Here is a 265,366-nt window from a genome sequence, read left to right on the forward strand (position 1 = left end):
TTACATTGCATGTTACTCTGCACAATTTCCAAAATAATTATTTGTATTATATCTGAAAAATGACATACTGCAAAGAATAAATATTACAGTACTGAAGCATAATGCACCAGAGCAGCTTTTGTGAATTTCTGTGAATCTGACATTTCTGGGGGAAAAAAAATGGAAGGCATACTTCACGTGGAAATGTCAAATGATGAAAAAGAGTAATTCAAAGAGAGAATGGGATAAGATAAAGGGTGAAAAGTAAAGACAAGGCCTAGACCACATGCTGATAGGACAAATGAGAATGATGTGCTTTTTAAGCTTACCTGACTGATATTGGCCATTCAACCACTCAGAAAATACGGAGCAAGTAAGGGACAGAGAAATAATGAAAAGTCTTCCACCTTAACTATTCCGCAATTCTTGGGACGAGAATTAAACTCTGCTTCTATGGCAAAAAAGATTAAGTTCATCATAAGAATTGTGTTTTTTAATATAATTCAGAGTCAATATACTGTAGTGAAAACAGAAAGTTGCTTACTTTAATTGTAATTTTACTTTGTTTTGTAAAAATTTACTACACAGAATGTTTAGTTGATTATTATGTTCATTGAAGTTTGCAGAAAATAATTGCTTTATCTTTTTTGTATCAGAAAATAATTCTTAAATTAATCACTCTTACCCATATGGGTAAGTTGTTTATTTTTCATGTTTTTTAGCAACATTTTTAATAAGATATTATCTGAAGCAGATTAGTACATGACATAAGTTAGCATAAGCTCTTTTCTTGAGGTAAAGAAATGGGGTATTCATTTGCACATGGTTTTATTGGCAAAGGAACTAACAGATCAAAATTGTAAATCATTCATCCATCCATTTTCTAACTGTTTTATCCAATACAGGGTTGGGGGTTAGCCGAAGCCTATCCAAGGAAGCACCTGGCACAAGGCAGAATAGGATGCCAGTCCATCTCAGGGCAAACAGACACTCACACCAAGGCCAGTTTTTACAGCAGCCAACTAACCGCGGACTGTGGAAACCTACATGAACATGACGAAAATATACAGGGGCCCAGTACTGCAAGGCAGCAAGGTTATTCACTACACCACTGTGCCGCCCTTTTAAAATATATTTTTAGTGCAAAATGTTCCAGGAGTACATTCTACATTTAATAAATATAGCATTGTACTTACTCTTAACTATCAGAGTCATAGAATGTCCTATGGCAGACCTTATTGAAGAACAGTTAGCTCGTGCTTTACACCGATAGCTTCCGCTATCACTCAGAGTAAGTTTTTTTATTTCTGTGCTTATCAGTCTCTCTTTGACATTTTGATCATCTGTGTCGTTTTCACTCAACATGGTGAGATATTTATTTTCTTCTTTAAGATGCATGAAACCGTTGTTTTCCAAGTCTTTAACCCAGAATGCCTCAGGGATATCACAAACATTGTGTTCATATTTTAGTTTACAGTTGAGAACCAGAGACTCCTTTTCTTCTTTGGTAGTTTGGGTCTTTTGAAAATTAACTTCCAGACCTGTGAAACATATGAGAGCATTTTATACCAATTTTATGGATTACCAATAATGCTTAGGATAAATTCAAACCTTTATTTAGTTTCATAATGCATTTAATATTTAATTATATGTTAATAATACATGTAAATGGTGTAAGTGAACCTATCCCTAAACACAATTACAATCATCCCTAATGGTGTAGAGTCTAGATTAAATCAACTGACAAGAATGAAAAAGAAAAATTATCCATCTTTTTACACAGATGACCTCAGATGTTCTGGAGCTAGTTTTCTCATTGCTGGATTGTTCATGAACACCCCACTATTCTCAAAAGTAAATCCTCTATTATCCTTATGTTTCTATCTGACTAGTTAGGAAACATAAAACCTTTCGTAAGATCTTAAGAGATATGGTACAGTATATATGGTCAATTCAAACCGTACATATAGTATAACAGAACATATTGACTGAAAAAGGAAATAAAAACTATGACCTCAGAAAAATAGATGGATGTGGGTAATTTACAGTATTTTCATTAGAAATATGCTCATTTGTCCACAATAGTGGGAGATGTTTGCACACTGGCACTTCAGTGGAAGCAAAAAAATTGGCGTTAAGTCAGTATTGAGAAAGTGCTACACATTTCCTCTACATTGCCCTGCAAAAGTATTTACCCCTTCTAAAGTTGTCCCATTTTGGTAAATAACGAATGGTGTAGACATATTTTGTAAGGTGAATATTTTTAATTAGAATTTGAATATTTAAAAATCAAAGATTTAATGGTTAAAAAAAATGTAAATGCCAGCAAAAAAACAGCTGATAAAATATGTTGATTGCACATACAGTATACTGTATTCACATTTCTGAGGCAATACTTGGTGGAAGCACCTTTGGCAACAATTAGAGCTGCCAGTCTTTCTGGATATGTCTGTACCGTGTTTACAAACCAGGAGATAGTATTGTATTTCTTTTTAATTGTAGAATTGAATACAGTGCTTCAGAGCTGCAATGAGTTTAATTATTTAGGGTTTTTATGTTTTACTTACTGTTAAGGAAATGTACGGTAATTTCAGAGATAGGATTCTTATTCATAAATATTTATTACTCTTGTTACTATGTTGTTTTTAGCAAGTCAAAATATTTTAATGATATCACTTACCTTTTATGTGTAGAATGCAGAAGTTCAAAACCAGTGCTATTAAGATTAAGCTCATGTCAATCTCAGGACTCACCCTGTTGAATTCCCCATCAAAAATAAATAAAGATAAATATTACAGCAATTAATATCAAATCAATGTTGCCAGGTGAAGCATTCTTTTCAGACTTGGTCTTCTAAAGATATTCAAGTAAACATTTCATTCTGTTTAATTCTAAATATGGGGCTGATGTTATCATTTCCGTTAGTGTGAATAAGCAAGGAGATGTCTATTTTTACAATAGTTTAGAAAGGGGAAATGATATGAATATGTGCTATGACGTTTGTGTGGGGGAGTGTATCTGAGCTTTTAGTCTGTCGTGTTCAAAGAATGGGGTGTCAGAAAATGTGTTTAAAGAAAAAACATTTGTGCTACTTAGTGTTCACTAAATAAATAAACTGCTGAATTCTTAATATTGCAAAGGTTGTAGTTCTGAATTCACTCCTAGTACTGTACAGTATACAGTATATATATATATTTATTTTCTTGTTGCCATTAGTACAATTACACACATTCATAGCTACTTTTACAAACAAATTTAATCAGCCAAATAGGGTCACTTTCATAATCTATGTTAATACGTCCTGTATTAGCTCTGCAAGTCTGTTGCAATTGAGCTGTAGCTGACTACATAAAGCTTTAAAAAAAAGACTTTCTGAGTCTCAAGTTGCTGTTTCGCAATAAGAAAACTGGCTGTAAATTGTAAAAAACTCCACACTAGATGTACAGGGTATATTTATAACACTTAAGTACTCAAATGCCTACTTCTTCCTATGGGAAATTATTTCCCAAGACACTTTAAATATAAGATTCTTGCTATTTTATTTAAAGGACAGTAAACATAGTTTACTGTCCTTTAAATTATTTTGATGAAAAACAGCCTTGTTCTGGATAGTCTCCTATCCACAATTTTACATTTGATTAATTTTGATGGCATTGCTTCAAATGTTTTACAGCGCTTTGGATTTTCCTTAATAGTCTTTTTATGATCTCCTTTCAAATGTGCATAAACCAAGCAAAGTGATGCTGTGCATAATTACCATAAGCTGTTACTGTAAGCAGGCATCTCAAACACAAAGGATTGCAGCGTCTTCTGGCTTTTCATTCACTCCAACTCATAGTTAGTTTGTTTGGTTAATTGGATAAATACAATAATTCTCTCCAGGCCTGCAGGTTTTTAAATATACTGTATCAGGATTGCAAAGTATCTTTTAAGGTACCATCTATGGGGAAAAATGCAACATCCATTTGTCTAAGAAAATGATTTGATGAAGTTAATCTGAGTTCTCAGGTTGAAAAGAAAACTAGAAGGTAAAGCAGTCATCTAGGAACTGAGTCCCCCTCCTTAAAGTCATACTCACTGTGGTAGCAAAGAGCACTTCATTACACTATGCTTTGTGAGCAGCTGGAATGAATTATCCAGCCCAGTCCAGCTGGACCTGAATGAACTTCAGTGCTGTGCTAGGTATCTCCAATCTTGGACCTGGAGGAACACGTGTATGTACAGTAGGATTTCCTGGGCTCAGTAGCAGTAGTGGAAGAATTAGGAAAAGTTTTTAAATTTCTTCAGTTCAGCTCTTGATATAGTTCATTAAGAGCATAAATGAACTGAAATCCTTTTTTCAGGAACGAGGATTGTGGATTTCTGTGCTATGCAGTAATTTAGTTTACACCCTGATTATCACTGATGTTGGGCTCCGTAATATTCAATGTACTGTACATATGAAAATTCTGGAGTACTTCTAATCAGTGTGTGAGATCATGATTTTGTCATGTTAATTATATAGTATTTTTTTATGTTTGTCATGATTTTAAAATGATGGCACAGTGATTAGCATTGCTGCCTTGCAGAACTGGGGCACTGGGTTCAATTTCTGGGGTGTTATCTGCATGGAGTTTGTACTGTATGTTCTTTCCGTGTTCACGTGGGTTTCCTCTGGGTACTCCAGTTTCCTTCCACAGTCCAAACACATGCTGATAGGTTAATTGGCTTCTGGGAAAACTGCCCCTGGTGTAAGCTTGTGCATGTTAGTGTCTGTGTTTGTGTCTGTGTGTTTGCCTTGAGATGGACTGATGTCCCATCCAGTGTGTACCCTGCCTTGTGCCCATTGCTTGCTGGGATAGACTCTAGCTCCCCTGTGACCTTTGTATATTAGATGAAGCAGTTAGAAATTGATGTTTTAATTTTTTTATTCTACTAAAAGAACCTAATTTCATTACAGTACCTTGGTTAAAGAGCTTGTTCAATTTAAAGTTGCGTATTAATCTAAGATAATACCGAATTAAAAATGTGGCTAAAAGCAAAATGAATAAATAATTAAGTTACCTGTGTAACATTTGGGTGAGGGATGATTAATTGATCCGTTGAAGCAAGTAATTGATGTGGTTAATGGAGTGGCAATGGCTAATGGTTAGTGGCAGAATTAAGATGGTACTGTGTACAAAATCTGCACTGTGAGAACTGTCCATCTTCTTATCAGATTATATTTGGATTAGCCAGAATTGGAAATCAAACCCTGTACAATGATTTATTGTTTTGGTTTCATTTTAAATGATTTTAGAATGTTTTAGTTAAGGGATGGACAGCTTCTATTTTGCACAAGTTACATATACTGTATTTTGCCATTAACATCTGATTAAGACCTAAAATAAGTTATTCAAGTAGGTAGCTGCATCAGCATGCGTAGGCTGTAAAGGAACAAGTAAATGTTCATGGAATAAGCCTTTACTTGCCATCCTGGCCAGATTTCCCATTGGCCCTTACCAATCATGGCCTCCTAATAATCACCCTCTATGAATTGGCTTCATTACTCTGTTCTCCTCCCCACTGATAGCTGATGTGTGGTGAGCGTTCTGGCACACTATGGCTGCCGTTGCATCATCCAGGTGGGGCTGCACGTTGGTGGTGGTGGAGGGGATTCCCATTATCTGTAAAGTGCTGTGAGTTGAGTGACCAGAAAAGTGCTATATAAGTGTAAGCGATTATTATTATTATTATTATTATTATTATTATTATTATTATTATTATTATTATTAATTATAAAATAAATCACATCATATAGCTAAATATTTTATTAAGTGATAAATTACAGACTCTGAATTATATTAAAAGATGCTGCGTTTGTTTCACAAGATATTGGAACTGCCCAGCAGTGTTCTAAACCCTCCATCCTTCAACTATAAACTCTTATATATACTGTAGTAACAAGATATACTTTGTTTAGCCTACATATATAATTATAAGTTAGTGGGTGTGAAAAAAACTATTTCACACCTACTATTGTCAGGAAATACAAAGCAGTAACACTTACTCGCATCCGTCTTTTTTGTTCTCTATATGAATGTGGTAATAAAGTAAAGCAAAACTTAATCTGAGAAATATATTTACAATAACAAACACACAGTACATATTACTGTTATGTACAGATATTTACAAGACTGTGCGTACCAGGATCCTACCTTTTATAGAACCATTATAACATGCAGAACTACTGTAGAGAACTGCATTCTATGTTTTAGGCACAAAAACGAGTAGGAATGAGGAATGACTAAATCATTTCCTAAAACTGTTGCTAAACAGATGATATCCTTTTTCCATTCTTAAACAAGTGCATCGCTAAGCAATAGGGAGATTTCTTCTGCTCGATGGATACCAAAAATAGAAAACAAATTCTACTACTATTATAGGAACAAGTAATAGGTTTATTCCATGCTGAAATTTCATGAGATATTTATAGCGGTGTGATAACAATAACGGGGAAATAAACATTTCAATGAGAATAAACACATTTTATTTAAAAAGATGCAAAAATGTAGCAGAGCATTTTGTTAACTTCACTCGAGATAAGATGTTTGCTTTATCCATTAACAGCTTGCTACACCTCACAGAATTTAAATAGGCAATAACTGACCGGGGGCAATGCTGAGATGCATACCCATTGATTTTCTATCAGTTAGCAATTGAAGATCTTTCTCTTGACCAGCAAACAGAAGCTTCTGGCAAGAGTAAATATATAATACTTAATAGATGCATGTAAATAGTCAGAAAAACACATAACTGTAGTGGTACACATATTCTCTCCCTCTTGTTCAATAAACACCTAGACATATTACAGTATTAAATATAAGATGGAGGTGAACAAATAACAAAGCCTATCATGTTTTGTGTGTATTTGATTATATATGTGATATTTGAATCAATCTATAATTATTGTATTTCACTTCACTTTAATATTATTTATTATTTTATGTAAATGGACCTTACTTAACCTGATATCACATGTTTAGACTGTTTCTGGCTGTCGAAATTGGATGCGTTTTTGTTCTTTTAAAGGAACTTAACTACAAACTCTGTTCTGCTGCATTTTGTAAAATAGGCTTGCTATCACACTTCTAGTTTACTTCTTTCCTAAAAAGGAAAGTGTAGTTATCTAAGATTCATAGGACAAAATCCAGGTAAATATCTAAGCCTTTAAGTCAACCTTTGGTCTCTCAAAGTCCAGCGATGAGGAGATAACACCTGAAGGAAAGAAAGGGAAGACTCCCTTTGGATTGTACCTCCACAGCGACAGGTGAGTTTTGGCGATCTAAATTTAATCTAATAAATCTATTCTATTGAAAAAGAGGTCCAAATAAAAAACAAGTATAGGTGAAAGTATGATTTCTTTAAAAGTATAAAGTAGCTTATATTACACTGGATTTTATCTGTATTTGTTTTTATATAAATTTGTATAAATGTCTAGAATTTTGTAACGATCAGTAGTTGACCAACATGGTCACAGAAATGTACTGTAAATTTAATTGTCACTAGTTGGATGGTGATTTTTGTGCCCTTTGAATTAATACCATTGCTGCAAAAATAAGTTACTATATTTCATGGGAGAGAATAGAAATGTGTTGTAGATTGATTTGATCAAGATGAAATAGCAGTGAGCCAGAGAAAGTAAAAACGCAGAATTACAATTTAAAACTTCAAGGAACGTGAAGACCTGTGTGTTCAAAATGTGTATATAAATGTAGGTACATTTCTGTAAATAGCAAATGCAAACTTATTAAAACTTTGAGGCTAATTGTTTAATCTAACAATCTAACATCAATTTGTGTGATGATTGCTCTTCTCCTACCAAGTCTCTCCATTTTGTATTTATAGAGGTTTTAATGCTGAATGCTGAAAAGGTTTTTATATGTCCATAAAATATTTCAACTAAATGAATTTGCATTTTCTTTGTAGAGACAATGTTTTTCTAATATTTCTATCATTTTGTAATATTTTAAATTGGCTTGCTTTTAAACATGAAAACAAGAAAATCAAGAAATGTTTCCATAAAACATTTTAGATGAAAGGGGCATTGTATGTATTTCTGAAATCAGAAATGAAACTCTTGACATATGAACCAGTTCCTTAGGTATTTCTTTAGGAGTTTAGGAGAGAACCCCATTCACCAGAAAAATACAGTATCTCACAATAAAGACATGGATGTACTGTATGTATAGCTTATATTTACATCATGCTCCCACCACCAATAGATTTATTATTGTGGAACTGAAGGGCAGCTAGTCCTATCAAAGAGCTCAATCACCTGGTAACTTAAGAATTCCTAAGTTAATGATGAACAAGCCAAGGAATTTAATGTGAATCAGGTGATGTATGTGTCTAGTCAGCACATTTTGTTAATGCTAAACTTAATCTAGTCTCAAATGTATTGACTTTTGCCCAGCTATAAGATTATAATATTTAAATTTCTTTAGTACTGAACTTGGTGTGTGTCCAGAAAATTAAATACGCTCCATAAATTTATTTTTCTTTGTATTTAGTTATAAAAGTACCTTCTTTGTTGTAAGCTAATGTCTGGCACGGGAATTAGAGTATCATGACAACACAATTGAAAATTACATACAGTGTATTTCAGAAAATAAAAACATCTGTTGATATAAAACAGAGTAATCAAACGATATCATGTTGCTGTCTTTGCACTAAAGTCCTCATAGTCAGACTATGGGAGATGGCATAATAAATTACATTAAACATTGTTGGCATTATGTGAGGAATTACACTAAATATATTTTATTGGGCTTAAAAAAGAAAATAAACTTATTTCCACAGACATATTGCTTTATAACCTATTAATTCTTTATCATTACAATTTCAGTGGTACTAAATAGTATTCTGGCATTAGACATTCTTTAGAATGAATACATGAATTCCAATTGGAATATGAAAACAGTTCAACAAAGCAATGGCTTACCACTGGTTCTTTTAACAATAATTTTCAGCAATTGGATTGGATTTTGCAAAAAAAACAAGCTTTTAAGATTGTCAGTGGTGATGATGGCACCTTCTTGTCTGGTATTATCAGATGCCAGAGGCTAAGAAATGTGGGGCTCGATTAGTATCACGGTGGAAGACTTTTTAGGTAAATCACACTACTGATGTGATATACAGTAGTAGACTGGACGTTTTCCCCTAAAATAGAGTTTCCAAATTAATGCACCAGTGCAGTATATAGTAACAGTGGGCATTTTGCTGTAGGAAGAGTCATCTTTCATGTGAAGTGTTAAACCACTGTGCATACAGTGCCAAGAAAACGTTTGTGAGATCCCAGTATAATTAAGGGGTAATTGTTTTTTTTTTTACCAAGATACCTTTCTTTAATTGAAACCAGTCTTTCTCTTGTGTGTTCAACTTTTTTTATTCTGTAAACACAAAAAATGATCATACAAATAAAAACAAATTTCCCCCATAACCCCCTCCTATCCCAAGTCATTCTTGAATAAACAGAATGATTTAAATTTACCAGTTCAATGTTTTTTGAGACCCAGCAAAAAAAAATAATTAAGAAATTGTACTGTATGTAAAATAATGTTAATCCCTTGTTTATTTGGCTAAATGGTGTAATTAGACCAGGTGGTTAAATAATTGGTTACAAAAGACACAAATACTGAGTATAGGCGGCCTTGTCCTTGAGTATGGTCAGTCCTGCCCAAGAACTCCCCACCACGAGCATCCCAGAAAAATGAAAAACCCTCAAAAACGATCCAGCAAGTCACTCCAGTTAACAGAAAATCATCCAGTAAACCCTGAGTAACATCTACAGTTCTGCAGGCCTCTCTCAGTGCAGTGTGAATGTTCATGACTCACCTATCACAAAAACCTGAATTGGAATGACCAAGAAGAAACCATTTCTCCATAAAAAGAACATTTTCAACTCACAATCACAAAAGATGATCCAGAAGATGTATGCTCTCTGGATAAACAAATCAAAGGTTAAACTTTCTAGCCACAATGAGAACTGTTTTGTGTGGCAAAAAAGAAGCAAAGACATCCAACAGGAGAACCTCTTCCTGAGGTTGATGGAAGTAGGAGTATCACATGGTTTGTTCTGCGTTGCTACCTTGCAGTCCGGATGGTTTACTATCATTGAGGGAATCATTCATTCAGAGCTGTATCAGTAAATTCTGGAGGATAATATCAGGCCATCCTTTTCCCAGACAAAAGTATGTCATGCAGCAAGACAACTATCCTAAACATACAAGCTTGAGAAGAAGAAAATTTACAATTTGTATTGGCCAAGTCAATGGCCAACATGAGAGGACCTATAGTGAGTGGGTTATCGGAGTATAAAAAGCTACTGTACCCAGCCACACTGTTGGAGCTGACAACCTGGTTCCTTTCAAGAAAAGGCTCAATGGGATCCTTGGAAAAATTACTTACTAATAAGTTAGATGGGCTGATTGGCCCCCTCTTGGCGTAACTTTTCTTATGTTCTCAAGTTCATGCAATGAAATCCTCAGATTTCACCAACAAGCTAATACATTACACAAGCTAATACAACTGAGTGATAAATAATTTTAAAGGAGATGCCACTAGTTACTGAATCTAAGGGTTAGCATATTTATATATCCGGTTGGATCATTTGGTTAATTAATTACTAATTCTATTTATTTTTTCCACTGTTGATTAGTATTCATTCCATTTAAACTAAAATTTTGTTTAAAGTTAAGTGTAAGATTAAACAACAGAGCTGAGCTATTTTACGCAAACAGATGACAATAAAAAACAAGAGATACTGTGCCAATTGGGATTGTCTGACTGAAGGTCAGAGTTAACATTCTACAAGATACACTAATACTGTATATTTCTGAGTAAAACAGAGTTTGTTGTGATGTTTCTGGACAGTTCTCAAAATGTTGGAAGCATATATTTTCATTATGATTTTACAGTAGGTTATCTCCTCTAGATTTATCACTGTCAGAAAATGATGATATCAGTCAGAAAGGTTTGCTAAAACTACCCATGCAATAACTGCTAAGCAGAAGACAAAACTGTTAGAATACAAATACGAATCAGTGGTTTGCACAGGAAATCCTGTTGACATTTAGAATTACAATAGCTGCTTTGGGGCTTCATGTCTTCTGCAATAATGACCCACCTTGAGAGATGTTTACACTACAAAGCTTTTGTAGCACAGAAAAAGTAAAGTTCATCGTGTATCTATCATTTATAGTTACTAAAAAAACAAAACTTGCAGTCTCTTACAATTGAACAGCAATAGCAACTGCAGGCTACAGATCAGGCAAAGTTCTCTAGTGGAATAGTTAGTTATTGAATGCCACCATATATTGTAGACCCCATATGCAGTAGGAGAGGCACACAACCTTGGCTGTTCCAGTTAAGTCCATTGCATTTCTTTGTTCCAGCTTATCCTTAATGATCAAAATGATCTTCAGCACTTGGATCAGTTAAGGGTCAATTCAGAAACTAATTTGTTGGAATGTTCAAAGTACCGTAATGGCAAGGAATGAAAGGGTCCAGGTTGCCTACAGTACTTTTGCCAGACAGAGGTATTTCATATCACCATGCTCAAGTGAGTCTTGCTGAACAGGTGCTAGATTATAACGGTACATTGGACTTCATAGCAAACAGTCTACCTCTCGTTTCAGTTTTTTTATTTCATGCATGCTGCATTAATGAAGTTAAGTTTAAATCACACATTCAAAATTATGCATGAAAAAACAGAACCCTATATTCACAGCAGTTGGCTTGCATTTGCCAGAGATGGCCTCTTTTCAGCCACGAGTCATCAAACTTACCAAGAGTGAAGGCCAGACCTTCGGCTTCTTCCTGCGTGTGGAGTACGAAAAGGATGGGCATCTCATCCGCAACATTGAAAAGGGAGGTCCAGCTGAACAGGCAGGACTGAAAGATGGGGACCGAGTCCTGAGAGTCAATGGGAACTTTGTGGATGATATGGAACACTCAAGGGTATGCCTGTCATTGTATAATTTAAACCAAAACTCAGACTGCTGAAATTAGCTGCAATTTATGCTCCTTTGAAAATCCATTTTAAGACATACAGTAACAATTTAAAAAATATATATTTTCATCTCATTAGAAAAGAGTACACAGTATGTATAAAAGTCTAATACCAATTCTTTACCCATTATTATACCATTTTCCAGTCACTTTTTGGATGTGGTTGCATATACTAGAGACTAGAATTACATTGGAAACTAGAATTACACTGAGAATGGGAGCTCTTGGAAACTCCATAGATGTCTTCTGTAACCATAATTTGACTCTGCTGAATGAATATATTAAATACATATAAAAGAGTAGGACAACATAGTACAAAAGGGATAAAGCAAAGCATTTTTAAGTAAAACAATATATAGAAATGTTATTAGTTGTAATGAATATGACAAAATTGAAAAATACTGTATAAACAGTTATTTTCTTTGTACACCAACTTTCCCTTGTCACATTGCACTTAGTAAGGTCAAATCATAGCACGTGTTCAGACACAAGAAGTGCTAGTCAGATCCTTAACAAAGCTGTGATAGGCACGACATAACCTTTTATGGTTTATTTTATACTTTACACACTGCACAGTATGCACCACACTTGCTAGTACAGTTTAATATACTGTACATTATTGAACCATTGAAGTTACTAATGAATCTGATTTGCAATTACGCGAGCCAGCTTAGTTATACTACTTTTTAGGCTTTCTTTCTCTTTCTCCGCCATTCTCTACTAGGTAGTGGAGTTAATTAAAGAAAGTGGGCTATGTGTCACATTTCATGTCCTGGATGAGGTCTCCTATGACAATGCAAAATTCAGCAATATAAGCCTGTCTGAGACAGAGCTGTCCAAGCCATCAAAACCTCCAATGATGAATGGGGTGGCAGCGTCATCTCTGAAACCCAAACTGTGCTTTCTGGTGAAGACAAATGATGGTTTTGGATTTTCCTTGAAATCTACTAAAGGTGAGTGTTTGTAAAATTATTAGGGTCTGTTAGCTGACACAATATGTTTACAGAGGATGTGACATGTACTTTGTCCAACGATTAATGCTGTTTTCTTAATAATAATCAGCAGCTGTAAACTGCTTTAATATCCTTTATGTGATGCTTTTTTCTGTGTTAATGAATGCTTATATGGTAATAATAGGGTACCATAATACCATAATAAAATATACAAATAAGCTGAAACTAAATGTTTTAGAGACCTTTATCGTGAAACTGTAATAACAAAGACTTTTATACTAAGCATCTTTTGGTATTTCAGGGATTGCACATTACACACTGAATTACATAGGGACCAAAAATGACAATATCCTGCTGTTAAGTACTTTTTTTATTCACGGTGATTTTGTGCTTGTACAAAGGGTATCAGGGGATGTTCATGACAGATGTGAATCCTTCCGGAGCTGCAGAAAAAGCTGGCGTCAAAAACAATGATCGTCTCATCGAACTTAATGGTGAAAATATAGAGAGCTGCACTCATGATCAGATTGCTGCCAAGGTATTCCAATATATCTTAAGTTTTGTACTGTGCTTAGAAGAGTACAGCATGGTTTAACTTTAACATTGAAGTTTAGCATTGCCAGCAGCTTATCACCCTGCAACTCACAACTGGTAACCCACTGAAGCTAAGCGGGTGTAAGCCTGGTCAGTATCTAGATGGGAGGTCTAAGGCTGGAAGACATGTTAATGGGGCCAACAGGAGGCACTTACCTTGAGGTCTGTGTGGGTCCTAATGCCCCAGTATAGTCACAGGGACACGATACTGTAAAAAGGCACCATCCTTTGGATAAGATGTAGAACCGAGGTCCAGACTTTCTGTGGTCATTTAAAATCCCAGGGTGTTTCTTGAAAAGAGTAGGGGTGCTACCCTAGCATCCTGGCCAAATTTCCCATTGGCTTTTACCAATCATGGCCTCCCAATAATCCCCATCTATAAATTGGCTTCATCACTCTGTTCTCCACCCTACTGATAGCTGATGAGTGGTGAGCGTACTGGTGCTCCATGGCTGCCATTGCATCATCCAGGTCCCCTTTACCTGTAAAGCACTTTGAATGGAGTGTCTAGGAAAAACACTATATAAGTGTAAGGAATTATTATTATTAGCATCGCTTTAGTGAAGTTTGAGTTTTTCCTGAGAGGTGGTTGAATTTTTTTTTACAAAACAAGCAAACAAGACCTAGCCAAGGTTATAACTCATAATCTTTGAGCTAACCTGAATCAATATGGAAAGAAGTCCACAGGATATCCCGATCCTGACACCGTGTTTTCAATGGAATCGTTGTTACTGTAGGTGAAGGACTCTGGCAACACTGTCATGTTCTTGCTTGTGGATGAAGAGACAGACAGATATTATAAAAACAACAAGAAACTGAAGCTGGGAGCAAGTCTGGCAACTGTAAAACATCTTCCACATAAACCACGTATCACTGAACTGACCCCAGGTCCTGACGGCTATGGTTATTACCTAAGGACTGGGAAAAATCAATCAGGTAGGCACAGTATCTAAATGATTTGGCTTTGTTATAATCTGATAGGATATAAAATGACTTTAGATTTTTGTTATCAATTCTGAGTATAGACAATATGAAGCACTTCCTTTTAATTAACCACCTTCTTTGCTATAGGCCACTTTATTAAAGATATAGATCCAGGAAGCCCAGCAGAAAAAGGCGGTCTGAAAGAACTGGATCGTTTGGTGGCTGTAAATGGAGAACCTGTAGATTCCTTAGAGCACGAAGAAGTAGTGGAGAAGATAAGACTTTGTGGAATGAAGTGTACTATGATGGTTGTGGATGAAGAAACACACAGAATGTATATGATGGTAATTACGTTTTTACATCATTAAAGGTTTCAGTAAGAAAATAATAGCTTTTACTTTTTTTCTGCAGGAATTCTTGTCTTGTTTAAAGATACACATAAAAAATTAAAACACAGGACCACTTTCAAAACTTTTATCTCCACTGCCTTACTGTGCCTTACTGCCTTGTTAGCACAACCTGTCTGGTTAAGAGAATGATAACCTGATAATATGGAAGAATCTGTGAGAAACTGCAAAAGGACCCCATTAGTCAAATCAGAATTCTTAATTGCAGATTTTAAATTCAGTATGTCTCATATTATTCATCTTTAATCTGATGGAAACTTCATAGGCTTCTGAAGTCCGGAGACATAAGTACTTGATCTTGTGATCAGGAATTCCCCATTGAGAAGCAGAGGAAGTTGTGCTGATCCAAAATGAACAGACAGAAAAATCACAGTGATGAATCTTATCAACTCTGAAAAGATGCAGGAACCAGTGCCCAATCACTCTTTCTTCATTTTCATAGATGAAAAGCCAAACAGCATGGCTAATCAAGATAACTGTGATTAATAGTAAGAGTGGAGAGGTTTGTTAGGGGTCATTCCTTGTTTAGTCTATTTTAAACTAATAAATATACCTTGCTCTCATTGGTCAGTTTTGCTTCTTTTAACTTTAAGAAAAGTGATTGTGCCATTGGAAGTGAAATAAAAGTGTGAGGTTGTGAAGTTTGACTACAAAATTCCAGTAACAGTTGTCATAAGGTAATTTCTTGTCTACACTGAGCATCTAGAGTGATGGGATGGTGTAGGTAAGACATGGTAGCCAGGAATCGGTGATCCACTATTGAATAATCGTGAGAATTCCAGAATGAGGTGAGAAATGTTTTGAAACAACTGAGTTTCTCTTGAGATAAGGAGGTGCAAAAGTGAGAATCCAAAATAATCCCCAGAAATTTGCTGTATTATTAAGAATTTAATAAATGGTAAGTATTCGGTGTCAGAAATTTCCTGTAGTAGTTACTGTATGTCTCTGCTACTATTTTAATCAGGGAGGGGTTTCTCCTATGCAGTACTGGGAGGAAGTAAAGGATTCCTACAGTTATGCTCCAGCACCTGTCCCAGCCATTCCCCAACAGGCAGAGGAGTCAGCATCTGTACCAGCCATTCCTGTGGAGAATCCCACACCAGAAGCACCTTTAGCCATTCAAGAGCGGGAAGACTACAAACCTAAACTCTGCAAATTGGAGAAGAGCCCTACTGGGTTTGGTTTCCACCTAAATGCAATCCAAGGAGTACCAGGACAGTTCTTCAAGGAGGTAATGCCTATTCAGAGTTGTAGGCAAAATAATGCAAATAACACTTTTCAGTTAGGACCATACAATAGTGCAATTCATCACAGAGCAAGCACACCAGGTATTGGTGTTTACTGAAATCTATACAAAAGTTTAGAATAAGTGAAATCCCTTAATATGATAAGAATTCAAAACAAAAACACAGTTTGATGCATTAATGTTGTGTCTTTGAACATTACCAAGATACACCCTGATGCAATAGTGTGATGAAACTAAATATACTGTAGTCACCAAAAATGTAGCCATTCACTGCAGATATTTTCTTACACATTTTGAATAGGTTAGTTTGATTTGATATTCACAACAAATCAAAACTACTATGTGGTGTTCAAATAAATGTTGATGCTGATTGAAAGTAGTTTGGTCAAATTGTTGTATTGTGAGCTAAAGTTCTTTTGTTTATTATCTGCAGTATAGTTTAGTATATTTTCACAGATCCATCCACATCATTATAGTACTGTAAAGTCATAACTTTATGGACTTTGCATAATTTGCTGTTCTTGTGCAATTTCTGAGATTCACGGTAGATTGTTTCTTTAGGTAATTCTCTACATACTTCTGTTCAAATCGATGTAGCCAGTTGACTGAGGCATGACATTGTCTATAATTCCTACTGTCTGTAGGTGGTGGAGGGAGGGCCTGCCGACAGAGCTGGCCTGAAGGATGATGATGTTTTGATTGAGGTGAATGGAGTGAATATTGAGAACAGTAACCACAATGAGGTGGTGGAGATGATCAGGAATAGTGGCAATAATCTGGAAGTGCTGGTGGCTGAGAAAGAAGCATACGACTACTTCAGAGCCAAACAGATTCCCATCACTACTCTCCTGCTGGGGATATCAATGATAGAGGCAGCTCATGACCAGCCTAAGCCAGAAGAGTCCCAAGAAGAAGAAAAAGAAAGGGAAGATGAAACGTGTAAAAGGCCAGATACTCCACCCAGTCAGGCAGAGACCAGAGATCGGGTGAGTGCTCCTACTGTTCTAATACCATCCTTTTCTGATACATGAAACAAAGACTTATTGGAGGGCAAGTTTTTAACAGGTCAGGTACAAAAGCCAACCCATCTAATGAAAAGATAAGGTCACTTTATTGACCACATACAACTTCTTGCATTAGGAATTTGTCTTTTTCACATACACCAGCTTGCTCTCCATGAGACACACAGACAGGGAGAGAAGCTTGGAGTCAGAGCAAAGGGTCAGCCATTTATAAAGCACCCCTGGAGTAGCTGCGGTTAAGAGCCTTGCTCAGGGGTAGGATTCCTCTGCCAGCTGCGGGATTTGAGTCGGCAACCTTCCAGCCACAGGCACAGATCCACCGCCCTGTCCCCAAGGGATACCCTCGCCCATATGGGGATTGAACCCGCAACCTTGCCGTTATCAGCACCATTTACTACTACTACTGTAATTTTGTGATGCTGACTGGTTAAAGAATAAAGGGAGTAAGAGTTTTTTCCCAATACAATGACTGTGAAGCTTAATAGTGTTAAACTGATGACAAAGAGTCTATGATTCTTAAATGTGCATGTCTCTCTTTATTACTGTATATCTTAGCAAAAACCCTTGTTGCTTTAGTTCTCTTCATTGTTGGGAAGCTGTTTCTGGAAAAATAAGTGCAAATGCCAATGCACAGTAAAACCCAAGTTGGCACCTCTCACCAAGATGTTTGCCAAATATAGGAGACCTAAGGCAGAATGGGTTTTTGCTTTAGTTGCTGAATTAAGTTGCCATGGAAGCACACCACTTGTTAAGACATTAGGCCTTAACTTTTGCAAATTTTAGTGAAGCAGGAACTCCATTGCTTAATCCAATGATTAGGAAATGAAACAGAATCGAACTCATTGGCTGTTCTTCTGAAGTGTACAATAGTTGTTTTGCCTGAAACAAAAAGTACATTGTAGTGTTTTTAGATGTGAAACTTTCATCGTAGTGACCTTCAGATGTGAGTTTTCTTAAAAACTGGCAGTAATGTTTTTGCATAAGCAGAAAACATATATAAGAATATATAAAAGAAGAAATAATTTTTTTCAGATTATTTTACTTTGCAATACCTGGCCCAGATCTTTAGCTGTAAGCTATAAAGTAAACTGATTTAATTAGTATCCACCACTTTTAAAGCGCATGTTAATGTATATTTTCTCTTATTATATGGAGTACAGTTTTTTTGTATTACATGTACTGTATATGTACAGTTTTATATTCTCATACTGAATGAATTATAAAGAGCTGTCAAAAGATTTTAAACGTGAAATAAAGAAAAGCCTATAAAAGGAATTCCCTTTGGCTTTAGACTACAATACATCTGCTCAGAAAGAAAAGGAAGTGATGATTAATATTGGTCACGGTCCTTTGTGTATTTTGGTCCATCCCCTTAGTTAAAGCCCAGGAGATGTGACATGTTGGCTTTGGCATTTTCATTTTATAGTAAGGAGATTCACCTTTCAACTCCACACTAGAAATCAACCTGAGCTTCTTCTTAGAATAAGTCTTTGAACCGGACTAATTATTATCAAAATTAATTAATTTAATTTTAATTTTAATTTGCCAAAATAATATTATTTGATAAGAACAAGCTAAATGTGTTTTTTTTCTTTCATAGTCCTGCTCATCTTCGTCATCGTCATCATCTAGTGAAGATGAAAAGTTTTGAAGACGACAGAATTCTGCTGTTTCAGATTTGGCTGTTTAGAAGTGGGATTTCATCAGTTTTGAACAGCATTCTGGATGTCAATAGAACATTATGCAAACAAAGTCTAATAATTTTTAAAATTATTGTATAGTAAAGAGCAGAGCTCAGAAATAATAATAAAAAAGGCATCCATAATATATAACTCTTAATGTTTAGTATTTTATTTTGATATCATTAGTAGTAATATTTTAAAAATACTCCAGATATCTGTGTTGCCACATACTGTAATTTTTAGATTACAGCCCAAGAGCTCCACTGAAATGTTTTCCGTATTTCAGGTTCAGTATTTTCTCACCTGTATCTGCATATACTGGACACACCAATAAAGTCAACCTACATGTAAAGAAGACAGTAAACACAGAACATAGACCCCCCTCCCCCCATAAAAAAAAAGATTATACATCAAGCACATTTCAACACTTACTTAAAATATATTAGTTCAGTAGTCTGGTTAAATTCTAATTAAGAGACAGAGATCTCCTTCTGAAGAAAACATAGTGTTGAGTATTAGAGACCTGTTCCGACTTAATGCCAAAACATTGTTAGGCCCTTATACTGTACCTCTCTATGTCACTATATCCAAACAAACACGAATTAAATACTTTGGGAAGATTTCTACATGACTCACCCAACAATTGGAAGATGATTTGGTAGCAGAAAAGAGCATAACTGTGCAATCCTATAAAACTTTCCTTGCAACTTACATCTTCTTACGTCTACTTATGAAAGTCTTTGCAATAACTGTAGTGACTAGAATTTTATTGCCTTAGCGTTTTCCAGAGAGAAATGATTGAAGACAATGTCCATTCCATATGAAATGTTTAATTGTGCATGGTACACAGAATGCATGGTATCTAGATGATTTCAGTGTAATGTAAATTTTTTGGTTAATTTGAAATTTACTATTTTCAGTTCTAAATTACACACCATGCATATAACAGCAAATGAGGTCAAGTGTCAGTCTGTTCTCAGCCCATTTAATAACAAAAATGTTTCACGCAATTGACCAAACCACATCCTGTTTCCCCAACTATTGAGACACGACAGAAATGTGTTATAGAAATAAAACAAAACAATAGTGCTAAGAAATGTATCAGGAAACAGTATGAATGTGTTTTTTCTTTTAAAACTATATAATGCCCTTTAGTACAATTTCTTCTAATCGTCTGCAGTAAATATAAACTTATCCTAATGACTATTATGCCAACATGAAATGCATCTTATTGGGTTTTTACACCAAGGCCTGAATTAATGGGCTAATTCATCCTTTTTAGAAGTACTGTACATGCACTCAGTTCTTTGGAAATGTTAATTAAAATATGACATAACATTTAAAAAATAAAATGTATTAAAAAATAAAATGTATTATTTAAATGTTAACAAAATAATAACTTATTTCTTTGGGAACATTATAATATGCCACGTTAAGTAAAAATACTATTCTGTCAAGTCTTCTGTAGTCAGTAAACACTCCAGAGCTGTTTGATGTTAATTATTCTGAGGACACTTCTCAGGAACCTGTACTTTTCCACACACGTCCAAAGCTTTTTGCTCCATTCCACTCTTTAATTTTCCTAACTTTAAACTAAATCCAGCATTTTTCCATGTTTTTCAATTGCCCCTGAAAATGAAGAATAACCATTACCTTAACAAAAAAAGCTTTCAAATTCACTTATCACTGATCCTTGTACTTTGAGAAAGTGCAAATGTCTGCTTTATGATAGCACACATAGAAAGTTAATAGGCAAATAAATTACTAGCTCTAAATATGACAGACTTAGTTTAAGACTGGACAAAGAGCAGAATGTATTTTAAGTAACAGAAAAAAATATTTTTATAATGCTGGTGAGTGCTGACTTGTTTCTTGAAACTGAGTGGATATTACATCTGAGTAATTATATTTTATAACAATCAGCTTATTCATTTGTCATCAAAATTAAATGTACTTAGTACTCGGTTAATTATAATAGTTCAAAGGAAGTCATGATGTTTTTCCATGAAATCAGCAACTTTATTTACCATTTATTTTATATTACACTCCAAACATTTTTAAATGCATACATTAAATATAAGATATATCACTGGACACGTGTTGCTTTATATCAACATTATAAGCTGGGTTTCTTTCTTGCAAAATGTCCACCAAAAATTGTCTAGATTCCAATCAAGATAAAGTTTGTTGTGCACAATCGCCCTCAAGGACATGCATGTCTAAGATGTTATTTTGCTGCTCACGTCCCAGTAAATAATAACCAGTTTTCAATTAGTTTGGCTCAACACTGCATTCTGGAAAATGTACAGAGAAGAGATAAAAAGGAAATAAATGCATCCTGCAAGACATGCACCGCCATGCTACTGACTGCTGTCTCTCATTATGAGATCACAGTGTCGATGGCAGAGCAGGAACATCAAAGTGAGGAGAGACATAAGCTAGCAGGTTTCTGACAAATGTCAAATGTCATTGTTGCACAAAAAGTATTTCATGGTCAAGTTAAAAGTATACAATCCCAGTAACTCTCTACCGATATTGTGCCACAATTCGGTATTCATACATTCATACTAAGCCAGAGCTATAGCCAAGATTCAAACCAGTCATCTCTGACCTATTGAATGCAGCCATCATTTTGAACGTATGCTCGATGATCCATTCAGAAGCTCTCAATATCTTTTAAAATACATTTATCCTTATTTGCACCCCGAAGAATAAACAGTTTAGAGTTGGCCTGTACTCAAACTTTCAGTAAATACTTCACATTGACATTTAAAGATATTTATTCAATGTTTTCCAGTACAATGGAATAATAGCTAACATGGAAGGCTGTCCCCTATCAAAATATTTCTGAGGTGAAGGAATATGAACTGAAAAATGTACCACTAAGCTGTTCAATATTTTTCCAGTTTTGGGCACTACATCGGCTAGTGGCTGCTATTTTGTCTGCTGCTCTCATCCAGCATTTGTTTTAAGAAACCAGTCTATCAGTTTTGATAACATGCTTATATACTCTGTTTCTGACCAACAGAGTATATAAATGCAAAGAAATGCTTCCTATTTTCAGTTTAAATGTACATCCCCTTCGATTCCACTATTGTCTTCTGGTTTGTTGAACTTTAAAAAAATCCATTGGTCTGACATTGTCAAAACCTTTGAGGATTTGAAATCCCTGAGTCAAGTCTCTGATCATGATCATTATAAAAGCTTTCTTCTCTTAAACTGTCAATACAGGACATTCCTATAAAAATGAACACAATCACCATTCTTTAGAGCAGCAATGCCTTTTTTCTGGAATACTAAAATAAAATTAAACACACTAATCTTAATGAAGTCTTACTTGTGCATTATGCAATTTCAACATAATATTTGTAGTGAGCTATGTAATTGTGTGGATCTTAAAATTACACCTGCAGTGGTCACTGGCTCATGTTGAGATCTCGAGCTCACGAGCTTGAAGGGTGAGTGAGGGGGTATTCCTGTGGATACTTTAGTCCTTTGGAAACAGAAATAGATTGCAGAAAAGGCTAGAGTCTTCAGTTCTGGGAGAGAAAAGGAAATGTATGCCTTAGTCTTAGCCTCAACGCTGGGTGAGGTTCTGAGACGAACAAAGACACATGCATGTGAAAATCTTAGTTCCTCCTGTCTGTGGAAGCAGCTGTCGGTAATGATTTTATCATTCATTCCCACATGGCTGTTAAAGATTTACCACACCCAATTCTTTACCTTAATGTGCCCTCTAGTGGTAACTAGCTGATTTGGAAGGCATCTGCTTTGCCACAGCTGGTCACAGTGTCATAAAATTGAGAATTCCTTTATTAATCCATTACAGCTGAATAGAAATCAACTCTCAAACTATAAAAATGCTGAAAAGTGTGTTGCAACCAGCTTTTCAAACCCTGAAGTACCTATGTATATACTGTATACATGTTTAGGTAATGACTAGCAGATTGTATAGAATAAAATAAGCTTAAAATTAAATTCATGCAAAACTAAAGTCAACCACAAATGAGCCCACTATTAATGACACAGGCCCTTATTGCTCATTAATAATTATCTTCTGCAGTATTCTTCAGTCCTTACACAGTCTCAATGTTCTACACAGATCTCCGTTCTGCAATGTGCTTAGCCATCTTCACAGACTTCTTTTAAACCATTGGTAGAGCCTCACATTTAATGTAAGGCTTCTTACTGACTATATTTCCTTTGATGAATATGAAAGATCTCGACTTGAACTGCATGTTGCTGGTATTTTGCCCAGTCAATATTGTCAGCTAGCAAAATAACTAGATAGTGCAGGCAGCCATAGTGGCTATGATGATGGTGTCATTTGCAAATACTCTAAGTGGAAAAAGCCATTTACTAGTATCCAGGCCTTATCTCCTCCGTCACAATAGTCCCACACATGTTAAAGCCCTAATAATAACTAACCCTGCCATGTTGCAAGTCATGCAGATTTCTATCATTTTCCAGTATCAAAATACTGCCAATGAGAAACTCTCAAGTTGAAAATCACAAATGCACATTGTAAAGCAAACATTCACCAGACAAATGTTCTGTAACTTGAAAACCTACTGTCCATGTAGCTCATATACAGTAGTACCAATCCACATGCATTCTTGAATAATGATATCCAAAAAAACAGGATGATTGGTGCCATCTTAAAGGCGAGGTAGGCTATACACAAAGAAAACCTTTCAAAACAGTTGCTTGTCTATTCATAAAAGGTACCAGTTATTCACCAGAACTAGATGAATCATGAAAACACAAACCTGTCTTCTTCTGTTTGCCAGAAAATGTCAAGACAGTTCATCTCCATGCTCACTTTTCAAAGTCTACTAAAATACAATATTTACCATTTGTGTCATATGTTAAGCCCACAGTCTGTTCCAGCATCATGTCAGAGTTGTGCATTTCCTCTCCAAAGATAAAAGACACTCCATCTTTTTCTCAATCTTCTTTCTCATGCTTACAGCTTCTTTCCAGAGTGGACTTCCCTCTTATGTCTACCAGCCTCCAGTCGGAAATGTTTGGCCTTCTCTATAATTTTAACTGTTTTATACTCTTTGCCCAAACTTGTTCCCACATTAGGTATAATAATGGGCTTGTAGTTTCCCCTCGCCATTTCTGTCTGTGTACTCACAGCAGCAAGCTATGTGTTTGGTCAATATACTCTCAAGTGAGAGCTTAAACATATTATGCATATTATTGAAATATTTCACTGAGCACATCATCTACTTGCAGCAAAATGTCAAAATAAAACTGTCCTATAGGTTTTGAAATTAAATATTTAAAGATAACTTATATAACATCTCCTGGATTGTGGTTTGCCACTAACTTTAACACTTTTGACTTTACTATGCTAATATTAATATAGCAATATAAGTCTTTTCTATAATAAAATAAAAGTCAATGCATGTACTGTGGTGTAAACATCAACAATACAAATTTTAGCCAATTTCCTGTAGGCAACATTTTCATGCATGTTATTAAAATCTGGAAACAGAGAAAAGGTGGGATGTTTGGGTGGATGACTGAATGATATTGACTCATGCAGATACTGTTTTAACATTAAAACTGGCCAGACTTCAGAGCATTACTCATTTTATTCTGTGATGCCCAAAAAAGAAACACTTTAAACATTAATGCAGTATTAAAAGCTTTTCAGTGTATTACACATCTCCTTACCAAAAAATGAAATAAAACTCCTGATATTTGATACTTAAGATCCATTCCTGATTCAGGAACATTTTAGTCACAGAAGGCCAGATTGCTCAGTCCTGCTTGATGACATTTAGAACGTACACGCACATTCATATATACATAAAAAGCAAGTTTGTGTCTCAGTCCCCAGTGATGTCCTCCATTTCAACGTCCACAATGTATCAGATGGTCATGTGTTTTTCAGGTGCTTGCTTGTGCGCTAGATAGAGAAACAAGATACTGGAGAGAGCACTGACCAGGAAAATCACATCAAACCAACGATGATAAAAATTGAACTGCAGCTCTCCCAGCACCTCTGTCACAATAGTCCGGTACTCCAAGGGCATGCTCATGCGCATCAGCAGAACAGATGAGACAAAATACATCCCCTTCAAATGAAATACAAGCAGGTCAAGTCAACCACTAGCATCGGACATTCATTTTGTCTCCACACCCTTTCAACTACCATTTAATAAATACAATTAGAAAATCTGTTGTCCATAAACAAAATGATATATTCTAAGAGAAACTTGTTCAACATTCTAAAACGTAAAACTATATTTGTATGCCTAAATTACAATTAGATTTAATTTATGTTTATTCCCAGTAAAAGTCTAAATTATTAATAAGGTCAAATTAACTTTTAATAAAAACAAAATAATATTAAAAAGGCTACCTTACCATGATTTGTGCAAGAACCAGTACTATGACATTCGAGGATTTACTGCTTGAAATTGCATAGAAGAACTGAGGAGTAAGCACAAAGAAAACAGAGGATGTATACACAAGACTGGAAAAATGACATTATATATTTTTTCCATATAAAATCATTACCCAAATATACTTATTCATAATATTATAATATTTGTACAGATCTTTGTCAAGGACAGTCATAACCTAAACATAAGACCTAAACACAATCTTAAACCTTCAAAATCACTGGAGAGATTGAGGGAACCTCACCAACTAGTTGCAGTGAAATTCAAATGACATTAAAATTAAATTATAGTAAAAAGTAGAAACTGCAACTTTTTCTCTAGTACGAGTAAATAATAATGAAGTGTATTCCAGGAATACATGCAAGACAAAGCAAATAACTTACAGAAATAAGTTATTTACTTATTAAAAATTAATTATTTGAACAATATATGTATTTAGACACCTATAGCATTGCTGACAGTACTGGTGACACTAACCAAATTACTGAATAACGACCAGGAATGATGGGTGCCAAAACTTGTGAGTGAGTGTAAAAGGATACTGCATAATAATTATTGCTCTGTTTATGTGACAAAAAAACAACAACACAGCTATCCTTTGATAGGAGGCATAAAATAAAAGGTGATCCTCTGCATTGTACTATAACACACTTTTATCTGATTCAATTACCTCATACAGACTTTTTTTTAAACACTGATCACATACCTTAGTAAGTGTTATTAATAAGCCTCTGATGGAGGTCACAATGATGATACCAACGAGAATGAAGGATATGTGCTGAGACCAAAATTTTACCTGCAGGAAAAAGCAAAACTTTAAAGGGTAGAAAGAACTGGCAAAAAAACAAAATAGGTAGCTGTCATTCCAATGAATATTAAATAGCCCCTGCATTTCCATTATAGGTTCTGTTCAATGTCTTGAGAATGATCAAACATTTTTTTAAAAGATGTCACTGATGGCAGTGATCAAGATGTACTGTAAGTTCACAGTCTATTCCCACCCACAGATTATTTGCTTCTGCTTACATCAAACTGAATGCCTAGGTAATTGACTGTGATCTCAATTCCTCTTGTCACTGGGTCCGTCTTTCCAACACGGTCAAAAACAATGTTGATGGTAGCCTGAAAACAAACCAATACAATTGTAGTCACACAATCATGTATAGGATAACATCATGCCCAGTAAAATCAAGATCCTTTCTTAATTTGAGCCTTTCTTTTATCTCCTTGGCAGAAACATTCAAGGTATGAAAATATGAAATTCAAAACATATCTATCAAACAATTAGAAGAAACAACAGAGGAATTAAGAGATCCTTACCATGAAGATTTTCCAAACACAGTAGATAGAGAAGAAGTAGCCTAAGAAGTTGAAGTATTTTCCCTGAAATGTTGTAGAGTATTCTATCCTTTCCTAGGGGCAAAACACAAAAATAATTACCTTGAACAGGTTTTAATGAATCAACATTAGTTAACATTTTAAGATACATTTGTAATAAGTCAAAGTAATATAAAGGCACACTTCTAAATAACCAATATGCTGCACATGTTGCTTTCCAAGTATAAACACCAGACAAAACTTGATCAATGTTTGGGTGCCAATCGTTAGCTTGTAAACAACCTTTCTTCTCACATACCTAAATAGAAGCTGGTCAATATTGGCAAAACTGTTTCCAATTACATATTATAGATCACAGTGTCACTATAAGTTCCCTAATTAAATAAATTCAAGGCCACACTTCATGTCTTGCTGTGACTAACTTTCTTCAACGTTATAAAGTGGGCAGGACTTTCTAACCACTTCACTTATATTTCAAAATCTATTGGTTATAGCTTGCCATTTTAGCTTACCAAAAAAAGATTGCTACATTTTGGAAGGTACATGCTTATTCCACTTTTGAATTGACTAGAAAACATTTGTAAATTCCTTTGTCCCAGTCCCTTTGTTAATATCCACAATGTATTAATGTGAGGCATGAGTATATCTTTTTATAATGGGTGAGAATTACCTTGGTGGCCTGCAATTCAACTGTTTCCAAAAAAAGCTGTCGACTGAGCTCCTCCAGTGCATCCACCTCCTGCTGAATCAGTGACAGGTCTGAGGCACAGTAAAGGATTTGAATCATAACTTAAAGGCAAAGACTGGGGGGTACACAGCACACTTGTAGCCTTGAACAATTGTTTGACAGAGCAGATCCCTTGGTTTTCTGTCAAACTGAGAATGACACTGCTTCATCTATTCAGCAAAAGATGCATTTTAACCCACATGCTCAAAATTCCTTAAAAGCAGAGAAATGTTCCAAGAGTTCATTCCTAGTCACAAATCATTTGCAAAAGCATCACATCAGATTTTTTAAATTTAATTTATTTTTTAATGGATTACAACCATTAAAGGATTGTAGAATTCAATTGCTTGGCACTAAAATACAATAAAAGTAGAAAATATCATTTTAAATATAAATGTATATTTAGGCAATCAAACAGATCTATTTCGATACATATGCACTGAATGCAGTTCTGACATGTATCATGTGACTGCAGTTTCAACTGAAACTAAACTTCCAGTTTCATACGACTGCACCTAAAATCTTTGTGATTAGAATCCTGATAATGACGATTATCCAAATATTTTCAAGTCTTCTAATCCTTTCATACCTATTAACTTCAAGATACTGCACACAATTTACAACTGACATTGTCCTTTTGACTTATTTATTGCCTTCCTAACATCAAACTCATCACTGTTGGTTTTTTTAAACTTTTTACGAAGGTTTCTAATAAGCTCTGTTGGACAAATGGTATGCAAAAATAATGTATTATTACCTGTATTTATATACTGAATGTATTTATCTTTTTATAATAAGTTAATTTTGGAGGCCATGGGTCATGGTTTTACAAGAGTTACATCTCGACTGTCACGATAAATTGTTACAAGGACCCGAATTCTTGGTGTACTCATATCTCAGACATCCAAGAGATTCAGTATGTTTTTTTTTCCCCAAGATAATCTGCTAAGGAAAAGACTGAGACTTGAGGAACTTTGATCTTGGTTAAAGAGGACTAAATGTTATGCATTACACTAAACAACAGAAAAGATTCAGAAAGGATATTCTCAGTGCCTGGAGGTGTTGATGTGACACTTTTTATCATGCCCCAAAAGCCTGTCTGTTTGTTGTGGTCTTCTCCACGCTGGTACATCATCCTTCGTGTCATAGCAATCCTGTTTTACATAAGATTAAGAAAACAGTTCCTCTCAAATATTAAGAGTATTCAGGACAAAGTACATTTATCAATAAGTTCCATTTAATATAATAAACATAAACCTTTAAAAGTACTTCCTGAATAATTTGATAACATTGATCTTAATAGAAAACAACCTGTAAAATTCTAAATAAACTTTCTGAAAAGATTAAGGATTTAATATTTATGCTTAGTTCTTCTGTGACCTGCAAACCACAGAAGTGAAAAGGTCATTTTACTGTCAGCCCCACATAATAGCCACATCCTGTTTCCACAGGCTAGAGAGTGTCCACGCAAAAAAACAGATGATGTTTAAATTTTAAGAATTTAAATTATTAAACATTATTTCTGAGGAGAAGCTCTGTAAATCTGACCCCTGTAAAAGCAGTTAAATCATTTAAGAATTCATAAAATCTTAGCGCAAAGATTACATCAAAGAAACCTCAAACAAAACAAGTTGTTTTCCCACTCCTTGCCTTTTCTTTTTGCTGACAATCATGTCCATAGTCTGAAGAAGCCTCCTCTCCAAAGCCAGTATGTCACTGTCTGTAACATTCCTGTAAAAGTAAAATTTAATTCTGCTTGATTTTATCAATGGTAAGGCAGCGTGAGAACACGATTACATGTCCAGAAATGTACACATACATACTGAACTGCAGTGTGCCACTGAAGGAACTGAATGCATGGGCATTGAGGTATTCAAGTGCAGCATGCTGAAGAAATAACTTAGGCCTGCACAGTAAAATGATCAATCTCCTCAGGACTGAATCTGAAGAGAAACTTCAGGGAAAACTTCCTGTTGAAAACTAAAGCTATCAGCAAAAACAGTGTCCACAAACAAAGACATTTCCAACCAAAAATGCTCCAAAAACAAAAACACACCTTGTGCAAAAAAGGCTCACCTTAAGAAGTATGACATGTAAGTATAAGGGCAGTTAACAGCACCAAAACCAGAAAGCAGTGCCATCAGTGTTACGCCAATGACCCCAACACGGCTTATCAGTTGCTCTATGGACAGGATTCCTGAAACAGAAAACAAATGATCCACACATGTGAAGAGAAACTTCAGAGAAAACTTCCTGTATAAAACTGTGATTACACTGGCGTTCTCCTGTAATGAAGCCTGCAGGATCTCTTTATACTTTGAGCATTCTTCTCTTTCACCAGGATTGAAAATTATTTTGTGTTTCAATAGGTATATTTCTCCATCAAATAATAAACCAAATCTTTTCAAACAAAAAGAATTATTTCTATGTACATGAACAGGCTAAAACAACTACTATATTTATGTGCAATGCATTTCAACCATACAACTACCTGTAAGTGACAGAGAGGAAGCTCATTTGTTAACACGAAGTAATTGCTAGTTAGAATAACATAGTGACACTTTTCATGTGCCTTTTTTGCACTTTTAAAAATACTTGATTTAAAAAACCAGGTGGCTGAGCAACTTCACACTAGGCAGGTATACCAGGAGAGAGAAGCTAATGAATTTGTAATGCAAACTAGGAGTACTGCATCAATGACAATCAAGAATAAACACATTTTTCAAAAGCCCTTTTAAAATCATCATCTTATGAACTGCTACACTGGTTCAACCGAAACTTAGCAGATTCCATCAAAAAATAGTTTTTTCAAATTTACGTGGAGAAAATAACCTTATGCCTGCAACAGGTCATACAAGATAATTTTGAGAAATACTGTATGGCCCAGTGCATAAATTAGTCCTGTTTAAGAAATAATTAAATTTAACAGCAGAGTCTAGCAACAGGGTGAATGCATTTACAGTATTATGAGATTTTGGCATTTAAAATAGCTGCCTGCTATTTCTTTTTCGTTCTTGTTGATATTCAGCCTGTAACTCTAACTCCAGCTGTTTAGAAAAACCTCTCTCAGTAACTAATTCCAAATGTGGTAAACATAATTCTAATAAGCACACCACTAACTGATGCACTGCTGTTCTTACAAAAACAAAGATAGCCACAAGACAGACATTTTGTTCTCACAAATCAAACTGCTTCTGTTCTGGAAACTGCTTTACTGAATTCAGACTGGATCAGCATTGAAACCTGCTTCAATCACACCCTCAAATGTTATTGCAATACTTTGTGTGTCAACTCTAGGTGAGCTCAGCTTGTAAAAATGAATCCTCTCGCTATTTTTAAAAAATCCTGTGATCTAAATCTTTAAATAAATAGCATATATACCTTACTTTTTAAATTTTGTGTTATATCCTACTAAGTGTGGAAGTGGGCAAAGATGTAGAAAAAGTAATTAGGATATAGGAATATTTAAATAAAAAGTAGTGTATGCCATTTAGACCTTTAAGATTAATGTTTTGCAGCACTATAAAAAATGCCTGTCTGTAGACACCTGTATTGTTAATTTAACAAGGCTGAAGAATACCCACATTCAGTACATAAACCTTCTGTTGCTCCCTGCTGCAAGGTGCTGGTACTGCAGTCGCCAATACATTGCATATAATGCATACATTGAATTTTATTCAGTGTCCAAAAACAATCCTAGATGGCCTTAATACATTTTCACATATAAAATGATCAAAGAATGATACAATGCAACTACTATTTCTGCTCTAAAACTGTGTACTATATTTTCACATCATCTAGAGTGAAAAACAATATCATCAAGTTTAGGATTTCAAGGAGGACTTGATCATTTCATTTTTGCATGCTCCCAGGTACCCTAACAAGTATGGGCTTGGTCCCAGGCAGACAGTAAACATTTTTGTGCTCAGCCCTTACTGTCTGTCAACAGTGCAGAAAAAATACATGCTCTAACATGAAAAATGTCAACTGTAAAACTGAATGGCTTTGGAAAATAAGTAATAAATCTATAAGCAAAATAAAATGAAAGTCCTTTCTTTAAGACTAATAAATTCATAAAAATATCTTTACACGTGTATGTGTCTCACAGTTTTTCAAACTTACCATGCTTTGGACTAAGAATGGGAAAGGGGTCTCCAAGCTTCCAGAAGAAATACATGAAGGTAAACCACACTACACAGGCAAAGAGCAGCTTCTGCCGCTGCACTAAATAAAAAAAAAAGGAATTTTAATTATTTTTTTTATAGTGAGGCAAAAACAAAACAGTGCAGCCAAACAATAAGAATGGTGCTTTGTGTTCCAGGTTTACAAGAGCTTACAGACGGCACTCCCAAAGACAGCATCATGAACAGAAAATATAAAATAAATAAGGTGTAATATACAGTATACACTTACAGAATAGAGTATAATACGTTTTATAAAGAAAATGTATAAAAATGCTCTGCCTGTTGGGGCCAATTTAACAGTCAAGCAATGTTCAAGTATTTGAACTTACAAGTTGTATAGATAGATATTTTATTGATCCCGTGAGGGACATTGCATGTTGGTAGATGGGTATAGGTTGGTAGAAGAGATACTACTTAAAAAAGCAAAAAACAAAATTAATCACCAACAAAAGTCCATCTGAAACTCACACAATCTAATGTTGCTAACCACGAAGTATCCAATGTAGAATGGCACCACGAATATTAGGACCAACAAAATAACATACAGATTCAACTTCCAGTGAAAATACCTAGAACTGAGAAAACAAAAGTTAAATGGCAAAAGATTAAAGATGTTTCAAGCATTCTTGTCTTGCAAGAGGCATTTTAATAATTATTTTCATTAGATATGTTTGTCTTTTTTTGTCAGACTGTTCAAGTATTGTACAGGGATTGTTAATATCAGCATTTTCGTTGCTACCGATGAGTTACAGGAATACGGGATTCCCTATCGTTCCTTCCTGTGCAACCAAACCAGAACTAATAAAAGGCCAATTCGAAGATCCACAGTTTCCTTGTACTGTATCTTGTCTCTCTGGGAGCGGAAAACAGCCTCATAAAAAGTAGTGATCAGGTACTTACGTGGTGCTTAACACACCCAGTATCTCAAAGATAATGAGTTCGAACATTGTGCAGGAGAATGCAAAGGTCACAGAAAAGACGACTTGAACAACATACTGACGAACCTGAGGAAATAAAAAAATTGAAGATGATGCGCCGTTTAGGTGCTGCATATTTTACTTTTTGTTAAACAAACGATAATCGCACGATCAACGACTATGTCCAGTTGCTCCTACGTTTACAATTTCATTTAAATTGAAAGTTTTCGGGGCGTGAATGTCTACATTGTTGATTGTTGTTTTTATCGCATTTACCTCATAGTCCTTGAATAGCTGCCTCATAAAGAAAAGCCACCCGAACCCAAAAAACAGGACCTGTAAAGAAAAAGGGGTATTGAAATGGACCACATAAATTCAGGTACCAGCAAAACACAAACTCTACCGTCTACAATTAAGAAATGCGAAACGCCGTTTAAATTCAGCAGAGATGTCCCGCTTTAAGGTTACATTCGTAATAGATGTTTAATAAAATAGTCTTATTAAAAGTACAATAAGTCTACACCTTTATTTTTTATTCTAATAGTTACTGAACAATATACTGTATATAAATCCATTTGCAAAAACAAAAACACGTGAGTCCCTTCACAACATCGCCAACCGACTTTAAGTTTCAAATGGATATGAGCACTAAAATTACATGCTTTAGAAATGTGTTTCACTTAGTCTCTGTGTGATGCTCTTCACCATACATAGTATATAGCCAAGTACCTGAGAAGTGAACATTATTATTGAATCAACGAGAAATGACATATTGATTATTAAAGTTAAAAATCCACAGCGACAGATTAAGGTATTAATTTAAGTGTTTAGAGCCGCGTTACAACTTTGACTTTACTAGTTTAATACTAAAAGACACAATCATGAAAATCTCCTGTTTCTCCCATTGCACATTTAACACGGTGAAGTGCAAAGACTGTTCATGTATCATTTCATTGTGCCCGTCGCTGATTTATGACGTAGCACACGGATTTAGGAGGTGTGTAAAAAAATAGAATGACGGGACAGCAGGTGGGTGCTTTATTACGTGTTTTGTTGGTGTTGCTTTAGTGTATGGCTTTTAATTTAACATTTAATTCTGAACCGTTTCTAACATCATTCACTTTCTAACCACAACAGTGTTTTTTTATATCCGTACTTGAATTTGTCGTGTAATCTTAAGTATTTTTCGATACGAATAATTCAAAAGTATATTGAGAAGTGTTAAGTGTTATGCAATATGCACCATGTTAGTTTTTGGAAATTATAAAGGAAAATAAACGAGACAATACAAAAGTAATTTGATATATGTGCCAGCTATCATTGCCTGTTATGTTTCAATCATATGTTTAAATAATCTAAGTAAACACGTTCATAAGGACTTCAGACAAGTTGCCTTAAGAACCTTATACTACATAACAGTCTTATACAATACTAAACTTTTTTATATAACAGTTTTCACAGTATCTAATGTTATGGATCTGTACAATGCTAAACTATTAAAGAACTATTTCTTTCTTTCATGAGAAGGGTAATGCTCATAAATTACCAAAGGTCACACATTTTTGTATAAGGATCACAGCTATTATCAGAGCTAACTAAACAAAGTTCCAGGATTCTCATTCTTCCAGTTCAAATGGAACCTGATTTACTGTTTTCTAAACAATGACAAAGGTTATTTATTTTTTGTGTGTTTCTTTCATTTCATTGCAGGTGTGCAAGATTACAGGATTCTGGTAGTACAGGTCTTATACCCTCACACAACCTGTATATTGTAAATCACAACATGCATATAATCCTGTGGTCCATGGTGACCTATATTGAGGTGATACAGTATATGCAAAGTGAATCAAAACATAAGCATTGAACTGAAGCACAGTTCAATTTGAAGCACAATTCTGTTAAAAGTTAGAAAGATTTATGAAGGAGAAGGTTTATTGTATTTTTAAATTGCATTAGCTCGTGTAAATTGTTTGTGGAGAGAACATCCTTCAACCCTTTAAATCCAACCTTGCACAAATATATAATATTTTCAACTCTTAGCAACATATTAAAATCAGTGAAAAAAAACAATTTAACATTCAGCAGTTCATTAGTTGATTTCTGGTGCCTTGAGCCAGAACAATTTTTGAATTGCTTTGAGGCAGAAAGTAATCAGTAAGTGCTTGTTTTATTTGTTTTTGTAAAATACTAAATTTCAATACTGATTTAATTAACTAAGCTACTGTACATCCTGAAATGGAAACAAGTGGATCATTTACAGTACGTTGCTCTTTTCATGCTGAATAATGAAGTATAGTTATAAGTTGTTCAGGAGGATTGATGCAAATAAGAGCTAACCAGCAGGTTAGTTTCTCGGTCTGGCTGTGTGGCTGTGACTAATCAGCCACAGAAAATTATTAATTAAAGAAACATTAAAAAGGGACTGGTACACTGCCCGTTTACTTCATTTATGTCTATGTTGTAAGAATGTTTCGAGGTAATCCAATTGGTAATCCAATTGACACAGGTTTAGTGACAATCTTTTCTGATCTGTTCATAAGCCTGTATTTAAAATGAGTCATTCAAAGGACATGGCATTCTGCACAGGAAATGCATTTAAACAGAAAACATCTGTGGGATAATTGATTCCTAAACCACCACCCTGATTTCTGAGATTTTTAAATATAGCCATATCCAGTGTGAGAAACCTCATTCAGCTGTAGATAGTAATTTGATAGGTGTTGTGTTTTAGTTTCTGAATATAAAAGATATCAATTTAATTAATTACTGCATCTACAGTATATAGTGCTTTTTTATCCCAATGCATCCTAGAGCACTTTACATACAGGATGGGACCCTCTTCATTGTTCAAGCCTAGATTAGTATATAGCCTGGACATGACACTGGAGCATGTATTTGAAAATTCTGGTCCAAAGGAAAAAACATACAACATGAATGCCAAATGAATCAGATGCACAGCCATTTGTGAATAACAAAATGTCAAATACCTTTAGTGCCAATCAAATATTAACATTGGAAAGTGCATAGATCAATCAAAGCAATGCATTCGTGAGAAAAGTAGCCTGCGGTTTATGTTTTTGGGAGATTCAGTTTCTAAATCTACTTTATAATAAACTCATCACAATAGTATGTACATAATATACAAATATTGTATGTATAATGTACTAAATTAAATTTAATTATGTAATTAAGTATATAAAATATTAAATCTCATTGCAAAGAAGCTTTTAAATGATGTTGCCTTAAAAGAGGCAGAAGCATACACCTAATGAGCACTGAATAAGCAACAACAATACTACCACTGCTATATAAATAGCAGTAAAAGGAACAGCATATCCTAAGTGTAAGACGACAAATACATCAAATCTTGTATTTGTCAAATCTTTTGTAAAATACCTGAAAGACATTATGAAGACATAATACTAGACTACCATTTTTATTGTTATTTCTTTATTGTTGATGTTGATAAAGACATAAAGTTTGTGAAAAAAGACTACAAGGTTAAATACAGTCCTCTGTGAACATCTGTACAGATTTCCCTATAGACTATAGACCATGCTAAAATACTGAATTCAGGGCCCCTGTATTACTCCTGCACCACTAGTTTTGCTGATTCAAATATGGGCTATCCTATTAGCTGACCATGACCCATAATTCCTCATGCAACAATGCACAATTGATTGAGATCCACCAGGACAGGTTGAGGCTAGAATCTAGACTTTTGGTATTGATAGACATTTGCAAGAGACACATCACACACTCCAATCAATGCCAGCTCCCTGTAGCACACTTTGTGGTTCACCGCATGTCAGACCTTGAATGGCGTTGAGATGTGTCAGAGCAAAGGTTTCACAGGATCTCTTTCTCCAAATGCAGTTCAGCGGGTAAACCAAGGAAGTTAATAACTGCTTATTTTAAATTAATGAAAAATACAACCAATGATTTAACCAATGATTTAACTTTTTTGTTACTTATATGCATCAGCTGTTTTTAGTGGGATTAAAATGAGATAGGAAGGTATAGTAAAGAAGAATTGTCAATTGTATTTAACATACTTAAGGGTACTGTGGTCTTTCACAGATCAATTCTGAAGTGCAAGAATTATTGAAAAACATACTGTAATTCATACAGCATCATTGATCTGGGTTCTACGTTAATGTGTAGAAATGTTCATCTACTAAAACATTTCAATGGCATTATTGGGGAGAAAATACAATAATAAATTCTGAAATATTGCATTCCAGTTAACTAGAGCTTGAAATGTTAAATACTGTACATGCCTGAATGAAATCACAATTGTTTATATTCCAGGAAGCTTCTTTGTTCAGTTTGATTAGTCACTGTGCATAAACAGAGGGGAGGTGTTATGTAAAGTTTTTTATGTTTGGTGCACACCTGAAAAATAAATGTTGACAAGTGGAAAGTCCATATGAGCATGGTCTACCATTAGGATTTTTCTGATTTTCCATCCACATTCTCACTGATGGATGCAGAAGGCAGCAAGGGCACATTAGCTTCCATGAACTGCAGAGTGATACCTTCACAAAAGGCCAGTGTTTTTACCATCGCCCTTTAGAGGAGCACAGTTAACCTGGACGTAGTGGCAGAGACTGAAGAGCATACCACCCAAAGTATTAGAAGCCATAGGAATGTACAATTTCATGACATTTTGAGAGGTGGCAAATCAATATCCATTATGATTAAACGTTTCCCCACTAAAAGATGCAGAACAAAAGTAAAATCAGATATTTGGCAGTTGCATGCTGAGATGATGGGGCGTCCAGGGGTGTTGGGTTTGTGGATTTTTGGAAGAAGGTAAAATTGAGAAACCTGAGTATGGTTAACGATGAGAAGGTTTGCCCCCTGGGGGAGTTGCTTGGATGCCCCATCATCTCAGCATGCAACTGTCCCTTGACTGCACAGAGCAATCAACCACATCAGGCACTTTCCCCTGCAACAGAACTCCCTGCATCACCTGTAAATACATATCCAATACCACACACATTCAAGGCCCCTCTGGACAATTCTGGATTATTCAGTTGACATCATGTATTCCCAGCAACCTTATTAACTGCACCTCTTGCAGAAAATACCCAGCCATATACAGTACATTGTTAAGACAGGAAGGAGACTGAGACTAGGACCTTTTCAGGGAAATTGTCAGGGCTGTGAGGATCAAAGATCTCACCAAACCCAGTTTCCCATTTCACCTCTAATAGCCATAACCATACTGATCTACTGATTGAGGTATCACAATTTCCTGTTAGCAGAAGAGTTCGACAGCAGAATGTTCAGAAGTGTGCAGAACAATCTTGTCTGCCTAAGTACAAGAAAATGCCTCCAGAATCATTGGCCCACACTTCATCATGCAGCAAGACAATGACCCAGAACTTACTGCCAATGCAACCAAGAAGTTCATCAGATGAAAAAAGAGGAAAGTCTTCTAATGGCCAAGTCGATCAATGGAGAATGCATTACACTTGCTAAAAAAGGAGACTAAAGTCAGAAACCATCATAAAGAAACAGAAACTGAAAATTGCTGCATGAAAAGTTTGGCAAAAGCAACTCAAAAAAACAAATAAAGAGATGTTAATGAGGTGTGTCACAGGGTTGATGCAGTTAATGGTTTTATACTACTTTAGTTAACTTTGAGTTAATTTGTTCAAATACTTATGCTCAGGTGAATTGGGGGGGAGGGGGGGTGGGACACCGAGCAACTTGATATTCTGGTGGCCCATTATCATTTTGTCTAAAGAAATATCCCCTGCTGTTAGACGATTCTGATATTTAAAGTATCTGCTATCAGGTAGGAAATCATCAAGATTCAAAATCAAGAATCAATATCTTTCAATTAAAAAAATCATAGCCAACAAATGTATTCAAAATAAATATTTTGGGGGGTATGGGTTTCCATGGACATAAATGTAAAGAAACAGCCTAAATCGATACAGCAGGTGCATATTATTTCATTGTGAAAACACTAAAATTCTACCTGTCTAGTAATATTGTGCACTCACAGGACCCAAAGCCACTATCTCTACGACTAAAGGCAGTAGGTTGCACCTGACACATGGCAAACTGAATGAGCTAACAAGCCTGTTTTAAATGACTTCTGTCACACACATTCCAATAAGGAGTTTGTGATAATCTATTTTAAATCAAAAATATGTTTTTAAATTTAAAAAAAACTTCAGTAAGGGTGAAGAAAACTAGTCTGTTCAGTAATAGCCCTTTGCTTTGCCTGTATAAGAACTAGCATGTAAAATCAATTTTCTTTTCAGAACTATGGGCTTTAAGTCAAGTAGAGATTCTAATTTCCTATTATTATTCCTGTTAAAACTAATATCCTACTTTAAAACACATGGAATCTTGCTATGTTCAAATATGTTTTAATAAGTAGATGGTAAATAATGAGCGGAATGGAATATTTTGTAGACCACAAGCCTATTTCAGCTCTTATTCTGAAGATGTGGTCATGTATTATTTCAGCTAAAGCATAATGTACATAATAACTATGTACTCTTTGGATAATAACCAGTATTACTACAGAAAGATGTAATTTTCATCTCTTGTCATTGAGTTAAGCAATTATTCTAGAAAAATATTATTTCATATGCTGTACTTCCACAATAAATGTGATCTAAGGTGGTTAGTTTTATGAAAAACACTAAGAAAGCTAGTATTTCAAATATTTTGTCATATCCCAGGTCATTATAGGTTAATAAAACCCTTTTATACAAGATTCTTGTGATTAAAAACATGTTCCGGAACAAACTATGTATTTTTACTAGTAAGTATAATAAACAAAACTATATCCAAATAGATAATATTGCCCACTTTAGGGCTACTTGGATTTTTCAAACACATTGTGTGAGGAGTAATTCACAGTACTGTTGAAAACTTTGGAATGTGCAGAAGGATTTGTGGGACACAACAATAATATTAATTCTTTATCACTATAGACTACTATACACTTTATTAATACAGTATATATTAATATATTAACATAACTCAAAAGATAAATGCCACCGTAATTATAACATATGTAGAATTATATGCATATCTAAATGTGATAGAAGCTCAATATATCAAAACTTTGCCAGTAGAGTTGCAATACTGGGTGTGTGTTTTGACTTTATTTAGTCAACCCTCATTTCTCCAGGGAAGCAATGAAAAAAATATTTGTAGATATATTGTATGTCACTCCCATTTTTTTCTATTGTGATAACCAATACACATTTCACAAAACCTGTTTTAGAATGTAAATGCATGCCATTTGCTGCCTCCTTGCATGTTATGGAGCTCAAGACATACAGAATATAGCCCATGTGGTTATGGGTGTCTTTTGTGGAGTAACTTGCTCATAAGTATTTTCTCATAGTATTTTTCCTGATTCAGAAAATCTAATTGTGTGGGAACCAGTGCAGATTCTGAGAAATATTTAACTAAAGTTAATCCAAAGTTAAGTTACAGATCCAAAACAGATAAAACCTCAGGTCATTTTATAAACACAAGTCCAAGTACAAAATAGAGTTACTTCCTTAAAGGGGATGAGTCCTTATGTGACTCATCTATATTAATACATAATTCTATGTGGTAACTTTTCTTGTTTCTGTATTTGAATATTCTAGTTGGTTTTTCAGTTCTAGATGATTTTGTATAAACAAAAACAAATTAGTCATACAGCTTTAGGTAATGTGTTATAGATCAAAAAGATTTTGCAAGGGAACTGTACCCAAGAAAGCTGGATAGGCCACTTCTGTCTTCGCAAATGTATTACCTCCTTAAGGTGAGGGATGTTTCCTGTCTCCTAGCTTGTGTAGCAGATCATCAAGCAGGAAGGTGTTTTTCTGTGTGCTATTTATGACACTGTCTTCAAACATGTTTCCCAGTATTCCTGCTGCACAGCTGCTCTTGACACAGGGTAGCTATGACCACTCGGGACACTGGTGCATATGTCATGCTGAAGTGTATGTAATTGTATTGCAAAATATGGTGTCTTATATGTGCTTTAATATGCTTGTGTCTAATATGCTTGTGTCTTAATACAGTATGTCTACTATACAGATACAGGGGAAGATTTCAACACAAACACTCAATTCTATGCATCACTTTTCATTTTGTTTGTAGTGTTTCTCGTGGCATGCCCTTGAAGCACATGTTGTGGGTTACCCTTCGTGCACTAGGGCAAAAATACTCATTTCGCTGACACATTTTGGTGAGACTTGATTGTACCGATATATCCAATACTTGGCATTCAGTATTTTAAATTTTTGCATAATTCCGCTTGTCATTAACTCTTCGGTCAGGACACTGCAACATCTAAAACAATTTCCACAAGTGCTGTTGAATGTCGGCAAAAAACTGTAAAGCAAAATAAAAACTAAATCATGCTGATAGCAGAAGTATGCACCCCCTTTGTTGTGATAAACCTAAATTAGTTAAGGTGTACTTTGACAAATTATACAATTAGTTTATCAGCCTCTGTCGGTATGCAAAGATTGAATCCAGCTTTCAAAACAGCTTGAGGAGAAAGCTGTAGACAGGCACAGGAGTAGGTAACAAAAAAGGATAATGAATATCACTAAGAATGATGTACCCAGACTCTAGCTCAAACTGTCCCTTCGAACCGACCATACAGGTGAGGAGGAAATTGGTTAAATAATATAAATGATTCTGCAAACACTTGGCCAAAGAGTTTGTGGTCAGCCAAGACAAAATTAGAACATTTCCATCTAAATGCAAAACACAAACCCAACACAGGGCATCACCCAATCAACACCATCCCCTCTGTCACACATGGTGGTGGTAGCAGTACATTGAAACAAAATGAAATTGCAGATACATTATTAAGTCACAATCCTCCGAGGATTTATGGAGAAGACAGGATGAAAAGAAAACACAGAAACCGTTTGAGAAAAAGGAGAGAAATGACAAAGGAGAAACTGCAAGTGAGTACCTCTTTGGACAGTCCAAGTACCCGGAACCCATCTTTGTAATTTAAGCACTAAAAATACTACACTCCAACCTTTAAGTAATGTACTGTTGTATTTTTGGAAATACTATTTTCCTATCTAGCAGGCTAAAATAAACCATTCCCTCTTTCTATGCTTCAGTTGCCAGGCAGAGTTCTGGATTATCTGTGTCTGTTGGGACAGGACTCTGTCATTATATCTTATTGTACATATTTCTTTTTAAGCTTTCTGTCTGATTGTTGCTTTTTTACCACATGTGCCAGAAAAACATTGAAAACATATGCCATATTATGCTCTGGATGCATATTGTATGATTAGGGTGTATAATTGTTACTTTTATTAATATTTTGATTTATAATATTTAATCAATAACCTGATTTGATTGGTAATTCTTATTTAGTTAATTTAACCTCCCTTTATTAAAACACACACACCCCCTATACTGTGTTTCATTGCAATATAAATAGAAACGATGTTTCTGATGGCGAATAACTAACCGCTATACTGTCACACTTGCACAGACACTACTCTAATGTCTGTGGTATGTCTGTGGTATGCAAGAAAATAGATAGAATGAGCAATAGACACGTCCTCATCATGATCCGATGCCAAAGTTAAGGTAAAAATACCTTCATTTACTTTATTGTTGCCAATCTATCAGAATACTTCTGTTGACAAGGATTAGAGTGTGTGCTTCTCTCTCTTCAACTTTTACTCTCCTTCACCCCTATCATATGACTTACTTTTATTCATAAACTGTTCTAAAGAGTTTTTAGTGTTATTGATATATTTTTAAATATACATATGAGAAATATTTTAATACTTGTATATAAAATATTTGTGCAATTTACAAATCTGTTTGTCTCCAGTTTACTACATATATTTGTTTGGTGATAAATCTTGTTTCTGTCATCTTTTTGATGTGTGGGTCCCGGGTCAAATCACAGCGAGAGGCGGCCTCTCCCCCCTGCACCTCTGACTGCCACTACCAGGCCCTCCCACCCCCTCGCAACACAGCCCTTCTCCATGATGCACTTAATAAAAACAACAAGGTACACATGTTACAGACAGTGCACATGCATATGTAATAAAAAAAATCACAGATTACAGTTAGCAAGACTGAGAGGAAGTAAAAAAGGTGGAAGAATGGCCCTAATGCAGTTAAGATTTGTGTAATAGAATATACAGCAGTTAGGATTTGGACAGATTCAAATTAGCACAACCACTGTCAATGAGTTCTTTAGGTGCACAAAATAGTAATTGCAGTAATAGAAGATTTTCTAAAAAAAGAAGACTGCTGGAATTTCAATTTCACTACAATGAGTCTTGAGTCATCTTATGGCTTAACATGATGTGTTGTCCCTAGATAAGTTTTGTATTTAACCCACCAATGTGAATGTTTTAAGATATGCATATATTTTGTTCAGACAGGCATTAGAGTGTAAACAAAAACATGATATATTATGTGTTAAGTGCCTCTCTGTATACTTCTACATATTCATATGTGTAATAAGTTGTTGCATGCCTTCATAGAAAGTCACTGCATGTCAATTTCTTTGCTCACTACACCCTCATGAACTGTCATGAGTAGCAGTGCAGGGTTACAAGTTTGGCATATTGTTTCAATTATTTGTCCTCGTCTACGACATGCACTGTAGCAGAACGTGCAAAGAACATTTTCCTCTGATTTTTATGCAGAAAGAGATCTGTAGCGTATAGCTCAACAGATTCTACTTCAAAGAGAATGATTTGAGATATTAAGTAGGATTGGAATAGAAGGTCTTTTGTGTCTTCAATTAGCTCTTGCAATGTTTTCTTTCTGATACAGTTTTGCAATGTACTATATATGAGTTTGCTCATATACAAATTGCTAAGTGAACTCTCTTAATTACATGAATACAATCCTTACAAAAACAAATTCTGCCAACATAATTCACCAAAGCGGTAACTAAACAATAACATTCCATAACTTAATCCAGATTCTGTTTGGCAGAAAAGTTAAACGAAATCAAAATGTGCGTACAAAATCTTTCTGCTTTAACAGGGTTTAATGTCTATTATATAATTTGTAATTTTATATATATATTAGAAAGAAACAAAGTGTTTATACATCGAGCTATCTGTATTTGTTGATCAAGTTTCCTGTCACTAACTGAAGGCCTACACTTCCTCACTAAACTCATGTATGTTTTGTAGCTTGTACTTTAAGGATTGTAACCTTGTACTGTAACCAATGCTTGAACCTTGGTACCATTAAGATTTTATCAACACCATAAGGCAAGAACTCATTGAGCAAAATTGCCTTACCTATTATTTATGCCACACAGAGTAATAAAATAAAAATCTTGTAACGTTGGTGCCATAAAGCAAACAAAATCACTAAGAAACAAATATTCACATTAGTGGTAACACCACTCACTAAGAAAGACTATTTCCTGTTGGTATTTGTAAAAAATTGCTCTTTTCCCAAGAAACTGGTGGTAGTGTAGTACTAAGAAGAATGTTTTTAAAAACTGAATAAGTGAAGCTCTATTCCATCAATCTTCTTGCAGATTAAAAAAACAATGTTAAAATTAACATTGAATTAATTTTTGTATAGTTCTTTACTACCTAACTCTAAGTACCATCTAGGAAGAATGACATTTCTTTGGAAACAAGCCAAGTTACATTTATTGACTTCTTGTCATGATACACAGGATAATGTTTTCGGTAACTAAGATACCACAAAAGTTAAAAGGTTTAGAAACGATTGTGGTTTAATCAGCAGATTGAATTTACAGGCAAGTGCTGTAAATCAAAACTGGATATCCCGAGCAAATGGCTTTCTAAATTTGTTTTCAAGTATAGCTGGTAACGTTCAGACTCAGGATCTAGGGGCACCTCCTCCACAGCGAATTCATTGAAGAAGCACAACAGTAGTCACTTGATTTAAAAAAATAGATATAACTGGGTCAATCTGAGAAATACTGTATTTGGGTGGTCATGATCCTGACATGCATTTCAAAGGGGACTTTGTTTTAATAATGGTGAGTTTTACTGAAGAGTGGGACAGTGTTTCAGTGCCAGTGTCTAGTGTTCAGTCCCAGACTACAGCATTTGTTTTTGCATGTTGTTTGCAAGGGATTTCTCCAGGTACTCCCTTCTCGCTGTAACATGCTGTCTAGGTCCCAGTGACTGCAAGGCCTGCGGTAAAGTGCAGTCCCACCCTGTGCTTCCCTCTCCAGAAATAACAAGCTTTCTGATGATAGAAGGCTTTTCTGAGGAAAGATCATCATTTAGATGTAATTTACAGGCTAAGTTAGTAACATAAAGATAATAATTTAAATGTACAGTAACTTACAGAGATTTCTTCTAAAACATTTTAAGCACACTTAGAAGAATGTAAGTAAATAATAATACTTACAAGAATGTTGAGAAGTAAATAATTACAGGGCCCTCCAGATGTGTTATTCCACCAATGAAATATGACCACAATGCACCATGGTCAGAATGAGGTATTGATAGGATAATCTGTACCACTTAGCAGTGTGAATAAATGTAACATTAATTATTTCTGGACTAATTAATTATGACAAATATGACTTTGCTCTGTGCACTGCTATTACATTTACTGTAAAACATTTTTAGATCATTACCCAATCTGTAAATCTTTCTATTATCTGATGTTTATTGTTCCTATTGAATCCCAAAGGTATGAATAAATTTAGAGGGCACTGGAAATCAAGTGTTGGGTTTTATTCAATGAAATGAAAATGTGGATGTGATTCAATTATTGTATTTTATTTTGATCCCACAGTTCCTGCCACTGTATGTTAATGGATAATTAGTGAGTTAGGAAAGGTCAACTTTCAGTAACTTTGTTTTCAAAAGCAACAGAGCATCTGAAGATCTGAGGCTTTTCTACACATGAAAGGTTAAATCATGCTTCCGAAGACTGCAGTGTGAATGTTGTTTTGGACTGTGTTGGTAAGTCAAAATCAATAAAGGCAAATATTGTTTTATACGGGTTGATCGTTGAACTGCCCTGTGACCTTCTCTGAGTTACAGACTAAATGTCTCATATTTGCTAACTGGGTTTCCACTGTACAATGTCTTTTCTTCGCAGTCAAGAACTCACAAGCAGCAGTATGTAGTTCAACAATAACTACAGTATATATTGGTGGAGCGGAGCTGTGTTACTGTGGCTAAGGATCTGTGCCTGTGGCTAGAAGGTTGCTGGTTCAAATTCCATGGCTGGCAGAGGATACCTACTCTGTTGGGCCCCTGAGCAAGGCCCTTAACCCCAGCTGCTCCAGGGGTGCTGTATAAATTACTTTCCCTGTAAGGGTAATCAACCCAAGCTTCTCTCTCCCTGCCTGTGTGTCTCATGGAGAGCAAGCTGAGGTATGCAAAAAGACAAATATCTAATGCAAGAAATTGTATATGGCTAATAAAGTGATCTTATCTTACAATAGTATTTAGCACAAAGAAGAGATGAGGGGTAAAATCCTAACAAAAGATTTGTTAAAAACTATAATAAATGGTGAAAATAAACAGGAAAATGTCATATATTTAACACTTCAAAAATACAGTATTAACATGACTAAAAATTAAAGTTTAAATTAAATGACATTACATTTTAGAAAACAATTATAATGTACATTAAATGTGTTTTCAACTGATCTACAGGTTTTAATGTGCTCTTTACAATGCAATTTGAGTCCATTCGAAGGTAAAGCACTGTATAAATGTAAGTTATTTTATTATTTACTGCTCTGATATAAAGACTAAGTACTAGCTCAGAGTAAAAGTAAACTCATAATTTATATCCTTAAATAGATGATGTTCAGGAAGTGTGATAGAATGAGGCTTCATTTCCTACTGGCAGAAGAAATGTATTTGTTACAGAATGTGTTGATTGATTGATAGACTGGTCACACAAGGCAGTCATTTTTAATTCTTAGTATACGTGAAAGCACTTTCATTTTAAATTAGAGTCGTAGTTCCTAAAAATAAATGCTTTTACTTAGACAAATTGCTTATAATTGTAAACACGCATGACAGTACAATATCATAACTTTTTCTCACCCTGAAAGAGTTCAGAACAAGGATAAGCCCTTCTTACAATTCTTAATGACTTAAAATGTTGAATAGGTTAAAAGGACAACTTAGGGACTTTATTAAAAATAAAACAAGATTTAATGTTTGCAGAATTTCCTTTGGCCTTGCTTACTGCTGAGACCCTTTAGGATTTGAAGCAGGTTGCTTGGCAAGTGTTTGTTTTGTTCCATCTGTCATTTTTATTTATAGTTTAGCCTTTTATAAACATTCAAAGCACTTTCTAGCACTTTTACTTTAAGTTGTCTATATAGTTGGATATTAGTAAAGAGACAGGGATAGTCTAAGGAGGGTAACATGTTTGGTTTCTTTTTGTAAACTGTCCTTGGCTGTTGCCCAGACCTGGCACAGAGCATTATTGTTTCTAGAAGGTGTGGAATTGAAATGTGGAGATCATATGACTCTTATGCAACGACTGATTCGATGGACAAAAGACAACAACAAAAATAATAAGTTGGGATATTCCTCTCAAAAGTAGCCTTCAGCAAAATTAAGCAAACTTATTTAATCAATTAAGCAGTAAAAGGAATTGTGAATAGAAAAGCAAAGAAGCTAACCCTGTATTAATCACTTCACTTTTTTTTCCTGTATTTAATTTGAAGGATTGTTAGGAATAAACAAAATTACAGCCTTGCTCTTTTGTTTTAGTAAAAAAAAACATTCATTTGTACACATAAAACCTCTTTCAGGCATATCTCATAACATATCACATACTGTACTGTTGCCACTTTTCCTGTCTTTTTTCAGAGACATAACCAAAAAGAGCAGATCTTTGGAATGAGAAAAATAAAATTAATGCACTCACTAAAACATAAGATAATACTGTAACGCTTACGGCCGACAGGCACTGTGTAAGAGCCGGCGTACCAGAGCGGGTGACGTCACCGCCCTTCCCTGTGATAGCAGGACCACAGCTACTGGGCTGTGGAGAGATCTCTCTTTAGCTCACGGGGCTAGGTCGCTGCAGAGAGACGCGGGAGTCCCGGGTTCGAGCCTCTAGTCGGGATGGGGCCGACCAGATGCGGCAAGGGCGCCCGCCTGAGCCCCCGTTGCGTTACAATACTTTTATTTCAGAAATTTAGAGAGAATTATAATTAATTTTATATTTACACCCTGTGTGTCACGATATTAGTTCCCCCTCCTTAAGGGTGCTCCAGCCCTATCACTCAAGACTTTATTCCATGCACCTGCGCCCTATTCCTTGCCCACCTTAAAAGCCAGGCGCTGACGCTCTTCCGGGCTCTGCATCTGATTTCCATATCGTGCGAGTCCGGGACCAGGAAGCGCCTGGTCCCGTTAAGGTTTTAACCTCTGTTCCCGTTCCCCGTTCCCCGTTCCCCATTCCCCGTTCCCCGTTCCCCGTCCGCCGTCCGCCGGTTCCGACCCGGCCTTCGTGGTTTTTTAATTCTTGCTCTGATGGATCTCCTGGTTTTGGACTTACCCTTGCGTTTTGGATTTTCCCTAAGGACTACTCTCGGATTGTTCGCCTCGGACACTCCTCCCCGTGCACCAGCGCACCTTGGACACGCCCCCCTGTCTTCAGCCCCATATTCCTGCATGACGTTTCCCCAGTGTTTCCCCACTCCGTCGGACTGTGTCGTCCGCATAGGGTCCGGAAAGAACTGTTCGTTACAGAATGCAGAGCCAACACCTGGACCCCGCGGACGGCACCCTGGCAGCCCGGATTCCATCGTTTTTTTTTTCTCTCCTTTTTTTTTCTTAGGGCTTCGGAGCCGCCCTGAAAAGGAGGGGCGTACTGTCACGATATTAGTTCCCCCTCCTTAAGGGTGCTCCAGCCCTATCGCTCAAGACTTAATTCCATGCACCTGCGCCCTATTCCCTGCCCACCTTAAAAGCCAGGCGCTGACGCTCTTCCGGGCTCTGCATCTGATTTCCATATCGTGCGAGTCCGGGACCAGGAAGCGCCTGGTCCCGTTAAGGTTTTAACCTCGGTTCCCGTTCCTGTTCCCCGTCCGCCGGTTCTGACCCGGCCTTCGTGGTTTTTAATTCTTGTTCTGATGGATCTCCTGGTTTTGGACTTACTCGTGTGTTTTGGATTTTCCCTAAGGATTACTCTTGGATTGTTCGCCTCGGCCACACCTCCCCCGTGCACCAGCGCACCTTGGACACGCCCCCCTGTCTTCAGCCCCGTTTTCCTGCATGACGTTTCCCCACTTCGTCGGACTGTGTCGTCCGCATAGGGTCCGGAAAGAACTGTTCGTTACACTGTGTGTAGCTGGTTGTTATGCATTTGAACACCTGATATTTTTATGATGGATCTTTGACCCTCTCTTGCTCTTTAGCTCTTTCCCACAACTGGATGGTCTCAAATCCATTCTCACTCTTTGTCAAGTCGTTATCAAGTTCAGGTTGGTGAACCACTCATCTGCTCAGAGAACTTTAAATATATGTTTTTGCTCCCTCAGGGAAAACACTTAACATGGTACACATAATATAATTTAATTGTGTCTGTTTGGAAAATTGTAAAGGATTGAGTTTGGTCTCTCAAAAAATGTTTTTGCACATGAGATGCACTGTTTTTTAAAGTATCAAAGTAACTACCAAAAATGTTGAATTCAGTACAACAGAGAAACAAAGATGAAGAATGGAACCGGACTGAATTGCCTCATCTAATCATTTAACTTCTGTTTTTATTTTCTATTTTGGCTATTAATTTTTGTATTTGTTCTTATTTTAATATATCAAGGGTATGCAGCAATAAATATCTTTAAACACCACCACCACCAATAATATTGCTAAAAATCAAAATAATTTCTAGGAAGAAGCTCAGACTATTGATCATAGAGTAGTAATTTTACAGACCGAAGCTTTCATTATAAAACATTAAATATGAACCATTAAGATTCCGACATCCTCCTATCAATTATTAATGATACGTATTAACATGGTAAAATGAGACCTGTTCTTTACACATGAAATATTCAGGTGAAGGCTGCAACAGTGAGATCTTACTCCAAAACCAAAACTGACTTATAAGACAAGTGAAACTTCCTAATGATACAATTTTATGAGGATACTAATTTTTCATGTTAGAGAGATTTTTGCTGATGCTTGGAAAAATAATGGAAAATTCAGCACTATTGTACCCTTTTACAAAAAATGTTTTATAAAACATGCACAATTTGCCCTACTGTAAGAAAAATATTTATTTTCTTGTGCATAAATATTCCAGTGGATTACTATTTTTGTCCATTGTTTTCTGCTTTAAGAAGGGAAGTAGGATTGACTTCATTAGGATAGGAACACCATGACAAGGATCACAATAGAAATGAAAGTTGAATTTGGCTTTTGTTTCTTGATTTGTTTTCATGTGGCTTACACAGAACTAACATGTTTTACGGCGGCTTCTGTAAGCATTAATCAATAAGGATAAAATAAATGTTTACTCAATTAAATATTAATTGTTTTTAAAGTATTATTATTATTATTATTGATCATTTGTTGTTTGTTTGTTTTTAAACATTCTGTATATCTGAAATATTCACTTTATGTTGCACTAAATACACTGAAGTAATCTCATTCTCATTCACCAGCTACTCTGTTCTATAAATGTCATTCTGAGCACTGTAAACCTTTCAGGCATCTGGCCAGCGTCTTACATTAGATAAATCAATGAGGCAAGGTCATTTTTTTCATTGAACTCCTAGATCAAAGGAAAAACAGAAAGGACTCATATTCCCTTCTGTAGATCTGCTTTCATTGCTGTTATTCAGGACTGGGATCACAGCACAGCTTCTGGCCCTGGTGGTTCTGCATTCCAGCCCTGTTACCTGCTTACCACCCAGACACCACCTTATGGACTTTGCCCCAGCCTGTCTGCCCTTCCAGTTCTCTGGCCCCTGCTTCATATCTGATCCTGCACTCTTCCTGAGGTCCGCCCTCACAGCATGCTCCTGGCTCAGCCCAGACTCTGGTTCGCCCGCTATAGACCTCCCCAACAGTCCAGCCCAGTCCAGCCTGGTCTTTGGAGCAAACTTCCCTGTTCTTCCCTGTAGCTCCACCCAGTTCGGCCAAAAAGGTTGTTTTGCATCATGATATTGTACCGTTGTCATATTGTATTATTGTCATATATGTTTATGTTATGAGCTCTTGCTGTACAAGCCAAATTCTCAGAGGCAACACAGGTGAATTCATTTAAATGCAATAATTGTAAAAAGGTTGTAATTACGTGAGCAGAATGAGGATGTGTTTTTTCCCTGCTGGAATTTTTTCACTTCAGGATATACAGTAACTGTCACACCAGAGCTGGTTGGCAGCCTTGTTCCACTCTGTTGTACAGCACTAATTCCAAGCAGCCTATATATACAGTATATTATGCATCACCCGTGCCGACTCCACTCTCTAGAGTCTAGACCAAAGAGGTTAAGGACTTATGCAACAAAGTCACTTGAGTTCAGTGCAGTTAGTCGTGAAAGATGAGTTATTCTAAATTATATAAAAAATATTTAGTCTATTTCTAAAATCCAAATACTTTATTCTTCTGAGAATATGTATGTAGAAATGATAACTTGATGAACTTTTGGTGTTCAGTATAGAGTATATTTTGTTGATCTATCCTTTATGTCTATGGTATGGTTATATTAGATACAGAGATGTCAATCACAGCTGCTCATCAAAATGTGAGTGTTGTTGTTTTGCAGCTATGATAGTTTTGCTACAGACTGTGCCACCTGGAACAAAATCGTGGATACCAGACCCAGTGTGAAGACAGTATAGGAGTAACCTTAAGCATCAACAGTATCATAACTACATCTACAAAGAAAATAAAATATCATCTTGCATAATCTATTTTTCTATGCTGGTTTCTGACCATGTTTTAGACCACAACCAGATCAAGCAGTAAGAAAACTTCAACAATCCAGGTATTTCTTTGACTTTTTTTCCCTTACCAATACTATTAGACTACTACAGGTACTGTAACAAAAAGGAGAAATGTCCAGACAAAACATATGTGAACAGAATATAAGCAAAAGGGTCACAGGGACAAGGATACACGTTAATACAATGCATACAGTATATTGTATGTTCTTTGTTTTCTTCCATGTCACATTTACTAGTAAGAAAGTAGTAATAAACATGTTTGTTTAAGATAAGACTGCTATTGTGATATCACCTATCGGGACTGTCAGAATGTCAGAACTGCAGCAGAGGAAAACATTTTCTGACAGAGAAACAGGAAACACACACAGAAGCAGACATTTAATATTGTAGCTCTTTCGGGTTCACGTGGTTTGCGCCCTTGGCACTCCCACCTCAGGTCAACCCTCCACTGCTGGGTCTTGAACCTTGGCTTCTGGTGCCACTCAACAGTGAACCAGCCAGTTGAGCTAAAGGGAGATCTATCCTCTGGCTGGCAGCTGAGGTCCCTGCTATTTGCAGGGAAGGGCGGTGACGTCATCGTGCTGGCAACCAGCTTGCAGAACCTGTAATGTCGGCCATATGCGTTACAATGTTAAACAGGAATTAGCTCCATTTTATTGACCATAAATTTGACTAAATGCATCATAAGGTATGATAATGTTGATACAAGCATTAAACAACTCAAATCTTTTATTTAAAGAAAATAAAGTATTTTGTAAATTTTGCAACTATATTTGTCAATGGGAAAAAAAAACAAGCTAGACAATAGATTGAATAAATGAGCCAGGCTAAGATCAAAAGGTCCAGTATAGACTTTATGGTTACTGGGTCATGAATGAAATTAATAAAACAGAATTTTCAGTCTTCTTCTAGTGTGTTGCTGAAAGTATCCAAACACTTAACAGCTTTATCATCATAGAGGTGTTTTGGACATTAATGTATTGTACCATGCACAACATAGCCTGGGGATATCCACAGTTTCAGTTCGGGTTGCAATCCTGACCCCATTTGTCCTCTATGGAAATGATTTAGTAAAGTCAAAAGACTCCATGGCAAGTCAAAAACAGTGCAAGTACAGGAGGGTGAGGAGGTGGATTATTAAGAGTTAAACAAGTGATCAATGGCTTCTTGAAGACAATCAAGTTGGTGGGTAGCTGATAAGATCTGCATATAGTGGCAGATTGCTGTTTTGGCAGACCTCTCTCATGAATTTGGCAGGGGATTCTTCACAGCATGAGAGAGGGGGCAGTATATTGCTAAGCATGGGTAACCATGGCAGTTGGGGTTTAACACAGCATTCCAGGTATGATACACAAGGGTCTGGTAAGATCATCATTGACCAGTCTCGTTTTGGCGTGAACAGATCACAGCACAGTGCTCTGCCTACAAGAGGAAAAGCTCAAGTGAAGATGTTCTGAGGGTCAAGGAACATGCTTTCCATGAGTAAACAAATAGATTTCATAGTCTTTGGAATTAGTTGAAGAAAATTAAATAAGTAATAATAAAGCCTTGATGGAAAATCAATAATTTATTCTATGAAAGGTTACACTTCTCAGAAATGAAACAAAACATTCTTATATTCTTTAGGCAGAGATGTATATTTTTAAACATCACATTTCCTATGGTGCAACACTGTTATCCAATATCATATCAAAGTTCACAGATTTAAATGAAAAGGAATCCAAGCACAGATGTAACTTCAAGCCAGAAATTATAGCCCTGTCCGTAGCTCTAGGTGGCTTCTTACAATCAACAGGAGATTATGAAGAAATCTTCTTTGCAGCCAAGGACATAGGACAAAAGTGTAAAATAATATTTGTACTATGCATAATCTACACATTCCATTTTGCATATCCCCTAATGGCTATTCATGTTTATTAAGAGTTGTTAATACCCTGTTTGAGAATTAGGGGGTTATTTAATGGTGTTTTCATACTTTTTATGATGCCGAACTATAGTTTTATATTGATCACCAGGAGTATGACTATCACAGCTTTACCTTTACAATAATAAAGTTCAAAGATGATTTCAACAGAAAGCACAGGATTTGTCACCCAGGAAAAACAGCTGGGCAGATATTATATTCTATAACTAGAATCCCAAGAGCGGACAATATTACATTTAATTCAGGACATCACATTTTTCATAATTCTTGGAACAATCACAATCTCTACAGGAGTTACTACAGCTTGTTTTAGTCATTAATAGAATAGTAGTGTTTTTCCTCTCTCTTCTTTTGTTACACATGGCTTCTTAAGACTGGCATGTAGTATCGAATACTTTGTATACTTTGTATAAACAAAAGATCCACAGTGACCAAGTGTCACAGTGACAGAAATGTTAGAAATATCATGTTTTGCTTAGATGTGTGTCATTTGCCTCATCATAGTAAATATACGCATTTAAGAACCTTTCTTTTCCTTTCTTTAAGGCAACTATCCGTAAATGAGAAAATGCAAGACTAACAACTGCAAATTCTTTCTTGACAAAATAATGAAAGGTGAAGAACACTGATCAGCAGAACAAGTCTGAATATACTCTGACATAAAAGTTAAAAGAAAATTAAAGTCTATTGTTATTCACACCTTTTTCATCTGAATTTGTTCACAGAAAAAAAAAGCTCCTAATTAGTACAAGCTCATTTACATTCCAAGCAATGCAGACATCGCATTGGGCCAGTGTACATAGACATGCACGTCTGTCATGTGGACTGTTGTTATGGAAACAACCTAGTTGCAGCTGGAGCTACACTTGTTCACTGGTACTTTCACGTTTAGAACTAAACAAAACACAGTGCTGTGCCAGGGATCACATTAATGTGCTAGCACTCTCTTTTAGCTCCAATCTCCATTGGGTTATAGACTTTTTCAGGTCATCTGATACTAAAAGGGTATCCATTCAAATAAGCACATATTTTACACTGTATACTCAATAAAATTGCTTGTGGAATTTTATTAAGAGATAATACTCAAGTGCTTTGTTTCAAAGTATTTCGTTTACATTTTTTTCAAATATTCATAAAACTGAAATCAAGAATTCACTGTTTCATATCTGAATCACTCTCTAAACAACACACAGATGTGCCAAATTATCGTTCTTTAGCGTACTCATAACCCCCTGTCTGCATGAAAATATAGTTTTACCTCTCCCTTCTTAGAAATGCCATGCATACAACTGGAAAAAGCGCATTTAAACTGTGTGATATAGAATATTTTTTTCTGTATCCTGAGTGAAAAACACACCCTTGCCTCACGTTTTATCACACCATGAAAAGTGCAAAAGAGGCACTGGGGGCATGACAGTCCTCGAATTCAGCACTGGGGAAGTGTCTACAGTCATTACAATAACAGCTACAAAGTGAAAACATGAAGCAGTGCCATGGTCAAACCTGATGTCATTCTAGATAGCAGGTGACTGATCATGGCCATGGCGGGACCAGAGCTCACATGAGATCTTTGTAGTTTTGCACTTTAGGTTCTACAAAGAGAAAAGTGTATGAATAAAGCACATGTGCTCCCTAGTGCCCGCAGTGTGGTCCTGCTACTGCTGGAGTTGCACACCAGATAAAAGAGTCACTAGTGTCTTGAAAAGAGAAGGTTGAAAAAGATTAAATAGAAAAGCTGCCATTTGGTGAACGAGAAAACAGAGAAAGTGCAGATTTGGAGGAACAAAATACCTTAGCAAACTCTCAAAACAAAGTGAACCTTGAACCAGTAAGCACTTGCTGAACCAAGAACAGTTTATAATAAACTAAAGTAAATATGTAAACTACTGTGAAAAAAGGTATTGGAAATAGCATATCACCAGCTTCTAGAACAATTGCAGAAGTAGAGCACAGTCATTAAATATTTCGATGGAGATCTAATAAAAGCTACATTAAAAAGTACAAGCCACAGAAAGAAGCATCTGCAGTATCTATGGTGAAGTGCTGAAAGGATGTAACAAAGTAGTGATAAACACCTCTAGCTGTGGTAAGTGGGACAAGAAACGCTACCCTACCTCAAGTTATTATAAGCTCCAATAAAAACTGATGAAAAAATCTGATAAGAGTTTTAAACATTTGCATCTTATCTTTCAATAGCCTCCTCATATTTGTAACCTTTCTTTTGTTTCTTTCTGCACACTGTATAATATAGTTAAAAATCCTGAATCAGGTCTGTTCATATAATTCATAGACATTGTATTTTCTGACCAGACTGGACTGATATTTGCTTTGAAGTATTTTACTTCTTAATCAGCACCAGTTTTTCCACTAAGGCAAAAGTGGTAGAAAAAATGGATACTATAGATAGATCATTAAATACCAAACTAGGAAACATAGTTTTACAAGAATAATGCAGACATTTCTCAGAATACTTTATCACTCATACCAATAGAAAATATGTGGAGAGAGCTTTGAGAAATTACCATAAAACAATAACATGATGATATGCTAATGTGAAATCACCAAATAACATCGTCTTAAACTTTGGAAAGTTTACAACAAATAACAACTACAAAAAATTAACAGCAAATAGAAGCCCCTTTTACCTACATTGTTTGAATTAGGTGGTGTATTGATTTTTTTTATTTCTACTGTACAGCATACTGTACTGTACTGTAGGTACCATTGTGTGAAAGTTTGAAAGTGTGAAAATGTTTATACACAGCAGTGAACGTTTGAAGAACTTAAGGTATATTTAGAACTTAGATTTTGAACAGCAAGCTGCGACAACTGCAACTATATAATACGTAGTGTGGCAAGAGCACACTAGTTATAAATTAACCATCTTTAAATTCTGATGAAAACCTATGACCTTCATTCCATCCAATTTTCTGAAAGCATTCAAGCTTTTAAATATATAATTAAATTGTAGTTTCCTTTTAAACAAATGCACCCTCTTGAAAAAAAAGCTACAGAAATATAAACACACTAGTTTAATGTTTTATGTTTTTTTTATAATAGAACACTATTTGTTCTTTATGATTTGTCAGTTAAGATATGCTGAGAACATAACCAGTACTCTATTATCAACACAACAGGAAAACAAGTTGGCTTCAGTGATTCTGCTTCAACAGGTTTGTATAAAGGAAACAGGAAACAAAACTTAAAAATGGGAATCATTTTAAATTGTGTCTCAGTCCTCCCTTGATCTTAACTCTTTAAGTATTATTTTCAATAGATCATTCTGGACATTAGTGCTTAAATTCAATCTTTACTACATACTGTCATTTAAAAATAATCCTTAAAGTCAAAGAAGAATGTAAAGTAAGAATCATGTGGGGTCTTTTCTGTAATTTCCAAAGATCACCTGAGAGTGTACAGTATACTGTATGTAGTGCACTTTCAAAGAAATATATTGCATTATGGCAGGGGCACAGGTATTAGTATTGTTTCCCTGCAGCATCGGGGCCCTGGATTCAATTCCTTTGGTGCTATTTGCGATGTTCATGTGGGTATCCTCCGAGTGCTCTGGTTTCTTCTTATAGTCCAAAGACATGCTGCTAGGTTAAATGGCCTCTGGGAAATTTGGCCCTGGTGTGAGTGTGTGCATGCTTGTGACTATGTGTGCCCTGTGGTGGACTGGTTGTCCAGTGTGTATCCTGACTGGTGCCTATTGCTTGTCAGAACAGGCTCCAGCTCCCCCTTGTACTGAATAAGGGTGGAAAATGGAGGAATGAATATTGCATTATGCATATACTGTATCTGCTCAATTCCTGTTTGAAATTATTTGTCATGTTTAATTTAATTAGTTTTGGTACACATCAATGGGGTATCAATGGGGTACATTTTTAGATTAATAAATGTCTAGTGAACATGCTGTCCACCACTCAGTTCATCTCCTGTTTTAAATACCTTGACATTTGAAAACGCCTCTGTAAACACTTCTATGTACAGTGGAAATAAGTGCATTTAAAGCACACATAAAGTAGAAATTTAAATCAAAATTCAACAATTAGTAACGGAAAGGGTTCCTTAAGCAGCAAGACTCAATTAGCTAACGACCATTGAGGGAGGAGTTGGGATTAGTGAACAGAGCTCTCCGCTCCAGGTAGCTCAGCGACTATTGTGGCCTCTGGGGCTCTCAGAGGTGGTGAGGATACAATTAAAAGCAAAGTTGGAGAATTTAAATTACAAATAAGAGGACACATTTGCAGTGCTATCCGGACTCAAAAAAGTCTAAAAAAGGAAAATGTCTTCATTTACCCGCAATTTACATAATGTTATATAGCATCTATAAACTATAGACATCAGTAATGTCAAATGGAATAATTCATAGAAACGCTAGTGTGTCTGCATTCATAACATATAGTCACATGGCTACCACGTACTGTATGTAACTCAGTTGTGCTAGTCAGTCTTCAAAGTGTTTCAGGCATCTTGGCTTTACACGAAGTGCGGGTCATTGATCAGTTTTAGGTGATGGTCACAAAATGACAATACAAGGAATTTCAAAATCCATGTATTGTAACACAAAACAAGAAAGATAGATAGATACTTTATTGATCCCGTGAGGGAAATTGCAGTGCAACAGCAGCTTAATACAGACAACACAGCCACAGTGTAACGAATGATACAATAATAATAATACAATACAGTACATACAATACAATCAGTACAGTGAGAAGTGCACTAAGGAGAGTTACTCACAGTCCAGAACACTCAAAGAACAAACCAGAACAGAACAGTACACAAAAAAGTCATATTGCACAATAGGACTATAAATATAAATGTATTGCACAGGTCCCTGGCATATATTGCACAAAACGGTTGTAGACGGGAAAAGAAAAAGAACAGATGTATCAGTTTACTGTTCAGTCCAGAAACATGTCACCGTCAATGTTGCCTCTGCCCAGACGCAAGGTGGATGCGTTGTACAGTCTTATGGCAGAAGGCAAGAATGACCTCCTGTAGCGCTCCCTGTCACACCGTGGTTGAATCAGTCTATTGCTGAATGTGCTCTTCATTTCTACATGCATGTCATAGAGGGGATGGGAGATGTTGTCCATGATGGCTTCTAGTTTGGACATCATTCTCCTCTCAGCCACTACCTCCAAGGGGTCCAGGTCAGACCCAATGACAGAACTTGCTCTCCTGATGAGCTTGTTCAGCCTGTTAGAATCCACTGCTCTAATCCCAGAGCCCCAGCATACCACAGCGTAGAAAATGGCGCTCGCCACCACCGACTGATAGAACACATGTAGCATCTTACTACACACATTGAAGGACCTGAGCCTCCTCAAGAAGTAAAGTCAGCTCTGACCCTTCTTGTATGAATGGTTCTTAGACCATTCCAGTCTATCGTCGATGTGCACTCCCAGGTACTTGTACGAGTCCACCATCTCCACGCCACTCCCATGGATGTAGACAGGAGTAGGTTTGACCTTTTTCCTCCTGAAATCTACCACCAGTCCCTTCGTCTTTGTTACATTCAATTGCAGGTGGTTCTCCCCACACCACTCCACAAAGCTGCTGACCAGTCCTCTGTACTCTTCCTCCTGCCCACCCTTGATACATCCCACAATTGCAGAGTCATCTGGAACTTCTGCAGGTGGCATGACTTTGAGTTGTATTTAAAGTCCGAGGTATAGAGGGTGAAGAGGAATGGAGAGAGAACCGTCCCCTGAGGAGCCCCTGTGTTACTTACTACCTGTTCAGACACACAGTTCTGAAGTCTCACAGACTGTGGTTTGCCTGTCAGGTAGTCAGTGATCCACAAGATCATGGAGGCATCGACTTGCATCTCCTCCAGCTTTCTCCTTAGAAGTAAGGGCTGGATAGTTTTGAAGGCACTGGAGATGTTGAAAAACATAATCCTTACGGTGTTGCCAGCCTCATCCAGGTGTTAGTAGGCCCTTTGCAGCATGTAGATGATTGCATCCTCCACACCAACACTGGGCTGGTAGGCGAACTGTAGGGTGTCCAGTGATGAGCTAACCAGGGGTCTCAGGTGCGATAAGACCAGCCTCTCCAGTGTCTTCATGACGTGAGAAGTCAGTGCAACTGGTCTGTAGTCGTTGAGGACAGAGGGGCGCCCTTTCTTTGGTACCGGGACCAGGCATGATGTCTTCCAGAGTACAGGGACTTTCTCCAAGTGCAGGCTCAGGTTGAACAGTCGCTGGAGCACTCCGCTCAGCTGATCAGCACAAGCCCTCAGAACTCTGGGACAAATGTCATCTGGTCCTGTGGCCTTACCCTGGTGCAGCCTCTTCTGCTCCCTCTTCACCTGGTCAGCCATGATGGTCAGCCTGGCCTGGGGGATGGTGCTCATAGCGCTTTCAGTGCTGCAGGTGTTAATGGCGGAGGTGTTGGAGAGTGGCAGCTGTGGGGGATTGGGGGGTGAGTAGCTGTTGGGGGTTCTAGCTGTAGGCGGCCATGATTGTGGGGGATGGAGGAGGTGTTGGGCAGTCGCAGCTGTGAAGGCTTAGGGAGCGTGTGGCTGTGGGGGGATGGGTGTTGAGCCACAGAGGGCCCTGAATCAAACCTGTTAAAAAACTGGTTCAACTCATTGGCCATCACCAGGTTCCCCTCTGTTGCACCCCCAGCCTGTTTGAAGCCAGTGATCTCTCTCATGCTGCTCCATACGTCCCTTACCCTGTTCCTTTGCAGCTTGTCTTCTACCTTCCTCCTGTAGGCGTCCTTGCTCACTCTTAACTTCTGCTTTAGTTCCCTCTGAACACGCTTGACCTCTTCCTTATCCCCCCTCCTAAAGGTGATGAATCTATGCAATACTGCACTGTGAACGTTATTTATACTCCCTTTTCTATCTGCTTTACACCAGATTTTTCTTAATCCATCAAAGACAAATCCAACCCTGTCTAGGGAAAACCTTCATATTTCAAGATTCTCATTAAACCGTTGATTTGTAAAGCCTTGGAACAATTTCATTGTGATCAATTAAACCAGTGATATATAAACCTCAGTAATTATCTGGGACCAAAATCTGAGTACCTTTCGGCCTTCCATAATCAGAAATCTCTTAATTGAAATGATGGCTTGAATAATGCCGATCTGTATGAACAGACGACCCATAAAATTACCACGGCTGAAACATGAGATGGAGATACCCCTGTTCTTGAGGAGCATCTTGAGGAACAGTTATGTATGAGAGACAAATACATACAAGTTATTGTAACCCGGTCCAATTTACTGTTAATTCGATCTCTAGTGGAGAAATTAAGTAAATTTAAATTAGCCATGTGCAAAATTTTAAAATTTAAAAAACTGACAATAACCCTAATAAAACTATCTTTAAATTTGCTACTGCACAACAGAAAAAAAAAACACCGCGTAAGATATAAACGGCGCACCAAGTGTTTAAAAATTCCTTTAAGATTTAAATTCTTGTATCATTCCCTGAGATAAAAAGGAAAACAAATTGAAACGGACGAAGAAAGTCAAGGATCACTTCGTTTTATCTATCAGTAGTTATAATAACGCACCAAACGTAGTCTTTCCATAGCTTTTTTTCCACTTCAATTTGCATAACAAAATAAAACGAGTGCCATTCAAATTATCGTTCCAATCAATAGAGACAAATACCAGCTGATCATTTATTGCACAAATTCAGACAAGCAAGGAAATGATCCAGGAAGTTGCCCTGGATTTTTTCCCCCACTGTCGGCCTACAGTTGCCTTTCTTTAAAACTACAGCCTTGACAGAAATGCCAGCTATTATGCAGTGGTAACGAGCTCAGGCTTTGCAGTCTTACTCCAGCTGTCCCCGCCTACTTTTCAGGACGGGTTGGAATGGAAGGTTAAAAAACTAACAATGACTGTCGGCATTGTGCTACATCGGTGGTGCGATTTTTGGAGAAGCAAAAGCATGTATTCTGTGCAGTGTTTGTAAAACAAATACAACCAAAAACAATGTATCTTTGTTTCTGCAACCCGTAAGGGGTGGTTTTTGTACAGGTAAGTCTTTGTAACATAAGATTTTTACAAGCTGCATTCGTTTTAAAAAAGAAGGTATTGCGATGCATTCAATTATTCGTGCGGTAAGCAAACAATAGATACGTTTCTGGGGTGCTATTATTTGGTGGAACCGTTACTTGATTCTCAAATAATTCCGAATTATTTTGTAGGAATCGTGGAAATTTTAGAAACTGCTTTGGTAAGCGGCACATATTTTTATTTGAAAGACTTAAGATGGAATGTGTGTACTACATTGGAGAGTAATATTTATTTTACAGTCAAAACTGATACCTAGCTAGCTGAGGATATTACAAACCAAAACGTATCAAAATACATCATCATCTTTCGTGTTTGAAGCCGCGCGTGGTGAACTAGAGCAAAATAGAATATCGCGTAACGTGATTATTTAGCGTATATTATGTTTAATTCTTCAGGTGTAGATTACACAGTCTACAACTCTTGTGCCTTTCTTAATATTGTATTAACAAAAGTATTTTTTCAGTATTCTTGTTTCGAATGAACATTTTTTCGTATTTCCTTCATGTTCTTGTGTAAATGCTCATGGATTCATTAAGTCATTAAAACGTGTAGTAACTAGGACATTTCGCAGCTGAGTTGATCTCATTTTCAATAACTTGGTCTAGTCTAAAAAATAGTAAATACAGCAGTCGTACAGACATCTATAGAGATGTAGACCAAAGGATTGGAATGGTCAGTTATCAGAAATCCCTTTATTCCTGAAAAGGGGTTTCCAGACTGCCACGGCTCTTATCTTCAATTGCTTGATTTACGGGAATTAAATACCATTTTCTAGGATTAGTAAATGTTCAGCAAGATAACTATTACACAGAAGGACAGTTTTATCCATTTGTTTAATTTTCATATTTGTGCAATAAATTATGTATTGTAATTCAGTCCTTTTTTGTTATGGGCAATTTTATAATATGAGGTACAGGACAAATGCCAACAAAAGTTTCATTTCTTGCCGCCAAATATGGGCGTTTAGTTAGGCTTTCAAATGTCTCCTTAACATCCACTGTGTGTTTCTGAATAGGATTGCCAGGTGTGCCAGTCCTGCTCCATGATCCATGTCATCATCAGGCTGTTCTGTCTTTGTGCACATTGTCTATGCACATCCTATATACAGGAATTGTCTGTGTGCACAGGGTCATTTTGTGCTGAGCTGTAAAGTCATGTTTTGTGAATGCAGGATCAACACTAACAGCCAGTATTAACATGTCTTGTTCTTGGCAGTAGTACAGTAGTATACTGCACTGAAAGAGCTGATGTGCTTTTCCTGTTTTTGAGCACATACTAGTCCAGCTAAAACTCTGAAAAGTCAGCCTCCTAGTAGTCTGTTTTCCAGAATGGCATGTGAACAGTAGCATACTTTTTGATACCACTTTTTGAAGGGTGAGCATACTACACACAGTCAGGTGTCTAGGGTGGAGTCAAACCCAGGATTCTGGGCTTGTGATGCCACAATGCTAACCACCACATCACTACAGTGACCGTGTATGATGCACATATATGCTTAAAGAAGAACTCCGTGATAAACAAGCTGCAACTATTGATTTTTACTTTTTCTCCACTGTTCTTTAGAGAAGGTCGGAGTTCACAATATGACAACAGTGTGATAACTGCCTTACAGCCGGCAAAAGAAAACAATGTAATTCGGTTTTGCAAAAGGTAGATTAACTCGTTTTTATGTGCAATGAAACATTATAATCATGATTTAGAAAACAAAAATGTAATGTGAAGCCACTTTCATATTCCTAAACTAGTACAGTACTTTAGATATTGTATGTTTTTTAAAGTAAAATAATATATCAGAACATAGAAAATAATATTATTGTATAATATTATTCTATTATTATATAGATAATACTAATAAAATATAATATGTGAGATTTCAAAACTTAATTTAAAAGTTGAGTGAATGGAATGTCTGATGCTCCTTTACCTTTTTATAAATTATTTGTAATGGCAGTGTGTTGCAGCCCAAATGTCAGATCCATTTTTCCCTACAAAGTTTGTACTTGAATACATTGCTTAACATGTAGGTGCTGACAAAGAAGAACAGCCTTTTTTGCACAAAGTGTTTGATATTTGGGTATTCTGTGTTTGGACCCATGTTCTAGAGATTATGAACACCTAACTGCAGTTCAGGCCGCATTTGTCTGACAATTTCACTCTCCAGTTTTATGGTCTTCAGTAAACCTACTGTACATCTGCAATAACAGATGGGAGATAATGCAGACATGTAGAACAGGTTCTCGGTGAAGATGAAACGGCATTGCAAGTCTGTCATCTATCATCTATCATGTTCTCGAATATAGACTCATACCCTGCCCTCATTTCCTCCAGTATCTTTACTGATTAGGTGTAATTTAAGTGTTTTAACAGTTAGGATCTTTTAAGATGGCCGTGGGTTTTCGGAAGCTGTCGGGTAAAAACAGTGCCGTGATGTTGTTTTGAATTGCCATCATGGTGTGTAGCATGTTACCAGGAAGTTTGTTTTCAACTGAAGTACTGACAATAAATGTCAGCTATAAATGCTAGCTCAATTACTCACTTTGGATTCTTTGACTGTACCGTCCTCCTTCCTTGGTTTTTAACGAATTTTAAAATCTAAGAAATGAGACTCAAAAATCACTTGGGTACTTTGCTGTGTGACACCCATCTAACCATGCTGTGCATCACCAGGTCTCCGTACTCTGTACATATTGTACTCATCCACTACTGCTCACAACTTATGTAGTTGGTAGTGGTGAATTTGGGTGTATTTCTTTTTTTCTACTCAGACCGATGAGTCCTTTCCTTGCATGTGTGTAGCGCCATCAGTGCATACAGATGCCATCTTGGACCAGCTCCAGTGAATTACTCAAAAAAACATTCAGTATACTATTCAAAATATTTTCCCCTCTGGTCTGACCTTTTAATGGTATCTAATACAATAATTCCCCCTGGAACAATTATTTATTTGGGAATGAAATCCAAAAGTGTAACTGTGCAATGTCACACACATCTATCCAGTGGTATGCTAAAGCAGAGCACAGCTGAGATATGCTCTGGCACCTGTTGCCAAACATTTGCAATAATTCTCTCCACCTTTCTCATGGTTGTATTAAATCTGTAGTCCTTTTATTTGCTTAAGGTTTGCATTGTTTGTTTCTTCCTTTTGTTTCGTCATGCACCAAAAGTATATTTTAATAATATGTTTAATTAAAGTATCTTTTAATAATTTTAATAAGCTTTCTTGTATCTAGCTAAAATCTACAGGATCTGATGTGAAGCTTCTGTTAATCTCTCATTTACAGACCTAGACATATGAAGCAATATTTGCACAGGGTGAGATGCTGGAATTTATTTTTCCATAGGTAACTACCAGCTGGGTATTAATCATTAAAACTGGCATCTGTTTTTCTGTAATAGGGTTCATGTCTGCCTCACTTAAAAGCAGAATATTTCTGGTCACAAATTAAAGTTGTTTAGTACCAGGTATGTTCAACACAAGGAAAAAAACACCCATCCATTTTTCTTGAAGATGTATTTTGCTTGCAAAGCACACACCATTCATTTCTCATTGGGCTGTGCTTTTGTATTGGCATGTGCAACACTGCTTCCTCAGGCCTTTTGGTTTTCAATATTCTTTCTTTTTCACTGTTTGATTGTTGGATTAAGAACTAATCTATTTTATTCTTCCCTTTAAGATAGCATCCCTTTTGTCTCTGACAACCGCTGCTACTGTACACGTCTTTGTGGTTATCAAAGGTTGCGAAAGCCAACCTTTTTGAATAGGCAACTGCTGGTGTCGTTTTTACTTTTGTGCTTCATGCTGGAATGCTCCTTTGAAACCATTGGCTCCGTTTGACTTAATTAATAGCATATCATAATGGGATGGTTTTGCGTTTGTGTGTTGTTAGGATTCCTGTGTTAGAGGCCACATGTTAAACTGCTATACTACCAGTGGCTCTCAGGCCTTGCAATGAGGAATCATCCTCTCTGTAGTACTGTCCTTTGGATAAAGGTTAGAGTTACATGGTTATGAAAGATTCCATATCAGTGTTTGAAAGAGTAAGTAGCCCAGATGTCCTGACTAAATTTCACTCTAGACCTGCTTACTCTGATCTACTCAGTGTTCCCCTTAATTCAATTGGAGAAGTTATTTCTAATTTTTCCACCCAGTTTGCTAAATAGTGGTTTGCTGGTGCATAAAAGCTGCCACATGTTACCCAGGTTCTTGCTGTAACATGTGGCAGCTGTGGATGACTTTGGTATCCTCCTTTATGTAAAGCACTTTGAGATCATTTAGGATGAAACTCGTTCTATAAATTGCAATTCTGTATTATAATCAATAGTGACTACTAGGTCAGAAATGATGCCATAACCCCGAAAGGCATACCTTGAAAGATATCAGTTATATAAGACCACCCATTCACGTTTTCACTTGTATCTTCACCTTTTTTACACGAGGACTTAAACGTTATTAATCTAAATGCAGAAAAGAACATGGTTAAAATACCTGTTAAGTTACATGGGGTGTTGGGTGCTGTACATACTATATTTATTACAAAGCAAGAACAAAAATAAGATGCAACAAGTCTCTTAAACATGAGACTAAATCCTGTTAGTCACTTGATCTAAATTTGGAAGGAAACATGAGAGAAGAGATGTTGTTTTCATTACACGAACCTGCATAAGAAATCTGTGCAGGTAATGTTTACATTTGAAACCCTAGGTAATTTTATACAGTAATGTGACTGTGAAGAATTGTTTAAAGATACTATGGTCAAATCATAAATGGTGTAATAAATGTTGCCACTATTTGTTTAAGAAAATAACCTGCTGTTGTTCTGTGCATGTAGGAAAGCCCAAGCCTGCATGTGATCTGGTTTTATTTCTTTTTGGGCGAACTTCTTCAAATACAAAATGTGAAATCAAGCAATAAGTTGCCAGCTGGTTAGATATTAAAGCTGAACTAAAATTAAATCTTGTTACTTATGAGTTTGCTTTTCATAGTCAAGCAGGGGATTTAAAAGTGAAGCCGCGGAACTCTAAACAGCTATCCAGTTGGATAACACTTTTCAAAAAGGTGAAGTTGTTTTAAATAGAAAAAATCATTTTGATTGTTTTATTATGCAAAAATGTTTTTTGTAGTAATTATTGATACAATAATTATGTATTATACAATATTTGAACAGTAGATAATATTTCAAGACCAAACTCAAGAGTTGCTTAAGGACATTTTCTTTTTCATGTAACTGTACCAGTATCTTTGCTTTTGTGCTGTAAATCTTAGGTTATACAGCTGGAAATAAATCATGAATTGAAATAGATTCAATTTCAGTTGACAAGAATTCAGATTTAGTTTTAGCAGTTTGAAATAATTTAAAAGGAAAGATTTATTTTTAAAAAGTTAGATGATAAATACATTAATGATTTAATTCACACTTAATGTATATTACATATTAGGTAGGATATTTTGTATGAGATTATTTTTCTCTATTTTCAGTTCATTTAAATTTTATTATTCAAAAATCTGTTTTAATATCTTGAAATCTATGTATATTAAAATGATTGTCCATCATAATGATTGGAATTGCAGAAATAACTGAAAAAATTGTTGTCAATATAAATGTTTGCAGTATACTCTGAATGAAGTTCTTAGGTGGGATTTGTTGTGCTCCATTTTGTGTTTGGTGTCTATTTGCTGTTGTATTTTCTTTCAGCTTAATGTTGACTAATAATATTAGGGATAAAGTACATATAAAAATTCCATGCAGAAGAAAAATGTTATCTAGGAAATCTAAACAATAATATTGACATATACATGGTATCCCTGTGAATTAAGCCATTCCCATAATATTACAATGGGGGAAAAAACCTCAATTTCATACAGTATCTCTTTACAAGGGGGATCTTGTACAAGTTTTGAATGTGAAGCAGAGAACCCATGTATTCCTTTGGATCTTTTAACCATGAACTTCAGCACTACACTACAGTACAGAGATTTAAAAAAAAACTGGATTAGATACAACTAGGTTAGGAGATGTTTGAGAATAAGATCAAAAGTGAAATAAGTCATTATGGCTTTGCAGGATTATACAATTATTGCACATGAACATCTTTAATGGCATTTAACAAAAATCATATTTTCTATAAAATAATTTCTCCTTTCCATATTTGTATTTGGTTGTACCATTTTCCCTATACCTTGCAGTCTTTTTTTTCGTGACTAAAATGAAAATTGTACTGTAAAACAAGACAAAATGAATGACATAAAACAAATAATTCTGAAATAACTTAAATATGCCACATCATACTTTGAGTAATTAAATAAGTATGATGTATAACCGTGCGCTTTGTGGGTTTAGTGTACAGTGTTCACCCTAGTTTTGTGTGAGGGAACTTTTTTATATTTTTCAGGGTATTTTTAGTTGAATGTTGCTTTGGTTGATTTTTATTCCCACTTTCTTGAACTTTTAGCCAATGATAGTTTCTCTATGAATTATGAGACAAGTTACAAATTAAGTGATTGAATCTCACATTTGTAACTCTAGAAAGCTCTTTACACCAATAGTTTAATTTTACCGCTGAACAGGGTGTCTAATGTAAATCTATAATAAATTATAGGGAAGAGCAGAATCGATAAGCACATGCAGATTTAAAATGTACTACTTCATTTTTCTTTGCATGAGGTTGTGTTTTCTCCAAATTCTTTTTTATGAAGAATGTATCCTTCTCTTGATGGTTATTGGCTGCAGAGTTCTAGTGCATGTTTTTTTGCTTAAGTAGATAGCTGCGTCAGCATGCATAGGCTGCAAAGGAGCAGGTAAAGGTATATTCCATGCCAAAAGGAGAAGAAACAGGTTTTCTGCTGTGGAGCTTTCTTCAAAGTATGTCTTGTTATCTCCACGCCCAAAATTGTTTATTTTTCTTTGAGCATGGAATAAATCTTTAACCGTTTTTTTTTTGGGGGGGGGTTTGCTACTCATTTCCAGCTTGATCCAGGACTTTTTATGTAAATACCTGATTTATCTTCCCCAAAAAAAACATAGAAAACTAGAAACAGTATTAAATGCTTAAATTCAAGTCCTTATCCATTGACATTAAACACTGTGAGTGAATTATGAGTAAACGAATGGAAAACTTGATGAAGATTGAATGAGTTTGGCGTTTTCGAACGGGTATTAAAGAGCAATTAGCAGGAAGGGATACGCGTGTCCAAGGAAGTGATGACTCATTACAGGCATAACAAGTGTTGCTACAATATGAGAGGTACAAATCAGAAACAGGTTGTGAAGCCTTCACACAGAAAGTGGTGAAGCCTGCGATATTTCCAGTTAACCCATTTTCTAAGATACGTAGTAAGGTAATTTTAGGTTTAAATAGATACTTTATTAATCCCGTGAGGGAAATCGCAGTGCAACAGCAGCCTGGCACAGTCAAACAGTACAGTGTAACTTAATAATACAGTAAGCACAGTTAGTGAGCAATAAAAATGGAGTATAGAGAATTGCACGCAGTACAGAATACACAAAAACAAACCAGAATGTACAGTACACAAGAAGATGTATTGCACATTATCCACAAGCATATATTGCACACCAGTTGTAAAGAAACAAATGGCTTTTAGATGTCTTCACATTTCAGCACTTGGTAATCATTTTGTTGGTAGAATACTTACCAAGCTGGAGTTAAGTGGCCAAAGAGTCATTGAACAGGAGCAGTTTCCATTAAAGTCCATGTTTTGTGGACAGTTGATGAGCTGCTATAGGCGGGGAAATTACCACATTATAAAAGGTGCAGGTTTGAAGCAGTTTTGGATCTTCATGAAATGTGCATAGTATTGAATCAACTGGTATAAAAGTTCTTAAAGAAAGCTGTGTGAGTTATCTGAATGGCATACTAGCTGCCATTTTGGTATATGCAACATCAAGAATGTATTGGACCTTATTTGCGTGCTCATGAGAATGATACTTAGCTTTATTTTGTGTAGATGGAAAGTTATGGCCAGACTTGGAGATAAATAGTCTAGAAAGGTTTTTATTCTGATCTTTCTCTTGCCATGAAAATACTTCCAGGAACTAGTCAACTTCTCTAAGCCAGCTTCTCAGGGATGTTTCTGTGACAGGGTTCTAATAAAGGGATCTCCTTGCATTCCAGTACCCAAATTAGGCCACCATAAATTTTGTCTGTCCTGACACCACCAGCCACAAAATGCTGCTACCTCTGACTGCTTTTTACAGAGGAATGTACTTCTGTGCTCAAACCCCAACTGAACACTGAATTGTATGTGTTAGAAATCTATGATAAGACTGGAATTACCAACTGGAATAACCAACGAAAGTGCCATTTGGATTGTTATACTTGGTATTGCTGCAATCTGTCTCTATCCAGAATGACACATTTTAAAAGCTGTTGCAATGTTTTTTGTGCTGCTCTCTATGGGTCTGGCAAGTTGACAAAATAATCTAGTGATTGTGACTGCCACCCAGCATGCCAAACCAATCTAGGTTGAGCTATACTTTGACACTTTTTTTATGGGCGTCTGATGTCTGTATGCCAATTCTGTAGCACACACTTTGTAGTCAATTCCACATTTTTTAGTGCAGCATGTGCAGGGCAGCACGGAGCAAGGCCTAATTTACTATATTAACTATCCATCAATAGCAAGCATCAGGCGCAAGGTGGGGTACGTCCTGGAGAGGACACTAGTCCATCGCAGGACACCCAGACACAGACATGCACATACTCACATGGGTCCTTTAGACGGGGGGAGGAAAGTGGAGCACCTGCAGGAAAGCCATGTGAACAGGGGAAGAACATACAAGGTCAATGCAGTTAGCAGCCCAGGTGGGGAATTGAACTTTTCTGTATAAGTACAGTATATAGTTGAGATACACTTCAGGTTGAGACTGAAGTGCTTGCCTTGCTAATGATATTACGGATCAGGTAAACAATGATAATGTGCCAAACCATTTCTTGGATTCCATTTGTGTTCAATGGAAAGTTTGGTGGAAAATGCAAAACCTACTGTCTGATGTAAAAACACTTTATAACCTCCAGATGGTTTTAATTCAGTTACTTCTCAAAAACAATGATCTGGACTACCATTTCATCTACTGTTGGTGTATAGCATGAATATTGTTTTTTTTAAACAATGTGACAGTAATTTAAAAATTGACTATAAATATTGAATATGTTGTATGGCTGTAGTTTTGTTGGTATCCCGTATTGTTAACAGCAAAAGAAAAGCTTGTGTTATTTGTGTGATCATCTTCAGAGATGCAACCTGTGTATATTACCAGCTAAACAATCAGAATGTGTATACAACTTTTGGAAAAGAACTTTAGCAGAAATAAATTTTCTGTCTGAGTGAGACTTCACATAAAACAGAATTTTGTCCCAGGCTTCATTGGCAACTAGAGAAGCTTTGTGATGAAATCCCCAAATCTTAAGTTTCTAATGATCTCTGAAATAATACGGAACATATTTGTCGACATAACTGTGTATACATGGTAGCAGCTGCAAATTTCAACTTTTGGCCAGATTTCATGTGTGCATTAAGGAGGATCTGCCTTAAGGAAACTGCTAAACGACAAAGCTCTTCCATTTACCTGAGTCAAGTACACATCCTCTTGGCAGTTTACAGCAGGCAATGACAGAACAAACATCAACATGAATCCATCAGATTTTATCAGGGCAGCACTGATTAGTTTTTTTTGTTACATTTAATGTTCATGTTTTAACACTCAAGAATTCAGTTTTTACCAAACGTTTAAGTTTCATAATGTTTGAATTCATTAAAGTAACTTAAAAAGTAATATTTGTGTTGGCTTTTGAGCATTCATGAACATTGATTGATAATCCCAAAACTGAGAAACCAGAGAGCAAAACACTCAGCTGTAGTCCCTCAGTCCTGATGTTTGAAGTGTAATGTGAAAAAAGAATTAGTGTAGAATGACCGTGAGAAATTCATGTACAGACAGGCCAGCAACAAGCTCACCCAGTGGGGTGGGGCCTGTCTGCTACACAGTTTGTGTGTACCACACCACCTTTACATTTACTCTTGTAGTTTAATTGCCTAATTTTATTAATGTGTTAACAAAAATGTATCTTGCGTACTCTGAATATATTTGCATAACCCATTAATTGTTCTGGTTGGTTGATTCCTTGTAGCCAATGAAGTACTTTGTACATTCAAACTATCCCTACATTGATCAACCATTTTTAAACAGGAGTTAGTGTTACAAGCTGCCCATAAATAGATGATAAAATGGTGGCCATCTTGTTTTGTGCAGAAACCTCAATTTTCCTTGTATTTATTCATTCAGTACTATAATTATTCATATAAAGTGAAGATGTTTTGGATAATTCCCTCACAATTACAACCATTTGTGGGAATAAAAATAATTGTAGCAACTTTCTGTGTTTAGATTGGTTTGAAATTTTGACTGGGTTTTTAAAATACTGGTTTTGCCCCCATATTGGCTGGCACAAAGTATTTTTGTTGATGCAATTTGTCAGTGTTCAGTTATTGCATTATGAGTCAGTGAAAGTGTTAGCTGTTGTGTATTTGCAGTTTTAGTCCTGATTTAAATGTTTCTCCAAACACCGTGTCATGTCTCGACTGGACCCAGACTGAATACTGCACACAGAATTCTGGCAAGAGAAATATTCAAGAACATCTGAAATTATAATACCATTGCACTGCCTTAATGCAAATACTCACACAAGCTTGATATCAGGTGCAGTTACAGTGTATCATATAATATAGCTAATATATACATTAACCTTTAAACAGTTTTCAGCAATTGAATCCCTGCTATATTAGTCTTTCTACAGCAGATATTAGAATTTTGACTTTATTTTCTTATTGGGGGCAGTAGTGAACAGCATTGTGGCTTTGCAGTGCTGGAGACCTGGGTTAAATTCCAGATGTGTGCTGCTATCTGTGTGGAGATGGTGTTTTTCTTGTGTTAACAATGGTGTCTGCTGGGTCCTCTGGTTTCCTTTCTCAAGACATATTGGTAGGTGAATTGGCTTCTTCGACAGTTGGCTCTAGTTGTGGGTGTTGGTGTGTGTGTGTGTTTGTTTCTGTGTGCCCTGCGATGGGCTGGCATTTCATCCATTGTATATCCTGCCTTGTTCCCTTAGGCTCTGGCTCCCACCAACCCTGTATTGGATAAAGCGATTAGAAAATGGATGGAAATAATGGGGAGTAGCTGTACTTCATAGGTCAGTGATAATATGGCAGTTGTCATATTTTCAGGCAAGTGGAGTTCAGTGGTCACATTGAAATCTTGTTTAATAAGGAGGCAAGTTTTCTATGTTTAATATACAGTATTATATTTTTACCTACAGCAATCATTCACACTAGGCACTTTGCCCTTCAACAGAATGTGCTGCATCACCTGCAGATATCTGTCCAATACCACACACATTCACTGCCCCTCTGGACAATTCTGTATCACCCAGTTGACATTATATATTTCCAGCAACTTTATTTACTGTATCTCATGCAAACATGCCCTAGTCATTTACATTGGTGAGACAGGAGGAAGACTGGCAGATCGTTTCAGGGAACATGGCAGAACTGTGAGGATCAAAGATCTCTCTAAACCCATAGTTCCTCACCTAGCTTCATCTCTAATGGCCACTGTTTCTGATCGCTCTATCTGCATCCTCACAGAGGGGTTTCAGAACTGCTCTTGCAGAAAAACATCCAAACCCAGAATAATTCTTAAATTTCGATCACACCTTCCCCCTTCTCACAATAACAGACTAATTTTCTTTTAAATCCTCTGTATTCATTTGCAGATTTCAGCTTTCCACACCTCCTGTTCTCCCTCATTCTTACTTGCCAAATGCCCATTTCCCCCCTGGTCCCTGCCCCTTCTCACCTACTCTCTTTTGTTCTCCCTGCCTTTTTATTTATTTGCTACTTTCCCTCTCCATCACACCTTACACAGGCTCCAAAGTCGACATGTAGTGTTTTTTCTTTTTTTACCATTGATGATGGTTCATCTATTAAAATGGTTTGAGTTATAAAGTCTGTGATACAATATAATTGAGAAAATAAAAGCATATTGAGCATTGGCATGGCACAGGCATAATACAGTTTTTGTAAAAAGACCTTCAGACAAGTTGCTGAAAAGTGGACTGCAAACTTAAACCTGGATTGATTAAAAAAGAAAACAAATTATTCAATCAGCTACAGATGTCTCAAGGCAGTCAGAATATTTGACCCAAAACAAGTACATAGTTTGGATATGGTTATACCATAATTTTTGTTTCAGGATTTGAATTATTAATGTAACTCTGAAATGGACAAATATACTACTGAAAATAAAAGAGCAGTGGAATGAAGCTGAACTATTTATTTTCCAACTCAACATAAAAGTGGAAAGGTCAGTTGTTATCAAATACATGGATGTTGTGAAAGAGGTATTTATCTGTTTACACAGAAACAGCATTCTGTGAAAGAACAGGTAAAACACCTTTCTAATTAAAAAACAAATGTAAAACACTGGATACTTTCTTTCACTGAACTGTAAGTCACATTTGTGTCCTCCATGTAAACTATTTCTTTTTTTACATTCTTATAGAGGCTACTACAATTTAATGTTATGACATCTGTTTTCTGATTTCTGTTTTTCACCTCTTCAAAGAAAGCTGTTTTTTTGATATTACTATTGATATTAAGTACATGTTTCTGATGATCACTAATTTATTGCGAAATTGTCTGTAGTACTGTTGAAACAGATGTGTGAATAGCCATTTACATTGCTGTTAATCTGCTTGCTTACACACACAAGTTGTATGTAATTCCCGAATGACTAATTGAGATGAAAGATAAACTTAGAAGAATGCTGAACTCTAGGTGTTGGAAGACTAAAAGCGCAGGTTAGAAAATTAGAAAAAAATTATATCTACAGTATATGCTATCTTCACTCTCTAATGTAGACATTATTAAATATTTTTAATATAATTTCCACTATATGCAAATGATAAATTTGTCATCTTTAAGCAACACTCTTCTTTCTGTTGTGGCCTTGATGAAGAGCTGATTTTATGAAGATGTTGTCAGATTAGAAGATTGGAGAGTGAGACTAAACTCTAAAAATACAGTAGTTTGCTGGGAGCTGTACTGTTGGAACCCTGTGTTTCCTTTGGCATTGACTGTTACATTGCTCTTCATATTGATGTTAGAGGGGCTCTTATGTCTAAAGAAGTGGGTACAGACCATTTAATATCTCCATGTCTTCCTTCTATGTGTTATAATTGGGGCGGAGCGGTGGCTCTGTGGCTAAGGATCTGCCCCTGTGGCTAGAAGGTTGCGGTTAAAATCCTGCAGCTGGCAGAGAAATCCTACTCTGTTGGCTCCTGAGCAAGGCCCTTAACCCCAACTGCTCCAGGGGTGCCGTACAATGGCAGACCCTGCGCTCTGACCCCAGGCTCTCTCCCTGTCTGTGTGTCTCATGGAGAGCAAGCTGGGGTATGCGAAAAGATAATTTCTAATGCAAGAAATTGTAAAGGGTTAATAAAGTGATGTTATCATGTTGTTGTTGTTGTTATTATTATTATTATAACAGTAGCTTTCTATCTTCTTTGGAACTGTTTGCAAAACATGTTGTAAACAGCAAGATATACACTGGGTATAAAATAAGAGTTCCACAGCTATGGTTTCACAGTTTCTGAAATCATTTTTAGATGATGACTGCTGATTCTTTATTGGAGTGCTGGTGCCACTTCAGCTATTGCAAAACCTGCTAACTGTTGTCCAGATAGGTCTTCACTTACATCATGCTTCCTGAGAGTGAATAGAAATTAAATCAGCAGTGCTCCTGTCTCTGCCTGATGCATTACACTGTTATGTGATTAATTACATTTGTATTGGGTGATTCTGCTCCAGGGGTGATAACTAACTGAAAGCATGGATGAGGGAATTGAGATATAATTCTGGGCTAGTATAAACAAATTTAACAAATATTCCAAACAAAAACAATGCAGCATTGTTTTTTTCAGATGAAGGACTGATAATGCATTTTCTATGTAGGGTTTTCTAAGCCAGGGTGGTCCAGGGTGCCAACTGGTGTGTCTGCTGTTTGCATTCCAACTCAGCTTGTTTCTGCCTTAATTGGAACTTAATTGGAGCTCTTCTCCCAGCTCTTCAGGTGCTACTGCTGTAAAGAGACCAAGAAACTATGCAGACAGACTATCTTCCAAGTCCAGACCTGGACCACCCTGCTCTAAACTTCAGAGAAAAAAAATGACACTGTAGTATCTTGATGCCAAGATTTCTTTATTGAACATATAAAGAAAAATGTTCATTGGCAAGTTAAAACCTTTTGGTTTTTGTGGAAAGGAACATTTGTTTTTTGCTATGAATACATACTGTAGATAATATTTAATCCGTATGTTTTAGCATGGTCAGATGGGCATCATTTCAGCCTGAAAGAAAATATTTTTTGGTTTCAAGAAAAAGTATTCATAGATGCTGTGACCTGAATATAACTACATATATATGAATCACACTTATTTCATAGACAGAAAGGGCAAGTAACAAATCTGTACCTTTTAAGAAACTGTATTGTATGCAAGAAACTGAGATACAGTAGGTGTTACAGGGAACAGTGGAAATTTGTCCACCAAATGAACATAACAAAGTGGCATCACCTGCCTCTTTCATTTGAATTAACTTCTTGAGCAAAATAAGAACAGTTTAAATAAAACAGTGCATTCATAGTTCACTTACATTTATAAATTCCACAAAAAGATAGCATATAAGTGATTTATTATAATAAATATTTTTACTTACTCCTATAGGTATAAAGGTAGCTATATAAGGTTTTTAACAATCAAGAGCACAGAATCTGAGATCAAATTTATAAATGCAATATTTTGCTATGTAGTGACAAGCAACTGTTTTTGCCTTGTGTTGATCATAGCCCACATGTTCCCACATAAACCTTTTAATCAAGCCATCTTTTTCCTTTATCTAAGTCCTTAATGCAATCCCACAATACATTTTCAGCAATTGATCCAATTAACTTGATACCATTTTCTAAACTTTTCAAATAGATCTGTTAATGTTGTTAAGTGTGATGGCTTAGTATTAGGTGTATGTTGTACATGGGGAGCAATGGAGTGCCTGAAACTGGGACAGGTGTGTTGGTCTGTATACAGGGAATGTGTGTGTAGATTGATATCCCAGATGTCTGCAAATACCACAGCAGTGGCAAAACAACTCTGGAATGAATCTAAAGCAGGGGTCCCAACTCTACCCCTGGAAGGCTGCATTTCTCATGTGTATATCTCAATAAATGAGCAACACCTGAAGAATTGGGGAAATCTGTGAAAATGCTGCAATTAAGTCAACAACCCATTTGATGCGATATATAATTGTAGTTTTGCAATGGCAACATGTGGGACTGTAGCCCCATACGATAGGGTCACCATTACCTGTAAAACGCTTTGAGTGGAGTTCCCAGAAAAGCGCTATATAAGTGTAAGCAATTATTAATTATAATTAATTATTGTTGTTGTTGTTATTTTTATTATTTGGGGAGTTTCTATAGTATTAATCCACTATGACAGAAGCTAATTCACGAGATGTTAACTTGATTTTTATTAATTAAAAACTAAATTTTAGACTAAGCAGTTGTAAAATCCTTAATATATGAAATGATATAAGCAGTTTGTGTTTGCTTGATATGAAAATTTTGCAGTTAAATTTCTTCAGAACATATCCTTGGCTTCATTTTACTTTGACGGGCTTAATAGGTTTCGATGTGAGTGAATTCTTTCTTTTTGTGGTCTGTTTTAGGAAGATTTCCCCTTGTTGCAAAGTCTCATCATCCCTATACAGTTTTGTTTTGATTTCTCTGTAGTATATATAGAACATATAATCCTGCTAGATGCACAGTAGACACCATCATAATTATGCTTGTGATTTGTTCTGGTAGTCTATTTATAGTATTTTCACAATGTAGTTAAGATAGGGTTGAGACGTTGACAAAAAAACTTTAAAAAGACTCTTATGCTGCAATACTTCTGGCTTTTATTCAGATTTACTTTGTGACATTGGAACAAGTCTAAATGCAGCTTTTGTTTTACTGGGCTTGTGTGTACATCGTATTATAATTAAGAGCATATGGAATTGGTTTGCCAACATTTGATATTGTTGATTATTCGTCTTTCCCCCTTTTTGCAGAGGATCCAAAGCATCTGTGAAACACATTTTGTCATTACTTAATTGTAACCACAGACGTACAGTTACCATCTCATTGGTGCAAAATCTTTCTTCAGTGTCTCTGCCTTTTATAATACAGTATTTTATGAGAATAAAGTAGTACACACTTTTTAAAATTATTTTATTACAGAATGTGAACAAGCTGAAACAATTGATAAGCTATACACCGTAGAGCCTTTAATGTTCATAGAATCATTCCATAATTCAATTCAGTAATTCTATAATTAATAACATTTCATTCTGGTCTGTAAAAAAGATACTGAACAATTTATCAGCAGTTTGGTTTGAAAGTGTAATGGAATAAAAATATTTTTGTTTAAATAAAAGTTAGTAGGTGCCCAAATATTAAAGACATTTTGTGTTAAGTACATCTGTAAGTCAACAAAAGTAAACAAAATCTTATCCAGTGCATTTTTCTTTATAGAGGCATTCCATGTGCAAGACAATTTAATATAACTGTTCCTGTGTTTCCTAAAATAATGAGCAAATGTGTGCTTGACAAGGCTTGAGATAAAATTTTGAAGTATACAGGTGTGCAGTTTTTTTTTTTCCATGGCCACAGTCGTTCTCTCCAGGAACTTCCCTCCTGCTTCTCAGAGCAGATTTCCCAACTCTAGTCCTGGCAACTCCCACTCTGGCTGGATTTCACTCCTGCTGAGCTCTGCTGCGTACATGAACTGAACCTTTAATTGTAATCCGAATTGATTACAATAACTAAAGGTCTCTAATTTTTTAAAACTTGGAAAGCTCCCAGTCAGTCATCTTCTTACCTTGATTTCTTAATCATTATTTGATTAAATTGAGTTTGGTTAAAAGCTGCATCTCAGGCTCTGAGGACCAGTTAGAGGGATCTGTGGAACAAAGCATAACCTTCAGCAATATTATTGTGTTTAGTTGAATGTATTTAATTTGTATGTGCATTAAATTGAATGCTTTCACCCACGTTGTGATTCATTGAAGAGCCAATGCTGACCATGTACAGTAGTAGCAAAATTAGTGGCCTCCTTTTTTCTATTACAGTATTATGTAATTTAGGTGTGACAACAGGGAATAACAGGCTGATAACAGGAAACAGTAGATTTACCATACTTATGTAATGGTCATTATATTGAAATATTCAACTATGTAAAAACATTCTAAAAACACAAAGCAGTAGTTTGTTGGGTTTTGGTTTTCAGATCTTATTGAATTTAATCTCTGCATCTAAATTTCCTGCCTGATTTTCAATTTTATTTTATTTTTTAGAGCAATGCTGTGCATTGGAAACAAAATGGAATCCCTGTATTGGTAATGTCTACTTTGGTAAGTGTTGTTGTAATCACATTTTCCTTATGGAGACACCACAATACACAGTACATTTAGAAAAAATGTTCTTCAGCAATTTTCGGGAGAATTGTCTGTGGATTTGGGAGAGTTTGGTATATTCATGAATTTTAAAGTTTGACTTCTGTTATGGAGAAAAAGCTTGGGTCCAAGAACAACTCAAGATTTATCCAATATTTTCAGTGACAAAAAAATATTGGAGAATATTGGTTTATGCTTGTGTTAGAGAGACCACTGAGCTTGGATTCAATTGACATATTTTACACCTTAATCGACTTGTAATTAAGAATTTACTTTCATAATTGTTTGAACTTAAAATGCTTGCTTTAGTGCATCCTAACCTTATTTGATGCAGGGTTACTCAACTTGCCATCCTTCCAATCTGTTCAATTGCTGTGCTTGGATATAACTTGCTTCTTAATTGCAGTATAGATCCTGTCAAGATTCAATTAAATAATTAATGAGCAAAAAAGTGTCATGGAGTAATTGGAGTGGCTTCAAATCAAGCAGCCCTGTTTTGGAGTATTAACTAACATGAGAGTTCAGTTGGGAGAATAATCAGAAAAACTGATGGTAACTAATTAAAATAAAGTTTAAGTGATGGAAGAACAAAAAAAAAACATCCAAGCAAATTATACACTGTACATCTTATCAATTAACTGATATTAGCTTGACTAAAAAGCTAATAAGAGAATGGTAGAGTTAAAGAGTGTCAGCTATAGAAATGTATGTCTGGATGTTTAAAAGATGGACAGATTTGGGTATTCATCAAATACTTTTCAAGCTATTACACCCAAAGACACTTATGATAATGTCCGTAGTAACAGTTAAAAATCATTCGGTGGGGGGAGGATCATTTTAATCATGAAAAGCATAGAGAAAGCTTGAGAAAAAAAATAAAGATTAAAATATTTTTCCAAATGAACCACAAAGTTCAATCAAGGGAAATCCTGCAGACTATCCTTAACATAAAAGTACTGGTCCATCAACTGTACATCTTGCCTATGAGTTTTAAGTTTTTAATATTTCTACCCAACAATGTTTGTGGATTTTCTAGGACTGTCTTCAACCTGCTGCTCAAAAGCCTGTTAAAGCTGGGAGTAAACTACCATGAAATCCAAAGTTAAACAATGGAAGCAGCTGGTGCTGATGGGAATATTGGCATGGATTGTTGTTTTTTTGGCATTGTTTACCTATTTTATGGATTTCCGAATGAATGTCCCACGTGTGACTGGCTCCTTATCTCACACAGAAACAAGAAAGCTGACCTCTATTCAAGTCAACAGTCAGAACGTTATGTTATCTCAGTCAGACATTGCTACTCCAGACAGCAACAGCCATAAAAAGCCCTACAATGGCCCAGTCCTTACTGGGAAAACTGGAACTCCTAACCTAGAAGTGTGGTCATATTTTGAGAATGAGATACAGAATACAATCTCAAGAGATGATACGTCAGCCCAGATGAGCACTGGAGAAATATCTGTTGCTGCTGGTCAGCAACACAGAAAGACTCAGGTAAACAAGCATGCAGTGGAGAACTTTTACTTCTATGAATATAATTCTGCTAAAACGGAACATGTACCCACAGTGATGAAAAGATCTAGGTTAAGAAGGCATAGACACAGGACTTCAAAAACTGTGGAGGACTTGGAAGAGTACCTTTTTAAATCAAAGTCAGTCATTTACAAACTGTGGAAAGGAAATGTGTCCTCAAAGATGCTCAGTCCTCGTTTGCAAAAGGCGATGAAGGAGTACCTTGATGCCAATAAACACAATGTTAGTTACGAAGGCAAAAGGACATCTAAACTCAGTAGACAGGAAGTTCTGTGTGAGTTGAAGCATCAAATCAAAGTCCAGTCCCTGGATGGAACTGAACGTCCCTTTTCTAAGCTAGGATGGAAAAAGTTTGTTCCAAAAATTTCCCTCGATGAACTTCATCCAGATGGGTTCAGGAAATGTGCAGTGGTGACATCTGCAGGGGCCATGCTCAACTCCTCCTTGGGAAAAGAGATTGGTAAGTTAAGTTAATTAAGGAATCTTTCTTTTGTGGCCAAGCTGATTTTTGTAGTTTGCTGGATTTGAATGTAAAAGTAAACCCAGGAATTATTTTGAGAAAAATTCAAATGAGTTTTGCCTCCTACTGAATTTCTTTTTAAATCTCATTGGTAAAAAGTATTCATCTTTATTATGAGATAAATAATATGAAAAAAACGTTGATTCCATTCCGTGCCAAAAAGTGTTGCAAAGTAAGCTATAGCAAATGAAAGACTTCTTAGATCCTAAAGAATACTATCTCCTCAAAATGACTGAGTTTGTAAATGTCTGTTGCAAAAAAAGTAATACAGAAGCTGGTTTTTTGTTTTAGAAATGGTTGGGATTATAATTTACTTGACCCTCTTCTCTCTTCATTTTGGTTCGGGTGTTTAAAAAAAAAATGGGCATAAAAGTCGGTCACCAAAGGTTAGTAAAGACATGCTGACAAACCTTGTTTGTGAAATAGTGGATGGGATATAATTTGGATGAAATGCTTATGTATCTTTGTACTGTATAGCACTTTTTTTGTAAAAAGAAACAAATGGTGAGTACACTGTGTATTGCTAACTTTTATTATGAGCAATCTTTATTAAGGGTTTAATAAGAATTAACCTTCATGCTTTCTTCTGTCACTGTTCGTTCAGATGAAAATAAGCCAACTGGAAACAAACAGTTTTCTTAACTTCCCCATTTCATGTTGAAGTCAATACATAATCATAGGAAAAAGCATAGGCTTTATTGTTGGTTTCCATAAACTATAGTTTTACTCTGAAGGTTTTTGCAAGTAAATTAAACATAATTTTATAATTCTAAAATAGTGATCAACACACTATACGTATAGCTGTCTATAACATGACTTGCTAACATATTTGCGGTAGTATCAATGTAAATGATGCAGTATAAGCCATAGATTATACAAGTGCGATTTTTCTGAAGAGCTTGTACTGCTTTCTTTATGTATAATGATTGATGTTATAAAAATACAGCCTAATTGTACGCCCCTGTGTATAACGGAGACCTCAGCCGCTCAGGCTGGAGGAGTCCTCCTTTACCTCAGCTGGCAAGTTCCCTGTTGTGTGACCCAGGCAGTGAGGGACAAACTGGCAGGGCAGAGGCGGCGAGAGAGGAAACCCAAACAGCCGTTACACATGTTTTGTTTTTCTGTTGGCAGTTGCTGTGTTTGGATTAAATTGCCTTGAATGTATCCATGGGACAATCAGAAAAACACCCATACAATGTAACCTGTTTTGGCCCCATTTCATATCTGCAGCCTCACATGCTGGTTTCTCTATCTGAACTGTAACGTGACACACTGCAGGTGTGAGAAGGAGACAGATGGCTCTTCCAAAACCCTTCTGGTTGAAACCTGAGTTGTTATACAAATTATAATGAAGACATTATAGACATACTGTAGCTGCAAATATAGGCTTCTAAATAACATTTCAGATCTGTCAGGACTATTTTTTAGATTGAATGAGCCATTCTTTTGGTTTTAAAATGATTTCTCCTATAAAATTAATCTATGAAATGTATGCCCCATTTACAGCAGTCACCTGCTTTTCAGGAATCAAGGACCATTTGCTCCAGATTCATACGAAGGAGACAGATTAATATGGCTTGTTTCCTTTTATCTGTGTGACTAAGCCCTTTTCTACATACATTACCAGTCTATTTCAAAGGTACAGTATATGCTGTATTCAGCCTTGTTAAATCACAAGGTGAAATGTCTAGGAGCAAATAAAGCAGCGGTTGAATGTGGTTAAACTCCTTGCCAGCTGTAAGAATAAATCATATATAACAGATTTCAATTATGTAGCTTTGAATTATTGCACCTAGGGCTGGGCGATATGGCCAAAAACATGATCACAATAAATGTCAAATCATTATTTCTTTCAAGTTTAAAGGCAGATTTTTTCTCCTGAGTGAAAGTTGAAGAAACCAGACAGTTCATTGGTAAATTAAACAACTCTTTATTTTAAGAACACAACAAACACTTGCCAAACAGCAGAAACATTAAACAAATCTGTTAGCTGCCCGGTCTGCAACACACACTTGCACTCGCGCAGTATTTTGTGCACATGCGCAAAGCATAAACATATATCGGACATTTATCGAACTTTTGTTAAAATTATATAGAGGAAAATTATATTGCGATAATTATCGTTATCGAATTGCACCTGAGTTTCTCAATTAAAAAATCTTCCTGGTTATTTTTTGGCAGTTTTGCTGTAAGTTATTGGAATAGCATCTGTTGGTTGTCTGGATGCTTGAAGACCTGCTAATTCAAACCCTAAGGACTAAACAATTTATCTTCTTGTGGATTTTCTTTCTTCTTTACTATAGCCCCGTTCAGCCTGAGTGAAACTAATTGTCAGACTTGTAGCATGAATGTTCAGACTGATAGTGTGTGACAAAAAAATAAAAAAGATGTGCTTGACAAGCCACAGCTGTTTTATGAAATTGGAAGTTATTATTAATAGATTGTAGGGATATTTTGAGCAATAAAATATATGAAGTAGAAAAACAATTTAAGCTCGGGTTTACTATTTACTTTAAAACTTTCACTTTTCCTTTGTAATCAAATTCAATATTAAACATGCTGATGCACATCCCCACTCAAACCATGTGTTACGGCCCAGTGTGTGGTCTATGTGTGTTTTTGTTGTTGTGTTCCACACTTCTGACTTTGATTGTTCTCCCTTCCTCATTGGTCCATCATTACCAATTTCAGAAGGTTTTCAGAAGGAAGAGGCCTTTCGTGTGACTTCGGTCCCACTTCTGCTTTGTTGGTTTGTTGTTTTGCTTTGCGTGTGTGTGTGTTTTCGTATAGCTTTGGCTTTGTTGTTTTGTTGGTTTCTGTTAATCTCTTTGTACTTTCGTTTGTTTGTGTTATCTTTATTTTGCCATTACCTTGCCCAAACTTGTTATTGTATCAACCTCTGTGTTCTTTTGTACCCTGTTACTTGTCTACTCTCGTTTGTATTCGTAGTTCACTTGTGTATTTCTGTGAACTTTTGTGTATAAAGTTAGGTTGTTGGGTACATTTTGCACACACAAAGTTGATTCTTGTATTAGTAACACTAGTTTAGTACGGGTGAGTGCCGTTTGTTTTATATGGTTTTGGGTAGTCAGTGGAGGTTAGCTAGGGTGTTTAAGATGCCGAAGACCGTGTGTTTTGGGTTTTCTTTTGTAGTCAGGTTAGCTTTCCCTCACTTTCCTTGCCAGCTCCAATTTGTTTATTTTCTTTTCTTTGGCACCACTCTAGTTCCTTACCCTGTGTGTTCTTGTGTCCTATTTTGAACCAGTCACTTATTCACCTTAAAATCATCACTTTTGCACCGACCCTTGTTATCACGCTTCCTAGTCCCTCACCAGAACCCACCTGCTTCCAAAAAGTATCCAAAATGTTACACCCCTTTACCCCTAGACACTTGGGGTCGTAACACCATAAAAGAAATATAAAGTAGAAGAAACAATTTAAGACATAAATTAGTTGAAGAATGTAAGGTAGGTCAGTAAGTGATGGTTTTAAATGGCTTTGCTGGTGGATTATTTCATTGATAACAGTGGAAGTGTGGTGAACAGCTCCATTCCTCAAGATTCTTAAGTCATTTGTGTTCCATTACTTATTTCATTATTTTTATTGAGTCAATAATGTTATATTAATGGTAGTTATTTTTTAGTGGTAATCTTGTAAAAAAAAACTGAGTTCAGTACATGGCAGGTCGCATTTGAAAGGATCTGGAAATTAGATAATTACCTAACTAAACATCGTCTCTATATTATTTCAGGAATACTGGGAAAACTAAAGTAAATTTGTAAATTTAAGATGAACAATTTAAATTGAGAGCATACAGATGAAGCATGTACAGTATCTTACTGTTTTATTCTTCTGCAAATTACTTGTGATTTTCTTTTGTTTGCTGTCTGAAAATCAAAATAAATGACTCCATCTGCATGGGGAACTGGAAGAAGCTTATGGAATTAAGAGTAAAAACATCACCACGCTCACCATATGGATCCTACTGTGCTGTTTTACAGAGTGAGGGAGCTTTTGGACTGAGTATTCTTTGAGCTAATACCACTTCAATATTCCAGGCAAACTACTATAAATCATCTTCAGACGGAGTGCTGATAGCATGCCAGCTGCCCTCATTCTAAGATTTCCTCCAGTTAATTATTTTAATATGTTTATTGCTTTCATCTGTGGTTCTGGAAGTCAGAAAAGCCCTGCATCTGGGTCTCTTCTTTGGACAATGGGCCTCCAATCTCACAGAACAATTTCAGATAAAAGGGGAAGTTTCAGTGTAATTTGTAATCCTGTAGCTATGCTGCTACTAGTTGAGATTGTTTAAGTACCATGGACTTGTCTGGAAATATAATGTATAGAAATTAAACATTGGCTTATAGTTAGGTTTCCTTTTTGCATATGCCATTTGCAACTCAGTATATTCCCTTTTAACTAAATTAAGCAAAAGTATTAGGGTTATTAAGATTCTTAATGTTGTAAAATCAAGTTCTGCAAGTTCCACTTCTAGCACCCTCTTTTTAATTGTATATCCTTGTAGTATATTTCCTATATAGTATCAAAATCTCTGTCACTGGAGTTTGCTCTCTAAAATATAGAGGCTCATCAGTATGTGAAACTAGATTATGTTAATATTAAACAATACACTTATAATTTCGAAGTCCATAACTAAGTTCTACAGGTCTACTTATCAGAGGTAATCACTGCCTCATTGTGACTGCCAATATTATTTAGGTTTGTTACTTTAGTACATGTAATTGCTCTTTTACTTTTAACCTACCTTTACTTGGTTTTGTGCATGTTCCATTTTGACTAGCATATTAGCACATCTTAACTCCCTCAAAACATCATCAAGTTATTGATTTATGGTTACAAAGTTGTGGTTGCAAAACCAGTGTTTAATAGGTATTGATAATTTTGAATAAGTGTGAAAGATGTTTGAATTAGTATTTATGACATAATACTGGTGAACGTAATCTAAAAAAGAATACAATGTGTGACAATACAGTTATTCTGCACAGATCTGTTAGATGATCAAAATTAAAAGTCATGATTAACTTGACATGAAAGTCAGTAATCAACTTCATATTGAAATTATTCACTGACCAGGCAAGTGGTTTAACTGTGAACCGGTGAACTGACAAATTTGTAATGATCAACTGTTTGGAGACTGTCTCCAAACAAATTGACATTTAATATCATTTTCAGATCTCTGCAGAAATTCTGGCAGAGAACATTCCATCAAATAATATTGTAGACTTAATACACAATAGACATTTTTACGATTGTGTCACTTTTTCAGCAATATTTGTAGCAACCAAAAATCAGTAATATCATTCTGATAATATGAATAGCATAATATGAACTGATAAAGGTGCAGGAGTTTTGTAGGAAGAAGGAAGGAGTTTTAAGAGGAGAGAGGTTCTGGGGGAGGATGACGTTCCAATATGGACTACAGCTAACTCTCAAGGCTGTATTTTGGTCTTTTTCTGCCACCTTGTGGAAAGGGAAGTTAATTGAAAATGGTTAATGATCTTTTTAAATCAAGAAAACCTTAAATTGCTACTGTGAATAGCAAACATTATTGGTATTTTTAAAGTGTGAATGTGTTTGCATTAGTATTTATGACATAATACCGATAAACCTAATCTAAAAAAATATACAATGTGTTTTGGCAATATAGTTACAGTTATTCTGCACAGATCTGTCAGATGATTAAAATGAGTCATAGAAACAATCCATATGATTCTGTTCATGTGCAGAATTGAGGGTAGTCACAATCCAGTCAAGCAGCTTTACAGTTATATAGAAAAGCACGTTATATATAAGCACAATATTCTACGACCTTCAGCAGCTAGTTGTGAAAAGTTCTATTAAATTGTTACGTTTGTTATCATTCATTAATGTACTTTATTACCTTTATTACCACTGAATAATATAATAATAAACTTTATTTTATATAGCACCTTTAAAGGTGGCTTCTCAAAGCACTTTACAGGATGACAACAATAAATAAGAGGAATACACAAGATAAAACACAATTACAATATATAGAGGAGACCGTGGATGGTGGTACTAAGAAAAGCAGAGGGGTGAAGAATGGAACCAGTTAAGTAAAGGCTTTTCTGAAGAAGAGGGTTTTAAGGAGTTTAGAGAAGGTTACTCTCTGATATCCTTGGGGAGAGAGTTCCAAAGCTTGGGGGCATAACAGGAGAAGACCCTGTCACCCATACAATGTAGACGGGCTTGGGGGACCGTAAGGAGAGAAGAATTAGAAGAGCAAAGGTTGCGAGGTGGGGAGTAGGGCGATAGTAGTTCAGACAGGTACTGGGGTGCCAAGCCATGCAGAGCCTTATAGGTGAGCATGAGGATTTTAAAGTCTACACGGAATTTGACCGGAAGCCAGTGCAAGGACTCCAGGATAGGAGTAATGTGAGCACTTGCACTAGACCTGGTCAGGATTCTGGCTGCTGAATTTTGGACATACTAGCATAGGGCGTAGTCTAGCAATATTTCTAAGGTGAAAAAAAGATGTTTTGACAGTATGCTGCACATGTGGGTCGAATGTTAAGATTAGGATAAGATAAGATTTTCAATTTTGATTGAAGCTCAAGTACAGAACCTGTACTGTACTGAATGTATAAACTCTGAAAGTTCTCAGTGCTTTGTAAATGTAAATTATTTCTTAAACTTGCGTTTTTGCTCTGGCAACAGTAAGCTAACAGTATGCAAAGCACAGTCATGTGAAGCATGCAGCAAATGAAAAGGTTGAGAACTGGAGACATTCAGACTGATTTTGCTCATCTATTTGGTAGTAGCTTATTGTTCAGAGGATGTGAATCAGTATTTTTAAGGGTTCTAAGGGACATAGTTAGGTAGCTTTGTGCACAAATCTACAACCTTTTCTGTAAAGAAATGTCTTTTCTTTTCATTCTTAAATGTACAAATTGTGCCCTTTTGTTTTTGTTACATGGCTGAGCATGAATAAATGTACTCGTTTCACTTTATTAATACCTTTCAGTATTCTGATACTTATATCTAGTATGATCTAAATCCTTTTTTTGTTAAAAGTTTTAACCTCTTTGTTTAGCATGCCTTCGTCTTCTTAGAACTTCATTACTAACATTGCTCTACTTTCTGTGATTTCAGTTATACATGAGATTAGAGTATCTTATGTTGGCCTTTTTGTCACTTATTTGCCTTGCCCATAAAAGGGAAAACTGAAAATCTTAAATTATGAAGTGTTTGAAATATTAAGACCTTTTGACTATTCCTTTTGAAGACTTTAAAGAACAAATGAGTTTATTCTATTTTTTAATTCGTTATAAGAGTCACAGGTCACAATGTTTTTGGAGATGTATTCATATGAATATGCATTCTAAAGTAAGAAAATTAAAAAGGAAATTTTGAAGCTCACTGATAAACAGCAGAGGCTTGTGTTTAAAACACACATCTTGTGAGACTATTGGGTTCATCTGCACATCTGAACACCCCTGTAGGAGCTAGGAAGTCTCTCTGGGAGACATCAACCAAAAAGCTATAGTGACACACACATCGATGAGAATTGTAAACTTTCTAGAAAAAGATTAAACATTCCATAGGTAACTCCAGTCTTGGAATTTCAGAAACCAGTGGAATGTTTCTTTTCAAATGATTGTAACCATTGCTATTCTGAAATTGCTATTAAGTTTCAAACTTTAAAACCTTTGAAATAAACTTCAGTCTTTCGCATACAGATGTCATTTTTTATTTAAATATTATCAATTTATTTATATTAGTGACTAGGAAACAAGTTGTGTTTTAATTAAATAATGCAATATATATTGACTGAATTCCCTGTGAAATACAAAAAGAAACTCCCTATGGGTAGGATGACATAGGACACCTTTATTCCAAAGAAAACAACAAATTTGAAATGCATACTTAATCAACACAACTGACTTATGACAATAGCAACAATTCAATCTGCTCTTTAAAACAAGAATGAAGTTACTGAATATGTCATCACTTCATTTAAACTATACAGTCCAAAACTCAATTTCTTAACAAATCAGCATGTAGGATAAGCAGGCAATATAATATTTCTAGAATAAAATATTTTATATGGTATCAAATTGTGCTATCAAATTTTGAGAAATGTGATAATGTATGTGGTGTCATTTTAAAACTGACAAATACAAGATTTTAGCCACATATTGTATTTCTGCATTTCTTAAAACCAAATGCACATCAAACAAATAGTTGCAGGGTTGAACAGATGGACTAATGACCACAAAATGTGGATTTTTCACCTTGAAATTCACTTGTCAGGGGAGTGACAGAGGATGAATTATAATCTCTTGAATCTCTTTATTTCAATAATTTAGAACTAGCAATTTGAATCTATGCTTTGAAAAACGTATTTCTTCAAAAGGTTTTGAAGAAGCAGAACTTGAAAATTAATGATCGCAATTACATGAAGCCACACCTAACACCTGTATTTTGAGCAAATGACTGATTACGAATTTGTAAGAGGTGAAACTAAACACCTGTTTAACTGTTACATATAACAGAGTTGTAGTTGTTTTAATTTAGATGTTTGTGTTTCAAGAATGTATCTGTCTGAATAAAATGTAAATATTTTTTGTTCCTCAGATATTTTCACAAAACTAAGAATCGGGTATATTAACATTTAAAAGTCATTCAAAATTTGTCTGAAGAAGTGTTGTGTTGTCAAATTTATCTAATTGTTTTTGGAGGACATATTATTTGGTGCTTATAATTATCACTAGCTAATATGTATTTCTAGTTATAATTTATACTTTTATAAACAAAGATTCCTCTGGGAAAGCTGGGTACTTTTAAGTACAAGCTCACGTATTTGCTTTTTTGTTTAATACAACATTTAAAAATTTTGACTTGCATGTTCTGAACCAAGATCTATAACCATTATAGATTATAGCTGTCTCAGTTGAAAGGCTGGAAAAAAATAATTATTCAGATTATGGCCAAGGTTTGAAACCATCACTCAAAATATATCCTTCATTATAATGGCTTTGTGCTCCTGTTTGTGTGGCATTTCCATTTTTTTTTGTGTAGCTTCCAATTGTCTTATTGATTTCTTAAGATTCTCATGAAGCCGTTGTGAGGTTCAACGCGGCGCCAACAATAGGCTATGAAAAAGATGTGGGAAATAAGACGACAATCCGCATTGTTAATTCACAGGTGAGAAAAGCATTTTTTTTTTCATTTTTGCAATGCAAAACAAACTATTTGCACCTAGATTGTGGTTGATACTCGGTTTCCTTTGTAACACACAATTCACACCTGACTCTTAGGGATTTCACCTCAAATCTGCTGTCCATTTAAATGCAGTCCCGCCAGGCCAGAAGCCCAGACTCAGCACTTACTTACTGACAGGACTTTCAAGTCTCGACAGGTCATAATAGGTTAAAGCTGATTGTCTAAGCAGCAGAAGTTTTTAAAGTTCAGTAATTCCGAAGACAGAACAGGATCTTGGAATTCCCCTTTTAAACTTTCTAACAGTGATTGTTTGGAAGGTGCTAATGAATTTATTGATCTGTGTGAAAATGTAGGTAATGTTGCTTAAACTCAGCTGGTGTTCCTTCCTCAATAAAAATGATCATTTTCTGCTACCTCCATGTTTGACAGCTTGTTTACAAATGTAAGAATTGCTTAAAAATTTCATACATTGTTGGAAAGGTTTTTTTATACGTCTTCATAAGAACGTTCCTAATTATTCATTGTTCCTAAAAATCTTTACATATGAATCTTCCTCATCCTAATCATGTTTCTGTGACTGTTAACAAAAAAAGGTTAAAAGGTGTTTATTTATATACAGTGCTAGAACATATTGCAAAAATTGTTGGGCCACCTAATTTAGGCTTTTATTGCTGGAAGGTATGATTGTGATAGTGTTGATGTAACTTGGCTTGGTCAAGGATATGATTTGCTTTCACTGTTTGCTCAGAAAGTAGTCTGTTTTACTCATATTATTCTGATTAACCTTGTTTGTTTTCATTTTAAAAACTATAGATTATTGCCAATTCAATTCATCGATTCAATATCAGCACACTATACAGAGATGTCATTTTGATTGCCTGGGATCCTGCACCATACAATGCTAACCTTCAGAAGGTAGGTCTTGTCAATTATTAGTGCTAGACAACTGAAGTAAGTATTGCAAAATAAGTACCTTGGGCTCAGTTTAACCTAATGCAGCTACAGTTAGGATTCTAATTTGCAATTTACAGGTTGGCTAAAGTTATGGTTCGAATGGGCATTAATTATTGAGGCCACACACACTGAGGGACCACTATCACTGGAGCATGGGTATTCACAATATGGGCTGAAATTAGTCTTTCAACAGATTTGCAACTCCATAGTCCATATGATGCAATAAGGGAAATCAGGCTATCGATGCTAAGGGGTGTAAGTAATTTCTTACAGCTAAGTATTTAGTATTTTTTTAAGTGAGTAAGGAAGGTTTCAGATTCAAATGATAAAGCTGGCAACCATAACCATTGCAGTCATTATAGCCACTCAATACAAGTTTGTTACTTCAATCATTAATAATTGTGAATGTATTCAAGTACCCCTTTCTGAAATGTTGTAATATTGGTTTATGAAAACCTAATCTTAAGTGTTACCATCATTTTAAAATGTGTGTGTGTGTGTGTTACAACAGTGGCAATCTAGAAAGGCAAGAAGAGGCAGTTATTTGAAATTAGTTAAGCAAGTGCAAACTAGTCAGTTTTAGAAGTTGTTATCCCCTACAAACCCTGGAGGTTGTAAATGATGAGCTAATAGTTGTGTACAGTGTTGTGCAATGCTAAAAGAGACCAAAAGGAAATTCTTGATAAGGTAGCTGTGAAATTTGCAAAACCACCAATTTAAACTGTACCATTAGTAGATAAAGTGAACTACTTGAACCGCTGAAGATAATATCATTGCAGTAGGATCAGAGCCATCCAATCACCTCTTCGTGGTTTATGAATAACAAGAAAAGATTATTTGCTTACTCACCATGTGGGTAAATGCAAATCACTTGTTTTACATTTACTTTTTCACAGTTTAAATCAGAAAGTGGATGGAGTCAAAATTGGTTTAAGTGATTTTTTTTATGTGATCAGTAAAATAAAAAGCACTTTTAAAACCCCTGACGAAAACGTATGTAAATAATATGAAATTTGCGAAGCAACACTGTTAAAAAAAATGCTTCATGCTTTATACATGCCCATGTGAATTCAAAAAACATTCTGCATGATTAGTTTTACCAATGAAACTGCATCAAAATAATCCTGGTCCTCTTCATGGTTAACACTGAACCTGAAGTCTATACATTTTCCTTTAAAGATGTATTTGTTCTAACATAAAATGTATATGTGGTTTTCTAGATAATGTTCAGTGAGCAGTGAGTTGTTAAGGAAAAATTGAAAAAATGTCAGAAAGCAAATGATAGCTATTTCCCACGGATCATATTGGGCATTAATCCTTCTATAATTGTGAATGGGGAATATTTTTTTGCAATGGAAAACTATTTTTTAAAATAAAGGTTTTTTTCTTATGGTTGTCATTTATGTTTGCCAACATAATTAAGCCTAGAAGTACATTTTAATGAAAACAGTATTCCATTTGTATGTTTCTTATTCTAAATGAACTTAATTACTGCTATATAATGTACCACACTTGCATGAAAATACACCAGTTATATAACTTTGTTTTTTCCCCATGTATTTAGCAAGATTTCAGAATTGCTCTGTACAGCTATGCTATATAAAGTAAATTAAGAAAAACATTTTATGATTCTCAGAATTTAATCGCCTCATTTATCGAATATTTCCCACAATTAAAACATGCAGCACAATTTTAAAGTTAGACAACTATCACTCTATGTACATGTGTGAAGGCAAAATTGTACTGATATCCTTGGATGAAATTTGCTTTGTTACTATTGGTTTTTACTTTTGCTAATTTGATTTAGATTTTTTTTCCTCTGGAACAGGTGTAGGTTTTAAATGTGATGACTGTACATATCAAAATACACTCCAGCACTTTCTGCACTTATTAGAGGATTCATTATATGATTGTATAAAAATGTATATCCTCATTCAGCATAGTTATATGATAATGTTAATGTGGATGTAATGTCCTTTTAGAACTTGTTTAGTTTTTGTATGCAATATAGAGTTACATGAGACTTTAATCATACTCTAAGATTTATTTATGTCAGTGTTTTGTAAACTAAAATGTAGTTTAATTCTTCACAGTGGTATGAAAATCCAGATTACAACCTTTTTACACCTTATGTGGAATATCGAAAGAAGAATCCCTACCAGCCTTTTTATATTCTTCATCCCAAGTTCATCTGGAAAATGTGGGATGTGATTCAGGAAAATACCCATGAGAAGATTCAGCCCAATCCTCCTTCTTCAGGCTTCATTGGTAAGTAAAGGATTCAGCGATTGTCATGCGTATTGAATACTTCCGGTAGATATGTCTGTAGTATAGTATAAAAATGTTTATATGTTGTAAGATTATTATTTTGGAGGACTGAAAAAAGAATGTTTGCAAACATCCTTGTTATAGAGCTTTTTAAGAGAAAGTTTAAATAATGTGTATTGAAGTACCAAATTAAATGCTTCAAAATGATACTAATTAACAAGTTCTAAAACCCTTTGTATTTGTGTTTGTTTTAGAAAACTTTGTAAAATCTTTATAAGAGGTTTTAGAATAATAAATCTAATTACAAGTCACCCATTCCATTGTTTAGCTCTTTCAATTTTGTCATTTCAAGGAGTATAAATGGAATAAAACTTGAATGGATATGGTAAACCTAACCCTGTTTTTCAATTGATTGAAAATGTGCCTAAAGAACATAAATTATTGAAGAAGATGAATTTTATTAATGGATTTGATTGTTTTAGGCTCATGCCTTTTGGATTGAGAAAGATTTTCAGATCTGATGAATAGAGGGCTTCAGAGACCGATTACATAGTTGCTCGATTTAGCCCCCAGCTAGGTTTAGGGTTAGCGTTCTCACAGTACTTACACATGTTTAACCTCGTGGCTATATTATATAAGTGAACTTAGCGAAGAGGGATATTTTTTTCGCCCACCTTCAGATTTTTTTTCACATAGAATTGGCTGCTTAATGTAGGGAGTGGATATGATTAGCAGTTAGGTTTTGAACAGACAGTTGATAGAAAGACACTCCTGTCATATTTCTGGCATGAGCCTAAGATGAAAACTATGGTTGAAAAGAACACAAAGTTTGTTAACCTGCTTAGTGAACCTAACCTCCAAGCTGTGGATGACCATCTTAAAGATATCCATATAAAGCAGCTGGCGTTACCATTACTGAATTTCAAATTGTTGCATAATATCTTCATAGGCAGCACGTTGGAGCCTGCAGTCAGTGTAACATTGGAAGTTAACAGCATGATGTCAGATGTACTTACCAAGTGGTTGTACTGTATGTATATACTGAAAGGTAGATAATAATCTAGTGTAATCAAGGAATTTATCAAAATATTTCTTGGTTTATTATAGAAGCTTAGGACAATGTAATTTTAGCATTTCTGTTGAACAAAGTTTATATTTCTGTGAGCCTGGTCAGTACCTGGATGGGAGACCTCCTGGGAAAAACTAAGGTTGCTGCTGGACGAGGTGTTAGTGGGGCCGGCAGGGGGCACTCACCCTGCAGTCTATGTGGGTCCTAATGCCCCAGTATAGTGACGGGGACACTATACTGTAAAGAGGCGCCGTCCTTCGGATGAGACGTAAAACCGAGGTCCTGACTCTCCGTGGTCGTTAAAAATCCCAGGGCGTTTCTCGAAAAGAGTAGGGGTGTAACCCCGGTGTCCTGGCCAAATTTCCCCATTGGCCTTTACCAATCATGGCCTCCTAATAATCCCCATCTATGAATTGGCTACATTACTCTGCTCTCCTCCCCACTGATAGCTGATGTGTGGTGAGCGGTCTGGCGCACTGTGGCTGCCGTCGCATCATCCAGGTGGGGGCTGCACATTGGTGGTGGTGGAGGGGAGTCCCCATTACCTGTAAAGCGCTTTGAGTGGAGTGTCCAGAAAAGCGCTATATAAGTGTAAGCAATTATTATTATTATTATTATTATTATTATTATTATTATTATTATTATTATTATATTTGGTATTATCACAGAGTGGAGAAGACATTTACCTGAATTTGATTACGATTTGTGTTTTAATAAGATTATATTATATAATAATGGATAAAAATATCCTTTCAATGTTACTTAACATCATTTAAAAAAAGTAGTATTTCAGACCTATATTTTACATTTATCTGAACGAAATCCAGTTTTGCATATGTTCTCTCAATGATTTTCTAGAGCCTAAAACTGTTGCTTTGCTGTTGTGCAGTCTTTGAAGTGCTTAATAAAGTATTCACTTTTTCCAAGACAATTTCATCCATAAAAATCATGTAATACAAATTCATATATTAATACATTTTAAAGTGAAATTATATTTTTCTGTATGTTTTGTAGCTATTATGAAATATGGCACACATTACAGATCAGATCACAAATCACAAATCTATTTCCTTTCAGTTCCAAAATACTTTTGGAGATGGACAATGCAAAACTTACTTTTGAAGCAGAGTACTAAAAGAGCTCAATTCTTCTTGCAGTCCTACATACCATAACATCACAAAAAACTGAGTACTATAATTAATTATATTCCCAATATAGTGCTTCAGTACTGGAAAAGCTCATGACAGTTGCTCTTGTAAAGCGTCAATGGCATTTGTGACCTGTCTTGATTCTGTGCCAGGATAGACAATTCACACAACACTATTTGTTTTCAGCAAACTTCAGCTATAATAATGCATCACCAATGTGAAACCTATACACATATGTTGAAGACATCATATTACCTATAGTCCTTTTTCATATGTCTTCAGAGTACATGTTGCTTGGAATGATCTACCTCAATTTACATTTTTCTAAATAAATTAATCATGTTTTGACACTTTTTTTAAACACTGCTCATGATGTTAAGAGTGTTTATGGTAGGCACAGTTTCAGAACACCCCAGTACTTCCCAGGTTTCTCTAATACCTGCAGTACCACTTATTGAACATCTTGTGGTTTATTTTAGATGTCATCTGCAATTTAATTTGCTGTAACACAACATTAGACATTATTTGCTTGTCTTATCTAGGTGCAAAACAAAATACACCAGGCTTTCACTCAGTTATGTTACATCGGTGAGGTGGTACTGAATAATCTGCATGAAATTAATGTACAGCACAGTTTTTCCAAAAATATCCCCAGTACAAATAATTACTGCTAATGGATTTTTCAGTTACAAGAAGTTATTTGTTATGAAGCCATTATATTATGATAGTCCAGTCTCCACACTCCCAAAATATTATAGGTAGTCTTTACATGGTTCGATTTTTATTTGATTCGATTTTATTGATTCTTCAGATTTGCTTCATAACTAGATTGATAAATAATTAGATTATTTCATGGTAAATACTACGCATGCCTTCAAATCCAGTGAAAGGCATTAACAGTAATGAATAACAATGGTTCACAGAAACACCAGTGAAGTCCTATTTCACAATGCTTTCTGAAAAGGTCAAATATGCTTCTTGTATTGTCAAACTATTTTGGAAATATTTTTGCTTTATGCAGTTTCATGTGTCTTGTAAATTATGGCACTTTATTAGATGTTATATGTTCTTCACAATATAGGCAATGCAGTTTAAATGCCCATTAGACAATATACATCTACAGAACAGTGAAATAATATTTTCAAATTAGATAAAATCTTCAACCTTCCTGGTTAAGGATATTAACATTCAAATTCTAATGCTATGAACTAGTACTGTTATACAATGTGATCCCAGTATGAAACCAGACTTATCCAACATGAGTTGAAAGGTGAGGATGTCCCTTCCTACTTGCTTGCTGAAAATTTTCAACTTGACAGGTATACAAATAAGCAAGAAGTCAGCGATTCATTTCTGGAGGATTTGATTTTGCTTTCATGGGAGGTGTACCTTCACGGTCTTCATCAGCTGTGTTTATCTGAACAGTTCCATCTACTGTGTTGTTGTGCACTCTACGATTAAGTTGGATAACAGTAGTCCTTGACTGTAGCGAGAATGGTCCATTTGCACTTGATCTTTGCTTGCAGTGAAAAAGTTTGAGAAAACATCCATAAAACTGAAAAAGAAAATATGCCAAATTAAATAGTATTTCAGATAACCTTCTGTGATTTACAATTCATTGAAATCTGAATGAGTGTCCATGGAGAAGATATATGCTGTTTCTTTAAATAGTTTCTCTTTGTGTGTAGGACATAATCAGCAAAATGTAATTTATGTGTCAGGTAATGATCCCGATTCTCACAAAATGTTATATACTGAAAGGATAACAATCAGTGAAAAAGTGCAGGGTTAACTGTTAGCTGACATGGCTTTTAATGAAGAAAAGAAGAAACATTTATGCATCTATTGTTCTATAAAGATTGTACAGCTTGTCTGTGGCATTTAAAAATGTCAGTGTCTGAAGGTCTAAAACTCTGAATGACACTACCTTAATATTCAAGTACATAAAACTGGAAGAGCCAAATGGCAGATCTTTTTTTTTAATTCCTGTCAAATTGGAAATGGCGAACTTTAATTTTTCAACTTCATTTAAGTGCTGTGGTCTTTAAGCTAATGTTAGAAGTTGTACTTGTAATTTTTGTTCATCCCTTCCCTGCCTTTGCTTTACTCTTTTTTTACCCACCCAATTTGGAAGAGCCAACAAACCTTCAAGCCATTGGTTTCTAAACGTGTCAATGGCAAACCAACCCTATACTGGCGATTCAGAGGTTGGAAGAAGGGTATGTACCTCTCCAATGACACCACACACAGGAAGTCGAAGGGGTCACTGTTTGACGAGAGCCCAGTCTGACTTATCCCATCCTACCCTTGGCTGCGCTTGGCTAATTTGCGCGTCCCTGCTTGGGGAATTGTGGTCACTGTCGACTCTGACATGACACACGGTTCGAACCCATGATTGTGTAGCTCAGCCTGCAATCTGGTTTGTGTACCTTTATCCGCTGAGCCACTCTGGAGGCGTCAACCTTCAATTTGCTTTCAACACTCTTTATTCTTTCTTTGAAAGAGTAATTTAAAACTTACTGTTTCTTCAGAAGTAACTATCTGCTGCGGGTCTTGATGTCTTGTCTGCCCTGTGAATCTCACAATTTGAGACATATGCCAGTGAGTAGTACTGTTGAGCAAAGTGGGAACTAATTCTGGTGAAAAAAAGACCGGCTTCGGGAATCCCCGATTTGGCACTTAACTCTGGGATATGAATATAAGAAAGGCACTTAGTTATCATTGAGATTTTCCTAAAGGCAAGAGTGTGTTCAGAGGTTGTGTAAAATCAACAGATTACACATTTCTAATAAAGCTGCAGAAATGATTTTTTTTGTCACCCAATTTCAACTTATAACATGCCTTGCAGTTTTGTTTTCAGTTTTAAAGAATTGGATAAACTTTAGAATCCTCAGGTGTAAAAACCTTAAAGACAATTGCACTGTGTTGCTTTAAATATACATAACCCAGGTGAGGGCAGCTGGCGCTTAAAATGGGTAGGGTTTGAAGTGTTAAATATTCATTCCTGTACTTCAGTGGTGTGCGCTTTTGTGTCTTCCAGGAATTCTCATCATGATGTCTCTATGTGATGAAGTGGATGTCTACGAGTATGTCCCCTCTATCAGACAAACAGACCTGTGCCACTATCATGAACAATACTACGATGCTGCCTGCACACTGGGGGCATACCACCCTCTACTCTATGAAAAGATGCTGATACAGAAAGTGAACATGGGAACTGAGGAAGATCTCAAGAAGAAAGGCAAAGTCACTTTGCCTGGATTCAGAGCCATAAACTGTAAACACTAAATCGGCATTTGTGGAAAAAGTACAGAAATTAAATTTACAATATTGCAATAATTTACCATGTGCTATTTAGGAAAAATAAGTACTTGAAAGAACTGTAAATGGCCAAATTAAGCTATAGTTCATTAGTACATTGATGAATATTAGAACATTTTTAAATAGTGTAAAGGCAAATACAGTATCTACTCCTACAGAAAAATGTTAAAAGTAATTTAGTATTTGCATTGGCTAAAAGCCTAAAAAACTAAAAGTGCTGGTTAGATATTCATAGAAGAATGCATGTAGGATAAGATTTTATATATGCGTGTGTTTTGTAGATGTCAGCTATTAATTTTAATAGTTTTTAAATAATTCAGAAGTTCCTGACAAATGTTGAAGTTATGGCGTAATGTCATAAAGTAGCAATTAATTCAACTGGGTTTCAAAATGTACGGTTATAAACTCCTATCAATAACCAATCCTGGTCTTCTTTATGAATTGATTAATAAATAAAGGACATAAAGGAATAAAAGGACAAAATCAGTGAGATTCACACACACATAATGTGTTGAAATAAGAGTCCCTCTTTTGGTAGTAAATTCCTGATTGCTTTTTTTAAAGTTAATAATTATATTGATAATGGACTTAGCTTGAGTAAAAAATAATTCATGACATTTGTTGAGCAGATGTTAATGGAACTTTTTAAAACACCTTTTTCCAGTTTTCAAGTTTGTTCTTTCACTTCCATTCTGGTGTGTGACTTAATAAAAATGCACCGTTTTATTTCCAATCATTCTACTAAGAAGACCAAGATGTGTTTTTGAAGGCTTTGATACTTGTGCTTTTTATATTGTAATTAAATAGAAAATTGCATTTATACAGCGTTTTACAGACAAAAGGGGAGCCACTTCATTCCACCACCAAACTAAGTGATGAGCAGCAGTCATTGTGTTAGCAGCCCCAATATAATACAAATCTGGTGGAGAAGAAATTTCTTCACTAATAAAATTCAGGGTAGTTCAGATGCCCAGGGTGGAACTAGAAATACTGGACATTGTATCGTATTTTACAGTTTGTACTGTACATCAACAACCCCCGATTCAAACATTGTTTTCAGTCATAATATCACAGCTAACAATACCTTATTCTGTACCAAAACTCATTATTATGAAATACATTTACACCCATCTGATTAGATGGGAACACCCGTGCACCTGGACATCGATTTGTTTTTTTTAGATAGATTTTTGAAGAGTATAATTTTACTATTTTCTTAATGTTCTAAGTGTACAAGATTTTTTTTAACTTTTGTATTTTTTTCTAGTAAGCACAATCTGTGTGATTTAACAGCTGAATCTATTTCAGAATGTTTTGCCAAAGAAGTACTATTAGAAAACGTTATGCTTATGCAACCAATGTCAAAATACATCTTTTCATCATCAAAATGAAATGCTTCAGGCTTAGTCAGAAATTCACACAATGAACTGAAAAATTTAAATCTTCAAGAACATTTTATTGAAGATAAGATATTTTGCAGGATTTATTACAAATGTTTCTCAGCAAAATAGCTTTATAGTTCCCCTTCTTAACAATCATAGTTTCTAATAATTTTGCCACACAATTTCTGCTATTTTCAACATCTGTTTTTGGCCATTAAATTTCTATACTCCACTTTAATTCTAATTGAAAGCCACTATTTATTATTCTTCCAATTCTGATGTAATTTTAATGGCAATGAAGGTGGCAATGTGTTTAAAGTAGTAATATCAAAAAAACTTAAACCACAAGTTGCTTTCTTGCCTTGTCTCATCTGTTACATCTCCTAAACTGTTTCATATTGAAGCTGAAAAGTTCAGATATTGTCTAGTGTTTGCCCTTTTGACTAATCCTGTTAAATGCTCATTCTAGGGATTTTGGTGACTTTTATATCTGAACAAATTTAATTACAACTCTCTTTCTGCCTTTCACACTTATGTGCATAACTTCTTAAAAAGAGGATTTTTTGGGTTAAATGTTTTTTGGTTAGAACTTCTATTTGAATCAGAAAGTGTTAAGATTGAGATAATTCAGCAATAGACAATTAGTGGTATTAATGGAACACAGCTTTTTAATTCAAACTCTGTAATTTAGCCGATGCATTGATCAAAGACAGATTAAAATTGTTTAAAATATAAGATAAATGGTGTACCATTTTCACTGGCCTTAAGAACATTCTGAAATCCTTTGACTTTAGGAGATAGTTTTCATTTGCAGAATTGTTTTTCCTGCAATGCCAAGTAGAACTGGAGATTATATTGAAAATGCAGTGAAGTAAATAAGATTAAACACAGCTGATGTTTGCTGTATATTGTTATTGTACTTGATACAGTATTATATTACTAGTAGTAATATATAGTATATATTATAATAGTTATCATTAGACAGTTTGTGCCAAAATAAGTCTTAAAAGATGGTTATTGATCATAGTCTGAATGCATATAATATGAGGACAGGCAAAAAAGCATATTTTTAAATGAGTAATGTAAATGAGTAAAAAAAAATGGAATTTAACCACAAATAATGCCTTAGGCTCAGAAACTCAGTTACTGGAGTGATTCAACTTGCTGAGACACAAGACTGAAAAAGCAATATCTGAAAATCTAAAACAATTCATTACTCAAATATAAGTGAAAGTTACTAACCCACATTTTATTTTCTGGTGCCTTTAGGAACTGACTTGATAGTGCTCAGATTGAGTGTGAATGTTACTAATGCTGGCAATGTTACCACCTCTTAGCCTGATCTGAGACGCTAAGCACGTTTGGGCCTGGTTGGTAAGAGGATATCGGATCTGTAAGGAAAACCAAGTTGCTGCTGTAAGTGATGTGAGTGATCCAATAGGTGGCACTCATGCCTCTGGACCGGAGTTTTGTAAACTTATATGGCCACATGGGCACTCTGCTGTAGGAGGTGCCATTCTTCAGAAAACATGTTATAACTGTGGTTCAGGTTTGTTCACTCTGCTTTCCTTAGCAAATTTCACATTGGGCGTGCACAGTCTGGCCTCTGTAAGTTTCCAGTCTTATTTTCATTGGTGAAATATTTTCTCACTTCTTTAACTTATCCACTGTTTAGGGAAAGGCTACTGGTTGCTATGTGTCTGCACTTTCAGTGGTGAATGAAGTGGGTTCCCTCCATACGTAATGTTTTTTGGCATAAAAAGCGCTATACAAATGCAATTATTGTTATGATCATTACTGCGGCCATATTATTTTTGTTTGTTCACATCTACCAGTCCCTGTGGATGCACTTGCATTTTTTCGCATGGGTAATCCTGATATAAAGATTTCACTCTCTATAACATACTTGGTCAGGCAATTGGAAAAGCTGTTATGCTTCATGATGATGAACTAAAGACAAAATATCTAATAATTCCTGACTTTGGCGTTTGTCGGAAAATGTTAGATTCACCATCTAACCTTACATGGGAGACTTTGTGTTTTGTATTTTAATATCACTTGGGTCACCAATGAATATTGTTTACTGTATTTTCATTACATGTCCTATAATTACTTGTTACTATTTTATTGTTGTATAAATATTTAACTACTCAGCTTTCTTTCCACTACCCACTTATCTTATTGTTTTGACTGCACAAAAATATCTTCTTAGATGAATGTTCTTCTTTAGATTGAGCCTTAAAACTTCCACTACAAGTTGCGTTATGAAGGCACAAATGTATACCATACAGTATACTATTATATATAAATAACCTATGATTGTGAAACACTGAATCAGCAAACTGTAAAAAAAAAAACCATTGTCAGTACTGTATTTCACAATATTTTTACATCTCATAAGATGCACAGGCATGAAGGTTTAACCAGGTCTTGGTCTTTTTTATTTTTTTTAAAGTGTAGATTAAAATTTATATTGTCTGAATGTTGAGAATGTGGACTGTTCAATAAGATGTTTCACTTCATTTAATTATCAAATTCTAATATCATAACAGAGTGATTATAAGATGCATGAAACTGTATGTTTAGCAAAACTGTAACTGTTCTTTTAGTGTCAAAAGGTTGAATTTAATGCACTGTAGTGACAGCTGTTGCATTATTCTGTTTAAAGTTGAAATCTCAGAAAATGTTATAACAGCCTTAAATGCTCACAGGTTTAAAAAAATCAAAAGCCAACTCACATTAAACAGCCTTGTTTTTTTAATGTTAATGTTTTTTAGGAATCGTTCATCAATTTGTAATGAATTAACTCGGTTTTATACTAAAATTATTTGTAGAAACTGGTTTGTATACAGCTTGGAACTTTTTGTTTACTCTTTATTTACTGCATAAATAAAAATATTGTAAATAAAGTGGTAATGTAATTAATTATTCTAAAATTATGAAAACTTGAGCTGGAATTGCAACTCACAACTGGCAACCCACTGAAGCTAAGCAGGTGTGAGCCTAGTCAGTACCTGGATAAGAGACTTCCTGGGAAAAACTAAGGTTGCTGCTGGAAGAGGTGTTAGTGGGGCCAGCAGGGGGTGCTTACCCTGTGGTCTATGTGGGTCCTAATGCCCCAGTATAGCGACAGGAACACTATACTGTAATCAGGCGCCGTCCTTCGGATGAGACATAAAAACAAGGTCCTTACTCTCTGTGGTCATTGAAAATCCCAGGGTGTTTCTCGAAAAGAGTAGGGGTGTAACCCTGGCATCCTGGCCAAATTTCCCATTGGGCCTTACCAATCATGGCCTCCTAATAATCCCCATCTATGAATTGGCTTCGTTACTCTGCTCTCCTCCCCACTGATAGCTGGTGTGTGGTGAGCATTCTGGCGCACTATGGCTGCCATCGCAACATCCAGGTGGATGCTGCACATTGGTTGTGGTGGAGGGGAGTCCCCATTACCTGTAAAGCGCTTTGAGTGGAGTGTCCAGAAAAGCGCTATATAAGTGTAAGTATTATTATTATTTTTATTATTTGAATTTATTATTCGCTTAATGTCTCTATATTAAGACTGAGGATTATATATGAACTATAAGCCTTTTTAAGTTAAGTAAACCACGATCCTCAAGGATCAGAATGAATGTCACTATTATAAGTGCAAAATCCCCACAACCTCATGTTAACTCACTTACCTGTTTGTTCATAAGAATGTATATCAATGGGTTGAAGACCGTGCTGCTCTTTGCTAAAATAGAAGGCACAACACTGGCTATGGGTGATACAGTTCCCGGTCTACCAAATGTTGCTAGCATTGCAACCACTCCATAAGGTATCCAGCATAGCAAGTAGCACACTACCGTAGTAATCACCATGAAAAGGATATGGTATTCTCTTTTGCGGGCTGCAGTCTTTCTGATTTTCCCAACCTAAAAAGATTTAAAATGTGATTTATCATTTATTTCCTCCCTCAACAAAATGATAGAAAATGTTTTGAGTATTAAGCATTCATTCATTTATCTGGAGCTTCACTGTTGCAATGGCATGAATGTAATGTCTTTTAGACCTGCCTAAAATGAATGATATTATTTACATATTCCTGACAAAATCTAAACATCCATTTCAGAAACATTTGATGCAAATGTTTTCATGGAACAATTAATAAATGCCATATTTATGGTATTAAGTGTTGGTGGTTTAAAAATATTTGTTGAAGTATTCTATTTATTTCTATGTCATATGTCTCTCTTACCTATATTGTGATCTTATAGAAACCATAACTTAGTCATTCTTAAAAGTTAATATTTAATATTTTAATATTATATTATATTTTATTTTAAAGGACAAGAGTTGCATTCAGATTAAAGTGACATCCAACAAAACAACAATGAATCTAAAAAATCTGTCTTTGTTCCATGTGTACAATGAAAGTATTGTGTCTTTCTTGATTTAACCACCCCTTGATGCATTATTTAGGACCTTGGCATTATAGTTATTCACTAAGGGCAGATATTTATGAGCCTAAAAATGTAAACCTTCACAGATGACACAGTCAATCTGGACAGTGGAAGAATGAGCCCATAATCTAATGAAATATTAACTCACCTGTTTCACTGCATATAGAAGGCGCCCATAACAATAAACCATGACCAGAACCGGAACAGCTAAGCAGAAGATGAAGAGACAGATAATGTAGGATATTGATTGGGGTGACCTAGCTGTCCAGGTTACAGAACAACTTGTTCCAGCTCCTTCAAGACCATAGCTGCTCCAGCCCAGGAGTGGAGGTATTGTCCACATCAAGGAGTACAACCATGAGCCCCCTACTGCTAGGAGGGGCTTCCTGTAGTCTGTGGCTTGCTTGTTGTAGACCGTTAAGGTGCTGTAGCGGTCATAAGACAGCACTGCCAGTGAGATCAAGGACACAATGCCTAAAAAAGAAGAGAAGGACAACATTGAATGTTACACTGACATTTCTTCAGGGTCATAAGACCAAAAAAAGAGGTTTTAAAAAGAGATCTTAATTAAGACACATCAATCCTAGATTTTTTGGTATTCATATTAAGGTTTTAGGCATATACATTTGCATCACAAGTTATAAAAATGATTGGCCTAGATACCATTGGTTGAGCCTGGGCTATGTAAGTAGCTATGTGTTACTGGGATTCCCCAAGTACAACTGACCAAGTGTCCCTAACGATGGATGGGGCAGCGTTAACTTGGGTTTACAGAGCTTTCTGTTTAGTACTGATTCCTGTCAACTGCTGGGTACCTTTATATTTTTAGGCATGTCGGTGAGAGACACGCTGGTCACTCTAACAGTGCCCGCCGTCCTGTGAAACACTGGAGAGTTTGCAGCATGAAAAACAAAATAATGACAAGCTTCTGTGCATGTCAAGAGTTGTGTAGGAGTACCAATTCCTCATTCACAAAACAAATCTCACCTTGAAAGACATTTTAACATCTGAATTCAATAGCAATACTAAAGGGAAATCAGTCAGTTTAAAATGTGTTTAAATCTATAACTTCCATAAATTTTTAAGCTTTTTTCAATGGATGTTATTGAGTCAAATAAACAAATCTTTTCAATTTTACTATAAAATTCCTGAAGATGTCTTTGTTATAACAAAATACAGTATGTACTTTTCATACTGTGCTTTTACTGCTGGCATAACTGATATAATGTTTTTGTTAAATGACAGTACATTGCTGAATTTAACCTTTTTGATTTTAATTCAGCTGAGTTGCTATTTTAAAGTGCATTTTACAGTTTACTCTTCTGTCTGAATTTTAGTAGTGCCTATAATAAAAATAATTTATGTATTGTACCAATGCAAATAGTGTCAGTGACTGTGTCTGAATTAACAGTTAGGGCCTTAATGACACTCTGTGCCCCTGTGATACTACAGTATACTGTACATGACTCAACTATAATTAAACTAATCTCTCAAATGTTGCTGATTGCAGTGGTCTTGCAAAAAGAAATATTAAATACTGTATTTATCCTTTCAGAAATGATCTTGTGATGTGCACTAATGTTTACCATTTCTTTTATCTTTGTTGGGATATTTTAAAATGTCTTATTCTAAAACTATTTCTTTGACATAGCTACTCTTGTGTTCTTTTTTTACTACAGATTTGTATTTTTTGTTGTAGAAAATAACATAAATATTCAATGACATTTGTATTTGACCTTTCAGAGGTCAAAGATCACAGGCAAGAAAGAATTTCCTAATTTATATATACAGCACAACCAGTTGGTTGGCCAACCAGTTTCAGGATGAGACACTGAATAGATAGCCAGCAGCCATATCACCCTGCAACTCACAACTGGCAATCCACTGAAGCTAAGCAGGTGTGAGCCTGGTCAGTACCTGGATGGGAGACCTCCTACTAAGGTTGCTGCTGGAAGAGGTGCTAGTGGGGCCAGCAGGGGGCGCTCACCCTGCGGTCCATGTGGGTCCTAATGCTCCAGTATAGTGACAGGGACACTAAACTGTAAACAGGCGCTGTCCTTCGGATAAGACATAAAACCAAGGTCCTGACTCTCTGTGGTCATTAAAAATCTTTTCTCGAAAAGAGTAGGGGTGTAACCCCGGCGTCCTGGCCAAATTTCCCCATTGGCCCTTACCAATCATGGCCTCCTAATAATCCCCCTCTTTGAATTGGCTACATTACTCTGCTCTCCTCCCCACTGATCGCTGATGTGTGGTGAGCGTTCTGGCGCATTATGGCTGCCGTCGCATCATCCAGGTGGAAGCTGCACATTGGTGGTGGTGGAGGGGAGTCCCCATTACCTGTAAAGCGCTTTGAGTGGAGTGTCCAGAAAAGCGCTATATAAGTGTAAGCAATTAATTAATTAACAAAAATCAAGATGATTTTTTTTTTCAAATACAGTGTCAACCAACTGATATTACAAACTGAACTATCCTGAAGAAGACTGAACCTCGGACATGGGGTAACTGTTGCGGTTGACATCCCTCCCCTAGAGGGTTCTCCATTTTACTCATGTCAGTAGTTCCCTGGGATTGTTTATATGAGTTCCAGGTGTGCCTTGTTGTGTCTCTTCCTATTTATTCTTAGCTCATCCAGGGCTCTGGGCTCAACATTAGGGTACGGAAGTCACTACGTCCGCCTAGCACCAGGATACCCTGCGTCCGTCTCCTGTAGGCATAGGCCTCATCCCCGACACCTCACGTGTTCTGAGCCCCGGGTCTGGAGGACCTCGCCCCGTTATCCCAGGATCTCCATGTTGGTTGTCTGTTCGTGCTTCCTCCATTTCGGGGGATTTTAATCTTGTCATTTCTCAGGATGGATCTACAGTATGGTTAATGGACTCTTGGACTGTGCCCTGACCCTCCTTTGGACATGCTATGATTTGGACACCATTCTTTGTCTCCCCTGTTCACTGTCTCCCCGACTGTCACTATTATTTTGTGCACCATTAAACCCCTGTGTGTTTTCCCATACCACGCCTCCTGTTTCCTCCAGCTCTTACCCCATCACATAGGGTCTACAACAAAACCCGACACGGAGTGCAGACCCTGTCCGTAACAGTAAGAATCTTTCAAGTTTCAAATCTGTCCTTTCTGTAGTTTTACAGAACCCAATATGGCCATGTAACCCATAAGGTACAGTATAATGTTTACTGTGACACAATTTCCAATCTGCTTTTACAATCCTTCCTTGACCTAATTTAATCAGTTTTCATCCAAGACTTTGGAGTTTTCAAGGCATTTTAGAAGTTCTGCAGAATTAAAAAATAATAATAATATATGTTCAACAGTATTAGCATAATATTCAAAGTGAAATAGCACTTTGCAATTGATAAATCTATAGGAATCCGTTAATACATTTAAATTATAAGATTATAAAAATGTAATTACATTGCATACAATAAACCTAATAAAAGAGAAGGAAACTAGGAGACACCAGTGCTGAACTGTTGCTTTTTGTATCCTTTCTTTATTTTTTCCATTTGCTTTTCATCTTTCCACCACGAACATTCTCAGAAGTGCCAGAAAATTTACACTCCTATGGAAGAGTAGTACAGATTGACAATCATTTTCAGAGGATATATAAATAGACTTGTACATATATATATATAGTCACATTTCTAAAAAATATGTATGTTTCCTTTACACAACACCTTAAAATTAATTAATTCCATGAGACCATTTGGCAAGATACATATCTATAAATATAATCATATTCATATCTCCATATATTTTTATGTTGTAAAATTTAAAGTTTTATTAAAATTAAATCTACATATGCAGGTATACTTTTTTATTTCCTACCCATTCATCTCCCTACCATTAACACTTCCTTTTTGACACTGTGCCTTAGTACTCTGTTTTGAAATTGTCTAGTTTTGAAATTGTACTACATACTGTAAATGTTATCAGGTTTATCTTGAAAAGTAAATTCTAAAAATACTGAAACACCTTTTTCTGATTTCCCTGTTAATTGCACTTTGAATTCGTAATTCCAAACTTAGCCTTGTCAAACTGAAAAGGTCACAGTATATACATATCCTTATATGTAAGGCATTTTAAAACTTCCAGAACATTAAAAACGTGTATAAATAACACAAGATAAGAAAAGACGTTAGTACCACTAATGACATTTGTGGTGGCTATAACATCTTTAACGCTTTGATAACTTTGTACAGATTGTTTTTTTCAATGCATTATTTTTCTTTAGTTAAGTAAAAAAAGTGTTCTTGCTTAAAGGTGGAAATATTTAATACATTTGATGCCTCACTATTTACAAGCATTTGAGAAGCAATTTTGTTTTGTGATTGAACTGACTGAAAACCCCACAGGGTATTACAGAACAAAGATCAGATCTCAGTACTATGATTATGCTTTATATGGCATGACTTAAAAGCATTCTGACATTTCAAAGCCACTTACACAGTCTGCTGCAAGCTTTTTTGAGGTCACCGTGCTGGCTACCAATGAACAAAGGAAGACAGGAAGAATTAAAAATGCAACTTATATACATTACTACCTAGCTGCAGCAGCAGATATGTGTATAATACTACAGTGTACCACACCGATGGTTAACACAGGCAGAGGCAGAAAAAGATTTTAGATAAAAATTTAGTTTTGAAAGTCTAAGAGCAATATGAATCAATATTTTATGTAAACTACTTTCCTATGTCTCATAGTCAGAAAAAGTTATAAGGTGTTGCTAAACAGATTGATGGCTCAAATAAAAATACCACCATTTTATTGTTGAAACCTTAAAATAAAAGTGACTCTCATATTGTAAGAAAAGAAAAACAATATATTACCCAATCTTAGTCATTTATTAACTGAGTTTAAACTCACGAAAATTAAGCTGCAACCATGAAACTAAAGCAACATTTTTTATTCTGAAACCATATACCGTATATAATTTTTAATGTACGAAACACCAAACATTTTTCCTTATGAATAATTTTTTCTTGAACTAAGAAAAGAACCGTCCAGCCACAGAGTGCTTCCCACAAAAAAGCTAAATGAGTGGAAGATAAAATTTTGTTTCAAAATTGCTAAAACAGAGGGCACCGGTTTGTAAAAGTTGATAACATTATGCTTTGTCATGTAATTATATTCATTCTCTTATTATTAATGCTTTACATGACCCACAGCTAATTTTGAAAAATGAACAACTGCAGTTCTTAGAGACCTTGCCTAAAGCCAACACAACCAGCAAAAATCCTGTTTTATTGATTTACTAGCTTGTGAATACGTTCTTAAGAGACAGTGAATAGAATGAATACTGAATTAATTACAGCTCGTCAGGCATCGTTCATAGAAAGCATTAATAATCAGTCCAATTTTCTCACATGTGGCGAATGACAGTGAGATTCCTTTCACAGGCAGCAGCATGTTGAACTATTGTATTCAAAGCTGTTTTTCATATTTAGTACCCATAACATGTATACAGATTATTATTATACTATTAATTATAATAATCATTAACATAAAAATATATCAATTTTATGCAAACTGAGATTTTGATTCAGAAGGTATGTCCTCAGTCTGTCTGTCCTAAGGAATATTTACTAAAATATAACAAATAAAGATTAATTAATTAAATTAAATAAAAGTGTAGACAGAACTGATACTGATAACAAAAGCACCATGATGTTGAAAAAAACGTTGAGATTTTAAAAATGTAGATAACATCTGACAACGGCATGAATATATGTATTTAGAAACTGTCTAGTTTGGAGTCCAGTTTACCACAATTGTTTGCCACTTGGTATCTAAATTTAATAAGGTTTCCTGGGACTTTATGTAAATCGGTTTCAATATTTATGTTACAACTGGTAACATTGTGGAATATTTTTCTTTGTCTTTTCATATGGAAAGGGTCCGAGATGCACGTTTGTCTTTGCAATCTCCCTGTGTAGAACAGGACTCGTTGCTGTACTTAGAAGTAAAGAAACAATGTGTGATTTCAGAATAAGGCAGTTATAAAATAAAACATCACAAAATGTTTAAAAATGTCAAGCCAAGAAAGGTTTATTATAAAATTATTGTTCTAGTATAATTAAAGAGCACTATCACATCAACTAGGAGACGATGGAAATGCTGCTTCTTTGCCCTTTAGGTTGAAATAAATTCATGCTCCAACACGTAATTCTTTACTGTGAATTACTGAGTGTTTCAATTGAATTGGCTGAAACAGTAAATACCACTACACACCTTGCAATTGAAATATTAATTGTTAGAATTGACTTCACAGATTATACAAATGCTTGTAAAAAGTAAATTCCTGGAGCCCTGGAATGTGGTGGTCTATATTCAGAACTGATTTCTTACTTTGCCAGGAATATTTGTTTAGATGTCTTAAAAGTATGGACTTTCTAATAGAGTGTCTTTGCTGTATGAAACATGCTCACAAGCAAGGCTGAAATTGAGAGTAAAATAAACAATACTCCTTTGATGTACAGTAGTAGTAGAGTGGTTTCCAATCCTTGTCCCAGAACAAAATAACACTGTTTTCTGCTTCTGGTCCAGCTGACTTCTTAATCACAGGCTAATTCATTTCAGTATTCTATTTGGAGGATATTTGTAAATTTGCTTTCAGCTCTTCTAAACTCAAATGGGATTTGGAACGGGCAGTTGGTATCTGCCCTGTACCAGTTTCTGAATTTCAGAACTGCCCTCATTCAGGTGTGTTGTCGGAAACGTAAACATTGGATCTAAGTAAAAAGCAAAAACGCCGCGAGAGTGCCTGACACAGTACCATTATTGCCTGTTTTTTTCATCTTGAATTAATCCATTACCAAGAGCTGTTTCGTCAGAAATAACAAATTGAGGCAAGGAAAGGTCGCGTCAAATTCCGTTCTGTGTGAAACCGTATTTATGACACTCCGTTTCCAAAGAAACATAAAATTCTTGCACTGAAGAATTCGAGTTCACATTGAATACAAATCTCCGAGGCTTGGCTTGTGAACCGCTGTTCACAACTCTTCTAGAAACATTGAGCTACAAGTTGAACTAATTCAATTATTGATGTTAGAATTTGTATTTTATCGTTATTCAATTATAACATCTTACCTTAAGCATACTGCATGTATACATACATGCAGTTATTTGACACATACATTCCAACACTAAAACATATTAAATCTTTGTTGTAATACTAGTGCTATTACAATAATACATGCCATCTGGACATATGCTTCTGACTCGAGGCTTTCTGAACGTTGCATTGCAGCTCAACATTATCAGTGCATTTGCGCGGCTAAATCCACGTTTTACAAAAGCACAACATGAACAAAAGTACATTATCTCATGGGATTTCATTGTACATGGTTTGATTTTAGGCCACCTGGTTATAACCAGACTGAAGTCAATAACTGCATTAAGACACATTTGAATTATGGGGGGAAACTCATTAAAATGATTGCTTTGCTGCATTTTGTCCTGATGACTGTACATAGAGTGAAAACGGTGTCCTACGTAGCCTTTTACAAATAACATCATCATCCAGAGTACTTTTTTCTTTCCTCCGGTTGAAAGAAATTATCCGAAACCCGCGTTTTGTTACAACAAAAAGAAACAACAAAAATAAAAACACAGCGTGATTTATTCTATCGCTTGTATAAAATCTGATTTTATCAATACATCTGTTTTCAAATTTCCAGTAATTGTCCTTTAAATTTACAAGGTATATGTGCAATTTCCTTTATCCAAACAGTACAATTACATTCTGGTGCAGTGCTAATTTCAGAGAAGAGAATGCATCTGTTCTGTCGAGTAAATAGACTGACTCTATATTAAGTGTTTTTATCTATACTCACCAAAGCAGGAATTGATAAAGCCATACCACATGCAGCCTTGTTTTCCTACTAACCATCTTCCTCGGATACTCGAAGCGAAACTCAGTGTGGTGCCAAAGACACAGACGAGCATGTCACTCACGCTGATGTTTAACAGAAGCATGTTCACGGGTGTCCTCAGAGTTTTAAACTTGCAGAATAGGACGAGCACGATTAGGTTATTAAAGAACCCAAAAATCAGAATAGATCCCAAAAACACAGACACCACAGTATGTCCTGTCCTGGATAATTTCTCTTCTGACCCTTCGCCCCATTCTTGGTCGAGAGAAGAAAATGGATCTTCTCCGCTCAGATTGAAGCTGTGATTGAGATTACTTACTTCAAAAAACATACTCGCGTTCCGCAGCTAGAAAATCAAAGAGTTCACAGCCTCTGATTCGTTTCGTTAACACAAGAAATTATATCCTTGGATAAATATAAAAAGATCAGTTAGCTGTGCAAGTTCTTCATCCAGACAACGCTTTATCTTGAAAGCAAATAATGTTATTGTCAAATAAGAAAAATGGTATATACAGTATGTATGCTCCTTAAAGTCCGCATCAATTTGAAAGAGAATCCATTAAGGAAGCGTTTTAGATTATGTTAAAAAATAATACTGATGTATCGTGTCAGTTTGAAAGAGAAACAGTTTTCTTTTTATTTTCGTTACGTTGAGGATTTCTACAAAGACTTTTGAAATTTAGTGTAATGTTGCTGCAATGCAATTGTTATATCAAATATTCAATGAATCAGTCTCGACTAACATTAAATTAAGGACATTTGTCTGTTTTGCAGTCATCTCATCAATGATACAGGATACTGAGCATCCCAATTCCCGATAGTCCAGTTAATAACAGGTGTTCTCGTTTGCAGCATCCTGTGATGCTCAGCCCAGAGGGTGTAATACATTAAAATTACGAATGAGAAGAATTACTAATATAAAACATAAAACTATCCAAATTTAATATATCTTATGAGAGAATGTTAGGAACTTTTAAGTTCCAGACAACCTTTAGCTTTCTATTGCCGAGTTAGAATTCCAAGAAAAGATACCGATAACTTTGGAGTTTCATCGCTGTGAATAGCATTCCTCTTCAGTGTGGTCCGAATCGCGGCACATCTCAAACTTATCGTCTCTTCAACATTAAACAAACTGTTGATTACACATAGAGGAAAAAAAAAACGAATCTGTCTTTACGTTGGCTGGGACATGACAGAATGACGTATGCACTCACGTCTTGAGGATGCTGTAACTACTCTAGCAGTCTGTTGGTTAAGACGTTGTATATGTCACAGAGTGACGACAGTTAAAAAGGTACAAAGCGTTAAGGGCTGTGACTGAGTTTGCATTTAGTAATAGCGGCTAGTGATTTTGTGAGTATAGGAGTTTGTGTTTTTCCTCTCCTTAATCAACGTCTTCAGCAGTAGACGGGGGGCAGGTAACAATTAGGACTGAATAGCATAATGTTTCCTCAGACATAACTCATTTACATTTTAAGTATTGACAGAGGTAAGTGGGAAGAGTGGGCAAGAAAGGAAAGAAATGATTGAGAGGGCTCCAGGACACCTGGAAATCTGACAGTTCTCAAACATCCCATATTGCTGAGTTTCTTCCTTTAATCGCCTGGATGTACCTGCCCCTGCCAGTGAGAATGGCAGACCCCCACAGAGTGAGATTGGCTGGCCAAAAAAGATATAAAAACCTGGACCCGGACAGATACAGAACTCTCTTCCTCATGCAGACCCCTCTATGCAAGACAGCCAGAGCAAGGGAAGCCTCTTTCCAAGAGACCTCAGGAGAGAGGAACATTTGTAATTGCAAGAACTACAGTACATAATAAAGGAGGTCTTAATGACAGAACTGAGGCACTGTGCTGGAACTTCAATTTTCTTGGGACAAGGAGCAAAGGACCTGGCCTGGAGAGCTGGTACTGAGACAACAGAGGTGAAACAGAGCAGGACCTGCAGGAGGATTTCCAGTATAGCCTGGCCATTGCAGCATTGCAGAGACTGGGGAGATCGGACTGTGTGGCATCTTTTTTTGCTCTTGCTTCTTTTTCCCATCAGGGACTAGTGTAGACTATGTGTTGTTTTCTACTTTAATGAATTAAATATACTTGTTCTGTATAGCTAAAAAGGACTTTAATGTGACGTTTCCTTTTTTACCTAAAGGAACCTCTGGTAAAAGAATGTATCCCTTGGAGATTTTTGGTCTGTCGTGGGTTATGTGTTTTCTCTTAGACAATGGGGAGTGCTGTATTCACTAGAGAGGGGAATTTATGCAACACTAATGCCAGGTGATGGCCTGTGAGTGCCCTGCTATTTATGGTAGATATAAAGAACCAGTTACAGTGGTAAAAGGACCCTTAAAGTTGCTAGGTGATGTAGTCGGCTACCTATATCTAGATTTTATTTTGAGATATATGTAAGGCTTTTTGTTACAGAGTCAAAGATGAAAATGTTTAATCCATCAAAACACAAGGAAGCATAACCCGTGAGTTGAAACATTCCTACAATTACCCTACAGAATTATAGTATTTGCAAAATAATATGGCATTTGGTACTTGGATAACTCCATTTTGAAAACAACATTTGGTACAAGAGAGAAAGCTATTGACTATTTTTTATTATTTGTTTTATTTGTAATCACAGATTAAATTTTACTTTTTATACTTTATCCCCATCCTTTTATACTTTATCACACATTAGAAAACTTATAAATAACTTGAAGTGTATCCTTCATATCCCATAACACATGGATTAACACTATACCATTTCACTTACAAGACAAGATATAAACCTGGCACAAAATACATCTGAAATGTCATATTCTCCATTAGATATTAATGATTTAGCTATACGAACATGTGTAAGAGGTTCTTAATAAATGTCAGGAATGTTTCTGTAAGGCATTTGAGATAAACCTCTTTTTTTGCTGCTATTTCTGTATTTAGTGTCTGACACAAAAATAATATTACAAGGACTGTATTCATTTTAATAATTGTAGGGTTGTGTTTCTGCAGAAATTGATTTAAATGTAAAATAACTCAACCTCTTACCCTCAGCACTATTTCAATTAAGAAATACAAGGATTTCGTAAATGCCATTTTTTAGTTTTAAAAGTGTATAACTAGTTTCATATAAAGTATTTATAGCTTTTCATTTTTATGATATATTTAAAAAAACATCACAGGTTCATATTTACTGAATACTACAGAAAATTGCAGGACATCTTGTATTGACAATACATACAGTATGGTTGTATTTCTATGTGTGTAGAAGCTAAATGAGGAAATGGATATGGGGCACATTATGAAACAGACAAGGGAGTTACATCACATGTGTTGTCCTACAGAATCCCAGGGAAGCGGTGCTCTGTGATCCATCACTGTCTATTTATTCACCATTCATTATTCAATGTTATATTTTTCTGCTGTATAAGCACTTCCCTTGGCCTTCAGTGGCTATCAACGTTTGTCTAAACCATCCTCCTTTATAATTTCCTTGAATTAAAATATGAGGCATTATTCTGTTTTGATTGCCCTTGGAGCTCTCTGATTTCCCCTTATATATTTTTTATTAGTTTGCTTTCTTCATCAGTTATTCATCTGTATGCTTCATATAAAAATATATTTCTTTAGAAATCCTGTGTCTTATTTGCTTTAACACATAAATACAGAATAAATACACCTATCTCAGGGAGGTCCTTCTATCAGGTAGTGAATTTCCACCATGTCACAGAGCCTTAATATCTCTTTAAGTGTGACAAAGTTGATCATTAGGAAGTGGAAGACACCCAGACATTGCAAACAACAAACTGCCCCTCAAAACTAAACACCCTGGAAGGAGGAAACTGGTTAAGGAGAGTTCTACAGCTCAGTGGAAAAAACACCATTTCACATAGGGAATGTGTGTGGCACTGAAAAAGAAAGATTAATTAATTAATTAATGCATTTTAATACTTAAGGAAAGAACTCAACATAATTACTAAAGAATTTATTCCAGATTGATCCCTTCAATGAATAGGAGAGCAAGCTGGGGTATGCGAAAAGACAAATTCCTCATGGACGAAATTATACAGTATATGGCTAATCAAGTGGAAGTGAAGTGAAGTGAAATATGCCATAATTATTTCCCTGCTTTTTTCAAGAGACAACTGGATGAAATACATGGAACAATTAGCTAAAGCAGGTAAATAAATGGTGTCCTCCCTACAAAATTACATATACTTAAATATATCCAATCAACCTTTATGATATTAGTTGTGCTAAAACCATGTGCTATGACCTCCTAGCAAAATAAATAATGGAAGAACTCAAAAAATGGGTATTAAATATACTTACATTGTAACTCCTGGAGGCTATGAACAAGGTCTTTAAAATACAATGAAAATGATTTCTATCTTCACAACGCCAATGCAATGAAACAGTACATGCAACAATTTCATTCATTATTCAATAGGGTCATACATCATGTTAGAAGGAAAGAATAATGTCTAAAGTCTAGCATTTTTGCATTGTTGCGCATATCATCCAAATTATTATCAAAGCCTCCTGCTAGCATCATGGCAGTAAAGCAGCAGCCAAAGTATTCTCAAACCAGCAGGAAGATTTTGTTTAAAGCAAACATTACTTTTGTAATTTTGTACTTTTTTCAAATCAAAGGCAGAACTCCCTTGGGGGTGCTCAGAAAACCCAGTGTGGCTCCACTCATTGATAATTAATGTAAACATTAAGATGTCTTGACATTCACATAAAGAGGTTTACATAAATAGAAGAGTATAATTGCATACCTGAAAACAAACTTTGTTAGTGAGAACATTCAGCTTTCAGATAGACACTCTTGGGTGTGCTCTTTTTCAAGCAAATCAATTAGCCTAGGATCAGCCCACACAGAAACCATCCAGGAAATAAGAATGCAGCCAAACACAGAAAATTGCTTTATTATACTATATTTATTGAAAAGTAAATTTCAACCTATCTTAATGCATCATTAGATAAACACAACATTAATATAGTTCAAGTAGGGAGCTGCGTCAGCATGCGTAAGCTGCATAGGAATAGGTAAATGTTTATTTCATGCTGAAAAGAAAAGATACACAACGTTTCCGCTGTGGAGCCTTCTTCAGGTGTGAGGGAGAAAGGAAAACTGGCAGTTAATAAGGCAGGAGCAGGAGCGAAGGATTATCAACACAAGTCAAGAGAGTGCTCACATATGGTTGTCGCCAACCCAGTAGTGTTTTCACAGACAAGATTGTAAATGCATGAGGATTGCATTATCTGGTGCCACTAGAATCCATGTTCTACTCATGAGTGCCAGGCTCCTTTACGGTAGGGGGATATTTTCACTTCAGCCCTGGAAGAGTGCGGACCTGACTGAAGATGGAGAACCAGAAAGCCAGAAGTGGCTTGACCTGCAGATGCCAGCAATTATGCCAGACTGTCATTCAAGAAGAGGAAAGTAAAGGCCACTTTTACTTTCAAGGAACACAGGTGAAGTTGGCGGACTCTAATGTTTAGTGCTCTTGGTACAGTAAGTGAGACATTAAGACAGCAGGAGACTCTGTGCTAGTTTCTGTTATTAGCTTTACAAAAGTGTGGTCATTTTATTTTATTATAATTTAAGCATTTGGTAATTGTAGTTAGGAAAAAGGAACTAGGATTTTATCAGCAGCCCCTCACCTACACCACCAGTGCTAGAATGGGGTTCAGGAAATAGTATTGGATCTAGAGGTCTGCTACCCGACCCAAGCCTGAAGGGGCCCGACAAAGTATTGAGTTTCGGGCCGGGTTTGGGTCAGTTTTTCATGTACAACTTCGGGCTCGGGCCAGGTTCAGGTTTGTTTTCTAATAAGTGAACATGCATTTTTATTATTTTATGTTTTAAATGTTTATTTTTATTAGAAGAAATTCATAACTTATTTTGTGTGCTCGCTAGCTCATTCTCTCTCTCGTATGTGTGTAATGGAGCCTACCTAGCGAACTGTTCACAATGGATGAAATAAAACAATAAAAACTCACAAAGGTAGAACTTCTCAAAATGCCAAATGAGTCGGAGATGGCTTCATTATGGAAACATTATGACCTAAGTATCAGGTTTTCTCAGTGCATGACATTTTCTATCAACTCAAGCGCATAAGCAGCCAGCAAAGCATTGTAAAACCACATCTGCGAGAATTCATCTCCGTGTGTGCATGTGTGTCTACTCGCTCTGAGAGGAAAAGAGAGTGACCGATTTCTGGTTCGGGTTTCAAATTTGGCAGTACCATTCAGGGCGGTCGGGTCAGGTCTCAAGTTCACGGTTTCGGGCTTCAATTTCATGCCCATACAGACCACTAATTGGATATAAACAAACTCCCAGGCTCAAGCCCTTCCAATAGGGAACAGCTAAGGCTGTAGGAGGAGTGCAAATTACCCAAAACGTCAGATCAGAGGAGTCAATGGGCTCTCCTAATATGTAAGTGGAGAATTGTAGGTAACCTGTCTGAGCTATCACCAGATGGTTAACAGGAGGGACTGAAAGGATCAGGCTGTGGAGACCAAACACCTGACCTTGAGCTCACTGAAGCTTAGCACACTAACAATAATGAGAAAAGGTAACTAACAGCGAACATATGATAAACAGTGAGGTGGGAAACAGGATGCACTTGACTGAGTTCTCGAGATATGGTAATAGCCCTTTCAGAACAGACACCTTGAAAGGGGTTTCCAACCTTTATATACAGTATGGGCTCAGAAAGTTTTGTTGCACAGTTTGATGGTTTGTTATGGATACAGTATTTGTCCTATCCTTTGATATGTGGCATAAGTTGATTTGCTTTGTTCTGTTCTAAGTCCTGTCCTTCAATATCCTGTTTATGGTATGTTTATGGGTGTTGATCCTGTCTGTTGTTCTGTAGCGTAAGTTGATGGAGCTGCTAAAGCAAGTCAGCTTTATTTTATCTTACAGTAGATTAGCTTTTGCTGAAGGCTTAGTTAACAGATCCCAGCAATACCCTCCACAATGTGGTTAAGTAGTCATATTGCACTGCTGGATACGTGAAATATTTACATGTCCCACTTCAAGAAGGAACTATTTTAACTACACTTTACCTCTTTTTGCATATTTGTGCTGGGATATTCAGTTCCTTCTTAGTTCCATCCAAAAACATGGTGGCAGGTTATCTGGCACTGTATCTCTACATTTTCCCTGTCAGTGTGTCTGTGACCTGCAATGGACTGGTAATGTATCCTATGGAAGCTGTTATTTGGCCTTTTCTGGGTTTATATCTGGGTTCAGCTAAGGATTTCTGAGTCCCCTGCAAAGAATAAGCAGAGGTCTGACAATTGGTGCATGAACTGGTAGACATTTCCTTTATGGCTTAAAAGGAAGCTATCTGACTCTTGCGTACTTACTGTACTAATACATGAACCAATGCCACAGAACCATAAATTAGATGAAAACTACAGGCAATCCAAAGAAGCGCAATCTACTGTATGCTTGTAATAACAAGATCAACAAGGGATAATAAGAATAGAGAGTCTCATAATGAAACAGTGTCCCGGAGTGCCCACATAAAAAAATCTACAAAGAAGAATAAATAGATGGGCCAGTGCAAAACCAAGATTATGTGACAAGATAAAAATGGCGATGAGCATTGAGCCAGACACATAGCAAGAATAACAGGTCCCTTTTGACACTGTATATGTCAAAAGGGACAAGTATTTTAGATGTTGCTCTGTGATTGATTGATTGATTGATTTCGCTATGTAATTTGGTTTCACCTTTGGTATGTATCGCATGGCACAGCACTTTAAGCCTAAGGCATGTAGGAGCCAATGCTTTACCAGAAGGCTCAGACCTTTTGGTGAAGTGGATACAATATTGCTTGCAGTGTTCAGAAGCACAGCAGAGTGCCTGTGCACATCTATGAGGGCGACTATTGCCTACAGCAGCATCAGGATGCACTCCGGCTAACACACTACATGTATCAGCTTGGCTGCACTAACTGAAACAGCAGCATCTAGAAACCCAAGTTTGAACAAGATTTGAATAACTAAATAAAACAAATTTGAATGAACAAATAATAACAGAAATGTAAATGAATCATAAACACATCTTATAACCTGCTTCAATCAAATAATGATTTAGAATTTAGAGCGCGTAATGCATAAAGATCTTGCATGTATATTGAGATGTTTGGGACATGATACTCAAAGTTAACACAGAAATCAGTACTGTATGCTGCGCTGAAAACCTATGCATTATGGTATAATGCTAAAAATATATATATTATATATATAATTGCCATACAGGTTACAACTAATGTCCTATATTTATGTGTGTCTATTGTGAAGCCTTCTGTTTTAGAATTTGGAGAGTGTTTGTGGTACATTAGGTATTGCTACCTGAAATATAAGAAAACAAAACTTTTCTTCTATAATTTTTTACTTTTTACATGTGCTTTCTTTATGGTACTATAAATATCTTTTTGTTAATTTAGCAAAACCATGACATAAAAATAGTCAGTCATACAATGCGTTAAGAGAAAAACTACTATTATAGTGTTTTACATAACTGAGTTTTCTGTATTCTTATTTCTCAAATGTCTTGTACATATTGATTAATTCTCTATGAACATCAACAGACATCTATATTTGTAAAAAATCATTTTAAATAAGATTACAAAGCCTTGAACTAAATTTTGGAAATCAAAATCTGTTTGTTCCTTCAGTGCCGGGGCTTTATATAATAGAAATCAAAACATTTTTCATTTAAAGAGAAATGTAAATACCTATGTAATTTATGAAATTATGATTATTCACAGTTAGACCAGTGTTTCTGACACATGTTGGTTTTTCACAGTGTTCAGTGATGCCTATTCTTCACTGTCAGATCAGTATTCATAGCAGTAATTATGTTCACAGCAAGGGTATTATATATTACTTTCACTCAGCTATTAAAGGAGAAAAAGGTCATCCTTTCACATATAAAATACATTTTCACCAAGAAGAAAATACATACCACTTACAATAGTACTTTCATAAGTAATATTAGATGGTACAATTCAGATTGCACTGTGCTGTTAAAAGCGTAATGTAATTACTTTAAAAAATACACATCTCTTCTATAAGATGGACATCATTATTACTGTTATTACTATTCATAATCTGTTACCATAAAAGAGCAATATTGGCTTAGACAAGAACAAGGCCCATGCAGAACTATATGATCTAGAACAGTTTAAATAGTACAAAATGTGTACTAGAATTTGCAGAATCCTGATGACCAAGATATAGTTGATATAGGGAAGGTTGAAGATGCTCACGCAAGGAAAAGATACAGTTCTACCTCTGGTATAATCTTGCCAGACATTTTAGGTTTAAATTATTATTGAAATGTTCTCACCTCATTAACCTCAGATACTGCGCCAGTGCCATCTATAGTTTTAGAACACATAAAAGGGTATTATGAAACATGAACATATGTTTCATAAGTCAGCTTTGGTAAGGGATAATGCTGTGTACATTTTTTTAATTCTTTAAGTCAGCTTTCTTGTTCTTTCTTCACTTGAATCAAGGTATAACACTTGCATACGAGAGGAATTAAGGTCTTCTAACAACAAAATAGATCAGGGATAATGGAGCAAAGTGGATTATTAACTTTCAGTGTCTTTGACCAAGCAATTATTCCAGACAAACTGTTTAAGTTTTCCAGTTAAGGCAATAAGATCTCTAGATCCAAAGTTTCAATAAACACTGTAAACAGTACATTTCTTTGAATTTGTTCAGACAGCTTTTAAACTTTCACAGAGGGTAGAGAGGGACTTTATTATTCCCAAGGTGCATTTGTTTATTTGTTTTACTGAAGGAAAGTAGCTGGCTTTACTTTATCACCATATTCTTCATCTGTCTGCCCTGGGCAAAAGGGCTCAGGTGTGTTATGTCTAGGAAAGGTGTGACATGTAATATTATCCAAGAAACATACTGTATGAAATCATGTATATATGAATTCAGCTTTTTCTCCTTTGCAATTTGCCTCTGAGGGGATGTTTGTATTTCCTCATTGCTCTGCTCTCTCACTGTGCTGGGAAACAAAGAATCTATACGATCAGCTTGGTCAATTTTTATTCCTGACAACAGGGGCATGTTATCTGCTTTATTTCGTACAGGGTCATGGGGAAACTGGAGCCTATTCCAGCAAGCAACAGGCGCAAAGCAGGATTCACTCTGGACAGGACGCCAGTCCATCACAGCGCAGACACAGGCAGCAGGGCCACTTTTCCCAGAAGCAAATTAACCTACCAGTATGCCTTTGGAGTGTGGAACGAAACGGAGCACCTGGATGAAACCCATAAGAACGTGGGCAAAACATACAAACTCCACACAGACAGCACCCCAGGTCTGGAATTGAACCCAGGATCCCAGCTCTGTGAGGCAGGCAGCAATACTGATCACTGCGCCAGCATGCCATCCCCATTGTGCTGCCCAGGTGTTTTTTAACTTCTACATTAGGAAAACCACACCCAGGAATACCTCCCTGCTATTTTATTATTATTTCCAGTTCACGTTTCTAACTGGATTGGTGTATTTAATTCTTAATCAAGACTCTTCTTAATCAAGAATACGATCTCTTTATACACCTACTTTCTAAAAATCTGGGAGCACTCATCGGGATGAGCCAGCATTTCAGTGAGTGCTAATCTTACATGTATCCCCCTCAGGTATGCTTTGTTGACTAACACAAGTCAACATCAGTGTTACACTCAAAGAGCTCCAGAAATATTTGAAGCGGGTTATTTTCATGACACAACTCGCAACAGAGGACTTCACTTCTATTCTATACTAATCTATTCTATAATATCCATTAAAACTGACAACAAAAGCTGAAATCACAGTAAACATGTCAAAAAAATTCCTTGCAGAATATGTTTTTGATATTTTGGTTTACAAACATTGTGATGTAAATAAGCAATGGCTGCGCAGAATTAAATGAAAAGAAAATAAGTTTTATATAAATGTGTTCGGGGGGTGGCACAGTGACACAGTGGCTAGCATTGCTGCCTCACAGCATTAGGGCTCTGGGTTCAATTCTGGACGTTGGGTGCTATCTGCATAGAGTTTTTATGTTCACCCCATGTTTGCATAGTTTCCTCCGGGTGCCTTATTTTCCTCCCATAGTCCTAAGACATACATATGTTAGGGTAAGTGAATTGGCTTGTGGGAAAACTGGCCCTGGTGTGAGTGTGTGCATGTCTACGTGTGCCCTGCGATGGACTGGCAACCTGTCCAGGGTGGATCCTGCCTTGTGCCCGCTGCTTGCTGGGATAGGCTCCGCACCCCCCCCCCCCGTGACTCTGAACTGGATGAAGTGGTTAGAAAATAGAAAATGAATGGGTGGATAAATGTGTTCTTACTACCTCATTAATTTGGTTCAGTTAACCAAAGGGAAAATAGCACCAAAGTAGAATCCTTGTTAGCAACACGGCAGGGTAGCTCTTTAAAGGTGTCATTTTGAAGAACTGTTTTGACTGTCAGGCTCTAGCAGATTTCTTTGGTGTGATTTTTTGATTCAATAAAGTACAGTACTTAAATTAGGGGAACCCAATAAATCAAAATGGTGATAGATTATTTTGAACCTGAAGTACTACCTTGGACCTCAGACACTGTTGAAATATAACGTCTGTTACTGGCAGGAATACAATTTCCGACACATACTGTATATTCATATATTAATTAACTGCAAAATTGTCAGTTTTTCTGACATATTCCCTGCTTTGCTTGTGCCTGACACCCTGTTAACACATCCACTGTGATATTGAGGTGTTGTGCTGTACTGACCCGTGGATTCGTATGTCTTATCATATATCACTAACATGACTATTTGTATAGTCACACTACATGCACTCGGTAGGATGGAAGTATACACAGACCTTGAACCCTTCGGCAGCAGGATAATCACATAAGGAGAAGCGTCAAAAGCTGAATCTGACATATACCATGACAAACAAGACACACGATTTTGAAACCTTACAAACTGAGCCCCATGTCTGTTTTGAAAGGAGGCTATCTGAAACCTTCCTAAACCAAGGAAGTCCGATTGGAAATAATTCCACCTAAGGGTACCATTAGCATAAAACAATTGTCAGAGCCTAATTATTTTTTATTTAGGCATGTTTGAGAATAAAAAATAATAACTGAGCTGACACAAAATTTAATTCAGATGCTTTTATCCACATTTTTCGCTTCTCTTTCCCTTATGAACTTAATTTTAAATATTAGCCATGTTCATTCACCTCAGGCACTATAAAGACTGAAATGCAAAAACTGGTTTATCTCAATTGCTACATGTCCTTTAACTTCACCACAGTGAGGAGAGTTACAATCTTTTTAGAAGGGCACAATTATGCAAGACTAATTATATATACAATTAAATATGAAGCAAATAGTAGATGCCTCTTGGTAAAAAAAAAATCACACAAAGACCCCTCACTTGCCTGCTGTATTATTTGGATTAAATAAATACGACAGATATGTTTCCATGGAGACATCCATCCATCCATTTTCTAACCTCTTTCTGTCAGACAGACAATATATATTACCTAAGAACAGGCAGTTGTGAGAATGCAAAGTACCACTATCCATCCATCCATTTTCTAAATTTTCTAACTGCTTTATCCAATTCAGGGTTATCCCGACAAGCGATGGGAGCAAAGCAGTTTACACCCTGGACGGGATACCAGCCAATCCCAGGGCACAGACACACACAGACACAAGCAATAACACACTCACAAAACTGCCAATTTTCCATGGAAACAAATTACTGAAAACACATGTCTTAGGAAAACATAAGACATTTTTTTTTATGATAACAAAATTTAAAAGCCAGCAGCCATATCCCCCTGCAGCTCTCACCTGGCTTCCCCCTGAAGCTAAGGAGGGTTGAGCCTGGTGAGGACGTGGATAGGAAGTTATGGTTCCTGCTGGAAGTGGTGTTAGTGGGACCAGCGGGGGGTGCCCACCCTGCGGTCTGTGTGGGTCCTAATGCCCCAGCATAGTGGCAGGGACACTATACGATAGTGGGTGCCGTCTTTGGATGATACGTTAAACTGAGGTCCTGACTCTAAGTGGTCATTAAAGACCCCCGGACGTTTCTCCATAAGAGTAGGGAGTTATCCCAGTGTCCGGGCCAAAGTTCCCCACTCAGCCTTACCATTGCCTCCAAATTGTCCCCATGTATGACTGGCTTGCACTTGCCCCGCGATGGACTGGGGCCCAATCCAGGGTGTACCCTGCCTTGCGCTCGTTGCTTGCTGGGTAGGCTCCGGCTTCTCGCGACACCGTATGATATAAAGTGGTTTGGCGAATGACATGACATGATGATATTTAAAACCATTTAGTAGATGTTTAATATTCTGATGCAAAACAATCAAAGCAAGCTTTATAACATAGGAATAACCAACTTAGCATTAAGGGCTGAAGAATAAAGAAAGGGCTGAAACTGGATCAAGCTGTCAAATGAAATACTGCAGCTGTAATGTCTGCTCTTTAAAGGTGTTTGTTTGAAATTAAGGTATGTATGCAACAGAACTTTTTTTAAGCCCTGACTTTTCTGAATACTGTGACAAGAATCAGATAATGCTCATAAGTGCCCAACATGAGCTTGACATGGTTAGCGACTTCATTGTTGATTAAGTTAAAATTAAAGTTTGAAATCCTCATGTTAGTTTTCACCCTGCGTTGTCATTTGAAGCATGTTAGGCATGCCCCAAAGGCATCTTTCATCAATCTGTGTAACACTGTTTGGTTAAGAGGCATGGTCTATCTGATGCTGAAATATTGCTAACAATACTGCCTTACCCACTGGGGACTAAATAGGCTTTATTACAGTATGTCCAGAATTCTACAGTTTGCCTGTTAACTATTATAGGTTCTCATGCTAATATTTATGGCAACAGTCATCCTTCAAACTAATAGAGCTTATTGCATAAATAACACTAAATCTTATTCCAACAAAGACCAGGCACCATGTCTGTTGAACCCATTACCTCAATCCATCAGAGAATTTGATACTGTCAAAAGTGTCTAAAACGTGCCTATAGATTTCTGTTCTCTATATGGCTTTTAACACATATTTATGATTTTACTGGGTCAAATAAGTGCACCCTTTTTTTGTTATGTGCATCACATTGTACAACACCTTGAGCTTTTTAAGCTTTATTCTTCATATTATTGTTATTATATATCATTGGATAGATTTTCTCTGGAAATAACAGAAGAGTAAACATTGCATTATACTTGCTTTTTTCCAAAAGGTTAATGTGATAACGTACCCAACAAATCGTAGTGCAGGTCTTTTGACACCCCAGTGTATTAGGGCTTTATTTTTTTTGCATGTCCTGCATATTATGTTTGTCACTCACAAATTCACATCCACTCTTTAATGGGAACACTAGCTTCAAGTGCAAAAGCTCACGAAATGGGTAGAATTCCCTTACGTAGCAAACTAATAAAAGTCCCTTTAAAAAATGCATGAATAGAAGCAGTGTGAGCCTAAACGTTATACAGTGGTATTGGGTACTAAGACACAGGACTTTCTTGAAAGAGGATAAACAGAGCTTCAATCCCCTGACACCTAGCCATAAAACCCACTGATGTCAATCCAGACTGCCAAATGAGCATAAGTGGAAATATTCAGGACAGAGAAAACTGTGTGCCAATTTTCAGAAACTTAACTAGAGGATTAGTATTTTTAGATATGCTATAATCACATTGTATTTTGTTGTTTCTAGAAAAAACTGAAGTACAGTAATAATAAAGTTTAAAATGAATGCCCATAAAATATTACCACCCACATCTACACAAATGTAAATCTCCTAAATTTCGACTGACTGGTGGCAGTCTGAAAGAGACATCTGTGCATTTACTCCAGAAGAACTCACAGACACATCTACACGATACACAACACATTTATCTGATCATGTCAAATAAAGGAGTCAACTAAATGACCAAATGGGTTACTATGTAGCTACACAGTAATATCAGAAGATCAGACTACACTTAGACTGAAAACTTGATTCTGATTAAACTCTTCAATTATTTAAATATAGTTTTCATATTATGAGATTACGGAGTAAAACAATATTGCATTGACATTTCTGGGATGTTAAATTAAGGTTAAGTGGCACTTTTTTAACTCACACATTTGTAATGTTCAAATTTCTAATGAACATAAGAAAAGTTACAAACAGAAGGTAATTTGGTTCTTCCCAGAATTTTATCCTTCTCTTAAAGAATACAAACATACATCCATTTTCTAACTCCTTTACCCAGTACAGGGAGCCTATCCCAGCAAGCAACAGGCGCAAGGCAAAATACACACTGGATGAGATACTAGTCCATCGGCACAAACACACACTCACGTCCAGGGCAATTATTCCAGAAGGAAACCCATGCAAACATGGGGAGAGCATACAGACTATAAGGAGATAGCACCCCAGGAATTGAACCCAGAGCTCCAAGCCTACAAGGCAGCAATGCACACCAACAAGCCTACCACAATGCAAACATTTTATGTGGTAATCTTCCTGAAGCAGCTTTGAAACTAGTTCCTCCCTGTAATTTTTGTAGTTCATTTTATACCTTCCCATTACAAACCCAAACAAAAAACCAAAAAGACACAAATTAACTAATCACCTTTCCAGCACTCCTATCATTATTTTACTATATACAGCACTGCTTTTTGTAAGAAGACTTTAAAATGTATGTGCAGCTACTGAAAAAATGCTTATTATAACAAAGTTAAAATGTTTAAACATTTAAAACATCTAATACTGCATTTACTACAATTTAAAGGACCGGGCTAGAATTTATGTTACTATTTTCTATTTTCAAAACTAAAGTTGCTATGAAAAGGACAATGTCCTGATTTACTGTACTAAACTTGTTATATAAGCATTTACTTTTGGAAAAAGAAAAGGCTTATGCTGTGAATAACATGGAATTTATTAATATAATATTTACATTTTGATAATTTGTATTCACTTTATACATCCATGACTTTGTAAACAGTATAATAAGGTTCAGAGTAAACAATTTTTTAATTGCAATATAAGGTGGAATTTTTTACTGGCATTATGCGATTAGAATATGGTTTTCATATGCACCTGTATTCCATGGTGTTCTTTGTACCATCTTTTGTACGTTTATCTCAAATGCTACGTTTGTACCATTCCATGGTGTTGTAATCTAATTAAACAGAAAGGCTGAATCCCTAAGTCTTAAGACTTAAAGTAGGTAGAATATTCAATATGATCAAATACTGTTGACATGTCAGGCAAAGTACAGATGTTTTTTTTTTCAAACAAGCCTCACATTTGTTTTTTACAATTTAGTGTATTGCATTCATTCTGTTGGTTCTTATACCTTTTTACCACAGACCTCTAAAAAATATGTACAGTAGCTTGGATGACCTATCAGATAGTGAGAGGCGGACATACAGTATATCCATAGTTGCTAAGACAAGAATAGCAATAATTAGAGAGCAACAGAGCTGGTAAATTTCAAAGCAAAGAAACATAATTTCTTTAGAAAGAAAAATCCAATAAGACTGAAATGATTGAGCTAACATGTCTGACTGACACCTCCATACATGTACAGCATAACTGTTTACATGGATGTGCTGAGTAGTACACATTGCAAATAACCATCTTAATTCATGTTACAATGAACCTCCGACACTGGTGTCGCTGAATTCACTAGAAATAACTAAAGCATGACAGCAATAATTTACTTGTCTATGCTGAATGTGAAGGAAGGGTCTAATTTAAGGTCTATTAGAATCTTTGTTTTGTCGTCTAGATAAATTATAACCGATTTTCAGTTAATGCTTAGTCCAATACAGGGCTGTAGCGAACCAAAGACTATCACGAGAGATAACGTGTGCAAGTCAGAATAGAACCTGACTGTGTGTCCGTCAAAAGGCACACACACATTTATATAGGCACCATTTAAAAAAGACAAGTAACCTCCACAGCGTGGGAGACTGCGGGCATCCGGTGAAAAGCCAGGCGTCCACTAGGACCTAGTAGGAGAACAGGAAAACTCCAAACAGAATGTGTCTCAGGCGGGAACTCACTCCTGCAGTTGCAAGGCAGCAACGCTAACCGCTATACTACCGTGAAACTCCATTCTGATACTGTTATCAAGCCAATTTTAAATAAAATTTGATTTAAAAGCACCATTTTGTGCCTTAGATGGCGAATCGCTCAAAATTTAACAACGATGGTCTGGGATCACGTTATTTTAGTGTAGGGTTAATAATCATTGCTTTAATTGACCTAATGTTAAAAACAAGATATTTTATTTCTTGACAGTTTTCGGAAAACGCAAATTGTCACTAGCATATTAAAAAATATGGTAAAGGCATACTTCTCACGATACTTTTTTACATCTGTATGCGTACTTATCTGTCTAAATGTGTCAACATTAATGTCGAAGTAAGCCACTTGTATCACAAGCTTGCACATCGGTCATTGATTAAAGTAGACTGAACAAGGCAGAGGTTATAGTTCATCTACATGTTAAAATTAAATTATTGGTATATTATTAGTTAATTTTTTAATTGTTGTAAACAACGTTAAAATAAAATATTTATTTCTTAGCTACTGTATAAGATTAAGGACTTTTTATATTTATCATTTTGTATAGCGAACGGCTGCAATCGCGGCAGGACGCTTAGTAGATTACAGATGTACTCGCTCTGAAGCTCAGGGGCCTTGAAGGAAATCTGGCTAAAGATGGAATTTATTATATCGCATAGTCCGTTTTATGTTTGGTAAATAAAAAATAAGGCATTTGCTCAGATAAATAAACCAAAACAGGTACGCATTAAAGGGAAAAATAAATAAGTAATAATAAGTAAAAACGACGGGACATTACCGTTTTGAGCGCTTGTTAAGATAACTCTCATAGTTCCCCGTGGAATCTTGAAATAGTAACTAAGAAAAAAGAAACTGAAAACGGTTCAATACTATATCGCATGGGATGTGTAGCTGGTCGCCCAGCTAGCCTAACCATTTTTGTGGTTAAGGCGTTATATATTTGCAAAACAGTGTTTTGCCAAAGCACGTTATCTTCTTGCTGAGGTAGAGTTCGTTTTTCGCACTGATATTAATAAAAGTACATGCATATTTTGGCGCAATGAAAAATGTAAAGTTTATTGCAGGAGAAGAATATTTAGTCCTATAAATAAAATGCTTTAAAGAAGCTCGCATGCTTCTGGGTTTACTTCTTTTGGCGGGGGGATGATGAAGAAGCGGGTTATTTGGCTGATAAATGGAATAAACAGAAGAATGATGAAGCTGATGTTTGCCCTCGCTTTGATCGCCTATGTTGCCTGTAAGTAATGAGATGCCTCGCCTGCAGAAAACTGTAAGATTGTGTGCAAACACTCATGTACGCCGCTGTTGATAGAAACAGCTAAGAGGAAAATGTGTTTCAAATGAATATTTCCTAAGTGGACAGAGATAAACTTTGGTCTCATCCTTCTTCGTTAAATAAACCTTCAATTAAGTTAAAATGTAGCCCACGTTTAGGCAGTTAAACGTCCCGCTTCTAAAGACTATCAGGAAATCTTGTTATGTGAATGTATTGTGTATCGTACTCAACTTATTGTTGACTTTTCAATTAAGTAGAAAAAACTTTTATAACATGTTATTCTTAATCAGAACAATTTCAGAAAGTAAAATAAAATTATCAAGTAAGGTCTCTTTACAGGATTGTCTGTAAATCCTCTCTATTCTTATGCATTCGTCAGAGTGACCGTACGTACTTGCTTTTATAGGACTGCTAAGTACTATGCACTAACTTTGGCTGTGGAGATACACTACAAAGACTCAACAATGTTTAGGTGTCTGTGATGAGACCTTGTGTTCTTACTAATGCATGTGGTACTGCGCTTGTTGTGATAGGATGCAAGGTCTGGTAAGAAAAACACGTTAAGTAGTACTTTAGACAGCTTTGCTGTGGTTGATGAAAGGTGATAGCAGTTTAGATAAGATCCTACTTGGGTGTAATGTGCTATAGTAGCAACGCACTGACAAGATCTACAGTACAACTCCTGCATAGAGCACTGCAAACTACAGACTTTGATTGTGTTCACTTTCTTTCTCTTTTTAATTTATCTTTTTTTTCTTTCCAGACTGTCCCTTTCTGACATATTTAACCATGCTGAACTTTTGTGTTGTACCATGAGTTTAGACTCAAGTGAGCTTGAGCATATTCTCAGTTTTGGTCTCCGTGTTGCAAAACAGATTTTTCTGCTCTGGAGTCGGTTCTTAGAAGAGTAAACTATTCCATTCCATAATTTAAAGAAATACTCTACACAGAAAGTCTAAAGGAACTAAACCTTTTTATTCTTCAGCAGAGAGGACTATGAGGTGATAATTGCGTAATTGCAGATTTACTGATACACTCCATTTGAGGTCGTGGCTGGAGAATTCTCAGTTCTTTAGTAATTATTAAGTGCTTGTGACTTCCAAAGTAGAGCAAGGTGTTACTTTGCAATTGCTTCGGTATACTGATAATTCAGTTGATGTTCTGTACGTAACTCTGCTGCTGTATTCCTAATTTACCCCCAGATAAATCACTTTATTGAACATATACAATTTCTTGTATTAGGAATTTGTCTTTTCCCATGCTACAACTTGCTCTCCATAAGACACACAGACAGAGAGAGAAGCTTGGGGTCAGAGTGCAGGGTCAGCCATTTATACGGCGCCCCTGGAACAGTTGGGGTTAAGGGCCTTGCTCAGGGGCCCAACGGAGTAGGATTCCTCTGCCGGCTGTGGAATATGAACCTTCCAGCCACAGGCACAGATCCTTAGCCACAGAGCCACTGCACCGCCCCAACAACATAAAGGATGAAAGAATTGAAAAAGGCCTTATGTTTGCACAGCTGAAGCCCAATGTGGAGCAAACAGCCTATGCGCCTGCAGATGTTTTGATACAAAAAACAGTATTCAACATTTATTATGTACCCCAGCACATCTGTGAGCTTTTTAACCATGAGATAGTGAAGTTTCCTGTCGGTGTGTGTGGACCTACTCGAACTGTTTGCACTATGCATTCATGTGATATCTTCAGTCTCTGCACCGAGACAGAATTAAAGTGATCACACCATTTCCTTTGATTCTTAATAGCAGTACAAAGAGTTATATCCACTAGCAACAAACAGACGTTATATTCATACTGTATTTAACTGTATTTAGTCCATGTTTTAACATTATTGAAAAAAAAACCTAAGTATTATTTTTTACATGGCTTTTATCCTGTATAAAACCCAGTCCCTGTATTTTGCCATCTTTACTGCCTGTTTACTGATGACCAACAAGTGTCTTGATGTGATGTTGGTGATGTCCAGTTCCTAACAGTTGTAAAAATAAAAACAAGACAGCAGTGTATATTAAAAAATTTGGTCTTTATGTTTATTCCCACAGTGCTCAATTAGGATTGATTTTTTTTTCTAAGCAGACTACAATATAGTGCATATAAACTTATACATAAAAATAAATTTAATTTATTAAAAATAAGGATAATTTAAATGTTGCTTTTATTAGGGAGCCAACCAATAAAGGAACCCTGCAGTTATTGTTCACATTTGTATTCCTAATTTCTTTGTTTATTTTATTATAATCTCCTGGATTAATGATCATGAATTTTAGAAGGATTATAGAGAGCAATGAGAAATTGTCTAAGTGAGCATTTTGTAGGTTTAGACAGTTCAGGTGGGTAGCTGGGTCAGAATGTGTAGGCTGCAAAGGAACACGTAGTAGGTTTATTCCATGCTGAAAAGAGAAGAAAGAAAACACAACGTTTCGGCTGCTCCACAGTTTTCTTTCTTCTCTTTTCAGCATGGAATAAACCTATTTTGTAGGTTTGTCCACTTTATTCAGTTAGATGAATTTTGAGAATGTCAATTTTAAATACTCTTTTTCATTTTATGCCATTCCCATGATAAGGCTCGTCATAACAAGTTGATTGTTTACACGGTTAAGCCATCATCTTGAAATTGGCAAAAAGGGCTTAACCTAATTCTCCACAGAAATGTATAGACTAAACAAAGAGAAACTTTGTATACATAAATTAGGTTGTATTATCTGTCAGGATCTTACATGGCAAGATTTTTCCTTAGGTGATCATGACCTCAATGAACCTGTGAATGAGCCTGTGTAATATATGTAAATCAAGCTGAGCATGATTTACATATATTACATTATAACTTACTGCTTAAGTGAAACACACTGACAGAACTTCGTAAACTCCCATAGATCACCTGGATCTAGAAAGGCTGTGGAAGTGTAGCTGTTTGCTTACCTTACATTGGACACATGGTGTGGCTGTCATTTGCAGGTATTCAAAAATATTCATAATTATTTAAAAAATTAATAACACAACTGTGGTGTATTAAATACTTTCAGAAAATACATGCTTTTGAAGTCTCCATCCTAGAGCATTCCAATCTAAAGATCATTCTATATTCCTCAATGCTTGGTTCCAAAAGGTTCTGTTGTCTGGGGCCTTGTTTATGTGGGATCACATATTAGATCAAATAAAAACAGCAATAAAAATACATTCCAATCTGAAGTGAAAACAGAGTCCTTTAAACAAAATTTTAGAATGTCCACACTCGTAGATATTCTATTAAAGAGGTGAGCAATGAGTTCCAAGACCACGACATTGCACAAGACAATGCACTAATGCTAATTCTGTTAGATCATGGCCATAGGCAGAATACAAAAACCTAAATCATCAGATCTGTGACTACGTTTTGGACTATAATCCTTCAGTAAATCTTCCAACATAATCTGGATCCCAACTGTTCAGTGTCTTGTATGTCATCAGTATTTTAAACATAAGAGGGCCAATGTAATTACACAGGACAGAATTTATATATAGAAGAGAGTTGTGTTAGTCATAGACTCCTGGACATATCAAAGTCTGTTTAGTAATTTAGTAATTATTTCAGTACATAAAACATGATAGCAGTCTAATCCTGATTAATTAAAGACTGGTAATATTATGTCCGCATCGGAGCATTATGTCAGTATTGGACCTTAACCAAGCTCTGTTACAGTTTCGCTTGCTGTATGACCTTGAGGAGCTGGCTGAAAGGCAGAGGAAGAAGAAGGAAAGAGGAGATAGGAGAATATAATGAAGATTATGAATATAATGAAGACAGGTATGAGGTAGAAGGTATGAGGAATCTCATGAAGTAGTTGCTGGATTTTGTGTAATGGAAGAGAAATTTACTAGATCACAGAAAAAATAGAACTGGCTCATAATAACTTTACAGATGGGAATGGTTTATTTGTTAACACCATTCCCCTCTTTTCCATGCTGTAAACAGATACCTAATCCCATCTTTCCAATGCTGTTTACAGAAAGCTATTTCTCAGTAGCTAATCTCTTCTGATGCTGTACAAGCCACTACCATTTTTCAGTTTCATTAATTGTGATGAAAAACTTTGTCAATGAATGTTCACTCCAGCTCATTAGAACTGAAAAAAACTGAAGATTTTAAAAGACATTGCATAAATCCACTTTTGATCTTGGAAATGTCCTAATCATTTTAAAAAACATGGCACAACATTCATTTAATTAATTTTAATCTTGATGGAATTTGAAGACATTTGGTTAGTTATACTGTATGATCCTTGTACAGACCTGTTTTGACCTGATCTTCTATCTTACTCAGAAGGCCCCTGTTTATGGCTTTTTTTCTCACCACGTTTTCAAAAGAAATAGTTTTTTTTATGAAATATTGAGTTGCTCAACCTCTAAACCTTAAACCTGTCATTGTGTGCTTGGTTAGAAATATTTATTATTGACTTTTAAAAACAAGGCTATTCAAGGTTAATTCCACTGTGAAAAATAGAAGAAAACAATGTTTTGATTGTGAAATCTTCATCACCACACCTGATTTGGCCGAGATCCACAAGAGTTTGTGTGACTGATTGCTTTGAATCTAGATTGTATTTGAAAATCAACTTGTACACTGTCATACTAAGTCTGATTCATGCAATTCATACGTCTGATTTTTTTATAAGCAGAATAATAGCTGTTTTTCTTTAGTGCACTAGCTAGTATGCATTAATTATTGTGTACACTGTGCATAGAAATTATGCAGAGAAATGAAATGCTGTAATCCTAATGCAGTTAGCTTAATACTTGTTTGACAAGTATTAGAAGCAACATTGCACTGAAAAGTAAATATTAGCTTAAGACAAAATGTTCTGATAGCTTTATCTGTAATGACACAATGACAACACTCATCAATACTCAGTATCATTACAGCTAAAATCTCAAGTTCTATGCTTATACATTTTTGAAGGTATTAGTTATCTTTAATACAGTATCCTTTTTAAGTCTTTTAATAATTTCTTTGTCAAAACATATTGACACTGCTGATAAATTCTTTTTGGAGAGGCAGTTACGTAGAGTAGTGGTTAGGGCTCTGTACTCAAGACCAGAGGTTTGTGGTTTTTAATCCCAGACAGAATCCTATTGTTGTGCCCTAGACTAGAGTAATGTACTTTACTCAGATTGCACTAGTAAATGCCTTGCTGTACTAATGGGTACTCTCCATGTAAGTCATTGTAAAGCTGATTAGTTCTCAGTTGCCTAATCTGGTTAAATAAATGATTACAAAGTATTGTTTTTTTCCCTGAGCGTTTCCTAGTTTTAAAAATGCTTTCTTTGAGTAATTCTTAATTATTTCAAAATGCTCCAGAGATTCTTTCAGAGTGCATTATATGGATATTTTTTGACATGATGGTCGCATTTATTCACATCCAAGGTAAGTGGTATTTTGTCAGTCCTCCTCTGGCATGGATAACACTGACGGGATGCCTCCTGCTATGAGGCTGTGGCACTTCTGAGGGGGAATTCCAACAATTCCTCTTACCAGGTCTTTCTAAGTCCTTTAGGTCTTTGCTTTTTGTTTGTGAATCTCTGTTTTGAATTTGATTGGATTCATGTCCGGCGATTTGGGTGATCAGCCAAGAACATTTATTTGTGTGTGGCATTAATGTCTTCTTTCTCAGTTTTGATGCAGGCTTTGTATCATTGTCATCTTAAAATATCCAATTTCAGCCCAGCTAGAGCTTCTTGGTAGAAGGACCCCAAAACATAAAAGACCTCACACCGTGTTTCACAGTGGACATGAGTGTTTTCTAAACACAACCTTTATTTTTATAACACCAGACCAAAGGCTAGTCCATATTTGGACCACCTCATTATAATTTACATCTAGATTCTGATGTCAACCCAGAAGATTCTGCAAATAAATAGAATTCACCTAATGGATGACATTTATTTTATTTGCATGCTGTCAGCAATGTTTTACTAGCAACCAAATAGACTAAGTTGAATGAATACAATATATAACCTTTTTATTGTCATATCTAACAATTTGAATAGTGAAGAAAAAATATCCTCCAGACTACATAGATGTCCACAGGAAATGCACTAAAATCATATTGCCTGTTATTAAAAGCCGTATTGTTTTCTGTTTTTCTTAGCTGTTTTAATTTATTTAATTTAAAATAATATAGCTTATAATAATAGTATGCATGGTGTCTGTCTTGATAGTATTGGTGGAAGATAATACTGCCTGCAGAAAAATATTTTAGAATAACTCAAATATTTCAATCAAAGTACTTCTCAAGGTTTGTACTATCAATTACAAATTATAGCAAAAAAGTGATATAGGCTGTTTACATATAAAGAAAGAACAATCAGTGAGTTAATTAACAAGTAAGGGGTATAAGCGCTGTTCAGAATGAAAGTAACCTTGTCTCTCTTGTGTTCTCAAACTCCCTGACTCTCCTGCAGTGTGTGTTCAGTCCAGTGATATTTAGTATTAATGAAATAATGGACATTCTTTGATAGAACATAAACAATTAAAATGTGAATAAAAGTACAATGTTATCTTAAGGAAAACAATGCTTGTGTTTTTAATTTCTTTATCATCCATATTTTTTTGTATTTTTCAGCTGTTTGGGGGACCTACACGAACATGAGGTACAGTAGTGCTTTTGTTGTTTAAAATTTTAAACTGTTCTTAATGAGCAAATTAAATATAGGATTAACGGTTTTAAAAGTGGAGTTGGATAGAAATCATTGTGTAGCCTAGTAAGTTAAGACCACATTGTAATGATAATGAACAAAATCAGAAAGGAGAAATAAATTGCTGTAAGGGAAGAAAATAAAACACTAGAAATAAGTAGATAGTCATTGCACTCAACCCTTTATTGTCTGAATGTTTGTGTATAAACAATTAAGAAGTGCTCCTTTATTGTGGGAATGCATCCTTTGATGGAAAAATAACTTACTGTTTTCATTGTTGTATATAATGAAAATACATTTTGTACAGGTCTCTGCACTGATTTTAAATGTACCCATATTGAATATTCTGATGCTATTAGGTTACAAAATGATAATTTTACTAGATTCATAGCATAAGGAGATAGCTACAGTGAATCAAGAGTTCAATACAAAAATAAGTATTGTCTGGAGAAACTCAAACTGCCAGTTCCATTTTGAGTATTCCACATTACCTCTGCATTTTCCCCTTTGCAATCCTTGCACACCTTGGTGCTCCAGTGAACCCCTGGAGATTTAATTGTATAGTTCATATTATAACTCATTGGATGTCCTCTTGATAACATCCAGGTTCATTATGTTTCTCTGGAATTCCCCAAAAGAACTATGATAACCTAATATTTTCAGGGTTACAGGAGAAAGATGGGAAAGAGGTGAGAGGTTAAGATTACACAGGTGCATGTAATAAGGAATAAAGGCAATTATGTCACTGAAAATAGCTAAAGGTGCTCCATGATGTAGATATTGTAACTCCTGTTTTGTCTACCCATGCTTGGCTTTCATAACTGTATTACCGGTAGCTAAGATGCTTACCTTGGAGGGTGGCATGGCAATTTTGCCATATACCTAAGCCTAGAACATGCTGCTAATGAGGGTAGTATAGTTCATGTTCATTGTGCTACTTTCCAATGCAAGGTCTATCAGTACTGAGTCTTCCAAATAACCGTGGGATATCACCTACACACTCCATTGAGGACTCTGTTCCGTTTAGGTTACACCTCTCATAGAGCTCTAGGCCTGTTTTTGCTATGGTCAAACCACAATGTGGCAACTATGGGTTCACCCACTGATGATGTAGGGTTGTCGTCGGTGTTGTCACTATTTAGAGTGCTAGATCACTTTTCACCAGGCACTTCAATTCTATAAATTGCAACTATTTGAACTGTGGTGCCTGGACCACAATCAGGTCAACAGTTCACTGCTTAGTTGCAGTGATCCAGCATTCTTTCTTGAATGAAGGATGGTCACCCACCTTTAAGTATACCTCCTTCTATTTCTCTGTATCACCCCAGCATTAATTGGGGGTGTCCTGGTGATTCCTTTCTCCCAGTTCTATAAATGTACAAGGAAGTATCTTTGCTCTCTAAGACCTCTTCTTTTTCCAGCCATTTCCAGAAATATGTAACTGTCCGTTGCATTGTTGTGGAGACTAGATTGAACCAATACACTGTAAAGACTACTTGCTTGTCAATTACCCCTGTAGGGTTTTGGTTCAGGTTGTGTCAAACGTAACCCTTTCTCTGACATTGTGCTACAACAGGAGTGCTCTACACTCTCTCTCTGTACCTTCTATTGCTGGATGTGGCTGGTTTCTCAATCCTTTTATCTTGGAGACTGCAAGTGGTTGAGTTCGGATGTCTGGACAAGTGTAGGGGTGTCACCCTCATGACTGGCAGTGATGGTATAAATGTTCAGCTCTCTGCACCTGGTGGAAGCATTATCCCATTGGTTGTTGGCTACTCTTCTGTAGGGAATAGGGATTACAGGAGTAATCCAATGTTCTGCAACAAACAGAAAATGCCTTTTAATTTTGTGGTGCCAAATGTTTTCGTAAAGCTTGAAAACAATTTTAGCAATAGAGTAAATCAATTCAAAATTAGGGCTTGTTTTGTTGTCATCATCTAGAGAGATTGCATGATGAGCATAATAAGAAAATACTTTTTTGTATGGTTCAATGATAAAAAGACTGTCCTAATCTACCAAACAGGCCTTTTGTGACTTTTTATCAGATCACAATGGCCACGTGTGAAAGCTTCCTAGTGACATTTAGCTTACATTGTTACCCACCTGCTGTACTGGTTACATGTAGATAATTTGATAATACAAAATTACAGCTTTTAAATGTCCTGCTGTCAACTAAACTATGCCAGGTTAGATTTGCAAGCAAAGCAAGCTATACTTAAATGTAATTTTTGCAATGAACATGAACTTGAATAGTTGTTTTTTGTCTAGTAATGACTCATTATTTTCTGACTACATTTTTTTTCTTTTATAAATGAAAGAATAGATATTTACCAGTTTGGTTATACACACTTGCAGTAGAACATGTAAAAGTACATCCCCTTAGACTTTCACTACAGGTGTGTAATAGAATTGGTCAACATTTGTAAATTAGGGAAGGCATTCAGACTTACATTTGTGAAATCATAGTATCTGTAAAGACATTTTTCTTCACTATGAAACCATATTTATCACTTTACGACTAGTCAGTGCAGTTGAACAAAATGGTAACCACATCACTTTAGTTTACATATTTAAATTAATTTCTGATAAAATATATCTAACTTATCAATGTGTCAGTAATCAATATGTAATGAAGTTTATTTTTTCTGAAAAGCATTTTAATAAAATCGCCATAAATCCCTCTGGTTCAAAATATTTTCTTCTTCAGGTCCATACAGGAAAATGGCGAACTTAAGATTGACCGGAAAATAGAAGAGGTTAGTGATGTTTTTTTTTCCATTGTTACTTTTGTGTCATTATCCCAAGTAAAAGCAGTGCTTAGTTTGCATGCAGGCTTCTGAAATTGCCAGTTCATAGACCCCTTACCTTTTAGTCTGAAGCTTCAGTCTAAGACCACACTGCTAATGCTGCATGTTAGAATTTAGCAGATTATTATGTATATTTATGTGATCAAACAGTTTCTCTTATGTCCTTCATTACTGTCCTCCACTCAGCCTTAAACTTTAATTATATAACATGTCCTGCTTCTGAAATGTAGGTCAGTTGAATGTTCAGTACTGCGTGCATGTCTTGCAATGTTCAACATGAGTGTCAGTAAAGGTAGTGCTGGATCATGTAGCTATGTCGAAAGGTCACATTTGAAAATCAAAAGGGAGGATGAAATGATTGCAAATTTACCAGGAAGTTTTGTGAAACACAGTAGTGTAAACCCTGTCGGGCATACAGGAAAAATGACATGAGCAAAAAAAAAAGCTAAAAATAAAAATGCAGACGTGCACTTTTGATTGCATATATTAATAATATAGACCATAGGATATATAGATAATGTAGAATTGTGATAAATATAGATGTTCTTATAGATTGAACTGAGAAAAAATGTCCAAAACCTGAAAAAAATGTCTTGTTTATGAGTGGATCAGATGGTTGATCCATTGCAAGCTTGGCTGAGATGTGTATCAGCAATTAAGGCTCTGAGAAATTGCACAAAATAAAGCTGTCAAAAGCTTTAGCTAACTATTCTCTAGATAGAACACTGACAACAAAAACACTCCATAAATAGATAATTAAACATGCACACAGCAAAGCACATAAGCAGAAAAGACACAGTTGAGCAGACCTCCTCCAAATGTTTATTTTCCGTTTGCTTTTAAAGTTTAAATAAAATCGTCTAATACAGCCTGTATAAGGCTCATGTAGAGGTAACAAGCAAACAGCTTCCATGTTTGCTTATAAAGAAACAAAGCAGATTTTCATTTGCATTGCCCTTTTGAACAAAAAATTGACTGCCTGCAGTCAAATGATCAGGACATAGTAAAGATTTTGCATTCCAACATAGTAGGCTCTAATATGCAGGATTATATTTTCTTGGAAATATAATGAATTGTAATGAATTTTTAGCACTTCCTGCTGAACTTTTGTGCTTGTTGATGGCTTGAATAAAAACGAGTGATTTGATGCTGGGTGCAGTTAGCTGATATAAATGCTCCAATTAATATTTTACCAAATTTATACTATTAGTGATTTATCAGTTTAGTAAGTTAAATGTGTATCATCTGAAAGTATTTGTTAGCAATGGCTTATGTTGGCACTTCAGTAGTGTTTGGATAAAATACTAGAGATGTGAGCCAGCTGCAAGCAATGTTTCCAGATGTTGTAGTGGGGGTAATGATCTACTCATTGGTTAGAACCTGCAGTCAGTAATGTTATGAAAGATGTGGAAGGCACAAAACATTTCAAAAGTCTTACTAGACAACTTATATTTCCTCCATGTTCCCCCCCAAAAAACAGACTGGACATAAAAGAATGTCACAAAGTGCTTGACATTTAAACTATGCATAATCTATCCATCCTTCCATTTTCTATGCACTTCAAGGTCATGGTGAAGCCAGAGTCTATCACGGCAAGCCACAGGTACAAAGCAGGTTAGATCCTGGATGGAACCCAATCCATTGCAGAGCACACATAAGCACTCACACCTAGGGCCAATGTTCCCAGAAGCCAAGTAACCTACCACTGTATTTTTGGATTGTGGAAACCCAAACAAAGTCCATGCAGATAGCACCTCAGGTGCAGAATTGAACCCTGGGACCCAGCAATGCAAGGCAGCATTGCTAATCACAGTTATTACCACTGTGCCTTATCAGTTTAAAATATATGATGGGTTAATTAACTACTCACGAGGCTTTAAACTGCTAATACTGTGATCTTGGTATTATACATAAAGCTCTGCAGGGGTTGTCAGAGGTGTCCGTTAAAAGCAAAAATCAGACTGCAGAGTCAAAGATGCACACAGAGCCATTCCTCAATAAATAATGGTATTTGAATTGATGGTTAACAAGCAAGGGTAATATTCTGTTAGAGTGCAATCAAAAATGTTTCATGAAGGAAAATCTTAACACATAGATTGTAAAACAAGAATATTGTGTAGTAAATGATTTGCTACAGTTTTCAGATCCTGTTTAACTCTGCATATTTTAAAACATAAATGTTTCTGTTGATTATTCAATCAATACATTATTGATTTTATTTTGTTCTATGTGCAAGATATTAACTATAGTACATAAGTGGTAGTTTTAATGTCCCACTGTAATGAGTGACATAGTTCTGTGATATCATCTCCACTTACAGCTATTGTGCTTTTTCATTGCGATTTAAGCACTGAGTAAATGAATGTATTTGACTAATCAGTTCTGTATTGTAACAGTCCAACAAATTAAACAAATGTCTCTATAAATACCCGATTGAATCAGCTTGGGTAGAGTTTTCTGTTTACCTATGTGTTATGATAAGGGATTGTCTTGAACTTCTGGCCTGGGCTCTGCAATTAGTTTGATGAAGTGTTTGAAGAGAATATTGTAAATCCCCTTTAAATTCCTAAAGAACTCAATCACATTTTTCAGAATTGACGTTTGTTCTAAGCTAAAGAGGTTCAGTCCCTTGACCTGTCCCTGTGTTAAATGCCTTTAAATATTAGGATTAGTGTCTTTTCTGAGCCTGAGACTTTTTTGTAGCTCATATGTAATCCTTAATCCGTCTTTTTTCTCTTTATACTTTGTAAGAAATAGTTAATCCTTTTAGAACTTCTTTTGTAGTCAGAGCACCAGTAAGGTAGAGTTTGAGTTGATCAGATCTTTTGAATTGATGCAATTAGAGTAAGAAACAGTAGAATTAAGAGACGCATTGGGAAATCATGACCTCAGTGTGATCACTTTTGAGGTATATTTCAAAGGCAAAATTGCAGAGTCTAAAGGGATGGTTTATGATTTTAGAAAGGCTAGCTTTAAGAGAATTAGAACTTAAGTGAAAGGGATTGAAATTAATTAAGACTTCATCAGAAAATATATGATTACACTTCAGAAATGTAGTTCTAGAAGAATAAGAAAAATAATCCCAAAGGTTGACAAATCCTGGTCTAAACTTCTTAGGCCATTATTAAACAGGTTTATAGTACTAAGGCCTATGGATTAATCTTAATGGATCATTAGAAATAAATATAAAATATAAGCACAGAACAAACTCTGAGCTATAAGCATAAGTCAAGAAACATTTCAGAAAACCAAGAGAAAGAAAGCAATATACTGTAGCTATGGCAACCCAAAACTAATGTCAAGGGCTTTTTTCAGTGTTGCAATAAGAAAAGATCAGAAAGGGAGGAAATGAAGCATCTCAGAGATAAAATGGTTGCTATAGAAGATGAATAGGTGATGGTGAAAGTTTTCAGTGGTAACTTTATATAGAGTTAATTTTCCAACAAAGAATAAATTAATATTGTGTCACAGGTAAAAAGACAAGTCACCTTTAAACCATTTTAGCAGATTAGGGAATGGGGTATTGAAATGACTAAGAGAATGTCAGTCATAAAAACCAGCCATTATTTATTTACTTGAATTCAAAGACATGAGTGACATCACTTATAATTCACTAGGTTGGGACTTCAAAGTGCCCAATGATTATTTAGTCCCTTTTACATTTTTTTCAAAGCCTGGGAATTATAAAGAATGTTTTTTCCTGTCATAAAAGGAATATGATAAGGGAACAAAATCTTTTTTTTTTTTTAGTTTGGATCAAAGAAGGTTATGTGGGGACTCAAGAATGGAAACCTAATTTGTAACCTTCTTTATGTTCTTAATTTTCTTTGGCTTTGAGTGAAAATCCAGTGCATAGCACTGTGAGTGTGATGTTACTTGACCATGAAAATGTAAACACTAGGATATAGGCAACTTAAATGTTAGTTCTTTAGGATCTGAACATTTTTATATATTATATTTCTCATCAAATACTGACTTAGAGAATGTGATAAAGCAAGAAAAAGATTACTATATATCAACGTAGATAAGGGAGGGGCAAATTTGTTAACAGAATTTTAAAATGTTATGAAATTTTCTTGTCTTTATTTTCTGGTTCACATGCTATCAGTAAAACTGCAAATAGAATATATATTTCTGGTAAAATACAGGCATAATTTTTCTCATCTAAATTCAATTGCAATTATTTTGGTATCAGTTGTAGTATCTGCAATGATATCAGAAGAATTCTCATTACATTAAAGAAATCAATTACATTTATTGAGAGTCAATATTTTCAATTTCTCACATATACTGTAACTGTGATTTTCTTAATATGGTTATTTTTAAAGACCTCATCAATATTAACACAATTGTAAGCCTGTTAATTGTTTTTTTTTCTGTTTAAGATTGTTGGTCCTCTCCGGGAGAAAATCAGAGATTTGGAAGTCAGGTATACTTTCCTTCCTTGATATGAATAAAAACTCTGTATGTTTACTAAAACCTCTATAAGCCGTTTGATTCAGACACAGTATTGAACTGTTTTATATGTCCCATTTGCTCTTGTTTTGAGATTACTTACAGTTATCCTTTTCAACAAATTAACTGCATAAAGTAATTGCATAAAAAATAAAGTAAAATGCAGATGCACTTTAATTATTCAGGATCGTATTATGAGAAGTAGGAAGGTTCTCAAAAGGTTTCTAATAGGAAGTAGTATTTCCTATAAAAATATATTTTTATGTTTCTTTTTAAAGAAAACAGCTGCAATGCCTTTTCAACCGTATTCTAACTGTAATACAAATAGTGTGAAAAATAAATTAAAAGTATGTAAGCAGAAGGCTTTTCAAGACTTTCAAACAAGGTCCACTTGAATTGTGTGAGTGAACAGTGAGAAAAGTGAAGGGAATCAAGAATGATAAGAAAGGAGAGTCAATGCGAGGAATTTCAAGTGACCTGTTTTTCACAGGGGATCAGCGTGGGTGTAAAGGCAGAGCTTGGATGTAGAACTGCAAAGATGATGGAAAGAGAGATATAAAAAGAGAAGATTAAAAGAGCGATAGTTATGGAATTAACCCAACATCCATTGGAGAACTGATTTGACAGTTGGTGGCCAGCAGGTCACAACAACTTGCTTGTGGTCATCAAGATAAGGATACCTTGGATAAATTAAATCTTTCCCAACCAAGACAGTCAAATATTTGAAGTCACTTGGGGAATCACACTCACAGTGTAGCTAATGACAAGGTCCAGGATCAAACCTGTGAACTATAAGGCCTGAGCTGCACACTGTTGAGACAGTTAGGAGCCTCGTACTTTTATTTTCCAATAGTGTTTTGTATTTTTTCCTATTCCATCAATAGCCTGCATCTCTCAAATTTCATTAATACATTTTTTACATTTTTTTTAGTTTCACACAGAAATATCCACCTGTTAAGTTCCTGTCTGAGAAAGACCGCAAAAGAATCTTGGTAAGTGTTCCCCTTACAAATTTCTATTAACAAATTTCCATGTGTTAATAGAGAAGAGCAGCTTTTCTGATTCCCTGGACCTCTGAATTCATATATAGCAATATAGCTGTGTTACAAGGATTATTCTACCTTAAACACTGTAGGCACATGAAGATCCACCTGCGAGCATGGCTAATCATGAAATTCTAATAATAATAAACCATAAATCAGATAATATGAATATCTGACTACTGTAGCTTGGCACTCATGTGCGGCTATTTGTGTAGCCATCTGTTGTGGGCATCTGACTTTGACGTGTATTTTGTGTGCATGAGCATGCATATTTCATGAATACCTTGACATGTTTGATTTTGTAGATAGCTTATGAAACTGTATGTTGATGTGGTCCAACTGAAAGTTACTGTACTTCTTTTGGATTCCAATAACATTCTTTGTTACAAAGGGAGTTTTGATTGATTCACAGATCTCTACCTCCATCTTTCTTACAAAGAAATTGTATCTTTGTGACCTTTGAGAAAGCCCTCATATTTTTAACACTCTCTTGCAATATGATTTTTTATTTTTATGCATTTTGTGCATGCATTGTCAAGCATGTTGAAATGTGGAGGAACAGATAATGGTTCACGACTGAACAAGGCTTTACAGTCGAAACGCAGTGTCTCTTTCCTTTCCTTTCAGCATGGAATAAACTGTTTTTTGCAGCCTGTGCGTGCTGCTGAAGCTATCTACTCAAACATGTTGAAATATGGACATTATAGTAGTTTTGCTTTCTAAAGTAATTTGAAAAGGAGCTTGGAGGACAACTCTGTATATTTTGATGAATCTACATCAAAGCTAAACTTAATCCATCGGCTAGAAACTAAACCATATTAGTCAGCTTTATTGACAAATTGAGATCATCATGGTTAAAGCAGTTGGAAAAAATAAACTGTTTGGTGTTTCAAGAATTTTGGTTGTCTTCAATGTAAAGAAAGCAACAGGAAATACATAATGTTGTAGTTCATGGTCTGGTTAAAGAAGGATGTGAAAGAAAGATGCTTCTCCTGGTACTGTTTTGTTGGAAAAGCAAATTTTGTTTTTTAATAGATCACAGGAGGAGCTGGCTTTGTGGGATCACATCTGACTGATAAATTAATGATGGATGGCCATGAAGTTACAGTGGTAGACAACTTTTTTACAGGCAGAAAAAGGAATGTGGAACACTGGATTGGACATGAGAACTTTGAACTAATTAATCATGATGTCGTAGAACCACTGTATATTGAGGGTGAGTACAAACCTTAAAATTCAGTAGACAAAAGGACACCAGCAAATGAAGAATTCTGAATACCAATAAAATCTTAAAAAGGAGGGGGAATATTTTCAGCAGCAGTACCAGAATCCTGTCATATCTCAGAAACTATGAAATATTTGACCTGGTTTATATAGGGATGGAAGAATTCTGAGGAATACCAGGCTGCTTGTATGTGGTGTTAGTGGGAACAAGAAATGGTACATAATCCTTTAGACGAGAATTTGCTAAGCTAATTCCCGTGTATAGTGGCAGGGTACACTATGATATGAAGGTGACTATATTTGAATGACAATCCATCTAATAGTGGCTAAAGTGCTGAAGTGGGTTCACTCCTGTTTGTAAAGCTCATTAGGATCCTTAACATATCCAAGGAATTACAATTATTATTAAATTCAAGAGTAATTCGGTGTTTATTTAAAATGTCTTAAAATTACATTAGGCGGGGTGAATTGATAAATATAAAATCTCCAGTCATTGATTTTTCTTATCAAGCTTCTGAGAATGGTGCCCAGAGTGTGTTCCTATCACTTAAACCATTCAGGGCAATATAAAAAATATCATAATGGAAAGTATTAATTTTTGATTAAGGTTTTGAAAAAAAATTCATTGAAGAAACACACAAACTGAATCGTGTACTTGAATTTCCAATTCTCAGTCTGTGATGGCAGCAAACCTTTCTTAACCTATAACCTGTCCATGATTCCATGGGCTTTTAATATTTTAAATAATAATATGCAGTGAAACATTCTGCTACTATAGCAAATAGGGGGTCTTTTAAATTAGAAATTGATTTAATCTCATTAGCATGTGATTATATAACGTCTTAGCCTGGGAAATACAAACGTGAGGAAATTAAATGTCACTGCTGGACCCCTGTTGTTGCTACTTTACAGCTTTTTGGCAGAAATTTTATTTTTCTGTTTGCTTCATGAGCAGTGCTCATTGTATCTCTCTTGTGAAATCTGATTTCCACCTAGTTTAATATTTGCTTTGTAAACCTGTAATAAGATAACCTTTATGGATTTCCCATGCAAATTCCCACACACTTAAAGCTTTATGTTTTTATTTATTTATTACCTTTATATTTTGAAGAATGAGCAAAAACTCTTTGGAAGGATGTCAAGTATTTTTTTACACTATTTTATTTTTATAAGAAAGTTTACACCCTAATTTTATTTTCTTGTTCTTCCACAGTGGATCAGATCTATCATCTCGCTTCTCCTGCATCTCCACCTAACTACATGTATAATCCAATTAAAACACTGAAGACCAATACCATTGGGACTTTGAACATGTTGGGTAACTTTGATTAATAAGCTGTAAAGCACTTTTTATTTTCTAGTTTGTATATTTTCAGTAATTCAAATGTAAGACCATAAAAAAAACTAAGAGGTGAAAGCAATCTATTAACTCTTAACTGTCTCTTTAAATAATAATTTAATGTTTGAGAAAGAAAAACTAAAAGAAAATCTTAGACTTGGTAGTACAGCTATCATGTACCATAGACATTTTACTACCTCAAATAAATATATTAATTACCAACCAGAAGAGAAAGATGCCTTTCTCTGTTTTTTTAATATTAAGCTTTTTATTTCTTGTGTAACGAGAGGAAGTGGTCTTGCAATACAAGATTTGTTCAGTCTTCCGAGTGGATAATATTAAGAGACTACAGAACAAAGTGCTTAACCAAGCATGGGAGAGTGTATATTTCTCAGGCAAAAAAACTTGTTTTGCACAAATTAGTGCTTTTGGCAAGATGTGCATCTCATAGAGAATCAGATCATGCTTGCCTTTACATTTGACTTGAAAAGTTCAAGAATTTAAAGTTCTGCCTGACAATAGGAATACAGTAGGTCGCATTTATCAAGATTTTATATTACATTTAATAGTTTAACATTTGGAAATTAACATTTAAAAATATTTTTATAAACCTTAGAAAAGTAGATTTTATTCAGTAGTCAAATATATACTGTACCTAATCACATATTCGCTATATTTCTTGCCAGATTTGTGATCTCAGTTATAAGCAAAAGCCATCATCATCAAAACAGTATTCTGGTTTCCTCTCCTCACTGTTGAAAATCTTAAATCTGTAGCAACAATCATAACATATACACTTCACCTGAAATTAGTCCAGTGAGGTCCTTAAAACGAAACGTTTTTGAAGACCAAGTATAACCAGAGAGCAAATGTAAATTCAGGTTCTGGTTGTTGATTTATAGTTCATGCCCTTTGGTATATTGATATTTTCTTTAAACTACAATGTGAAGGTATATACTGTAGTACATACAGAAAGTTGATGTCTTGTATGTGTTGAATGTGATGGTGTTTTTATGAATGGCCCAGGTTCCTAACTCAGTTATACAGTATATCACATGTACACCTCATAATAAATACTGAATTTAATTTCATTCCTACTTTCCTTTCTAGGCTTAGCTAAACGGGTTGGGGCTCGTCTTCTGTTGGCATCAACTTCCGAGGTATATGGAGGTAAGAAATCCATAAATGTCTGTTTGATGCTAAACCGATCATCGTCACTTCTGGTCATGAAGAGCCACAGGGCTTAATTTGATAATCTATTGAATTTATTGAGTTACCATATTGACTGGCCATACATACCGTTGTTTTCAGTCCTTTAGTCATTAAAGGGCTGTTTGTACCTCACTACAAAAGTAATGGAATTCTAAAAAAATACTTATTCCGCATTATATCCATTATACATAATATACTTTAGCTACATTATATAATTTAGCTACTTTAGTGTACTTTTAATTTCACACTTTACAAGCACTATTTTACAAGCTGCAGTTTTTTAGTTACAGAGGTTTAACTGAACTGTTCTCATGTCTGTATACCAAGAAATCATGTATGTATAGTTCTGAGAGCTTTAAGGTGTAGTGAACATCCTCAAAGTCTACATGCAGAAATAATCATGCTAAGAGTTCTAGATTCATATCTGAAGCTCACTGTTTCTGTGTGAAATCAGCCTGATTTTGGCATGACCATCTCATATGCTCTTAGAATTGTGCACATTACAGTTCATCTGTGAAAGGGAGGATATTAGGCAAACATTCATATTAGTAGCTGAGATATTTTATGAGATTATTATCTATTATTCATTTAGCTTCAAATTATTTAAATTAGAAGCAAATTAGTTATTTAAAATGGGCATTTTGTACCTAGACTATCTTTCCTGAAGGTATTGTAACCTCTGACCCATACATTTTTGATGCCATTTTAAAGCTCTTTTCCCATTTTCCAATTGATTAATTGGCTTTGTGGTTTGTTACTGAATTAATAAATATTAAACTTTCACATTTTAATGATAAAAGACCATCTTTCTTTTTTATTTTTTTGTTGAACAAACTATAATGTGTAAACAGAAAATTACAAAATTGGACCCTCTAGTAGGTTAAGTGCTATAACAATTATACGATGGGGAAGAGGTGGTTTTGTCACGTTTTGGTCTTAAATCGATGTAGGATATTTTTAAACGACTGTATTCTGGATAGCGTTGTTTCATTTATTTAAATGATTACACTCCTTTCTTCTTGTTAGAATTAGTCATAGTACTTAAACTAGTGGCAGGCTGACCTTGATTGAGAGCTATTTGACAGCCGTGCAAAGCTAATTGCATTGCAGGAGCAATGATGTGTGAAATAAGATAATTGATCATTGAGATCCCAAGTTAATTTTATTTGGTTGATAATTTTTATTTATGATTAGCACAGGGTATGGATGGTGGTAGGAGGCCAGTTTATATTCAAGGCAAATATAAAAAGTGGAATGGGTGTAAATTAAATTTTACAAGAGGGACAAAATCATCATAGCTCTTGGATCAAAGGGAAAAATGATTTATTTCTGCCTAAAAAGGGAGAATAGCAGCGACTATAACTAGGGTCTCGCTGTGACATTTATTCCATATTACGACTTCTGAAAATAATTATTTTCAGAATTACAGGAGTAAACAGCAAGACAGACATGCCAGACATGCTACATTAGACACTGATTTGTTCATCAGTTGGTGCAGCCCTGTACTGAGCAAACAGTAGTGGTATTGCTGTCAATATACAGTGCCTTGCGAAAGTATTCGGCCCCCTTGAACTTTTCAACCTTTTGCCACATTTCAGGCTTCAAACATAAAGATATAAATTTTTTATTTTATGTGAAGAATCACCAACAAGTGGGACACAATTGTGAAGTGGAACGAAATCTATTGGATTTTTGAAACTTTTTTAACTAATAAAAAAATGAAAAGTGGGGCGTGCAAAATTATTCGGCCCCCTTGCGTTAATACTTTGTAGAGCCACCTTTTGCTGCGATTACAGCTGCAAGTCGCTTGGGGTATGTCTCTATCAGTTTTGCACATCGAGAGACTGAAATTCTTGCCCATTCTTCCTTGCAAAACAGCTCGAGCTCAGTGAGGTTGGATGGAGAGCGTTTGTGAACAGCAGTTTTCAGCTCTTTCCACAGATTCTCGATTGGATTCAGGTCTGGACTTTGACTTGGCCATTCAAACACCTGGATACGTTTATTTGTGAACCATTCCTTTGTAGATTTTGCTGTATGTTTGGGATCATTGTCTTGTTGGAAGATAAATCTCCGTCCCAGTTTCAGGTCTTTTGCAGACTCCAACAGGTTTTCATCCAGAATGGTCCTGTATTTGGCTGCATCCATCTTCCCCTCAATTTTAACCATCTTCCCTGTCCCTGCTGAAGAAAAGCAGGCCCAAACCATGATGCTGCCACCACCATGTTTGACAGTGGGGATGGTGTGTTGAGGGTGATGAGCTGTGTTGCTTTTACGCCAAACATATCGTTTTGCATTGTGGCCAAAAAGTTCGATTTTGGTTTCATCTGACCAGAGCACCTTCTTCCACATGTTTGGGGTGTCTCCCAGGTGGCTTGTGGCAAACTTTAGACGAGACTTTTTATGGATATCTTTGAGAAATGGCTTTCTTCTTGCCACTCTTCCATAAAGGCCAGATTTGTGCAGTGTAAGACTGATTGTTGTCCTATGGACAGACTCTCCCACCTCAGCTGTAGTTCTCTGCAGTTCATCCAGAGTGATCATGGGCCTCTTGGCTGCATCTCTGATCAGTCTTCTCCTTGTCTGAGCTGAAAGTTTAGAGGGACGGCCAGGTCTTGGTAGATTTGCAGTGGTCTGATACTCCTTCCATTTCAAGATGATCGCTTGCACAGTGCTCCTTGGGATGTTTGAAGCTTGGGAAATCTTTTTGTATCCAAATCCGGCTTTAAACTTCTCCACAACAGTATTACGGACCTGCCTGGTGTGTTCCTTGGTCTTCATGATGCTCTCTGCGCTTTCAACAGAACCTTGAGACTATCACAGAGCAGGTGCATTTATACAGAGACTTGATTACACACAGGTGGATTCTATTTATCACCATCAGTCATTTAGGACAACATTGGATCATTCAGAGATCCTCGCTGAACTTCTGGAGTGAGTTTGCTGCACTGAAAGTAAAGGGGCCGAATAATTTTGCACGCCCCACTTTTCATTTTTTTATTAGTTAAAAAAGTTTCAAAAATCCAATAGATTTCGTTCCACTTCACAATTGTGTCCCACTTGTTGGTGATTCTTCACATAAAATAAAAAATGTATATCTTTATGTTTGAAGCCTGAAATGTGGCAAAAGGTTGAAAAGTTCAAGGGGGCCGAATACTTTCGCAAGGCACTGTATATATAAACATCTCTAGAAATGTAGTACTTAATTTAGTCAAGTAAGATATTTAGAGTATGTAACTATAATGTGGTATACTCTAAATAAATCCACTTGTACTGTTGGTTGTGCAAAATGATTGACCCTGGCCTGCTCTGATTTGCTTTTGAAAATGTATATTTTAAGCATGATAAGTCATATTATAAGATAACTCACATCAACAAGTGTATGTCAGCATCTGGCATTTGATAATGGTGTAAGAAGTAAGTAGTGAAATGAACAAAAAAACAACTTTTTCAGATTTGCTTCTTTGTTTTCCTTCATCCATTTTGTTGTTCCTTGCCTTTGTCTGGTTTTAATTGGATTTAAAAGCCATTTTTGGACATAATCATAGATTATGCATATTCCAGTAAATGATTGCCTTGTTAGTATGATTCATACAGTATGTACAAACAGATTGGCAATTTAAAGAATAATAAATAAATGTTTTTTTTTAGTGACACCTGCTGACAACTTTATAAAGAAATACTGTTTAGATAAAAACTTAATAAAAGCAATGTCATAAGAGTAACACTAATGCATTATTTATCTCTTTAGATGGACTGCTTCTGGGTTTTTACAATAAGATTTCCCTGTGTTCTGTGTATGTCTTATGCATTTCTCTGAATAAGTAATACTGAGACTTTTAAAATTCTGTATCATAGAAAAAAGATGCTTTCCCAATGCGGAACTAAATCACGTTTCATAACTCCATTTGTTCTCACATTTTAAGTGATCCAAGTGAATTCGTTTCCTAAATCCTTTAATATAAGGCTTGAAGACAAATACAAATATATCAGATAAAGGTCATGATTGACTCAGACATTATATAGATGAAAATCATGAACAGAATTGTGTAAGTAAATAATCTGTAATAATCATTTTACCTCTAATATTTTTTAGTTCTTATTGAATGAAGCAAGATGGAAATAGAAACTGCACAGAAGTTTAGTGAATCTGGCTTACTAGTAAGACCTCGTTAAGAATATTAAGTGCAATTCTGGTCACTTTAATACAAACAATATATTTCACTAGAATAAGTTCAGAGAAGAAAATATAGCTAATTTTTCAGCTCAAAGGAATGTCCTACTCTTATAGGTTAAAAAGACCTGAATATTTTTAGTCTTCTCTGCACAAGACAACAAGAGGACCTGAGTCAGAGAACTTAATTCTGTAGAGTTCTTCAGAATTAACAATGACATGACACATTAAGCAGAGGATCCAAATGGAAACTGCGAGGCTGTTCTTTACACAAAGTTGCCAAGGTCTGGAACAAACTACACTGGCTATATTTTTAGGCTGACGCCATAACTTCTTTAAAAAACAGCTGGATTAAATACCTGCACGAAACCAATTAACCTAGATTGGCCAAATGCCCTGCTTTCATGTGCTAAATTGTACTCTAATAACGATGCCTGCGAGAGTCATTTATTTCTCTGATGTGATAAGAAAATTCTGAATTCCTTCACAGATCCAGAAGTTCACCCCCAGAGTGAGGATTACTGGGGTCATGTCAATCCGATTGGACCTCGGGCCTGCTATGATGAAGGGAAGCGTGTAGCAGAAACCATGTGTTATGCTTACATGAAGCAGGTAAAATCACCTGATATCGGACAGATGTATAATGAAGTGAAAGGTTAAAATACTACAGATACTAAAATGAAAGAAGAAAAATAGCTATTTTGCATCTTTTGGTAATTCCAAGACCTTAAATTTCCTTTTGGGATTTTTTATGTCTGTGTAATTAAATACAGGTAAAAAGAGTATAAAGCATTCAAATGATTTTTTAAACAAAATATTACATTTGAGGTAATATTTGCTGTTAAAATACAAATGGGTTTTTTAGTTCAATATGTGAAAATTATTCAGTTATATCGACGCACTAGAGGTAAATTATGTAAAGGGTGTGCACACGTATACAACCAAGGTATTGGAATTTTTTTTGAAAAGTATTTTTCTTGAACATTTTCAGATTTTTAACCTAAATATTGTTGGTTACAAGATCTTATTACAGGTCCAAAAAGGTCTGAGGTGATTTGTCTTGATTTTAGCCTTTACATCAACAAAAGCTGAGATTTCAGTAAGGATTTGTAGACTATTGATATCCACTGTACGTCTCTGACAAAGAATTGTTAGTTTCATTGAATTATGAGAACTAGCATTCCTTGCTTTAATTAATGTATAAGTGAAATTGATCTCTATACTATTATTTTCCAAAAATGAATTTCCAGGGTCTAAGAGTAGGATATGTGTAATATTGTGCCACAAGGTCCAGTCAACCTTTTGTGCAGTAAACCACATATTGCCAAAAAGTGTATTGCTTACAACGTTCAGCTTTTTAGCTTTGAAGCAAATTATGTAAAAGACAAAAAGCAAACACACACAATGAGTTACAGCAAGGGAAAGAGACAATTGATCTTTTCCGTCAGTGCAAAATCAACAATAATATAGTTTTTAGCGATAAGAAGCAAATCTTAGAAAAGTATTCAGGCAATCTGAATGACAATTCCAAGAAAACATAGATGTTTATTCTTCATGGATGCTGACAGCATTATTAAGGAATTCCACATTTGTGCAGTGGATTATGCTGTGTATCATTAGCTTATTCAGTATCTTAAAAGCAATACTTATTTACCCTGCATGATTTGTTCTTGTTGGAATAATTATTTGAATTAATGGTGTTGAATATTTTATTTACAAAGATACTGTTTTACATTGTGATCTAATTTTATGTAAGTTATAAATGATTCATTATCTGAATTTACTATTAAACTAGCTCTTTCATTCCATGAATGCCTTGAATAATAACAGTGACCATGGCACTTAAAACACTTGACTTTATGGGATATTGAATTTTTTAAATTACCCATTGCACCATATCATAAGTTCCTGAAATACTTTATTGTATTTTGTTTGTTTATTAAAAAAATTCTGTCTACAGAAATCAAATTCCAAGAATCCATTGTTACCAGATTTGTCAGATTTCCCACCCTGTATGTATTTCCTTTTAATTTCCAAGGCTGTTCTAAATTAAATTTTAGAAACATAATTTTTTCTTCTCCTTTGTTTTGGAAACATACTGTAACAAGACTCATGAGAGATTTTATTTTTTAGGTAGATATGAAAAGTGTCAAATACTTGGAAATAGATATCAGGTTCAAAGAGGGAATGTGAATGTTACTTGTATTTACAACATTATAATCATAATCATCCACATCCTTTGAACGTTTGCTACTTCATACTTTGTTTTTAAGGTCAGTCTTAGGTGCTATTCTGCCTGAAATTTTATCTGTATTATGCCAAAATCTTTTTGGAGATTCACAGTTATATCTTTGGGTGAGTGATTGAATCATTTACCCAAATGTACAGTATACAGAAGCCACCATTCCATTAACTTTGATTATGGACACCACAGTCAGTACCCTGTGATGTACTGTGTTTTTAGCAATCAATGGATTTGTTGAGGTCAATACTCATTTTACCTTAGATCTGACTTTGTCCAAGATGAAATGGTACTGAATGTTTTGTTTCAGGCTACTTTAACTCCTAATTGCAGTGAAGATGATTTCCTGAGATTTTGCAAACTTGCTAAAGACTTTGTGGAACTGCCATCTGAGCAATAAAATACATGATTAAATTAACAGCATTTACTTTTAATTAATTTGTGTGGCATAAATACAGATGAATAAATGTGCTAAAAGAATGTTTCACACAGGTATATACCACAGAAGACATTAATGACAAGCACCATGTTACACAATGAACTGTGGTAATATGATTGATTCTATCTTAACAGATACCAAAATTCTGCTGGAGCTAAGACTGTCAAAAAACACTTAATCAGGTTCTGCTGGTATTTGTTTCCAGTCGTACATAGCGAAATGATGCATAAACTCCTACCTGGGATAATAAAAAATACATTTATAATTGATGTAGTATCCACTGATTGGAGACTTTCAAATGTAACACTAGAGGTATAAGAGGTATAAATTAGAACAAACTAGAAGAGTAGTTCACACTTTCTATTGCATGAAAAAAATGGCTTGCAATTGAAAACTTAAAGCAACATAAGAAGGAGAATAGGAAACACTTCTTCATTCAAAGAATTGTGAATACCTGGAATAATGGCCCTGCCAGGTAAATCAGGCCCCAATTCTTGACCCTAACCCTAACCCTACAAATTAGGCTGCATGTGAACATAAAAGAGTTTCCAAAAAAGAAAGGAAGTTTGAAACTTAATTGGGCTAATCTCTAATCTTGTTGGAAACAGGCACTAAGTTTGGAAGATAATAATTGCTTACTGTGCTCTAATCTTTTCTTCAGAAGTGTTTTTCATTTCACCTAAGAGATGTTTTTCTAGGTAGACTGTGCATAATGTAGGACTAATCCAAAGGGAAAAGAAGAATTTAAAGGAATCTTTTCAATGCAGAGAAAGATTCAGAACAGTCTTGCCCTTTTGTTTTAGTGAGAATGAGGTTTTGACATTTTGAAAAAGCTATAAGCATGACACAAGACCTTTTAGTATGACACAAAAGAAATTTTGCTGGCCAGGGAAGACATTAAGTGGTGTTTTGAAGAAGAGATTCAAATAGGTGTATTTAACAATTCTTTTTTGCTCACAGAAGTAATCTTTCTCACACCATTTTAGTGTCCTGTTTAGTATTTTCAGTTTTATATATATCCTGTTTTTATCAAAGCTGTTTCTCCTCATAAATGTTCCGTGTAGTAGGACTTTGATTGGGTTCGCTGCAGGCTGTCATCAGACCTCCAGCTTGTGATGGAATGTATGCCTTTACAACATAGAAGACACAAAAATTACTTCAACCCTAAATCATAAAATTGGATCTGGGAGAACTAAGTTCATGTATACTTTACAGAGCCACAACATAAACAGTGCACACAGCTTATTAAGAAAACCATGTGTAATATTCTTAAAAACAGTTAACCATTTTATGTCTTTCATGACAATTTAGGGGCATTATAGAGAAAAATAATTGTAATCATAGGTTTTTCAAAAAGGTTCCTTCATCACATTTTCAGATAACAGAAAGCTGCAATATTAATCCAAAGTAATGGCCTAATTATTGAATTAAATTATACAGAAAATATATATTCCTACATAGAATTAAATGCACTGCACTCATACCCTGGTATAAGGACGTTCGGTATACTGATTTTCGCTAATCCGAACATAAAGAATTTGTACCTTGTAATTTGTGATGAGGACAAAATTTCGCTAATCCAATTTAATTTTGAATTTTAATCTAATTTTGAAGTTCAAAAGTGACGACTTTGGCCCAGAACCTTCTGCGAACATTTGAATTCAGCACCACTGAACAGCTGTTTTTTTCTGCGCATGTGCAAGACATTATGGTTAAGGACGCCATTAGGCAGCAGTGCTTTGTCTACGATCACAGCAAAAGCTTGTGCTCTTAATTCCAAAGTGTTTTTTTGTGTGTGTTTGTTTTGTAGTTGCTGTTCATTATGGGCCCTAAGGAAGAGAAAAAGATTCTTTAGCGGAATAGTTGACAACAATATGCACATTTATGCACTATTACGAAAGAATGAAAAATGTAAATATGATATCATTAATTATTTTACAGCTATAGTTAGCTTGTTTGTGTAGAACTGCATTGTTCCCTAAGCTTGGTATAATGGTCTGTATGGTATTGTATGTTTAAAGTGTTTTTTTTGAGCAGGGTGGAATTTCCCTATAAGAAATAATGGAATTTTTATTTTTGATTTTCAATCTCCCGCCTTCTGAACAGATTTTCAGGAACGAATTAGATTTGGATATGAGTGTATTCCATGTTAAAAGTTGTACTGTTATTTTTTTGTTTTTAAGTAGTTTCTGAAAACAACACTACATTACTAGATTTTCAAGACTTTCCTTTATTGAGCAATTTCACTTAAGAGAGTTATTCCACATAATAGAGTATGGTTATTTATCTTTGTATTGATCAAAAAGAAAAGGCATTTTTATATGGGACTGAGGAAAAAGATAAGTGGTAACTTTTTCTTGTGTATTCTAAAAGTACTTTCCAATCAATGCATCAGATAATAGCTCTCCTGTAATAAAGTGCTATTTTTTAGCTTTGATTGCATAATATCTGAATTTTATGTTCTTCTGAGGAGATTTAAATTGGTACTTACAATAGGATATTGAATGCACCAATTGCCATTCTTTCATTGCAAAATAGTGACTTATCTTCGGAAAAAATTGGTTGTTCTGTGAAAGTTAAAAGACTATTAAAGAGGTGAGGTCATGATTAGTAACGGGATAAATGTGAACATCGTGATGCTCAGAGCATGCTCAAAATAATTTTAGAGTCAATTTTAGAGACGTTAATTCCGTTCTGAGAAGTGAAAAAGAGTACAAAATTGATATTGTGAAGCGTTTTTTCTGGTATGTGGAGGAGAGAGGGAGAAGAGAGGTATGAGGGATAGGGAAAATAAAGATGAAAAGGTACAGTATGAGGGTAGGTAAAGTGTGGATAATAAGATGGACATGTGGGAAAAACATTCCATAGGGAACTACTGAATGTTGCAATCTGTAAATGGAGAGTTTAAAAATGGCTTACTGGTCGCTGAGTACTGATAGGGATCTGTGAAGCAAGTGTAATGATAATTTTGGCCACTAATTCTAGTATGGGAATCTTTGAATATGTGTGAAAGGACACAGACAAAATGTGAGTGTATTCATGGTCAGGGGAGGCCAAAGGGATGTCTTATTGGCATGGAAAGTTCTTTGATTCTTGTTGCTGTAACATATTTCCTTAAACCAGAGGTGTCACACATATAGTTTGGATACAGACATCCATAGATCAAAAATAGATTCTTGAAAATAGTAATAAGGCCCTACCAATCTTTGGTAATAAGCTGTTACTGAAAAAGAAAAATATAAAGAGTCAAGTGGTTCAAGAGAGGTAGAGAAGTTTGTATTTCTTTGTAGAACTACATGGAAAAACCAACATGCTTAATTTCAGTACAACAGATAGATGGACCAAAGAGCAAATTAATAGTTGAGAACGGAATACTTTGCTGTTTTTTTACTGCACATATGTATTGCTTTTGTCAATTTTGTCTTCCACTTAAAAACAGTAAACCTCTGCTAAAACCAGGCAAGCTTCTCATCTGTTATCACAGAAACTGTTATGCTATTCTTGTCAGTCCCTCAAACAGAGTTTAAGGGTGATAATGATGACTAATGATCATTAATCATTTCTGTAGGTGACCAATTCAAATAATTTTGCACTTATCCCTTGATTTACAGAGGTAACAAAATCCTTTAAAATGTTAAAAAATACCAAATAAAACATATAATTTTAAATTCCCAGTGCTTTTACGTGTGCAAGCTTACAGCTTGTTCCTGTGGTGAAAAAAATCTCCCTATATTAGTCATTGTTACTCAGTACTTAAGAGTATTGAATTGTCAAAATATGAACACTTTTACATGTTTATGATAATTAGCCCATTTTCATTTTTTTAATTAAAGCTTTGTTATCCTCTGGAAGAAATATATTTTGCGGCATAATCTAATACAACAATAAAATAATGAAGACAGACATTACCAACAAAGAAGCTGATATACAGTAATAGTGTTACAGGGTTACTTTATGTTGCTTGAAAGAGATATTCCAGCAGGGATGAAAGATTTTCACTCCATATAATGCTCTTGGCCTTCTTTACAGCCCTTTGTTTGTAGAGGGTATTTACAGTAAGTATATTTGATTTGACCCAATTATTTTGCTTCATATTTTCACTAAATTTTCCAACTTATTACAATTGAGAGTACTGATGTGAGACAATATGTTTAGACACTTCCAATAAATAACTTATAGAAAAAGGTTAAAATAATTATATTTACCTTTATATTGCTGAGTTTCCTTAGAAAAAAGGGTCTGAATTGGCCTTTTTTATAAGCGGCACCACAACTTGTGTCCCATCCAGGTTTTTGTCTATGACCAGTCCCAAGTACATGTAGTCTTTGACATTTTCTACAGTCTGAGCAATTTCTACAGTCAACAGTATGTTGGAGGGGTGTTGCACTTTTCCTAAAATAAATGTCTTGAAAACAAAGGCTTTGGTTATCAAACTTCAAAGAGTACTCCACATACCGTTTAGTAAAATCATTTAGAATGGCACCATGATAATTTTCTGAGTCTTTTAATTAGCTGATAAGGGCTGTCATCTGCAAATGTAATGAGATATGTTATCTGTGCGTTTGCTCTTACAATATTTTGTGCAGGAGAACAAAAGTAGGGGAGACAAGCCACAGCCCAGTAGTGATCCATTGGGAGTGTAGCAAATGTCAGATAGTCATTTCCCCCATTTGACCCATTACCTGTTTGTTAAGAAGTCTAGGATCCATCTTACAAAGTTACAGTTTCAATTGAAGTTGTAGTGCAAGCAGGGGTGGATATATTCAAAAATCAACAAATAAGATCAGTTGCAGGAACATTCATTCTCGTAAAATGTTTGCTGACCTTTGGAATAGCCAGTATTATAGGTAAGAACCTGCCATATACAGGTCTGTGCATGTTTATTTCTTAGGAGTTTGATGTTTCAAATTATGTTTTGGCTGAGACGTGTGTTGAGGGCTCATCAATGAAAAAGACCAAATTTTAAATGCTTTGTGTTAGAATCTCATTGTGGCATAAATGATGAAGTTTGAGAAGCTGTGAGAAACGGAAGAGTTACTCATATGTTTAGGATCGAAAGGGCCATAAAGGAGCTAATTCGCAGATGTGGGTTTAGTGGGCTTTGAATATTTACTCCCAGATGTTAATAGAAAACATACTGTAAATCTTAGGCATAAAAGGCCTTATTAAGAGTGGTGGATCGATTAAAAGTGTATTTTGATAGATGGTTGGAATTTGAACTGATTTGGGAATTCAATGCAGTTCTCACCTGTAATGTCAAGAAACGGTGCCAGTATAGTAATTTCATCCATCCAACATACTTGTTAGAATAACTTGATCTAGTTCTGGCACCTGTGCCCACACTGTTGACATGATGGTAGAAATGGTTGTTAAAAGAAAATATATTCCATTTGAGAACCAGTTCAGCTTGTCTGATAAGGCTGTAACTGATAGGAATTGGGAAAAACAGATTACTAGTTGTTAAAGATGTGCTTGAAAACAGTGAGAATATTGTTTTGGGGATTTGTATAGAGATGTGATGTCTACGGTGAAGCTAAGGCATTCTGAAACACTAACAGCTGTCTGATAAGCTGTCTGATATGTGAAGAGTGTTATTAGTATTATGTATGTATGGAGGGAGACACTCAACAGGTAGTCTTAATAAGCTGTCAAATAAAGCAGGCATTGTTTTGTATCTAAAAGTGTCCGGTTTGTGGAACTTGAGATGCAGGGAGACTTGTGATGCCTGTGGGTGCTCAACATAGCAGAAGCATCACCACCATCTATTGTAATCTTACCAGATCTCAGATGCTAAGCAAAGATGGGCCTGATCAGTACTGGGATGAGAGTCCTCTGAGAAAATTAAAGTCGGACTTTACGTGCTGCTGACGGAACAGTGGGTGACATTCTTCCTTCTGAAAATCAGTTACTTTTAATGGTGACCTGGTAGATTCCTATGCAGGGTTGCAGAGTCTGTACGATGTGCAATAAGTGTACCACCCATATGTGTAGTGCTTAGCATCCTTTGCAATGAAACAAAGTTTTTATAAATGACCAAAAACACAAAAGGAATACAGTTGGTAAGGAAAATATGCCCCGTTAAAACGTTAAGAGTTGTTTTAAGCATGTACAGAGATTTGTTGGACACGTTTGCTCATACTAATATTGCCTTCCTTTTTCACCAATAGGAAGGAGTGGAGGTGCGGGTTGCAAGAATATTTAACACTTTTGGTTCTCGAATGCACATGAATGATGGCCGCGTGGTGAGCAACTTCATTCTGCAAGCACTTCAAGGAGAGCCCCTTACAGTACGTATCAATGTACAGGTGCAAAGCATTTATTTAATTATTTAATGTATTTTTTAAAGTTTTAAAGAACTAAGATTAATCTTGTGGAAATGTGCATTAAATGAGAACACTGCCTTCTTAATGTTCTTTATAAAAATCTATATATATATAATAGATCTATAGTGGCAAAGATGTCCTTTGTAAGAATGTTTACAAAGGTCCTTTTGTTGGGGGAATTAACGGAACGAATGGAAGAGTACTTAATGAATATTGTTTTTAATGTTTCTAAGCTCTGTCCCTGTCTTTGGTTTAGACCCAACCAGGAGTATATTTAGCAGACATATTTTCATCTAGAGTCAGACACCTGCCATGCTGTTGAAAGGTTTCACAAATTCTGTATGCAATCCTTTTTACTGTACAGGAAACAAGTTTCAGAGTTTTTAACTGTGGCATTATGTATCTGTTTTTTCATAATTAATCACAAGCACACATTCATTATATTTTCAACCGTGATATTTTTAGCCATGAAATAATGACATGCTGTGCAAAAGCTGACCTTCAAGGTGATTAAGGGTGATTTGCAGAGTTAATTTAAATGTTGGATTATTTAAATTGGATTTAAATATTTTGTTTAAATCAGATGTTAAGATTTGTAAGTGCTGTATTTGAACCTCAAAGCCACATTTGTATTTGTTTTTTTAGGTTTATGGCACAGGATCTCAAACAAGGGCCTTTCAGTATGTCAGGTGAGCATTCCTAAAGCATTACTATACTATTGAATAGATACCTTTTCAACACTGGCAATATTTTATAAGAGAAGTGGTTAAAAATCTAAATCTAAAAGGAATTTTCAGTTAACCACTGTTTCAACCCAGAAAACATAGGTTTTATACATATGACCTAAAAAAGAATTCAGAAAGAAAAATGTAAATATAATACTACACTGAAGTAAAATGAACACAGCATCTCTAGTGTCTCCATGCATTCTTTATAGATCATAATTTCAAAAGGAAAGGCAACAGTATTGCTATAATAATCCATTAGATGAACTGTAATGTAATGTGAAAAGGCCACAAAAGGGAAAGGTAGATTATTTATTTATTTCTTAGAATTTGTCAAGATGTGGTATGCAAACAGTATCATACAATTCCCTGTTCCCCTTCACATGTTCAGACTGAAACACATGGCTCCCGCTGATAAGCAAAGGACTTCTGTACAATAACACATTTGTTTGGCATACTGACTGACTGCCCTCAGGGATTGTTTTCTACAGCAAGAAGAATTGATGCTATCCGTAAAAATGACATTTTAATCCTGCAGATGTCTTAATTCTTTAAATAAATCCACTTTTTACAAATGTTTTTGGTAATAAGATGTATTAAGAACTTAATTCTATAATCACTAGTTAAAACCCCAGGATACTTCTTAAATTTTCAGGAATAAACATTTCTGTAATTAATCAAGAACCAATCTGTTGTTTCTGTATATACTGTAAATAGGAAGGAACATTAAGGTTTGTTTTTTATATTCATGGAATTAAATGGAAGGAATGGTTCCAATTTATGAATTACTTCCTAGTAAGCATTTTACGTATTTTTAATGGCTGAATTTTGGTTATTAAATTTAAAGCTGTCAAAATATGTGAACAACTCAGCCTCTACTCATATCTGTCACTGTGTCTTGCTTTACCAGACTCTCACCCACCTGCCGAATGTATTTCCTTTAAGCAGTATCACAGATTTTTTTTTAAAGCTTAATTAAAATTACATTTTTTGAGTCAACACATTGGAAGATATTATTATAATTATAGAGAAATTAAGAATCTCAATACCACGATGTTGAATATAAATAAATGTGTATTCTATTGAAACTGACAGAACTCTAGCCGAAAGAGGGTACTCTAGTACCCTCTGTACTTCATTTCTGTTATCTTATGTTTTCTTTGATAATTACTTTGATAATTACTGATCAGTCATAAAGTTGACATCCCCCCACACAGGTTTTATCTTTCCATGTATATTTTGAGTACACTCAGACTTCTGTTCTCATAATAAAATCTGTTCAAAACAGTGTCATGCCTCTTTCACTATAGACAGTTTTGTCACAGTTGTATTATCTGAAGGTCAAGGCTAATCATTTTATTAAGTGTAGAAAATGAGAATTTGATCATTTTAAACATACAACCATTTTCAGAAAGCTGCATGTTACTGGTAAGGGTCAAAGGAGCCTCTGCCAGAAGCACAGAGCACAAGGTGGGATTGCACCCTAGACACACACACACATAGGAACATTTTCTAGACACCACTTATCCCAAACTGCTTGGTGCAGTGAGACTGGAGCTCCTGTCAGAAGCCCACAAAAACAAATGTGCAAATTTTATTAGAAATATTTGTATACCTAATGTATCCATCAGTGGAAGCAGAGCTGTGTTGTTATTTTTCCAATATAAACTTTTAATGCAACAAGCAGTTCCATATGTAATGGAAGATTGTGACATTGCATTGATGGGATTATTTGTATTTTTCAGTAATTGAGTTCAGGGTATTTCAAAGAAAGAAATCTCAATGTTAATGTGAAAATATTGTGGTGTGTGTCTGTTGTCTGTATTGATTGATGTCTCCTCTGAAGTATAGATCTTAGTCTTTTAAATCTGATATTTCGCTTACTAGGAGAATCATTTTCATCGTGTAATTACATGAACAGTTTACACTGCCGGTATAGATCAAAGCAATGATAGCCCATTTGAAGTCACAATCTTTGAAAATAAATATTTACCTCAATATAAATATTTAATTCATGTTGTAAACATAAGAGTAAGGTATACCCTTAAAGTGACCTTTTCCAAAGCTTTCCAACTTCTGTACAAGTTCTGTACTGACTGCTTTCAGCAGCTGTTTTCTCCTTGTGTACATAGTAATGGTATGGACATTTCTACAAGCATTATTATTTGTAGTAACAGTATTGTTGATGTTAACCTAATTATTTGTTGTCAGAATGGAAATCTGATTAAAATTAAATCAAACTACAGCTTTCATAATAGTCTATTCTGTGGTCGTATATTTATTTCCTTAATGTACTATTGACAAAAAATAAATGCTACTGTACCTCCTGTTCCATGCTTGTGGGATAGGCTCCTGGTTGCTGCACTTTACTGGGAACACTGAAAATGGTTTTCTGATTATGGATCTAAATAGACATTGATTTAAGGTATTGAAGATATTTTTGACATTTTGTTTAGCTTATCAGCTTTGTTTTGTTAACATTTCAATATTTTGTTTTTAGAGAAAGTAAGGTAGCCGTAAGAAAAGGTTGTACAATAATGCCTGTCTGTAGTTATTACAGTATGTAAACAAAGGATGTGAAGGTTCCCTCATTATTGTCAGTTACAGAAGCTCTAAGTACCTTCCATAATTGCGATTTCATGGACATTCATCAAGAGAAATCAAAAGAGAACATGGAAGCAACACAATTTTTAAAACTCGGATTAACAGTAGCAAGTGCAGTAGATGATGGTTGTCAGAAATAAATTCACAATTTCCCACATGCATTACATTTGATTTAATAAAAAATGTTTGAATGATAATATAGAAAAATGATATTATCAACAGAATATTAAGGTGGACTTAAAACTGAGAAAAAGACGCACTTATGCACACAAAGGGAAATACAATGATTTGTAAAGCTACGTTGCTGAATCTGAGACTCCTGCATCTTTCAAGAAACAGCTGGGTCTTCAAACCAGCTGATCCAAAGTACTCATCAAGCTGTTCCTTGAAGGAGTATTGGATATTGGTATTGGATTGAGCAACATGGCTGGGTAGCTTGTTCCATATTCTCACGACCCTTTGTATTAACTACCAAATAGTCTGGAGGTGCCAAAACACCTCCTCTTATTTGTAAACTTTCTTATGTTCTTATTTTAAATCATTTTGAATCCTTGAATCAAGTCCCATCTGTTCAAGACTGAACTGATTTCTTTATTTTATACGGTATTCTTAATGAGGTCTCACTAGTGCATTGTACAATTTTAATGTAACATGTCTTCATTTAATTTCTAATGTTTTAAACTTTATTGCAACATTTATATACAATGCAATGTTGTTTAGAATTTTCTTTTTTTTTAAATTGCTAGCACATATATTAGCATCTATTGGAATATGCTTAAAAAAATAAAGGTAGTATTCACTAGTTTATGAATTTATAGAAAAGTGGATCTTTATTAAACACTTTACATGAAATATTCAGAAGACAATGGTGTTGTGTGATTTAGGTTTTGACCTTGACTACATTTAGGCATTATTTCACTTGTTCGTTGTCTGGGTGACTGATTCATTGGCAGTGGCATTGGATGTTGAAAAAGCAGAGGATTGTGTATGAGTAGTCATATAAAATAACAGGAGTCCTTGAACTGAACTGCTTATTTATTGAGTGCATCACAAGGTTTTTCCAATACTGAAAACCTGTTGAAAGTGCACATGCACTATAATAATAAATTCCCTGTTAGCTCTACAGCTGTGAATCATCTTAGAACCTATAAACCTACAGTATATCTCAGAATATTTACTGTTCTTTAACAAAGAAACTTTGATTCATATGCATCTTTGTATCATTGCATATTCAATTTTTATAAATGAGACCAGTTGTGGATTAACAGTGAGTGACAGGAATGTATACTGTTCAGAACTAATTATTTATATGAGTATTTATACGAGTTCAATTAACAACACACATGTTATCCACCCACTCCCACTTGCTTCCCTATGAAAAGGGAGAAACTGAAAAATATTATCTGTATAAATACAGTGTAAATCATTCAAGTTAAAGACTTGAAAGTAGATATAAAATGGTTCAGGACTGAAATAAAAATGCATTTACTGTAACAATCTTGAAGTTACCTAGTTCATAGTGAACAATTTAAAAATTAATAGCACCTTTGAAGTAAACCTGGTGACTTTTAAAATGTGGATAAAAACACTACCACTGTCTACAGCTCAATATCAGAAGAAAGATGTATTCAAATGAAAAAAGGCAAAATTTTCATTTGAAAATCTATTTCTCATATTGATGTAATAATGCATGAGAATTTGCAGTGGTGAGTCCTTCTGGAATTCACTGATATTGCTTTTTTAAGCACTATATATTAAAAGAAAATACACAACCATTTGTTAATTTTATGACCATTGGTCACTTATACAACACAATGTAATGTTGTCTTGTTATACTGCTATTTCCTTGTCCTAGAGATTATGATGGAAAGAGTGGGTATTTTTATCACACTTCACAATGTCCTCAATATTTGCCAGTGACGTTTGTCCCTTGGCCTGACCAAAGGCTGAGGTGTCAAACAAATAAATCGTTCTTTCATCCTTTGTAATCCTCTGTATGTAGCAAACAGGGAAAACCTGAATATCCATCCTAAACAGGGGATGAGAGAAGCTGGGTATACAGCATTTTGGGGTCAGTGGACCTTAAGGTGAATTAACCGAATTTTCTAACTCCAGTCTGAAGGTCTTTTACAAGGCTCTAGAAAAAGAACAGAAAAGAAGAGGCAGAAACAGGAAATGGATCACCTTTTTGATATTGGCTGCTATCCTAAATAGAATCGATGTTGTAATGTTTAATGCCAGTTATCAGTACTTTTAAGTAAATTTATTTACAACAAGGGAAGATGAATTGGATCTACAAAGTAGCTAGACATGTCATTTGTTATACTTTTCAACTTTAATAGTATATTCGGTACGGGGGTTACTTCCTTGCTAGTACATGTAGAGTGTCAAAATGTATTTTCCTTCTAAATAATTTATTGATAATTAAACACATTGCTAGCTGCTCTAAAATCAAGAACATTTTTTATTCATTATTTTCTTGGTCACCAATCTCTATATATACTGTATATATTTGCTATCCTGAACATTTCTTTAATATTAAAATAGCTTGTATATTACATTTTTGTAAAATTAAAAATTAAATTTATTTGCACCTGTGCTGATTTAGGGCTACAGTAGCAAATAGTTTGATTCCTTATGCAACTGGGAAAAATCCTGTGTTTCTCTGTGTTAAACTCAATTGATTGTATTCTATTTATTTTAATATAATACATTTGGAATAGTTTGTGTTGATTTTTATATATAACATTTTTATATATATATAGTATTGTGAAGTACGCTCAGAAGGCAATTAAAATGTAAAAGCTTTGAAGGTTGGTGAATACTTCTTCAGACCACTGTAAATAGACAGATTCAGCTGTACTGTTAGTCCACAATTATCTTGACCAGGTTCTGTTTCTCTATGAGATTTAATAAACTGTTTTTCTCTGTTCCTTGTAATACCGAGGCTTATACTGCAAATGCTTTGATTTGTTTCCAGGCCATGTTTTTGAAAATTTAATTTTTTCAGTAATATTTATTTAGATCTGGTGAGGCACATAGTGTACAGATTTCTGTGTTCAAAATATATTCCTGTGCTGCTTGGCAAGTTATGAAAGAAACCTTATTTGTGGGTATAGTACTCTGGGAGTGAAAGGTGTTTTTTATGGATTGTAATTAGACATGGAACAAGTATATATTAAAAAAACAGGATAAAAATATAAACTTGGAAAATCTTATTTAAATTGCTCATACAATACTATTCTGACAATATCAATACAATCACTGTGTATATAATTTCCATGCTAAAAATAGATATTTTTGGAAACAGATTTTTATTAAATTAATATAATAAATCGCAAAACAAAATCAAAAACATATTTCCCCTCAGACATACTTTTTTGTGTTTTTTCCATAAGCAAAACAATATAACTTATTTAAACTAAATTGATGTAAAGAAATTAGCACTATTACATTATAAAAAAAAATTAAAAATACTAAAAGTGCTACAGAAAGAAGTGTGATTTATGTTTAGTATATACTTTTTCAGCTTAATATCTATGTTCCCTTAATAGGCTGTTAGTGTCCTGCAATGCAAAGGTTCATTGTATAAATTATGATTGGAAACATATGTGGATACTACTGAATATTATATAGTCAGATACTTTATTGCTTATTTCAAATTCTCTGAACAACCTGTATTTACATTGTGTTATAGATAAATTTAATATACTTTTGTGTTATTAATGAAAATATTCAATTCATATTTTAATAACTTGGTTAAAAGTAGATTTATTTTATTGAAAACTACACAACACCTTTTTTTTCATTTGTGTTTGGGAATGGGAATGTTTTAATAAGGAAGGGGTGTGCATGACATTTAGATAGAAATGTGCTTCCCAGTTGGGGAAAAAGCAGTTTTATTTTAAATATGATTCCCTTGCACATCCTCTGTGACACACTTCTGTCACCACTGAACAAGACTCTCAGTGTCCTCATAATGTGTTCTTTACTTTTGAACTTACAGAGAATTCAATTTGTATTACCTTTTTATGAGCAACAATACAAATGATCAGATTTTTAAAAAATCTACCCGTACAAAAGTGTTTTTAATCATTTGGAAATAATTGAAAAATGTTATTGTGTGGTGTGATTTAGTTATTTTTATGGGATAATTTTGGAAAAAAAACAGATATGTACATTATAAAGCTAGTTGTTGAAAAATAAAATTTCTAATAATTTTTCTTGTTTTTTTTTAAGTGAATTGTTCTAAAAATACTTGTATTTTCTTGCTTTAGTGACCTGGTAAATGGATTGGTGTCCTTGATGAATAGTAATATCAGCAGCCCTGTCAATTTGGTATGTATTGTTCCTAAAACAACTCACAATTTTTAATAAGTAAGAAATGCTGGTTGTATATCTAGGTTTTTTTAGTCCTGTAGGTAAACAACTCCTATAGATGTAGACGCAAAAGAATTGTGATTGGGGCTCAGTGATTTAGGGCCCCTCTCTCTGTGTGCAGGGATTAATACCTTTGCATTTGACACATTGTGTAAAGAATTTGTTTACTTTATCACCTGTAAAATATGTAAGATTGTAAATCATTTGGATACCATAGTACTCCTATTTGCCCAACACCTCAGTAGCAATAATACTGCTGATGTCTGTGGAATAAATCTGTGGAGAGTAAATGCCTCACAAAAACAGACTTATGCAGAAGAACCGGAGACTTTGAAAGCTCTAGAAAAGAACGTCATCCTCACATCATCACATCACCGTGCACTGATTGTTTCAGTTTAAAAGTGCTTATTGCATATAAAAACTTTTCTTTCCACACAGGTGAAGAATGCTGTGTTTGACAAATGAGACCAATAAAAATATACCTTTAAGATTGTTTAAAAATATAGAAATGTATACACTTTAAAATAAAGAATAGAACTGTGGTTATCATAATTGTGAGAAATACCACTCCCTAGGTATTTATAGTTGTAAGAACTATCATGTATACTAAGCATAAAAATAAAAAACTATTTATGACTGGATGTTTTTAGATCTTGGTTCATTGATCATGATTGGCTGTGATACACTGAAGTGATTTTCACTGTTGCAAAAGCACTGTCACCTCTTTAGTGGAAAGTTTTTGACTGATTTAACCAGTTTTACCAATCCTGGTAAAAATTATATAAAAACACAAAAAGGATCAGTATGTCTCAAGAGAAGAACTCCTTCATGTCATAGACATGGTATGGGTAAAGCTACATCAGCATTCACGGCCAGCGGTTTCTAATAGGGCAAGAAGTTACAATCAGCCTGTCAGTGTTAGGTCATGACCTTATATTAGAGAACACTAGTCATGACCCTCACCAAGATCAATGAGGAGTTCCAAGTGTGATCATCTGAGGAATATCGGGCTGCTACAGAACTCTGCTTGTAGTGATTGAGGGTAAAAATCAAGCCCTGGGAACTCACTTGTAGCCCTTCTTGTGTGCTTATCCTGATGCAACAACTTTCCATCAAGACAGTATACATCCTCAAGTTGCTCATGTAGCAGCTTTCCTTAGAATGAGATATCCTGTGGATGCTTTTTTTTTGTCAGACTGAAGCTCTATTGTGTGATATGTGTGAGATACAATATTTTCGGAAGTTGTGAATTTATTGCAATTCTGTTATTTTTTCGTGATACTCGGTATACATCAATTCCCGCAATAGGAGGTAAACCAGGTAACAGGTTGGGTATTTCTGTGAGCTTGGTACATCTCTAGACCAGCGAAACCAATTCAAATATTGTGGCTTTTACTGATTTCTTATTATTTTCTTTACAGGGGAATCCAGAAGAACACACAATATTAGAGTTTGCCAAATTAATCAAGAGCCTGGTTGGTAAGTGATGAAGCCTATGGTTTAACTAATCTAGTTAACATTGTATTGATTTGAGATCCTGCAAGGTACTATCTTTAAAAGACATTCCTCATCTCTCTCAATAGTAGCTCTCCTTAATTTTCCAGTTATAGAGCTAACCCCATTTTTTTCTAAATTTTCTAAATGTTACATCTACTGCTAACATTTACATCACCTACTATAAATGTTACATGTCATTTTCTTTCTTTGAGAAGCTTTACTTTCTGTCATTGAAATATATTTTGTAGATATGAAATGATGAATTCTGTTTGAGAATGCACTTTTCTGACCTCCCTATCTTAAGATCATTTTGGCATATAGTTTTTAAATAATTTACTCTAAAGTAAATAATAGAATATCAAATTGTTTTTTCTACAGAATTATTTAGACCTTTCTCAGTCCATTAATAAGACCAGTTCAGCAGGTTCCTTCCTCAACATGGTATATGCTAAAATGATAATGGGATTCATTAACAAAACTCTTTCCTTTTGTTGTTCATCTTGAGACTAGATAAAAGTCAGCTTTGATGCATGGCTGTCACCTGCTGTCTAAATGCTTAGGGGTTGAATGGTGTTATGTTGCAATAATAAACTTAATTTAATTTTTCTCTCTAAAAAGTGGATTTTATTATTTAGGTTAGAAAATGATATGTTTTGTTCCTGTTAACAATGTTTATTCTTCCTAATGTTATAGTTTATCTGCATTGTAGTGATAATATATGTGCGACGAGAATCTATTGATTTGAGTTTAGAACTATAGTGAATTACTGTGTTCTGTTCCTTAGATAGCAAGAGTCAGATCCAATTTCTTCCTGAAGCACAGGATGATCCACAAAGAAGGAAGCCTGACATCAGAAAAGCTAAGATGATGTTGGGGTGGGAGCCTGTGGTGAGTACAGATGATTAGGAAGCAGTACGTTTTCCTTACTTTCTGTCAATCTTAAAGCCCATAATTGCCATAATCATCAAGGCTTAACAAAGAAAATATGTGCCTGCTCTATTATACTAAAGTTACTTTTTTTGAATTCCTGGTACTAAGGCGAACCAGATGTGTTGCTTGGTAAAGAACTCCATTCAATTTGTTCATTTTGGCAATATATATTTATTATAAATATGTTGACAGTGAGATAAATACACTTGTAAAGTTAAACTGTGATTGGACAGGTATGGTCTTCAATGCTGTATCATTCCCATAATATTTTATACTATCAATATTCCACATTTGCTTTCACAAGTTTATGAGTAAAGGTTTCTGCAGTTTTTCACAATGTGCCTAAAATTTGGATTTGTCTATAACATGCAGTGCTGAGAAAAAGTTTGTGAACTCCCAATGGAATTATGTAAATTACAGTTTCTTAAAACCAGACTTTTTCTTAAATAACTGAAAGGGTTTCTGTTTATAAATTAATTTTTTTTTTGGAACACAGTGAAGTATGAATTAGAGAAAAATGCCTAATGAGGAATCTGTGTACTTGAAATAATAAGTGAACCCCTAGTTTATGCAATTAGGGAATAATTTGAATCAAATGGTTGAATATTTGGGTAACAAATAAACAAGGACCAAATTTAGGTGGCCCTGTCATACATACTGTATAAACTTGACATGGTCAAAAACCTTGTGCATCTGGTCTTCATCCATTCAGGATAGTGGGAACGTGACAAACCACGGTAAAAAGAAATATCAGAGGATCTGAGAAAAAGAGTAGCTAATGTTTATCACTCTGGAGAGGGTTATAAAACATTTTTAAACATTGGAGTCTCCATCAAATCACTGTCAGACTGTCTACATATGGAAGATATTTAAACCATGTTAAAACAGATCCAGTCATCATACCAAGATCTCCCCAAGAGTGGCCCAGAAAATCACCCAGGAGGATGCAAGGAACTGAAAGTAACATCTAAGGATCAGCAGGCATTTCTTGCTGCGGCTTATGGTTTTCATGTAAGGATAGCTAGGAAGGAACCATGGCTCTCTAAAAAGCAAATTGCCACCATCTCAACTTCAACAGAGAGCACCTGGACAATCCAGAAGACTTTTTGAAGAATGTTCTCTGGATAGACAAGTTAAAAGTTTAACGTTTTGGCCACAGTAAGAAATGTTTTGTGTGGTAAAAACCAAACATTTTCTTCCTACAGAAGAACCTTATTCTGACCGTCAAGCATGATGATGTGGGCAAGATGATTTGGATCTGCTTTGCTGCCTCAAGACTGGGATGACTGACAGAGCTATGAATTTGCTTTTCTATCAGAAAATTCTGGAGAATAATGTCATGCCACCCATTCATCAACTGAGCCAAAAGTGGGTCGTGCAGCAAGACAATTATCCTAAGCATACAAGCAGATCTACAACAGATTGACTAGAGAAGCAATCTAAAAAAAAGTCTAGACCTAAACTGAATTATGAGAGGAACTGATCTGAGATTTTCATAAAAGGAAACCTTCAAATATCACTGACCAACCTGAAGCATTTTTTTAAGAATAGATGGGTCAAGATTCATAGAAGCTGGGCCAAGAGACAGATAAACTGGATAAAGTCAAAGGAAACATCTAGAAGAAGTAATTTCAGCCACTAACCAACGGGTAAATCTAAGGGAGCATTTTACTAATTAAATCATCCAAATATATATTATGTCTTTGTGTTTTTTTTTTGTACAGTATAAACATTTATGTAAGATTTGTTTTTATGTTAAAGTTCCAGTACATTTTATAAGCATTGAAGATTCTAATCAGTAACTTTGAAAACATTTTTATTGTATAGAGCCTTTAGTTGTGCTAGTGATCCTAATAATTTAGATTTTTTTATGTTTAACAGGTGCCTTTGGAGGAAGGTTTAAATAAAACAATTCACTACTTCAGCAAAGAACTGGAATATCAGGCAAACAACCAATACATCCCCAAGCCCAAACCTGCACGGATGAAGAAAGGCAGGCCAAGGCACAACTAAAGAGCCAGTCCTGAAAGGGAATGTTAAATCTACTTATGCAGTTTGCAAGGGCACTCTGGATGCTCAACATTAAAAGAACACGAACTTGAAAAGACTCGTCTTTCGTTACTGTTTTGTGAAAAGCAAGCTGGAAATTTCTCCCCAGTCAAGCTTTCTATACAAAGTTAGATGTGCCTAAAAAGAAGAAAAGAAATTTGCAAACCTTGCCTTGCACTTTGTCACCTGTCCTTTTTAAGTTTATCTTGTGTGTTCCATTTGATGTGATTTTTTTTCCTTTAAAAAAAAAACTTGCTGGGGTTGACATTGAAATCCCAAAGAAACTGTAAAAGCAGAGTTTATTTAAAATTTCTACAGAGTGCTTTTAACTATGTGGCTTTCCTATGCATACAGAGGCTTTAAATAAACTAATGATATTGATGTGTGGAACACTTGCAGTTACCCTTAATGTTGGTGATGGTTGTTTAGATGTACTTTGAAAACAAAGACCATCTATGAAAACCTTTAAAAATGTTTTATAGGTAGGTTTAAAGCATAAAACTGATTTATTGTTCCTTTGTACTCATGAGTAAACTGGTACTGAACACGTTACTCTGTGAGCTCCAGAACAGAATTTGCTGTATATTGAACTACAGTACAAGTGATTGAATATACTATTTTAATAAAATATTGATGAGGACATTTACTTTTTTTTGTCACGTTTTAGACCAAGTATCTGGGTATGCACTGTCATTTTCAGAATTCTATGAGGACTAGATATTCATGGATTCATAATTTACCATTTCTTTGTTTCTGCTAAAGGTTTGAAAAATTGTGTAGAAAAAACATCTCTGAATTTCAGAATACACTGTTTATTTTTTAATTAAAACAAATACAAACACAATTCTGAAATATACTGTAACACATTTTACTACATTTTTTGCGTACTTTGAATAAGAGGGCTTGCAGAAGTATCAAAGGTATAACAATGGCATGCATTTCTATGTTTCTCACCAGGGGACATTCTGAGCCATAGTGGGAGTAAGCGTAATGAGAGCCTATTTAATAGTCATCATAATTAACGTTTGCTCCATGCCTGAAGGAACTCGGGTAACGTGGTCCAATAGGTGCATTCTCATCATAATGGTGTTGATATCCATAATAGTCGTGTTGTCTGTAGTGATCCATCCAATATGATAAATCTGTTTCAAATCTCTAACAGAAAAAAAAACATTTTCATTTAACATATTGCCGAATATAAAGACACATTTATTGTCAATAGTACTGTATAGACTGTTAATTATATTTAAATTAAGCTTCTGTAAGAAACAATCAACATAGTTATTTCAAACATAATTTAAAGCTTTTTTTCCACAATATTCAAGTTCCGGGCCAAAGTAATTCACAGTTTTCAGATACTGAAGACTATGAAGATTACAAAAAGAAGATTGAAGTATTTCAAGCACAAACTATTTAATGGGCTGTTTGAAAATGGAGTATAGTGGACAACTGAGATAATGCATCTCTGGCCACCAGGGTTCAGATTTTCTCTCTGTTTAAATACAAGTTCATATTAGGTACAGTTTATACCACCTGTTGTGTGATTTCCAAAGTAACTCAACAGACTCGCTTTGGATGGAATTACATTTTCGATAGCTTAGAAGTGAAATGTCCAGTAAGCTGTGTCATGCACCCTTTACCACAGAATTTGACAGCAACACTATACCAGCAATATTGTATAATAGATTCTAATGCATAGAATTGTTTTTTAAAGTTATCCTTAATTGAAAGTGAATTGACATTTTAAACAACTTAATCCAAGTGTTATGAGCCATGCACTAGTATGACGATAGTTAAAGGTGTGCCATGTATGCTTTTTTGGTGACAACATGAACACAGCAGTAATTGAAACAATAATAGATAATATCCAGATATGTTTATAAAGTTTAGATTATATAGATAATATCAGGATATTTTTACCAGGGAACCTGAGAGTAAGTATTCTTGTGGTTCATCCTAAAAACTCTTCAAACCTCAGACTGGGCTATTCATTTGCTAGTATTGCTGAACCAGTGCTGAAGGCTTGTTCACCAGATTGACCCTTTTCATGCCAGCGCTTAAAATGAATTTTTGCAGTGAAATCCTCCCAACTAAAACAAAATATATTTTAGTTGGGAGGAAGCAGAAGTTAACTGATACCTTCAGATAGAGATCTATTTCGAGCATGACATTGCTGTGTTGAAATCAAAAGGATCTCCAGAATGCTGCTGGGTTCAACACTTACACTTTCATCAAAGCCCATGTACATAAACTGCTGAATCCATTGCTGAACATCAGGCCGGGATCGATCCCATAGGTTTCGCTTTGGTCGTTTCAGAGCAGTCAGAAACTCTTTTGCTTTAGATGGTGACACCGCAAGGGGTTCTGGCTTGGCTTTGAAGGGCGAAATCGAGATGAACAGAAAATAAAAATGCATATTCATTCAGTACTTTCACTAGGATGTCACCTGTTAGTAAATAAACCGATGTTGCACTTTGGCCTTAGTTTGTTTTGTGTAAACTGAGAAAATGACCACAAAACTATTAGTAATAAACTGAAATTAAAAAAGCTAACTCTTGACTAATATACCTTCATGATTTTTGCCAGGTAACTGCAGATACCTGTATTACTCTCAAAATCTGGAGTATGCTTGATATACATCAGACCATTTATAATTAAATTGATAACAACAACAACATAATGTATAACCAAATACATGTTAACGTTTAACATATGCTTGGTTAAAAGTCCTACTGTAGCAGTGAATTCAGATCTTAAAACAACAGTGTCTGTTAACATGACTGGGTTACATTACGTGAATTACAAAGTCAGATTTACTGGAAACTTTTGCTCAGCTTCTGGGAATTTATGTGGTCTGAGAAAAGTTATGCTAATATAGGATTTGCTTTCTGCACTGTATAAGGTTGTATTAAATAGATGAAGCCAGTAACTTGATTATTAGTAGACACTCTTTTGACTCTCCGAGGCCTTTAAATATTCTTACAGCATACATCACTGCAGCTTTCCTGCTTTAGCTGAGCTGGCCTCTCTTGCCAGGGGGGTGGCTGAAAAGCAAGTCTCTTAATTGGTACTAACAGAGTTTTGTGGAGGTGTATACATTGAGCTCCTTTTTTTCCCTTCCCTCTGACATTTTGGAATGAAAATCAATGCAACAGGTAGAGCGTTCACATTTAGCATTCAAAAACAGCGATTGCATTTTGTTTTTAATAGCTATTTCTTAGCTGTTTCATTGTTCAGCAGGGAACATTTCTGAAGTACTACAGCAATACTTGGTGTAACTATACTGTAAAATCCAATTATGAAGTGTCTTATACCAGTTTTGTTTTTGGTGTTTTATTCTGGAAGGAAAATGCTAGCTACCCCCAGTTAAAAACTGGAATTCGTAACAGCATTGACGATGATTTTGCCACACATTGCAGCTCTGTTAAGTAATTCTCATTATACCTGCCTTCAACAGAACTTCAATAGAATTATTTACTTAAATTATGTAATATTCTAAACATTCTCTAAACTGAAGAGCTGTGTGTATTAATTAATTATTGTGCATTAAGTACAAATGTATGTGTGGTAATTATATATAATTATACCAGAAACATTTCTGTGCTTTCTGGGCTGCATAATTATAATTGGGTTTCAATAATTCATTCTGTTTCTGAACAAAAAAACCCTTAAATATATTTTTTTAATTATAAGATTATTAACATATTTTAAAAATAAAGGAAGTGTGTCATGGAAAAGGAAATGGAAATGAGGATCAGCATCACTTGAGTAAGTCTAGAATGGACTAGTGTCTCAACCAAGTCCTCTCAATCCTTTCAATTCTGTGATAACCAGGTCGAGCTCTGGGAGATGAGTCACTGTGCTCTGCTGTGGAGTTTACCTTTTTAAAAAAAAATATTTCTCCCAATATTCATACATATACTGAACTATACCTTAGGGAATGAATTGCCAGATTATAAAAATTCGAACTAGTGATCAACAATTCAACATTCATTTTGAATTATTCACCAGTGTAAGTGTTCCATAAAGATTTTAAATTTAGAATAATACTGTATCAATGTAAGCATTCAGAATCCAAATACCTTCTCTTTTTTTAAACAGCTTCTGCAGTTTGTTTTCATTTGTAGAATCTAAAAAGGAAAAGAACAATTTAGAAATGGAAAAGTTTGTGGTGAGTAGGACACATAAAAAGTCTTTGTAAAGTTCAAGCCCATCATACCTTTCTGAAGCACTGAAAGGTTTAAGGAAGGTAAAGCAGGCAGAAGGTTAAGTTGGACTATACAAATTTAAAGCCTTGAGTAGGAAAGAATAAAGAAGCCAGACAGCAGGAGCAAGTGTTCTTGGGTATCAACAGTGGACAGAGAACCAAGGTCCAGGAAGCTGGAAAATAACTGAATATGCGCCACATCCACATATGTTATTTTGGAAACTTTACTGTAAACGAGCCTCTGAAAAATTGCATTCTGTAGCTGTCTCCTGCAGTGGCTCCAATGTGTTATAAAATGTTCAGATTTGAGCCTGGAGAGTGAAAGGCATTTGAGCTGTCTTTGAAAGAGCCACAGTAAATAAATCTGAACATGTTCTGTATTCCCCTTACCACTGCAAGAACTATTAGTTTCCTGTCTCATGTTCAGTACATTTTGCAATACATTGTGCTGTATTGCATTGTATGTATTACATTATAGTGTAAGGCAATCTCTATCAGTCCCAACTGTAGATAAATACACAATATTACAGAAGTAAAATGTAATTTCTACAAACATTCCAGGTTTATAGAAATATGGAATTCATCCTTAATATGGATTAAGAATGGCCATAATTTACAGGCATTTACATGCATTTATTTAGCTTTTCTAATGAAACTATTACAGATTATACAAAAATACATTTTATAATTTCACCTATTTAATCTTTACCTGCATTAGCTTTGAGTTAAATTTCTGAGTGCCATTATCTACTTTTAAAGCATTTATTCCATGATAAAGAATTCATGTAGAATGTTAGACTGAACTTTTTATCTGCTCATGAACTACTCTACACATCTTTCTGTCTTTCTAGTAAGGATGTAAGATATAATGCTCTTCAAATTCCTTAGGTTCCAATTTGTTTCCACAAAGGAAGGAAAATAGTCAATACAGATCTTGCTCCAAACAACCGGAATGAGATCTGGAAAAAATGGAATAGGAGACTAAGACTAAGACTTACTCTGTGACAATCCAATAAATCTTTTTAGAAGTCTCATATTTTTTCAAAAGCTACTATTGTGTTTTTCACTGCTCTTTGATGTTTGCATATTACTTTATTTGTTTGCTATATATTTGATGAAATAGTGTAATAAAAAGGTAATTACCTGAGAGTGCAGATACAGCTAGAAACACAGTTAAAATCACCAGTTGCAGCCGGAGGTTTTCAAAAACTAGCATCTTGCTTCGTGGGCCCCCTCAGTGTGACTTTGGAACTAAAGAGAAAAAAGCTTTAAGTGAGACCAAGCAAACATTCCTACAGGAAACTCGGTGGTATTGGAATGTTGTAAATCTGAAACCAACCAGCGGAAATGCTCTTTCATTTGCTTTTTTATTTGTAGCTTAGAGTACATTAAAGAAATGCTTTAAAAACAGCATACACTTTCTGTAGTTTCATCTAATTTCCCTTGTTACGCATCCCATGAGAAGCATTATGCATTTTTCTTGTGCCTGTTAATCCTTAGAGTATTATGTGGCTTTATATTTCATAGGATTCTGAAAATACTTCTTAGAGTATGTTGCCTCTAGCTGTCCGGGAAGCTAAAACAAAAAATACCATCAAGGGAGAATAAAAGCAGTTATACCACTCATTGATTTTAGCCAAAAGGCTGAGCATCGGGATAGTGATGGATTTGTTGGTTTTAGTATGGTCAAATTATCTTAAGTTTATACAAGATATCAGGATGGGGTTTGTGCCACCGTGATCAATTACCTCACGTTCATCTGTCTTTCTAAGCACCTAACAGAGCAGCTAAAACAAACCTGCTAAAACATAGTGGGTTTGGAAAACGTGCATAACACTGTGCAGAATTTCTGGATCTTGGCCCAAGCCCAGTCTTCAGCTCCTTAAATACCACACTATCAAAGAATTAAGACATATTTTGAATTATTTTCCCCTCAAATATTTTCTTTCAACTCAATAGATATATTTTCCTTTCCAAACTGGTAACCAAACAACCTCATCCCCCCTTCTCAAACACATACCCCCTTGATCACCTTATTCATGACTTACTGAATACAACATTAATTTGAATGATTTATGACCCTTCATTCCTTTCTCTTTCTCATTCTTTGTTTTCAGAAGCAACTCTTTCCCAACACTGAAAAAAACAGAGCAAAACTCTTTAAGATCAGATCTATCTCAATTGCCCTTTTTGTGTTCAGTATTTTTTAACCACATGAAAATGATTTCTGTTCAGTATGTTTTCCTTCAAAAAGGACCCATCTGTCCAGTGTAATATTTTAGAACACAGGAAGGCTTTTGCAGTAGCAATTAGTAGTGGAAAGAGAGCCAGATTTTCACTGCATTAGCCACATCCTTGAGAATGTAGCCTGTAAACATGCAGTCTCACTCAAGAGGGTATTTGTGTTGGGTAAGCATGACAGAGTATATATTTGTATTCCCACTTTGCCCATTTGACTTCAGCACGGAAGACCTAAACCTGAATTCTGTTTTCATATTTTTTAAAGTAAAATTAAGGTTATTAAGCTTTGAATATGTCACACAACAGTCTTGAAAAATGAAGGAGATTTTGGTACTTGTACATGTATGTGCATTATTATTTTTATTTTGTGTAAAGAAAAACATTTTGGATTTTAAAACTGTGTAAACATTAGTATGGGTGGCAGAGTGCTGATGCTTGTTGGGATAGGCTCTGGCTTCCCCACGACCCTGTATTAGATATAGCAGTTAAAAATGGGTTGATATAAACATTAGTTTTAGAATAATATTTTTGTCATGTATGTGATACATTTTCTTGTGATTTTAATATGCTTTTAAGGTATTTGAATAAATATATTTTAGCATTATTAGATTACCTCATAAAATTGAAAGTGATATTATATATACATTGATGTAACAGGTGAGGCATGTCTACATTTGTAATCACTTCTAAGGCATGGAAAGTTTCCTTTCAATTGCAAAACAGCCTCTAATATATTTCAGATCAACAGTTCAAAGTAGAAGGTAATATCTTTTGTCCCCTCCCACTGTGATCATGTCAGCTTTGCTGCCATATTTGGTTTGTCTGTATTGACAATCTGCAAAAGTGCTTCACATACAGTAAGCCGTTCTTGCATTATCGCTTTTGCTTTCTGGCATTGTGCTCTAAGAGTGGACACTGTCTATCTGTTCCTTGACACTCCAGTATTATTCTGCCACCATACACGGATTCATGGCTATGGCTGCTGCTTTCCTCTTTCCACTCGAGCTGGCTATTTTCTCTCTAAAAGCCCTGTCTTGCCTTGACAACATGTTACTCAAACGTCTTGCTAGAGCTTTGCCTGGATTTGCTTTGCACTTGCGTCTTTTCTCTGACTCCACCAGAGTGGTTAGAACACCTAGTGCCTTAGCCCACTGGTTAATCACTCTATATCACCTTTGCATCTGCTTGATGCAAAACTTTCAGGGTGACAGCTTCTCAGCTACAGTACATCTCTCATGGACTTAGTCTGCAATCCTGTCCTTCAGCACTGGAGATGCTATCATGTCCTGGGAGAATAAACAGAGGCCCAGGAACAATATACGTTGCACTGGTAGGAGGCGACTCTTGTGTTGTTGACCAAGAGACAAGACTAGAGTTCTGGAAAAAGAGTTGGTGTTCACAGAGCTCTTACTTTAAAGTGAGGGTTTTTTTGTGAGCTTTTTCCAACACAAGATACAAAACGGAAATAAGAATAACCATTCTCAGTAACAGTACAGTAGTTACATAAACATTTGGTACTATCCTGAACTATATGCGCATATAATTATATGACGTAATGACAGAAAAAGTTCAAATGAAATAAACGATACAAAAGTAAATTTCCCCATCTGAGAAAAACAATGAAACCATGTAAGAAGGAAAGAGTACTACAAAAAAATGTACATACAGTATAATGGTGTTGTTGGATTACTGTATTACAAATAAACGTAGGAAAAGATAATTGCCAATTTTGGTTGTTTTAAAAAAATAGATCTCAGTGTTTAATATTTGTGTGGCAGTTTATTCTTTATGTCTTGAGATTTTGCAATCTTCATAAAAAATTGTTTGATATCCACTTCCCAAAGTTTAATTTGGGTAATATATTGCAAATTAATAGAGCATATGGTATGAAAAAAAAATATTGTGTGTTTACTTTACATTCAAACAAAAGGAATTGATCAATATATTTAGGAAAAAAATAATGTCATTCTCTTAAATTATCATGCTGGGTACTTCCCAGAACACAATTTTTCTGCACACAAGGAACACTTTTACATAAGACAAACGGATGTTCCTTAATATTCATCAGAAATATTCCAGAAGAAAATGCAAATTTTAATCAAAAACTGAAATATACAAAATATAAGTAGAGTAACTACTGTATATACAGTACTTAGTTTAAGTAATAGTACAGGTATAGTAACACCACTATACTTCGTATAGTATATAACGTAGATATCACACAAGACATATATTTCTTATCAAGGCTGTAGTTAAATTTGAGCTGAAGATCTCTACATTCTGCACACTGGTGTGAGATTCCGTCACAGATACAATTCCCTCTGGATAAACCCTTGGACTGCAAACTGTGAAAATCCTTTCCATGTAAGACTTTTTTTAAACAAAACTACTGTGAAGAACTGCATCAGTTCAGATCGAAAATTGAAGTTATATAAAATAGGCAAAACAGGTTGGAGCTTTATTTAATTCATGGTGTGAAAAAAATAATGGTAGTTTACCTTGAAGTGAAAAAAGTTGATCTCCACAGGACTGAATTCTCTTTCAGTGAAACCCCAGCTGTCTGAGAAAGTAGGTCACAGAGAGACGCACAGGCAGTTTGTTAGGATTTTAAGACTCTCTGGATATGGTTGTGTAACAGGACCGTTTATAGAATTTCAGTATCTGAGATTTTTCCAAGCTTATTCAGCAATTTGTTTAAGGTCTGCAAGGTTCTCAAGGGTCTCCTTTGTAGCAAATTGCACTAGTGTTTGTTTACACTAACTAGTAATGTCTGTTGTTAACTGAAGATTTACTTCCAAATTTTTTAATTTATCACTGACTGACCCCAAAATGTGGGATACTTATAATTGACTACGCCACCTGGTAATTTTAAAGGTGCTACAATCCCTTTTTCCCCTACAACTGGTGCTTTGTGCACAGACCAACTTAAGACAATACTACATAACTGTCTTTTATTACTATAACACATAATACCTACTACTACCTAATGCAATGGACACACACTCACAATGGCAAATGAACACCAACAACCTCAGTATCACAAAACCAATGTCCCAGAAGAGAAGTCCCATATCATTATTCTCCCAAAACTCCTCCATCTGGTAACCACAGCAGCAAAGGGAGAAATAAAAATCCGTCTAGTCCTTCAGTAATTCTAAGCATGTTCTTCAGCTCTGCCAGTCCCAATCTATTTGTTCCCATTATGCTCCCCCTACCTTGTTTCTCTTCAAGTAATACAAGGTAGAGGAGGAAGACAATGTCTGTGATTTCTTCTGCTGCTCTCTGTATAATTACAGTCTGGTCCCAATACAGCGCTGAAATGAGGGGCGGGGGTGTCTTGATGATCAAAGGGCAGTATAGGCAGAATTAAACAGTGGGGGTTAATTAATAAAATAACTGCATGCAGATACCAGGTGTAATGATGTATTATCCATTCCTGTTTGATCCTGTGTTTCATCTGTGTCAATTTGCTGCAGGACTTGTCCAGCTTGTCCGGCAGTCCCACTGTCTAATGTGTCACCACTGACTGTGTGGTAATTGAATGGTGCCTGGGCAAACAGTAAGTTGTTCAATGTTTGTGGATTGCTAAAAATCAAACTCTTAGCAACATTTATAACTACTGTAACAGGTCAACTGCTCAACTCCAAGGCAATGGTGTTCACGTTTGATCGACGGTTTACAGTCCCCTTATACTGGTTTTAGGACAGTGATTTTTTTTCATTAGCCCTGTCCTTAAACTACTCTTGAGAGACTGTAATCTGAGGTTTCTATCCGTTTACCAGAGCTACCAGGACCAAATACCCAGCTTCCCCCTACCTTAGGGTGGAACTGTGGGTGTTAATTTGCCTGATGTTGCTAACCCCAACCTCCTGCAGGATTACTTCTTGTTTTCTTTTTCCCTCCATGGATAACTATTAGCTAACCTGCTATGGTCAGGAATCTCTGTAGCTTTATAATCAACTGGGAATGTTTCTTTAACCAAACCTTATTTCGTTCCCATTGAGCACGACACAATTTATGATTCCTAAGATTTTCACTCACAGATTCCCAGGTGTAGGTTTCACTCTCTTACGTAACAGTGGTCTATTGTAGCGCCAACCTTTCAAACATCTTCCCATGTGCTGACTAACAATAACATCCTCCAAGGTCAATTGAGGTTAACTGATTATGGACAAGTTCTCTTGCAACCTCTTCTTGCTCTCAAACGGTTTACTCACTGTAGCAAGCCAAACACTTCGTTCATAGACAGAGCTTTGGGATGTTGACAGCCACCTCTAATTTACTGTTAGTGGAATTGCAACTAAAGTGAACCGACTGCTTTCCTCCGTTTACCTCTGATCGAATCCTATCTTCAAACACCTCCTATAATTTGGGAACCTTATTGCTATTAACCTTTACTTTGTGAGGAATAGCGAGCAGTATTGGACACACGTTCTACTCTGATTGAAACCTGCTGTGTACTATTAGACATGTCACCATGTTATGAAGGAGATCCTTATAGTATCTTATGTGAGCTGCTGCTCCTTTAACCTAGGCTAGACCTTTGGAGCCAACCTTTGCAGAAATTCTTTGGGGAGTCTGGGCAGTCTCATTCCTTATGGTCATCTCTCACATTTACTGTATTAGGACCTAACCAAAATATTGGAATGGAATTATACCACAGCTTTAATAGAAATAAAATATACTTTTCATATGTAGTTTCTCTCACATTTATTAGGATCTAACTCAGGAAAACAACTGAAATGGCTGCTGTTTGACACCTGTATGTGTATCCAACAAGTTATCAACTTTATCAAGTTAGATATAGAAAAAAAAACTCAGCTATGTTGATTAATTAATTGGATAAGGTTTGCTTATAGGTGAACTTCTAGTTCTTATAATCATTTTAACTATCGTATTCGTAATAGAAGACTAATGATGAACATACTGTATATCAAATAGACAATGTTACCAGACATATTTCCAAGAAAAAAATATACAATTGATTTTTTTTTGTTTCAGAGTATTTTCTTTAAATATGTATAATAATAAATGCTCTTTCAAAAACAGATTGATTTAATAATTGTAATAATAAAGAAAAATATCAATATATCCTGCTTGAGTAATGATAATTGCCTGGTTATTATTGGCATGATGGAAGGCAGCCTGTGTGATAGAGTAGAAGGCCAGAGAATGAAGTGTTTAGCACAAGAGAATACAGTAGTGTTACAGGAGAAAAGAAACAAGGGACAAGGTAGTTACTTTGCATTGTTTAAGAGTGTGATTGCAGTGGGAATGAAACATTTCCTGAGTCTGTTGGTTTTACCCCTGGGGGCACAGAGGCTTCTCTTAGATGGGAGAAGTGTGAATTCTCAATAGAGGGAACTAAGAGGAATAGGTAGACAAGTTGGGGGACAGGACTGACTTTTCTTATAATACAGGGAAAACCGTAGAAGCTTGCAACAGAAGAGAAAACTTAGAGCGAAGACATTTCAAAAGGGTAAAGAGCATTTCAAAACTTTGGTCATTGAATAGGTTGCCTTTTCTCTTTACTGTCCTGCTGACAGTTATGATTAAATTCTAAATCTAACTTGAAAAAAGTGATTGCCAGGGGAGACTGGTCATATACAATGAGAGTGGTCTAGAATGAGAACTTTCCTAGATTGAGAGCAGGGGTGAGCTGGAGGTGAGATTTACCCTAGGGGCTGGCCCTAGAACAACATTCACTTGCATACCCACTAAAGGCAGAGGAAATACCCATCAGCTGGAAAATTGCTATCGTAGAATTCATTGTGATGCCCTTAGGTGTGTGATAGTGCAAGGAAACTACTTTCCAAGGTGGGTCATTGATGTTTTTTCACCACACTAAGATGGCAGTGGACAGAAACTAAGATTTAAGATGGCGGCTTGACATCATGTCTGGAACTAGGCACAGGTGTATGTCTTGTTCTAGATCATATAAATCCACAGAATAGCCAAATGGGAGCTAATGCTCTAAAAGAAGATTAAACCAAAACTACTCCGATGGGTAAATAGAAAAACCTTATTTTATTATAATTAGCATATGAAAGGAAATAAATATTCTGGAAATGTATATACTAAAAAGAGGCACTACAAAGAGCTATCAGCAGTATACAGTACATATACCAGGATATACTGTACCACTTGCTTACCTCCTGTTGGGAGGTTGTGATACAAGAGGGAGAGGAGGACTGAGAAGACAGAAATAAAAACAACGAGTGGTAGAGTGAAAAGCAATGATAGGATAAAAACATTTGAGGAAATGAAACTGAGGGAGACAGAAGCACAAGAGGAACCAAAAGTAATAGAACATGAAAAGAAAGGCAGATGCAGAGATGTAAGAGAAACCCAAAAGAAAATGCCAAGTCAGCTTACAATGGAGATATATTTGTCTTTAATTTTCAAAACAATATGGAGAGGTTTTTTTTCCAGATCGGGGGGCAGAGTACTCCTGATATTTAGTTAGATGAATAAGTAAGGTAGAATCTCCATCCATGATCTAGGCTTTTTTTTCTTTTTGTTTGTTCTGCTGGATTTATGTGTATATAAATAAATCTTCCATTGAACACTTTCCTGTCTCAAGGAACTTTCCTCTCAAGACCAGCTTACTAATGGTCCTGTATGATGACTGCACCACCAGCGGCATCACACCTTCCATGAACAGGGTGAAACTAAGTAATTATAGACCTAGAAGTTCCAGTTTTAATTTAAATCATACTGTAATTATAACTAAATGCCATATCTTTTAACTATATAAATCTATGGATTTAAACAGTAAATCTATATGGAGACATGATTACCATTATCAACATGGATTTTAAAACGGCAAGCCGTGCTTAACTAACATGGAGAATATTAAATAAACAACAACAGTAATAGCTAAAAATGGGAAATATAACACAAAACAGAGGGCTCAGGCTAGACTTTAACTCAGACATTTTGTGGTGAATGAGCAACATATATTGCCCAGGTTCATCTTATTGACAGGTTATGAGTGATTTTAGCCTTGAGTAGAGAAGACTAAAAGGAATCATATTTATAGTATTCAAAATCCTTAATGACATTCCCAAGCCATGGCATGTATTCCCATACAGAATCAGTAATGAGGCACAAGAACAGAAGACACAGGCCAAATAGGACAAGGTCTTGTTACAGATTGAGGGCAATCTTGTTTAGTAATATGTTGACAATTTTCTTGTTCCTGCTAGTCTATCATAAGTGTTGTTTTTCTACAGTACAATGTAAGTCTTCTCAGTGCTGGAATCACAATTTTTCTTCTGACTTGAGTCCAATAAAACATGTGTGAACAACACACTAATACCATCAACAGGAGAAATAAACCTTACTGCTCTGTAGCCTGATCTCATCAAATCTTAAAAGCTAAATAAGGCTGTGTCTGGTCAATATTTGACATTTTGACCTTTTTCACAAATCAGAGTAATGCTGTGAATGGATTATGTAGACCAGAAGGTGGTACACATCATTCTGGACCCGATTTTCCAAACTATTGTTCCATTGTGGTGACAGTGTCCAGTAACAGGTAGTGTCCTTCAGATGATATATTAAAACAATGTCTAGACTACTCGGTGATTAACAATGCCATGGCACTGTTTGTAGCATTAGCTAATATTGGTGTTGGAGATAAATTCCACTTTTGGTCTTATTCAATCTCACCTACCTAAATGTACTTTTTAATACTATTATTGAAGCAATGTTTTACTTGTTTGTTTGATCTGCTGTTTGGTTAGCCTGCTGGTAGAGACTGGTTGCTGTGTAACATCTGGGTGCTGTGAATAGATTTCGTGGTGAATAAATTGGGTCCACTTTTGTACAGTATGTAAAGTGCATTGGGATGAAAATTGCTATACTGGCAAAACTGAGAGTAAATATTTCAAAATGTTATCATTTTCACTTCACACAGAATACATCATGAGTTTTATATTTGTATTTATTTTTACATTTTCTGGGATTTCATTTGATATTTAAATTGAACTATTTGAATATCAAATCAATAAGCCCTGACTGTTGCATTTTTGTGTATCAGTATATATAGTTTTTGAGTTCTTTATTCTTTTCTAATACAAAACTCTAAAGCTTTATCTCAAACCTCATTCTTACCCTAATAGTGTTCAACCTTTAAGTCCTATCCTTCCTCTTGAAACCCTCAAAGTCCAAACCTATGACCAGAACCATAAAATGTACCTGAACCCTTAAACTTGAGCACTCGTCCAATAACTTTTAACTTTAGGTCTTACCCTAATGCTAACTATAAAAATCTGCACCCAACTCTAAACTTAAATATGCCCACAAGCTGTGAAGCCTGAATAACAAATAAGATGCTGTAATCTTGTAGTCTTTATTGTACATGGACCATTTTTATTGAGTGTCCTGCAGAAGTAGAAATTTGGGGACATTCTAGCATTTTAATAATATACAGTTTGTCTTAATACACTGGATTAAATTACAAAACTGCAGATGAAACAGTTTTGCTACGAGTCGTTTTCCTAGGAAAGCATTTTCCTAGAAAAAGTCCTTACAGGAACGTCCTGGTGATATAGGGATATAGGCTTTCTAGTTGTACTTAAAAATTTTACAGCCGTTGCTTGAGCCATCTTCACTCCTCAGATTCAGGGCTGTCATATCCGAGCCTGGAGGCCGAAGGGAAGTGTGCCCAGAAGGTTCTGGCTAATTCATCTATTTTGTCATAGCCAGCATGGTTGCGGAGATTCTCAATCCAGCCAAAGAAGTCAGAAGCACTGTATCCCCAGTTTGGAATGCTGCGTTTGTCACGGGACTCTGCATAAGCAACAGAAAACAATGGGTCACAACTACTGTACATGCAGTTGTAAGGGAGTTAATGGTTAGGGTTTTGGACTTGTAAGTGAAAGGTTTTGAGTTAAAATCCATAGTGCAGTAGTAAACAAGTTACTATACTCCATTCAAAATGTTTCAACGCAATAACCAACTTCATAAATTAGTTCTCGTGCAAGCTGCTTTGCATAACAGTGTCATTTTAACAAACTAATAACACAGGATTTTCTTCGTTTTTTTGTTACTGTAAGTCTCTATTCATCAAAAGAAAATGTTTTATGAAAACCATCAGGAAGAGTTCATGCCTGGAGTCCTATGCATGTTTAGGAATCTTCAGTAGACTGAAGATGCAATAATAGGTGTGAAGTAAAAATACATGTAATTTTGCTGCTTATATTATTCATTTAAGATCTCATTTGGATCCCCCACACAAACAATTGCAAAACCTTATCAAGCACATAAACCCTACAGTATAAGAGCTATACTTCTTCATCTATATGTATATATTTAAAGGAAATACAGTTAGTATTATGGTCTACAATCATCTTCCCCCATGTAGTATATACAGTACTTCATAAAGACTTCATTTTTCTGTTTTGAAATTTCTATTTGATTTGTTGTTTTCATAAAAAAAATACTTAATCAAGCTGCTGGTATGCAATTTACTAGAGGAATGAGAAAGTGAGGAACAGCGTGATAGATCTGAAGAATGATCTGGGCTAAATACCCCCACTGGTGAATGCTACAGTATTATCATTCATCCTCTCAAAGCCAAAGTTTCCGTTGGATTCCTCCCATGTAACTCCTATCCGGACAACAGTAAAAACAATTCCATACACAATCTTTAAGATATTAAAAAAGTCAAATCTCTATTCATTAAGAAAAAATCATAGGTGGTCTAATTTTATTTAATTTCAATGCACACTTAGTAATTCACATTCTTTGTTATTAAAAATAAAAGTTTTAACAATCAAACTGGGTCCTGTGTGAATACAAAGATAGAGTTATTTGATATTTGTGTTCCAAAGCATTTGTGCTGTAGAAGCCTAAAGAGATTTAAGGTACACTACTTTTCAATTCACACCAGCAGTGTAGAAATTAATGACCCATAAAGACAATCGAAAGCCTTCAGTTCACTTTATCTGATGTATTTATTGGAAGAGATATCAAGAAAATAGGGATTCGTCACAAAATGACTAAAAATGAAAAAAAGGTATATTGCTTTTTTGTTTATAATTCATATATATTTAACTTGTATAGTGTTTGATGCAATTTATTGTGTGTAAATATGTATATATGTGTATGCATATGGTATGTGATATTTCTCAATTATTCATAACTCTTAGTTCAGATGTATGTAACAGTACTCACCTTTGTCATCTTTACTGGAATCTGCTCCTAATGTTTAGTTAAAAAGAGAAAAAACAAGATTAAGAGTACTGATTTTTTATTGACAGCTAGATACTGAAAGAGCTATACTTGCAGAGAATTGTATAGACCTGGACTGTATTTTTTACTTTTAAATCCAAACTTTGTGTACATTGAAAATACAATCTGTCATTCACAAAACTTAACTTCTTACATTTATAAAATACATAGAAAAAAACAATGTAGTTTTGAGAAGGAAAGTGCATTTGTTTTGGAGAAGGTTTAAGGAGTGACCATTCTTGCGTCTGGAGATTTACAATACATTTTGACTTTCAAATACCCTATTAGAGGAAAAGCCACTCATTCTGCCCTGTAGATGAAGCATTTGATTCCACAAAATATGGGCCCCTCATACTATACATACCAATGCAACATACTGTATAAATGACTAGATTAAAATAAACATCTATATAAATTAAACAAAAACTACACCGTTAATAGTTAGTCTACAGAAGATATATAGCGTTCAATAGATTTGGATAAATCCAGTATTACTATTTCAATGAACACAGAGAATTTACGATCTATGACTATCTTGACTTCAAACCATGTAATTTGTGGGTATCCTGGAAAAGATAGCTGGACCCCACAAACGTCCCCCATGCACCATTACATAAATGCTAAACAGTAAAAAATTACACTTCTACAAACAAATTATATTTACCACAGATTTATATGGAGAGAACCAATGCTCAGTTGTTACAGCTAATCAACACAAAGCTGTTGCCAAGAAGACAGGTGTCTGCAGATTACAAATGACTTCAAACCACTAGGATAAAAAAGATAAAAGTCTGCCCTCTGGAAGGGGCAGTTTAAACCCCAAAAAGAGTTACCCATAGTGGGCTTTCAAACACACAAATAAAATGTCAGAGCATAATAAACAGCCTTAAAATCTTAATATCAGACTTGGAGTATAGAGTGGATGCCCATAGCTTGAAAACTCTTTATTAAATTTTAAAAAATGAATGTAGACTCCTGAACTAACAGTTACGACATGAAATTGGTGTTTTTTGTGCTCATGCCTGTCATTAACATGAATTGGGTGACCTAGAGAATGAGCAACTCTATTGCAATTATGATTACAAACTGGCAGGTAATTAAATATCTTAAATAGCATATTAATTTCATATACCAAATGTAAGAAAGACCTTTGTATAGAACTTACTTGCAATAACTTCTATTGGATAAGATCTGGAGTGAAGAATGGATGGTTATTGTCTGAAAACTGGAGAGATTACTTAAGTATGTATTTGTTTCTGAATAAGACTCCACGGTTAAACATGTTCTGCAAAATGTTTACATAAAACTAAAAAAGGGAGAAAAAGGTATTGTCTTTATTGTAGCCTACACCTTACCAATCACATGATGTCAGTACAGTTTTGCAGCTTAGAAGACTAGTACACAGTCCTGATAAAAAGATTCTCTTCCTTTAGCAATTGGCACAGAGAAATATATTTAAAAGAAAGCTAAACATGGGATTGTTTTTAACAACTGAAACATGACTCTAAGTCACACGTGCTTATAACCAAACAAACATTTAAATTCTAGTCAACTGACATGAACCTGGACGAGGTTACAAACATTTTATTGCCACTTAAAATAAACTACTACATCACTGCAAAACAGAACATTCCTTCACAACATTCTCTGAGTTATGAAAGGTTGGATTTAGAATAAAGCAGCCAAATAAAAGTAGTACGTAAAAGAACTCCTCTCTCTCATCCTATAGTTAATCACGCATCAGCAGGGTCCGCTTGTCGGCATGCCCGTCTCCATTTGGTGGTTTGAACCAAATCTTTGAGCTGATGTTGCCATTAAATGCGACCAAGAATACTCCAACCTGCCGTCGGAGTGGTGGGGGGAGGAGAACAAAGTAATGTAGCCAATTCATAGAGGGGGATTATTAGGAGGCATAGGAAATTTGGCCAGGATGCCGGGGTTACACCCCTTCTCTTTTCGAGAAACACCCTGGGATTTTTAATGACCACAGAGAGTCATGACCTTGGTTTTACGTCTCATCCGAAAGACGGTGCTTGTTTACAGTATAGTGTCCCCGTCACTATACTGGGGCATTAGGACCCACATGGGCCACGGGGTGAGCGCCCCCTGCTGGCCTCACTAACACCTGCTTAGCTTCAGTGGGCTGCCAATTGTAAGTTGCAGGGTGACATGGCTGCTGGCACACGTAAAAGAACTCCTACTGAGTCGAAAGCAAACCATACCAAAAGCGGAACTAAATCAACGGTAAAATAAGCTTCATCACAGAATTCTCAGTGGCTATTTTTGCCATGCCAACCTCCACCTATCCTTATGCAGCTGCAACAGTCCAATTTCAACTTTACAAGACACCAAATAGGTCCTTTTTCTTAAGTGAGTCCTTTTCCAAACGGGTCCCTCCAGTCCAAAGCCCTTCTGTTTTGAAAACTAACTACCAAACAGCCTCTCCTTCATTCTCCCATCCTGTTAGTGCTACACCTCCAGCTATGCCCCTGACGCCTCTCTTCTCCGTGCCCTCTGTGACCACCTATCCTTCCCTCGCCCCACCTGCTGCTCTCTCCAGGAATGAAAGAGTAACAAAAAGCATTTTGATTTTGACAATACTATTCTGTGTTTGCCCTTTCCAGAAACAGACCTTACCTTACAACACTATGACTTCCTCTTCTAGGTGCCGAAGAAAACCATACAACAGAGCTCTAACCCATTCAGCAAGTCACTGACAACCAGTCAAATTTGAATAAAAAATGTATTAAAAAATAGAATTCCTTTTTTTCTTGAAACTGGATTACAGATGCAGATCTTACTCTGCAACACAACATGACTTCTGTAAAGAAAAGCCTGATATTTAGACTAGATGATAACATATCGGCAAAAGGATCCGGAAGGAGTATGCAGTTGCTTTGTGCAAACTAGAGCAAGCACTACTTTAAATTCTAGCTCTCCACACCTTACAGAAAGCAGCCTGCTTACCAGAGTAGCCCTTCTCTAGTGACATCTCCTCTGTGTCTTGTTGTGCATGTATCTTTTCTTGAGTCTTTTCACTCAAAATATCAGTCTGTATTCCCTATAGTCTGTTATTATGTTTATGTATTTTGTTCAGTGACGATATATTGCTGATCAAACACTTTTGTATAATATGCAGTCCAGTCTCACAGTTTTCCTGTCAACAGTAGCTCATTTGAAATCTACTGTAGCAACATCCATGAACTAACAGATTAAAAATGTTTATTTGGAATATATACAGTATATATAAAACTAGTTCATTCATACCTTAATAATCTTTTTAAATAATACATGTATTTTAATGTATATTTATATGTATATGTGCTATTTTAATACATTACTGTTTATTGACTTTTTTCTCCTTAAAGTAACAGGTACGTAGAGCTAAATAAAATTTCATTCTTTAAAAAAGTAGAGACGTTTATCCTGTAAATTTAAATGTATGTCTTCCTATTAACATACCTAAGAGAACTATTTTTAAGCTGAGCAAGGCATTCATTGTATTTTGTTTTTCTCACATCAATGAGGAAATTTAGTCAAATGCAAGGTATAACTGATAAACATCAATATAAATCTATAAGGGAAGTACAGATAAGTAACAAGGTTGAAAGATAAACAATTTTGTTGTCTCTTTCCCCTATCTGGGACTTTGGCCTAATTAGCACACAACCCAAAAGACTAAAAAAAAATAGGCATACCTATTAATGAGACCAGGCCATGAAGTAAGGTGCAGAGCAGCAGACAAGCACAGAGGCGGCTCATGATTTCCCAAAGATATGAATATCTTTCTCACGTGAACTCTAAAAAATAAAAGTTAAAGTCATAAGACATACAGTTACATAGATTTCACACTATTGTATTTTTAAAATAATACTGTACTATACCTGTTTGGAAGCTCCTTCTTCTTCTACGTGTTTGGAAATTGTAGCCAAAAGACTGAATATCTATCAGCATCACCATTCAGAATTTGTTCTTCACACTCTTGCTCTATATGTCATACTTTGCTGCTTTTTTCCCCTATTGCATCTTGAATTTTAGCACCCAAGTGTGCAAACAAAAATTCAAAGACTCAATTATGTGAAAAGAGTCCCTGTACCAATGTTGGACAAAAATGCAATCCCTGAAAAAAGGGCTTGCTTTAACAGATGGGAGAAATCAACCTTTTAAAACCTGAAAAAACAAATGTATGAATGTGAATCAGTATTTGAATTAAATGACTAGAAAAATTATTTGTCATTGCACCATTTTAGATGACTGTAGATTCAAGAACTTAGTTTCAAGAAGCATGAAGAAACAATCAATGAAAATGTAAAAAAACATACTTAGTTTTACAATTGCATATTCACTTTAATGGTCATATTGTACTTCTTACCATTATTCCTTATGAAGCAAGGTAAAATGATTAAAATGTTAACAAAATGGTATGGCATTTTAAGGACATTTAACTCTGATTGACCAAGAGACCTTGATTATCATCAATCTTATTAAATGGTAATTGTAACGCTATCCTGCAAACGGCACATGACATGCTCATTTTATACGCCAATTCAGGAGCAAGTGAGAAAAAGCAAAACACTGGAAATTTAAAACAGATTCAGTGCAGATATATTGAATAAAACAAGGAATGATATTTTAAAAGATTCTGACTAGTTGGGAGTCATCTGGGTGACGTTCTGAATAGATTATTGCTAGACATGTTTGTTGATACAAACAGTAGTTTATAAGTAGGGTTAGGGTTAGGGTTTCAGAAAGAACTAGACATTTTCTGATGCATTTGCTGTGCTGTAGGATGCTTTTGAAATGCAGGAAAACTGTTGTTTTGCTGTTTCCTCGAGAAAAAAAATTGGCCAGATTTTGGAGTTTTTGTTAAGCCGCGCGTCTGTCGCTCAAAAATGGTCAAAAAATGAAAAGTTTGGAAAAGTCATTCTAAATGTGAAAATCTCTTGTTTCTTGCATTTAATGCCAAATGCAATGATACTTTTAACCACAGTGTAGTGGTAGTTGTAATGCTGTCCTGCAAACGGCACATGACATGCTCATTTTATACGCCAATTCAGGAGCAGGTGAGAAAAAGCAAAACACTGGAAATTTAAAACAGATTTAGTGCAGATATATTGAATATACTGAAAAACGTTATTTTAAATGTTTCTGACTAGTTGGAAGTCACCTTGGTGACGTTTTGAATACATAATTGCTAGGCATGTTTGTTGATACAGTACAGTACTGTATGTGTGTTCCAGAAAAGCCCGAGGTAGGGTTAGGGTTAGGGTTTTAGAAAGTACTAGACATTTTCTGATGCATTTGCTGTGCTTTAGGATGCTTTTGAAATGCAGGAAAACTGTTGTTTTGCTGTTTCCTCGAGAAAAAAATTTGGCCAGATTTTGGAGTTTTTGTTAAGCCGCGCGGCTGTCGCGCGGCTGTCGCTCAAAAATGGTCAAAAAATGAAAAGTTTGGAAAAGTCATTCTGCATGTGAAATTCTCTTCTTTCTTGCATTTAATGCCAAATGCAATGATACTTTTAACCACAGTGTAGTAGTAATTGTAATGCTATCCTGCAAAACGGCACATGACATGTTCATTTTATACGCCAATTCAGGAGCAGGTGAGAAAAAGCAAAACACTGGAAATTAAAAACAGATTTAGTGCAGATATATTGAATATACTGAAAAACGTTATTTTAAATGTTTGTGACTAGTTGGGAGTCACCTGGGTGACGTTTTGAATACATAATTGCTAGGCATGTTTGTTGATACAATCCAGTAGTTTATGTGTGTTCCTGAAGTGCCCGAGGTAGGGTTAGGGTTAGGGATTCAGAAAGAACTAGACATTTTCTGATGCATTTGCTGTGCTGTACGATGTTTTTGAAATGCAGGAAAACTGTTGTTTTGCTGTTTCCTCGAGAAAAAAATTTGGCCAGATTTTGTAGTTTTTGTTAAGCCGCGCGGCTGTCGCTCAAAAATGGTCAAAAAATGAAAAGTTTGGAAAAGTCATTCTGAATGTGAAAATCTCTTGTTTCTTGCATTTAATGCCAAATGCAATGATACTTTTAACCACAGTGTAGTGGTAATTGTAATGCTGTCCTGCAAACGGCACATGACATGCTCATTTTATACGCCAATTCAGGAGCAGGTGAGAAAAAGCAAAACACTGGAAATTTAAAACAGATTTAGTGCAGATATATTGAATATACTGAAAAACGTTATTTTAAATGTTTGTGACTAGTTGGGAGTCACCTGGGTGACGTTTTAAATACATAATTGCTAGGCATGTTTGTGATACAATCCAGTAGTTTATGTGTGTTCCAGAAGTGCCCGAGGTAGGGTTAGGTATAGGGTTTTAGAAAGAACTAGACATTTTCTGATGCATTTGCTGTGCTTTAGGATGCTTTTGAAATGCAGGAAAACTGTTGTTTTGCTGTTTCTTCGATAAAAAAATTTGGCCAGATTTTGGAGTTTTTGTTAAGCCGCGCGCGGCTTTCGCTCAAAAATGGTCAAAAAATGAAAAGTTTGGAAAAGTCATTCTGAATGTGAAAATCTCTTCTTTCTTGCATTTAATGCCAAATGCAATGATACTTTTAACCACAGTGTAGTGGTAATTATAATACTGTCCTGCAAACGGCACATGACATGCTCATTTTATACGCCAATTCAGGAGCAGGTGAGAAAAAGCAAAACACTGGAAATTTAAAACAGATTTAGTGCAGATATACTGAATAAAACAAGAAATGATATTCTAAAAGATTCTGACTTGTTGGGAGTCACCTGGGTGACGTTTTGAATACATAATTGCTAGGCATGTTTGTTGATACAATTCAGTAGTTTATGTGTGTTCCAGAAGTGCCCGAGGTGGGTTATAGTGTTAGGGTTTCAGAAAGAACTAGACATTTTCTGATGCATTTGCTGTGCTTTAGGATGCGTTTGAAATGCAGGAAAACTGTTGTTTTGCTGTTTCCTCGAGAAAAAAATTTGGCCAGATTTTGGAGTTTTTGTTAAGCCGCGCGGCTGTCGCTCAAAAATGGTCAAAAAATGAAAAGTTTGGAAAAGTCATTCTGAATGTGAAAATCTCTTGTTTCTTGCATTTAATGCCAAATGCAAAGATACTTTTAACCACAGTGTAGTGGTAATTGTAATGCTGTCCTGCAAACGGCACATGACATGCTCATTTTATACGCCAATTCAGGAGCAGGTGAGAAAAAGCAAAACACTGGAAATTTAAAAAAGATTTAGTGCAGATATATTGAATATACTGAAAAACGTTATTTTAAATGTTTCTGACTAGTTGGGAGTCACCTGGGTGACGTTTTGAATACATAATTGCTAGGCATGTTTGTGATACAATCCAGTAGTTTATGTGTGTTCCAGAAGTGCCCGAGGTAGGGTTAGGGTTAGGGTTTCAGAAAGAACTAGACATTTTCTGATGCATTTGCTGTGCTTTAGGATGCTTTTGAAATGCAGGAAAACTGTTGTTTTGCTGTTTCCTCGAGAAAAAAATTTGGCCGGATTTTGGAGTTTTTGTTAAGCCGCGCGGCTGTCGCTCAAAAATGGTCAAAAAATGAAAAGTTTGGAAAAGTCATTCTGAATGTGAAAATCTCTTGTTTCTTGCATTTAATGCCAAATGCAATGATACTTTTAACCACAGGGTAGTGGTAATTGTAATACTGTCCTGCAAACACCACATGACATGCTCATTTTATACGCCAATTCAGGAGCAGGTGAGAAAAAGCAAAACACTGGAAATTTAAAACAGATTTAGTGCAGATATATTGAATATACTGAAAAACGTTATTTTAAATGTTTCTGACTAGTTGGGAGTCACCTGGGTGACGTTTTGAATACATTATTGCTAGGCATGTTTGTTGATACAGTACAGTATTGTATGTGTGTTCCAGAAGTGCCCGAGGTAGGGTTAGGGTTAGGGTTTTAGAAAGAACTAGACATTTTCTGATGCATTTGCTGTGCTTTAGGATGCTTTTGAAATGCAGGAAAACTGTTGTTTTGCTGTTTCCTCGAGAAAAAAATTTGGCCAGATTTTGGAGTTTTTGTTAAGCCGCGCGGCTGTCGCTCAAAAATGGTCAAAAAATGAAAAGTTTGGAAAAGTCATTCTGAATGTGAAAATCTCTTGTTTCTTGCATTTAATGCCAAATGCAATGATACTTTTAACCACAGTGTAGTGGTAATTGTAATGCTGTCCTGCAAACGGCACATGACATGCTCATTTTATACGCCAATTCAGGAGCAGGTGAGAAAAAGCAAAACACTGGAAATTTAAAACAGATTTAGTGCAGATATATTGAATATACTGAAAAACGTTATTTTAAATGTTTGTGACTAGTTGGGAGTCACCTGGGTGACGTTTTAAATACATAATTGCTAGGCATGTTTGTGATACAATCCAGTAGTTTATGTGTGTTCCAGAAGTGCCCGAGGTAGGGTTAGGTATAGGGTTTTAGAAAGAACTAGACATTTTCTGATGCATTTGCTGTGCTTTAGGATGCTTTTGAAATGCAGGAAAACTGTTGTTTTGCTGTTTCTTCGATAAAAAAATTTGGCCAGATTTTGGAGTTTTTGTTAAGCCGCACGCGGCTTTCGCTCAAAAATGGTCAAAAAATGAAAAGTTTGGAAAAGTCATTCTGAATGTGAAAATCTCTTCTTTCTTGCATTTAATGCCAAATGCAATGATACTTTTAACCACAGTGTAGTGGTAATTATAATACTGTCCTGCAAACGGCACATGACATGCTCATTTTATACGCCAATTCAGGAGCAGGTGAGAAAAAGCAAAACACTGGAAATTTAAAACAGATTTAGTGCAGATATACTGAATAAAACAAGAAATGATATTCTAAAAGATTCTGACTTGTTGGGAGTCACCTGGGTGACGTTTTGAATACATAATTGCTAGGCATGTTTGTTGATACAATTCAGTAGTTTATGTGTGTTCCAGAAGTGCCCGAGGTAGGGTTATAGAGTTAGGGTTTCAGAAAGAACTAGACATTTTCTGATGCATTTGCTGTGCTTTAGGATGCGTTTGAAATGCAGGAAAACTGTTGTTTTGCTGTTTCCTCGAGAAAAAAATTTGGCCAGATTTTGGAGTTTTTGTTAAGCCGCGCGGCTGTCGCTCAAAAATGGTCAAAAAATGAAAAGTTTGGAAAAGTCATTCTGAATGTGAAAATCTCTTGTTTCTTGCATTTAATGCCAAATGCAAAGATACTTTTAACCACAGTGTAGTGGTAATTGTAATGCTGTCCTGCAAACGGCACATGACATGCTCATTTTATACGCCAATTCAGGAGCAGGTGAGAAAAAGCAAAACACTGGAAATTTAAAACAGATTTGGTGCAGATATATTGAATAAAACAAGGAATGATATTTTAAAAGATTCTGACTAGTTGGGAGTCAATTGGGTAACGTTTTGAATACATTATTGCTAGGCATGTTTGTTGATACAGTACAGTACTGTATGTGTGTTCCAGAAGAGCCCGAGGTAGGGTTAGGGTTAGGATTTCAGAAAGTACTAGACATTTTCTGATGCATTTGCTGTGCTGTAGGATGCTTTTGAAATGCAGGAAAACTGTTGTTTTGCTGTTTCCTCGAGAAAAAAAATTGGCCAGATTTTGGAGTTTTTGTTAAGCCGCGCGGCTGTCGCTCAAAAATGGTCAAAAAATGAAAAGTTTGGAAAAGTCATTCTAAATGTGAAAATCTCTTGTTTCTTGCATTTAATGCCAAATGCAATGATACTTTTAACCACAGTGTAGTGGTAATTGTAATGCTGTCCTGCAAACGGCACATGACATGCTCATTTTATACGCCAATTCAGGAGCAGGTGAGAAAAAGCAAAACACTGGAAATTTAAAACAGATTTAGTGCAGATATATTGAATATACTGAAAAACGTTATTTTAAATGTTTCTGACTAGTTGGAAGTCACCTTGGTGACGTTTTGAATACATAATTGCTAGGCATGTTTGTTGATACAGTACAGTACTGTATGTGTGTTCCAGAAAAGCCCGAGGTAGGGTTAGGGTTAGGGTTTTAGAAAGTACTAGACATTTTCTGATGCATTTGCTGTGCTTTAGGATGCTTTTGAAATGCAGGAAAACTGTTGTTTTGCTGTTTCCTCGAGAAAAAAATTTGGCCAGATTTTGGAGTTTTTGTTAAGCCGCGCGGCTGTCGCGCGGCTGTCGCTCAAAAATGGTCAAAAAATGAAAAGTTTGGAAAAGTCATTCTGCATGTGAAATTCTCTTCTTTCTTGCATTTAATGCCAAATGCAATGATACTTTTAACCACAGTGTAGTAGTAATTGTAATGCTATCCTGCAAAACGGCACATGACATGTTCATTTTATACGCCAATTCAGGAGCAGGTGAGAAAAAGCAAAACACTGGAAATTAAAAACAGATTTAGTGCAGATATATTGAATATACTGAAAAACGTTATTTTAAATGTTTCTGACTAGTTGGAAGTCACCTGGGTGACGTTTTGAATACATAATTGCTAGGCATGTTTGTTGATACAGTACAGTACTGTATGTGTGTTCCAGAAAAGCCCGAGGTAGGGTTAGGGTTAGGGTTTTAGAAAGTACTAGACATTTTCTGATGCATTTGCTGTGCTTTAGGATGCTTTTGAAATGCAGGAAAACTGTTGTTTTGCTGTTTCCTCGAGAAAAAAATTTGGCCAGATTTTGGAGTTTTTGTTAAGCCGCGCGGCTGTCGCTCAAAAATGGTCAAAAAATGAAAAGTTTGGAAAAGTCATTCTGCATGTGAAATTCTCTTCTTTCTTGCATTTAATGCCAAATGCAATGATACTTTTAACCACAGTGTAGTAGTAATTGTAATGCTATCCTGCAAAACGGCACATGACATGTTCATTTTATACGCCAATTCAGGAGCAGGTGAGAAAAAGCAAAACACTGGAAATTAAAAACAGATTTAGTGCAGATATATTGAATATACTGAAAAACGTTATTTTAAATGTTTGTGACTAGTTGGGAGTCACCTGGGTGACGTTTTGAATACATAATTGCTAGGCATGTTTGTTGATACAATCCAGTAGTTTATGTGTGTTCCTGAAGTGCCCGAGGTAGGGTTAGGGTTAGGGATTCAGAAAGAACTAGACATTTTCTGATGCATTTGCTGTGCTGTACGATGTTTTTGAAATGCAGGAAAACTGTTGTTTTGCTGTTTCCTCGAGAAAAAAATTTGGCCAGATTTTGTAGTTTTTGTTAAGCCGCGCGGCTGTCGCTCAAAAATGGTCAAAAAATGAAAAGTTTGGAAAAGTCATTCTGAATGTGAAAATCTCTTGTTTCTTGCATTTAATGCCAAATGCAATGATACTTTTAACCACAGTGTAGTGGTAATTGTAATGCTGTCCTGCAAACGGCACATGACATGCTCATTTTATACGCCAATTCAGGAGCAGGTGAGAAAAAGCAAAACACTGGAAATTTAAAACAGATTTAGTGCAGATATATTGAATATACTGAAAAACGTTATTTTAAATGTTTGTGACTAGTTGGGAGTCACCTGGGTGACGTTTTAAATACATAATTGCTAGGCATGTTTGTGATACAATCCAGTAGTTTATGTGTGTTCCAGAAGTGCCCGAGGTAGGGTTAGGTATAGGGTTTTAGAAAGAACTAGACATTTTCTGATGCATTTGCTGTGCTTTAGGATGCTTTTGAAATGCAGGAAAACTGTTGTTTTGCTGTTTCTTCGATAAAAAAATTTGGCCAGATTTTGGAGTTTTTGTTAAGCCGCGCGCGGCTTTCGCTCAAAAATGGTCAAAAAATGAAAAGTTTGGAAAAGTCATTCTGAATGTGAAAATCTCTTCTTTCTTGCATTTAATGCCAAATGCAATGATACTTTTAACCACAGTGTAGTGGTAATTATAATACTGTCCTGCAAACGGCACATGACATGCTCATTTTATACGCCAATTCAGGAGCAGGTGAGAAAAAGCAAAACACTGGAAATTTAAAACAGATTTAGTGCAGATATACTGAATAAAACAAGAAATGATATTCTAAAAGATTCTGACTTGTTGGGAGTCACCTGGGTGACGTTTTGAATACATAATTGCTAGGCATGTTTGTTGATACAATTCAGTAGTTTATGTGTGTTCCAGAAGTGCCCGAGGTAGGGTTATAGTGTTAGGGTTTCAGAAAGAACTAGACATTTTCTGATGCATTTGCTGTGCTTTAGGATGCGTTTGAAATGCAGGAAAACTGTTGTTTTGCTGTTTCCTCGAGAAAAAAATTTGGCCAGATTTTGGAGTTTTTGTTAAGCCGCGCGGCTGTCGCTCAAAAATGGTCAAAAAATGAAAAGTTTGGAAAAGTCATTCTGAATGTGAAAATCTCTTGTTTCTTGCATTTAATGCCAAATGCAAAGATACTTTTAACCACAGTGTAGTGGTAATTGTAATGCTGTCCTGCAAACGGCACATGACATGCTCATTTTATACGCCAATTCAGGAGCAGGTGAGAAAAAGCAAAACACTGGAAATTTAAAAAAGATTTAGTGCAGATATATTGAATATACTGAAAAACGTTATTTTAAATGTTTCTGACTAGTTGGGAGTCACCTGGGTGACGTTTTGAATACATAATTGCTAGGCATGTTTGTGATACAATCCAGTAGTTTATGTGTGTTCCAGAAGTGCCCGAGGTAGGGTTAGGGTTAGGGTTTCAGAAAGAACTAGACATTTTCTGATGCATTTGCTGTGCTTTAGGATGCTTTTGAAATGCAGGAAAACTGTTGTTTTGCTGTTTCCTCGAGAAAAAAATTTGGCCGGATTTTGGAGTTTTTGTTAAGCCGCGCGGCTGTCGCTCAAAAATGGTCAAAAAATGAAAAGTTTGGAAAAGTCATTCTGAATGTGAAAATCTCTTGTTTCTTGCATTTAATGCCAAATGCAATGATACTTTTAACCACAGGGTAGTGGTAATTGTAATACTGTCCTGCAAACACCACATGACATGCTCATTTTATACGCCAATTCAGGAGCAGGTGAGAAAAAGCAAAACACTGGAAATTTAAAACAGATTTAGTGCAGATATATTGAATATACTGAAAAACGTTATTTTAAATGTTTCTGACTAGTTGGGAGTCACCTGGGTGACGTTTTGAATACATTATTGCTAGGCATGTTTGTTGATACAGTACAGTATTGTATGTGTGTTCCAGAAGTGCCCGAGGTAGGGTTAGGGTTAGGGTTTTAGAAAGAACTAGACATTTTCTGATGCATTTGCTGTGCTTTAGGATGCTTTTGAAATGCAGGAAAACTGTTGTTTTGCTGTTTCCTCGAGAAAAAAATTTGGCCAGATTTTGGAGTTTTTGTTAAGCCGCGCGGCTGTCGCTCAAAAATGGTCAAAAAATGAAAAGTTTGGAAAAGTCATTCTGAATGTGAAAATCTCTTGTTTCTTGCATTTAATGCCAAATGCAATGATACTTTTAACCACAGTGTAGTGGTAATTGTAATGCTGTCCTGCAAACGGCACATGACATGCTCATTTTATACGCCAATTCAGGAGCAGGTGAGAAAAAGCAAAACACTGGAAATTTAAAACAGATTTAGTGCAGATATATTGAATATACTGAAAAACGTTATTTTAAATGTTTCTGACTAGTTGGAAGTCACCTGGGTGACGTTTTGAATACATAATTGCTAGGCATGTTTGTTGATACAGTACAGTACTGTATGTGTGTTCCAGAAAAGCCCGAGGTAGGGTTAGGGTTAGGGTTTTAGAAAGTACTAGACATTTTCTGATGCATTTGCTGTGCTTTAGGATGCTTTTGAAATGCAGGAAAACTGTTGTTTTGCTGTTTCCTCGAGAAAAAAATTTGGCCAGATTTTGGAGTTTTTGTTAAGCCGCGCGGCTGTCGCTCAAAAATGGTCAAAAAATGAAAAGTTTGGAAAAGTCATTCTGCATGTGAAATTCTCTTCTTTCTTGCATTTAATGCCAAATGCAATGATACTTTTAACCACAGTGTAGTAGTAATTGTAATGCTATCCTGCAAAACGGCACATGACATGTTCATTTTATACGCCAATTCAGGAGCAGGTGAGAAAAAGCAAAACACTGGAAATTAAAAACAGATTTAGTGCAGATATATTGAATATACTGAAAAACGTTATTTTAAATGTTTGTGACTAGTTGGGAGTCACCTGGGTGACGTTTTGAATACATAATTGCTAGGCATGTTTGTTGATACAATCCAGTAGTTTATGTGTGTTCCTGAAGTGCCCGAGGTAGGGTTAGGGTTAGGGATTCAGAAAGAACTAGACATTTTCTGATGCATTTGCTGTGCTGTACGATGTTTTTGAAATGCAGGAAAACTGTTGTTTTGCTGTTTCCTCGAGAAAAAAATTTGGCCAGATTTTGTAGTTTTTGTTAAGCCGCGCGGCTGTCGCTCAAAAATGGTCAAAAAATGAAAAGTTTGGAAAAGTCATTCTGAATGTGAAAATCTCTTGTTTCTTGCATTTAATGCCAAATGCAATGATACTTTTAACCACAGTGTAGTGGTAATTGTAATGCTGTCCTGCAAACGGCACATGACATGCTCATTTTATACGCCAATTCAGGAGCAGGTGAGAAAAAGCAAAACACTGGAAATTTAAAACAGATTTAGTGCAGATATATTGAATATACTGAAAAACGTTATTTTAAATGTTTGTGACTAGTTGGGAGTCACCTGGGTGACGTTTTAAATACATAATTGCTAGGCATGTTTGTGATACAATCCAGTAGTTTATGTGTGTTCCAGAAGTGCCCGAGGTAGGGTTAGGTATAGGGTTTTAGAAAGAACTAGACATTTTCTGATGCATTTGCTGTGCTTTAGGATGCTTTTGAAATGCAGGAAAACTGTTGTTTTGCTGTTTCTTCGATAAAAAAATTTGGCCAGATTTTGGAGTTTTTGTTAAGCCGCACGCGGCTTTCGCTCAAAAATGGTCAAAAAATGAAAAGTTTGGAAAAGTCATTCTGAATGTGAAAATCTCTTCTTTCTTGCATTTAATGCCAAATGCAATGATACTTTTAACCACAGTGTAGTGGTAATTATAATACTGTCCTGCAAACGGCACATGACATGCTCATTTTATACGCCAATTCAGGAGCAGGTGAGAAAAAGCAAAACACTGGAAATTTAAAACAGATTTAGTGCAGATATACTGAATAAAACAAGAAATGATATTCTAAAAGATTCTGACTTGTTGGGAGTCACCTGGGTGACGTTTTGAATACATAATTGCTAGGCATGTTTGTTGATACAATTCAGTAGTTTATGTGTGTTCCAGAAGTGCCCGAGGTAGGGTTATAGAGTTAGGGTTTCAGAAAGAACTAGACATTTTCTGATGCATTTGCTGTGCTTTAGGATGCGTTTGAAATGCAGGAAAACTGTTGTTTTGCTGTTTCCTCGAGAAAAAAATTTGGCCAGATTTTGGAGTTTTTGTTAAGCCGCGCGGCTGTCGCTCAAAAATGGTCAAAAAATGAAAAGTTTGGAAAAGTCATTCTGAATGTGAAAATCTCTTGTTTCTTGCATTTAATGCCAAATGCAAAGATACTTTTAACCACAGTGTAGTGGTAATTGTAATGCTGTCCTGCAAACGGCACATGACATGCTCATTTTATACGCCAATTCAGGAGCAGGTGAGAAAAAGCAAAACACTGGAAATTTAAAACAGATTTGGTGCAGATATATTGAATAAAACAAGGAATGATATTTTAAAAGATTCTGACTAGTTGGGAGTCAATTGGGTAACGTTTTGAATACATTATTGCTAGGCATGTTTGTTGATACAGTACAGTACTGTATGTGTGTTCCAGAAGAGCCCGAGGTAGGGTTAGGGTTAGGATTTCAGAAAGTACTAGACATTTTCTGATGCATTTGCTGTGCTGTAGGATGCTTTTGAAATGCAGGAAAACTGTTGTTTTGCTGTTTCCTCGAGAAAAAAAATTGGCCAGATTTTGGAGTTTTTGTTAAGCCGCGCGGCTGTCGCTCAAAAATGGTCAAAAAATGAAAAGTTTGGAAAAGTCATTCTAAATGTGAAAATCTCTTGTTTCTTGCATTTAATGCCAAATGCAATGATACTTTTAACCACAGTGTAGTGGTAGTTGTAATGCTGTCCTGCAAACGGCACATGACATGCTCATTTTATACGCCAATTCAGGAGCAGGTGAGAAAAAGCAAAACACTGGAAATTTAAAACAGATTTAGTGCAGATATATTGAATATACTGAAAAACGTTATTTTAAATGTTTGTGACTAGTTGGGAGTCACCTGGGTGACGTTTTAAATACATAATTGCTAGGCATGTTTGTGATACAATCCAGTAGTTTATGTGTGTTCCAGAAGTGCCCGAGGTAGGGTTAGGTATAGGGTTTTAGAAAGAACTAGACATTTTCTGATGCATTTGCTGTGCTTTAGGATGCTTTTGAAATGCAGGAAAACTGTTGTTTTGCTGTTTCTTCGATAAAAAAATTTGGCCAGATTTTGGAGTTTTTGTTAAGCCGCGCGCGGCTTTCGCTCAAAAATGGTCAAAAAATGAAAAGTTTGGAAAAGTCATTCTGAATGTGAAAATCTCTTCTTTCTTGCATTTAATGCCAAATGCAATGATACTTTTAACCACAGTGTAGTGGTAATTATAATACTGTCCTGCAAACGGCACATGACATGCTCATTTTATACGCCAATTCAGGAGCAGGTGAGAAAAAGCAAAACACTGGAAATTTAAAACAGATTTAGTGCAGATATACTGAATAAAACAAGAAATGATATTCTAAAAGATTCTGACTTGTTGGGAGTCACCTGGGTGACGTTTTGAATACATAATTGCTAGGCATGTTTGTTGATACAATTCAGTAGTTTATGTGTGTTCCAGAAGTGCCCGAGGTAGGGTTATAGTGTTAGGGTTTCAGAAAGAACTAGACATTTTCTGATGCATTTGCTGTGCTTTAGGATGCGTTTGAAATGCAGGAAAACTGTTGTTTTGCTGTTTCCTCGAGAAAAAAATTTGGCCAGATTTTGGAGTTTTTGTTAAGCCGCGCGGCTGTCGCTCAAAAATGGTCAAAAAATGAAAAGTTTGGAAAAGTCATTCTGAATGTGAAAATCTCTTGTTTCTTGCATTTAATGCCAAATGCAAAGATACTTTTAACCACAGTGTAGTGGTAATTGTAATGCTGTCCTGCAAACGGCACATGACATGCTCATTTTATACGCCAATTCAGGAGCAGGTGAGAAAAAGCAAAACACTGGAAATTTAAAAAAGATTTAGTGCAGATATATTGAATATACTGAAAAACGTTATTTTAAATGTTTCTGACTAGTTGGGAGTCACCTGGGTGACGTTTTGAATACATAATTGCTAGGCATGTTTGTGATACAATCCAGTAGTTTATGTGTGTTCCAGAAGTGCCCGAGGTAGGGTTAGGGTTAGGGTTTCAGAAAGAACTAGACATTTTCTGATGCATTTGCTGTGCTTTAGGATGCTTTTGAAATGCAGGAAAACTGTTGTTTTGCTGTTTCCTCGAGAAAAAAATTTGGCCGGATTTTGGAGTTTTTGTTAAGCCGCGCGGCTGTCGCTCAAAAATGGTCAAAAAATGAAAAGTTTGGAAAAGTCATTCTGAATGTGAAAATCTCTTGTTTCTTGCATTTAATGCCAAATGCAATGATACTTTTAACCACAGGGTAGTGGTAATTGTAATACTGTCCTGCAAACACCACATGACATGCTCATTTTATACGCCAATTCAGGAGAAGGTGAGAAAAAGCAAAACACTGGAAATTTAAAACAGATTTAGTGCAGATATATTGAATATACTGAAAAACGTTATTTTAAATGTTTCTGACTAGTTGGGAGTCACCTGGGTGACGTTTTGAATACATTATTGCTAGGCATGTTTGTTGATACAGTACAGTATTGTATGTGTGTTCCAGAAGTGCCCGAGGTAGGGTTAGGGTTAGGGTTTTAGAAAGAACTAGACATTTTCTGATGCATTTGCTGTGCTTTAGGATGCTTTTGAAATGCAGGAAAACTGTTGTTTTGCTGTTTCCTCGAGAAAAAAATTTGGCCAGATTTTGGAGTTTTTGTTAAACCGCGCGGCTGTCGCTCAAAAATGGTCAAAAAATGAAAAGTTTGGAAAAGTCATTCTGAATGTGAAAATCTCTTGTTTCTTGCATTTAATGCCAAATGCAATGATACTTTTAACCACAGTGTAGTGGTAATTGTAATGCTGTCCTGCAAACGGCACATGACATGCTCATTTTATACGCCAATTCAGGAGCAGGTGAGAAAAAGCAAAACACTGGAAATTTAAAACAGATTTAGTGCAGATATATTGAATATACTGAAAAACGTTATTTTAAATGTTTCTGACTAGTTGGAAGTCACCTGGGTGACGTTTTGAATACATAATTGCTAGGCATGTTTGTTGATACAGTACAGTACTGTATGTGTGTTCCAGAAAAGCCCGAGGTAGGGTTAGGGTTAGGGTTTTAGAAAGTACTAGACATTTTCTGATGCATTTGCTGTGCTTTAGGATGCTTTTGAAATGCAGGAAAACTGTTGTTTTGCTGTTTCTTAGATAAAAAAATTTGGCCAGATTTTGGAGTTTTTGTTAAGCCGCACGCGGCTTTCGCTCAAAAATGGTCAAAAAATGAAAAGTTTGGAAAAGTCATTCTGAATGTGAAAATCTCTTCTTTCTTGCATTTAATGCCAAATGCAATGATACTTTTAACCACAGTGTAGTGGTAATTATAATACTGTCCTGCAAACGGCACATGACATGCTCATTTTATACGCCAATTCAGGAGCAGGTGAGAAAAAGCAAAACACTGGAAATTTAAAACAGATTTAGTGCAGATATACTGAATAAAACAAGAAATGATATTCTAAAAGATTCTGACTTGTTGGGAGTCACCTGGGTGACGTTTTGAATACATAATTGCTAGGCATGTTTGTTGATACAATTCAGTAGTTTATGTGTGTTCCAGAAGTGCCCGAGGTAGGGTTATAGAGTTAGGGTTTCAGAAAGAACTAGACATTTTCTGATGCATTTGCTGTGCTTTAGGATGCGTTTGAAATGCAGGAAAACTGTTGTTTTGCTGTTTCCTCGAGAAAAAAATTTGGCCAGATTTTGGAGTTTTTGTTAAGCCGCGCGGCTGTCGCTCAAAAATGGTCAAAAAATGAAAAGTTTGGAAAAGTCATTCTGAATGTGAAAATCTCTTGTTTCTTGCATTTAATGCCAAATGCAAAGATACTTTTAACCACAGTGTAGTGGTAATTGTAATGCTGTCCTGCAAACGGCACATGACATGCTCATTTTATACGCCAATTCAGGAGCAGGTGAGAAAAAGCAAAACACTGGAAATTTAAAACAGATTTGGTGCAGATATATTGAATAAAACAAGGAATGATATTTTAAAAGATTCTGACTAGTTGGGAGTCAATTGGGTAACGTTTTGAATACATTATTGCTAGGCATGTTTGTTGATACAGTACAGTACTGTATGTGTGTTCCAGAAGAGCCCGAGGTAGGGTTAGGGTTAGGATTTCAGAAAGTACTAGACATTTTCTGATGCATTTGCTGTGCTGTAGGATGCTTTTGAAATGCAGGAAAACTGTTGTTTTGCTGTTTCCTCGAGAAAAAAAATTGGCCAGATTTTGGAGTTTTTGTTAAGCCGCGCGGCTGTCGCTCAAAAATGGTCAAAAAATGAAAAGTTTGGAAAAGTCATTCTGAATGTGAAAATCTCTTGTTTCTTGCATTTAATGCCAAATGCAATGATACTTTTAACCACAGGGTAGTGGTAATTGTAATACTGTCCTGCAAACACCACATGACATGCTCATTTTATACGCCAATTCAGGAGCAGGTGAGAAAAAGCAAAACACTGGAAATTTAAAACAGATTTAGTGCAGATATATTGAATATACTGAAAAACGTTATTTTAAATGTTTCTGACTAGTTGGGAGTCACCTGGGTGACGTTTTGAATACATTATTGCTAGGCATGTTTGTTGATACAGTACAGTACTGTATGTGTGTTCCAGAAGTGCCCGAGGTAGGGTTAGGGTTAGGGTTTTAGAAAGAACTAGACATTTTCTGATGCATTTGCTGTGCTTTAGGATGCTTTTGAAATGCAGGAAAACTGTTGTTTTGCTGTTTCCTCGAGAAAAAAATTTGGCCAGATTTTGGAGTTTTTGTTAAGCCGCGCGGCTGTCGCTCAAAAATGGTCAAAAAATGAAAAGTTTGGAAAAGTCATTCTGAATGTGAAAATCTCTTGTTTCTTGCATTTAATGCCAAATGCAATGATACTTTTAACCACAGTGTAGTGGTAATTGTAATGCTGTCCTGCAAACGGCACATGACATGCTCATTTTATACGCCAATTCAGGAGCAGGTGAGAAAAAGCAAAACACTGGAAATTTAAAACAGATTTAGTGCAGATATATTGAATATACTGAAAAACGTTATTTTAAATGTTTGTGACTAGTTGGGAGTCACCTGGGTGACGTTTTGAATACATAATTGCTAGGCATGTTTGTGATACAATCCAGTAGTTTATGTGTGTTCCAGAAGTGCCCGAGGTAGGGTTAGGGTTAGGGTTTCAGAAAGAACTAGACATTTTCTGATGCATTTGCTGTGCTTTAGGATGCTTTTGAAATGCAGGAAAACTGTTGTTTTGCTGTTTCCTCGAGAAAAAAATTTGGCCGGATTTTGTAGTTTTTGTTAAGCCGCGCGGCTGTCGCTCAAAAATGGTCAAAAAATGAAAAGTTTGGAAAACTCATTCTGAATGTGAAATCTCTTGTTTCTTGCATTTAATGCCAAATGCAATGATACTTTTAACCACAGTGTAGTGGTAATTGTAATGCTGTTCTGCAAACGGCAAATGACATGCTCATTTTATACGCCAATTCAGGAGCAGGTGAGAAAAAGCAAAACACTGGAAATTTAAAACAGATTTGGTGCAGATATATTGAATAAAACAAGGAATGATATTTTAAAAGATTCTGACTAGTTGGGAGTCAATTGGGTAACGTTTTGAATACATTATTGCTAGGCATGTTTGTTGATACAGTACAGTACTGTATGTGTGTTCCAGAAGAGCCCGAGGTAGGGTTAGGGTTAGGGTTTCAGAAAGTACTAGACATTTTCTGATGCATTTGCTGTGCTGTAGGATGCTTTTGAAATGCAGGAAAACTGTTGTTTTGCTGTTTCCTCGAGAAAAAAAATTGGCCAGATTTTGGAGTTTTTGTTAAGCCGCGCGTCTGTCGCTCAAAAATGGTCAAAAAATGAAAAGTTTGGAAAAGTCATTCTGAATGTGAAAATCTCTTGTTTCTTGCATTTAATGCCAAATGCAATGATACTTTTAACCACAGTGTAGTGGTAGTTGTAATGCTGTCCTGCAAACGGCACATGACATGCTCATTTTATACGCCAATTCAGGAGCAGGTGAGAAAAAGCAAAACACTGGAAATTTAAAACAGATTTAGTGCAGATATATTGAATATACTGAAAAACGTTATTTTAAATGTTTCTGACTAGTTGGAAGTCACCTGGGTGACGTTTTGAATACATAATTGCTAGGCATGTTTGTTGATACAGTACAGTACTGTATGTGTGTTCCAGAAAAGCCCGAGGTAGGGTTAGGGTTAGGGTTTTAGAAAGTACTAGACATTTTCTGATGCATTTGCTGTGCTTTAGGATGCTTTTGAAATGCAGGAAAACTGTTGTTTTGCTGTTTCCTCGAGAAAAAAATTTGGCCAGATTTTGGAGTTTTTGTTAAGCCGCGCGGCTGTCGCTCAAAAATGGTCAAAAAATGAAAAGTTTGGAAAAGTCATTCTGCATGTGAAATTCTCTTCTTTCTTGCATTTAATGCCAAATGCAATGATACTTTTAACCACAGTGTAGTAGTAATTGTAATGCTATCCTGCAAAACGGCACATGACATGTTCATTTTATACGCCAATTCAGGAGCAGGTGAGAAAAAGCAAAACACTGGAAATTAAAAACAGATTTAGTGCAGATATATTGAATATACTGAAAAACGTTATTTTAAATGTTTGTGACTAGTTGGGAGTCACCTGGGTGACGTTTTGAATACATAATTGCTAGGCATGTTTGTTGATACAATCCAGTAGTTTATGTGTGTTCCTGAAGTGCCCGAGGTAGGGTTAGGGTTAGGGATTCAGAAAGAACTAGACATTTTCTGATGCATTTGCTGTGCTGTACGATGTTTTTGAAATGCAGGAAAACTGTTGTTTTGCTGTTTCCTCGAGAAAAAAATTTGGCCAGATTTTGTAGTTTTTGTTAAGCCGCGCGGCTGTCGCTCAAAAATGGTCAAAAAATGAAAAGTTTGGAAAAGTCATTCTGAATGTGAAAATCTCTTGTTTCTTGCATTTAATGCCAAATGCAATGATACTTTTAACCACAGTGTAGTGGTAATTGTAATGCTGTCCTGCAAACGGCACATGACATGCTCATTTTATACGCCAATTCAGGAGCAGGTGAGAAAAAGCAAAACACTGGAAATTTAAAACAGATTTAGTGCAGATATATTGAATATACTGAAAAACGTTATTTTAAATGTTTGTGACTAGTTGGGAGTCACCTGGGTGACGTTTTAAATACATAATTGCTAGGCATGTTTGTGATACAATCCAGTAGTTTATGTGTGTTCCAGAAGTGCCCGAGGTAGGGTTAGGTATAGGGTTTTAGAAAGAACTAGACATTTTCTGATGCATTTGCTGTGCTTTAGGATGCTTTTGAAATGCAGGAAAACTGTTGTTTTGCTGTTTCTTCGATAAAAAAATTTGGCCAGATTTTGGAGTTTTTGTTAAGCCGCACGCGGCTTTCGCTCAAAAATGGTCAAAAAATGAAAAGTTTGGAAAAGTCATTCTGAATGTGAAAATCTCTTCTTTCTTGCATTTAATGCCAAATGCAATGATACTTTTAACCACAGTGTAGTGGTAATTATAATACTGTCCTGCAAACGGCACATGACATGCTCATTTTATACGCCAATTCAGGAGCAGGTGAGAAAAAGCAAAACACTGGAAATTTAAAACAGATTTAGTGCAGATATACTGAATAAAACAAGAAATGATATTCTAAAAGATTCTGACTTGTTGGGAGTCACCTGGGTGACGTTTTGAATACATAATTGCTAGGCATGTTTGTTGATACAATTCAGTAGTTTATGTGTGTTCCAGAAGTGCCCGAGGTAGGGTTATAGAGTTAGGGTTTCAGAAAGAACTAGACATTTTCTGATGCATTTGCTGTGCTTTAGGATGCGTTTGAAATGCAGGAAAACTGTTGTTTTGCTGTTTCCTCGAGAAAAAAATTTGGCCAGATTTTGGAGTTTTTGTTAAGCCGCGCGGCTGTCGCTCAAAAATGGTCAAAAAATGAAAAGTTTGGAAAAGTCATTCTGAATGTGAAAATCTCTTGTTTCTTGCATTTAATGCCAAATGCAAAGATACTTTTAACCACAGTGTAGTGGTAATTGTAATGCTGTCCTGCAAACGGCACATGACATGCTCATTTTATACGCCAATTCAGGAGCAGGTGAGAAAAAGCAAAACACTGGAAATTTAAAACAGATTTGGTGCAGATATATTGAATAAAACAAGGAATGATATTTTAAAAGATTCTGACTAGTTGGGAGTCAATTGGGTAACGTTTTGAATACATTATTGCTAGGCATGTTTGTTGATACAGTATAGTACTGTATTTGTGTTCCAGAAGAGCCCGAGGTAGGGTTAGGGTTAGGATTTCAGAAAGTACTAGACATTTTCTGATGCATTTGCTGTGCTGTAGGATGCTTTTGAAATGCAGGAAAACTGTTGTTTTGCTGTTTCCTCGAGAAAAAAAATTGGCCAGATTTTGGAGTTTTTGTTAAGCCGCGCGGCTGTCGCTCAAAAATGGTCAAAAAATGAAAAGTTTGGAAAAGTCATTCTGCATGTGAAATTCTCTTCTTTCTTGCATTTAATGCCAAATGCAATGATACTTTTAACCACAGTGTAGTAGTAATTGTTATGCTATCCTGCAAAACGGCACATGACATGTTCATATTATACGCCAATTCAGGAGCAGGTGAGAAAAAGCAAAACACTGGAAATTTAAAACAGATTTAGTGCAGATATATTGAATATACTGAAAAACGTTATTTTAAATGTTTCTGACTAGTTGGGAGTCACCTGGGTGACGTTTTGAATACATAATTGCTAGGCATGTTTGTTGATACAGTACAGTACTGTATGTGTGTTCCAGAAGTGTCCGAGGTAGGGTTAGGGTTTCAGAAAGAACTAGACATTTTCTGATGCATTTGCTGTGCTTTAGGATGCTTTTGAAATGCAGGAAAACTGTTGTTTTGCTGTTTCCTCGAGAAAAAAATTTGGCCAGATTTTGGAGTTTTTGTTAAGCCGCGCGGCTTTCGCTCAAAAATGGTCAAAAAATGAAAAGTTTGGAAAAGTCATTCTGAATGTGAAAATCTCTTGTTTCTTGCATTTAATGCCATATGCAATGATACTTTTAACCACAGTGTAGTGGTAATTGTAATACTGTCCTGCAAACGGCACATGACATGCTTATTTTATACGCCAATTCAGGAGCAGGTGAGAAAAAGCAAAACACTGGAAATTTAAAACAGATTTAGTGCAGATATATTGAATATACTGAAAAACGTTATTTTAAAATGTTTCTGACTAGTTGGGAGTCACCTGGGTGACGTTTTGAATACATAATTGCTAGGCATGTTTGTTGATACAGTACAGTACTGTATGTGTGTTCCAGAAGTGTCCGAGGTAGGGTTAGGGTTAGGGTTTTAGAAAGAACTAGACATTTTCTGATGCATTTGCTGTGCTTTAGGATGCTTTTGAAATGCAGGAAAACTGTTGTTTTGCTGTTTCCTCGAGAAAAAAATTTGGCCAGATTTTGGAGTTTTTGTTAAGCCGCGCGGCTGTCGCTCAAAAATGGTCAAAAAATGAAAAGTTTGGAAAAGTCATTCTGAATGTGAAAATCTCTTGTTTCTTGCATTTAATGCCAAATGCTATGATACTTTTAACCACAGTGTAGTGGTAATTGTAATACTGTCCTGCAAACGGCAAATGACATGCTCATTTTATACGCCAATTCAGGAGCAGGTGAGAAAAAGCAAAACACTGGAAATTTAAAACAGATTTGGTGCAGATATATTGAATAAAACAAGGAATGATATTTTAAAAGATTCTGACTAGTTGGGAGTCAATTGGGTAACGTTTTGAATACATTATTGCTAGGCATGTTTGTTGATACAGTACAGTACTGTATGTGTGTTCCAGAAAAGCCCGAGGTAGGGTTAGGGTTAGGGTTTTAGAAAGTACTAGACATTTTCTGATGCTTTTGCTGTGCTTTAGGATGCTTTTGAAATGCAGGAAAACTGTTGTTTTGCTGTTTCCTCGAGAAAAAAATTTGGCCAGATTTTGGAATTTTTGTTAAGCCGCGCGGCTGTCGCTCAAAAATGGTCAAAAAATGAAAAGTTTGGAAAAGTCATTCTGAATGTGAAAATCTCTTGTTTCTTGCATTTAATGCCAAATGCAATGATACTTTTAACCACAGTGTAGTGGTAATTGTAATGCTGTCCTGCAAACGGCACAGGACATGCTCATTTTATACGCCAATTCAGGAGCAGGTGAGAAAAAGCAAAACACTGGAAATTTAAAACAGATTTAGTGCAGATATATTGAATATACTGAAAAACGTTATTTTAAATGTTTCTGACTAGTTGGGAGTCACCTGGGTGACGTTTTGAATACATTATTGCTAGGCATGTTTGTTGATACAGTACAGTACTGTATGTGTGTTCCAGAAGTGCCCGAGGTAGGGTTAGGGTTAGGGTTTTAGAAAGAACTAGACATTTTCTGATGCATTTGCTGTGCTTTAGGATGCTTTTGAAATGCAGGAAAACTGTTGTTTTGCTGTTTCCTCGAGAAAAAAATTTGGCCAGATTTTGGAGTTTTTGTTAAGCCGCGCGGCTGTCGCTCAAAAATGGTCAAAAAATGAAAAGTTTGGAAAAGTCATTCTGAATGTGAAAATCTCTTGTTTCTTGCATTTAATGCCAAATGCAATGATACTTTTAACCACAGTGTAGTGGTAATTGTAATGCTGTCCTGCAAACGGCACATGACATGCTCATTTTATACGCCAATTCAGGAGCAGGTGAGAAAAAGCAAAACACTGGAAATTTAAAACAGATTTAGTGCAGATATATTGAATATACTGAAAAACGTTATTTTAAATGTTTCTGACTAGTTGGGAGTCACCTGGGTGACGTTTTGAATACATTATTGCTAGGCATGTTTGTTGATACAGTACAGTACTGTATGTGTGTTCCAGAAGTGCCCGAGGTAGGGTTAGGGTTAGGGTTTTAGAAAGAACTAGACATTTTCTGATGCATTGCTGTGCTTTAGGATGCTTTTGAAATGCAGAAAAACTGTTGTTTTGCTGTTTCTTCGATAAAAAAATTTAGCCAGATTTTGGAGTTTTTGTTAAGCCGCGCGCGGCTTTCGCTCAAAAATGGTCAAAAAATGAAAAGTTTGGAAAAGTCATTCTGAATGTGAAAATCTCTTCTTTCTTGCATTTCATGCCAAATGCAATGATACTTTTAACCACAGTGTAGTGGTAATTATAATACTGTCCTGCAAACGGCACATGACATGCTCATTTTATACGCCAATTCAGGAGCAGGTGAGAAAAAGCAAAACACTGGAAATTTAAAACAGATTTAGTGCAGATATACTGAATAAAACAAGAAATGATATTCTAAAAGATTCTGACTTGTTGGGAGTCACCTGGGTGACGTTTTGAATACATAATTGCTAGGCATGTTTGTTGATACAATTCAGTAGTTTATGTGTGTTCCAGAAGTGCCCGAGGTAGGGTTATAGTGTTAGGGTTTCAGAAAGAACTAGACATTTTCTGATGCATTTGCTGTGCTTTAGGATGCGTTTGAAATGCAGGAAAACTGTTGTTTTGCTGTTTCCTCGAGAAAAAAATTTGGCCAGATTTTGGAGTTTTTGTTAAGCCGCGCGGCTGTCGCTCAAAAATGGTCAAAAAATGAAAAGTTTGGAAAAGTCATTCTGAATGTGAAAATCTCTTGTTTCTTGCATTTAATGCCAAATGCAATGATACTTTTAACCACAGTGTAGTGGTAATTGTAATGCTGTCCTGCAAACGGCACATGACATGCTCATTTTATACGCCAATTCAGGAGCAGGTGAGAAAAAGCAAAACACTGGAAATTTAAAACAGATTTAGTGCAGATATATTGAATATACTGAAAAACGTTATTTTAAATGTTTGTGACTAGTTGGGAGTCACCTGGGTGACGTTTTGAATACATAATTGCTAGGCATGTTTGTGATACAATCCAGTAGTTTATGTGTGTTCCAGAAGTGCCCGAGGTAGGGTTAGGGTTAGGGTTTCAGAAAGAACTAGACATTTTCTGATGCATTTGCTGTGCTTTAGGATGCTTTTGAAATGCAGGAAAACTGTTGTTTTGCTGTTTCCTCGAGAAAAAAATTTGGCCAGATTTTGGAGTTTTTGTTAAGCCGCGCGGCTGTCGCTCAAAAATGGTCAAAAAATGAAAAGTTTGGAAAAGTCATTCTGAATGTGAAAATCTCTTCTTTCTTGCATTTAATGCCAAATGCAATGATACTTTTAACCACAGTGTAGTGGTAATTGTAATACTGTCCTGCAAACGGCACATGACATGCTCATTTTATACGCCAATTCAGGAGCAGGTGAGAAAAAGCAAAACACTGGAAATTTAAAACAGATTTAGTGCAGATATACTGAATAAAACAAGAAATGATATTCTAAAAGATTCTGACTTGTTGGGAGTCAATTGGGTGACGTTTTGAATACATTATTGCTAGTCATGTTTGTTGATACAGTACAGTACTGTATGTGTGTTCCAGAAAAGCCCGAGGTAGGGTTAGGGTTAGGGTTTCAGAAAGAACTAGACATTTTCTGATGCATTTGCTGTGCTTTAGGATGCTTTTGAAATGCAGGAAAACTGTTGTTTTGCTGTTTCCTCGAGAAAAAAATTTAGCCGGATTTTGGAGTTTTTGTTAAGCCGCGCGGCTGTCGCTCAAAAATGGTAAAAAAATGAAAAGTTTGGAAAAGTCATTCTGAATGTGAAAATCTCTTGTTTCTTGCATTTAATGCCAAATGCAATGATACTTTTAACCACAGGGTAGTGGTAATTGTAATACTGTCCTGCAAACACCACATGACATGCTCATTTTATACGCCAATTCAGGAGCAGGTGAGAAAAAGCAAAACACTGGAAATTTAAAACAGATTTAGTGCAGATATATTGAATATACTGAAAAACGTTATTTTAAATGTTTCTGACTAGTTGGGAGTCACCTGGGTGACGTTTTGAATACATTATTGCTAGGCATGTTTGTTGATACAGTACAGTACTGTATGTGTGTTCCAGAAGTGCCCGAGGTAGGGTTAGGGTTAGGGTTTCAGAAAGAACTAGACATTTTCTGATGCATTTGCTGTGCTTTAGGATGCTTTTGAAATGCAGGAAAACTGTTGTTTTGCTGTTTCCTCGAGAAAAAAATTTGGCCAGATTTTGGAGTTTTTGTTAAGCCGCGCGGCTGTCGCTCAAAAATGGTCAAAAAATGAAAAGTTTGGAAAAGTCATTCTGAATGTGAAAATCTCTTGTTTCTTGCATTTAATGCCAAATGCAATGATACTTTTATCCACAGTGTAGTGGTAATTGTAATGCTGTCCTGCAAACGGCACATGACATGCTCATTTTATACGCCAATTCAGGAGCAGGTGAGAAAAAGCAAAACACTGGAAATTTAAAACAGATTTAGTGCAGATATATTGAATATACTGAAAAACGTTATTTTAAATGTTTCTGACTAGTTGGAAGTCACCTGGTGACGTTTTGAATACATAATTGCTAGGCATGTTTGTTGATACAGTACAGTACTGTATGTGTGTTCCAGAAGTGCCCGAGGTAGGGTTAGGGTTAGGGTTTTAGAAAGTACTAGACATTTTCTGATGCATTTGCTGTGCTTTAGGATGCTTTTGAAATGCAGGAAAACTGTTGTTTTGCTGTTTCCTCGAGAAAAAAATTTGGCCAGATTTTGGAGTTTTTGTTAAGCCGCGCGGCTGTCGCTCAAAAATGGTCAAAAAATGAAAAGTTTGGAAAAGTCATTCTGAATGTGAAAATCTCTTGTTTCTTGCATTTAATGCCAAATGCAATGATACTTTTAACCACAGTGTAGTGGTAATTGTAATGCTGTCCTGCAAACGGCACATGACATGCTTATTTTATACACCAATTCAGGAGCAGGTGAGAAAAAGCAATACACTGGAAATTTAAAACAGATTTAGTGCAGATATATTGAATATACTGAAAAACGTTATTTTAAATGTTTCTGACTAGTTGGGAGTCACCTGGGTGACGTTTTTAAATACATAATTGCTAGGCATGTTTGTGATACAATCCAGTAGTTTATGTGTGTTACAGAAGTGCCCGAGGTAGGGTTAGGTATAGGGTTTCAGAAAGAACTAGACATTTTCTGATGCATTTGCTGTGGTTTAGGATGCTTTTGAAATGCAGGAAAACTGTTGTTTTGCTGTTTCCTCGAGAAAAAAATTTGGCCAGATTTTGGAGTTTTTATTAAGCCGCGCGGCTTTCGCTCAAAAATGGTCAAAAAATGAAAAGTTTGGAAAAGTCATTCTGAATGTGAAAATCTCTTGTTTCTTGCATTTAATGCCAAATGCAATGATACTTTTAACCACAGTGTAGTGGTAATTGTAATGCTATCCTGCAAAACGGCACATGACATGTTCATTTTATACGCCAATTCAGGAGCAGGTGAGAAAAAGCAAAACACTGGAAATTAAAAACAGATTTAGTGCAGATATATTGAATATACTGAAAAACGTTATTTTAAATGTTTCTGACTAGTTGGGAGTCACCTGGGTGACGTTTTGAATACATAATTCCTAGGCATGTTTGTTGATACAATCCAGTAGTTTATGTGTGTTCCAGAAGTGCCCGAGGTAGGGTTAGGGTTAGGGTTTCAGACAGAACTAGACATTTTCTGATGCATTTGCTGTGCTTTAGGATGCTTTTGAAATGCAGGAAAACTGTTGTTTTGCTGTTTCCTCGAGAAAAAAATTTGGCCAGATTTTGGAGTTCTTGTTAAGCCGCGCGGCTGTCGCTCAAAAATGGTCAAAAAACGAAACTTTTGGAAAAGTCATTCTGAATGTGAAAATCTCTTCTTTCTTGCATTTAATGCCAAATGCAATGATACTTTTAACCAAAGTGTAGTGGTAATTGTAATACTGTCCTGCAAACGGCAAATGACATGCTCATTTTATACGCCAATTCAGGAGCAGGTGAGAAAAAGCAAAACACTGGAAATTTAAAACAGATTTGGTGCAGATATATTGAATGAAACAAGGAATGATATTTTAAAAGATTCTGACTAGTTGGGAGTCAATTGGGTAACGTTTTGAATACATATTTGCTAGGCATGTTTGTTGATACAGTACAGGATGGGAGACCTCCTGGGAAAAACTAAGGTTGCTGCTGGAAGAGGTGTTAGTGGGGCCAGCAGGGGGCGCTCACCCTGTGGTCCATGTGGGTCCTAATGCCCCAGTATAGTGATGGGGACACTATACTGTAAACAGGCGCCGTCCTTCGGATGAGACGTAAAAAACCGAGGTCCTGACTCTCTGTGGTCATTAAAAATCCCAGGGCGCTTCTCGAAAAGAGTAGGGATGTAACCCCGGTGTCCTGGCCAAATTTCCAATTGGCCCTTACCAATCATGGCCTCCTAATACTCCCCCTCTATGAATTGGCTACATTACTCTGCTCTCCTCCCCACTGATAGCTGATGTGTGGTGAGCGTTCTGGCGCACTATGGCTGCCGTCGCATCATCCAGGTGGATGCTACACATTGGTGGTGGTGGAGGGGAGTCCCCATTACCTGTAAAGCGCTTTGAGTGGAGTGTCCAGAAAAGCGCTATATAAGTGTAAGCAATTATTATTATTATTATTATTACAGTACTGTATGTGTGTTCCAGAAGAGCCCGAGGTAGGGTTAGGGTTAGGGTTTCAGAAAGTACTAGACATTTTCTGATGCATTTGCTGTGCTGTAGGATGCTTTTGAAATGCAGGAAAACTGTTGTTTTGCAATTTCCTCGAGAAAAAAATTTGGCCAGATTTTGGAGTTTTTGTTAAGCCGCGCGCGGCTGTCGCTCAAAAATGGTCAAAAAATGAAAAGTTTGGAAAAGTCATTCTGAATGTGAAAATCTCTTGTTTCTTGCATTTAATGCCAAATGCAATGATACTTTTAACCACAGTGTAGTGGTAATTGTAATACTGTCCTGCAAACGGCACATGACATGCTCATTTTATACGCCAATTCAGGAGCAGGTGAGAAAAAGCAAAACACTGGAAATTTAAAACAGATTTAGTGCAGATATATTGAATATACTGAAAAACGTTATTTTTAATGTTTCTGACTTGTTCGGAGTCACCTGTGTGACGTTTTGAACACATAATTGCTAGGCATGTTTGTGATACAATCCAGTAGTTTATGTGTGTTCCAGAAGTGCCCGAGGTAGGGTTAGTGTTAGGGTTTCAGAAAGAATTAGACATTTTCTGATGCATTTGCTGTGCTTTAGGATGCTTTTGAAATGCAGGAAAACTGTTGTTTTGCTGTTTCCTCGAGAAAACAATTTGGCCAGATTTTGGAGTTTTTGTTAAGCCGTGCGGCTGTCGCTCAAAAATGGTCAAAAAATGAAAAGTTTGGAAAAGTCATTCTGAATGTGAAAATCTCTTCTTTCTTGCATTTAATGCCAAATGCAATGATACTTTTAACCACAGTGTAGTGGTAATTGTAATACTGTCCTGCAAACGGCACATGACATGCTCATTTTATACGCCAATTCAGGAGCAGGTGAGAAAAAGCAAAACACTGGAAATTTAAAACAGATTTAGTGCAGATATATTGAATATACTGAAAAACGTTATTTTAAATGTTTGTGACTAGTTGGGAGTCACCTGGGTGACGTTTTAAATACATAATTGCTAGGCATGTTTGTGATACAATCCAGTAGTTTATGTGTGTTCCAGAAGTGCCCGAGGTAGGGTTAGGTATAGGGTTTTAGAAAGAACTAGACATTTTCTGATGCATTTGCTGTGCTTTAGGATGCTTTTGAAATGCAGGAAAACTGTTGTTTTGCTGTTTCTTCGATAAAAAAATTTGGCCAGATTTTGGAGTTTTTGTTAAGCCGCACGCGGCTTTCGCTCAAAAATGGTCAAAAAATGAAAAGTTTGGAAAAGTCATTCTGAATGTGAAAATCTCTTCTTTCTTGCATTTAATGCCAAATGCAATGATACTTTTAACCACAGTGTAGTGGTAATTATAATACTGTCCTGCAAACGGCACATGACATGCTCATTTTATACGCCAATTCAGGAGCAGGTGAGAAAAAGCAAAACACTGGAAATTTAAAACAGATTTAGTGCAGATATACTGAATAAAACAAGAAATGATATTCTAAAAGATTCTGACTTGTTGGGAGTCACCTGGGTGACGTTTTGAATACATAATTGCTAGGCATGTTTGTTGATACAATTCAGTAGTTTATGTGTGTTCCAGAAGTGCCCGAGGTAGGGTTATAGAGTTAGGGTTTCAGAAAGAACTAGACATTTTCTGATGCATTTGCTGTGCTTTAGGATGCGTTTGAAATGCAGGAAAACTGTTGTTTTGCTGTTTCCTCGAGAAAAAAATTTGGCCAGATTTTGGAGTTTTTGTTAAGCCGCGCGGCTGTCGCTCAAAAATGGTAAAAAAATGAAAAGTTTGGAAAAGTCATTCTGAATGTGAAAATCTCTTGTTTCTTGCATTTAATGCCAAATGCAAAGATACTTTTAACCACAGTGTAGTGGTAATTGTAATGCTGTCCTGCAAACGGCACATGACATGCTCATTTTATACGCCAATTCAGGAGCAGGTGAGAAAAAGCAAAACACTGGAAATTTAAAACAGATTTGGTGCAGATATATTGAATAAAACAAGGAATGATATTTTAAAAGATTCTGACTAGTTGGGAGTCAATTGGGTAACGTTTTGAATACATTATTGCTAGGCATGTTTGTTGATACAGTACAGTACTGTATGTGTGTTCCAGAAGAGCCCGAGGTAGGGTTAGGGTTAGGATTTCAGAAAGTACTAGACATTTTCTGATGCATTTGCTGTGCTGTAGGATGCTTTTGAAATGCAGGAAAACTGTTGTTTTGCTGTTTCCTCGAGAAAAAAAATTGGCCAGATTTTGGAGTTTTTGTTAAGCCGCGCGGCTGTCGCTCAAAAATGGTCAAAAAATGAAAAGTTTGGAAAAGTCATTCTGCATGTGAAATTCTCTTCTTTCTTGCATTTAATGCCAAATGCAATGATACTTTTAACCACAGTGTAGTAGTAATTGTAATGCTATCCTGCAAAACGGCACATGACATGTTCATATTATACGCCAATTCAGGAGCAGGTGAGAAAAAGCAAAACACTGGAAATTTAAAACAGATTTAGTGCAGATATATTGAATATACTGAAAAACGTTATTTTAAATGTTTCTGACTAGTTGGGAGTCACCTGGGTGACGTTTTGAATACATAATTGCTAGGCATGTTTGTTGATACAGTACAGTACTGTATGTGTGTTCCAGAAGTGTCCGAGGTAGGGTTAGGGTTTCAGAAAGAACTAGACATTTTCTGATGCATTTGCTGTGCTTTAGGATGCTTTTGAAATGCAGGAAAACTGTTGTTTTGCTGTTTCCTCGAGAAAAAAATTTGGCCAGATTTTGGAGTTTTTGTTAAGCCGCGCGGCTTTCGCTCAAAAATGGTCAAAAAATGAAAAGTTTGGAAAAGTCATTCTGAATGTGAAAATCTCTTGTTTCTTGCATTTAATGCCATATGCAATGATACTTTTAACCACAGTGTAGTGGTAATTGTAATACTGTCCTGCAAACGGCACATGACATGCTTATTTTATACGCCAATTCAGGAGCAGGTGAGAAAAAGCAAAACACTGGAAATTTAAAACAGATTTAGTGCAGATATATTGAATATACTGAAAAACGTTATTTTAAATGTTTCTGACTAGTTGGGAGTCACCTGGGTGACGTTTTGAATACATAATTGCTAGGCATGTTTGTTGATACAGTACAGTACTGTATGTGTGTTCCAGAAGTGTCCGAGGTAGGGTTAGGGTTAGGGTTTTAGAAAGAACTAGACATTTTCTGATGCATTTGCTGTGCTTTAGGATGCTTTTGAAATGCAGGAAAACTGTTGTTTTGCTGTTTCCTCGAGAAAAAAATTTGGCCAGATTTTGGAGTTTTTGTTAAGCCGCGCGGCTGTCGCTCAAAAATGGTCAAAAAATGAAAAGTTTGGAAAAGTCATTCTGAATGTGAAAATCTCTTGTTTCTTGCATTTAATGCCAAATGCAATGATACTTTTAACCACAGTGTAGTGGTAATTGTAATACTGTCCTGCAAACGGCACAGGACATGCTCATTTTATACGCCAATTCAGGAGCAGGTGAGAAAAAGCAAAACACTGGAAATTTAAAACAGATTTAGTGCAGATATATTGAATATACTGAAAAACGTTATTTTAAATGTTTCTGACTAGTTGGGAGTCACCTGGGTGACGTTTTGAATACATTATTGCTAGGCATGTTTGTTGATACAGTACAGTACTGTATGTGTGTTCCAGAAGTGCCCGAGGTAGGGTTAGGGTTAGGGTTTTAGAAAGAACTAGACATTTTCTGATGCATTTGCTGTGCTTTAGGATGCTTTTGAAATGCAGGAAAACTGTTGTTTTGCTGTTTCCTCGAGAAAAAAATTTGGCCAGATTTTGGAGTTTTTGTTAAGCCGCGCGGCTGTCGCTCAAAAATGGTCAAAAAATGAAAAGTTTGGAAAAGTCATTCTGAATGTGAAAATCTCTTGTTTCTTGCATTTAATGCCAAATGCAATGATACTTTTAACCACAGTGTAGTGGTAATTGTAATGCTGTCCTGCAAACGGCACATGACATGCTCATTTTATACGCCAATTCAGGAGCAGGTGAGAAAAAGCAAAACACTGGAAATTTAAAACAGATTTAGTGCAGATATATTGAATATACTGAAAAACGTTATTTTAAATGTTTCTGACTAGTTGGGAGTCACCTGGGTGACGTTTTGAATACATTATTGCTAGGCATGTTTGTTGATACAGTACAGTACTGTATGTGTGTTCCAGAAGTGCCCGAGGTAGGGTTAGGGTTAGGGTTTTAGAAAGAACTAGACATTTTCTGATGCATTGCTGTGCTTTAGGATGCTTTTGAAATGCAGAAAAACTGTTGTTTTGCTGTTTCTTCGATAAAAAAATTTAGCCAGATTTTGGAGTTTTTGTTAAGCCGCGCGCGGCTTTCGCTCAAAAATGGTCAAAAAATGAAAAGTTTGGAAAAGTCATTCTGAATGTGAAAATCTCTTCTTTCTTGCATTTAATGCCAAATGCAATGATACTTTTAACCACAGTGTAGTGGTAATTATAATACTGTCCTGCAAACGGCACATGACATGCTCATTTTATACGCCAATTCAGGAGCAGGTGAGAAAAAGCAAAACACTGGAAATTTAAAACAGATTTAGTGCAGATATACTGAATAAAACAAGAAATGATATTCTAAAAGATTCTGACTTGTTGGGAGTCACCTGGGTGACGTTTTGAATACATAATTGCTAGGCATGTTTGTTGATACAATTCAGTAGTTTATGTGTGTTCCAGAAGTGCCCGAGGTAGGGTTATAGTGTTAGGGTTTCAGAAAGAACTAGACATTTTCTGATGCATTTGCTGTGCTTTAGGATGCGTTTGAAATGCAGGAAAACTGTTGTTTTGCTGTTTCCTCGAGAAAAAAATTTGGCCAGATTTTGGAGTTTTTGTTAAGCCGCGCGGCTGTCGCTCAAAAATGGTCAAAAAATGAAAAGTTTGGAAAAGTCATTCTGAATGTGAAAATCTCTTGTTTCTTGCATTTAATGCCAAATGCAAAGATACTTTTAACCACAGTGTAGTGGTAATTGTAATGCTGTCCTGCAAACGGCACATGACATGCTCATTTTATACGCCAATTCAGGAGCAGGTGAGAAAAAGCAAAACACTGGAAATTTAAAACAGATTTAGTGCAGATATATTGAATATACTGAAAAACGTTATTTTAAATGTTTCTGACTAGTTGGGAGTCACCTGGGTGACGTTTTGAATACATAATTGCTAGGCATGTTTGTGATACAATCCAGTAGTTTATGTGTGTTCCAGAAGTGCCCGAGGTAGGGTTAGGGTTAGGGTTTCAGAAAGAACTAGACATTTTCTGATGCATTTGCTGTGCTTTAGGATGCTTTTGAAATGCAGGAAAACTGTTGTTTTGCTGTTTCCTCGAGAAAAAAATTTGGCCAGATTTTGGAGTTTTTGTTAAGCCGCGCGGCTGTCGCTCAAAAATGGTCAAAAAATGAAAAGTTTGGAAAAGTCATTCTGAATGTGAAAATCTCTTCTTTCTTGCATTTAATGCCAAATGCAATGATACTTTTAACCACAGTGTAGTGGTAATTGTAATACTGTCCTGCAAACGGCACATGACATGCTCATTTTATACGCCAATTCAGGAGCAGGTGAGAAAAAGCAAAACACTGGAAATTTAAAACAGATTTAGTGCAGATATATTGAATAAAACAAGGAATGATGTTTTAAAAGATTCTGACTAGTTGGGAGTCAATTGGGTGACGTTTTGAATACATTATTGCTAGGCATGTTTGTTGATACAGTACAGTACTGTATGTGTGTTCCAGAAGTGCCCGAGGTAGGGTTAGGGTTAGGGTTTCAGAAAGAACTAGACATTTTCTGATGCATTTGCTGTGCTTTAGGATGCTTTTGAAATGCAGGAAAACTGTTGTTTTGCTGTTTCCTCGAGAAAAAAATTTGGCCAGATTTTGGAGTTTTTGTTAAGCCGCGCGGCTGTCGCTCAAAAATGGTCAAAAAATGAAAAGTTTGGAAAAGTCATTCTGAATGTGAAAATCTCTTGTTTCTTGCATTTAATGCCAAATGCAATGATACTTTTATCCACAGTGTAGTGGTAATTGTAATGCTGTCCTGCAAACGGCACATGACATGCTCATTTTATACGCCAATTCAGGAGCAGGTGAGAAAAAGCAAAACACTGGAAATTTAAAACAGATTTAGTGCAGATATATTGAATATACTGAAAAACGTTATTTTAAATGTTTCTGACTAGTTGGAAGTCACCTGGGTGACGTTTTGAATACATAATTGCTAGGCATGTTTGTTGATACAGTACAGTACTGTATGTGTGTTCCAGAAGTGCCCGAGGTAGGGTTAGGGTTAGGGTTTTAGAAAGTACTAGACATTTTCTGATGCATTTGCTGTGCTTTAGGATGCTTTTGAAATGCAGGAAAACTGTTGTTTTGCTGTTTCCTCGAGAAAAAAATTTGGCCAGATTTTGGAGTTTTTGTTAAGCCGCGCGGCTGTCGCTCAAAAATGATCAAAAAATGAAAAGTTTGGAAAAGTCATTCTGAATGTGAAAATCTCTTGTTTCTTGCATTTAATGCCAAATGCAATGATACTTTTAACCACAGTGTAGTGGTAATTGTAATCCTGTCCTGCAAACGGCACATGACATGCTTATTTTATACACCAATTCAGGAGCAGGTGAGAAAAAGCAATACACTGGAAATTTAAAACAGATTTAGTGCAGATATATTGAATATACTGAAAAACGTTATTTTAAATGTTTCTGACTAGTTGGGAGTCACCTGGGTGACGTTTTTAAATACATAATTGCTAGGCATGTTTGTGATACAATCCAGTAGTTTATGTGTGTTACAGAAGTGCCCGAGGTAGGGTTAGGTATAGGGTTTCAGAAAGAACTAGACATTTTCTGATGCATTTGCTGTGGTTTAGGATGCTTTTGAAATGCAGGAAAACTGTTGTTTTGCTGTTTCCTCGAGAAAAAAATTTGGCCAGATTTTGGAGTTTTTATTAAGCCGCGCGGCTTTCGCTCAAAAATGGTCAAAAAATGAAAAGTTTGGAAAAGTCATTCTGAATGTGAAAATCTCTTGTTTCTTGCATTTAATGCCAAATGCAATGATACTTTTAACCACAGTGTAGTGGTAATTGTAATGCTATCCTGCAAAACGGCACATGACATGTTCATTTTATACGCCAATTCAGGAGCAGGTGAGAAAAAGCAAAACACTGGAAATTAAAAACAGATTTAGTGCAGATATATTGAATATACTGAAAAACGTTATTTTAAATGTTTCTGACTAGTTGGGAGTCACCTGGGTGACGTTTTGAATACATAATTCCTAGGCATGTTTGTTGATACAATCCAGTAGTTTATGTGTGTTCCAGAAGTGCCCGAGGTAGGGTTAGGGTTAGGGTTTCAGACAGAACTAGACATTTTCTGATGCATTTGCTGTGCTTTAGGATGCTTTTGAAATGCAGGAAAACTGTTGTTTTGCTGTTTCCTCGAGAAAAAAATTTGGCCAGATTTTGGAGTTCTTGTTAAGCCGCGCGGCTGTCGCTCAAAAATGGTCAAAAAACGAAACTTTTGGAAAAGTCATTCTGAATGTGAAAATCTCTTCTTTCTTGCATTTAATGCCAAATGCAATGATACTTTTAACCAAAGTGTAGTGGTAATTGTAATACTGTCCTGCAAACGGCAAATGACATGCTCATTTTATACGCCAATTCAGGAGCAGGTGAGAAAAAGCAAAACACTGGAAATTTAAAACAGATTTGGTGCAGATATATTGAATGAAACAAGGAATGATATTTTAAAAGATTCTGACTAGTTGGGAGTCAATTGGGTAACGTTTTGAATACATATTTGCTAGGCATGTTTGTTGATACAGTACAGGATGGGAGACCTCCTGGGAAAAACTAAGGTTGCTGCTGGAAGAGGTGTTAGTGGGGCCAGCAGGGGGCGCTCACCCTGTGGTCCATGTGGGTCCTAATGCCCCAGTATAGTGATGGGGACACTATACTGTAAACAGGCGCCGTCCTTCGGATGAGACGTAAAAAACCGAGGTCCTGACTCTCTGTGGTCATTAAAAATCCCAGGGCGCTTCTCGAAAAGAGTAGGGATGTAACCCCGGTGTCCTGGCCAAATTTCCAATTGGCCCTTACCAATCATGGCCTCCTAATACTCCCCCTCTATGAATTGGCTACATTACTCTGCTCTCCTCCCCACTGATAGCTGATGTGTGGTGAGCGTTCTGGCGCACTATGGCTGCCGTCGCATCATCCAGGTGGATGCTACACATTGGTGGTGGTGGAGGGGAGTCCCCATTACCTGTAAAGCGCTTTGAGTGGAGTGTCCAGAAAAGCGCTATATAAGTGTAAGCAATTATTATTATTATTATTATTACAGTACTGTATGTGTGTTCCAGAAGAGCCCGAGGTAGGGTTAGGGTTAGGGTTTCAGAAAGTACTAGACATTTTCTGATGCATTTGCTGTGCTGTAGGATGCTTTTGAAATGCAGGAAAACTGTTGTTTTGCAATTTCCTCGAGAAAAAAATTTGGCCAGATTTTGTAGTTTTTGTTAAGCCGCGCGCGGCTGTCGCTCAAAAATGGTCAAAAAATGAAAAGTTTGGAAAAGTCATTCTGAATGTGAAAATCTCTTGTTTCTTGCATTTAATGCCAAATGCAATGATACTTTTAACCACAGTGTAGTGGTAATTGTAATACTGTCCTGCAAACGGCACATGACATGCTCATTTTATACGCCAATTCAGGAGCAGGTGAGAAAAAGCAAAACACTGGAAATTTAAAACAGATTTAGTGCAGATATATTGAATATACTGAAAAACGTTATTTTTAATGTTTCTGACTTGTTCGGAGTCACCTGTGTGACGTTTTGAACACATAATTGCTAGGCATGTTTGTGATACAATCCAGTAGTTTATGTGTGTTCCAGAAGTGCCCGAGGTAGGGTTAGTGTTAGGGTTTCAGAAAGAATTAGACATTTTCTGATGCATTTGCTGTGCTTTAGGATGCTTTTGAAATGCAGGAAAACTGTTGTTTTGCTGTTTCCTCGAGAAAACAATTTGGCCAGATTTTGGAGTTTTTGTTAAGCCGTGCGGCTGTCGCTCAAAAATGGTCAAAAAATGAAAAGTTTGGAAAAGTCATTCTGAATGTGAAAATCTCTTCTTTCTTGCATTTAATGCCAAATGCAATGATACTTTTAACCACAGTGTAGTGGTAATTGTAATACTGTCCTGCAAACGGCACATGACATGCTCATTTTATACGCCAATTCAGGAGCAGGTGAGAAAAAGCAAAACACTGGAAATTTAAAACAGATTTAGTGCAGATATATTGAATATACTGAAAAACGTTATTTTAAATGTTTCTGACTAGTTGGAAGTCACCTGGGTGACGTTTTGAATACATTATTGCTAGGCATGTTTGTTGATACAGTACAGTACTGTATGTGTGTTCCAGAAGTGCCCGAGGTAGGGTTAGGGTTAGGGTTTTAGAAAGAACTAGACATTTTCTGATTCATTTGCTGTGCTTTAGGATGCTTTTGAAATGCAGAAAAACTGTTGTTTTGCTGTTTCTTCGATAAAAAAATTTGGCCAGATTTTGGAGTTTTTGTTAAGCCGCGCGGCTGTCGCTCAAAAATGGTCAAAAAATGAAAAGTTTGGAAAAGTCATTCTGAATGTGAAAATCTCTTGTTTCTTGCATTTAATGCCAAATGCAATGATACTTTTAACCACAGTGTAGTGGTAATTGTAATGCTATCCTGCAAAACGGCACATGACATGTTCATTTTATACGCCAATTCAGGAGCAGGTGAGAAAAAGCAAAACACTGGAAATTAAAAACAGATTTAGTGCAGATATATTGAATATACTGAAAAACGTTATTTTAAATGTTTCTGACTAGTTGGGAGTCACCTGGGTGACGTTTTGAATACATAATTCCTAGGCATGTTTGTTGATACAATCCAGTAGTTTATGTGTGTTCCAGAAGTGCCCGAGGTAGGGTTAGGGTTAGGGTTTCAGACAGAACTAGACATTTTCTGATGCATTTGCTGTGCTTTAGGATGCTTTTGAAATGCAGGAAAACTGTTGTTTTGCTGTTTCCTCGAGAAAAAAATTTGGCCAGATTTTGGAGTTCTTGTTAAGCCGCGCGGCTGTCGCTCAAAAATGGTCAAAAAACGAAACTTTTGGAAAAGTCATTCTGAATGTGAAAATCTCTTCTTTCTTGCATTTAATGCCAAATGCAATGATACTTTTAACCAAAGTGTAGTGGTAATTGTAATACTGTCCTGCAAACGGCAAATGACATGCTCATTTTATACGCCAATTCAGGAGCAGGTGAGAAAAAGCAAAACACTGGAAATTTAAAACAGATTTGGTGCAGATATATTGAATGAAACAAGGAATGATATTTTAAAAGATTCTGACTAGTTGGGAGTCAATTGGGTAACGTTTTGAATACATATTTGCTAGGCATGTTTGTTGATACAGTACAGGATGGGAGACCTCCTGGGAAAAACTAAGGTTGCTGCTGGAAGAGGTGTTAGTGGGGCCAGCAGGGGGCGCTCACCCTGTGGTCCATGTGGGTCCTAATGCCCCAGTATAGTGATGGGGACACTATACTGTAAACAGGCGCCGTCCTTCGGATGAGACGTAAAAAACCGAGGTCCTGACTCTCTGTGGTCATTAAAAATCCCAGGGCGCTTCTCGAAAAGAGTAGGGATGTAACCCCGGTGTCCTGGCCAAATTTCCAATTGGCCCTTACCAATCATGGCCTCCTAATACTCCCCCTCTATGAATTGGCTACATTACTCTGCTCTCCTCCCCACTGATAGCTGATGTGTGGTGAGCGTTCTGGCGCACTATGGCTGCCGTCGCATCATCCAGGTGGATGCTACACATTGGTGGTGGTGGAGGGGAGTCCCCATTACCTGTAAAGCGCTTTGAGTGGAGTGTCCAGAAAAGCGCTATATAAGTGTAAGCAATTATTATTATTATTATTATTACAGTACTGTATGTGTGTTCCAGAAGAGCCCGAGGTAGGGTTAGGGTTAGGGTTTCAGAAAGTACTAGACATTTTCTGATGCATTTGCTGTGCTGTAGGATGCTTTTGAAATGCAGGAAAACTGTTGTTTTGCAATTTCCTCGAGAAAAAAATTTGGCCAGATTTTGGAGTTTTTGTTAAGCCGCGCGCGGCTGTCGCTCAAAAATGGTCAAAAAATGAAAAGTTTGGAAAAGTCATTCTGAATGTGAAAATCTCTTGTTTCTTGCATTTAATGCCAAATGCAATGATACTTTTAACCACAGTGTAGTGGTAACTGTAATACTGTCCTGCAAACGGCACATGACATGCTCATTTTATACGCCAATTCAGGAGCAGGTGAGAAAAAGCAAAACACTGGAAATTTAAAACAGATTTAGTGCAGATATATTGAATATACTGAAAAACGTTATTTTTAATGTTTCTGACTTGTTCGGAGTCACCTGTGTGACGTTTTGAACACATAATTGCTAGGCATGTTTGTGATACAATCCAGTAGTTTATGTGTGTTCCAGAAGTGCCCGAGGTAGGGTTAGTGTTAGGGTTTCAGAAAGAACTAGACATTTTCTGATTCATTTGCTGTGCTTTAGGATGCTTTTGAAATGCAGGAAAACTGTTGTTTTGCTGTTTCCTCGAGAAAAAAATTTGGCCAGATTTTGGAGTTCTTGTTAAGCCGCGCGGCTGTCGCTCAAAAATGGTCAAAAAACGAAACTTTTGGAAAAGTCATTCTGAATGTGAAAATCTCTTCTTTCTTGCATTTAATGCCAAATGCAATGATACTTTTAACCAAAGTGTAGTGGTAATTGTAATACTGTCCTGCAAACGGCAAATGACATGCTCATTTTATACGCCAATTCAGGAGCAGGTGAGAAAAAGCAAAACACTGGAAATTTAAAACAGATTTGGTGCAGATATATTGAATGAAACAAGGAATGATATTTTAAAAGATTCTGACTAGTTGGGAGTCAATTGGGTAACGTTTTGAATACATATTTGCTAGGCATGTTTGTTGATACAGTACAGGATGGGAGACCTCCTGGGAAAAACTAAGGTTGCTGCTGGAAGAGGTGTTAGTGGGGCCAGCAGGGGGCGCTCACCCTGTGGTCCATGTGGGTCCTAATGCCCCAGTATAGTGATGGGGACACTATACTGTAAACAGGCGCCGTCCTTCGGATGAGACGTAAAAAACCGAGGTCCTGACTCTCTGTGGTCATTAAAAATCCCAGGGCGCTTCTCGAAAAGAGTAGGGATGTAACCCCGGTGTCCTGGCCAAATTTCCAATTGGCCCTTACCAATCATGGCCTCCTAATACTCCCCCTCTATGAATTGGCTACATTACTCTGCTCTCCTCCCCACTGATAGCTGATGTGTGGTGAGCGTTCTGGCGCACTATGGCTGCCGTCGCATCATCCAGGTGGATGCTACACATTGGTGGTGGTGGAGGGGAGTCCCCATTACCTGTAAAGCGCTTTGAGTGGAGTGTCCAGAAAAGCGCTATATAAGTGTAAGCAATTATTATTATTATTATTATTATTATTACAGTACTGTATGTGTGTTCCAGAAGAGCCCGAGGTAGGGTTAGGGTTAGGGTTTCAGAAAGTACTAGACATTTTCTGATGCATTTGCTGTGCTGTAGGATGCTTTTGAAATGCAGGAAAACTGTTGTTTTGCAATTTCCTCGAGAAAAAAATTTGGCCAGATTTTGGAGTTTTTGTTAAGCCGCGCGCGGCTGTCGCTCAAAAATGGTCAAAAAATGAAAAGTTTGGAAAAGTCATTCTGAATGTGAAAATCTCTTGTTTCTTGCATTTAATGCCAAATGCAATGATACTTTTAACCACAGTGTAGTGGTAACTGTAATACTGTCCTGCAAACGGCACATGACATGCTCATTTTATACGCCAATTCAGGAGCAGGTGAGAAAAAGCAAAACACTGGAAATTTAAAACAGATTTAGTGCAGATATATTGAATATACTGAAAAACGTTATTTTTAATGTTTCTGACTTGTTCGGAGTCACCTGTGTGACGTTTTGAACACATAATTGCTAGGCATGTTTGTGATACAATCCAGTAGTTTATGTGTGTTCCAGAAGTGCCCGAGGTAGGGTTAGTGTTAGGGTTTCAGAAAGAACTAGACATTTTCTGATTCATTTGCTGTGCTTTAGGATGCTTTTGAAATGCAGAAAAACTGTTGTTTTGCTGTTTCTTCGATAAAAAAATTTGGCCAGATTTTGGAGTTTTTGTTAAGCCGCGCGGCTGTCGCTCAAAAATGGTCAAAAAATGAAAAGTTTGGAAAAGTCATTCTGAATGTGAAAATCTCTTGTTTCTTGCATTTAATGCCAAATGCAATGATACTTTTAACCACAGTGTAGTGGTAATTGTAATGCTATCCTGCAAAACGGCACATGACATGTTCATTTTATACGCCAATTCAGGAGCAGGTGAGAAAAAGCAAAACACTGGAAATTAAAAACAGATTTAGTGCAGATATATTGAATATACTGAAAAACGTTATTTTAAATGTTTCTGACTAGTTGGGAGTCACCTGGGTGACGTTTTGAATACATAATTCCTAGGCATGTTTGTTGATACAATCCAGTAGTTTATGTGTGTTCCAGAAGTGCCCGAGGTAGGGTTAGGGTTAGGGTTTCAGACAGAACTAGACATTTTCTGATGCATTTGCTGTGCTTTAGGATGCTTTTGAAATGCAGGAAAACTGTTGTTTTGCTGTTTCCTCGAGAAAAAAATTTGGCCAGATTTTGGAGTTCTTGTTAAGCCGCGCGGCTGTCGCTCAAAAATGGTCAAAAAACGAAACTTTTGGAAAAGTCATTCTGAATGTGAAAATCTCTTCTTTCTTGCATTTAATGCCAAATGCAATGATACTTTTAACCAAAGTGTAGTGGTAATTGTAATACTGTCCTGCAAACGGCAAATGACATGCTCATTTTATACGCCAATTCAGGAGCAGGTGAGAAAAAGCAAAACACTGGAAATTTAAAACAGATTTGGTGCAGATATATTGAATGAAACAAGGAATGATATTTTAAAAGATTCTGACTAGTTGGGAGTCAATTGGGTAACGTTTTGAATACATATTTGCTAGGCATGTTTGTTGATACAGTACAGGATGGGAGACCTCCTGGGAAAAACTAAGGTTGCTGCTGGAAGAGGTGTTAGTGGGGCCAGCAGGGGGCGCTCACCCTGTGGTCCATGTGGGTCCTAATGCCCCAGTATAGTGATGGGGACACTATACTGTAAACAGGCGCCGTCCTTCGGATGAGACGTAAAAAACCGAGGTCCTGACTCTCTGTGGTCATTAAAAATCCCAGGGCGCTTCTCGAAAAGAGTAGGGATGTAACCCCGGTGTCCTGGCCAAATTTCCAATTGGCCCTTACCAATCATGGCCTCCTAATACTCCCCCTCTATGAATTGGCTACATTACTCTGCTCTCCTCCCCACTGATAGCTGATGTGTGGTGAGCGTTCTGGCGCACTATGGCTGCCGTCGCATCATCCAGGTGGATGCTACACATTGGTGGTGGTGGAGGGGAGTCCCCATTACCTGTAAAGCGCTTTGAGTGGAGTGTCCAGAAAAGCGCTATATAAGTGTAAGCAATTATTATTATTATTATTATTACAGTACTGTATGTGTGTTCCAGAAGAGCCCGAGGTAGGGTTAGGGTTAGGGTTTCAGAAAGTACTAGACATTTTCTGATGCATTTGCTGTGCTGTAGGATGCTTTTGAAATGCAGGAAAACTGTTGTTTTGCAATTTCCTCGAGAAAAAAATTTGGCCAGATTTTGTAGTTTTTGTTAAGCCGCGCGCGGCTGTCGCTCAAAAATGGTCAAAAAATGAAAAGTTTGGAAAAGTCATTCTGAATGTGAAAATCTCTTGTTTCTTGCATTTAATGCCAAATGCAATGATACTTTTAACCACAGTGTAGTGGTAATTGTAATACTGTCCTGCAAACGGCACATGACATGCTCATTTTATACGCCAATTCAGGAGCAGGTGAGAAAAAGCAAAACACTGGAAATTTAAAACAGATTTAGTGCAGATATATTGAATATACTGAAAAACGTTATTTTTAATGTTTCTGACTTGTTCGGAGTCACCTGTGTGACGTTTTGAACACATAATTGCTAGGCATGTTTGTGATACAATCCAGTAGTTTATGTGTGTTCCAGAAGTGCCCGAGGTAGGGTTAGTGTTAGGGTTTCAGAAAGAATTAGACATTTTCTGATGCATTTGCTGTGCTTTAGGATGCTTTTGAAATGCAGGAAAACTGTTGTTTTGCTGTTTCCTCGAGAAAACAATTTGGCCAGATTTTGGAGTTTTTGTTAAGCCGTGCGGCTGTCGCTCAAAAATGGTCAAAAAATGAAAAGTTTGGAAAAGTCATTCTGAATGTGAAAATCTCTTCTTTCTTGCATTTAATGCCAAATGCAATGATACTTTTAACCACAGTGTAGTGGTAATTGTAATACTGTCCTGCAAACGGCACATGACATGCTCATTTTATACGCCAATTCAGGAGCAGGTGAGAAAAAGCAAAACACTGGAAATTTAAAACAGATTTAGTGCAGATATATTGAATATACTGAAAAACGTTATTTTAAATGTTTCTGACTAGTTGGAAGTCACCTGGGTGACGTTTTGAATACATAATTGCTAGGCATGTTTGTTGATACAGTACAGTACTGTATGTGTGTTCCAGAAAAGCCCGAGGTAGGGTTAGGGTTATGGTTTTAGAAAGTACTAGACATTTTCTGATGCATTTGCTGTGCTTTAGGATGCTTTTGAAATGCAGGAAAACTGTTGTTTTGCTGTTTCCTCGAGAAAAAAATTTGGCCAGATTTTGGAGTTTTTGTTAAGCCGCGCGGCTGTCGCTCAAAAATGGTCAAAAAATGAAAAGTTTGGAAAAGTCATTCTGAATGTGAAAATCTCTTGTTTCTTGCATTTAATGCCAAATGCAATGATACTTTTAACCACAGTGTAGTGGTAATTGTAATGCTGTCCTGCAAACGGCACATGACATGCTCATTTTATACGCCAATTCAGGAGCAGGTGAGAAAAAGCAAAACACTGGAAATTTAAAACAGATTTAGTGCAGATATACTGAATAAAACAAGAAATGATATTCTAAAAGATTCTGACTTGTTGGGAGTCACCTGGGTGACGTTTTGAATACATAATTGCTAGGCATGTTTGTTGATACAATTCAGTAGTTTATGTGTGTTCCAGAAGTGCCCGAGGTAGGGTTATAGTGTTAGGGTTTCAGAAAGAACTAGACATTTTCTGATGCATTTGCTGTGCTTTAGGATGCGTTTGAAATGCAGGAAAACTGTTGTTTTGCTGTTTCCTCGAGAAAAAAATTTGGCCAGATTTTGGAGTTTTTGTTAAGCCGCGCGGCTGTCGCTCAAAAATGGTCAAAAAATGAAAAGTTTGGAAAAGTCATTCTGAATGTGAAAATCTCTTGTTTCTTGCATTTAATGCCAAATGCAATGATACTTTTAACCACAGTGTAGTGGTAATTGTAATGCTGTCCTGCAAACGGCACATGACATGCTCATTTTATACGCCAATTCAGGAGCAGGTGAGAAAAAGCAAAACACTGGAAATTTAAAACAGATTTAGTGCAGATATACTGAATAAAACAAGAAATGATATTCTAAAAGATTCTGACTTGTTGGGAGTCACCTGGGTGACGTTTTGAATACATAATTGCTAGGCATGTTTGTGATACAATCCAGTAGTTTATGTGTGTTCCAGAAGTGACGAGGTAGGGTTAGGGTTAGGGTTTCAGACAGAACTAGACATTTTCTGATGCATTTGCTGTGCTTTAGGATGCTTTTGAAATGCAGAAAAACTGTTGTTTTGCTGTTTCTTCGATAAAAAAATTTGGCCAGATTTTGGAGTTTTTGTTAAGCCGCGCGGCTGTCGCTCAAAAATGGTCAAAAAATGAAAAGTTTGGAAAAGTCATTCTGAATGAGAAAATCTCTTGTTTCTTGCATTTAATGCCAAATGCAATGATACTTTTAACCACAGTGTAGTGGTAATTGTAATGCTGTCCTGCAAACGGCACATGACATGCTCATTTTATACGCCAATTCAGGAGCAGGTGAGAAAAAGCAAAACACTGGAAATTTAAAACAGATTTAGTGCAGATATATTGAATATACTGAAAAACGTTATTTTAAATGTTTCTGACTAGTTGGGAGTCACCTGGGTGACGTTTTGAATACATAATTGCTAGGCATGTTTGTGATACAATCCAGTAGTTTATGTGTGTTCCAGAAGTGCCCGAGGTAGGGTTAGGGTTAGGGTTTCAGAAAGAACTAGACATTTTCTGATGCATTTGCTGTGCTTTAGGATGCTTTTGAAATGCAGGAAAACTGTTGTTTTGCTGTTTCCTCGAGAAAAAAATTTGGCCAGATTTTAGAGTTTTTGTTAAGCCGCGCGGCTGTCGCTCAAAAATGGTCAAAAAATGAAAAGTTTGGAAAAGTCATTCTGAATGTGAAAATCTCTTGTTTCTTGCATTTAATGCCAAATGCAATGATACTTTTAACCACAGTGTAGTGGTAATTGTAATGAAGTCCTGCAAACGGCACATGACATGCTTATTTTATACGCCAATTCAGGAGCAGGTGAGAAAAAGCAAAACACTGGAAATTTAAAACAGATTTAGTGCAGATATATTGAATATACTGAAAAACGTTATTTTAAATGTTTCTGACTAGTTGGGAGTCACCTGGGTGACGTTTTAAATACATAATTGCTAGGCATGTTTGTGATACAATCCAGTAGTTTATGTGTGTTACAGAAGTGCCCGAGGTAGGGTTAGGGTTAGGGTTTCAGACAGAACTAGACATTTTCTGATGCATTTGCTGTGCTTTAGGATGCTTTTGAAATGCAGAAAAACTGTTGTTTTGCTGTTTCTTCGATAAAAAAATTTGGCCAGATTTTGGAGTTTTTGTTAAGCCGCGCGGCTGTCGCTCAAAAATGGTCAAAAAATGAAAAGTTTGGAAAAGTCATTCTGAATGAGAAAATCTCTTGTTTCTTGCATTTAATGCCAAATGCAATGATACTTTTAACCACAGTGTAGTGGTAATTGTAATGCTGTCCTGCAAACGGCACATGACATGCTCATTTTATACGCCAATTCAGGAGCAGGTGAGAAAAAGCAAAACACTGGAAATTTAAAACAGATTTAGTGCAGATATATTGAATATACTGAAAAACGTTATTTTAAATGTTTCTGACTAGTTGGGAGTCACCTGGGTGACGTTTTGAATACATAATTGCTAGGCATGTTTGTGATACAATCCAGTAGTTTATGTGTGTTCCAGAAGTGCCCGAGGTAGGGTTAGGGTTAGGGTTTCAGAAAGAACTAGACATTTTCTGATGCATTTGCTGTGCTTTAGGATGCTTTTGAAATGCAGGAAAACTGTTGTTTTGCTGTTTCCTCGAGAAAAAAATTTGGCCAGATTTTAGAGTTTTTGTTAAGCCGCGCGGCTGTCGCTCAAAAATGGTCAAAAAATGAAAAGTTTGGAAAAGTCATTCTGAATGTGAAAATCTCTTGTTTCTTGCATTTAATGCCAAATGCAATGATACTTTTAACCACAGTGTAGTGGTAATTGTAATGAAGTCCTGCAAACGGCACATGACATGCTTATTTTATACGCCAATTCAGGAGCAGGTGAGAAAAAGCAAAACACTGGAAATTTAAAACAGATTTAGTGCAGATATATTGAATATACTGAAAAACGTTATTTTAAATGTTTCTGACTAGTTGGGAGTCACCTGGGTGACGTTTTAAATACATAATTGCTAGGCATGTTTGTGATACAATCCAGTAGTTTATGTGTGTTACAGAAGTGCCCGAGGTAGGGTTAGGGTTAGGGTTTCAGACAGAACTAGACATTTTCTGATGCATTTGCTGTGCTTTAGGATGCTTTTGAAATGCAGGAAAACTGTTGTTTTGCTGTTTCCTCGAGAAAAAAATTTGGCCAGATTTTGGAGTTTTTGTTAAGCCGCGCGGCTGTCGCTCAAAAATGGTCAAAAAATGAAAAGTTTGGAAAAGTCATTCTGAATGTGAAAATCTCTTGTTTCTTGCATTTAATGCCAAATGCAATGATACTTTTAACCACAGTGTAGTGGTAATTGTAATACTGTCCTGCAAACGGCAAATGACATGCTCATTTTATACGCCAATTCAGGAGCAGGTGAGAAAAAGCAAAACACTGGAAATTTAAAACAGATTTGGTGCAGATATATTGAATAAAACAAGGAATGATATTTTAAAAGATTCTGACTAGTTGGGAGTCAATTGGGTAACGTTTTGAATACATTATTGCTAGGCATGTTTGTTGATACAGTACAGTACTGTATGTGTGTTCCAGAAGAGCCCGAGGTAGGGTTAGGGTTAGGATTTCAGAAAGTACTAGACATTTTCTGATGCATTTGCTGTGCTGTAGGATGCTTTTGAAATGCAGGAAAACTGTTGTTTTGCTGTTTCCTCGAGAAAAAAAATTGGCCAGATTTTGGAGTTTTTGTTAAGCCGCGCGGCTGTCGCTCAAAAATGGTCAAAAAATGAAAAGTTTGGAAAAGTCATTCTGCATGTGAAATTCTCTTCTTTCTTGCATTTAATGCCAAATGCAATGATACTTTTAACCACAGTGTAGTAGTAATTGTAATGCTATCCTGCAAAACTGCACATGACATGTTCATATTATACGCCAATTCAGGAGCAGGTGAGAAAAAGCAAAACACTGGAAATTTAAAACAGATTTAGTGCAGATATATTGAATATACTGAAAAACGTTATTTTAAATGTTTCTGACTAGTTGGGAGTCACCTGGGTGACGTTTTGAATACATAATTGCTAGGCATGTTTGTTGATACAGTATAGTACTGTATGTGTGTTCCAGAAGTGTCCGAGGTAGGGTTAGGGTTAGGGTTTTAGAAAGAACTAGACATTTTCTGATGCATTTGCTGTGCTTTAGGATGCTTTTGAAATGCAGGAAAACTGTTGTTTTGCTGTTTCCTCGAGAAAAAAATTTGGCCAGATTTTGGAGTTTTTCTTAAGCCGCGCGGCTGTCGCTCAAAAATGGTCAAAAAATGAAAAGTTTGGAAAAGTCATTCTGAATGTGAAAATCTCTTGTTTCTTGCATTTAATGCCAAATGCTATGATACTTTTAACCACAGTGTAGTGGTAATTGTAATACTGTCCTGCAAACGGCAAATGACATGCTCATTTTATACGCCAATTCAGGAGCAGGTAAGAAAAAGCAAAACACTGGAAATTTAAAACAGATTTGGTGCAGATATATTGAATAAAACAAGAAATGATATTCTAAAAGATTCTGACTTGTTGGGAGTCACCTGGGTGACGTTTTGAATACATAATTGCTAGGCATGTTTGTGATACAATCCAGTAGTTTATGTGTGTTCCAGAAGTGCCCGAGGTAGGGTTAGGGTTAAGGTTTCAGAAAGAACTAGACATTTACTGATGCATTTGCTGTGGTTTAGGATGCTTTTGAAATGCAGGAAAACTGTTGTTTTGCTGTTTCCTCGAGAAAAAAATTTGGCCGGATTTTGGAGTTTTTGTTAAGCCGCGCGGCTGTCGCTCAAAAATGGTCAAAAAATGAAAAGTTTGGAAAAGTCATTCTGATTGTGAAAATCTCTTCTTTCTTGCATTTAATGCCAAATGCAATGATACTTTTAACCACAGTGTAGTGGTAATTGTAATACTGTCCTGCAAACGGCACATGACATGCTCATTTTATACGCCAATTCAGGAGCAGTTGAGAAAAGCAAAACACTGGAAATTTAAAACAGATTTAGTGCAGATATATTGAATATACTGAAAAACGTTATTTTAAATGTTTCTGACTAGTTGGGAGTCACCTGGGTGACGTTTTGAATACATTATTGCTAGGCATGTTTGTTGATACAGTACAGTACTGTATGTGTGTTCCAGAAGTGCCCGAGGTAGGGTTAGGGTTAGGGTTTTAGAAAGAACTAGACATTTTCTGATTCATTTGCTGTGCTTTAGGATGCTTTTGAAATGCAGAAAAACTGTTGTTTTGCTGTTTCTTCGATAAAAAAATTTGGCCAGATTTTGGAGTTTTTGTTAAGCCGCGCGCGGCTTTCGCTCAAAAATGGTCAAAAAATGAAAAGTTTGGAAGTCATTCTGAATGTGAAAATCTCTTCTTTCTTGCATTTAATGCCAAATGCAATGATACTTTTAACCACAGTGTAGTGGTAATTATAATACTGTCCTGCAAACGGCACATGACATGCTCATTTTATACGCCAATTCAGGAGCAGGTGAGAAAAAGCAAAACACTGGAAATTTAAAACAGATTTAGTGCAGATATACTGAATAAAACAAGAAATGATATTCTAAATGTTTCTGACTAGTTGGGGGTCACCTGGGTGACGTTTTGAATACATAATTCCTAGGCATGTTTGTTGATACAATCCAGTAGTTTATGTGTGTTCCAGAAGTGCCCGAGGTAGGGTTAGGGTTAGGGTTTCAGACAGAACTAGACATTTTCTGATGCATTTGCTGTGCTTTAGGATGCTTTTGAAATGCAGGAAAACTGTTGTTTTGCTGTTTCCTCGAGAAAAAAATTTGGCCAGATTTTGGAGTTTTTGTTAAGCCGCGCGGCTGTCGCTCAAAAATGGTCAAAAAATGAAAAGTTTGGAAAAGTCATTCTGAATGTGAAAATCTCTTCTTTCTTGCATTTAATGCCAAATGCAATGATACTTTTAACCACAGTGTAGTGGTAATTGTAATACTGTCCTGCAAACGGCACATGACATGCTCATTTTATACGCCAATTCAGGAGCAGGTGAGAAAAAGCAAAACACTGGAAATTTAAAACAGATTTAGTGCAGATATATTGAATAAAACAAGGAATGATGTTTTAAAAGATTCTGACTAGTTGGGAGTCAATTGGGTGACGTTTTGAATACATTATTGCTAGGCATGTTTGTTGATACAGTACAGTACTGTATGTGTGTTCCAGAAAAGCCCGAGGTAGGGTTAGGGTTAGGGTTTTAGAAAGTACTAGACATTTTCTGATGCATTTGCTGTGCTTTAGGATGCTTTTGAAATGCAGGAAAACTGTTGTTTTGCTGTTTCCTCGAGAAAAAAATTTGGCCAGATTTTGGAATTTTTGTTAAGCCGCGCGGCTGTCGCTCAAAAATGGTCAAAAAATGAAAAGTTTGGAAAAGTCATTCTGAATGTGAAAATCTCTTGTTTCTTGCATTTAATGCCAAATGCAATGATACTTTTAACCACAGTGTAGTGGTAATTGTAATGCTGTCCTGCAAACGGCACATGACATGCTTATTTTATACACCAATTCAGGAGCAGGTGAGAAAAAGCAATACACTGGAAATTTAAAACAGATTTAGTGCAGATATATTGAATATACTGAAAAACGTTATTTTAAATGTTTCTGACTAGTTGGGAGTCACCTGGGTGACGTTTTTAAATACATAATTGCTAGGCATGTTTGTGATACAATCCAGTAGTTTATGTGTGTTACAGAAGTGCCCGAGGTAGGGTTAGGTATAGGGTTTCAGAAAGAACTAGACATTTTCTGATGCATTTGCTGTGGTTTAGGATGCTTTTGAAATGCAGGAAAACTGTTGTTTTGCTGTTTCCTCGAGAAAAAAATTTGGCCAGATTTTGGAGTTTTTATTAAGCCGCGCGGCTTTCGCTCAAAAATGGTCAAAAAATGAAAAGTTTGGAAAAGTCATTCTGAATGTGAAAATCTCTTGTTTCTTGCATTTAATGCCAAATGCAATGATACTTTTAACCACAGTGTAGTGGTAATTGTAATGCTATCCTGCAAAAGGCACATGACATGTTCATTTTATACGCCAATTCAGGAGCAGGTGAGAAAAAGCAAAACACTGGAAATTAAAAACAGATTTAGTGCAGATATATTGAATATACTGAAAAACGTTATTTTAAATGTTTCTGACTAGTTGGGAGTCACCTGGGTGACGTTTTGAATACATAATTCCTAGGCATGTTTGTTGATACAATCCAGTAGTTTATGTGTGTTCCAGAAGTGCCCGAGGTAGGGTTAGGGTTAGGGTTTCAGACAGAACTAGACATTTTCTGATGCATTTGCTGTGCTTTAGGATGCTTTTGAAATGCAGGAAAACTGTTGTTTTGCTGTTTCCTCGAGAAAAAAATTTGGCCAGATTTTGGAGTTCTTGTTAAGCCGCGCGGCTGTCGCTCAAAAATGGTCAAAAAACGAAACTTTTGGAAAAGTCATTCTGAATGTGAAAATCTCTTCTTTCTTGCATTTAATGCCAAATGCAATGATACTTTTAACCAAAGTGTAGTGGTAATTGTAATACTGTCCTGCAAACGGCAAATGACATGCTCATTTTATACGCCAATTCAGGAGCAGGTGAGAAAAAGCAAAACACTGGAAATTTAAAACAGATTTGGTGCAGATATATTGAATGAAACAAGGAATGATATTTTAAAAGATTCTGACTAGTTGGGAGTCAATTGGGTAACGTTTTGAATACATATTTGCTAGGCATGTTTGTTGATACAGTACAGGATGGGAGACCTCCTGGGAAAAACTAAGGTTGCTGCTGGAAGAGGTGTTAGTGGGGCCAGCAGGGGGCGCTCACCCTGTGGTCCATGTGGGTCCTAATGCCCCAGTATAGTGATGGGGACACTATACTGTAAACAGGTGCCGTCCTTCGGATGAGACGTAAAAAACCGAGGTCCTGACTCTCTGTGGTCATTAAAAATCCCAGGGCGCTTCTCGAAAAGAGTAGGGATGTAACCCCGGTGTCCTGGCCAAATTTCCAATTGGCCCTTACCAATCATGGCCTCCTAATACTCCCCCTCTATGAATTGGCTACATTACTCTGCTCTCCTCCCCACTGATAGCTGATGTGTGGTGAGCGTTCTGGCGCACTATGGCTGCCGTCGCATCATCCAGGTGGATGCTACACATTGGTGGTGGTGGAGGGGAGTCCCCATTACCTGTAAAGCGCTTTGAGTGGAGTGTCCAGAAAAGCGCTATATAAGTGTAAGCAATTATTATTATTATTATTATTACAGTACTGTATGTGTGTTCCAGAAGTGCCCGAGGTAGGGTTAGGGTTAGGGTTTCAGAAAGAACTAGACATTTTCTGATTCATTTGCTGTGCTTTAGGATGCTTTTGAAATGCAGAAAAACTGTTGTTTTGCTGTTTCTTCGATAAAAAAATTTGGCCAGATTTTGGAGTTTTTGTTAAGCCGCGCGGCTGTCGCTCAAAAATGGTCAAAAAATGAAAAGTTTGGAAAAGTCATTCTGAATGTGAAAATCTCTTGTTTCTTGCATTTAATGCCAAATGCAATGATACTTTTAACCACAGTGTAGTGGTAATTGTAATGCTGTCCTGCAAACGGCACATGACATGCTCATTTTATACGCCAATTCAGGAGCAGGTGAGAAAAAGCAAAACACTGGAAATTTAAAACAGTTTAGTGCAGATATATTGAATATACTGAAAAACGTTATTTTTAATGTTTCTGACTAGTTGGGAGTCACCTGGGTGACGTTTTGAATACATAATTGCTAGGCATGTTTGTGATACAATCCAGTAGTTTATGTGTGTTCCAGAAGTGCCCGAGGTAGGGTTAGGGTTAGGGTTTCAGAAAGAACTAGACATTTTCTGATGCATTTGCTGTGCTTTAGGATGCTTTTGAAATGCAGGAAAACTGTTGTTTTGCTGTTTCCTCGAGAAAAAAATTTGGCCAGATTTTAGAGTTTTTGTTAAGCCGCGCGGCTGTCGCTCAAAAATGGTCAAAAAATGAAAAGTTTGGAAAAGTCATTCTGAATGTGAAAATCTCTTGTTTCTTGCATTTAATGCCAAATGCAATGATACTTTTAACCACAGTGTAGTGGTAATTGTAATGCTGTCCTGCAAACGGCACATGACATGCTTATTTTATACGCCAATTCAGGAGCAGGTGAGAAAAAGCAAAACACTGGAAATTTAAAACAGATTTAGTGCAGATATATTGAATATACTGAAAAACGTTATTTTAAATGTTTCTGACTAGTTGGGAGTCACCTGGGTGACGTTTTAAATACATAATTGCTAGGCATGTTTGTGATACAATCCAGTAGTTTATGTGTGTTACAGAAGTGCCCGAGGTAGGGTTAGGGTTAGGGTTTCAGACAGAACTAGACATTTTCTGATGCATTTGCTGTGCTTTAGGATGCTTTTGAAATGCAGGAAAACTGTTGTTTTGCTGTTTCTTCGATAAAAAAATTTGGCCAGATTTTGGAGTTTTTGTTAAGCCGCGCGCGGCTTTCGCTCAAAAATGGTCAAAAAATGAAAAGTTTGGAAAAGTCATTCTGAATGTGAAAATCTCTTCTTTCTTGCATTTAATGCCAAATGCAATGATACTTTTAACCACAGTGTAGTGGTAATTATAATACTGTCCTGCAAACGGCACATGACATGCTCATTTTATACGCCAATTCAGGAGCAGGTGAGAAAAAGCAAAACACTGGAAATTTAAAACAGATTTAGTGCAGATATACTGAATAAAACAAGAAATGATATTCTAAAAGATTCTGACTTGTTGGGAGTCACCTGGGTGACGTTTTGAATACATAATTGCTAGGCATGTTTGTTGATACAATTCAGTAGTTTATGTGTGTTCCAGAAGTGCCCGAGGTAGGGTTATAGTGTTAGGGTTTCAGAAAGAACTAGACATTTTCTGATGCATTTGCTGTGCTTTAGGATGCGTTTGAAATGCAGGAAAACTGTTGTTTTGCTGTTTCCTCGAGAAAAAAATTTGGCCAGATTTTGGAGTTTTTGTTAAGCCGCGCGGCTGTCGCTCAAAAATGGTCAAAAAATGAAAAGTTTGGAAAAGTCATTCTGAATGTGAAAATCTCTTGTTTCTTGCATTTAATGCCAAATGCAAAGATACTTTTAACCACAGTGTAGTGGTAATTGTAATGCTGTCCTGCAAACGGCACATGACATGCTCATTTTATACGCCAATTCAGGAGCAGGTGAGAAAAAGCAAAACACTGGAAATTTAAAACAGATTTAGTGCAGATATATTGAATATACTGAAAAACGTTATTTTAAATGTTTCTGACTAGTTGGGAGTCACCTGGGTGACATTTTGAATACATAATTGCTAGGCATGTTTGTGATACAATCCAGTAGTTTATGTGTGTTCCAGAAGTGCCCGAGGTAGGGTTAGGGTTAGGGTTTCAGAAAGAACTAGACATTTTCTGATGCATTTGCTGTGCTTTAGGATGCTTTTGAAATGCAGGAAAACTGTTGTTTTGCTGTTTCCTCGAGAAAAAAATTTGGCCAGATATTGGAGTTTTTGTTAAGCCGCGCGGCTTTCGCTCAAAAATGGTCAAAAAATGAAAAGTTTGGAAAAGTCATTCTGAATGTGAAAATCTCTTCTTTCTTGCATTTAATGCCATATGCAATGATACTTTTAACCACAGTGTAGTGGTAATTGTAATACTGTCCTGCAAACGGCACATGACATGCTTATTTTATACGCCAATTCAGGAGCAGGTGAGAAAAAGCAAAACACTGGAAATTTAAAACAGATTTAGTGCAGATATATTGAATATACTGAAAAACGTTATTTTAAATGTTTCTGACTAGTTGGGAGTCACCTGGGTGACGTTTTAAATACATAATTGCTAGGCATATTTGTGATACAATCCAGTAGTTTATGTGTGTTACAGAAGTGCCCGAGGTAGGGTTAGGGTTAGGGTTTCAGACAGAACTAGACATTTTCTGATGCATTTGCTGTGCTTTAGGATGCTTTTGAAATGCAGGAAAACTGTTGTTTTGCTGTTTCCTCGAGAAAAAAATTTGGCCAGATTTTGGAGTTTTTGTTAAGCCGCGCGGCTGTCGCTCAAAAATGGTCAAAAAATGAAAAGTTTGGAAAAGTCATTCTGAATGTGAAAATCTCTTGTTTCTTGCATTTAATGCCAAATGCAATGATACTTTTAACCACAGTGTAGTGGTAATTGTAATACTGTCCTGCAAACGGCAAATGACATGCTCATTTTATACGCCAATTCAGGAGCAGGTGAGAAAAAGCAAAACACTGGAAATTTAAAACAGATTTGGTGCAGATATATTGAATAAAACAAGGAATGATATTTTAAAAGATTCTGACTAGTTGGGAGTCAATTGGGTAATGTTTTGAATACATTATTGCTAGGCATGTTTGTTGATACAGTACAGTACTGTATGTGTGTTCCAGAAAAGCCCGAGGTAGGGTTAGGGTTAGGGTTTTAGAAAGTACTAGACATTTTCTGATGCATTTGCTGTGCTTTAGGATGCTTTTGAAATGCAGGAAAACTGTTGTTTTGCTGTTTCCTCGAGAAAAAAATTTGGCCAGATTTTGGAATTTTTGTTAAGCCGCGCGGCTGTCGCTCAAAAATGGTCAAAAAATGAAAAGTTTGGAAAAGTCATTCTGAATGTGAAAATCTCTTGTTTCTTGCATTTAATGCCAAATGCAATGATACTTTTAACCACAGTGTAGTGGTAATTGTAATGCTGTCCTGCAAACGGCACAGGACATGCTCATTTTATACGCCAATTCAGGAGCAGGTGAGAAAAAGCAAAACACTGGAAATTTAAAACAGATTTAGTGCAGATATATTGAATATACTGAAAAACGTTATTTTAAATGTTTCTGACTAGTTGGGAGTCACCTGGGTGACGTTTTGAATATATTATTGCTAGGCATGTTTGTTGATACAGTACAGTACTGTATGTGTGTTCCAGAAGTGCCCGAGGTAGGGTTAGGGTTAGGGTTTTTGAAAGAACTAGACATTTTCTGATGCATTTGCTGTGCTTTAGGATGCTTTTGAAATGCAGGAAAACTGTTGTTTTGCTGTTTCCTCGAGAAAAAAATTTGGCCAGATTTTGGAGTTTTTGTTAAGCCGCGCAGCTGTCGCTCAAAAATGGTCAAAAAATGAAAAGTTTGGAAAAGTCATTCTGAATGTGAAAATCTCTTGTTTCTTGCATTTAATGCCAAATGCAATGATACTTTTAACCACAGTGTAGTGGTAATTGTAATACTGTCCTGCAAACGGCACATGACATGCTCATTTTATACGCCAATTCAGGAGCAGTTGAGAAAAAGCAAAACACTGGAAATTTAAAACAGATTTAGTGCAGATATATTGAATATACTGAAAAACGTTATTTTAAATGTTTCTGACTAGTTGGGAGTCACCTGGGTGACGTTTTGAATACATTATTGCTAGGCATGTTTGTTGATACAGTACAGTACTGTATGTGTGTTCCAGAAGTGCCCGAGGTAGGGTTAGGGTTAGGGTTTTAGAAAGAACTAGACATTTTCTGATGCATTTGCTGTGCTTTAGGATGCGTTTGAAATGCAGGAAAACTGTTGTTTTGCTGTTTCCTCTAGAAAAAAATTTGGCCGGATTTTGGAGTTTTTGTTAAGCCGCGCGGCTGTCGCTCAAAAATAGTCAAAAAATGAAAAGTTTGGAAAAGTCATTCTGATTGTGAAAATCTCTTCTTTCTTGCATTTAATGCCAAATGCAATGATACTTTTAACCACAGTGTAGTGGTAATTGTAATACTGTCCTGCAAACGGCACATGACATGCTCATTTTATACGCCAATTCAGGAGCAGGTGAGAAAAAGCAAAACACTGGAAATTTAAAACAGATTTAGTGCAGATATATTGAATATACTGAAAAACGTTATTTTAAATGTTTCTGACTAGTTGGGAGTCACCTGGGTGACGTTTTGAATACATTATTGCTAGGCATGTTTGTTGATACAGTACAGTACTGTATGTGTGTTCCAGAAGTGCCCGAGGTAGGGTTAGGGTTAGGGTTTTAGAAAGAACTAGACATTTTCTGATTCATTTGCTGTGCTTTAGGATGCTATTGAAATGCAGAAAAACTGTTGTTTTGCTGTTTCTTCGATAAAAAAATTTGGCCAGATTTTGGAGTTTTTGTTAAGCCGCGCGCGGCTTTCGCTCAAAAATGGTCAAAAAATGAAAAGTTTGGAAAAGTCATTCTGAATGTGAAAATCTCTTCTTTCTTGCATTTAATGCCAAATGCAATGATACTTTTAACCACAGTGTAGTGGTAATTATAATACTGTCCTGCAAACGGCACATGACATGCTCATTTTATACGCCAATTCAGGAGCAGGTGAGAAAAAGCAAAACACTGGAAATTTAAAACAGATTTAGTGCAGATATACTGAATAAAACAAGAAATGATATTCTAAAAGATTCTGACTTGTTGGGAGTCACCTGGGTGACGTTTTGAATACATAATTGCTAGGCATGTTTGTGATACAATTCAGTAGTTTATGTGTGTTCCAGAAGTGCCCGAGGTAGGGTTATAGTGTTAGGGTTTCAGAAAGAACTAGACATTTTCTGATGCATTTGCTGTGCTTTAGGATGCGTTTGAAATGCAGGAAAACTGTTGTTTTGCTGTTTCCTCGAGAAAAAAATTTGGCCAGATTTTGGAGTTTTTGTTAAGCCGCGCGGCTGTCGCTCAAAAATGGTCAAAAAATGAAAAGTTTGGAAAAGTCATTCTGAATGTGAAAATCTCTTGTTTCTTGCATTTAATGCCAAATGCAATGATACTTTTAACCACAGTGTAGTGGTAATTGTAATACTGTCCTGCAAACGGCAAATGACATGCTCATTTTATACGCCAATTCAGGAGCAGGTGAGAAAAAGCAAAACACTGGAAATTTAAAACAGATTTGGTGCAGATATATTGAATAAAACAAGGAATGATATTTTAAAAGATTCTGACTAGTTGGGAGTCAATTGGGTAACGTTTTGAATACATTATTGCTAGGCATGTTTGTTGATACAGTACAGTACTGTATGTGTGTTCCAGAAGAGCCCGAGGTAGGGTTAGGGTTAGGATTTCAGAAAGTACTAGACATTTTCTGATGCATTTGCTGTGCTGTAGGATGCTTTTGAAATGCAGGAAAACTGTTGTTTTGCTGTTTCCTCGAGAAAAAAAATTGGCCAGATTTTGGAGTTTTTGTTAAGCCGCGCGGCTGTCGCTCAAAAATGGTCAAAAAATGAAAAGTTTGGAAAAGTCATTCTGCATGTGAAATTCTCTTCTTTCTTGCATTTAATGCCAAATGCAATGATACTTTTAACCACAGTGTAGTAGTAATTGTAATGCTATCCTGCAAAACGGCACATGACATGTTCATATTATACGCCAATTCAGGAGCAGGTGAGAAAAAGCAAAACACTGGAAATTTAAAACAGATTTAGTGCAGATATATTGAATATACTGAAAAACGTTATTTTAAATGTTTCTGACTAGTTGGGAGTCACCTGGGTGACGTTTTGAATACATAATTGCTAGGCATGTTTGTTGATACAGTACAGTACTGCATGTGTGTTCCAGAAGTGTCCGAGGTAGGGTTAGGGTTAGGGTTTTAGAAAGAACTAGACATTTTCTGATGCATTTGCTGTGCTTTAGGATGCTTTTGAAATGCAGGAAAACTGTTGTTTTGCTGTTTCCTCGAGAAAAAAATTTGGCCAGATTTTGGAGTTTTTGTTAAGCCGCGCGGCTGTCGCTCAAAAATGGTCAAAAAATGAAAAGTTTGGAAAAGTCATTCTGAATGTGAAAATCTCTTGTTTCTTGCATTTAATGCCAAATGCAATGATACTTTTAACCACAGTGTAGTGGTAATTGTAATACTGTCCTGCAAACGGCAAATGACATGCTCATTTTATACGCCAATTCAGGAGCAGGTGAGAAAAAGCAAAACACTGGAAATTTAAAACAGATTTGGTGCAGATATATTGAATAAAACAAGGAATGATATTTTAAAAGATTCTGACTAGTTGGGAGTCAATTGGGTAATGTTTTGAATACATTATTGCTAGGCATGTTTGTTGATACAGTACAGTACTGTATGTGTGTTCCAGAAAAGCCCGAGGTAGGGTTAGGGTTAGGGTTTTAGAAAGTACTAGACATTTTCTGATGCATTTGCTGTGCTTTAGGATGCTTTTGAAATGCAGGAAAACTGTTGTTTTGCTGTTTCCTCGAGAAAAAAATTTGGCCAGATTTTGGAATTTTTGTTAAGCCGCGCGGCTGTCGCTCAAAAATGGTCAAAAAATGAAAAGTTTGGAAAAGTCATTCTGAATGTGAAAATCTCTTGTTTCTTGCATTTAATGCCAAATGCAATGATACTTTTAACCACAGTGTAGTGGTAATTGTAATGCTGTCCTGCAAACGGCACATGACATGCTTATTTTATACGCCAATTCAGGAGCAGGTGAGAAAAAGCAAAACACTGGAAATTTAAAACAGATTTAGTGCAGATATATTGAATATACTGAAAAACGTTATTTTAAATGTTTCTGACTAGTTGGGAGTCACCTGGGTGACGTTTTAAATACATAATTGCTAGGCATGTTTGTGATACAATCCAGTAGTTTATGTGTGTTACAGAAGTGCCCGAGGTAGGGTTAGGGTTAGGGTTTCAGACAGAACTAGACATTTTCTGATGCATTTGCTGTGCTTTAGGATGCTTTTGAAATGCAGGAAAACTGTTGTTTTGCTGTTTCTTCGATAAAAAAATTTGGCCAGATTTTGGAGTTTTTGTTAAGCCGCGCGCGGCTTTCGCTCAAAAATGGTCAAAAAATGAAAAGTTTGGAAAAGTCATTCTGAATGTGAAAATCTCTTCTTTCTTGCATTTAATGCCAAATGCAATGATACTTTTAACCACAGTGTAGTGGTAATTATAATACTGTCCTGCAAACGGCACATGACATGCTCATTTTATACGCCAATTCAGGAGCAGGTGAGAAAAAGCAAAACACTGGAAATTTAAAACAGATTTAGTGCAGATATACTGAATAAAACAAGAAATGATATTCTAAAAGATTCTGACTTGTTGGGAGTCACCTGGGTGACGTTTTGAATACATAATTGCTAGGCATGTTTGTTGATACAATTCAGTAGTTTATGTGTGTTCCAGAAGTGCCCGAGGTAGGGTTATAGTGTTAGGGTTTCAGAAAGAACTAGACATTTTCTGATGCATTTGCTGTGCTTTAGGATGCGTTTGAAATGCAGGAAAACTGTTGTTTTGCTGTTTCCTCGAGAAAAAAATTTGGCCAGATTTTGGAGTTTTTGTTAAGCCGCGCGGCTGTCGCTCAAAAATGGTCAAAAAATGAAAAGTTTGGAAAAGTCATTCTGAATGTGAAAATCTCTTGTTTCTTGCATTTAATGCCAAATGCAAAGATACTTTTAACCACAGTGTAGTGGTAATTGTAATGCTGTCCTGCAAACGGCACATGACATGCTCATTTTATACGCCAATTCAGGAGCAGGTGAGAAAAAGCAAAACACTGGAAATTTAAAACAGATTTAGTGCAGATATATTGAATATACTGAAAAACGTTATTTTAAATGTTTCTGACTAGTTGGGAGTCACCTGGGTGACATTTTGAATACATAATTGCTAGGCATGTTTGTGATACAATCCAGTAGTTTATGTGTGTTCCAGAAGTGCCCGAGGTAGGGTTAGGGTTAGGGTTTCAGAAAGAACTAGACATTTTCTGATGCATTTGCTGTGCTTTAGGATGCTTTTGAAATGCAGGAAAACTGTTGTTTTGCTGTTTCCTCGAGAAAAAAATTTGGCCAGATATTGGAGTTTTTGTTAAGCCGCGCGGCTTTCGCTCAAAAATGGTCAAAAAATGAAAAGTTTGGAAAAGTCATTCTGAATGTGAAAATCTCTTCTTTCTTGCATTTAATGCCATATGCAATGATACTTTTAACCACAGTGTAGTGGTAATTGTAATACTGTCCTGCAAACGGCACATGACATGCTTATTTTATACGCCAATTCAGGAGCAGGTGAGAAAAAGCAAAACACTGGAAATTTAAAACAGATTTAGTGCAGATATATTGAATATACTGAAAAACGTTATTTTAAATGTTTCTGACTAGTTGGGAGTCACCTGGGTGACGTTTTAAATACATAATTGCTAGGCATATTTGTGATACAATCCAGTAGTTTATGTGTGTTACAGAAGTGCCCGAGGTAGGGTTAGGGTTAGGGTTTCAGACAGAACTAGACATTTTCTGATGCATTTGCTGTGCTTTAGGATGCTTTTGAAATGCAGGAAAACTGTTGTTTTGCTGTTTCCTCGAGAAAAAAATTTGGCCAGATTTTGGAGTTTTTGTTAAGCCGCGCGGCTGTCGCTCAAAAATGGTCAAAAAATGAAAAGTTTGGAAAAGTCATTCTGAATGTGAAAATCTCTTGTTTCTTGCATTTAATGCCAAATGCAATGATACTTTTAACCACAGTGTAGTGGTAATTGTAATACTGTCCTGCAAACGGCAAATGACATGCTCATTTTATACGCCAATTCAGGAGCAGGTGAGAAAAAGCAAAACACTGGAAATTTAAAACAGATTTGGTGCAGATATATTGAATAAAACAAGGAATGATATTTTAAAAGATTCTGACTAGTTGGGAGTCAATTGGGTAATGTTTTGAATACATTATTGCTAGGCATGTTTGTTGATACAGTACAGTACTGTATGTGTGTTCCAGAAAAGCCCGAGGTAGGGTTAGGGTTAGGGTTTTAGAAAGTACTAGACATTTTCTGATGCATTTGCTGTGCTTTAGGATGCTTTTGAAATGCAGGAAAACTGTTGTTTTGCTGTTTCCTCGAGAAAAAAATTTGGCCAGATTTTGGAATTTTTGTTAAGCCGCGCGGCTGTCGCTCAAAAATGGTCAAAAAATGAAAAGTTTGGAAAAGTCATTCTGAATGTGAAAATCTCTTGTTTCTTGCATTTAATGCCAAATGCAATGATACTTTTAACCACAGTGTAGTGGTAATTGTAATGCTGTCCTGCAAACGGCACAGGACATGCTCATTTTATACGCCAATTCAGGAGCAGGTGAGAAAAAGCAAAACACTGGAAATTTAAAACAGATTTAGTGCAGATATATTGAATATACTGAAAAACGTTATTTTAAATGTTTCTGACTAGTTGGGAGTCACCTGGGTGACGTTTTGAATATATTATTGCTAGGCATGTTTGTTGATACAGTACAGTACTGTATGTGTGTTCCAGAAGTGCCCGAGGTAGGGTTAGGGTTAGGGTTTTTGAAAGAACTAGACATTTTCTGATGCATTTGCTGTGCTTTAGGATGCTTTTGAAATGCAGGAAAACTGTTGTTTTGCTGTTTCCTCGAGAAAAAAATTTGGCCAGATTTTGGAGTTTTTGTTAAGCCGCGCAGCTGTCGCTCAAAAATGGTCAAAAAATGAAAAGTTTGGAAAAGTCATTCTGAATGTGAAAATCTCTTGTTTCTTGCATTTAATGCCAAATGCAATGATACTTTTAACCACAGTGTAGTGGTAATTGTAATACTGTCCTGCAAACGGCACATGACATGCTCATTTTATACGCCAATTCAGGAGCAGTTGAGAAAAAGCAAAACACTGGAAATTTAAAACAGATTTAGTGCAGATATATTGAATATACTGAAAAACGTTATTTTAAATGTTTCTGACTAGTTGGGAGTCACCTGGGTGACGTTTTGAATACATTATTGCTAGGCATGTTTGTTGATACAGTACAGTACTGTATGTGTGTTCCAGAAGTGCCCGAGGTAGGGTTAGGGTTAGGGTTTTAGAAAGAACTAGACATTTTCTGATGCATTTGCTGTGCTTTAGGATGCGTTTGAAATGCAGGAAAACTGTTGTTTTGCTGTTTCCTCTAGAAAAAAATTTGGCCGGATTTTGGAGTTTTTGTTAAGCCGCGCGGCTGTCGCTCAAAAATAGTCAAAAAATGAAAAGTTTGGAAAAGTCATTCTGATTGTGAAAATCTCTTCTTTCTTGCATTTAATGCCAAATGCAATGATACTTTTAACCACAGTGTAGTGGTAATTGTAATACTGTCCTGCAAACGGCACATGACATGCTCATTTTATACGCCAATTCAGGAGCAGGTGAGAAAAAGCAAAACACTGGAAATTTAAAACAGATTTAGTGCAGATATATTGAATATACTGAAAAACGTTATTTTAAATGTTTCTGACTAGTTGGGAGTCACCTGGGTGACGTTTTGAATACATTATTGCTAGGCATGTTTGTTGATACAGTACAGTACTGTATGTGTGTTCCAGAAGTGCCCGAGGTAGGGTTAGGGTTAGGGTTTTAGAAAGAACTAGACATTTTCTGATTCATTTGCTGTGCTTTAGGATGCTATTGAAATGCAGAAAAACTGTTGTTTTGCTGTTTCTTCGATAAAAAAATTTGGCCAGATTTTGGAGTTTTTGTTAAGCCGCGCGCGGCTTTCGCTCAAAAATGGTCAAAAAATGAAAAGTTTGGAAAAGTCATTCTGAATGTGAAAATCTCTTCTTTCTTGCATTTAATGCCAAATGCAATGATACTTTTAACCACAGTGTAGTGGTAATTATAATACTGTCCTGCAAACGGCACATGACATGCTCATTTTATACGCCAATTCAGGAGCAGGTGAGAAAAAGCAAAACACTGGAAATTTAAAACAGATTTAGTGCAGATATACTGAATAAAACAAGAAATGATATTCTAAAAGATTCTGACTTGTTGGGAGTCACCTGGGTGACGTTTTGAATACATAATTGCTAGGCATGTTTGTGATACAATTCAGTAGTTTATGTGTGTTCCAGAAGTGCCCGAGGTAGGGTTATAGTGTTAGGGTTTCAGAAAGAACTAGACATTTTCTGATGCATTTGCTGTGCTTTAGGATGCGTTTGAAATGCAGGAAAACTGTTGTTTTGCTGTTTCCTCGAGAAAAAAATTTGGCCAGATTTTGGAGTTTTTGTTAAGCCGCGCGGCTGTCGCTCAAAAATGGTCAAAAAATGAAAAGTTTGGAAAAGTCATTCTGAATGTGAAAATCTCTTGTTTCTTGCATTTAATGCCAAATGCAATGATACTTTTAACCACAGTGTAGTGGTAATTGTAATACTGTCCTGCAAACGGCAAATGACATGCTCATTTTATACGCCAATTCAGGAGCAGGTGAGAAAAAGCAAAACACTGGAAATTTAAAACAGATTTGGTGCAGATATATTGAATAAAACAAGGAATGATATTTTAAAAGATTCTGACTAGTTGGGAGTCAATTGGGTAACGTTTTGAATACATTATTGCTAGGCATGTTTGTTGATACAGTACAGTACTGTATGTGTGTTCCAGAAGTGCCCGAGGTAGGGTTAGGGTTAGGATTTCAGAAAGTACTAGACATTTTCTGATGCATTTGCTGTGCTGTAGGATGCTTTTGAAATGCAGGAAAACTGTTGTTTTGCTGTTTCCTCGAGAAAAAAAATTGGCCAGATTTTGGAGTTTTTGTTAAGCCGCGCGGCTGTCGCTCAAAAATGGTCAAAAAATGAAAAGTTTGGAAAAGTCATTCTGCATGTGAAATTCTCTTCTTTCTTGCATTTAATGCCAAATGCAATGATACTTTTAACCACAGTGTAGTAGTAATTGTAATGCTATCCTGCAAAACGGCACATGACATGTTCATATTATACGCCAATTCAGGAGCAGGTGAGAAAAAGCAAAACACTGGAAATTTAAAACAGATTTAGTGCAGATATATTGAATATACTGAAAAACGTTATTTTAAATGTTTCTGACTAGTTGGGAGTCACCTGGGTGACGTTTTGAATACATAATTGCTAGGCATGTTTGTTGATACAGTACAGTACTGTATGTGTGTTCCAGAAGTGTCCGAGGTAGGGTTAGGGTTAGGGTTTTAGAAAGAACTAGACATTTTCTGATGCATTTGCTGTGCTTTAGGATGCTTTTGAAATGCAGGAAAACTGTTGTTTTGCTGTTTCCTCGATAAAAAAATTTGGCCAGATTTTGGAGTTTTTGTTAAGCCGCGCGGCTGTCGCTCAAAAATGGTCAAAAAATGAAAAGTTTGGAAAAGTCATTCTGAATGTGAAAATCTCTTGTTTCTTGCATTTAATGCCAAATGCAATGATACTTTTAACCACAGTGTAGTGGTAATTGTAATACTGTCCTGCAAACGGCAAATGACATGCTCATTTTATACGCCAATTCAGGAGCAGGTGAGAAAAAGCAAAACACTGGAAATTTAAAACAGATTTGGTGCAGATATATTGAATAAAACAAGGAATGATATTTTAAAAGATTCTGACTAGTTGGGAGTCAATTGGGTAACGTTTTGAATACATTATTGCTAGGCATGTTTGTTGATACAGTACAGTACTGTATGTGTGTTCCAGAAAAGCCCGAGGTAGGGTTAGGGTTAGGGTTTTAGAAAGTACTAGACATTTTCTGATGCATTTGCTGTGCTTTAGGATGCTTTTGAAATGCAGGAAAACTGTTGTTTTGCTGTTTCCTCGAGAAAAAAATTTGGCCAGATTTTGGAATTTTTGTTAAGCCGCGCGGCTGTCGCTCAAAAATGGTCAAAAAATGAAAAGTTTGGAAAAGTCATTCTGAATGTGAAAATCTCTTGTTTCTTGCATTTAATGCCAAATGCAATGATACTTTTAACCACAGTGTAGTGGTAATTGTAATGCTGTCCTGCAAACGGCACAGGACATGCTCATTTTATACGCCAATTCAGGAGCAGGTGAGAAAAAGCAAAACACTGGAAATTTAAAACAGATTTAGTGCAGATATATTGAATATATTGAAAAACGTTATTTTAAATGTTTCTGACTAGTTGGGAGTCACCTGGGTGACGTTTTGAATACATTATTGCTAGGCATGTTTGTTGATACAGTACAGTACTGTATGTGTGTTCCAGAAGTGCCCGAGGTAGGGTTAGGGTTAGGGTTTTTGAAAGAACTAGACATTTTCTGATGCATTTGCTGTGCTTTAGGATGCTTTTGAAATGCAGGAAAACTGTTGTTTTGCTGTTTCCTCGAGAAAAAAATTTGGCCAGATTTTGGAGTTTTTGTTAAGCCGTGCGGCTGTCGCTCAAAAATGGTCAAAAAATGAAAAGTTTGGAAAAGTCATTCTGAATGTGAAAATCTCTTGTTTCTTGCATTTAATGCCAAATGCAATGATACTTTTAACCACAGTGTAGTGGTAATTGTAATACTATCCTGCAAACGGCACATGACATGCTCATTTTATACGCCAATTCAGGAGCAGGTGAGAAAAAGCAAAACACTGGAAATTTAAAACAGATTTAGTGCAGATATATTGAATATACTGAAAAACGTTATTTTAAATGTTTCTGACTAGTTGGGAGTCACCTGGGTGACGTTTTGAATACATAATTGCTAGGCATGTTTGTGATACAATCCAGTAGTTTATATGTGTTCCAGAAGTGCCCGAGGTAGGGTTAGGGTTAGGGTTTCAGAAAGAACTAGACATTTTCTGATGCATTTGCTGTGCTTTAGGATGCTTTTGAAATGCAGGAAAACTGTTGTTTTGCTGTTTCCTCGAGAAAAAAATTTGGCCGGATTTTGGAGTTTTTGTTAAGCCGCGCGGCTGTCGCTCAAAAATGGTCAAAAAATGAAAAGTTTGGAAAAGTCATTCTGAATGTGAAAATCTCTTGTTTCTTGCATTTAATGCCAAATGCAATGATACTTTTAACCACAGTGTAGTGGTAATTGTAATACTGTCCTGCAAACGGCACATGACATGCTCATTTTATACGCCAATTCAGGAGCAGTTGAGAAAAAGCAAAACACTGGAAATTTAAAACAGATTTAGTGCAGATATATTGAATATACTGAAAAACGTTATTTTAAATGTTTCTGACTAGTTGGGAGTCACCTGGGTGACGTTTTGAATACATTATTGCTAGGCATGTTTGTTGATACAGTACAGTACTTTATGTGTGTTCCAGAAGTGCCCGAGGTAGGGTTAGGGTTAGGGTTTTAGAAAGAACTAGACATTTTCTGATGCATTTGCTGTGCTTTAGGATGCGTTTGAAATGCAGGAAAACTGTTGTTTTGCTGTTTCCTCGAGAAAAAAATTTGGCCGGATTTTGGAGTTTTTGTTAAGCCGCGCGGCTGTCGCTCAAAAATGGTCAAAAAATGAAAAGTTTGTAAAAGTCATTCTGATTGTGAAAATCTCTTCTTTCTTGCATTTAATGCCAAATGCAATGATACTTTTAACCACAGTGTAGTGGTAATTGTAATACTGTCCTGCAAACGGCACATGACATGCTCATTTTATACGCCAATTCAGGAGCAGTTGAGAAAAAGCAAAACACTGGAAATTTAAAACAGATTTAGTGCAGATATATTGAATATACTGAAAAACGTTATTTTAAATGTTTCTGACTAGTTGGGAGTCACCTGGGTGGCGTTTTGAATACATTATTGCTAGGCATGTTTGTTGATACAGTACAGTACTGTATGTGTGTTCCAGAAGTGCCCGAGGTAGGGTTAGGGTTAGGGTTTTAGAAAGAACTAGACATTTTCTGATTCATTTGCTGTGCTTTAGGATGCTTTTGAAATGCAGAAAAACTGTTGTTTTGCTGTTTCTTCGATAAAAAAATTTGGCCAGATTTTGGAGTTTTTTTAAGCCGCGCGCGGCTTTCGCTCAAAAATGGTCAAAAAATGAAAAGTTTGGAAAAGTCATTCTGAATGTGAAAATCTCTTCTTTCTTGCATTTAATGCCAAATGCAATGATACTTTTAACCACAGTGTAGTGGTAATTATAATACTGTCCTGCAAACGGCACATGACATGCTCATTTTATACGCCAATTCAGGAGCAGGTGAGAAAAAGCAAAACACTGGAAATTTAAAACAGATTTAGTGCAGATATACTGAATAAAACAAGAAATGATATTCTAAAAGATTCTGACTTGTTGGGAGTCACCTGGGTGACGTTTTGAATACATAATTGCTAGGCATGTTTGTGATACAATTCAGTAGTTTATGTGTGTTCCAGAAGTGCCCGAGGTAGGGTTATAGTGTTAGGGTTTCAGAAAGAACTAGACATTTTCTGATGCATTTGCTGTGCTTTAGGATGCGTTTGAAATGCAGGAAAACTGTTGTTTTGTTGTTTCCTCGAGAAAAAAATTTGGCCAGATTTTGGAGTTTTTGTTAAGCGGCTGTCGCTCAAAAATGGTCAAAAAATGAAAAGTTTGGAAAAGTCATTCTGAATGTGAAAATCTCTTGTTTCTTGCATTTAATGCCAAATGCAATGATACTTTTAACCACAGTGTAGTGGTAATTGTAATACTGTCCTGCAAACGGCAAATGACATGCTCATTTTATACGCCAATTCAGGAGCAGGTGAGAAAAAGCAAAACACTGGAAATTTAAAACAGATTTGGTGCAGATATATTGAATAAAACAAGGAATGATATTTTAAAAGATTCTGACTAGTTGGGAGTCAATTGGGTAACGTTTTGAATACATTATTGCTAGGCATGTTTGTTGATACAGTACAGTACTGTATGTGTGTTCCAGAAGAGCCCGAGGTAGGGTTAGGGTTAGGATTTCAGAAAGTACTAGACATTTTCTGATGCATTTGCTGTGCTGTAGGATGCTTTTGAAATGCAGGAAAACTGTTGTTTTGCTGTTTCCTCGAGAAAAAAAATTGGCCAGATTTTGGAGTTTTTGTTAAGCCGCGCGGCTGTCGCTCAAAAATGGTCAAAAAATGAAAAGTTTGGAAAAGTCATTCTGCATGTGAAATTCTCTTCTTTCTTGCATTTAATGCCAAATGCAATGATACTTTTAACCACAGTGTAGTAGTAATTGTAATGCTATCCTGCAAAACGGCACATGACATGTTCATATTATACGCCAATTCAGGAGCAGGTGAGAAAAAGCAAAACACTGGAAATTTAAAACAGATTTAGTGCAGATATATTGAATATACTGAAAAACGTTATTTTAAATGTTTCTGACTAGTTGGGAGTCACCTGGGTGACGTTTTGAATACATAATTGCTAGGCATGTTTGTTGATACAATCCAATAGTTTATGTGTGTTCCAGAAGTGCCCGAGGTAGGGTTAGGGTTTGGGTTTCAGAAAGAAATAGACATTTTCTGATGCATTTGCTGTGCTGTTGGATGTTTTTGAAATGTTTGTAAAACTGTTGTTTTGCTGTTTCCTCGATAAAAAAAATTGGCCAGATTTTGGAGTTTTTGTTAAGCCGCGCGGCTTTCGCTCAAAAATGGTCAAAAAATGAAAAGTTTGGAAAAGTCATTCTGAATGTGAAAATCTCTTGTTTCTTGCATTTAATGCCAAATGCAATGATACTTTTAACCACAGTGTAGTGGTAATTGTAATACTGTCCTGCAAATGGCACATGACATGCTCATTTTATACGCCAATTCAGGAGCAGGTGAGAAAAAGCAAAACACTGGAAATTTAAAACAGATTTAGTGCAGATATATTGAATATACTGAAAAACGTTATTTTAAATGTTTCTGACTAGTTGGAAGTCACCTGGGTGACGTTTTGAATACATAATTGCTAGGCATGTTTGTTGATACAATCCAATAGTTTATGTGTGTTCCAGAAGTGCCCGAGGTAGGGTTAGGGTTTGGGTTTCAGAAAGAACTAGACATTTTCTGATGCATTTGCTGTGCTGTTGGATGTTTTTGAAATGTTTGTAAAACTGTTGTTTTGCTGTTTCCTCGATAAAAAAAATTGGCCAGATTTTGGAGTTTTTGTTAAGCCGCGCGGCTTTCGCTCAAAAATGGTCAAAAAATGAAAAGTTTGGAAAAGTCATTCTGAATGTGAAAATCTCTTGTTTCTTGCATTTAATGCCAAATGCAATGATACTTTTAACCACAGTGTAGTGGTAATTGTAATACTGTCCTGCAAATGGCACATGACATGCTCATTTTATACGCCAATTCAGGAGCAGGTGAGAAAAAGCAAAACAGTGGAAATTTAAAACAGATTTAGTGCAGATATATTGAATATACTGAAAAACGTTATTTTAAATGTTTCTGACTAGTTGGGAGTCACCTGGGTGACGTTTTGAATACATAATTGCTAGGCATGTTTGTGATACAATCCAGTAGTTTATGTGTGTTCCAGAAGTGCCCGAGGTAGGGTTAGGGTTAGGGTTTCAGAAAGAACTAGACATTTTCTGATGCATTTGCTGTGCTTTAGGATGCTTTTGAAATGCAGGAAAACTGTTGTTTTGCTGTTTCCTCGAGAAAAAAATTTGGCCAGATTTTGGAGTTTTTGTTAAGCCGCGCGGCTGTCGCTCAAAAATGGTCAAAAAATGAAAAGTTTGGAAAAGTCATTCTGAATGTGAAAATCTCTTGTTTCTTGCATTTAATGCCAAATGCAATGATACTTTTAACCACAGTGTAGTGGTAATTGTAATACTGTCCTGCAAACGGCACATGACATGCTCATTTTATACGCCAATTCAGGAGC

General features: G+C 36.0%; 7 protein-coding genes across 14 annotated transcripts; 3 read left to right on the forward strand and 4 right to left on the reverse strand.

The window, feature by feature from the left end:
• The first annotated feature begins 7,193 nt into the window (after positions 1–7,193).
• On the forward strand, positions 7,194–18,987 carry pdzk1 (PDZ domain containing 1). Its single transcript, XM_088597316.1, has 9 exons — positions 7,194–7,267; positions 11,750–11,958; positions 12,734–12,962; positions 13,364–13,500; positions 14,294–14,492; positions 14,628–14,824; positions 15,852–16,118; positions 16,778–17,119; positions 18,756–18,987. The coding sequence occupies exons 2-9, from the start codon at positions 11,752–11,754 to the stop codon at positions 18,804–18,806; spliced, it is 1,629 nt and encodes a 542-aa protein (XP_088453442.1). The 5' UTR covers positions 7,194–7,267; positions 11,750–11,751; the 3' UTR covers positions 18,807–18,987.
• Positions 18,988–24,421: 5,434 nt separating this feature from the next.
• gphra (golgi pH regulator A) lies at positions 24,422–33,382 on the reverse strand. The gene is made up of 14 exons (XM_088597324.1): positions 33,152–33,382; positions 32,699–32,758; positions 32,406–32,509; positions 31,974–32,080; positions 31,444–31,545; positions 29,398–29,518; positions 28,972–29,052; positions 28,365–28,475; positions 27,265–27,352; positions 26,577–26,669; positions 26,283–26,378; positions 25,963–26,052; positions 25,219–25,284; positions 24,422–24,926 (listed from the first exon to the last, which is right to left on the reverse strand). The coding sequence occupies exons 1-14, from the start codon at positions 33,191–33,193 to the stop codon at positions 24,720–24,722; spliced, it is 1,368 nt and encodes a 455-aa protein (XP_088453450.1). The 5' UTR covers positions 33,194–33,382; the 3' UTR covers positions 24,422–24,719.
• Positions 33,383–60,960: 27,578 nt separating this feature from the next.
• On the forward strand, positions 60,961–103,189 carry st6gal2a (ST6 beta-galactosamide alpha-2,6-sialyltranferase 2a). 6 transcript variants are annotated; one of them, XR_015924966.1, is made up of 8 exons: positions 60,961–61,270; positions 78,777–78,833; positions 79,912–80,868; positions 90,023–90,120; positions 90,952–91,053; positions 93,186–93,360; positions 97,712–97,796; positions 98,618–98,756. XR_015924966.1 is itself a non-coding variant. In XM_088597375.1 (8 exons), the coding sequence occupies exons 3-7, from the start codon at positions 79,965–79,967 to the stop codon at positions 98,132–98,134; spliced, it is 1,305 nt and encodes a 434-aa protein (XP_088453501.1). In that variant the 5' UTR covers positions 60,961–61,270; positions 78,777–78,833; positions 79,912–79,964; the 3' UTR covers positions 98,135–98,178; positions 98,618–98,747. The 6 variants fall into 6 exon arrangements, 4 of the variants coding, with proteins under 4 accessions (XP_088453501.1, XP_088453464.1, XP_088453483.1 ...); XR_015924967.1 differs by lacking the exon at positions 98,618–98,756 and adding an exon at positions 98,109–98,128; XM_088597375.1 differs by lacking the exon at positions 97,712–97,796 and adding an exon at positions 98,109–98,178 and having other exon boundaries at positions 98,618–98,747.
• LOC148675890 (parapinopsin-like) lies at positions 96,351–113,734 on the reverse strand. The gene is made up of 4 exons (XM_088597388.1): positions 112,573–113,734; positions 104,871–105,196; positions 103,961–104,194; positions 96,351–97,132 (listed from the first exon to the last, which is right to left on the reverse strand). The coding sequence occupies exons 1-4, from the start codon at positions 112,940–112,942 to the stop codon at positions 96,917–96,919; spliced, it is 1,146 nt and encodes a 381-aa protein (XP_088453514.1). The 5' UTR covers positions 112,943–113,734; the 3' UTR covers positions 96,351–96,916.
• A 16,570-nt stretch (positions 113,735–130,304) lies between these two features.
• uxs1 (UDP-glucuronate decarboxylase 1) lies at positions 130,305–175,778 on the forward strand. 2 transcript variants are annotated; one of them, XR_015924972.1, is made up of 16 exons: positions 130,305–130,967; positions 137,624–137,651; positions 140,404–140,452; positions 144,889–144,932; positions 145,890–145,950; positions 147,037–147,217; positions 148,439–148,543; positions 149,675–149,734; positions 154,438–154,559; positions 162,796–162,915; positions 163,597–163,640; positions 170,558–170,618; positions 172,082–172,139; positions 172,942–173,045; positions 174,293–174,736; positions 174,969–175,192. XR_015924972.1 is itself a non-coding variant. In XM_088597400.1 (15 exons), exons 1-15 carry the CDS (start codon positions 130,874–130,876, stop codon positions 175,098–175,100), a joined length of 1,263 nt encoding a protein of 420 aa, XP_088453526.1. In that variant the 5' UTR covers positions 130,306–130,873; the 3' UTR covers positions 175,101–175,778. The 2 variants fall into 2 exon arrangements, 1 of the variants encoding a protein (XP_088453526.1); XM_088597400.1 differs by lacking the exon at positions 174,293–174,736 and having other exon boundaries at positions 130,306–130,967; positions 174,969–175,778.
• A 150-nt stretch (positions 175,779–175,928) lies between these two features.
• ecrg4a (ECRG4 augurin precursor a) lies at positions 175,929–184,238 on the reverse strand. Of its 2 annotated transcripts, none has more exons than XM_088597414.1 (5): positions 184,083–184,238; positions 180,487–180,594; positions 179,219–179,266; positions 177,361–177,509; positions 175,929–176,291 (listed from the first exon to the last, which is right to left on the reverse strand). In XM_088597414.1, the coding sequence occupies exons 2-5, from the start codon at positions 180,557–180,559 to the stop codon at positions 176,139–176,141; spliced, it is 423 nt and encodes a 140-aa protein (XP_088453540.1). In that variant the 5' UTR covers positions 180,560–180,594; positions 184,083–184,238; the 3' UTR covers positions 175,929–176,138. The 2 variants fall into 2 exon arrangements, with proteins under 2 accessions (XP_088453540.1, XP_088453550.1); XM_088597424.1 differs by lacking the exon at positions 184,083–184,238 and adding an exon at positions 181,142–181,161.
• Positions 184,239–189,939: 5,701 nt separating this feature from the next.
• LOC148675893 (otospiralin) lies at positions 189,940–195,842 on the reverse strand. Its single transcript, XM_088597436.1, has 4 exons — positions 195,708–195,842; positions 195,522–195,623; positions 191,767–191,793; positions 189,940–190,380 (listed from the first exon to the last, which is right to left on the reverse strand). The coding sequence occupies exons 2-4, from the start codon at positions 195,583–195,585 to the stop codon at positions 190,199–190,201; spliced, it is 273 nt and encodes a 90-aa protein (XP_088453562.1). The 5' UTR covers positions 195,586–195,623; positions 195,708–195,842; the 3' UTR covers positions 189,940–190,198.
• Between the last annotated feature and the right edge of the window lie 69,524 nt (positions 195,843–265,366).

This window comes from Lepisosteus platostomus, chromosome 2, assembly GCF_059453375.1.
Source record: "Lepisosteus platostomus isolate fLepPlt1 chromosome 2, fLepPlt1.hap1, whole genome shotgun sequence".
Taxonomy (NCBI): domain Eukaryota; kingdom Metazoa; phylum Chordata; class Actinopteri; order Semionotiformes; family Lepisosteidae; genus Lepisosteus; species Lepisosteus platostomus.

Bases quoted from the DNA above. Each gene is read 5' to 3' on its own strand.
- pdzk1 (XM_088597316.1), top strand. From the start codon at position 11,752: ATGGCCTCTTTTCAGCCACGAGTCATCAAACTTACCAAGAGTGAAGGC. The intron at 14,493-14,627 runs GTAGGCACAGTA...TCTTTGCTATAG, and splicing joins GACTGGGAAAAATCAATCAG to GCCACTTTATTAAAGATATA. The intron at 17,120-18,755 runs GTGAGTGCTCCT...TTTCTTTCATAG, and splicing joins AGGCAGAGACCAGAGATCGG to TCCTGCTCATCTTCGTCATC.
- ecrg4a (XM_088597414.1), bottom strand. From the start codon at position 180,559: ATGCTAGTTTTTGAAAACCTCCGGCTGCAACTGGTGATTTTAACTGTG. The intron at 179,267-180,486 runs GTAATTACCTTT...TTTCCTTTTTAG, and splicing joins AGCTGTATCTGCACTCTCAG to ATTCTACAAATGAAAACAAA. The intron at 176,292-177,360 runs GTAAGTGTTGAA...TTTTTCTGTTAG, and splicing joins ACATGGGCTTTGATGAAAGT to AGATTTGAAACAGATTTATC.
- gphra (XM_088597324.1), bottom strand. From the start codon at position 33,193: ATGTCATTTCTCGTTGATTCAATAATAATGTTCACTTCTCAG. The intron at 29,519-31,443 runs GTAAGTTTGAAA...TTTCTGTTTCAG, and splicing joins CATTCTTAGTCCAAAGCATG to GAATCCTGTCCATAGAGCAA. The intron at 26,053-26,282 runs GTAAGCAGAAGC...TTTTTCCTGCAG, and splicing joins ACCTAGGCATTCAGTTTGAT to GTAAAATTTTGGTCTCAGCA.
- uxs1 (XM_088597400.1), top strand. From the start codon at position 130,874: ATGATGAAGAAGCGGGTTATTTGGCTGATAAATGGAATAAACAGAAGA. The intron at 163,641-170,557 runs GTGAGCATTCCT...TTCTTGCTTTAG, and splicing joins AGGGCCTTTCAGTATGTCAG to TGACCTGGTAAATGGATTGG. The intron at 170,619-172,081 runs GTATGTATTGTT...TTTTCTTTACAG, and splicing joins TCAGCAGCCCTGTCAATTTG to GGGAATCCAGAAGAACACAC.
- st6gal2a (XM_088597338.1), top strand. From the start codon at position 79,965: ATGAAATCCAAAGTTAAACAATGGAAGCAGCTGGTGCTGATGGGAATA. The intron at 90,121-90,951 runs GTGAGAAAAGCA...TAAAAACTATAG, and splicing joins TCCGCATTGTTAATTCACAG to ATTATTGCCAATTCAATTCA. The intron at 93,361-98,617 runs GTAAGTAAAGGA...TGTGTCTTCCAG, and splicing joins TCCTTCTTCAGGCTTCATTG to GAATTCTCATCATGATGTCT.
- LOC148675890 (XM_088597388.1), bottom strand. From the start codon at position 112,942: ATGTTTTTTGAAGTAAGTAATCTCAATCACAGCTTCAATCTGAGCGGA. The intron at 105,197-112,572 runs GTGAGTATAGAT...CTTCTTTTTTAG, and splicing joins CTTTATCAATTCCTGCTTTG to GCATTGTGTCCTTGATCTCA. The intron at 104,195-104,870 runs GTGAGTTAATAT...AAATCTTTTTAG, and splicing joins TTCTATATGCAGTGAAACAG to GTTGGGAAAATCAGAAAGAC.
- LOC148675893 (XM_088597436.1), bottom strand. From the start codon at position 195,585: ATGAGCCGCCTCTGTGCTTGTCTGCTGCTCTGCACCTTACTTCATGGC. The intron at 191,794-195,521 runs GTATGCCTATTT...ACTAAACATTAG, and splicing joins TGGCCTGGTCTCATTAATAG to GAGCAGATTCCAGTAAAGAT. The intron at 190,381-191,766 runs GTGAGTACTGTT...TTGCTTATGCAG, and splicing joins TTCCAGTAAAGATGACAAAG to AGTCCCGTGACAAACGCAGC.